Below are 248119 nucleotides of genomic sequence, written 5' to 3'. Positions count from 1 at the left end.
GCTTGTCTTAAAAATATTCCAAGGATTTGGGGATTTGAATGATAAGCCCTGCATATTATCTGCATCAGCTGTGGTCTGTAGAGGTGTTACAGGTAGTAATGTCTTCAATTATTTCAATTAGTCAGCTCAGCTGGTTGCATGCAGGCCAGGAATAATCATTATCTGCACCATCAAAATTCCCATTGTTAGGTCATTAAAGCTTGCCTGTTGCAGGGATGGCAATGTGTTTTTGCAGTCCCCCTGGCACAAATCTCTTTTTGTAGGCTGGGCAATGCAATACCCCATCCGCTGAAAGCTTGGAGCCAGAAGCAGAGACATGTTTGCAATCCCGCCCCACCCTATTCATACCTGATGCCAGAGTATTGTGGTGGTCGAAAGTGACGTCAAGTGTCCCAGATGACTTCTGGTGACCCCATCTGGTTTGCAACGCAAGAGGCATTCAGAGGGTGGTTTGCCATTGGCTGCCTCCATATCACAGCCCTGGTTTTCCTTGGAGGTCTCCCGTCCGAAGACTCACCAGGGCTGACCCTACTAAGCTTCCAGGACTTGACGAGATTAAGCTGCCCAGCTCAGGGGAAGAGCATGAGAGCCAGTGCTTATACCCAATGCAAGAGCATTGCAAAAACGTTGTGAAATGTGCTGCCTCTGCTGCATCCTTTGGAAGAGTCATCCTCTGGCTTAAAGGCCAGGAAGATGCTTGTTCTTGTTAAAGATACGTCCCCAAAGCAGTAAAAACACTTTTCCCCATCAGAAGAAAGAAGGATCCTATGCTCATAGGAGGATCGAGGAAGGCAGGAGCCAAACCAGCTCCCTCCTCCCTGGGATTCTTCCCAGCTAGAAAATCCTTCCTCCCTAAAGACCCCTTCTGGGTTGGGTTGGTTGCTCCAGAGCAGCCCAGAGGGACCAGGGCAGCCCCACCAAGACTGGAGACACCTGTCACCTTCTCTGTCCTTGCCTTGCCTCCCCTTTTCTCCTTCCTGATATTTCTTTTCCTCCTTTCTTCTTCCTCGCTCTCTCTGCCTTTGTTCAGCTTACTTCTGCAGTTGTGAGGCTTCTTTTTTAAAAGGCTATTCCTATTGGGAGGGTTGGAGTCAGATATGAAACACTGGAATAAACACAGGAGGCAGATGTTTCTCAATTTGTGCATTCTGCAGGTGGGAAGTGGATGCCCCGTATGGGTCTTCTGAAGCATCTGCTGTTCCAGTGAGGGACAGGAAGACCAGGACTGGCTATTTTCTTTGGAAATAGGCACCACGAAATACATCGGCAGGTGCCCCAGTGCCCATACTGGCTATACTGGGCATCAGTGTGCCACGGTGGCTAAGAATTTAAACAATTATTTAAACAATTTGAAGTTTCAACAGACATGCAAGAAGAATTTCCGATGAAAGCTCGGGCCCATCTCTGCTTTTTTGACTCAAACTGTATGTGCTGCCTGGCATCTGTCCCAAGTCCATTTGAATGCATGGACATCCTCTCCTGAAATGTCATGAAACCATTAACAGAGAATGAGAAAATGGCAAAAAATTAAGAGTTTCAAAAGAGGGCCATGCCAGTTTCTTTAAATGACTCCAGTTCAGTTGAATGACATCATGCAGTAAATTTGTGCTCTGAACGAGCTGGAAAAGAAAAGCAAGAAAAGCAAGGACTCGCTAAAAAGGTTCTCTTGTTTCCCAATTTGATTTCTGGATGTGCCTAGTTCCTCTTCCTATTAATGCCAGCTCTGCTTTACAACATGCCGGCAGATCTTCTTCTATTGCCCGTATGTCCTCCAAACTGTGTTCATTTTGCCCAGAAGATAAGGCAGTAAAATTGGCAGGGTGATGCCCCTTATTTGTGATACAGATTCAGTGTCTGACAGTGTTTTTAAGGCGGGCTCCAACTACAGCTGTCATTAGAGCTTTCATCACTTATATTTGACCTGCCAATTGACAATGGAACAATCGAACATTTAATGCAATGGCGTTCCTCAGGAATTTCTCAGGAGTTTTTTTGATGACAAGGGTAGGAATGTGAGAACAGATGCCTGAAACATTATTATTGTCTTCCAGTACTTGGCTACAGCGAAATGAAGACTGGGGGTCTTCTAGGGCAGTGTTCCCCAACCTCCGGGCCATGGAGTCCTCGGTACTGGGCCGGAGCGGGGGGGAGGGAGGTGCGGGTGCCAGCGCACCAGTAAGCGTGCCTCCCTCCCCCCGTGGCACGGTGCTTGCTGCGCCGGGAGCGATCGGCCGCTTTGGCGGCTGAATCACTCAAGCCAGTCCCCGAGCCCCCCTCTCCACCGCCCCGGTCCCCGGCCTGAAAAAGGTTAGGGTACATTCTTACTGGTTAGCAAAAAGTCCTATAGGGGCAGCAAATGTATGCTAGAACATGTCCAGCCTCATTTGCAATTTGCAGGGTTTCATAGTCAATGCGCAGAATGGGATTCTGCAATCAATGCAGAATGGAATGGGTTCCTTTGTATGACGCCTCTCAGTCGCAGGCTTTTGAGACTTATGCCACTGTGCTGGTGGGTGGGTTAAGTTGGAAGTCTCCCAGCTTCCTGTGCAGAGGTATCTACAGCTACAGTGGGAGGCCAGAAGGAAAACTTAGGTCACGGCATAATTGGTTGAGGAGTGGTTCTCTGGCGAGGGCTGCAAGACATGATTTGGTCATGGAAAGTTCTACCGAGTCAAGAGTCAGTCTGGCATAGTGGTTAAAAGAAGTGGGCTCTAATCTGGAGAGCTGGGTTCGATTCCCCACTCTTCCTCTACATGAAGCCAACTGGGGGATCTTCGGCCAGTCACAGTTATCTCGGAGCTCTCTTAGCCTCACCTACCTCACAGGGTGTCGTGGGGAGAGGAAGGGGGGTGATTGTGGCTTTGAGACTCCTTTGAGTCATAAAAATTGGGGGGGGGGGGGAAATCCAGCTTTTCTTCTTATGGAGACCTCAGAGGGTTTTCAAGGGAAGAGATGCTCAGAAGTGGTTTGTTGTTGCCTGACTCTGCATTGTGACCCTGGATTTCCTTGGAGGTCTCCCATCCAAACACTAGACAGGGCAGACCCTGCTTAACTTCTCAGATCAGATGAGACCTGGCTAGCCTGGGTCATCTAGGTCCAGGCAGGCATGCCTTGGTTGTCCCTCAGTGAACACGTAAGACAAGTGGTCCATCTTCTGTGAGAGCCCACAATATTTAGAGCAGAAGAGCCCTAGTCAATGGAATCTGCAGAAGCAATCTCACCTATTTTTCAAGAAGAGACAGGTCAAGGAGTTGTTCCCAGAAAATGGTACACAAGAGATATTGGTAAGTTCACTAGAGCAACTTAGGCACATTCTAAAGGAAAAGTGTGCCATGAGGTTGCCACTGACTCATGCAAACCTATGATGTATCACCCCATGGGGTTTTCAAAGCAATGAACAGGTGTGTTTTTGGCATTGTCTTTCTCCACTTAGCAGCTCGTTGTCCTTGGTGGTCTCTCACCCAAGTTCCAATCTTGCTTAACTTCTGACATGACTGAGCTAGTCTAGGCTATGAGGATCATGACAAGTTATGTAAAAATTAACAGACACTCGCCCCTTTGCTCATGTTTCCTTAAGTAAAAGCAACTGTAATCCTGATTTATTTTGAAAAGAAATATCCCTGCCCTTTGGCTGCAGATTCATTCCCACATAATGGCCAATTTAACCGAAATCTCATGAAGGAAATTTCATTACTTCCATTGGCATGTCAAAATATGTAATTATTAAATAATAGCCAATCACTCAAACCCAGTTCTGAAACTCTGGTAGGGATGCCAGTCCCCATGGAATTATAGCTCATCTCCAGGTGGGTTCCCCTGGAGAAAATGGCTATTTGGAGAGTGGCCTCCATCACATTATACACCACTGAGGTGCCTCCACACCCCAAATCATATATGCCAAAACCTGGGAGAATATGATCAAAAATTAGTGTACAGACTGAATAATCAGCTGGAAGAGAACCCTGGGCTTCCTCACAAAGAACATCCAACATTCTAAGCATTATACCTGTTCCCAATTATTTAAGAAAGCAGTCTCTGACCTTTTTGAGCCTGTACACACCTTTCGAATTCTGGTACAGCATGGTGGGCACAGTGACAAAACAGCTGCCCCAAAATGGCTGCCACAGCAGGTGGAAACATCTGCCCCAAAATGGCTACCATAGGAGGCGGCAACAGAAACACAAAATGGCTGCCACAGGTTACCTTCTGTCATGTCCTGAAGATCCTTGTGGTGACAGCTTTAAACATCTGTGCCACCAATCAAATCTCCAATAGCTAATTAAAAGCCGGGGACCACTCACTTTTTAAAAACACTTGGCGGGCTCTGGGAAAAGCATCTTTGGGCACCATGTTGGGGACCTGTAAAAATCCCATCAGAAGAGGACAGAGCTTGAGAGTGGGTGGTCTCTACAATATCTTGCCATGCCTGAACCTCAAGAGAGGGAGGTACACCGCCCCTGCCCTTCATACTTGTTATTACAGGATGATTTTCAGCCCTATCATCTGTCTGCATAGTGCCATAGCAGTGCTACAGCACAGCCATCAATCTCTCTGGTGTCAATATCCCCAACTCAGTGGGGCCAAGTAGAACTCCTCCATCCTTTCTGGACAGCTGAGGAAAGTCACCCTTGACTCCAGCATCAGCTGAGGGCAGCAGGGGTGTAGTCAGATCACTTTAGATGGGATTTAAAGATCTTGTGTGTGCGTGTGTATAGGGGAAATCCTCTTTGTCAGGGGCATTCGCTGGCAGGGGCTCGTGGGAATTGTAGTCCATGGACATCTGGAGGGCCGCAGTTTGACTACCCCTGCTCTTTGTCATAATGTCACAATTTCTGAGAACTACAATACCCATCATGCAGTGGGGAGAAGAAAGTTTCAAATTAAATTTGGGTGAATTGGGTGAAGCTTGTCTACCTTCAGCTTCAGGCTGAATTTGCCTCCCTTACAGCGCTAAACCAGGGTGTCTGGGGTTCTGGACTGTCCTACAAAGTCCAGGCTTGATGGGGTCACTGGCTGGAAGTCCTGTCTCCTGAGTCCCAACATTGCCCTCAGTGTCATGGCTTTGCTAGCAGCCCCTGGACACTGTGCCTCAGTCTGAGCTTTCTCTGCCCACGGAGACCCAACATATAGCTTATCACATGGTTCTTTCCCTCCTCCTATCAACATCTCTGCAAACTTGTTGGATAAAGCATTTTAGAAGGAGATTATCCTGTTTCACCCAGGAAAATCCAGCTGCAAAAGCACATTGAAAGTGCATTATCCAGTGTGTGTGGAATGGGCTCTAGTTGAGGCCCTCCTCCATTTTATCCTCGCAACCACAGATCAGACCATGTGACTGGCCCAAGGCCATCTGACAACTTTCCCTGGCCAAGTGGGGATTTGAACCAGGGTCTGCTGGATCTTAATTTCGACACTCTAATTGCTCAGACATACTGCAGCTCTTGCCACCTGCATCCTCCAAACAGTACAATGGTGACTCAGTGCGGCAGAATGAGGGCTGAGCTCATTTCAAGATATACTTTGACAATTCCTGTTGAAACTAATTAGCTTTATTGGGTGAATTTCCTATATGGAGTCCAGAACATCTTGATCTGCTTGCACAGCACTCTGCTGAAGGCCAAAATGAAAGTAATTGCTTCTGTCAGTAGCCGTAGCCTGCTCTATTGAAAGAAAACCCTTTAAGGCAGGGACAAGTATCTCCTGCGTTCTCAAGAGCCATTCTAGTGGACAAGCGGCTGAAGTGTATTTTTCAAGGTCATTTGACCTCTTTGTCTGTGGCTAGGCTTCCCAGCTGGGAGACTTAAGTTGTTGTCCTTGAAGGGGTCATCACTCACGGAATCCAAAGAACCTTGGACTTCTGACCTGGTGTGGTGGCTTTGTAGGCTCACAAGCCATCATCAATTGGCTGTTGGTGGAAAGTGCCCTCAAGTTTCAGCCAACTTACAGGGACGCCATGTGAGGTTTTCAAGGCAAGAGGCAAACAGAGGTTGTTTGCCACTGCCTGCCTCTTTGTACTAACCCCATACTTCCTTGATGGTCTCCCATCCCAGTGCTAACCTTGCTTAGCTTCTGAGATCTAACAAGATCAGGTTAGCCTGGTCCAACCAATTTAGGGCATCAGATGGTGAACTCTAGTTTATCCGCAGAGCTACACAAACCTGAGAATTATTTATTATATATATGCTGATGCAGTTACTGCTGGACAGTACTATGTCACACTACAAATGAGAGGCTGCATGGTTACCTAGTTTTTTCTGTTGAAAACTCTCCATGGGTGGGATCCAGACAACTTTTTATATCCCCTGTTCCATATGGGTTTTGCTTTGACTGGTTCTGTGATCTCCACAATAGCATTTTTGATGGTCAAAAGGGGACTCTCTTCTTTCTTTGTCGCCAGTGAAAAAGCTGACGGGATCCAGCTATGAACAGAGATGAAAAGATGGGAAGGAGAAGTATTCTAGCTTAGCTTTCTTCATTGATAAGGGTTTTTTTTCCCTTCTGTGAGAACATTCTAATAAGTGATTCCTCCTACCACTGGTCAAGCGGTACACCTTTGCCATATCAAGCAATATGGGGAACACCCTGTGATTTGAGCAGCCATAATACTAATAAGAGTTGATTGTTATATGCCACTTTTCTCTCCCCAAAGGAATCTCAAAGTGGCTTACAGTTGCCTTCCCTTTCCTCTCCCCACAACAGACACCCTGTGAGATAGATGAGGCTGAGATAGCCCTGATATTACTGAAGAAGAAGTTTGTCCTTAAAGGCCACTTTTCTCTACCAGAAGAAGTCTCAAAGTGGCTTACATTCGCCTTCCCTTTCCTCTCCCCACAACAGACACCCTGTGAGGGAGGTGAGGCTGAGAGAGCCCTGATATCACTGCTCGGTTAGAACAGCTTTATCAGTGCCATGGCAAGCCCAAGGTCACTCAGGTGGCTGCATGTGAGGGAGTGGGGAATTAAACCCAGCTCACCAGATTAGAAGTCCACGCTCCTAACCAGTACACCAAGCTGGCTCTCAGCGTCTTTGTTAGATGCATCCCCCATGCATTTATCTAAGCCTTTGTAAAAGAAATAGAAACTGGTGGTCTATTCCACAGGTTTCACAAACAGTTTCTCCACTTACAAATCACTGGTGGAAACCTCATTGAAACATATACTGTAGGTCCTAAGAGTCCTCAAAGAGTCCATAGATATGCTGGGTAGAGTCACCTCTTAAGAAAAAAATCACGCAAAGTAACATCAGTGAAGGGCACCCTCCCCCCTTACTTGAGATGAGTGTCACGTATGCACTGACCGGTAATGGGTTTCTGGCCTCAACTGGTGGGGGGAAACATTGACTTTGCATTATTCCTGTGCTGCAGCCAAGAGTCCTGGAATCTTGGCCCTTGCTTGACAAGGCACTCTATTTGATTAAAGCCTCTCTTTTAATCAAAGATAAAGCCATTTCCTATCAGGCAAATGGAAGTGAGCAGAGTTGGGAGGTCTGGGTGGTGATGGGAGGTGGGTGGGAGAGAAAATGGCTAATATCTGCAAAGTACAGAGGCCTGTCCTTTTGTCTCAGGGGAATCAATATGACATCTATTATTATTACCAAGGAGAAGCCAGCATTACATTTAGCTAAAAGGGGGCATAATAAATTTAGCCTCCTTATTGAAATTGAATCAGCTGATTCATTTGTCTCTGAGGGCTACGTCATTGGAACATGGGCTCCATGGAGTGGGCGCAGTGAAGGGGACTTGGACAACATGACCGATGTTGAAGGAGCCACCGGAGCGACTGTAGAATCTCAGCTGCAGAGATGCTTGCAAAATAATAAATGGGGTATGAATATTCCAAGCAAACCTACAAAAGATATCGCTTGACCTTTTGTTACCAGTCTCCACCCTCCTGTGCTAGTCCTTTGAGGCCTAAAAGAAAATGAACCAGCTTTTGTAAAGCTTCTTTGGCTTACTGCCTGGAGAACACCCGGTGAGTAGCTATTTGCAAACCTACACTGGATAACCTATGGGAAACTATACAAGTTAATATATTGAATTCATTGCTATAAACTATGGTGGTGGCCACTAGCGTAGATGATCTTCAGAAGTGATTGGACAAATTGATAGAGGATGGGCCTATCAGGGTTCCTTAGCTAGGACAGCTACCAGATACTGGGGATGAGTGCCACAGAATGATCCTCAACCTTCTTCTGAACTTCTAGAGCAAGGGTTCCCCAACATGCTGTTCATGGTCACCCTGGCATCCATCAACCTTTCCAGGCACCTGTTAAGCATTTTTAGAACGTGGTCAGGGCCAGGTAGATACTTTGTCCAGCAGGGCTTCTGATTGTCCACTGGAGATTCTGTGGCAACTTTAATAACATCGCCTTAGTGGCAGCAGACTTCACAGCACAAGGATCTTTGCGACACGACAGAAGATAAGCCGCGGCAGCCATTTTGCACGCCCACTGCAGTGTTTTGGGATTCCAAAGGTGCAAGCAGTTCAAAAAAATTGGAACCCTCTGTTCTTGGGGCATCTGGGAAGACAATACTGGACTAGAGAGATCACCCATGCCTCCCCCCCCCCATGTCCCACTTTAACATTTTGAAAATCTGGTCACCTTATGTTAGAGGCTTTCTTCACAGCAGGCCTGAAGGAAAGGGGGGAGGGAATCCTGAGCAAGAACAGCAATTGGCCCTGAGGGGGAAGAGATTCTACCAATAGGGAGCTTCAGAACCTTCAGAGGGTTCTCAGAAGTACACAATGCTTTTTATTATATTAGATTTTTGCCCAAATACTGGAGAGTTTAAGTGACATCACAGTGTAATGATGTCATTTCCTGTGCAATGCCAGTGTCATGGACACTCTTGCTTCTGACAAGACCCTCCCCCTCGCATCCCCCTGCTGGTTGCCCAGAGACATCTGGCAACTCCATGCAGAATGACAGTTGTTGGTTGCCCAGCTGTGGTAATAAACAGTGGAATCTCCTTTTAGGGCTGCCAACCTCCAGACGGAGCCTTGAGACCTCCCAGAATTACAACTCATCTGCAGGCTATAGAGATCAGTTTCCCCTGGAGATTACAGCAGTTTTAGAGGATGGACTCCATCACTGCTGTGCTTCCTCACCTCTCCATGAATTTCCTAACCCAGAGCTACCAATCCCACTGCTTTCTAGGTCTCCTCGCCAGTAACCAGATCAAGGTGGCTTACAAACAAGGCAAGAACAATAACAACACTTCAATCTTATAGCCTGCTTTTCCTCAGAGGCTCAGGGCAGGTAACATCAAAATTTAAACAATACATTCAGATAAATTATAATAAAATCAAACTATTCTAATTCAAGTTTTGACATTAGGTTAAAACAAAATTGCTCAAACGAAAGCCATTAAATAATGAAATAAGCATTCCTGGATTTTAGATTGAGCACCTGGTGGGAAAAGCAGTTCCTAATGGGTTAAGGGGAAAAAGAATACTATGAAGCTATTGTAAATTTGCTCAGAGTCTTTTTTGCGCAGCAAGGAGGGGGGGGGGAAGGTTTGGCATAAGGAACTTTAATGGGGCTCTTGACATCTTCAAAATATTCATTTCCTTAATAGCCCCTGTGCGAGAAGTCTTTAATAAAGATTACATCCTTTTAAGGATCTGGCAGTAGATTTGGCAATGCATTTTGGCACGCATCTCGGTTCATCTGCACTGAGACCTGAATGTTTTTTTCTTTGATCTGGGAGTGGGTATGAAAAAAATCCCCACTATTTAAGATCAGGAATTTTCAGAAAGTAGAGAGAGAAAATCAAAGCTAAGAAGAAAATGAAGAGTTGGTTTCAGAGGAGTTTCAAAGTGCCTTACAATCACTTTCCCTTTCCTCTTCCCACAACAGACACCTTGTGAGGTGGGTGAGGCTGAGAGAGCCTTGATATCACTGCTTGGTCAGAACAGCTTTATCAGTGCTATGGCGAGTCCAAGGTCACCCAGCTGGTTGCATGTGGGGGAGCGGGGAATCAAACCCAGCTCGCCAGATTAGAAGTCCGCACTCCTAACCACTACACCAAGCTGGCTCTCCAAGAGTGTACCTTAATGGTTGAAGCATGCCATGCACATCAGATGTGCCCATATGTTCAGTTGGATTCAAGACTCTGCTTTTAGCACCAGCAACGGACATCTGAGGGATACTTAGACAATACTGGGGGGCTTTTCGCACGCCTTCAAAATCGCACAATGGTTGCCAATTGAAAATGCTATTGATTTGCCGTTATGCACAACGTCGTTGACAATCTGCCACATACCTGAAACCGATCCGCAAAAAGCGCTTCGTTGTAGCGCTTTCAGGGAAATCCCCAAAAGTGGATTCACCCTCCGGAAAGCGATACACTCCTGCAACCAATCTGCAACACTAGCGAAAAAGACCTGTGCGTTAACATTGTTGCGGTTTCTACAAAGTCCCTCCCCCTGGCTTTCTCCTCTGATCTTCCGGCGAAGCGATCGCCATTTTTTTTTCTCCGAGCGAGCGGGGATAAACGCACCAGCGAGCCTCTTTCTGTTTAGAGGCTTCCCCGGCTTCAGTCCCTCCCCAGAGTCACTAAGCACAAACACAGAGAAGCCCGTTTGCTGATGTATTTTCCCTTTATTTTTTACACTTTTTTTGGCCGAAAATCGGGCCCGTGAGGGGGGGGGGATTTTTTTTTTTCACTCAGAGGGAGCGTGGCAACGATGAAACGACAGCTCAAACACACCAGGCAGCTGGATGGGTCTCTCCGTTGCAACGAATCAACACAGATTCGTTGCAATGGGTGTGTTTTTTTTTTTAAACTTTCTTAAAGGGAAAGGGGCTGTTTGGGAGCATGCTAATGGCCGCCCATTGGCTGCTTGACGGCCAGGGGCGGGATGAGCTTGGCAATAGCGCTTCCTTTCTAGCGATTTTTGCCGAGACCGGAAGCCTGTGGGAAATGCTACAAAACGCAACTGGATTCCACTACAAAGGCAGGTATGCATAACGACGAATTCCACTATTTTAAATGGCGATTTTTCATTCAGCAACCAATTTGCTACAAAGATCCCGGTGCGGAAAGCCCCTGGAATTGGTGGGCCAATGCTGGCAAAGTTGGGTACATACATCCATGTATATCATGTCTCAGGATGGTGGGCACACCACAAAATGGCAGCTGCAGGAGGTGGAGGCTGCCCCTAAGTTTCCCAACCTTTTGACCATGTCTGTTGTGGGGAGCGGAAAGAAAGGAGATTGTAAACCACTTTGAGACTCCTTTGGGCCATGAAAAGCCAGGCATAAAGACCAATTCTTCCTCTTCTTCTTACTTCAGAATCTCCAGCAGAGGGGAGCGGGTGATGTCACTGTCCCCTTTATGCACCAGACACTGTTGTGTATCTTTTGTTAGGCTTAACAAATAGTGTTTAATTGCCAGTACCAAAAATGCAGCAGCTCTGTGGAAATTTCAGGAAGAGATTTCCTGTCTGAACACACCTGTTGGAGGATAAGAAAACAGGACATCTCTCCATGATCACTGGTGACTCACCTCCGTCTTCCTTTTCGCTTCTTCTTTCCAATCACACCAAAGTCCTCCTGCCTGGCCTTCATCTTGCTGTCTTTGTCCCCCGATGTTTCTCAAGACAAAGGGAAAAGGATGGATGTCTTGCAGCATCCATGCATGGCCTGATATTTATATACTGGTGCCTGGCCTTTTTTCTAGCTGTAGACGTTTCCCTCAAACGCCAAAAGTCTTTTCAGTTGACTTGCACACATTAAGCTGACAATCAAGTTTCCGGATAGGTTAACTGGGGGACGTTTTTCCCAGCACAATGGGCATTCCATTCATGCTTTGCGTGCAAGAACCGGTGTCTTCAATAAGCTACCTGGAAATCTGAGTGAAGCAATCAGGGAAATGATGGATTGGGCTCTAGTGCAAAAATCTGTTCTGACCGGCTTTGGTGGAGAGAATGAATAGCCAGTGCCCCGGAAAAGAGAAATGGGGAACTTTGGTCACTTTCAGAATATGTGATCATGCGCAAGTCCCATTGAATCTGCACAGGCCTTGGCGTGTGCTGTTGACACAGGGTGGCAGCTAATGGCTGCAGTTCAGTGAAACCACTGACGCAGTAAAGCACATACTTACATTGGGCAGATTCTGTTCATTTCTGTAGCAGCATTCTCCGGTGCATATACTTTTATGTCAATATTTGATATTCCTTCTACATTAATTCTAGGATTCCTACAACAGCCCTGTAAGGTAGGTGCAGTGAAAATATGCATGCACTGCTCTATACTATCTTCTCCCTTCCTTATGTGTGAATTTAGACTCTGGAATCGAAATAGTTAAATGGCCCCATAAATAGGCCTGTATTTTTTATTTAGAAGAATATGTTTTTATACCTCATTTTTCTTTATGTTTTTGGACTCTCAAAGTGACTCACAACCAGGGAGCCAGCTTGGTGTAGTGGTTAGAAGCAGGAACCTCTAGCTGGAGAGTGAGGTTCGATTCCCCACTCCTCCTCCACATGCAGCCAGCTGGGTGACCTTGGGCCAGTCACGGTTCTCTCAGAGCTCTCTCGGCCTCAGTTACCTCCCAGTATGTCTGCTGTAGGAAGAGGAAGGCTAGACAATTGTAAGCCACTTTGAGACTCCTTTAAATAGAGAAAAGCAGGATACAACCCCCCAGCTTTTCTTCATCTTCACTTGCTCTCCCCACAACAGGCACCTTGTGAGGTATGTGAGGCTGAGAGAGTTCTGAAAAAATGTCTGGCAGGCCCAAGGTCATTCAGCTGGCTGCACATGGAGGAGGGGTGGGGAATCAAACCTGGCTCTCCAGATTTGAGTCCACCTCTCATTTTGTCATTTTGCTGCTGTGGTACGAAAAGTAACCCACAATCCTCAATTACAAATTACATCTATACCCAAAACAATAAAAACAACTTAACATAGGGACAGGATAAAAATCAGAACAGCCCAGGACAGACATTAAACAGAGTACCTTAAAAAAAACAACAACCGTGAGATCCATTATAGACACTTGAGAACAATATTTTAGAAATGAAGAAACGTAACTCTCACCCCTTTATTAATACGTTCTGGGCAAAATGCCTGTGGAACACACCAGAACAGGCATTAAACAAACAAGGGTACTGCAAAAAATAAAATAAAAAAAGAGTGGAATGCATTACAGACACTTGGTAACAATATTTTAGAAATATAGAGGCAGAAATCCTGCACCTTTATTAACCTTACCAGGCCAAAAAGCCTCCAGAACGCAGAGATCAGGCCATAAAGGGCATTAAACAAGCGAAAGTACTCCAAAGAACAGTGAGATGCTTTACAGACACTTGACAACAATATTTTAGAAATGAATAAGTGTAACTCTCAACCCTTCATTAACCTGTTCCGGGCCAGAATGCCTGTGAAAATGCCCACTCAGAAGTGGTGTGAAAATTGCCTTCTTTCAGGATGCCAAGAAATTCTGTGGCATGCCGATGAGATCAGTGCATGTACAAAGCCAGGTTAACTGATGAGGGAGAGAATTTAATGTTATAGGAGGAGGATGCAGAAAGGTGGAACTGGCCAGTTAGGACCAGTTGAAACCAGAGAGGGGGGAGGGAAGTAAAGGAGTGAATAGACTTCTATCTGTCCACCTGTAAATGGACATCTTTCCATTGGATAGGAATACACTTCCTAGCTTCAGATCCTACCACCCGTTACATCTCAAAAGAAACTTACCTTTTGTGACATAAAGGAATTAATATGAGCCAGGAGTCTTATAACAAATTAGAGAACTCACTTCTTGAATGGGGTCACTCAACTGAAATAATTATATATATAAGGTAGAGCCAGGACAAATGAGAACCCTTGGGAGTCCCTTCTTAGGTATAAGGCTAAAGATCCAAAAGACTAGGCAAATTTAAAACAGGAAGAGAGTTTTCTTCACAACATCCCCTTCGTTATAATCCTCAAAACATTATTTATGAAAAACAATATTTCTTACTTCAGGCATTTTAAATTTCAAACTTCTAATTTCAGAAGAAATATGTTTTACAGCTATATTATCAATCTCATATTTTTTATATTCTATATTTCTTTTTTTTCCTACATATTTGCCACAACTAATATAGACAAGTGGGACGGTTTGCAGTGAATACAATACAAGAGAAAAAAACCTATCCCAAGTCTACTATAGATGTAATAAAATTATACAGAATACATGAAATAAAAGGTTCTTGTTTTTTCTTGTATAGGATCCAACCAGAACGGTATCTAGATATGTCCCATTTTCAAATAATAATCTTCCTCAATGGTTGTCCTCACTTTTGCATGTGAATGTTATGAATGTCCAAATTGTGAAAGGTTTCAGAGCTCCACAAGCTGCCACTGGAACCGCCTGCTGAAGTGAAGGTATGTGTGAACCTCTCCTTTGGTACCCTTTGCCCTTCTCTTGAGGAGACTGACCATGAAAGTTTTTTTAATGTCTTTGGAATTTTTCCTCAAGCAGAACAAAGAAGCTCAGTGTTTAATCTGATACATCTTGGATCTGTTAATCCTGTCACCTTCACCTATCTCACAGGATAAAATAGGGAGGGGAGAGCCACATATTCTGTTCTGAGATCCTTGGAGTAAAGGTCATCTTCAAGGGCACGAGACCAGAGGTCCCCAACTTTTTTTGAGCCTGCAGGCCCCTTTGGAATTCTGACATGGCATGGGGGGCGCAGTCACAAAATGGCCGCCACACAATGGCTGCCACAGCTTATCTTCATTCACACAGTGCTTGTGTTGTGGTGGCAACTGCTGCCAAAGCAATGTTTCTGAAAATTTGCACTGCTCATTGAATCTCCAATGGCCAAGCAAAAGCAAAAGCTTCCTCTGGCCCAGCCCATTTTTTAAAAACACTTGGTGGGCACCAGGAAAGATGTTTTGGAAGAGCCTACTTCATCAGATGCATGAAGTGTTAACATTCAGCATTTATATATTTATAAACTAGGGTTTGAACAGGTTGGGTGATGGGTCACACCTGGATTTTTCACTCTTTTGGCTGGGTCTTGTTTTCATTTGTGCTCTGCTATGGCACACCTGTGTCTTGGAATGCAGACCTTCTGGGGTCTGTTGCTAATGACAACCCTCCACCCCTTCTGTCTGTGGTCTTGTGATTCCATACTTCTACTTATTGTCAGAACTGACAAAGTGACTCACAAAGCCTTGTGCCACAATATATTCGGTGGCCAAAACATGACACTGGAGATCCAGCACAAAACTTTTACTTGAGATCTGTGACACCTCATGGCTGAGAAGAAATATTCAGATTAACAGCAGGGCATGTAGAAGGCATTTTCCTCTTTAAAATTAGACTTCTTAGTTTAGCTGAACTGTCTAGATCTCCTCTGTGAAATGACTTATTGGCTTTCAATAGGGTTTATTGGCTGGAGGAGGGTACCCCTTCTAACATTCAGTTTTAGAAATGTGTTTGGCGAGTAGGTTTTCTTGGCGGATACCAAAAGGTCAGACATCCTTGCTGATTCTTTCAGAAGTATCAAAGCAGCCTTTGATACCTCGGAGGCTGGCGGGCTGAGTGCATAATTCATACCGGATAATTCGCTCAATGAATTTAGCTCCTTCTGCTTACGAATTGATCTTCAAGTGATCTGGGCCTTGTCTCACATTCTTCAGCCCCGATTCCACAGATCGTTGTGACTTTACAGAAAGCTCTGGTAGCAGCAACCTGTTGGGAAGGTTCAATATCTGAAAAGTACATGGAAAACCCATGGCTGTAATCCGAGGCATGCTCACAGCTGAGTCTACAGAAGTAAATAGCTGTAATCCTACACATGCTAACTGGAGGAGATTTCCATGGAATGCTGTTGAATTTGGTGGTGGAAAATGAACTCAGCTGATTTATGGTGACCCCATAGGGTTTTCAAGGGGACAGATGAACTGAGGTGATTTCCTCTGGCCTCCCTCTGGAAGTTACTTCTGAATAGAGATGCCTATAGTTGCCCAATTGAACACCATTGGACTTCCTTCCAGGAAAACGTGCATAGGCGAATGACCTGTACCTGTGAGTTGTGTAGATCTCATTGAAATCAGTAGCATGGATCCAGTGGGAACTTTCACAGTTCCAGACTAGACTAATTAATCACAGAGAGATTCAGTGGACATCCTCCTTTTCAGCATGAGACTTTTGTGCAATTGTATTTCTTCCTTTCTTACAGCAAGTCAGCTGTTCTTTCACGGCCCACAGAATGGGTTCAATCTGATCGTGGCAAATCACCTCCAAATATCCCTTGCCTGACTGCCAGTCAATTCTTGAGGCCATTCCGCACAATGTTAATGTTGCTGAAGAGTTACCATTGTGTAACGCTATTTATTTTTCGTTATTCATAACATCATACACAGTCTGCAACACTCCTGCAACACTCCCGCAGAAATCGCTTCATTGTAGCGATTTTCGGGGAATCCACAAAAGTGGATTCCCCCTAAGAAGTGGATTCCACAAAAGTGGATTCCCCCTAAAAAATGAGAGCAACCTGCAACACATCCGAAAAAGACATGTGCATTCTCAGTATAATGGTAGCAAGCATGCCCCTCCCTAATCTCTCGCATCCGAGCTTCCGTCGTTGCGATCGCCATTTCCCCCCCCCCCTTAAACAAGCAAAAGCAACAAATAAGTGATGCTTCTTTTGCTGAAATCCCTCCACAAGCAATTGTCTGTAAAGTTTTTAAGCACAATACAGCCCCCCGTTCAACACTGCCCATAATTTCAGCCAGAGATAGCACTGGGGGGAGGGTTTTTTTTTACTTTCAGAGTGTGTAAATGAATAAGCACCAGCTCCTAAGCCAGAGAAAAAGGTCTTTCTGATTCATCGAATGAACGAATATGCCTTGCTACTGGTGTTTTCATGTTTTTAAAAAACAGTTTTTAAAGGGAAACACGAACACAACACTTCATTGGCTGCTCTGTTTGATTGACGGCCAGGGGTGGGAGAAAGCACGGAGAAATATCGCCTCCTTTGTTGTGATTTCGGTGAGACTGGAAACTCGTGCATTACGAGAACAGCGCTAGTGGGAGAGCCTTTTTTCGATAGACCGGCTGTGTGCGTTACCGAGACCTGCCGCTTTTGCTTGCAGTGCTTTTCAATAGCGCTCAGATTTAGCAACATTGTCTGTTGTGCGGAATGGCCCTTGGACCTCCTGGCTACATGGCCCATGCCTTTGGACCAGTCCCCTTTTCTCCACCCGACATCCCTCTCAGGGTAGTTATTGTGCGAACACAGAAGGGAGAATGCTGTCCTGTCTCCTTCTGGACCCCCAACGTGGAGAAAAGCAGGACATAAATTAGTAATTGCAAAGGCATATTCCAGTTATGCGCACATTCCCCCCTCCCTCCACGGACACAGCCCCGAAGTGATAGAACCTCATGCGCATCTGTGTTTTGAGACCCGCTTCTCTCTCGCAGAGAGCTGCTAAATTGAATCCTGGGGATGAGATGAACATCTCGAGGGCTGTCATAAATCAAATCGTCTGCTCTCCAAGCAGCCTGTGGCTGGCTAATGGCAAACAATGCACTGGGACAATTAAAAGAATTAACCCTGGGAACTGCCGATCAATGTCATCGTCTGCTGTAGCACTTAAATGTTCGGAAGGGTGCGAAGCACTGGGACTGCCCCATCATTTTTTACCATTGCAGACATATGGGCTCTGGGGCTTTTGCATGCTAATTGGCTGCAAAGATTTAATCACCCTTTTTATTGGATTAATGTATGTGGCTCTAAGATGAATCCTGCTTCTGGTGGAATGGAATGTATCCGACTCATAAGAGCACAGTGTTGGGACGGAGCCGAGCTGAAATGAGTGAGCTCCCCCTAGTGGTGCAAAGTTTACTGTTGCACGTTTATTCTCCAGATGTTCTCTGTTTGGCGCATGAAGTTGGAGTCCAGGGGCACTTATAAGACCGACCAAGTTCTGTTCAAGGTGTCAGATTTTGTGTGCAAGCACGGCTCTTCAGCTTGCACAGGAAAGCTTAGACTTTGAATAAGACTTGGTTGCTCTTCCCCTGGAATCAGTAGCACAGAGCCAATGGGAACATTCACAGTTCCTGCCAGCTTGGTGACCAGACCAGACCAATTAATCACAGAGAGATTCAGTGGGCATCCTCCTTTGTAGCACAAGGTTCTGTGCAATGTTATTTCTTCCTTTCTTATGGCAAGTCAGCTGTTCTTTCACAGCCCACTTGGTTCTGCAGCTACTCACCTGAATCTGTTTGGTGCCTGTTCACTGACTATCTTGCATTTCTGTTAGGGACCATTTGACGTTGATCTTTAATTTGAATACCTGATTTTAATAGAGCGTGTTCCCCCAAAGCAAAAGAGTTCTGTGTTGAATAGTAGTTCTCCATCTATGTTACTATGTGGTAAAATGAACATAAGAGCCCTGATGGATCAAACCAGTGGTTCATCTAGTCCAGCTTCCTGTCTCACACCGTGGCCAGCCAGTGTTTCTGGAGGGCCAGCATCAGGGCCTTCCCTTGATGATGTTGCCTCCAGGCTCTGGGATTCAGAAGATTAATGTCTCTGAAGGTGGAGGTTCCCCACAGTCACCATGCCTAGCAGCCATTGATAAATGTGTCCTTTCTGAGCGTGTCTAATCCCCTTTTAAAGCTGTTTATTCCTGTGGCCATCTCCACACCCTCTGGCAGGGAATTCCACATTTTAATCGCTCTCTGTGTAAAATACTATTTCCTTTTGACCACCCTCCTCCTCCTTCCCCTCAATTCTATTGAATGTCCTCAGGCTCTAGCATTTTGGGAGAGGTAGGAAACTTCATCTTTGTCAGCTCTCTCCACCCTATGCATAATTCGGTAACCTGTCAGATCTCAAAAGCTAAGTAGAGAATTTGGATGGGAGACCTTCAAGGGTTTGGGCGGTAGTTCCCTCAGAGAGCATGATGCAGAAGCAGGAAATGGCAAACGTCCCTCCGCATGTCCCTTGTCTGGCTGTCAGGAAATCCTCCTGGCTGAAGGCCACGCCCCATTCAATGAACAATACGAGCTCTGTAGGGTCCTTTTTGAGACGTAGTGCTGAGAACTGTTCACAGTATTTCCGATGAAGCTGCACAGGGACGTGGCAATTTTGGTGGTTTTATTTTCAGTCCCTTTCCTGAGAAGCCCTATCACAGAGTCTGCCTTTTCCACCACTGCAGCACACTGGGCTGAGCTGTCAGCTGTGAGGCCGAAGTGGCTGCAAGCCCTTGGTTTCGCCCTACCCCACTTCAAACTGGGAGACAACAAAGCTGAAGGGTTAAATGACTTCCTGGGTAATCCCCACCCTTTATCTGCGGGGAGGAGAAATGGACTGCTGGGCCGGCTCAGTTTGGATGCGGGCCTTTGGGCTCAGTTCAGGGTAGGCTGCAGATCAGGGGCTGCCCCGAACCAGTTTTTTTTAGGTTGGTGCCCATCTGTACTCACCAATACTGGGCTTCATTGGCTACATTGTCTCCCACTCAGGCAGTCAGTGGAAGTCCTCCTGGAGCTCTTCACAGTCAGCTTTAGATTTCACCATCGTGAATGATTTGAAGAAGAGAAGTTGTTGTTTTTTATATATACACTGCTTTTCACTACATGAAGGAGTGTCCAAGTGGCTTACCATCGCCTTCTCCTCCTCTCCCCCACAACAGACACCCTCTGAGGTAGTTGGGGCTGAGAGAACGCTGACAGAATTGCTCTGTGAGAACAGCACTGTCAGGGCTGTGACTGGCTCAATGTCACCCAGCTGGCTGGCATGTGGAGGATCGGGGAATCAAACCTGGCTCACCAGATGAGAAGCCACCGCTCTTAACCACTACACCACTACACTAACATCAACCATGGTGTAGAAGTTGTCCTCTTACCCGGCTTGCGCACCAAAGCTCGGCAGGTGGGCACATCTTCCACGCAGCGGGGTTATCCTTTGAAACTGTTGAGCACAGCTGCTTCTTCCTCCGGGGCACCTTTGTGAGAGCTCTGCTCCGCCACCTCTTCCCCTGTGCCATCATCCCAAAGCAACAAGGGTGACGTGGAGCCCATTAGCAGGGTGCTTGGAAGCCAAACCAGGGTGCCTCTTTCAACATCTGTGCAGGTTTGCTTACACCCCCTCCAGGGAGATCTCTGGCAGGGCTGTCAGAGTGACAGAGATTGTTCTGTTCCCATGGGGCATCGTCAGCCTTGGGGGTCACTGAAGAGATCTGTAAGGATGGCCTGCCCTATCCTGCCCCTCTGCCCCCATCAAATGAGAGAGAGAGAGAGAGAGAGATTCTGTGTCCTAGGGCTTAGGAAACCACAGCTGGGTATTGGAGTGTTTGTTTAATATAGTAGAGTTATGCCATGGATGCGTGATGCTGAGGGCAGTCAATAAATCTCCTAAGAAGTATATTGCAAAAGTAAAGCTTGCATTTGTTCAAGTCGGTGCAGTTCGCAGTCGAAAGAAGAGGCTGCCGTCGAAAGAAGAAGAAGAGAAGCCTAAACTAATGAGTCCTTTTGCTATCCCAAAAGGCTAGCTTGTCTGGCAAGTAAGACGGTCACAATGGCAAAAGGATTTATTCCAATGAAAACAATGGTCAAAACAATTTCAAAACGGATTCCCAGGTATAGTCCGCTTTTGATATCTTCATCAGTGATATCTCCATTTTTTAAATAACTGAATCTTTTCTAAATGTATTCTTTTGGGTGCCAAAATTATAGAAAACAACCTACTTAGTCTCTGATAATAATCTGCTTTGTATCCCAAATGGTCATACAATATCCAAATTCGTAGGGGTCTACTCATATTAATATCACAATGTGTAATGACTCTTCTGCAGGGGTCATTTAGAGAAGATTCAGTTATTAACAATATTGAGAATATCACTGATGAAGATATCGAAAACGGACTACACCTGGGAATCCATTTTGAAATTGTTTTGAACATTGGCACAAATCCTTTCGCCATTGCCAGCTTGAGACTGTTTTCTTCTGCTTATATTATGGCTGACGGGTCGTATATCTGTTGCGGTAAGAAGATCACAGCAGATGAAAAAGAAGGCCAAGGCTGATGGAGCAGAATATATTTTATTACTCAGTTAAAATCTGTTCATCTTGCAGCAGTTTTTTCAACAGGAGTACGACTTTAACAAATAAAATCTATTTCAACTCGCTTTTCCACCATGGGCCTTGGCTTTCTTTTCTCTCCACTTCTTGGGCATCTGCAGGTGGGCGGATGAGGGCATTGTCTATATCGCAGAGACCTGTAGAGACATTGTCTCCCCGGGAGGCCATGTTGTCAGGAGCCAGCCCATGGAGGCTCAGGATGAGGCAGAGGAGGAGGAAGAGGAGCCTCAGCCAAACACCAGCTGGGAAGCCTTGAGCAGAAGGGAGCTTCTGGGGCAAGGAAGGCAACGGCAGAGGCAAGACCTCAGCTGCAGGAGGAGGAATTCTGGCCCGGCTGCTCAGTTTCACCAGAAGGATGCATCTGACTCCTCGCAGGGTGAGGGCTGAAAGACCTGCATGGATTTGCCAGTGTTAGAACTGGCAGCAGCTTCATGTTATGAGCACACTCAGTAGCAAACCTGGGCTTGTTGTCAAGTAACGTGTGGAACTGGAGAGACAGTGATACTCGCATGTAAGGCACTCTTTCAGAACCAGGCATGGGTGGACAGCAAACTGCAAAGATCTTGGGAGACGGGAATGATTTTGTGGCAATGTACTGCCACCTTGTGGCTGACTGGTATCATTCCTTACTTCCTTACTAACATAGACATATCTTCTAAATTTATTTGCATCTAGTAGTGTACCTCACTAATGCATGAACTTTACATTCTAACAGTGATTATTAAAAAATCAAAAATGTTGCTTTGACATTTTAAGAAGATATGCAGCATAATTTCTTGGTCGCTTTTTAAAATCTGTTGAATTTATAGAAGAACCAGAGTATTTTACTTTTGCTTTACTTTTTCTTGCTTTTCTCTCCAATGGGGACCCAAAGCAACTTACATTGTTCTCTGTTTTATCTTCACAACAACCTTGTTGTCAGGCTGAGGGTGGGTGACCGGCCAAGGGCACCCAGCAAGTTTCCAGGGCAGAATTGGGATTTTAACCTGGATCTCCAAAATCTGAATCGCATGCTTTATCCACTCTACCATGCTGGCTCTCAGAGACCGAAAAGAAAACAGTGCAATGCAGTTCCTATCAGACATACTAATCTTAACTGTCGGACCCTTTTGTCCTTTCCAGGCATGACCCTGTTAACTGATGATGGAAAACTGGGACTAGGTTAAAAACGGTGTCAGGAATCCCAGGCACTGAGAACATGGCGATCTGGTTGCACTTGTGCCATTTCTGCTGTTCCAGCACATTTCCCCTGTAGGGGGCGCACAAGTCCTTTTCATGTGATGGTGGGGTGGATGTGTGCAGGGTGGGGGATGAGATGGACGAACCAGTTTCTTCAATAAATTTTATTTAGTTAGTTCATATACATCCCACCTTTCTCTCCAGGAGGGACCCAAAAGCTGCTGACTTATTTCTCCAAGTCTCATATCCTGTTCTCTCTAGCTTTATCCAACCTACATAGCCCAGATTAGCCTGATTCCATCATATCTCAGAAGCTAAGCAGAGTCGGCCCTGGCTAATGCTTGGAAGGGGGACCTCCAAGGAAGACCAGGGGCCATGATGTCTGTGTGTGTGGGGGGGGGAGGCAATGCCAAATCACCTCTGGAGTGTCTCTTGCCTGGCTGCCAGACCATCTGAGGATCTCCTGGCTACAGAGCACCCATGTCGTACAATAAATGCATTGTAAATAAATAAATCTCTAGCTCTGGCTCAGTCACATTTCTTCCCACCACAGACACCCTGTGAGGTCAGTAGGGCCAGGAGAACTCTGTGAGAACTGTGACAGGCCCAAGGTCTCACAGCTGGCTGCATGTGGAGGAAGAGGGGGGGAATCAAACCTGGTTATCCAGACCGGAGGCTGCTGCTCTCGAGCTGTGCAAAGATGGTGGGTAAGAGAGCGGATGGGGACCGGCTGTTCCCCAGGCTCCACCCCTCAGCTGCCAGGGAAGGGGCTGCGGCTGAGTGGTGGAGCTTGTTATATTTACACGCCTGAAATGCTGCATGGAGCCTTGAGCTTACGGTAATGATTCTCAAGCAGGTAATACGTCCATTGACATGGCCTGAATATCCACACTCTCCGGCATGCCTTGGATTTGATGCCTGTTGCTGAGCAGTGCTCAAGCCCCCTTCTCAGGGCTTTCTGCGTGTGCCTGGGCTCCCTTGCTCTCACGTCAGCCACCTGGTCTCTGGTGCTGGGGTGCCCTAACCCCAATAAAGCCACAATAGGCCGTGCATGGAAGAAAGATTACGACACTTCCCTGGCTGTTAGATCTCCTGGGCACTGCGGAGGGGTGTGATAATCGCCCTGTAATCCATGACCTGCCCTGCCTAATTGTTTAAGAAGATCACACCGTTCTCCTCTCATTTGGAAGGTGGCAGAAGCCTCCTGACTGAACTCTGAGCGGAGGCAGGTCATGGCTAGGGATGGGCACAAGGAGAGAGCCCTTCCCCCAGAGGGAGAGACCATCCAGTCAGAAGCCCACCTCCTGTCAAATTCACGTCCCTTGGGGATTGCGGAGCTCCAGGTGGGAAGGACGGAATTATTGCTGGTCTCCAGGTGACCAGGTATCATACAAATGGCTCCTTTGCAGGGTGGCCTTGGTGGCACTATGCTCCGTCAAGGCCACTCCTCTTCTCAGACTCCGCCTTCCCCAGGCCCCACCCAGAATTTCCCCGGAACTTCTTAGCCTGAAGTTGAAACAGGGCTGGTTTATCCATGTAGCACATCTAACATGTGCTACATGCCCTGCACTTCCAGAGGCCCTGCATGGTGCCCCCCCATGGATCCGGGCCATAACCTCCCCCCCTTGGAGGGACACCCCTTTCCACTGTGGGGGCCCAGTATGGCTGCTCCCACCACAATCATTCTCTGCTAGGGCCCCACAGATCCTTAGCCCACTCCTGTTGGAAACCCTATATCTACTTGACATTCTTTCAGCAGTTCTTTTCTGGTGTGGGGATAAATATTTTTTAATTTAAGCAAAAAAGAGAAAAATAAAAAGGGTTACAAAAGAAAAAAGGATTTATCTATCCCTGTCTCTGTCTCTGTCTCTGTCTCTGTCTCTGTCTCTGTCTCTGTCTCTGTCTCTGTCTCTGTCTCTGTCTATCTCAAATCATAGTATTCAAAAATCACTATGTGTTGCAGGGTGTATAGAATAAACAAGCCAAAGTTTTCTCCCCGATATCCTCTCAGGCTGAAGTGGGTCTGCGTGACACTCTTTCAGCCACTCCACCCCCCGCCCAGGCTGGTTTGTCCTGCCACATGGGCCATTCAGCCTGGCTTGTTCCTGGGCCATGAGAACCTCCCAGTCTGTACCATTGAGACAGTCCCGGGGTCAAAGTGCCCCTAAAAGGAACCGCCCGCCATCTTCATTGGAGCTTCTGTCTGCAGATGTTTGCCAGGAAGATGAGTCTCCCCATTTTGTTGGACTGAGGATAGGGTCTCTGGTGGCTGTGGCCAGGGACTGTGAAACGTTTTTTGGATCATAGTGCTTTGGGCTTCACAGTGGTGGTATTATTCATTTAAGCATGTGAGCATTAAATAGCCAAAGCTCCAACAATATTTGCCCATGAGCAGATGCTGTAGGCCTCAATGGAATGGCCCACACTGGGTCAAGACATTCCAGGAGGTTGGTGGACTGAGTCCATGGAGATCAGGGTCTGGGGAGGAGTGGGTGCTCAGCAGGGGTGTGACACCCTAGACTCTGCCCTCCACAGCTGCTGTTTCCTGCAAGGGACCTGATCCGTGTTGCCTGGCAATCAGTTACTATTCTGGGAGAATGTTAGCCCCCTGCCTGGAGATTGGCAACCCTCTCTGTAGGGGAGTGGCGAGCTACATCCAGGCATGGGATCCTTTGTCCAGTGACTCCAGCGGAATTTAGCGGATAGAGTTTTGGATAGGGATTATGGAAGAATCAGATTTGAATTCCCGCTTCTACCATTGAATATCGCTGGGCGACCCCTCACCTGCCACAACCTGGCCTACCTCACAGGGTTATTGTGAGAAAATGGAGGTGGGGAGAGAGATGTTCTATGCCTCTTTCAGACTGCAGCTGGGGAGAAAATTGAGATATGGAGGAGTAAATGCAAAACTGCAAATGTATACAGTGATAAAATATGATCCTCCATGGGAAACCTTGAGGCACGACAGTCCTCCACTTGAAATCTAAAGCAGTCCAGTCCAGGAATACCTTAAAAGTTAGAGGAGAAAGGAGACCACCCAGGACAGAGGTTGTTGCTTCAGGAAGAGGAAATGGCTTTTCCATTCAGCTCACGGTGCCAGCATAGTTACCCCAAGGCCTCTGGAAATTCCCTCGAGAATTACATGCCATCAATCTACGCTGCAGATTTTGTACACTTTTCCCATGGGGATTATTTTTTTGAAACACTTAATTGGGTACATTTTATTCAAGGGGAGGGGGATTTTGGAAGAGTGTGTCTGCAGCCTGGATTAAAAACGCACACAGAAGCTGCTTTTCGGAGCATTACATTTAAATCTGGAGTCAGAACAAGGGATTCCCATCCCAAATACTTGTCAGTAAATAGACGATCAAATAATGCAAAACTGTCTGAAGAAAAGGGAATCTTCTCTCGGTCAGCAAGCACCATCGGGGATAGTCCTGTCAGCTGAGCTCTGCTCTTTCCGGCAAGACAATTCTCTAGGGCCAGAGAACAGAATTATTCCATTCCTGTCGGAGGGAAATGTAATATTTGCACCAAAACATAGATCTAGACATCTGATAGCCATGAGGGATTTGCTGTGCAGAGCAAACAAAGAAACCAAAACAAAAACATATATGATAGAGACATCTAGAACTAGACATGGGGTTCTGAAAAGCTGGAGAACACTCTAGTAGTTTACTGAAAGGGGAAGGAAAGACATACTAATGAAATGGATACCATGTAAATTTGAAGCCTGAGGTCACGGCTGTCATGTGGGGGTCGTCGAGGCAACCGACAGCAACAAAAAGCCTATGTATATGCTGTAGAGTCTGGAGAATGCTCTTTCCAAAACATGGGGGTACCAATGATGACCAGGGGATGCCTGAGCTGCCAACACCAAGTCACAGTATTCCTGCCCCCCCCCCAGCATTGTCAGAGAAAGGGGGGCAGCTATTAGTGCAGATGGTGGGAGGGCTTGCAAGGGGGCAGGAGAGTGATGGGTGAGCAAGTGGGAGGCTGGGCAAGAAAAGGGGGCTGGTCGTGGGCATGGAGGGGGCTGAGCATTCTCTCTGGCCACAGTTCCCCAAACCTGGAACCAGCCCTGCAGGGGGTGTGGTCGCTTTCACATGGGCCAATACAACATTACACCAGCACTGTTTGGTTTGTGTCCTGCCTGCTCAACTTGTATATCGTAGGAATGCTCTGTGTTTCCCAGGGAAAGTGCAAGATCTGATTGGTCAGTTTCCTTGTCTTTGAAAAGAGCTTGCCCTCTTTCCCCTATCCTGTTGTAGAGAACTAGAAGACTGGAGGTGATGAGGTTCAGCACTGTGGGGGGCCAGAGGCGGGGATGGGGGTGTGTCTGGATAAAGGGGCGGTCAAGAGGTCAGGATCTGGCTATGCAGCATCGCCAAGAGGTGTCTGGCCTTGCCCAGTGTGTGACCAGGATCCACTGTCAAGATTTGCATTTAGCAGACTCATTCATTTTGCCCCAACAGGGATGACAGATTGCTGAATGCATCTGGGTATGACAGCTGTGTCACAGTCTTCGGCTGCAAGGGGAGGATTTAGATTAATGCCTGCATCTGTCCAGCTTGCAGTTTCAAGGGGGACAGCCTTGTTGAATTTGCAGAAGAGATCGACTCTTTTTAAAAAATATGTTTAAATTTTATTTATTTGGAAAAAGAAAAAAATACTACAAAAAAGCATTAAACTGACATTTTACAATTTATATTTTATTCTTTTTTCACCACACCCCACATACTATATTTTTTCCACAGTTAACATATACAGTCCTTAGAAAAAAATCTTCAATTTTACTTATCAATATAATCTAATATTTTCTAGTGAAATGAGAGCCAGCTTGGTGTAAAGCAGTGGATTTTAATCTGAAGAGTTGTGTTTGATTTCCCACTCCTCCATATGCAGCCAGCTTGGGCTAGTCACAATCCTGTTAGAACTTTTCTCACAGATCAGTTCTCTCAGAGCTCTCTCCACCTCACCTACTTCACAAGGTGTTGGCTGTGGGGAGAGGAAGGGAAGGCAACTGATACATACAAGATCCTAGCAGCTGTTGCCATATACTTAAGAATTTCATATGGAATTTCATACCAAAATATGGTATCATATTTTATAACATACATTTTGGATCCAGTGTAAATCCGTTTTTTAATATCTTTTGCACCTCATCATGCACTTTATTTATCCCCCCACAGATTTGGATGAAACATTCCCTTGGGTGAAGGAAGTGGCATCTCCTCCTGGGGGCAAGTGACTTTTACAACTTTAAACAGTAGTCGAAGAAGAAGAATTGAGACCCATTCCGCACACAGATTTTCCTGTTCTGCACAGGAAAATCCAGCTACAAAAGCGCATTGAAACTGCATTATCCAATATGTGCGGATTGGGCCTTAGTTTTCACACCCCATTTTCTCTACCAGAAGAAGTCTCGAAGTGACTTACAAATGCCTTCCTTTCCTCTCCCCCCAACAGACACTCTGTGAGATATATGAGGCTGAGAGAGCTCTGGCAGGACTGCTCAGTCAGAACAGCACTATCAGGTGCAGGGAACAGGTTGAGCAGGGCTGAGCAAGATGGGAAAAGTAAGCCGTAGTGGAACTTGTACATTGATGAAGAAGGGAGAATCATTAGTGTTCTGCTAAGATGGCCAACCGACAGTAAATACAGCTGGAAGAATCTCTAATTACAATTTCAAAAAAACATGCCCAGTGCAGAACTGACCAACAAGGAGAGACCCACCACTCTGCATCAAAAAAGAAATTTCAGTGCTCCAACATGAGCCGGTTTTTCTCTTTGGTAGGCAGAACTGATACTCTGCGATTCCCAAGAGAAAATCAGAGGGGGAAAAGGTGTGGAATGCAGGCACAGGATTCCACGTAAAGCCCTACCAAATCAACTTCAGTGAAAATCTAAAGCAAGCTGCATGTGCATGAAACACACGCCTGCCTGCCTGCCTGCCTGCCCCCCCCCCCCTCTTGTTGCAGCATCTGGTCTTTTAAAAGCAGTCCAAGTTGCTGATTGCGTCATTTAAGAGCATAAGAAGATTAAACCAACTTGTGTTTCCTGAGGAAATCAGAGCGCAGATAACCACTGGAGGGGCAAAGCTATTCAAAACATCCATGCAAAATAAAATTGGGGCTGACAAAGGCACAGGAGGTCTGGTCCTTGTTATCAAGGACCTATCAATAGCTTTCCAGGCTGCCTGGGCAGAGAGGCTTTTCCAATCACTTGGTCATTCCTCAGGAACACCCCTCTTCAAGCCAGTCCTGTACTTTTAATGACTATTGGTACAATGACCTAACTGGGGTATTTAGCTCAAATGTTATTTAAGCTTGTTTATTCTCTGCATTCCCACCAAGCTGCTATGCAAAGTGGATCATTAATCTAATGACCTACATATCGAATTACAGATAAATGCAGCTACATGCACTTCACATTTTTGTTCCGCTTAATATTACCAGCTTTGGGCTGGGAAATATGGGGGGTAGGGCTAGAGGAGGGTGGGGCTTGGGGAGGGGAGTGACTTCAATGGGGTATAATGCCATAAAGTCTGCCTTCCAAAGTGATCATTTATTTCAGAGGAACTAATTTCTGTTGTCTTTAGATCAGTTGTAGTATCAGGAAATCCCCTGCTACGGTTGGCAACCTGTTCTTCTTCCCAGAGGTGTACACCAAACATACTTCCTCTAATTTATCTTTAACATGATCTTGTGAAGACAGCTGGATCTGACCAGTGGTCCATGTAGTCAAGCATCCTGTCTCACACAGTGGCCAACTAATTCCTTTGGACAGTCAACAATAGGACATGGATGCTAAGAACAGAAGAAGAGCCCTGCTGGATCAGACAAATAGTCCATCTAATCCAAACAATATATATAGGAACTGTCCAGGGTTTTCCCAATCAATAATGGATCTTTTTATTTCTTTTTTTTATAATGATTCAAAACTTTGTAAATCATCCAAAACCATAACAGAAACAAAGCACAACCAAAACAGGTTCCTGGGTAAATAGTATCCCGTTTTCCCAAACTTCCTCAGTTATTGTGATCCTTCATAATATTTTCTTAATATCTTCACTGCTCCATATTAATTATCACAGGGGTTCTCAGCTCATCATGCTTTTGGGTCCTAATTAGCTATACTTGTAAAAACTTGTACAACAGGCAGTTCCCCCAGACTGTGTCATAAAGGGCAGTCAGATATATGAAAACTGCTCATGTTTTAAGACACTTTTGATAACCTGCTTCAATTAAAGTTGTTAGGCTGAGAACCTGGCCTTCACAACTATAATGAGGTCTACATTCTGCTTGCTGTATAAGGACATGTCTGTTAATTCTGTCACTGATTCTGTTTAAAATTAGTCTCTCAAGGAGTTTATAACAGGAGTTCAGAAGGGAAATAAGTCTGTGACTTTCCAGCAGATGTTTTGGTTGTCCAGGTTTCAGAATAGCAACTATCTTTGCTTTCCTAAATTCCCCTGAGAGTCTTCCTGTTATTGTGAAGTTAATGAGAAACTCTGTGGACTACTTCTTAGTGAACATGCCTCTGTTGATCAGGAACTCATTATGGATGCAGTCAAACCCTGGTGCCTTTCCATTTTAAATATCCTTCAGTACATTGGATATCTCATTAGCACTGAAATCCTCTGACAGCTTGCAGTCTTCAGGGCAGGTGCATTTCAAAATCTAGAGTTCTTTTTTCATCCTGATTGTAAAATGTCAATCCTTTGGAGCTTTGGATAGGGATTCTAGTTAGGCAGCTAACTTGGTTTGATGTTACCCCAGGATTTTCTCTGATCACAGAAGGGTGAGGCATTTATTGATGGGTCTGAAGAACATGGCTCACTTCTCATTTTTTATGCTAAAGACAGAGAAACCTTCAGATCAGCATGGAATAGAAAATGCCCTTCTGATTTAACATTTGTTTCATCAGACTGGAGAAGCCAGCCTTCGTCTATATCCAGAGATGTTCTTGAGGCTTTCCCAAATACCAGTTATCAGATCTTTTCCAAGACCATGGAAAAGAGGGTGAATTAGGCAGGTTTCAGTGAAGATCTGAATAGGTGTCTTGGGTGGGTCCCTCCAACACATAATAATCACAACCATTTGTTGGAGCTGTTATATGTACTGCCAAAAGGGACATTCCACAAGGATATCACAAAGAATATATTTCAGGCTGGCATGATCAGAGCAAGAGGCTGTATCAAAATTTCTCCAAGGATCGAGTATTAGCAGATGAACCACTCCATCAGATTAGAGTCTGGGAAACCCAAGTTCAAATCCCCACTCTGCCATGGAAGCTTGCTGGACAACCTTGGGCCAGTCACACACTCTCAGTGAAACCTACCTCACAGGGTTGTTGTGAGGGTACAAATGAAGGGGTGGAAATGTAAGCCATTTTGGGGGCCCCTTGGGGAGAAAGGTGGGATACAAGTAAAGTAAGTAGATAAATACTTAGATGGGCTGGCCTCAGTTTGCACCACCACTGCACATTTATTTGGTTAATTTGTTGACTCTTAAAAGTATTTATACTTCTCCTTTCCCCAAAGCAGCTGATGAGCAGCTGAACAGAAATCCCATTGCTAAGCATGGAGCTTGTTCCCTGTTATGTCTTCCAATTGCTTCCATTCCACTGAACTGTGAAGGGGTAAAAAATGAACAGCTGTTTGCAGATGAAGAGAAAATACATTTTGACAGAGAGGAAAAAATAATTGGTGTAGCTGAGAAGTACTATCAGCTGATGATGTTCATGCCGATCTTCACATGGTAAATAAAATGCACTTGGTTAGGAATAGTTGCTTAACAGTTGGTAGGGAAATTAATAGTTTGGCAATGGAACGGTCTAGAAAGATTATAGAATATTCTATTGTGACATTTTCAGGAAAACATTGGCCAAGTCTGAGAGAAATTAAGGCTGTGTTCTTCAAGAACTGCTCTGTTCAACATGGTGTGGTGGTTAAGAGAAGAGGACTCTAATCTTGTGAACAAGATTTGATTCCCCATTCCTCAACATGAAGTCTGCCGGGTGACCTTGGGTCATCCACAGTTCTCTCAGAACTCTCTCAACCCCACATACCTCACAAGCTGCCTGTTGCGGGGAGGGGAAGGGAAAGGCTATTGTAAGACCTTTGAGACTCCTTAGGATAAAGCAGGATATAAAAACCTTCTCTTCTCCAGACATTAATATGAGGGTAGTGATATTATTTTACCAGACAACCAGACACTGGAATGGAATTGCCAAAACAGCCAATCAGTCCTTCAAATTCTGTGGCAAAGAATTATCATATGGCATCATATGGCTTAATTGGATATTGTGACACAGTTTACTAATTTGCCATAATTCGCTTGTGCCTTATATCGGGGGTCATCAACCCCTGGTTCATGGACCAGTACTGGGCCGCAAAGGTTTCGGTACAGGGCCGCCGCCAGCCACGCCTGCCGCTTCCCCCCCCCTGCAGCAAGAAGCTTGGCAGGCCAGCGGACGCAAATGCGCATGCGCAGAGCTGCCATGCACGTATGTTTGCGCCCCTGGCAGATGTAAATGTGCATGTGAGGCAGCTCTGGGCATGCACGTTTGGTGGGGTGCAAACACACATATGCGGCAGCTTCCTGCATGCGCGTTTGCGCAGTGCTGCTGCGCATGTGTGTTTGCATGGTGCTGCTGCGCATGCACATTTGTGCCCTGCCGGTGGGTGCAAGCGCACATGTGTGGCAGTTCCGCGCATGCAAGTTTGCGCGACTCTGCTGCGCGTGCATGGTGCTGGGCCGCCAGCTCTCCCCCACCCCCGGAAACCAGGAAAAGGTTGGGGACCACTGCCTTATATCTCCATATTTATGATGGTTGTTCATTTAGTCTGAGGAAAAGTGCCTGCACTCGAAAGCTCATCCCTTGAAAGCTCATCCCTTGAAAGCTCATCCCTTTGTTGGTCTTAAAGGTGCTATTGGACTCTATTTTTGTTGTGCTACTTCAGACCAACACGGCTACCCACTTGAATCTATCCTCATGTAGTTAAAGTTATTTGACAGTGCATTCCTAATCTGGGTAGCCCAGGCTAGTCTGGGTGTAAACTGCACAGAGCTTTTATTCCAATCCCAGGTCGATTCAATCCCTGCCATCTACACAGAATGCAATTTCCATTTTGATTTAGGTCAATTTAAATTTTTCTTCTGCAGTAAGAAGGATTGATCCACAGTGACCCTACCTGTATTGTGCTATATCTTACAGCGCTTTTAATGCTCAATATTTCAAGATTCAGATTGGGAAAGCAGGCTGTTTTGAACCTCTGTGGTAGAGATGACCTGATTGGCCAAAGGTGGCCATGTGACAAGCTTGCCTTAAAGGAGAAGCCCCTAATTTCAAATCAATCTGAATTCAGCAGGATTGACAATGGAATAAACAAAGTAAGCGCCCAGATCTCATCAGATCTCTAAGCTAAGGAGGGTCAGCCCTAGTCAGTATTTGGATGGGAGAACACCAAGGATGTCCAAGGCTGTGACATGGAGGTAACCCACCACTGAAAGTCTCTTGCTTTGAAAACCCTTCAGGGGTCACCATAAGTCAGCTGTGACTTGAAGGCAAAAAAAGAAAAGAGTGAATATTCTGAATATTCTGAAACTCCAACAAGTAGAAAAGGTTTCATAATTAGAGTTTAACAAATACTTTAGTGGCTTCCTGGATAACGGCTAAAATTCCTAAGAATGTAATCCCCTGTCCTCGTTACAAGGACCAATTCAGATGGTGAATTCATTGCTGGCCAGTCTTGTTTTATAATATGATGCTGTATTCTTGTTTGAATCAGCTTCTGCATGTACATGGAGTGGGTCTGTGAGCCCTCTGCCAAGAGTAAGGGGCACTCCTAATCTTTTCTGAATAACTAAGAAGCTTAAAGAACAGGGAGGGGAAAGATAAAAGAAATAGTGTTTTACACAAGCCTTTGTTTGTCTTAATCCTATTGACATCTACACAAATGCCTCATCTGCTATGGAGATTTTTCACACTTTGGGATATAGCAATCAAGGTACAGATTCTCTCCTTCCCTGTCTGGAATAATAGGACCCAAGGAAATTGAGTGCGCTCCTTCCATTTTCCATTGTAAGTATTCATGACAAGGCTATACTGGAAGTGGAATTATACTGAGTCTCTTAACTACTGTGTATTTTCTACTTTGACCACTGGTGCTTACCATTGTCTGAGGCTTTCACATCGCCCACTACCTGGTCCTTTTATCAGGAGATGAAGGAGATAGAACCTGGGACCTCCTGCATGCCCAGCAGATGCTCTGCCACTGAGACATGTCCCCTCCTCAACCATTATCAGTTCTTTTGTGACCTTGGGAGACTGGCTTCAATTTTACTGAAATTGTAATCCTGCCTGCTGGACTGTTGGAATATGCAAGATGTGTAGCATTAATGATTCAAAAGGAGATGAAGAATAGCCAACAGGAGTCATGGAAGAAAATTTGTATTTAGCATAGTTAGATCAGGAGCTTCCGGATATTTTCCAACTAGTGCCCTGATTGGCTCATTGGAGTGTATTTCCTCCCAGCTAGCCTCCAGAACAAGCAGACTGAATGAATGCAGAAGACAGTTATACGGTTAGTTACCCCCCCTCTCCCTCCTCTCTCATTACAAAGTTGTTTCTCTTCATAATAAAACTAATGTATTCTTTAAGCAGCTTGGTGCTTTATGTCTCTTTACATATTTAAACTCTGCCAACACCGATGTGGGCTATAAGTAGAAGAGGAAGAAGAGTAGGTGTTTATAGCCTGCTTTGACTTCCCGAAGGAGTCTCAAAGTGGCTTACAATCACCTTCCCTTCCTCTCCCCATAATGGGTGCTTTGTGAGGTAGGTGTAGTTGAGAGAGCTCTGAAAGTACTGACCAGCCCAAGGTCACCCAGTAGGTTTCATGTCGAAGAGTGAGGAATCAAACCCAGTTCTCCAGATTAGAGTCTTCTGCTTTTAACCACTATAGATTTAATAACAGGAACCCAACCTCATTCAAGATGCTCTCCCCTGTCAATAATTCGGAAGGAATACAACCGTTCATTTACTGAGCAATAATTTACGACAGTATGCACACAACCCCTTGGTAATCTGGCCATCTGTCTCATCCTGCCAAACGGCAAGGAAAATGTGATTGCTGTCCCAGATTTCTAATCAGATCCAGAAGGTTGGCAATGTCGTCTTCAGCTCCTGGCAGAATAGTAACTTCAACCAGTTTATCAAGTGATTTTGCCAAAATTAAGATTAATTACCATTTGGATTTCCCTTCTCATTTTTAAAATTCTCATGTTCCTATAGCTCTATTCTAGTCACACCTCCAACCAAAGGAATTGTGTATGTGTGTCTAGGACACCTGGCAGGCAGGTAGATTGCATGCACGCACTCCTCCTCTCTGCCCATTTTGTCTCCACAATTTGTGGCCACATTTCAGCTTTGGTTCATGGACTCAAAAGGCCCTCATGTGGGGAGACCCAAGGCCTCAACTCAAAATCCAATACCTAAAGAGAGTTTTTTAAAAAGAAAAAAATATATACATTTAGTAGAGGCAAAAATATGACCGGGGAGGGGATAGCTACAAAAGGTTTCCAAATATCTAAAAATAAATCCATATACCAGGCTTTCTCAACCAGGCTTTCTCAACCAGGGTAGTCCATGGAAATCCTGGGGTGTTTTGATGACCATGGAATGTCATGGTCATATCAACCCACCGACCCCTCCAAAAATGGCCAAATGATGTGCCTGGAGAGGTGGGAAGGGGAGGGCCCTAGGTAGGCATGTACTCAGCTATGCTTCCCAAATATATTCTGCATGATTGCACCACTTCTGGAGTTTCTGGAAGCCTAAGGAATGTTCCAGGGGTTTCTCAATAGTAAAAAGATCAAGAAAGGCTGCTATATACAATTGTCATCTCTCTATGTCATGTGTTCAAATACTGAGAGTTCTAAGGTCCTCAATCCATTGATTTATCAGAGGTGGGCTTTTATCTTTCAAATACTGTAACATAAGTCTTTTAGCTGTAGTAAGTATATAGAGGGCTCATTCTGTTGGCCCTGGTTTGCCTCCAAGAGATTGGCAGGTAGAAATCAATTAGCACACAAATACAAAATTGATATGGGTAATGCCTTCTTCCCAGAAAATCCAAATGACTGAACAGACTCAAAATGTTGTCAAATCGCAGCTGAATAATGGTGATCCCACAGGATTTTCAAAGGAAGAGATTTGTGGGTGGAGCCTGGGTAGGACTTGGACCCGAGGGGGGTACAATGCCACAGACCAGCCATTTTTTTGGGGTGAACTGATCTATGCGGTCCGGGAATAAGCTGTAATTCCAGGGGTTCCCCTGGTCCTCCCTGGAGGCTGGCATCCCTGGTTCAAAGGGGGTTTGCCCTTGACTGCCTCTGCATAGCCACCCTAGACTTCTTTGATGGTCTCCCATCCAATTGCTAACTGGGGATGACCCTCTTAGCTTCCAAGATCTGATGGGATCAGGCTTAGCCTGGAATCTCCAGGTCAGAGAGAGGAAAAACTGCAAACTGCTGCATCCTATGAGACATCATGACAAGAATCTTAGTTTCTGTTGCGTGGGATGGTGTCCATCACTGGAGGTTTTGCTACCCGCAACCACAGGTTCTAGGGATGACCTGGGGGTCTCCTGGAATTATAGCTCATTCCAGGAGACAGAGATGGAGAAAATGGCTGCCTTTGAGGGTGGACTCCATAGCATTATACCTCACTGAGGTCTCTCCCTGCCCCAAATCCCACCCACTCCTGGCTCCACCCCCAAGGTATCCAGGTATTCCTCAATTTGAGGCTGGCCACCCTCACAGGTTCCTTGCAGACTCAGCCCCCCCCCCTTTGCCTCATTCTTTAATAATCCAGAGAAATAAGGCATTAAGCTGCTTGTCTCTCTCTCCAACCATGGGGGCCGGTCAAGAGGGTAGCAGCTTCAGATGCCTGCATTCTAGCAGCATCACCAGACAGGATCAAGGTCACCACAGGGAAGCAAAGAGCATTCCTCTGTGGAAAAAGATCCTGTCTGATGTCAGGGTCCTCCCAAAGATTGGAGTGCTGCGTAAATCTACAGCAGGGGAAGTCAACCTATGGCCCTCCAGATGTCCATGGACTACAATTCCCATGAGCCCCTGCTGGCATTCGCTGGCAGGGGCTCATGGGAACTGTAGTCCATGGACATCTGGAGGGCCATAGGTTGACTACCCCTGATCTACAGCATCCACAGGGATTGTTATTTGAGACGGTGTGAATTGTCATACACAAAAGCCCCCATACTACAAAGAAAGAATCCTGTAATGTGTTTCTCTTGTTTCCAAAGAGAAAATATTTCATAGGGGTAGGGTTGCAAGGGAAAACATTTTAGTGGGGCCCGAGAGGTCATCTTCCAACGACGCTGTTTTATCTGGGTCACATGACCTCTGTCATCTGGAGATCTATAAAGCCATGAGATGGCCCGCTGTCACCTGCATATTACACTGGTGGCCAATAGAACCTGGCAGCTCTACTGGACAGCTCTTGTTAAACAAATTTAAATGTGCCCAAAAACACTCACCAGTACTTATGAGGCTAGCTAAAGTGAAGAGAGTCGCTTCAAAATAACAACCACAGGAGAAACAGGTAAATCAAAACTCACCCGGGAGACCGCGGTAATACTGAACAACACATTAAAATGGTATTCATTGGGCAGATGTATCCATCCTTCAAAGAACAATTGAACAAATGAGGAAGGAATATCAGAGACAGTCCCTGCTTTCACACATATTCATTTGGTGCAGATATAAATAGCAGATATGGCTTTAATCTCTCGATAGCCTGGGCATGACACATGTACAGAACAAGCCAAAATCCCTTCCACCAGGCCTTGCTAGGTTCTCTAGATGTTGTCCCATTTTCTCTTGTCTGCCCTGCATCTTGCAGAGAGGAGGGTGCTTGAGGACTCCTGATGGATTTGCGATGACAAATGTAAACTTAGACTAAGGCCAACCCACACTGTTGTGGGGCAGTTCACAGGACAAGTGCCACATGACGGCCTACAGGCTTGCCAGGTATAGTTTCAGGAGACAATGCTACTTGCAGACGATCCTGAATTTTTCCAGTACAGAATGACAATTAACTGATCAGAAATGTGCATGATTTCTGTTTAGGGTTCCCAACTCTGTTGGAAAATTCCTGGAGGTTTTTTTTTTTTGGGTGGGGGGTGAAGCCTGGGGAGTGTGGTGTTTGGGGAAGCAGGGTATAACACTCCAGGGTTCACCTTCAAGACTACCATTTTCTCCAGGGGAATGGATCTCTGTTTATTGGGAGAACAGTGGTATTGCTGGGAGATATCCAGGCACCACCTGGAGGTTGGCGACCCTATGTTACTAGTTGCTGGTGACTACATATTTGCCTGAGATTTAACCTAGATCAGACAGAAATCACAGATCTCCATTGATGTTTAAGAACTGAATTATAGTCGCACACAGTCCTGATGGAGACTGGGGCTTTGTCAGGAGAGGAGTTTAGTCTTAATCTCAAACCCCTGCATGGTTGTGCGAATGGAAGCCGCTACGGAGCCGCTATTTCCCCCACAGGGGAGAAAAAGTTATTTAGGGACTCAATAGGTGCAACACCAAGCATCTGGTCTAATTGGCCCTGACAAGAATACCGGAATAATCTGAATCTTTAAACTTTTTTAGGAACACACACTGGAACAGAATTTTGTATGTACATCTAAAAATGAGATTTGTCAAGAGGTCCTCAGCTAAACTGACACGTCACTTGACTTTGTTATCCACTTCAGTTTTGTCAATCTTCTGTCCAGTCAGGAACTGCCAGATCCCCCCTCTGTAGTTCTCGTTCCCCAAGGCATAGATGAGAGCGTTCGCAGCTGGGGAAATCTTAGCCACGACAGCAGGAATCTATCGAGAAGCACATTGAAGAACAAGGGGTTAGGATCTGCCATGATCGTATTTCAAGGTTATCTTAAACAATTGAATTCTTAGAGATTGCGTAGAACTGAGGAGAGCAGCTCACTAAAAAAATGGAGGTCATATTTTGAACTGAGCAAAGTTTAGAGGGCCAGCAAAGAAGGTTGCCACTCTCCAGTTGGAACCTGAAATTCTCCTAGACTTACAATTTATTTCTAGACTATAGAGATCAATTTCTCTTGAGGAAAAAGACAGCTTCAGAGTGCAGACACTATGTATGATATACTATGCAGTCTAGGCAGAATTGAAATCCTAGAGTGGCATCACATCTCCATTGAAATCCTAGAGTGGCATCACATCTCCACTCAACTTCCTCCCCTCCCCACTCAGGTACTGCCCAAAAACCTCCAGGAATTTACCAAATCAGATTTGGAAACCCTGGACAGCAACATTGTGCCTTCTGACTTCCTAGACAAGGTTAGGCTTAGCATACACTTGAGGCACAATGAGGTGGAAGAATTCTGGGGCAGCCACAGAGGGCTGGTGCCCTTCAGTCTGCAGGCACAAGTCATTCCATTTTTTATTGCTCTCCTGTGTGGACATCCCCAGCAAATTAAATAATCTTCAAACGTCAGGGAGAAAGGTTCCAAACCTAACCCTTTGGCACTCTGTGCAAGTTTTTACCACTTACAGAAAATTATGAAGCAAGGGAAACTTTAAAATATGTCATGCCTTCCCTGCATTGTGAAGTGATATTGGATCGTACATTATGCCTTAATGTTATTTTCTTAGGTTGCATTCCGATGTCAGGATATAATATAGTCATCTTCAGCTCCATGTTTATTGTCCTGTCTAAAATAGTGATTGCCCAACATACTGGTTTATCGGAAAGTGCTAAGCTGGGATTCTAAACCACAGTTTGAACTTGCCCTGTTCAGTGTTTGTGTGAACTGTGGCTTGTTGCTACATTTGAACACTGAAATCGATGTTTTACATACCATCCGTATTTTGGGTGAGATGAAAGTCACATTTTCAATTGCAGCGTAGAAGCATAAAACCGAGTAAGGGCCCCAACAAATTACCAAAGATTTCACAGGCAAGCCAGTATTAAACTGGGAAGAAAGAACAAGGAATAAGGCATTCAATCCCTTTGACTCATATTTATGAACTAAGTTAGATGTCTCAAATAAATCGCATTTTGTACAGGGATAGCACATAATTTCCAGAAATAAATAATGCGTTGCCTCTTTAAGTTATGATAGAAGTTCTTCTACAGGAGAGCGATATTTTTATTTTGTACTTATTTACCTTACAAATAGCCCACCGTCCTCACTGGGGCTCAAGGTGGATTACATGGAGAGTCAATACAATCAACAGAACGGGACATTGAATAAACAATGGCTGTAGGATTAGGATTCTAGAACTAAAGTCCAGCAAGAGAATAGAAGCAAAGCAGTATTGATATGACTCAATAGGATCAGGCCTCCTGACGGTGCCTGGGCTTTGGTCACTGTAGGGTAGAACGCTGGACAGGATAGCCGTTGGCCTGATCCAACACGGTCTCATGTTCTCAAAACAATGTCTGAAGTTCTGCACCGTGACTCTGAATGAATCGCACTTACCCTGCGTTGTCCAGTTTTCTTGAACTTGTGATCTATCGATTGGTAGGCTGTTAACATGATGAAAACTGGGATCACAAAATTGAAAAAGGCCAGAGGAATAAGATACGTGACATAATTTCTGAAACAAGAATGAAGAACCAATGCTGAATTTTAAATAACAAATCCACAACTTGTTTAGAAAAAATTATAACGGCAGCATTAACACTAACCATGAGCCATCTTGAACAGATATCTGGAGAGGCAGAGCACTAATATGATGGAATGAAATTAAAGTACTATATAGGGCCATCAGACACACAAAAAATCTATTAAATTAAATCTAGAAAAATACCCCTTAAGTAGAGATGCCAGTCTTACAGTGAGACCAGAGAATCCCCTGGAATGACAGCTCAGCTCCAGGAACAAATATCCCTGGGGGGGGGAAGGATACCTTGGAGGGTGGTCTCTACAGCATTGTACCTACTGGGGTCCCCATCCTCCACAGGCTCCACTCTCAAATCTCTAGGAGTTTACCAACTTGAAGCTGGCAAGTGACAACTCTATCCCCCACCCACCACCAGCAGCCAGGGGGACTTGGCATGACTCATGACTCACATACCATATCTGTTACATGTATTTCAAATTACTTGGATTTCTAGCCTACTAGTCTAATTGATTAAGGATGTGACAGTATTACAAACTTCTAGCCATCTTGCACATTTCCAGATATGGTTTAAAATATAACAGGGAGAACTGGCAATATAAACAATGAGTAGGAAGCAAGGGATCTAAGTAGTTGTGTGTTAAGTGCTTGGCAGGGGTGCCAGGGATGGTTTCCAGGTCCAAGGTGGTAGGGATGACTCTTTAGTGCTGCTTGGAGGGTTAGCCCTTGATATAAAGGAGTTGGGTTTAGACTAGCAGGTTCTCATGCCTCAAGGCCATGGGTCAAATGTACTAAACAATGCAAAACATGTATGCTATGGATCACTCCAAATTTTCATTGTTTGGACCACACCACGTGAACAAGGCATGAAGCTGGACCCTCAGCAAGTGGCTATTGGGTGCTAACAGAACAAATGTGAGATAAGAATCAGACCTATCTTGGTTGGAACCATGACAAGTTTACCCTTGGCCTAATCCCTTGGAGTTGTAAAGCATTTTCCCCGCTGCAGGGGGTTCACCCAACTGTTGGCAGTCCATTTTTTTGCATTACAAAACCAATCCATGACTTCCACAAGAAGAGTATCTCCTCAATGGGGGAAAAAAGAAGTTTTGTTCAATGCAGCAGTCATGAGCTTTCCAGGAGTCCAGAATCACTTTTGCTTCTTTGTGTCCATCTGAGGACTGAGAGTGCTCCACACATCAGTGTACATCAGAGTCCCCACAAAGTCAGAGGGTGCTGATCCAATGCCAGGTAGTGAAGGGCTTCCTGAAGTACAGGAAGGAGAAGATGAAGCTGACAAATATTCGGAGCATCACCACCAGCGTGACAGTCAGGGAGGCACTCTTGGTGGTCAAGATGAAGGTACCCTATATGTGAATGTATTGAGTGATGGAATTCATGATGAGGTAGAACCACATGATTGGGTAAACTCAAGCCCAGCATTGGGACTTGGAACAGTTCATACTGGTTGAAGAGCACTGCATCCCTGGAGATGTCAGGAGCCAGGAGAAGGAAGCCAGGGACTTGCAGTGCATGATTGTAAGACAATGCTTCTTTTGAATGTTGGCCAAACCAGTTATACAGCATCTCCTGGAAGACCTAGGAAATACTGGGAGGGTGAAGGTCAGCACCGTGATACCTAGCAGCCTCTATAAGAAAGCAGAGATGCTGTCTTCATCTTTACTTCTGCTCGAATTGGTACTCACTTGCTTTGCAGATATGAAGGTGCAGATGATGATACCTACAGACACTAGGGCTATGGAGGTGGATTTGTAGACATTATTTTTCAAAACAATGATGCCCAGGGCTGTGCTGGCTATCAAAGACCCTGATCTAAATATCATGTGCAGCGGCATTGCAGTGGTCAAGTTGAGGGTGTAGTTGTTCACCGCACTGACTGTGAAGAACATGGTCACCCCTGACCAAGTAGAAACAGATTGGTATAACAGGCTGTTTCCTTCCGAAGGGTGGCAATGTGTCATCAACTCAAACTGCTCAGTTCTAGTCCTTTCCCTAAGTTGCTTGTAGAAACAACTGCTGGTTCTTTCTTTCTTTTAAGATGTTGATCTTAAAAAAAAAATCCCACCCTTCCTCCAAGGAGGTAGAAAAAATGGTTATATCCTCCATTTTATAACCTGGTAGGCCAGGCTGACAGAGGGAGTGACTGGTCCAAGGACCTCACTTGGTGGGTGGGGATTTAGTTTCCCCAATCATTGTCTAATCTGCTTATTATTTGCTACATCATACTGCCTGTCAGAAAGAGGAGCAGAACTTATTCCACTGAGTCAAGGTATTGATTGGACTTTCCTCTGTTCCCATCTCCTCCAGAAGTAAGGAAGATTTTGGGAATGGTGATGACTACAGTTATCTCTTCAGCTTCCTGTGGATCCAGCTGCTGCAGCCGCCACCACAGTTCTTTATACCCCCAGTTGTTGACATCTGGCATGCCAGCTATTGCACTTCCCTGGTGAGGTGATGTTAATACTCATTCTTCATAGTGTTTGGAGAGATTTAGTTTAGTGGAGGAGCACCTGCTATGCATGAAGGAGCCAAGTTCAACCCTCAGTATTACCAGTCATAAGATTAGGTTTAAGATTAAGATTAACCTTTACCTGAGAGTATGGAGAGCTTCTGCCAGTCAGAGTAGATCAGAGTGGGGATCCCCCCCCCAAAAAAAATGGCTGCCTCAGAAAGTAGACCTAAATACAATAACTCCCCCTGACATCTCCTGGGAAGAAGGAAGGGGAAACTGAACCACACTCAAAGTCAGGTACTGACTAGTCCTCCTCATCCTCCAGGGGGAACCTTTGTCATCTGAATGAGGGAATCCAGTAACAAGCCCAGCCTTACCATGGATCCACCCACTTGGGTACCATATTGAAGAACTCTGGAGTAGACAGTACTAACTATGACAGAATAATGGTCTGAATGCAAGGCAGTATCACGTGTTTATTTGTAGGCTGTAGTGCAGCTGCCATGGGAAATATACATTTCTTTGCGAAGTTTCATTTGACTGGTTGCTCCTCTCCTTACAGGAAGCCATAACGCTATTTAAATGGATCAGTGATGAGCACCAAGTGCGTCTTACCTGTCTCCCTTGGTGTAGTCCAGTGTACAACATGTTCTGAGGGGTTCGTAGTCATATTCGCCCCACCCCAGAAGCGGCATCGCAGACCAAAAGGCCGCAAACAGCCACACAAAGATTGCCATGGGGATGACCGAGTTCCACTGGAGCTTACTTCCTGCAAAGAGTAGAAAAGGGTTTTTCCCCCCAATGTGGAATGGGGTTCATCCCCCTCCCTGAAATGACAAGCATATTTCAGATCTGATCTCAGAAGATCTGGGATTTGTTTGATGGTGCTTACAAGATGGCATGAGGAATTTACGTTCCATCACATTGGCGGTGGGTCAAAAGTATTACTGAAAGCAATATAGGTAACACACAGCTCTTATTTTTTATCTATTTACATTCATTTCAATGGGAGTCAATAGAAATATTTTCTCCATGGATTAGATGTCACCTGATGATCTTCTGTCATCTTTTTTCACTTTCGGAATAGTCTATGACAGCAATTGCGAGAGAGAAGTAGCTGAATTAATCTTGAAAGAAGCAGTACTTCAAGACAACCAGGTGGCCATTGAACACTCCTCTACCTTTTTACTATGACTGAGGAGCATCCTTCTTCACAGAATGTTTCTGCCTTCCCCCCCACAAGAGCAAAAAAAAATCCAAAATGGAGAAGGAACCAAAGAGTATTCTTAAAAAGGCACAAAAATGTTAAGGATAAACTGGAGAATATTCACAGGAGAAGCCAGTGATGGCCTTCAGATTTGGTCATCTTTGTGCTTGTGTGAGGATTACCCTTTTCTAATCACAAGTGGACTCCCTTTTATTCTTTAGATGGAGGACAGAATCCTTTTTAAGTCTCATCAGAATGATTTAAGCATACCTTTAAATTTTCCTGTTGGCACCCAAGAGATTCCAAAATAGTTGACCGGATTGTGCCTACTATCAATGATGAACCATAAAACACAAACATCTTCCAAAAATATTACTATGGAATTATTATTTCCATATCCCCATGACCTGGATGACCCAGACTAGCCTAAACTTGTCAGATCTCAAAACACTAAGCCGGATCAGTCTTGATTAGTACTTGGATGGAAGACCACCAAAGGACACCATGATTTCTATGCAGAGATATGCAACAGCAAACCACATCCTGAATATCTCTTGCCTTGAAAGTTGGCCATTACTTTCCACTGCCATCACCATTTCCATATAATTTTTGCACTTACACATATGTTCCACTTAATATTTCTGGTAAGGCCTAGGAGGAGGAGTGTGTCTCATGGCTTAACTGCCACTCAGCACTTAACACCCACTCAGGGTGGCTATCCCATCCCCAAGTGCCTCCTCCTCCAACCAGCTTGCCTGTCTCTACAGCAGCCAGCCAATTGCCTTCCATCCCCCATCCCTGACCCCCCCCTCTTTCCACTTCCCTCTGAGGCTTGGAGGCTGCAGTTCCCTGCCCCGTGAGAGCTGCCCCTGCCAGTGAGTTCCCTAACAGCTGCCTTCAGCCTTTCTATGTCCTGGGGGAAGGGAGAAGCCAGCCACAGAGTTCTTCCACCCCACCCCCATTCTAGCACCCATTGTATTCCTGAACACAATGGGCTTGACCTCTAGTTCCTAAATAATCAAAGAACAGATCAGGCAGGAATACCTACTGGTGCAGTAATGATGATATCGGTCCCAGGCAACTGCCGCTGCAGAGCTCATGCTGGTCAGAGACATTAGAAATCCATGAAACCCATGCATCTGACAACCATCAGAGCCATAGGGCCAATGTCTGTAAAGATGCAGATGAAAACAGTTGAGCCTATAGAACCTAGGTGTTGTGAGTCAGCTAGCTGTCTCAACTTCTGAGGATGAGGAGATGGAAGAATCAGGACCTGCACCTCTGAAATGCCCACCTGAGCAGCCAGCAAAAGAAGCCTCAGGGGATGTGGACTGCATTCTAGTAAGAGACAAAGTGATAGAAACCAGCTTGTATCTCACCTCTGGTGTCTCCTGAGCTGGCAGAGTGTCAGAGATGGAGGGAGAGATTAACAGCTCAGGGGAGACGAAGGAATGCTCATGTGGTATGGTGTCAAGGTACATGGGCCCCAGGTGCAAGCACTTCGGGGGATAACTCCTGAAGCTACTTTTGTGGCTGTTTAGCAGGTTGCACTTAAGCAGAACGGTGACTATTCTTCCTTGTGGGAGCATCTGAGCATCAACCCCACCCATCGCCTTGCTCTCAGTTCCCGCCTCAACATCAGGCTGTGGCTTGGATGCGACTTTGATTTATTACCCTTGCCTTTGTGTGTACCAGAGACTGTGTCAGCAACCACAAGGCCAAGCAAAGCCTGATAAACCATAGGTGCTTGTGCAGCAGCAGCCATCTCCAGCCAAAACTGCCAGGAGATCCATGATGGGAGGATGCTGGGGGCTCAAGCTAGGGTTCATCAGCAAGCCACGGCAGCCCCATGTGGCTGCTACAGCCAAAGATCAAAGGCTGACAGGTAATCTGGAGAGAGATTTGACCTCAGAGAGTTGGATTCAGTGGCGATGGGCCACGGCAGTTTGTGTAGAATTTGGCATGCAATAAAATAAAGTTTGAATGCCTGATTTGCAAATTGTGTAAAACCAGCAGCGGGGAGTTAACAGGAGAAAGAGAAAGGTCCAGGCCATATCACTGGCATTGCACAAGAAGTGACATCATCATGCCAGTGACTTCTATGTAACACCTGGTATTAGGGCCAAAACTCTATGGCAAAACTGGTGTCTAGCATAGAGTTTTTGCCCAAATACCAGAGCTTCACCCAGAAGTCACAGGTATGATGAAATCATTTCCTACACGATGCTGGCAGCATGGCCTAGGCCTTCCTCTTCCTCTTCCTACTGGTAAGTTCCCCCACTAGTGAGTTTATTAGTGGCGGGGGGGGCAAGGCCTAGAGAACCCCTGCCTCTGGGGGAGAGGCATCTGGCAACCCTAATACATGATCATAATCCCACATATAGATAGCAGGGTTTTCCATCAGAATCACAGGCACTTATATATGTATGGGTAAAACAGAAGTCCCAGCTACCTTAGAAAACTAGAGAAAGCAGCAATGAATGCGTTGATGCAGATTCCACAGTCAGATAATGCAAGATTGAAAACCAGGAAGTTCCCAGGAGTTCGAATCTCTCTGATTTTGTAGAAAGAGATTATTGTCAAGCCATTCAGACAGAACCCAAGTAATGCTGCAAAAAATACAAAAAAAAAAGTGCATGTATTGATTTATTCCAAGAGGTATTTTGTACGGAGCCAAATAAAACAGTTTAAAAAACAATCAGTATAGACCGCTTTATTATACTACAATCGTTGTTCTGCATTGAATATAGTCTGTTGAAAAACTATGTTGCAATACTCTCTGCATGTAACAGTTGATAGCCCTGCCCCCTGTAGTGTTGCTAACTCCGCTTTGTTCTCTAATGCAGTCACTAATCTGCATAACTAAGGAGCTTCTCTGCATGACTAATAGGTCATCTGAGAGAAATGAATCGGTGAAAAGCCTCTTTCAGAAACAACACTTAAAAAACAAAGCACCAAAGAGGCAGTTCACCATGCAGAGGAAATCAGTTTTGTACAGTAAATTCCCTCTCTTGTGCAGCGATCAGAAAAACAATGATGTATTTAATGAGTTTTCATCAACTTTTCCATAATGCAGAAGAGGTGTGGACTCCCAGTTTGTTTCCAGACCAAATTCAAGGTGCTGATCTTTAAAGCTGGTTTGGGTCCAGCATATCTTAAGGACCCCCTACTCCTGAACGACCCCACCTGACCACAACAATAATCTTTTGAGGTCTTTGGTTGCTTCTGTCATCTGAGGCTACATGGGTAGCAACCTGCGAAAGGGCCTTCTCAGTCATGGCCTCAAAAGCAAGGAACTCCCTCCCCAGGGATATTCATCTGTCTTTTTCTCTCATCTTCTGCCGGACAGTGAGAACTTCTTTCTTACATCTAGCCGTCCTTCAATGACCTATCCTTCTTGGCCAGTGTTCTAATTGCTGATTACATGTTTTTATATATGTAGACTCAATGAGTATAAATTAACTCCCTGTTTCTGGCATGGAGGGGGGAGGGGATGGAGCAGCATAGGCCTGCCCTGGCTCTGTTTCTTCAGTCTCCCATTGGTGAAGAAGAGCAAATTGGTAGCCAGCTCAAAGTGCAAGTATGGCTCTGTTCACAAATCATCTGAAAATATTTCTGTGCCGTCACTTCCTGTGATGTGGGAGTGGTCTGGTGATGTCATATCTAGTAGAAGTATCTGGGTGGTGTCATTTCTGGTGACATGTGACTTCCAGGGGTATGGCAGAAAGGTGTGGCCTGCTGGCATCACTTCTGGGATTTCTCAAAGCCCAAAGAATGCTTCAGGGGTTTCTCAACTGTAAAAAGGTTGAGAAAGGCACTAGACAATTATTTTAGAGGTTTTAAAATGTTTTAAATTGATAGTCACTTTGGTGGACCTTGTGAGGGCAAAAAGTTGGGATACAAATTTTGCAAATCAATAAATACAATAATAAAACAGAAAGATTGCTTTTCTTTTTTTAATTACACAGAATTCTGTCGGAATAGTTAAGATTGACTGGTAGTTCAAACTGATAGGCAGTGATTGAAGTCAATAGATTTTGAAGGGCATGGCTCTCATTAGCACTGTAGTCAATTAACTCCGCAGCTAATGAGGAGTATGAAATCTGGAGTCTTCACTTCTAAAGCAATTGTTCAGTCTGTTAGGACATTTCACGTGTGTGGCCCAGTCCATTCCATTTGCTGCTGTTTTTTTTTTTTTTTTGCTGTCAGGTGGCAGCTGACTTCTGGTGACCCCATAAGGTTTCCAAAGCAAGAGGTGTTCAGAGGTGGTTCGCCATAGCCTGCCCCCATTTTATGACCCTCACATTCCTTAAATGGTTGACCCTGCTTAGCTTCTGAAATCTGACACAATCAGAGTAGCCTGGGCTATACAGGTCATGGCATCCATTCCCTATCCATAAGTAAGTCTGGGTATCCATAACTACTCCATAAGTAAGTACTGACTCCCAGGCTTGTGTGCATAGGACTGCAACCCAATCTTATGCTCACCTACTCAGAAGTAAGCTCCATTGAATTCTGCAAGGCTTATTCCTAAGGTGGTGTGTCTGGACCTTCACCCCTGCATGGCCTTTAGAGGCCTTCCACTTTTGTCCTGGAACTGCACCCAGGGCTCTTTGCAGATGGCCATGAAAGGATTCAAGGCATGGTGTAAGCAGTGCTGAACCCTCATGGATCTCAGTGGGTCATTGAAGCCCCACTGTGTGAGGGGAAACGGGTCGGAACTTAATAGGGATTCACTAGGCTTCACTCTGTGCAAAGAACTCCAGTGATTGGCCTTGGTCATATGTGGCTCATTTCCCCTACAAAAGGATAATCCCACACCCACAGTGATGAAAGGCAGCCATTGTCTACCCCCTTCCTCGCTTGAGCCTAAACCCATCCTTTCCCCCTCCTGACCCAAGGATCAAAAACCTCTCCTTGTATTCTGAAATGAGACCAAATAATTTAAACTGTCATAAATCCAAGCATGCCTCGAGACAAGTAATTATGGAACATTAGTTTGCGTAAAAACAAGAGCAATATCTTGTCTTCAGTCTAGGCCAAATTAAAGACTTGATTCTGTTGATCTCGGTTAGAGAGCTTTAAGATTTTAGCTGTCTTGCTAATATCAGTGGGGACTCCATGTGCTTAACACTGGCAGGGCTAAGGTTTTAGTTTTCAGCTTTAATCAGAATTGTAATTAAATATCAGTGTGCTTTACGAAGGAGAGCCACGTGATTTTCTGCTTGAAAGTAAGGTAGTATGATGGTCACAGAATGCTCCCCCTCCCTGCTTCTTTCATCCTCCCTTCTGCCCTTGGCTGTAATGCATGCAACATAGGGCTGCCCTTGAATGTGGCGACCTGAATATTGGTTGAAGTCACATTATTCTGATTTTGAGATCTTAGCACTGCTTGCCCAGTTGTTTCAAGGTTCAGTGCACTATCCTATTTCATACTTTCAAAGCCTTTCACGATCTGGGATTCAATGGTGGACAAAGAATTAGAAGAAGCTGTGTTTGTGCCCTGCTTTTTACAATGCAAAGATGTCTCAAGGTGGCTTACAATCCTTCCTTTCCCCACAGCAGATACCCTGTGAGGTTGCACAATAAAAGTCCAGTAGCACCTTTAAGACCAACAAAGATTTATTCAAGGCGTGAGCGTTCGAGTGCAAGCACTCTTCGTCAGACTAAGAACTGACCATCATAACAGTGAGAATATATAAGCAAAAGTTAATCTTGTTACATTGGTAAACTGTGTCACAGCATCCAAACACAGCCACATGATAGCTCTCTGACAAACCAGCCAATCCTGTGAGGTAGGTGAGGCTGAGAGAGCTCTGAAAGTACTGTGACTGGCTCAAGGTCACCTATCTGGCTGCATGCGGAGGAGTAGGGAATCAAACACAGTTCTCCACATTAGAGGCAGCTGCTCTTAACCACTGTACCAAGCTGGCTCTAAAGGGTGACTTGTATAAAGGCCTGTATAAGAGATTTGGTCTTCCCTTTCCATTCCCCTCTATAAACATCTCATTTTCATTCCTTCCTCTAAGCAAAGTAGAGCAGTCATGACTCACTCGTCTTGAAACTTTTCTGTGGCCGCCCTATGGAGACTTTGGGGGAGGGGGCCTAAAATGTAAACATCTTCTACTTCTGTCTTCTGCCAGACCTCATTCTTTTAATGGGAGGTGTTGGGGACTGAACCTGGGGTTCTCTACATGTAAAGCACTGAGCTGCAGCCCCTCTTCAAATGCTACTGGCTAAATTAAAAAAACCTGTATGGAAAATAAGTGAGAATACTCATTGTTGATAATGCAAGACTATAAAACTGGAAGATTAGGAATAAAAGTATGTTTGCAAAACAGATCCGTGAACAGCTGAAGGTTTGCATTAGGTGGGAGGCAAAGTGGTGAACATTTAAGAGAGGGTGAAAGAGCAGTTAGGGAACTTTTCTGGATTGATTTTGAACACACATCAGCATACACATGAAACAGTCGTATACTTAGGTGACCAGATTGTCCCACTTTTGGAGGGACATCTGGGGGTATCTGGCAAATTGTACTTACGTTGAAATGTAAAAATATATATTACAATACTATTTTTGCATTCTATGCGTTCTATGAAACTTTTTGTTGCTCCATATCGACCAAATTTTTAATCAAGACCCCCCCCTCCCCGGTCAATGGTGTCCCACTTTACTAATGTTAAAATCTGGTCACCTTATCTTATACTGAATCAGGCACTGGGTCCCTCAAAGTCAGTATTGTTTACTCAGACTGGTAGCAGCTCTCCAGTGTCTCAGGCAGAGGTTTTTTACATCACTTCCCACCTGGCCTTTTTAAGTGGAGATGTTGCGGACCGAATCTTGAACCTTTTGCCTGCCAAGCAGATGCTCTGCTGAACTACAGCCCCTCCCTCTCATTTGTCGAACACGCTTCCATTCTAGTACTACTGTTTAACTCTCAGGTAGATCAAGACAATACATCCACCTGGACTGAATTGAGATCTAGGTTTCCCGTATCATTACCAGGGCTGATTTCTCCACACCCAGTCTCCCTCATATCACACCTAATCCAATGACACCTGCTATTGTCATTTGCCTGCTATTCTGATACAGCATCTGAAATCACTCTTCTCTCTAAGGCATAAGGACAGATAGACTCACATCCTAGATGTATCTGAAGAAATGAGCAATGACTCATGCAAGCTCCTACCTCACCACAAATTTTGTTAGCCTGGAATCTTGCTCTTTTCTACCACCTCTCAGATGTATATCTTGCCTCTGGCAAACCCTGGATTTTTCCTGACAAACCCACAGGTGTCTAAACACTGCTTTATACAACTTGTTTATCAGTTTGTACGAAGACGGGCAAAACGGAAAACGGAGAGACCTGACCACACTATATAGAGCAAGTAATCAGAACTAACAGTAGGAATCTCACTTCCAGAAGGGCAGTGGAATAAATGGGGGGAAAACATTTTAAAAGCCTTCAGTCCCTGAATCCTTCAGACAGCAAACTTCCCCTGCATTGTCTCAGACAGCTAGTTACATAAATGACATTGCAAGCAACCTCTGCTCTGTTTTCCAAATGCACATTCAACATTGCATAACCATAGTAACCACAGGTACCGTGAAGCCTATAGCAAATGTTCTTCGTTGTGGCTGTTGTTCAGTCTTTTCAATGTTTTGAGTTGTTGCCGGCTACAGTTCAGTGCGAGGAACACAACACCCAAGAGGCAATCCGACTGATCCCATCTCTACTTACCCTCTGCCATCATCACTGTGCCAAAGCCCAACACCTCAATTTCGGTGAACCCTTCGGGGAGAGGGGGTGACACTGCCATCTTTGTAAAAGAAAGGGCAGGTGAGCCTCACTAGCAAACATTCGGTGGCTTTCTCTCCCTGTCTATCTTTTGGCTGGATCTCTGACTCTGCCCAAAGCTCTGGAGGAGCTGCCTTCTTAAAGGGCCAGTTCTTGTGTGGACACAGGCCAATCATGAGCATGAACTGGATCAAAAATTCCATGAGTACAGCAAATGACAGCAGCCGCTGGGTATAGCTTTTGAAGTTGCATTGCTCACAGGGAGAAAAGGAATGGGGGGGGGGGAGAAATGCTTCCCTCTCTCTCTTTGGTCTTAACAACAGGTGCTTTGTGCAGTTGAAAATGTCCATTTCCATTTCGTGTTTATATGGCTTTAAACTTGCTATCTGGATAAATATTTTCAAAATTGACATGCAGGGTAGCCAGCCTGAAGATAGACTAGAGATCTCCTGGGATGACAACTGAGTTTCAGATGACCAAGATCAATTCCCCTGGAGAAAATGGCTGCTTCCGGAGGGTGGAATGACGTTTTATTGACGTTTTATTATTGTCCAAGGGTTCAGGGTGGCTCACAGCATATCAACAATAAAATCATAAATTAACATTTAGCATTTTAAAAATCCTATTAACACATTAAAACCAAACAAAATCTTCCACCTTCTTTCTGGTAGATGGGAAGGGGGTGCAATGCATGGTTATTAAGAATTTCTGGATGGCATAGAGATGTTTGTTGAGTTGGTTCGGGAGGCCAGTGATTGAGGGCGTTGTCTTTATCGGCCTTGACCGTGGGCCTGCTAGAACAACTCAGGCTTACAGGCCCTGCAGAACCGGTTCTGGTCCCGCAAGCCCCTGATCTCACTTGGTAGAGTGTTCCCCCAGGCCAGTACCAGGGCTGGCTCTGGTTGTTACAATAAAAGTAGCCCATAATGGAAGGGTGCCTCACACAGAGACACCTTCATGCACAGAAGCCCATGACTGAACTCTGAGCAGGTTAGTACATGCAGAAACCAGTCTGACAAAGACTGATTATGTGTGTGTGTGTTGTATTGATCCCTCCACACTTTGGCATCCTTTCCACTCCTGATGCTGTCTTTGCTGTTTGGACCCAAGACAGGGGCAGTTTTTCCCTAATCTCCCCCCCTCCCCAGAACTTGGTGTATGTATGTTTTTGCTTTTGTTGTTTTGAATGTACCCTAATATTTTCCTCCAAATAAATCCCCTTGAGTGTAAGCTTAATGGTCATTTTCATTTAAGAAGGGTTTCTCCCTGGGAACAGACCCTGTAAAAAATGGCAGAAAAGATCTTACATTTCCCAGCCTCTTGCTATATTCATGGTTCCCCATGAGTCCCTTTGAGGGATCCAGTTTGGGTAACAATTGAGACCAATTTGGGACCATGGACAATGATCCTCTGTCGTCCCCTTCTTCTTTTGCCCCCAATCGCTCCCAGCATTAGGCTCTTCTCGAGGGAGTCCTTCCTTCTCATGAGGTGGCCAAAGTATTTGAGTTTCAAATCTTTAATAAAAGTTATTAAAAATATTGCGGGGCATTAGTAATGGGCCAGTCTCCAGGTAGGACCTGGAGACCACTCCTAAGTTACAACTGATCATCAGACTACAGAGATCCATTCCCTTGGGAAAGAAGTCTGCACTGCACGGCGGACATAATAATAACAGTAACAACAACTTTATTTTTATAACCTACGCTTTCTGGCTCAGGGGCTTCATACCTCCTCTGAGGTCCATCCTTCCCCCCCCCCCACAGGTTCTACTCTCAAATTTCCAGGTGCTAGCCGCCCTACTAAGCATGCTTCCAACAGTTATTAATTAATTACTTATTTATTTATTTATTTGTCACACAACATGTGTAGTGTAGCCAAGAAATCCTATGGATTATCTGGCAGCTAGGCAAGAGATGTTCAGAGATGGTTTGCCATTGCCTGCCTCTGTGTGCTGACCCCTAGTGTTCCTTGGTGGTATGACCCCAAGTATTCCTTGAGAACTGCTACTCAAATCCTAGGAGGTCTCCCATCCAAATACTAGCTGTGGTCAACCCTACTTAGTTTCTGAGATCTGAGGAGGCTGGGCTTTGCTGGGCTATCCAGGTCAGGTCCATGCTTCCAATCTCTCCTTCTCGCTAAATCTCAGTGTTTTTCTCAATCTTTCTCAGTCTCAATTCTCTCATAATCCATCTTGTCAGCTCTTGTAATGAATAGGGTTGTCAGCTCTGGGTTGGGAAATACCTGGAGATTTTGTGGGTGGAGCCTGGGGAGAGAAGGGGAGGGACCTCAGAAGATTATAATGCCATAGAGTCCTCCTTCCAAAAGCAGCCACTTTCTCCAGGAGAATTGATCTCTGTTGCCTGGAGATCAGTTATAACCCCAAGGAGATCTCTAATCAACAACTGAAGGTTGGCAGCCCTAATTTCTCAAGTAGGTCACAATCATAAAATAAAAATAAAATATGGAGGGGGATTAAAATATTTAAAAGATTCAAATAAATAGATAATCTGATCTCATACCGCTTACAACTTTAAAAGCCATACCACCATTTCAATAGATGCCTGGAAATATAATGAAAACCACTGGAGATCTCTGAGCACTGGTGAAATAAGCTCGCTTTTGCAAATGTTGGGAGAACTAGCAGGTTGCCAAACTCTGGATCACAAGACTTTTCAGGGGCAGCCCCATGCACATCACATTACAGTAGTCTAGGCAGGAGGGTACTAATGGATAACTGTAGCAAAATCCTTTCTCAACAACAATTGGACCTGGCAGAGCAAACTAAGTTGGCTTGAGCAACTATAAGCCATGAGGTGCATAATGCCACCCTGAAACTGTGAATCTAAAGTCTTAGGGGAAGTACAAGTCAGTATTGTACAAACAACCTCCGTTCACAGTAATATCACCTCCACCATAAGTATAGCCCATCTATCTGGATTCAACTTCAATACATCAGCTTCCATCCATTCCCATTAGTGACACCAGGCACCTGCTCAGCATATCCATGGCCTTACCTGACCTAAAGAAAAAGGAGAAAGAATCGGGGATCATTTGCCTATTGATGTCATCTCATCCCATATCTTCTAACAAATTCTCCCATGGGTTTTGTGTAGAAATTAAAGCAGGAAAATAAACAGGGGCAGCAGAACACGAATGCCACAGTAGAGAACAATGGTCCACCAGCAACTTCTTTAGGTAGGAATGGATCCATTAGCACACAGTGCTCCAAATCCGCATCCTGCTAGGTGATCCATAAGAATATTATGGTCTATATTATCAGAAGACACTAAGAAGTAGGTGGTATTCCCATATCTTTCTACTGATGGATGTAGGTCATCTACACCCTGACTTGGATGGCCTTGCTACCACAATCTCATCAGATCTTGGAAGCTAAGCAGGGTTGGCCATGACTGGTACTTGGATAGGAAGCCACCAAGAAAGACCAGGGTTGCTACAGAGACAGACAATGCCATCCAGCTCTGTTTGTCTCTTGCCATAAAACCCCCCTGGGGTTGCCACAAGTTGACTCGACAGCACTTTATGGAGAAAATGAGAGAGATTACAGCACAATCCTAAAATCACTTTCCTGAGAATTATTATTTCAGGAATAAGAAGAGGTGATTCCTTCATTGGAATCTACCCCTCCCCCCAGCTTACCTTCTACAAGCAAGGTGGTACCAATGCTAAATACCTCCAATTCGGTGAAGCCTTCTGGAACAGCACAGGTGGAAGTAACCATAGTTGTAACAAAGAGGCCTCCACTATTGAATGTTCCACCTGTGTGTCGTCTTCACTCTGAATCGCCAACCTTTCTTCCAGGAGTCTGAGATGGTTAGCTACCTTCCTAACGGGACAGTCCACATGCAGACACATGGAAGGTCTTATATAAAAGCGTTGGGGCTTTAGTTTTAATGTGGCAATCCCTCCAAGAATGCCATTAAGGAGTCAACAAAAGAATTCCCCCACCGCTCTCTGTGCAAATCGTATTTGCGAAATCATGGCAAAGAAAAAGCTTTTATTTCCTTTACAACAGGGCCTTTGTGGAGACGTCTAAGAAGCCCACCCAGTTAATTAGGCAACACTGAGAAGCAATTTTTAAATGCTGGAATGAAAGTGGGGGGGGGGGTGTTAGTAATTGGGGAATGGCCCAAGATAACATTATTGAACATCCATGGAGGGGAAGCATTGCAAGTTGTCCCTAGAAATCCTTGGGGTTTGGGGGAGGGTGCTGAGCATGGAGAGAAATCTTCTGAGTTTCTCCAGAAATTCAAAACTGTTTCCTGAATTGCATCCGAATGACCTTAATGTTGCCAGCTTTCATCTGCCACAGGCTGAAGGCTGGATTTCGAGTGTACATCCAAGCAGAAGAATAGAACTTGAAGCCTAATCAACTCTGTCCACTTACAAACCACTACAATGGGATCACAACCCTCCCCTGTAAGATTCTTTTTTTCAGTGTCCCTGTTGTGGATTTCATCAAAAGAAGTTTTCATGGTAACTCTAATTGTAAAAATTTACAGACTGCTCCAGTGAGAAGGCACAGCTATTGTGTAAATGGCTGTTTTCCAGGTTCTCTTGGGTGCTTTTAGTGGGGTCCAATTTTCTTTCTTTCTTCAGAGATCAAACAACAAAGGCAGGTTGCCAGAACCTTCTTTTATGCTGTCATGTTTATTCCCTCCCCCTTTATTTCAACTGTCTCTTATCTAAAAGACCCTAAATGTTTTGGGAAGGCAGGAGCCAAAGGGCTACCTTCTCTTCTTCTATAAAGCCCACATGTGCAGATCTTTTCCCCAAGTCATGGTCTTTGTGCCCCTGGCTGCAGAGAAGTGAGGCTGCAGAGGTAACCACAGGCAGGGCTTTCTCACAGTGGTAGTATCTTACTTTTGGAGTGCCCTCTCTGCTATGGCTCACCTGACACTTAACTTCCTGTCCTTTGAATGCCAATCCAAAATATTTTTCCTTACTGTTAATCATAATTAAGTGCCATCAAGATGCAACTGACTTATGGTGACCCACATCATGGGTTTCCAAGGCAAGACTGTGGGGCTTTCCGCACCGGGATCCTTGTAGCAAATTGTTTGCTGAATGAAAAATCGCCATTTTAAATAGTGGAATTCGTCATTATGCATACCTGCCTTTGTAGTGGAATCCAGTTGCGTTTCTATCATTTCCCACAGGATTCTGGTCTTGACAAAAATCGCTAGAAAGGAAGCGCTATTGCCGAGCTCGTCCCGCCCCTGGCCGTCAAGCAGCCAATGGGCGGCCGTTAGCATGCTCCCAAACAGCCCCTTTCCCTTTAAGAAAGGTTTAAAAAAAAAACACCCGTTGCAACGAATATGTGTTGCTTCGTTGCAACGAATATGTGTTGCTTCGTTGCAACGAATATGTGTTGCTTCGTTGCAACGAATATGTGTTGCTTCGTTGCAACGGAGAGACCCATCCAGCTGGCAGGTGTGTTTGAGCTGTCGTTTCATCGTTGCCACGCTCCCCCCGAGTGAAAAAAAAATCCCCCCCCCTCACAGGCGCGATTTTCGACCGAAAACAGTGTGAAAAATAAAAGGAAACTACATCAGCAAACGGGCTTCTCTGTTGTTTGTGCTTAGTGACTTTAAACAGCTCTGGGGAGGGACTGCAGCCGGGGAAGCCTCGCTGGGTAAATAAAGGCTTGCCGGTGCGTTGATCTCCGCTCGCTCGGAGAAAAAAAATGGCGATCGCTTCGCCGGAAGATCAGAGGAGAGAGCCAGGGGGAGGGACTTTGTAGAAACCACAACAATGGTAACGCACAGAACTTTCCCGCTAGTGTTACAGATTGGTTGCAGGAGTGTAGCGCTTTCCAGAAGGTGAATCCACGTTTGGGGATTTCCCTGAAAGCGCTACAACGAAGCGCTTTTTGCGGATCGGTTTCAGGTGTGTGGCAGATTGTCAACGACGTTGTGCATAATGGCAAAACTGTAGCGTTTTCAATTGGCAACCATTGTGCGATTTTGAAGGAGTGCGGAAAGCCCCTGTGATTTGAACCTGGCTTGGTCCTGAGTTTCTCCAAAGAAATAGAGCTGCAGAGTAACAGCCTTTTGAAAGTAGGCAGTTATTAGTTAGTTACTTTTGTGGATAAGGCACAGATCCATATTCGCAATGCTGTGAAGTTAAAAAGAATAATCTTTACTGGGAAAGATTATTTGAAAACATATATCATATTCATCTGCTTCAGTCTCTTTACTGAAGCAGAGTACAAAATCTTAAAGATCTGTTACAAAAGCAGCACATTGCAAGCCTTTGTGGCTGGGCTGCAAGCAGACTACATGCCCACGCATTAGTAGATGGAGAGAGCTGAGCTGAATTGAGTCCACTCCTTGCTTCTGTAAAGCACGCTGAACTTCTTCTTCCTGAAGAAAGAGGATGTGGTTGGGAACCCAGATTAAACAAAGGGAACCACAACCATGTGCTTGGGATGTTTCCATTGCAATCCCAGAGTGACCATTAGGTGTCACTAGGTAGCACATATGAACAGCTTAGCAGCCTAACAACTTTACAACAAGAATTCTTCCGATTTAACTTCACCAAATTACTTGCTGATTGCAATTCCAGCAGGTCGCTATTGCCTTTCTCTGCATGGCAACTCTGATATTCTTTGGTAGTCTCCCATCCAAGTACCATCTAGGGCTAACTTTGCTTAGCTTTCAGTATCTGATGAGGTCAGGCTAATCTGAGCCATTTAGGCTACCCTTTCTATCAATCTTATCTCTGCAATGTTCCATCATTTGTAGCTCTTTTTATGGAGGTATTTTAAAATAGATAAAATTGCAGTTCGCTTAAATATTTAATGTGTTTTTAATTCAACACAGCTCACCCAGTATTTGCAAAGAATGTCATAACTTGGGTGTGTTCCTTATACCCACCGCATACTTTTGATAATAATTCCACTCAAAAGAACAAGAACTAATGTGTAACTAATTTCATTTTCTTCTTGGCTACTTTGAAAACCAGCCTTGAGGCAGAAACAATACCATATTAGTGAATTTTAAGGTGTAATCTAATGGATTTAACCAGAGGTGAATAACTGTAAAGGCATGTGGCAGATCTAATCATACGGCCAGGTTCTTTTCCATCTCCCAGCAGGACCACCAAATGCTACCCTACTGTAGTGAAATATTTCACCATTGTTTCATCTGTGTGGTTGAAATGATTTTTATGATGTTAGAAAAGATGTTCCAGATGTGATGAATGTGGTGGTCCTCAGTTCTAAATTCCTTAATGCTAGAAAGTACCCAGTTTATTGAAAAACTGAAAAATAGACTGATGAATTCCAGAATCTATATGAGGTCACAGGTCGCATAGCACTACCTCCCACTTCTAACATCACAGATCCAAGCAGTTGCCCTTCTTCTTTGCAATCCATTCAGAAATCTGACTTAGCACAGTCTTTCCTGACCCGTACCGTTTCTGATTGGAGGTGACTGATCCTTCTTGTCAAAAACTCTTGTACTCAGACAAGGGCATGTCAGAAGAAAGGGCTGTAACCTAGGACTCTTCCGCATCCTCATTTTTCTGTGTCTTCTCTTGTTCTGAGTTTCCCCCTCCTTTTTTGCACTCCTTTTACAGATTTAAATGGAAGGGAGTTTTTTAATGTTAGACGTACATGTCGATGTAATATCAAATCATCCACTAAAGGGAATGGAATGTGTGAAATAGAATCCCTTCCTCCGAAGCAATTGGAACCCATCACTGAAGAAAATGAGAATGCAGAAGAGCTACTAGACACTGGTTTGGATTGGCGGGAGCATTTCTATCCTTTTCCACGGAAGGAGGGATTTCTGATGGTGGACCATGATCTCCTTACATCCCCACTGCCACTGCATCTTAGAATGCCCCCCACCCTGCACAGCTCAGCCATTTCAGAATTAAGTCTCAAGCCTATGAGGTCATTACATATTTTCTCTTCTCCTTCCAAATAAACCCCAAGGCTTTCCTCCCTTGACTTTTCCCCTGCCAATCGAGAACATGTTGGCAGGTGGTCAACTTGACTTTTCCCCTGCCAATCGAGAACATGTTGGCAGGTGGTCCACCCACCTGCCACCAGGTAACATCGCAGCTGCCTGACAACCCAATGGAGCAGCTTCGAGAGGCTTTACTCTCCTGTATCCAAATCCAGCGGGGTTTCCTGTGTTTCTTCCATACACCTAGAAGGTCTACTTAATGACTTAAGTCCTCTCAGTCTGGAGGAGCTTGCTTCATCGGCCTTTAAGTACAAAATCCAATTCCAAATGACATAATGCATTAATGTGTTCTCAGGCTTGTTTCAGTGGGAAGGATTTGCCTCTTTACAAGATGTGCCCTTTCGGGAAGCTTTGGCACGACGTATTTGCCTGACGAAATCGCTCGAGCGTCCGCCTGTCGTTTAATACCTCTGAGGCAAATTGGGAGTAATTTAAAACATTAGCTGAGTCTCTTAAATTCATTGATCAAGATTTACTCTGATTTTACCTGGGTGGGTTTTGTGAGCCAGTAGAACAGGTGTCCAGGCTGAAGAGGAGTCAAAAATCCTTACAGGATTCAGGGTGGAGATCTGCAGAGGATTTTGTGGCTACCACCAGAACTTGGTCCTCATTGTCTGGAGCTTTGGCAGCATTAACAGATGGAAATCACACAAGACTGTTGAAATGAGATTGCAAATCAACCCTCTGACATGGTCATTAATCTCTCAGAAATTCATCACTAGCTCATTTAAAACTCCCTGTTTTGAAGGGTTAGAAGTTGGTTTGTGTTTTTCACACATGCTCAGAAACAGCAGTGTGTAGGGTTGCCAGGTCTCCTGATTTCCTGGGTGTCTGCCTGGCAAACTGGCACTTTGCCAAACATATTTTTGCTAATCCTAGAGCATCCTGTGATGTCACTTCTGGTTTTCACTGGTAGTGACAGCAGCATGCTGGTATGATGGCAGCACACCAATCCCAGCTCCATGAATTCTTCTGGGGATTGATGGCACATGACTTTGGCAAGCGTGGCTTATTGGCTTGCTTCATGTCAACCTTGATGTTCCTTCTAAACATTCCTGGCCTTCCATGCAGATGGAAAGAACACATTGGTGGAGAACATGCTGACATGCAGCATAATGTCTAAGAGCTCAGACAGGTGAGATGAAAATCACAAATCTTGTTCCACCCATAAAATGCTTATTGCAAGTTTCAGTTTGACTTGGGGGAAGGAGGGAAGGGGTTTAACACTTAAGCCCCCATTCAGTTTCCTTGTTCCACTGCCTCCCCCTTTGGTTTTTTTCCTGGAAGTGCTGTCAGGCCACTGGCAAGTTTACAAGTGTTGCATGAGTGGCAGTGTGCACAGCAGGTGGAGACCTGGACCTATTCTGCACACAATAGATAATGCACTTTCAATACACTTTAGAAGTAGATTTTCCTGTTCCGCTCAGGAAAATCCAGCTGCCAAAGCGCATTGAAAGTGCATTATCCTATGCGTGCGGAATGGGCCCTAGTATCCAGAAGGAACATGTTAATGTTGGGTAATATTTGAGCAAACAATAGTGTGAGCCACTTCACTTCAATGGAACTAGAACAGTTGGGCTGTAGCTCTGTCGTAGAGCATCTGCTTTGCATGCAGAAGGTCCTGGGTTCAGTCCTCAGCATTTTCAGTTAAAAGGATCAAGTAGCTGGCAATGGAAAAGATTCTATCAGATATTTGCAGTGCCTTTCTAAACAAAGTTACATCTTCAAACAAAGTAACAATGAAGGTCTGCTCAGAATCTACATCAGTCTATTACATGGGGATTGTTAAATATATGCTATTTTTCTCTCTTGAGGAATAAAGACCTGGCCAGATCTTAAAGCCATTGAAATTTGACTATTTCCTCCAAAATGAGAGGGTACATATATTTTCATTGCTTAGTATCCCCAATGAAGCTGAAGACAATTGTTTCCTTTAACACGGGTAACAAACCAGCTAAGAACACTTTCCTGGATGTAAACCCCATGGGGTAAAATGTGACTTGCTTCTGAGAAGTCTTGCTTAGGCTTTCCCTCATACTTACCATGGTTTTGATGTGGAGGAGTTCAAGATTTACATCATCCACGCTGTAAAAAAAATGGGACTTAGCATGGATTGATAGTGGCAGAATTTTTCCACAGTTATTAGTTCTTTGTTGAATTATTCCAGAATTCCTTTTCTCCCTCTGCTTTCTCCTGAAACAGTTCTACTGAACTGAACTGGATGTTCTTGGTTGATCAAAATAACTTGGCCATCAGTAACCAAGAAAGAAATGTTTAGATGGATTCAGTCCCTTGGGCCAAGGCACTAACTTAGGGGTTCTTTAGAGGAAAGGTTTTTCAAGCTACACTGAAAGTGTGGTGCCTCTAACTCAAACACCCACCCCCTTAGGCCGCAGAGAAGACAGAAATGGGGAAATTCCCATTGACTTTAATGATGTCATTGACATTAATGGTGATGATTCAGACAGCTGTGATTCAGTCATACAAGTCTATGGTGTTTGGTGATTCGGCATGTTTTCAGACGATTTATGCCTGAATCAAGCCTGATTTGGATACTTTCTGGCTGGAACAGTCCAAGTGTACATGCCTAGTAGGTACCTTGGTGCCAATGACTCCATGATGGGGATCTTTGGTTTATACCATTGATCTTTAACTCATGGATCTGGGCCTCAGGTCGATCTCAGAACCTGCTGGGTTACAAGTCCTTTACACAGCTACCATTTTAAAACTTTCTTTTGGGAGAACCTACTGATGGTACGGATATGTATCTCAAGGTTAAAATGCCTCATGTCCTTCTTGACAAGAGCCAGTTTGGTGTAGTGGTTAGGAGTGCGGACCTCTAATCTGGCATGCTGGGTTCGATTCTTTGCTACTCCACATGCAGCCAGCTGGGTGACCTTTGGCTCACCACGGCACTGATAAAACTGTTCTGACTGAGCAGTGATATCAGGGCTCTCTCAGCCTCACCCACCTCACAGGGTGTCTGTTGTGGGGAGAGGAATGGGAAGGCAACTGGAAGCCGCTTTGAGCCTCCTTCGGGTAGGGAAAAGCGGCATATAAGAACCAACTCTTCTTCTTCTTAGCAAACGAGGCAATTATGCACTGTAGAGAATTCCCTCATGGCTTTGACACTTGGCTTGCTCCACATTTCAGTGCAACTCCTCAAGCTAGCCTTGACACCAGTAAGTTTGTAAGCCTGCCCAGCTCTTCCTGTCTGTGACTTTCTATCAGACCAGAGTAAATGTTGGCTTCTTCCATAGCGTTATTGACCAGATACTAAAGCATTGTCCTGATATTTCAGATGTAATATCACTTCCGGGTCATGTGGGCAGTGACATAGATACACTGTTTCAGATTGGATGGTTTTCCCTCTTCTGGGGAGTAAATTCCCTTCTTCTGGCCAGCTGAGCAGCAGTGGGGAGACGGGGCTGGCTTCCATGGTTGTGGGTGTCTGGCAACCCTAGTTCCTCCCTTTCAGGGGCCACTTTGATTATTTCCCCTTTGATTATTTCCCAGTAGGAACTGATAGGCTGATCCCATCTGTTTGGTGGTTGAGCCTCTGGTAGGCTCACTCTACCACCTTGGCTGGTCTTGACACCAGCCTTGCAATGAGCCATTTGGAGCAACCTATCAAGGTCGATATCTCTTCCATTGACCTGGGATGGCAAAAGCAAGGACACTGTCCAGCATTCACTGTCCAGCATTCACCAGACCTCCATAGCAACATAGTCTACATTAACTTGATGAGTTGTATCTTATAGGCCTGTGGATTCAATTCACAACAATTCTTACAAATCTGGAAGATAAGCATGTATTGTTCTTTTCAGGCATCCAAGAGGGGAGAAGAACTAAGAAGGACAAGCTTGCCTAAGGAAGCTAGTGAGATTGTGGCCAAAGCAAGGGGTTGGATTCTAACTGGATTTCCATGGGTGAAAAGGAAGGGAGGTATTTGTTGATCAACCTGACAACCTCCAGCAGCACCACTCACTTCTAAGTACAAGCTCACAAGGAGGAGCAGTGATATTGCTCCTTTCTCGTGCCTGTAAATGTAGACAGGTCCAAAGCCCAAGTTCAAATCAGGGATTTCCAGCCTTGCATAAACATTTGTCCATCTTTTTGCAATCAGCCTAGTTCCAGAGCTCTTCATCGCTGTGTCACTAATGTTTCCGAAGATCAAAAAAAGAGGCAATGCCTCCCCCAATATTGTTGTTGTTAGGTGCGAAGTCGTGTCCAACCCATCGCGACCCCATGGACAATGATCCTCCAGGCCTTCCTGTCCTCTACCATTCCCCGGAGTCCATTTAAGTTTGCACCTACTGCTTCAGTGACTCCATCCAGCCACCTCATTCTCTGTCGTCCCCTTCTTCTTTTGCCCTCGATCGCTCCCAGCATTAGGCTCTTCTCCAGGGAGTCCTTCCTTCTCATGAGGTGGCCAAAGTATTTGAGTTTCATCTTCAGGATCTGGCCTTCTAAAGAGCAGTCAGGGCTGATCTCCTCTAGGACTGACCGGTTTGTTCGCCTTGCAGTCCAAGGGACTTGCAAGAGTCTTCTCCAGCACCAGAGTTGAAAAGCCTCAATTCTTTGACGCTTGGCCTTCCTTATGGTCCAACTTTCACAGCGAATATTATGAAACTAGTTATCATCCATCCTTAAAAAAAGAAGAAGAAGAATCAGTGTTCTTGAGGGAGAAAAGAATAACAGGAGGTAGCCATGTTGGTCTGAAGAGGCAGAACAAAATTTGAGTCCACTTGCACCTTCAAGAACAACCAAGTTTTATTCAAAGCGTGAGCTTTCGTGTGCATGCACACTTCCTCAGGCAGTGAAACAGAAATCATCAGAGTACGTATACGAGGTACATAAATTACCAGTAAATTAGTAAATTATCATACTCCCATATCTGCAAATGGCTCGTATTCAGGCATTTCAAGATTTTTGAAGTGGGACCCATTTTTAACCCTGCTTTTCAGAATTCATGTGCAAAGTAATTCTACATGATTTTTCCAGTTCCCAACATAAAATGCAAGAATATACCAATTAAACCTTAACAGTTCAGATTTTATTATTCATGTATGGTCAGTATTACAGCATTACTAAGCAATGGACTGTATTTCCAGCTCATGTCATGTAAGATGCCAAGTCGAACCCAAATTTGCTTCCTCTCCCACTGCACCCTGTTCCTCCTCCTCCTCCCCCTTGGCCTCGCAACCCACCTGTGGCAACCTGCTTTGGGGTCCTGACCCACACTTTGAGGCCCACTGCGTGAGTGGGAACCATTTGACATTGAGGAAGGTCACTCCAGAAGGCCAGTTACTTAAAGAAAAGACTTAAAATCTTGTGAGGTCTAGATATTCCAAAAGAGACCTTTTGTCTCACAAAATAGAAACTAGCCTTCTGCAGGGACTGAACTGTCTCACAGAAGGAAGGAAGAAACCGTCTCTGTGTGCGATTCCAGGAAGCAGTAAGCACCCACATGAAAATAACCTCCAGATTAATCCCCTGCCGATCCGTTTTATCTGATGGCTTCAGAGCAGGCTGGGAGATCACTGCGCGACGGAAAACAGCGACACGTTAACAAGATGTGACCGGCCTCATGGAGACAACAATCGAGGAAGCCCTCTTCCACCTTGTCCAGTAGCCCTGTTCTCATGCCAGGTAGTGATGTGGGTCACACTGGGTTTTGTGTGCTGCCTCACGTTTGGGGGGCTGCCCTCGGCTCTCGGTTCTTGCCCGTCCCAGTGCAGCTGCACGTTCCACAGCATCAACGAAGGAACGAAAGCCAGGTACGTGCACGACGGTTTTAACCATCTAATGGTTGGAAAGTATCAGGGGAGGAGAGCGGTTTTCATAAAACTGGCTTGTCCACGGCCCGAGTCGGAAACGCAAATAGATGCGGGTTACACGGCGCAGTTGTTTGATGCAAAGATTGTTTTCCCAGTCACTCTGTTCCACGGCTTTACGCACAGAGGGATTAGCTGTGGAGCACACAGTAATCTGATTTCAGAGATGGCATTTGACGCTCTTCCATACCAGAATGGAAGCAATATAATTAACATTAGTTCAATGTTGGGGGGGGGGGAGAATATCTATGCAAAGGGGGGCATGATGTCTTTAAAGGAGTTGGTCAGCCAAACTGGAAGTATAAAAAGTATAATGGGCTTTCTATTTTTTATAACATATGTGTGTCAGTAATTTCCCAACCTTCCATGTCCACAATTATGCAAAACCAGCTGTAGTATGAAGATTCTATGAATGCCCTCCATTTTAAAGCAGAGTAAAAAAAAATTTTTTTAATGGCAACAGATTTTGGGAAGGAGACACAATGAGCTCATCATAGCAGGGGTTGACTCGGAATATTGCTTAGAACTCCAAAGAGAAAGAGGAAACAATATAGTCTAAGAAGCCAAACACATCTTTAGAGATAGATTTGTGGGCAGAGAGACTGAGTTGCCTCTTGATTTAACTGCCTTTAACTGTGTTGCCTCTTGATTTAACTGCCTTCATAGCTTTACCTTTTAACCTCATGCCACCTTACACGCTGCATGTAGAAACTGATACACTTGGAAATAAAGAAGGAAGTGCAGGGGTTGGCTTTTACTGTATGCCTATTGAGTATGGATTTTAGAAAAAAGTGTTTTGTGTATGCATCTCCGTAATTCTATGAGGTGAGTCAGAATTATTCAGAATTATTCCTGTCTCCAGACTGATGACAGGGTTCTAAGGTGAGGAAATCATGCTTTACCTGAGGCTACCGACTGCATTCCTGGCTTACGTTTGGCTTACAGATGGAGTTGTAGCCGTGACACCCACGCACAAGAGTAGCATGGCTAGAGAGTCTAAGATAGGCACCACACATTCACAACAACATTTCGGGTAAGAGAGGTGACAAATGGCCACAGGGAGCATTGGAAAGGGACTGTTGTTTACTGGATTTACTCACAGAGAAGCCCGAGAGTTATGTAACCATGATGCCGTTATTATCGTAGGGTTTCAGGTCTAGTTCTCTTGCAGATGCTATGTTCCTTTGTGGAATTCGCTGAGACTTTGGGGTGACGAAATATAAAACACATTCTAAGTTCGGTAACATCCTTCTCAGGGTATCGGGTGAAAGGAGTTTCAAAGCTTACAACCTTATGCCCTGAAAGTCTGATTGGCCTCTAAGTTTTGACTGGCCTCAAATTGAGATAGTCTACCGCAGACCAGGAGTGTAACCCAACTTTCTGAAACAATCCTTTTCAGGTAGAAAGAGTGCAAATGGTCTCATCAGAGACTTTGAAGAGAAGGTTGGTGCTCAGGAGAGAAAGGAAGAACATCGGCATAATGTCAATTACTGCTGAGTTTAAAGCATGCACCACTTATCACGGTTGGTCCCCATCACCCATATAAAGCCACCATTTTCCTACCAGGCAGAGGGTTAACCCCACACTTTGTCTGGGACTGTTCCCAGGTCCGGATTAGTGATTTGAGTGATGGTGGGCCTTGTGGGCTGCTCCAGATTTGGGGGTCTGCCTTCGGTTCTCTGTCCTCGCCCTTCCCAGTGTAGCTGCATCCTCCACAGTATCAGCTGTGGAAGAAAACCAAGGAGTCTCCATAAATCAAGCAGTCATAGATCCAGTATTTGTGCTCTGTGCTTGTTCCTAATGCTCTGCATCCACACCCTGCCCCAACCTCAATGCTGTCTCTCATTAGCTTAGTCAGGAGGTCTAGCTATGGGTACCTCCTTCTTCTACAGAGCTGTACAACCTGTTTCATTTTGGTCTTTTGAGCCAAAATTCAGCAGAAAGTTTTCAGGTCTGCTAATTTTAAAAGCACCAAGTACATGACTACAGAGCAACACAGGAGAAATTTCTTTGATCCAATAGATACATACGATCACCTAAAAGACAATAGAGCACTGAGGGATGGTTTTTGGAGGGGGACCAAAGTCCCTCCCTGATCTCTGGATTTTGATTGCACTAGAATGAGACAGAATATTGGGAACTGGCTTCCACTAGGGGCTCCCTTAACAAGGATGGGTCAAAAGATTTCGGAGCAGTTGTGTAATCCTCTAGAGAGGTCTGATAAATGGAGAGGTCGGAGTCTGATTTTCTGCTAAATTCTTATCCAATGAATCCATCAAAACATTATGCAATATCCTATAGGAATCACAAGATTAAAACTGAGAGAAGTCAAACAGATGGTAGCAACCTGTGTCCTTTGAAAGATGGGGCAAGCTTTTGTGTTGGGTTCAGCTGGCAACAGGAAGAAAGTGAAGAAAGGCTTCATTTTTTTCTTTATAAAATATTTATGTCCTGCTTCTTAGCCCCAAGTTGTTCCAAGGTAAATGAAAATTCACTTTATGTTTTCGTTCACACAGGGGGTGGGGGGTTCAGACAACAGCTTCCTGTCTTTTTTAATTGCCCAGTGTTGATTGGAAATGGCAAGAAGAGTTATGGGGGGATCCAGATTCAGTAGGGAGATACTTTCAGTTTCCCACCCTCCTTCTGAGGGGACCTGTTGAATGCCCTGGAAACTGGAAGGTAGGAAGTTCTTAGCTGGGACTAGATTTGAGTGTTCAGGAATTCAGGGGGGTAGGGGCTGCCATAGAAGTTCCCAGTTCCATAGCCCTCTACAGATTATGCCTTATGAGCAAAGAGAATACATGAAGAGAGGGGAGCATGAATTAGAATGCTGTCTCCTCCCCCTACTGACACATGCTTGCTGGAATGTATGTATGGCTCTCAAGGACAAGCATTCATGTGATCAGGTTGCCAGCCTGCAGTTGGGTTGTGAAATCTTCTGGAATGACTACTGATTCTGGATGACAGATGCCAGTTCTCCTGGAGAAAATGGCTGCTTCAGAGGGTAGACTCAAAAGTATTATGCAGTTCTGAGTTCTCTCCCTTCACCAAACCACACCCTCCCCAAGATCCATCACCAAGCACTAAAGAGCACTAAAGTCTACAGCAGGCTTTCCCAACCAGGGTTTCATGAAACCCTGGGGTTTCTTAATAGTCCTGGAAGAGTTTCCCAAATGGGTTGGGAGCTAGTTAAATTTTAATATATTTTTCTTTAATTTGTTAAAAATTTATTGGGTGATATGACCATATATGGTCATGTCAACCCACCCACCCCTCCCAAAATGGCCAATGATGGGCCAGGGAGGGTAGGAGGGGATAGGGAGGAGCCCCAGGTTGGTGTGTACACAGCTATGCTCCCAATCGTGTCCCTTCTGGAGTTTATTGAAGTTTGAAGAATGTTTCAGGGATTTCTCAATGGCAAAAAAGTTGAGAAAGGCTACTCTAGTCACCAAAATCGTCTGATGGTCCCAGGCCCAAAAGAAATAAAATTGGCCTCAACCAGCACCAGGTCTTTTTAGCTCTGGCCCTGGCCTGGTGGAATGCTCTGTATCAGGGGTAGTCAACCTGTGGTCCTCCAGATGTTCATGCTGGCATGGGCTCATGGGAATTGTAGTCCATGAACATCTGGAGGACCACAGGTTGACTACCCCTGCTCTACATGACAAGATCAGAGCCCTGAAAGATCATAGGCTGTTCTGTGGGGCTTGCAAAGCAGATCTGTTCTGTCAGGCTTACAGCTGAGACCTAAACATTTAACAATGAAATACTGCTGGCCTCTGTTCCCAAATCTGCCCAAAGAACTACACAGAATAATGAGACGTATCAAGCAGACCGATGCTATTTATTGTTTTATATATTGATGAACTGTGTTTTAAATTGATACATATGAATTTAAAATTTTAGATTTATGTATATATATAATCATTGTATTGTGTTTTAAATTGTATGAGCTGCCCTGAGCCTCCAGGGAAGGGCAGCATACAAGTACAAAGATAAATAAATAAATCTCCAGAAATTTCTGAGCCGGGGTTGGCAACTTTGAATGGAGTCAATGCAATCACTGGAGGAGAGTGCATTCAACGAAGATGGAATTCAGAGCAAATCCTTTTTTACTGTAAGACGATGGAGTGGAATTAGTTTAGTAATTCAATTTTCCACTTGAGAGCAACAGGTTTTTGGAATTGGTTCTTTCCTTCTTTTTTCTCCTTCTGCCCACCATTTACATCTGTATATTACGATGGATGACTTAAAACAGACCTAGAAAACATTGAAGGGAAAATGTTGCAATGGTAGTCACCATTCTAGAAGCTCTCTCAGCCCCACCTGCTTCACAGGGTGTTTCTTCCTCTACCTGCAGCCAGCTGGGTGACCCTGAACTAGTCATATTTCTCTCAGAGCTCTCTCAGCCTCACCTACCTCATGGGGTGTCTGCTGTGGGGAGAGGGAGGTGATTATAAGCCACTTTGAGACTCCTTTGGGTAGTGAAAATCCAGGTATAAAAAAACAACTCTTCTTCTTGTAGTCTGGAAAGGTAACCATTGTCATCTCTGTGTTGCCAAAATTGAGGGCCTATGCCAGACTGACGTCCTTCGTGGCGTGAGCTTTGTTGATGTATAAAGTGATCTCCTAATCATTGGCTGGCGTATGACCCACTCTGCAAAATGAAATGGGCCTGCATATTATGTATTCAATTCCAAAGGCAAAAATGTCTTCTCTTTGAGAAAAAAGAGGACTTTTGATCTGTATTGTTATTACTGTGAGATACGAATAGAACCTAAATAAATGCAGGTTGCCAGTCAGAGAAGACCATAATGGCTCAGCAAAGGAGATCTCATTTGACCTTGTTCTCTGCATTAGCATCTTGATACAAAGAACAATTTCAATGTTAGGATCTTCTGCAGTTTATATCACAATGCAAACTGAAAGGAGAAGACTGTATAAACAGGGTTGCCAACTCTTATTTGGGAAATGTCTGGAGATTTGGAGGCTGGGGAAGTCGTATCTGGGGAGAGGAGGGACTTCAAGAGGGTATGCAGGCCATCAAGGTTATACTCCAAGGTTATGTTATCCAGGGGAAATGATTCCTGTAGTCCTCAATCAGTTGTAACTCTGAGAGGTTTGCAGGTCTAACCTGGAAATTGCCAACCTAAGGTATAAAAGCAGGCCCACTACACAAATTTGCTTCATTGAAGTCCTGTCATCAGTGCCCATCCATAAGACAGCATTAGAAAAAATTCCGCCCATGTTGGATAATGCACTCTCAATGTGATTTTTCAGCTGGATTTTCTTGGTGCTCATTCCACACACACTGGATAATGCACTGTCAATGCACTTCAGAAGCAGACTTGTCTGTTTCGTACAGAAAAATTCAGCTGCAAAATTGCATTGAAAATGCCTCTCCCAACATGTGCCAATGGAATAGCCAGCCTAAATGAACAAGATCTGAGTCTGGTACTACTTTAAAGATTTCCAAGCTGTTCAGCTTTCAAGAGTCAAACCTCTGACAAAATGGCTGATGGAGCCTTTAACTCTTGAAAGTTTCTACCCCGGGAATTTTGATGGTCTTTAAGGTCCTCCTGGACTTAAACCTTGCTCTTCTATTGCAGCCCAGCAGGGCTCCCCTCCTGAAATCTGGGTTAAACTAGGTTTTATAAAGAGGTTGACCAGGCCCTTCAAACTCATGTTCACGTATGGGTCACCATTAGCATAGAATTTCTTGGATTTGTCGTTTCCCGCCTGCATGAACCTCAGTTCTTCTTGATTTTGGTTTCCGTGGGTTTGAGCTTTCTATTTTTAAACATTAATTTAGAATGGGGGGAAATGGTCTTAAGGGGAGAAATAAAATCAAAGATGACAAACAGGGAAAAAGAACATTTGTTTCAGGGCTATGCTTATCCCCAACAGAGCTGTCCTGTGCAATGACCCTGAGATGACCCTCACGCCTGTGAACTTCCCAGCGGATACATTTAAGCTCTGCATCGAGAAGACGGCCATCCGGAGGGTGCCGGGGGAGTCTTTCCACTCGCTCCGCAGCTTGGAATTCCTCTGGATGCCCTATAACTCCCTGGCGAGTCTCAGTGTGACAAATCTTCAGGGTCTCCGGAGGCTCCATGAATTGAGACTGGAAGGGAATGACCTGACCTCATTCCCTTGGGAAGCCCTCCTGAGCATGCCACAGCTGCGGCTGCTGGATCTCCACAACAACGAGCTGGCCTCAATCCCGGCAGAAGCCGCCCAGTATGTCAAGAACCTCACTTTCCTCGATCTTTCGAGCAATAAGCTGGTGACGCTTCCTCAAGCGCTTATTGCGGTCTGGTCTAACCTCCAGGCACTCCCCTACTTCCCCAACGACAATTCCAAGATCATCTTAGGTAAGGCGTTTAACTAGGAGAACAGGGGAAATGGAACTCTGAGCATATAACTCCTTGGCATCTGCCAACCCTTTCTGAGCTAACGTTGGCCACTCTTCTGCTCCAGGTGGTCAGCCTTTGGAGTGTTTAAGTGCCTTGGGTATCCCACCCCCACAGTAAGATAGCAATTGTTTTTCTGTATCAGTTGCCTCCTCAGCCATTGATTTGCAGTCTCTGCGTTGGAAGGGATGGAATGATCCAGGACTCATAAATGAGTGGGTGGGGTGTCTGCCAAAGTGGTGGCAGTGGTGGGAGATGACATGTTGGGTTTGGCACACAATGTCCACAAAACTACAATTCTATGGTTGTTCTAATGGGTTTCCTTCAAATAAGTCCCTATTCCAGCCATCGGGGATCCCAATCAATTCTGAATTGGGGGGACCATCAGGAATTTTGAGAACAGGTTGGGGGTACTGTCCCATGGCTGCCATGAGGGCTTGGGCCCATTGCAAAGCACCTAGAGACAAGCATCCTCTTGGGGTGACAGCTCTGGGTTCAGAAATACCTGGAAATTCTGAGAGTGGAGCTGGAAGTGGGCAAGAAGGCGCCTAAGTGGAGTATAATGCTGTGGGGTCCTCCAAAGCAGCCCTTGTCTCCAGGTGAACTGATCTCTGTCTCCTGGAGATGAGCTTTAATTCTAGAGGGCCCCCAGGTCCCACCTGGAGATTGGTCTCCCTACATTCTATTAAGGGGGTAGCATCTGTTTCTGAATGAATGCTCCCTGAAGCCCCAAAGGTGATGCCTGATGAGGCATTTTGAAGTAGGAAAGACAGGATTAGCTCTTTGTGTTTGAGAAGAAGGAAGTGGGCACTCGGAAACATATCTTGCCAACAGCTTTGCTAGCTGTACATTACCACTAGCTTCACTTCTTTGTATCTGCAGAACTTCTGTTCCAGAGAACCTAAGGCATTATATTCTATCCTGTCCTCTCTACAGAGAGCCCAGAATCAAATTCCTCTCAGTGTTTTTAATGGGCTTAAATTCATCTCCAGATTCTTTAGCAGCCAATAAAATGTGGTCCAGAGCTGTACCTAAAGAGAGCAATGTTATTATTTACTTTTACCTTTTGGTTAGACAACAGATGTGTACCTACCTGATTTTGCCCCTGGGGCAAGCAGGTGGACAGGGCTTGGTGATGCAGGAGCTGGGGTTTGGGACTCCACAGAGAAATGCCTGTCCTCAAACCAGCCTCCCTCCTTGGTGCCTGATGTCCCCCCACCCCTACCTAGGATTAGTTGTAGACTACGTCAGGTTATGAGTCCTGCGGCTTGTCCCCACTGCTGGGAACATGGTATGTGGGACTGGCAGCTTATGGGGCAGGTGGCTCACACCAAAGCCCATGGCAGAGGGAAGGTTGCAGGGGGTTGAGCCAGCTGGTGGCTCTGTCCAGTCCAAGTAGCCACCGCACCCAGCCTTGGGTCTACAGCATAAGGGGAGCAGGCTGCCCACAGCCATCACACATGTCACTGAGCCATCCTCCACCCACCAGGGGTTCCACTGTGCTCCCATCAAGTATGGTGTCCAGGGCACAAACCTCAGTCACCACATCCTAGATATTCCATTGTTAGACTATTATAATTACTGTATTGCTGTGTTAGCTACCCCAAGCCCCATTCTGAGATTGGAGCAGGATAAAAATCTAATTAAAAATGTTCAGCAATGCCATTTGGGTAACTCTTGCTCTATGCTATTGCACCATTTCATGCCCTTCCAGTTTTTTGCCGATGTATTTTAAATTATTTATTTCGGGATTTATATGCCACCCCTCTCAGTGGTACTGTCTCGGTGCGGTTTAATCCACCGTTCTCCTGTTATCTTACCAGGATGTTGTATGGCTGACTCAATAGCACAAGCAGCATGGATGCCTCCCTGTATCAGCAGCATGTCTCCTGAGAGGTCCATGCCAGGATCCCTTGCAATGGGTCTGAGGCTGATTGAATAAAGCTCCTGGACATAAGCAGGGACCTGCTGAATTTCTTTAAAAATAGCATTTCATTTATACCCCACTTTTTTCCCCAGACCCAACATGGCTTACAACATTCTCCTCTTTTCCATTTTACCCTCACAACAACCTTGTGAGGTAGCTTAGGTTGAAAGTGTTTGTTTGTTTGTTTGTTTATTGTATTTCTATACCGCCCTTCCCGAATGCTCAGGGCGGTTTACATAAAAAAACGAAATAGTACAGGTAACATTATTCAAGGTGGTAACAACAACAACAACATTTACATGATAACAATAACAACAATGACATTAAAGGAAGGTGAAACTGCCAGAGCCTTAGCTCAACTCGTACTGTGACCCAGGGGTTGGGTGGATTAGTTCACAGTCAGGGTAGGAGGGGAGGGCTTGGGGGTCAACCGGAAGAGATGGACAGGTCGACCTCAACCAAATGTTGTGACCAAAGCTTCAAGAAACTGCCACCCATTCCCGCTTGACGGATGCAGGCAGTTGTGGGGATGCCAACTTCCAGGGGGGACTTTATTGCCCATCGCCAGGCTTCAGGGATCGGTTCACCCAGAGGGTGTGCAGGCTTGGGAGGTCCCCAGGCTGGCCCAAGGTCATTCAGTGAGCTTCCATGGTAGATTAGGGATTCTGACCTGTGTCCCCCAGATCCCACTCAGACACAGTAATCACTATCCTGTGTGGCTCTCTGTATCAGAAAATGACCCCTTTAAAGCAGCATTTTGAGTTGTGGGCAGTGGCTCAAAGTGGGAGAGTTCTTCTTGGGTATGCAGAAGATCTCAGGTTGAATCCCTGCCACTTCCAGTAAGGAGCAGGTCATGGGTGATGTGAGGACCTCTGCTTGAGACCCTGGGAGCTGCTGCCAGTCTGTGTAGACCAGCCTTTCTCAACATTTTTACCATTGAGAAACCCCTGAAAATTTCTTCAGGCTTCAAAGTGGTGCAGTCATGCAGAAGTGGTGCAGTCATGCAGAATATGGTTGGGAAACAGCTGTGGACACACCCATCTGGGACTCCTCCCCTTCCCACCCCTTCCAGGCCCATCATTGGCCATGGGGAGGGGAGCAGATTGACATGACCATACATGGTCACATCACCCAAGAAATGTTTAACAAATGTTTTAAATATATAAAAATAATTAGCTTCCAGCTATTCAGGAGACCCTTCCAGGGCCACCAAGAAACCCCAGGGCTTCACAAAACCCTGGTTGAGAAAGCCAAGTATAGACAATGCTGATGTTGATGGTCCAAGAGTCTGATTCAGTCTAAGGCAGATACATGTATGTGTCGCAGTCAACCAAATGCCGCTGGAAAGATTCTAATAATGATCATGAAGGCAACTGTCCTCTCCATCACTCATGTCTAATATTCAAAGGTACACTCACTCTAAGCTTGGAGGTTCTACTTTGCTTTCAGTGTCAGACTTGACCATCTCAAGTTCTTTTATTAACCCTCCTGGCCAGGAGGTTCCAAGATTTGTTCAACTAGTTCTTTCCTTCCCACAGTGAATGGCCTTTGTTGTAAAATTGAAAGCCCAAAAGTCAGCAACTATTTCTATGTTTTTTTCATCTCCTCTGCTACCATTTTTCCTTCTAGCTGGTCCACAGCTCCTCCGTTTCTTAAAACGATTCATTTTTAATCATTAACTATCCCCCTCTTTTGCCAGAGACAGGTTTCTCTGAGTTGATGGCTGCAGAATGTATGTACCAAAGATGTGAGATGGGGTAAATATATAGGGAATGGCTGAAGTGATCCATGTGTTCAGGGCTGATGGCATAGTCACAAGACATGGCGCTAGCATGGACCACTGGCAAAACTGGAAGTAGGTGAGGGGTCCTGCAGACATCTGTCTTGACCTACCTCAAAGATGCTACTCATCATTTTCTTCAAAACTTTGCCTAGCTAGAGTAGATGGATTGCTGCTGGAGCAAAGTGACCGATGGCTTCCTTAAGGAGACATCTACCACCGATGAAGAGATGGAGATGATATGGGAGCAGAGACCATGTTACTGCTGCTACCTGGGAGGATTTGCAGATGAGTTGCCCTCTCTGAGTTGGGAAATAGCTGGAGACTTGGTGGGGTGGAGCCTGAGGGCAGTGGTTTATGGGGAGGGGAAGGACTTCAATGGGGGTATGCTGCCATAGACTCTGTCTTCCAAAGGGGCAGTTTTGGATTCCCAGTAGGCAGACACTGTGCTATTTGTTGTTCTTTTTTTGTGAATTATGAGTCCCTTTGGGTAACGAGCAGAAATACTTTGGGCTCAATGGCTAGCCAGCCTTATAAAGTTTGGAAATTTTGGACTGGGCACTTTTCCTTACAGCAACAATCACATCGCAATTCTCCCCCCCCCCACACACACACACACGGTTTCCTAAATATGGAAGCCTCTTTTAATAAGAAAGTATAAATGCTGACTTCCAGTATTTCTAGGCTCCTTTTCTGGTGAAATTAGCTCCAGAAGATTTCAAATGACACACTGCAATCCCCACAAAATGAAATTCTGGTGCATACATTGAGCTACTAGAGTTTATACCCACATGAGACTGGAATCTGCCTCTTAAATGTTTTACCTTCCTATTTTTCAAGACTGTTACTGTTGAGAGACAGCTTGCTGTCATGGTTAAGAGCAGTGGCCTCAAATCTGGAAAAGCGGGTTTGATTTCAGAGCTCTTTCAGCCCCACCTATCTCACAGGGTGTCTGTTGTGGGGAGAGGAAGGGAAGGTGATTGTCAGCTGATTTGAGACTTCTTCAGCTAGTGAAAAATGGGGTACAAAAAATTAGCTCTTCTTGTTTTCAAAGTTCCATCACATTGTTGTCAGCTATCATTAATTCTAATGGGAAAGAGTTCTGTGTGAGAATGAAAGAGGAGTTCTTTAGCTGCCAAAGAGTCCTGTGAGGTAGGATAGGCCAAGAGCTAGTCTTACCTGGATTCCAATTAACAGGTCAGGGACCGTCTGCAGTGGTGATCCAACTTACTACCAAAATGGACACAGAGAGGGTAGCCTTGAAAATGTACCTATTTAAGTGTGTGTGTGTGTTTTTTTAGTTTGGCTCATTGGTGACGTAAAGAACCAACCAACTTAATTTTCTCCCTCCCCAGGTTTGCAGGATAATCCTTGGACTTGCGACTGCAGTCTCTACGAAATGGTTCACTTCCTGAACTTCCCGTCCCCCAACACGGCGTTCATCGAACCTCGGTTGAAATGCTTCAATCCACGGAGCCTGGCTGGTGTCTTATTCAGTCAAGTTGAGTTGCGGAAGTGTCAGAGTCCGATCGTCCACACATCAGTGGCTAAAGTTAAGACCATCCTGGGGAGCACCGTGCTGCTTCGGTGTGGGACCACCGGGGTCCCGATCCCTGAGCTCAGCTGGAGGAGAGCGGATGGGAATCCACTCAATGGAACCGGTAGGTTGTCCTGGTATGTCGCTTGTCCAGTGATTGAGGGTCTTCAAGGAATACTGAAGTCCCTTGGCATTGCAGTGCACTTAAAGAATTCTAGCAACACGCTCACTTCTCTTAAATTATATTTCAAAGATATGATAGGGCAGGGGTAGTCAAACTGCATTCGCTGGCAGGGGCTTCTGTGGTCCATGGACATCTGGAGGGCCGCAGTTTGACTACCCCTGTGATAGGGTTATTTGGTGAATTGTGCTTAGGCCAGCAAAGGGATAATACCATTACATAGAAAGGGGGAAGGTCGTCCTTTGTGATCCCACTTACAGATCTGGCAAATGCAGGGCCAAAAATATTATTTCACTCTGCCCAATACAAATTTATAACATGAGCCAACCGAAATCTATCCCAGGCCTACTCCATACCTATGGACCTGGTAGAGGGGTTATAGTGGGGAGAGTCAACGTATGTCAACATCAAGAGCCAAAGACTGACAAAGAAGGAAGTGTAGCTGAAAACATAATCTTGACATTACCAATCATCGACAGGGCGATTACTCATCCATAAAGCGTGTGCATCCCCAACAGTGTTTGTTATGAGCCTAGAATGAGCAAGTGATGCACCTTACAATAAGTAATGAATATGCATAGGGACACCCTGTGTGATTGAGAGCTCTGGCATAAATCTGTGCATGGTTCGCAGTTGGATCGCTGATCATTGTTCAAACTGTATCATTTCCCTAGAGCATCTCAAAACTCCCCCCTTAGTACTAATAAAATCAGTTCCTGCCATTCCCTTTACATACTGATTATTCTAGCATTGGACCTGCCCCGTCTTGCATATTTTTTCCAAAACAGACAGAGCTTTTCTGTATTCTGATTCCCCTTGTGTTTGTGTTCCCGACACTCTCAGTGGTTTTCTTTCCCCTGTTCTGCATGCATTTCACTCCCTCTAGTGGTTGATTTACTATTACATCATTTTATGTCTGACATAAAAACCTGCAGTGTTAATACATGGGGAGATGTGCCAGATGCTCATGCTTTATGGCCAAGGCAAAAGGCCCAGGGCCAGTAAGTCACAGAAAGGCCTCCTGGCCTTGGTGGAGGGTGTCTCAACTCTAGGCTGGTCCCCAAGCACCAGCATCAGGAATCCATGCAGAGCATGTTCCAGGGGATATAGTCAGGTCCAGTTCAGGTCCAGAAAGGGTTTTTTTTAAAGTTAAGTAGAAGCAGAGGCAGTTTTCCATTGCCCTCCTCTGCAGAGCCTTCCTTGGTGGTCTCACATCCAAGGAGTGACCCTGTTTAGCATCCAAGATTAAACAAGGTCCAGCTATATACCATACCACCTTCTTGGTGGCATGCTTAGGACTCAGAAAAACAAGTACTTCTCCACACAGTAAGGAATTAAGAATGCCTCAGTGAGCTTTAAATATTATTTGACAAATTCACATAGCATAGGTTTATGAATAGGTGTTAACTATGACAGGGAAACAGAAGCTCCTGAACATTAGCTGCTGGTAAAACATGGCCTCATGGCCTCATGCCCTAATTCTGTCTATCAAGCAGCATCTGGCCGGTCGCTGTTGAAAGCCCAATACTGAACAACATGGACCTTGGCCTGAACCTGCAAGGTCATTCTCATGTCCTGAATCAGAGTGAGGCCACTATTAAGATGATTCGGTGCTCCCCTGGGCAACCTCTAGATGTTCCACTACATTTTTTTAGGGTGGGCTGAATGGAACTTGTTTGAATCCAGCAAGGAAATCCTGACATCTTTCTGTTCTTGACTGGTGCTGGTAAGTGCTGGAAAACAGTCAACCCATGGCATCCTTGTAGGGTTTCCAAGCAAGAGATGAACAGAAGTGGGTTGTGTAGCAACCCCAGACTTCCTTGGTGGTTTCTCATCCAAGGACTAACCAGGATTGACCCTGCTTAACTTCCAAGTTCTGATGAGATCAGCTCAGCCTGGGCCATCCATGGGAGGCTGTTCTTAACTAGGCTGTAATGAAGGACCAAACCACATTTATTCTTATTTGATGTCCTTTGAAGTTATGGATGGTTTATTTAACTACAATAATTACCTCAAAGAAAATATAAAGCCCTGATCCCAAACATGCCATTTTGGTGAATACTGTATATGTGATTTTTTTTCCCCCATCCTGGTTCTTTCTCTTTTTCAGTACACCAAGAAATTTCCAGTGATGGAATGAGCTGGTCGATTTTAGGTTTGCCCGTTGTCTCATACTTCGATTCTGGAGAATATATATGCAAAGCCAAAAATTTCCTTGGGGCCACAGAAGCATTTATTTCCCTGATTATCACTGATTCCGAGAGCACCGATGACCCTGGGGCAAATTCAAAAGGCACATGGCAGGGGAAAATGAACGACATGGAGGCGGCCGCTTACAATGACAACTTGGTAGCAAGATACATCATCACGACATCCACTTCACCTACCTTGGGCGCCAAATCGATCCGTGCCAACACAGACAGCAACCTGGTGCTCCAAGACCAGGCCCTGAACATGATCAATGATCCAAGAAACCTCTTAGCAAGCCCTTCTACTGGCCAGGAGGAACCCGATCGCATAGTGCGCTCCGTCAGAGTCATCGGCGACACAGACCGTAGTGTCACATTAGCATGGAAAGCTCCCCTGGCCAATAATACCACAGCATTCAGTGTTCTCTATGCTATCTTTGGAGAACGGGACATGCGCCGAATCAATGTGGAGCCAGGTAAGACCAAGGTCACCATCAATGATCTGAGACCTCAGACCAAATATATAGTTTGTGTCAGTGTGAAAGGACTCATTCCCAAGAAGGAGCAATGTACCATATTTTCCACGGATGAAGTTGCCAGTGCTGGTGGAACCCAAAAACTCATCAATGTGGTGGTCATCAGCGTGGCTTGTGTCATTGCTGTCCCACTGACCTTGGTGGTCTGCTGTGGAGCCCTGAAAAGGCGGTGTAAAAAATGTTTCATACGGAAGCCCAAGGAAATTCAGGACTCCTATGTCACCTTTGAAAGCCTGTCTCCAGGGGCCAAAGCCAAAGGGATGGAAGGGGGATTTTTGACAAGACACATGCCCGATGAATCGAACCGGTTGCTCTCCGCCAGGTCCAGTGTGGACTCAGAAGCAGTAGCAAAGACAGAAGGACAGCCCAATGAGTACTTCTGCTGATATGGACACACCGCCAACAAAAGGACTCATGGCCCCATATCTGGCAATTCACATATTGTTTAATGCTGGAGACTTTCACATCACATGTATGGTCTTCCAATGTGTTTGGCAAACAGACATGAAAAGACTATGTACAGATTTATTGGGACTTCTTTTTCACAGACGAAAAACAAATCCATGGTGTATCTTCTGAAGCTATAATAGAAAGGTGTTTTTTTTAATTATTTTTTAAAAAATTGTGTCATACTGTACAGGAAATTTTAGTACATAAATCTGAAAGGGTGGAGGAGGGGACAGAGTTTCCACCTGTCTGGGGAAAAGAAAAAGACCTGCCCATTGAACAGAGACTTAATAGGATGTAATTGATCTACCTGCATGCCATGGAAAAGCTTCAGCTGCCCATTTCCACTCATGATTCCTCTTTTTAATGGAAAGGAGATTTCATTCCAGGCCTATTGGCAACTCTAGGGATGGAAGGAGAGAGGAAGAATCTCTAGAAAATTAGGACTCGGGGGATATAGGGCAGATTCCAGGTTCTGGTACTCCAAGAAAGGCACAGAAGGGTGCTGGAAAGCTGGTATAGTTGGAGCAGGGACCCCCAGACTTTTTGAGGCTATGGTGCACATTTTGAATTCTGACACAGAGTGGTGGGTGCAACCAGAAAATGGCTGCTCCAGGATGCAGGGTCATACCTACACCCAGAGGGAGTCCAGGACAAGAGGAGAAGAAGGAAAAGGGAAATAAAACCAGCCCTGGAGGCAACTGTTGCCAAATCTTCTTCATCGTTATTATTTATTTCTGCCCCTCCCCAAACAAACATCAATAAAACATCATCAAAACATCAATAAAACTATCATAAGACCATAACAATACTATCCCCTGCAATATTATTAATTAGTATTGCTATCTATCCCTACTCATCTCTCTCCACCATCAAGTTGGTCATTCATCGGTGGGTTACTTTAATCTGAACAGCCAACTATTATTACTAATTATTATTAGTATTAATAAGTATTATTATAAACCTCCCCTCTCTATGAACAGGTTTGGAGGGGTTTACAACATATTAATCAGACCACCAGTGGCCAATCAGAAATTGTGCTAGAGAAGAGCCCCTCTTAGCCACGCCCACTTTCTGAAAACAATTGGCGGGCACCATGTTGGGGACCACTGTGCTGTGGGAGGTCAGTGTCTAGAAGAGAGGACCAATGAATATGGAAGAGACAGTTGCTGAAGCACATGGTAATCTGAGCCAATACCAAATGGTGAATCCTATGGAGGTCTGGGGAGGGGGGTGCTATATCCACAGGGTCCCTTCCCAAATCTTCATTTCTCTGTCTCATCATTATTTCTGGATATTTATCTAGAAGGTCTTTGAGAACGGGAGGAGGGAGATGGTTAACATTTTGTTTCTTATCCACTCCCTGGGCTATTGTTTGTTTGTTTCTTTTCAGAAATACGTGTTCAGTGAATATGTGCAAATGATGTAACAATATTGAATGCACATGTTGGTATGTTGTTATCCGTTCAGTCTTGTAGTTCAACGGAGGTGTGCTAAATTCCCTTAGGATGACACAGAGAAATTGTGTTTAATAATAATTAAAATGAATGACTGCCAAGTTTCTGAGTCATATGTCACTGCTAATCAGGGATGGAGACATTTTCAAGGACTGACTGATTTGTCATTAGAATTGCCAACTGGCCAGTTTTGCTGATTGGGGAAGTCAGCATGGATTTGTCTCCAACAGGTCCTGCCAGGACAACCTGGTTTCCTTCTCTGACTGAGTGATAAGCTTACTATATTGTGGAAACTCAGTCGATGTTATTTACCTGGATTTTGGTAAGGCTTTTAACAAGATTCCACATGATGTTCTGATGGGTAAACTGCAGGATTGCAGTCTGGATTTTCAGATGATCTGGTGGCTAGGGAACTGGCTAGAAAACTGCACCCCAAGAGTAGTCGTCAATGCTATTTCATCAGATTGGAGGGAGGTGAGCAGCGGGGTGCCACAGAGCTTGGAACTGGGTCCAGTTCAACATTTTTATCAATCAGTCAGTTACCTTTACTGGCATATCAGTCATAAAAACATAACAACTGAATCAGTCATAACAGTAAAATCACAATCAGATCAGTCATACAATTGAAACAGTAAAATCAGAAATAGGTTGGTAATTAAAATGACTATTAAAACTAATGGGAGAAATTCATAGAATTGTCATAGCAAACAATTAATTCATTTTTATGATCCAAAAGTAGCATAAAAATTGATTAATAAACAGATATCATGGAAGTTAACAGAAGACCATTAAGAATTAGAATTGGTCCTAATAACAATAACAAGGAATTTGGCAATCTCTTTGGTAAAATCATCATTGGTGTCATTCAGAAGGAGTAGGCACACACCGTCTTTGTCCTGATAACCCTCATCTTGTAAAAAGGTTGAAAGAAATTTCCTATGGGGAGTACCAAAGTCTAGGACTATATGGGAGATGGAATCAGGCAAACTCATCTCCACAGACAAAGTGTTTTGTGGAAAGGGATGCAACTATATCTCCTGGATAAAGCCTTAAATGGGAAAGCATTTATGCATGCTAACATAAAAGTCCTTCATTGGAAAGGAGAGTTAAAGGTACTGAAGTAATGGGCCATTCTTCCAAACTGATTTTCTAAGCCAGTTTTTAAGAGTGGAACAAACCACAGACTGGGAAGGCGAGAGTTTGTGGTGCTCAAGATCTCATAGTCTCTGATTAAATGAAAGTTGTAAGATTGATGGAAGGACAACAGGAAGTTTAGATCCACTGCTATTTGTTTGAGTTTTAGCTCAACCACTGAGAATCATAATGATCTATATGACAAGCCAAAACCAAGCCAAAACATCATTGAGATGAGTTTGGCTCTTAATGCTGAAGTTCTGGCTAAAAATACATTTTAGTTCTAAGACCAATATACTGTACCATCTCTTAAGACAGGGGTAGTCAACCTGCGGTCCTCCAGATGTTCATGGACTACAATTTGAATGAGCCCTGGCCAGGGTTTGCTGGCAGGGGCTGATGGGAATTGTAGTCCATGAACATCTGGAGGACCACAGGTTGACTACCCCTGTCTTAAGAGATGGTACAGTATATTGGTCTTAGAACTAAAATGTATTTTTAGCCAGAACTTCAGCATTAAGAGCCAAACTCATCTCAATGATGTTTTGGCTTGGTTCATAGCAAACATGGTAGTAAGGCACACAATGAGGATTGCCCGGTCTGGCAGAAGAAAATAGCCTGGATGCTTTTGATACTGTTGTTGAAGGTCTCAATCCAGATAGGTATTCCATACTGGGTTTGGGATACAATTCTGGCCTTGGAACTTTTAACATGTTAATTACCGCTAAGCAGGGGGGGGGGACTCTGTCTGATTAGATTAGTTGCCCATTTGAGATAGTAGTTGAAAGAGATGCCAAGAAATTTAAAATTTAAAAGAAATTTAAAACATTTAACTTGCCATCTATGGATGTGATGTCATGGACCTCGGGGGGGGGTTGCTGCATGGTCCCCCCCAAATATTCATACAGTGATAAATACAAGAATGAGCGGAGATTGAATAATTTAGACTGGGTGATTTGCCTATGTTACCAAAAAGGCCTTCCCAAAAGCTTGGTTATTCTTAGATTTTATGGCATGAGCCAAAAACTCCCATTTTTCCTGATAAACAGCTTCCTCTTTTCAGAAACAAATTGATAGCAAACTTTTTAATGATCTAATTTAAGCTTATTTATGTCTCCTGATTGTCAAAATTCCTTATATACTTCTCTCAGTTGCTTTTTCTCTCTGGAGCAATCCTTGTTGAAACATGAGAAGCTCTCAGCTGTTGAGGTGGCCAAAGTTTTCAACATAGTACCACACTGTACAGATATGTTAGGAAACACAGAGAGGGCTTCTTTGGACAAATGTCCTTCAATGAGGGTGCTTCTGAGTTCTGGCATCAGAAGTGAATTGAACAAAGAGGTAAAGCTTCCTTCTAACTTGGGGGACCATCTAATTTTCCTCATAATATTATCCTGGGTCATGTTCATATTTTGTTCTCACTTCGTTGTTGCATTGAAATGCTATTAACAAAGGTAGGTGAGTGCTTTCAACACGAGTATCAACTGCAAAATGGCTGATGACAGGAAATACATTTGCAGAGCATAGGTAGTAATCAGTTATTCTACTGCCACACACAGAGTGGAAAGAGAATTCATTTGCAGCCAGGAAGTGTGTTAAACCATTTAGAATTATGAAATTCAATTAAGGTAACACCATCCCTACAATCTTTAGAGAGGCAAGGCAAAGAAAGTACTGGGGAAATCAGCGAGAGATGATGTTGAATTCTGTTTAGTGTGCACTGTGTAAAATTGAAATTATATCCAAGCAATAATTTCATAGCCTCTGGCAGTATTTGCAGTCATCTTTCTTTATTCCCTAAAAATGACTCAATACAGATCACAAACATATTTCAAAGACATTTAAAACTACAACAATAGCAGTAAAATATTAAAAATAGTGAATCGCACGAGAACATCTATAAAAGGAGATTTTATAGATTTTATACTTTGTCCCACAAGCCCAGGGACAAAGCAGCTCTCCTAAAAAGTTCTGATTTACCTAGTCTTTGGAAGTGTGGGGGACCTCCTAATTTCACCTGGTAAATTGTTCTAGAGTCTAGACGCTACAACCAAGAAGGCCAAAGTCCCAGTTTTAGCATTTGAAGGATCCTGCCTTAGATTTCCCATCATCTTCATTGTTAACTTAGACCCGTAGCAATGGTTAGTGTAGTGGTCAGTGTCGGGCTAGGATCTGGGAAACCTCAGTTTGAATCCCCACTCTGCCATGAACGCTAGCAGGATAAAAACACAGTAAATACCTTCCATACAATTCAGTCATCCCGTCATGCTGGGTCAAGGAAGATCTTTGGTCACTATCTGTTCACAAAACTCTCATGTTCCTTCAGTCTGGATGTCAAGAACCTCCACGGGAGGCACGTGTTGAGGACAAAAACCATCCTTCCATTCTTGCTTCCCAGAGGTTTCGCTTCAGGGGATCCCTTTCATCCACAGCAGTGAAATGGGGCCACTGTACTGGCTTGGAATTCTCACAATCTGCACTACCTCTCAGTTCATAAGGACTCTAGTAGATCATTGCTTGTGTCAGGCTCCCTCTAGAGGCTCTGCTAGATGGATTTCTGTTTCCACCCACTCATAATTGGCAATAGAGTTGTTCTGAACTGCATTCCTGCACTATAGGCCCCTATTTACATGCAGATGTACAGAGCCAGCCTCCTTTGCGGGGCGGGGGGAGGGTTCTTGAGAACAGACTCCTGAAGCATCTGTTTGCAAGGGGTTCACTACAATAGAGTTACCCCAGAATGCTGGAATGGAACATCCCCGTCTGTTGCAGGGATTCTTAGGAAGGGGGCTGAAAACAAACCAGCCACCATCATCATGCCCCCATGTAAATCTATGATGGGGCCTCATTTGAATTAGTGTGAACAGTTCTGGTCATTATACAACAAAAAAGATATTACAGCACTGGAAAAAGTGCAGAAAAGGGCAACTAAAATGATGAAGGGGATGGAACACCTTTACCAAGAAATATTGTAGAATATTGTAGAATATTTGTTGACAGGGAGGGAGAAAGAAAGAAAGAAAGAAAGAAAGAAAGAAAGAAAGAAAGAAAGAAAGAAAGAAAGAAAGAAAGAAAGAAAGAAAGAAAGAAAGAAAGAAAGAAAGAAAGAAAGAAAGAAAGAAAGAAAGAAAGAAAGAAAGAAAGAAAGAAAGAAAGAAGGAGGGAGGGAGGGAGGGAGGGGAAAAGAAAGGAAAGAAGGGGGACAAAGGAAGGAGAAACAGAGAGAGAAGGAAGGAAGGCAGGAAGGAAGGAAGGAAGGAAGGAAGGAAGGAAGGAAGGAAGGAAGGAAGGAAGGAAGGAAGGAAGGAAGACTCTTCCATGCCCCCTCCCATTTGCTAGGATGTGTGGAAGAACACCTCAAGGCCACCCTGGGCTCTATGGGAAATTGGGTGGTCTTCTTTAGTCTGGGCTGCACCAAGGGTGTCCAGACTGCGGCAGGCCTAGTTGTGCTGGCAGGAATATTTGTGGGGCCTTCTTGCCCCCCCCCCACTCCAGACGTGGATGGCCTGTGCTGAGGCCTCTACAGGCTGCTGTGGGTCCCATCCTGCCAATACACAGCCATTTCCAGGCCTCCCACAGCGCCTTGGTCGGGGGGGGGGGATGCAGAGGCCTCTCCAGATTGCTATGGGCCCCATCCTGTCAGCAGGCAGCCATCTTCTAGCCTCCCACCCCCACCCTCAGGATCTTAGGGCAGCCATAGAGACCACACTGGGCTCCCCAAGTCTGGCCTGCAGCCCAGCCTCTCCATCCCTCCCAGACACCCCACTCTCTGGCCACCTTACCTTTGGAAGATGGGCCAGCAGAGTGGGCTGGCTCATCTGGGTGAAAGGAGGGGGGGAGGCAGCTGGGAATGGGGCAGACCTGCCACTGGTTCTCCGTGGTGCAGTGAATGCTCCCTAATGGGGGCTCAGGCCGCACAGGGGCATCCTTATATAACTTTTTAATTATGTGTAGTGATGACTTTGTAACCTTTGTCTGCTTCTTGAACGTATTACAGGAGTCACCCGCCTAGTGTCATCCTTGGTAATAGCTACAAACCTTTTGTTTTGGAGTATCTTATCTCCGGTTTGGGTTGTGACACCCAGCTTTATTCCCAGACAGACTTTAGGGGTTGCCCTGGACCCCTAGGCTTTGGGACCGATTCAGAGATGATGGCAGACTACCAAAGGGAGCAGAGGGGTAGCTTGATTCTCTGTTTCTAATGTATGAACTCTCCACCGAGGTACTGAGACATGGTGGAAAGGGGTGAAGAAGGACTTTCCATCTGAGGGCCATTCCCCCAGATACTACAGATGGCTCAAAGGTATGATTCAGTATAAGATAAACATATCCTTCTTACGCGTTTTGGCAGCTTCCATCCAAACACAACACATGGGTGTTCTGCACATTCATGCAGGGCCACAAGAGGGCAGTGGTGGAAAGTGCCATCTTGTCACATTGATTTAAGGTCACCATGTGGCATTTTCAAAACAACAGATGAACAGAGTTTGTTTGCTACAGCCTGCCTCTTAGTAACAACTCTGGACTTTCTTGGTAGGGCTGATCCACAGGCATAGCATATTTGGACACAGTTTGTAAATGTGGACCTGGTCATCTTGAATCCTTAGAATATATTTTATTGGGGAGTGAAATCTGGTTTGATTTGAAAGGAAAACATTTCTCCTTGTGGTGTCATGGTTAAAGAGCAGCAGATGCTAATCTGGAGAACCAGGTTTGATATCCCACTCCTCTACACACAGCCAGCTAGGTGACCTTGGGCTAGTCACAGTTCTCTTAGAGCTATTCTCACAGAGCTCTCAGACCCCCTCTACCTCACAGGGTGTCTACTGTGGGGAGAGGAACGGTAAAGAGTTTGTAAACTGCTCTAAAACAACTTTTCTTCTCCCTTAATAGGTTATATGGATTTATCATCTAAAAAAATGTCCCCTTTTTCCTTGGAGAGGTTCAGAAAGCTACCTTAGCAATCACTAAATATTTAGCTGCAATGATTGCCTGTTAAAAGGGTTAAATCTCAATTGATTTAAGAGACGTTTGGGTTGGAAGAACAGTAAGATAAGAATTTCCTTTGGTGGTTTCCCTTCCAAGGGCTAACTGAGGATGACCCTGCTTAGTTTCTGAGATTCAACGAGATCAAGCTGGCTTGGACCATCCAGGTCACAGTATCAGAGAGCAGGCCTCAAGTTCACATGAGATGCTAGAATCAGGTTTGCTTCTGGTGCAATCCGCACTCTCTTTCTAATGTCTTCGTTAGCGATTTAGCAGGATTCCCACGACAGCTTCCTCAAGCATGTTGCAACATCCTGTGCCCCGGTTATTACAAAGCTTAGTAAGACTGCAGATGTTTCTGAGAGAGACCTGGACAATGCATACTGTATCATTAAAGACCCCTACCATAATACCCAGGCAGTCCAGTTACCATGCCCACCCTCTTGTAATGCATCTAACACCACCACCCATTGTGAATTAGCAGCTAAGCAAACAGAGGCCCTAATAAAGCAAACACCCAATGTGAACTGGAGCAATAACATCCCATTGGCTGTTGCCAGGAGGGTACTCACCAATCATGACGTTGCTTGTAGACACTGAACCCATCAACACTATATAAACACCTGTTTAAGAAACAATTACTATTTAAAGACTCATCTTCCGGCAGTGTAAAGAGCTGCAGGATTGGGGCCAATGCTGGCTGTCTTTATTAGCTGCCCTCCCAAAATATTATTAGGCTCTGCTGCTGGGTGCCTATAAATAATTTCAAGGCCACCGGATAATCAGGTTCAAGCTAATCTCTGTTTTCTGCCTGTCTTGGTTGCGATGGGGATCATCACATTCCCTGAACCCGACATCTGCCGAAATCTGCAAGGCTGGCTAGAGCCACTAGATGTCGCCAAGAGAACAGGGCGAATGTTTTGGGCACACTTCTCCCTCACCGGAAAGTGGCATGGAAACAGCTGGACTTGTGGTTTTCCATTCAGAGCATTATTGATTTGTTCAGATGAGAGGCTAATTGTTAACATGCCTGGCATATCTACGGAGCATGATGTCTGTGCATAGAGACGCTGCTCTCTGAACCTTGCCAATCACAGGGAGGGAGGGTATGCAAGGGCTTTGCCTCCATGCTTCTACATGCTCACAGCTCAGAGATCACATGGAGGTGAGGGAGGGGCCAGCATGCTCCTGCCTCCTTTCCTTTCCTTGAGTTCAGTCATTGCACAGAGGGATCCTGTCCTGAGGGTCGCTGTGGGCAGCAGTTCTAATATTAGCAAGCCCTTCTAAGTCTAGAAACACTGCACTCAGTGTTTCTAGACTTAGAAAGGCTTGCTGGATCATGCGGTTAATTATATGGTGGTATCAGTTTGTAGCAGTTATCCTGGGAGCACTGTCCACTATGAGATGGCTTGAGCTGGTAGCATGGCTAAGTGCTGGGAAAGGATCATTTGCTCAAGCGAAGTAAATAATATCATGGCCTCCTACCTCCAAGATGTTACATATTGTTAACACGTATACATATAACACAAAGAGTCAGATCTTTGGGCCATCAAGGGCGGTCCTGTCTACTCACTGGTCAGTGGCTCTCCAAGGTCTCAGGCAGAGGACTTTCACAGCACCTTCTGCCTGGAGATTGTGGGTGTTGAGCCTGGGACCTCCTGCAGGAGTCATGGCTCCGTCCCTGATGTCTGTGTTTCCTTTTTTGATGGCACCGAACTTGCTTGCTGGCAACCCCTTTGGAGCCTCAGGAAGATCAGAACCAAGATTGTGGGATCTGTTCTGGGGAACTGCTGTGGGGAGAGTTGGAGTGACAGGGGGCAAAGCGATGAAATGGACCCCTTTCCTCAGTGGATAGTTTTGGGGGCAGCCATGTTGGGCAGCTAAGTTTGAGTCTCAGAAACCAACAAGATGGAGGAGAGATGAGCTTTCTAGAGTCAAAATCCCCTCAGGCAGGGGTTGCCAGACAGTGGCTCTCCACTGGGAAATGTACCACATAGAAATCTAGAGAGCCACTGTCTGGCCATCCCATCGCTACCCTGCCCTTGGGAGAAAGATTGCATATCCCATTGGTCCTCCATTCCAGTTCATATATGATGAGGGGAGCATTGACTCTCGGAAGCTTATACCCCCAAATCTTTGTTGGTCTCTATAGTGCCCCTGGACCTGAATCTAGCTTCCTTTCAGTAGAGTTGCTCACACAGGAGAAGAACATTTTCACTGCTTCGTTTTTCCCACACCACCCCCTCTAACCGGCATGCCTATTCCTCTGCCCTGGTAATGATCTTTCTGGAGGTCCATAGGGCCTCTAAAAATGCAGAGGCATGTGGTCAAGCACTGTATTCCAAGCACCGCCCTCCATGCATGGAGAATGGGCAGGATGCAGATAATCACAACTGTTTGAGTTCATACAGTGCCGATTCTTCCTGTTTCACATGAGAAGCTGGAGGTCACTGTTCACCACCTTCATGAGTTTACGACTGAGCTGAGGTTTGGCCCAGGGCTGGAGAGCAGCTGCAGTTTCTCAAGTTATTTTTACTGAAACAAAGCTGGCTCCTGCTGAGGTGCAGGCGTTTGGCTTCCTACACAAAGCCAGTGTCGCAGGGTACGCAACGTGTGTTAAGGAAGATTACTCGTAATAGGATTGGCTGCTTAACAAGCAATTGCCGTAGCTATTGTGAAGCCTCCATGGTGTTTCTTTCACGGAAGAATATGGACCCTCCTTGCTACCTGTTCCTTATTCTTTTTCTTCTTTTCTTCCACAGGACGAGCCCAATGGGTTCACCTTGCATGCCCGGATGCTCTTGCGCTAATGAGCACTTTGGAAGGTAAGCCATGGCCATGTTGTAGTAATGCTATAGAAAGCTGTCTGTGGGGGGCTCTGTTTCCGGGTAGTCTTATTATATTGAATGGGATCAGATGGGCATGGGGGGGGGGGGAGGCAGCAGGGTACAGCCAGCTCTCATCAGATCTTGGAAGATAAGCAGGGTCGGGCCTCGGATGGGAGACCTCCAAAGAGGACTGTGGAGAGGAAGACAATGGCAAACTGCTGCTGCTTTTCACTTCCCTTGAAAGCCATCAGTCACCAGTGACTTGGTAGCACTTTACACTCACACATCAGACAGGCAAATGTTTAGAAGGGGGCAGGATGTCAGCAAAAATGGATCACGAAATAAAAGGGGCTTGTTAGTCACAGCCAAGGTTGGAATCTTATGCGGCCTTACAGCAGTGTAAGCCATAATGAACTAAATTTATGTGCGTAGGATTGCATTAAAAATGGCTGCACTCTTGGGCTGAATTATGCTTTGTGTCTTAGTTGAAATGGCTGCAGGTAGAAAGGCTTTTGGTCTATGTGAGGTGGGACTTCCCTGCCAATATGCCCTGGAAATGCGTATCCAGGGGGATCCCTCACAAGCTTACAGTCACTGGACAAAAAAAAGAGCCAAATCTCTAGCTATTCCATGGCACAGTTCCATTTATTAAGCAGTACCAAAAGAATTGTTGTTGTTGTTGTTAGGTGCGAAGTCGTGTCCGACCCATCACGACCCCATGGACAATGATCCTCCAGGCCTTCCTGTCCTCTACCATTCCCTGGAGTCCATTTAAATTTGCACCTACTGCTTCAGTGACTCCATCCAGCCACCTCATTCTCTGTCGTCCCCTTCTTCTTTTGCCCTCGATCGCTCCCAGCATTAGGCTCTTCTCCAGGGAGTCCTTCCTTCTCATGAGGTGGCCAAAGTATGTGAGTATCATCTTCAGGATCTGGCCTTCTAAAGAGCAGGCAGGGCTGATCTCCTCTAGGACTGACCGGTTTGTTCGCTTTGCAGTCCAAGGGACTCGCAAGAGTCTTCTCCAGCACCAGAGTTCAAAAGCCTCAATTCTTTGACGCTCGGCCTTCCTTATGGTCCAACTTTCGCAGCCATACATTGCAACTGGGAATACTATAGCCTTGACTAAATGCACTTTTGTTGGCAGGGTGATGTCTCTGCTTTTTAGGATGCTGTCTAGATTTGCCATAGCTTTCCTCCCCAGGAGCAAGCGTCTTTTAATTTCTTTGCTGCAGTCCCCATCAGCAGTGATCTTGGAGCCCAGGAAAATAAAATCTGTCACTATCTCCATTTCTTCCCCATCTATTTGCCAGGAAATAGAATTAGAATTAGAATTTGTCAATTGGAATCATATATTCACGCATTAATCTATTTATTTGTTAAATCAACAATGGGTTCATCAATTAGAATCAAGCTCTATCTTCTCTGTGTTTTGAGTGCTGTCAAGTCACTTCCGACTTATGGAGATCCTATGAAGTCATGATCTCCAAAACATCTTACCGTTATTAGCCTTTCTCAGGCCTTACAAACTGATTTATTGAATTGTTCCATCCCATGTTGGGTCTTCCCCTTTTCCTACTGCCTTTAAGTTTCCCTAGCATTGTTTTTCTTCCAATGACTTTTCTGACTTCTCAAAACATGACCAAAGTCCAGTAGCCTCAGCTTAGTTCAGGCAGGATTGGGTCTAGAAGCGTCATATTATCGGTGCCAATTTTTCTCCCTAGGAGTTTGTTTTGCATGTCTGCATCCTTGGAAATGATCCGGGAAGGCATCCCTCAAGATATCAAAAAAATCCGAATAGAAAACTCTCACCTAACAGAACTGCCTCGTGGGGCATTCTCCAACATCAGTGCCTTGGAATATCTTTGGCTGAACTTTAATAACATTACGGTCATGCACCTAAAAAGCCTGGAGTACCTGAAGGATTTGATGGAGCTGAGATTGCAAGGGAACAAGCTGAGTTCAGTACCATGGACAGCATTCCAGGCAACCCCAGCATTGAACATCCTGGATTTGAAACACAACCGACTGGACGTCCTTCCTGAACATGCCCTCCGCTATCTGCCCAACTTGACCTACTTAGACTTGTCTTCCAATCAGCTTACGGTCATCTCTAGGGATGTTTTCTATAACTGGCCAGTGTACCAAAAATTCCAACAACTCGAGAAGGTGGAAACGGCAACGAATGCAGTGCTGGCCTTGCATGATAACCCGTGGGTATGTGACTGTCGCCTGCGGGGATTTGTCCAGTTCATCCAGTCCATTAGCCCACCCCTCATTCTGATGAATTCCTACTTAGCTTGCCTGGGCCCTGGGCTTAGGGAAGGAAAGTACTTTCATGAAGTGGAACTGAACAGCTGCACGAAGCCTGTGGTTTCAGCCACCGAGTCCAACATTACTGTAGCTGTTGGACGAAATGTGACTTTGACTTGTCTAGTGCACTCCAGGCCCTCCTCAGCAGTCTGGTGGACTTATACACTGAAACATCTACGGGCATTTAACGGTAAGCATTAGTTCACAGCAAGTGATTTCGTGAGAAGCCATGGTCCATATTTTATGATCACTGTTCAGATTGGCATTCCTTCTTTCTTTGGACTCCAGTCTTCTATTCATCATAAGTTGATCTAGAAACCAATGAATTCTGTAGAACCTCACCATAGATTCAGGGCTTACCATTTCACTTATCCTGATGGCCTGACCACATGATATGATTAATGCAGAGCACATGAGAAGGAGAACAAACATGAGGAGAACAAACATGAGCCTTCTCTCAGTAACTCATTGGCAGAGCATCTACTATGCATTCAGGAGGTCCCAGGTTCAATTCCTGAATATGGCAGCAGGTGATGTGAAAGACCTCTGGCTGATATCTTGAAGAGCTATGGCCATTCAAAGTAGATAAGACTGACTTGGATGGACCAAAAAACGATTTTGTATAAGGCAGCTTCATGTGTCCATGCGTGTTAGGGGCTGATCCCTGATCTAGAAAGCCCAGCAAGCCTGAACACATCAGATCCCAGAAGCTAAGCAGGGCCAATTTGAATAGGAGACCTCCAAGAAACACTAGGGTCATGACATAGAGGCAGGCAATGGCAAAACACCACTAAACATCTCTTGCCTGGCTGACAGACAATCCTAGAATCTCCTGACTGCTACACACATGCCATATGATAAAATAATTTTTAAAATGTTAGGGCTGTGGCTTAATGGTGGAACATCTGCTTAGCATGCAGAAGGTCCTAGGTTCAATCCCTGATACCTCCATTCAGAAGGGCCAGGCAGTAGGAGATGCGAAATTCCTCTGCCTGAGACACAGGAGAGACACTGCCTATCAAAGTTGACAGTGCTGACTTTGATGGACCCAGGGTCTGATTCACCATAATACAGCTTCATATGTTTCAAGTGGTTCATGTTTGCCCAGGCCCCGGCTGTTTTACAATCTTGGACTTATCAGAATTGTGTCTGTGCATTTTTAAAAACTAATTAGTAATCCCAAAGAGAAAAGGGATAGAAAATGTAGCAACAATGTTGGCAAGTGTATACATGGTTTCCGTAAAAATACACTCTACACCAGGGATAGTCAAACTGCGGCCCTCCAGATGTCCATGGACTACAATTCCCAGGAGCCCCTGCCAGCGAATGCTGGCAGGGGCTCGTGGGAATTGTAGTCCATGGACATCTGGAGGGCAGCAGTTTGACTACCCCTGCTCTACACAATAGTTGTTTTTATGTCATCTGTTCAAATGTTGACAAGGTTGTAAGGTTCTCAATCCATTGGACTACAGGAGGTGGGCATTTATCTCTCCAGTGTTGTCATATTTAGCAACAGCAAGGGCAGGGGACCTGACCTGGATAGTACAAGCTCGCCTAATCTCACCAGATCTTGGAAGCTAAGCAGGGTTGGCCCTGATCAGTATTTGGAAGGGAGACCACCAAGGAAGTCATGGGTTGCAACACTGAGGCAGGTATTGGCAAATCATCTCTGAATATCCTTTGCCTTGAAAACCCCATGGGATTGCCATAAGTCAGCTGTGACTTGATGGCAAGAAAAAGGCACCTGGAGGATCCATTTTCATTGTCCATAAATTAGCCCCCAGGAGACAGCTATGCAGGGAGAAAGTAGATGAGTCACATGAAACCCACCTAGAGGCCTCATGGGGCCTCTTCATCTGCCAGGGCCAGGTGACCCATGGCAGTTTCCAGCTCATCTGCCTGGCCAAATGACTCACCTGCTGCTGCCCAGCTGCAGGATTGCCAAAAAGGAGATTTATGTGACTTGCCCAATAAATTACCTATTTGCAGAGGATCTGTTTTTGTTCTCAAGGTGAAATGGAAACAATTGAGCACGTATATTTTTTAATTGTCCCTTTTATAGCAAGATTCATAAAAAAACTATTAGCCCATTGTCAGAAAGGTTCTCTGATCAGTCAAGGGAAACCAGGCTTGAAACCTTTTGTCTGACAGGAACCACCAGACGAGTCATCTAGTAGCCAGACTTTGCACCCAGGTCTGTAAACTAAGAAAATTGCACACAGTAACTGAGATTGAGAGTGGATGAAAATTCAAATCTCACATTGCTTGTGATATTGTAAAGATATATATTTTAAATTTTAGATTTCTGTGATTATGTTGGCCAAAGTCTGAATGAATGAATGAATGAATGAATGAATGAATGAATGAATGACTTGTTCAGGGAAGGCAAGAAAGACTCGCTCAGTAATTCTGTGATCAAGTTGGGTACCATGTATGGCACACCTGGGCCTGGCTTCCCTGCATGAGAGGAGGGTGGGTATGATTCTTTAGAGGGCAATTTGGAGGCATCAAATTCCCTGCCTCATTTGTGAATTTTCCTTAATGAAACCCTCACAAATGGGGAAGGTCTACAGCAGCCTTTCTCAGCGTTTTTTACCATTGAGAAACCTCTGAAACATTCTTCAGGCTTCAAGAAACCCCATAAATGGCACAATCGTGCAGAATATGGTTGGGAAGCAGAGCTGCATACATACCCACCTGGGCCCCCTCCCCTCCCCACCTCCTCCAGGTCCATCATCAGCCATTGGGGGTGGGAGTCATCATGACCATATATGGCCATATCATCTGATAAATGTTTAACAATTTTTAAAAATATATATTAAAAATTAATTTGCCCCCACCCATTTGGGAAGCCTTTCCAAGGCCATCAAAAAAAGAAGGAGAAAAAAAAACCTCCTGGTCTACAGCCTGAGATGATTTAGTTAACTGAGCTCAGGGGGACTAAATGGTCAGCCCAAGGATTGAGAGCCAGCATAGTACAGTAGTAGTAAGCTTGCTGAGTAACCTTGGATGAGTTCGTCTAATCCACCTCGTAGGGATGTTGTTCCTGTGAGGATGAAAGGGAGGGGGAAGAGCAATGCTGCAAGCTACTTTGGGACCCCCCATTGCAGAAAAAGTAATCAACTTCTAAATCAAGCTATCAATTGGTGGATTTAAGATCCTTTTATTTCTCTCAGGTGGTAGCAATAAGAGAGTCACACTTCCCAGCTTGGTGTCATGATTAAGACTGGTGACCTCTAATCTGGAGAACCAGGTTTGATTTGCCACTCCTATCTAGATGGAAACCACCTGCCCCTTGGCTCTTGCTTTACACTCCCAAATAACCCAGTCCACCTAAAAACAGACTACCCAGTTCAAGTTTTCACAAATGAACAACCAAGATGTTGGGTTAAATAGACTCTTTTGGGTAGTAAAAACCAGCGTACAAAATCAGTTCTTCTCTGTAGTTACATTTATTCTTCCTGCACTTAAAATAAGGCTCTTGTGTGTATAACCTAAATTCAGGGACTGGCTTTAAAAACATTTAATAAGTTGGGACTTGATCTTTGATTCTCCCATGTGCTTTAGCACAGAGGCACTTGAATTTCTGAACAGGGCTTACAATCAAAAGCTTAAGTTCTTATGTAAACAAGGTTACTGATTGCAGAGTGAAACCATTGGCTGAGTCTAGAATATCCGTCACATGAGCTGCCAGCCTAAAACGCACCTGGGGATAAGCCCCATTGAATAAAATGTGATTGCCTCGGAAGTGCCTAGAATGATACTGTTGGTTTGTCACAGAACTAGAAGCCAACCGTGTTCTGCTAAAATGAAAGAATTACATTGATTCGGGGAGGGAGGGGGGGGAGATGCAGAGATTTCCATGAACAATCTTTTTTTGAGGTCATTGTGATGCTAGCAGGATAGGAGGGGACATTTGAGCATAGTAAGCATAGATGGAGAGGCAGAGCCTCATAGGTTTTCTTTTTGAGAGCCAGCATGGTGTAGCACAGGGGTAGTCAAACTGCGGCCCTCCAGATGTCCATGGACTACAATTCCCAGCGAATGCTGGCAGGGGGCTCCTGGGAATTGTAGTCCATGGACATCTGGAGGGCCGCAGTTTGACTACCCCTGGTGTAGCACTTAACAGCTCTAATCTGGAAAACTGGGTTTGATTCCTCGCTCCTCCACATGCAACCAGCTGGGTGACCTTGGCCTAGTCACAGTTCTCGGAGCTCTCCCTATATTAGAATGAGGAAGTGGCTTTTTTTTTTCAGTTGAAGCCAGTCATCGGTGAATGTGAGGACCACAAGTCTTTTTCACATTCTGTGTCTCCTCACCAGATAGATAGAAATGAGGAAGCATGGGACAGGGAACTTAAGGAGCCCCTCCAGACCCAATTAATTGGGGGTAATGAGAAGGGGGAAATAGGAAAATAGCTACTTCCACTTATGACCCAAATCAACAATAAGTGGTGGTGGATATTGTCCATCTAGTGGCAGCTGATTTGTGGTGAGCCTGTAGAGTTTGCAAGGCCATAGATGTTCAGAGGAGGTTTACAGTTGTCTGCCTCCCATCCAAAGGCTGACCCTGTGAAGCTTCTGAGATCTCATGAGATTGAGCTAGCCAGGGCCCTCCATTAAGTTAGATTGGGCCCCAGAAACCTTAGAAAGGAAAGCTCTGGCCCAGGCAGAGAAAGGAGTGCTTAGTTCAATGTTGCTGCTTGAACTGCACAAAGATCTGTTGGATAATGCACTTTCAATGTGCTTTTGCAGCTGGATTTTCCTGTGCGGAACAGGCTTACTTCTAAAGTGCATTGCAAGTGCATTATCCAACATGTGCAGAATGGACCCTGGTCTCCTTCATCCAAGTCTTTCATAGCGTTGCCAGACTTCCCTGGGATTACAGTTCATCTCTAAACTACAGAGATGCTTTGGAGGATGGACACTAGGGTGTAAACTGCACAGAGCTTTTATTCCAACCCCAGATCGATTCAGTCCCTGCCCTCTACACAGAATGCAATTTCCGTTTGGATTTGGGGTGTTTTAAAATTTCCTTCTGCAGCAAGAAGGATTGATCCGGAGTGACCCTACCTTATTGTGCTTTTAAGCCTCAATATTTAAAGGCTATTTTGAATCTAGGCTCTCCTCCATGGTAGAGGACCCGTGATTGGCCACAGGTGGTCATGTGACAAACTTGCCTTAAAGGAGAAGCCCCTAATTTCTCTCAACTTCTGTCGGTCCTGGATTTTTTCTCCCTTCTCTGCCTTTTTCGATTATTCCCCCCCCCCCAAGAAAAGAAAGAGGCTCCCTGCTTGGCTCCTCTCCCCCACCCTTCAAGAAAATAAAGAAAGAGGCTTGGCTCCCCCCCCCCTTCTGAACTACCCTAACCACGTGCAGAACACTTTCCTGTTTCAATGGGGGGGGGGGGGAGGAAGATCCGAGTTCAAAGCAATCTGAATTCAACAGGATTGACAATGGAATTAACAAAGTAAGTGCAGAGTCTGCCTAGGACAGTGTTGCCTCACTGAGGTCCCTGTCCTCCTCAGGCTCCACCCCTAAATCTCCAAGAGTTTCCCAGCCTTGACCTGGCAACCCTAGTCTTCTATCTTAACTGCACCCCCCCCCCCCGAGTTTTGTCATGCCTTTGGGGGATTTACAAGGAAGCTAAAAAGAGTTTCAGAAACACAAGTGGCATTTCTCCTCATTGTGTGCTCACCATGGTTCTCCTTTGTTTTCAGTGTCCACGAGCCATGTCAGTGAAGATATCATCAAATCAGAGCTGGTGATTCCTTCAGTCCACGTGATGGATCGGGGCAACTATACCTGCATAGCTGCCAATTTCCTCAGTAATGCCTCAGCCACAATCGTCCTGAATGTTCGCGCCCCTAGCAAGATGGCACCTTCCTTCTCCTCCTCCTCATCCTCTTTTGCAAGGGAGAATCCCTACATTGAGGTGAGGATTGCCAAGCAGACAGTTTACGGCATCACGCTGGAGTGGTACACCATGACGGAGAATCCAGGGGATACCTGGTACACCCTCCATTTTGGCCAGTACGACGATGCCAAGAAGGAGCTGATTTACATTGCTCCCGGCGTGAACAGCTACTCAGTCAATGACCTGCTCCCCGCCACAAAGTATGAAGTGTGTGTGGCTTTGAGGAACCAGATGCCCCAAAGAGGGCAGTGTATTGTCTTTGTGACAGGAAATGACATCACCGAGTTGGAGCAGCGGGAGAAACTCATCCACATAATCATTATTGTGTGCGCCATAGTGCTGGCGGTCCCCGCTGGAATGTATGCCTGCACCACTGATACCCGGCTGAATTGCACGCAGAAGTGCCCTGAGGTCTGCCACAAGAAGAGGAAAGCGAAAACTCTCCGAGGAGTCAATAAGGACAGTGTGTTTGACAGCTTGCCGACGGGTAGCGATGAGGGGTTGTGCCACCATGACTCCAGTGACAGCAAAGGAAACCTGAAGGCCTTTGAGGACAAGGAGACCGCCGGCAAGAAGAAAACAGAACATAGAAATATTGCAGACCTCTATTAGAAGAAGAAGAAGAGTTGGTTCTTATATGCCGCTTTTCTCTACCCGAAGGAGGCTCAAAGCAGCTTACAGTCGCCTTCCCTTTCCTCTCCCCACAACAGACACCCTGTGAGGTGGGTGAGGCTGAGAGAGCCCTGATATCACTGCTTGGTTAGAACAGCTTTATCAGTGCTGTGGAGAGCCCAAGGTCACCCAGCTGGCTGCATGTGAGGGAGCGGGGAATCAAACCAAGCTTGCCAGATTAGAAACTACCACTCTTAACCACTGCACTGAACAGTCTCCATGCACATATTAGGCAAGAGAAAGGTGTTACGTCCACAGTTTAGCATTTGAAATGCATGCCAAATAAGAAGTTGTTTTCAAAAAGATATGGGACCACCCAGCACCTGCAGGTGGGCAGAGTTACTCGTAGACAATGACTTGTCCTGCTCAGAACAACTTGCCTTGTTCAGGTGTTTAGCCGGGATTTCTGGTTGATAAATTGCAGACTACATTGATGGGAGTGTAGAATGACTATGGGACCATTAGTGTATGCCTGGAGATCCTCCCTAGAAGTTCAGCAGTGATTTAGATGACCCAGCTGCTAAGGGATTTCAGCACACAGCTTGTTCCTATTGCTATCGCAGCATTATTATTTTTCCAAAAGATCAATTGACCAGCAAGTTTCAGATATGTAATTGTGAAGGTGAGTTTTTAAGAAATATGAAGAATCAGTACAAATGGATTTAAGAGGAGGAAAGATTGGGGGAATTGATAACGATAATATCATGAACTGTTGGAACTATCTTACACGGCAGTAGCTCATAAAGGTGGCACACTAGAAGACCGAAACTGTTCAAGGAACTGAAATGAAGAAAGTAAATGTTCTGAAAAAATATAAAGTTGTGCTTTATTTCAGTGGTCCCCAACCTTTTTATCACTGGGGACCGGTCAATGCTTGACAATTTTCTGAGGCCCGGGGGGGGGGTAGTCTTTTGCCAAGGGACGTCGCCGCTGCCACCTGAGCCCCTGCTCCACTTGCTTCCCTGCTGGCGTCCCTGACTTCCCCTGCCCACTAGGGGGCACTGCCAGCAGCAGCTGCGCAGTTCCACACTGAGGGGGAGCCCCAGCCATGGCGGCTGCTGGAGAGCACCAAAGGTGAGCCGGCAGCAGAGTGGCAGGGCAGCCCCAAGGTAGCAGCCGGGGAGGACGAGGAGCCGCGGCCCAGTACTGACTGATCCACGGACCAGTACCGGTCCCCGGACAGGGGGTTGGGGACCACTGCTTTATTTGTTTCATCACATGTGCATCAACCCCCTAGTGTAGTGCTCCCCAGCCTTCTCAATCGGTGTTCCTTGCAGGCCGCAGGATCTTTAAAGGCAAGTCCTGTTCCAATGAGGTGGAGGGATGGGAGAACTGGTCTTTGCTTGGGGAAGGAAGTGGAAGCCAGAAAACACATCAGTGGGAGCCACATTGGGGATCACTGTCTGGAAGTCTATATGCAATGAACACGTTGAAGTTGCCTTATACTTTTCAGACTCTTGATTCTTCAAGGACCAACCATATTATCTGCCCAGTCTGGCAGTGCCTCTCCAGGGTCTCAGAGATTTTTCACAACAACGTCTTCCAGATTGATTAACTGGAGACACCAGGGGTTGAACCTGGAACTTTCTGCATGATAAGCTGCTTGTCTCCCAGTGATCCATGGCCTATCCCTGTCATAAGAACGACTCCTAGTGCCTCAGGCCAATAATCCATCTAGTCCAGCATCCTGCCAGTTCTTCTAGAGAGCCAATAGCTGGGGAGGCAAAGATTCCAGGGTAGGAATGTAAGAGGAGCCCTGCTGGATTAGACCAGTGGTCTATTTAGTCTAGCAACCCAAAGAAGTGCTTGCAGGAATGAATCCCAAGATTAGCTATGTGGGCATATACCAAGGCAATAAACAGTACGTCTCAGCTCAAAAAGTTCAAATTGTTTGAAAGAGAATGGGGAAGATCTACCAAGCCTGTGGACCCCATGAGTCTTATGAACCCCAAAGAAGGTCTTCTCAAGACTTGGATGGGTTGCTTGGGTTAGTCATTGTGGAGACAAAGAGAGTCTGTCCTCACCCCAAATGGCCAATGAGGGACCTGGAGGGAGTGGGAAGGGGAGGAGCCCCAGGTGGGCGTGTACTCAGCTATGCTTCCCAACCATATTCATGATTGTGCCATTTCTGGGTTTTCTTGAAGCCTAAAGAGTGTTTCAAGAGTTTCTCAATGGTAAAAAGTTGAAGGGCACTAAAGCTGCTCTAATTGTTCCAGAAGAACAATGGTTGCTGCATTTATACCAGATGATTTCAGGAGAACCAAGCATGCCTGATTTAGTGTTTGGTTATAAAGTACAGCAGGAGGGAGTCCCTGTGAATGCATACACCATTTTCCTGGGCATTGTGAACATGTGCCCTGGGCGAGTATGCATGAACACCAGCACATGCCCACATTTCACCATGACTAAAGCAGCTTGGGTAACCCAGGCTAACCTGATCTCAACAGATTTCAGAAGCTAAGCAGGGTTGTCCCTGGTTAGTCCTTGGATGGAAGACTGCCAACAAAGTCCAGGGTTGTTGCATGGAGGCAGGCAAGGGCAATCCCCTCCTGAACATCTATTGGCTCTACAGGGTTGTTGTGAGTTGACTGTGACTTGATGGCACTTTCACACACGCACAAATAAGATGAGCGAAGATTGTGGCAAACAAGAAACCTCATTTGGTTGATGCTTTACATTTTCAGCATCCACTGTGGTGTGGTATTTAAAATAATAGTGGCTTTTGGGGCAGCATTAATGAAGCCACCACCCATGAAATCACACCAGAATTACTAAAATAAATGTGCTTAGTTAAAATGAGGCACTTCGTTCCAGTGGAGGAGATTAGAAAGAACACAAGGAGATTCCTGAAGGATCATCTGAAGGCTCCATCAAGTCCAGGATCTTGTTTCTAGCAGAGTCAGGTAAGATGCTTCCATCAGGGCAACAGCCCTCCTCCTCATTGAACCTAATCCCTTTGCACTCCATCCGGATGCAGATCCCCATCAAAATATGCATCAAGCTTCACTAAAGCTTCACTAAACAGACAAAAATTGTTTGTTGGTCATTCCCGGCCCTAGGGAAGCACGCCTGGCCTCAATCAGGGCCAGGGCCTTTTTGGTCCTGGCCCCCGCCTGGTGAAATGAGCTCCCTGGAGAGCTGCGGGCCCTGCGGGACCTTCCATCGTTCCGCAGGGCCTGCAAGACAGAGCTCTTCCGCCAGGTTTACGGTTGAGACCAGGCTTAACATCTATGCCCCCCCGGGACCTGAGGATTGGGATTAGAGACGGGTACCATCAGTATCCCCTCTCCACCTGCTAGTGAGGGAATGGGTAGTCGATTAGCCGCTCTTGCCAGGTAGCTTATTAATTGCAGATGTGTCAATTGGATTTTAATGGATTTTATGGGGTTTTATACTGTTGTATACTGTTGTTGTCGAACAACAACAACAACAACAACAACAACAATAACAATAACAATAATAATAATAATAATAATAAAAAAAAATTGGCTAGCCACTATTTGAGATGGGTTGCTGGACTAGATGGACCACTGGTCTGATCCAGCAGGGCTCTTACATTCCTATCAGGGGAAGGCCCTGGCCTCTTTGCCTCATGGTTGGCTCTCCAGAGGAACTGGCTGGCCACTGCGTATGACAGATCCCCAGCAACCCACTGTCTTCCAGCATGTGCAAACAAAACCTTTGCCTTTGTTACTGGTCAGAACAGTCCTGTTCGGTGGGTTAACTGCTCTGGTTGGATAATGTCCCTAAGTAGGCACATTTCTTGTAACTCAGTACCTCCCTTCATTGCTTCTCTCACTCCCTGCCATCCAGCAATATGAAACCAGGCAGAAGATGCCAAATAAACTGTCAAAATCAGAAGGGTTTTGACCACTCTGGACTGCCAGAAATGGTTGGATTCAGACTATTTTCTATGTGCTATTTATGACTATGTGCTATTCAGGGCAGTCCTTGATCGGTATCATCATAATGTACTAACAGCAAACAACTCTACTGATTAGCCAGTTGTCTGGCTGCAGGTGTCTAGCTGAATTTAGATTGCCTCGACACAGAATATTCTGGCACCGAGCACATGCATATCTTCAAGATAATGAGCTGTGGCGGGAGGAACAGAAACTCAAAATAGGCTAGCAGGAGTGTTTGCAAGTTTTATTAGTAAAACATTTAGAATATAGTGTTAATTGGTAAGGAGAGCTGTATTTGATGAAAAAAAATGAAGTTGCAAGATACATCACAGAAACATATCTCTTTCCCTTACAATCCTATAATAGTGTATATTGTTTAAAAACTCTTATTTAGAAGTTTAACCTGACAAATTCTGGACAGACTGCCCATTCTGCTCATCAAGAGAGACACAGCTCTGGGCTTTCCAAATGAGAAGGATAAAATAATAGAAATGATAAATTCCAGGGTCGCCCTTCTGACATCCAAATGGGCTCCCCACCTACCCGCAGCTGGGGCTACCACCCAGTTGTGAGCCCCCCTCCTTGAGCCAGGCCCCACAGCAGGTCTTTATAGTTGGCATGCTAAACTCATTAAGTGGTCAATGGGATGGAGCGATTACAGTAGGGATTTTTGTATTGTTTTAGCCTTAAGCTTATTTTACTTAAATCTGTATTTGACATGTTTTGTACCCTGATGTAAGCCACCCCGAGACCATTTTTAGAGAGGGGTGGCCTAAAAATCCCATAATAAATAAATAAATACATACATAAATAAATAAATGAGTCAGGTGGGGCTACTGTGACCACAAAACAATCACAGGGGTTCCCCAATATTTAAATTATTAAACAGAGCTTTGCGAAAGAGACCTCTAACACCCAGTGATCACTTTAGTCCCTAGATGAAAACGGCCATTGTAAAAGGAGGTGGGCTAAGCAAAATAATACTATACATTGGAGTCCCCAACCTTTTTCAACCTGCGGGAACCTTTGGAATTTTGATACAGTTTGACGGTCACAGTCGCAGAATGGCTTCCCCGTCAGGCCCTAAAAGCACCAGAAAAGGTGGCAAAGAGGACTTGGCTGTCTGTTCTGCTTCCGAAGCTCCTTGCTACCTCCACCAACAGATCATTTAAAAATTGAATGAAGAACAGCTTAAGATTTATTGGGACTCAAATTCTGCCACAGTGCAGCTGTGCTTTGAGTCAGAGTATACCAGGGTGTCAAAATGACCCTGGCACAAAATGAGACAAGCTGTCACTGCAGGGTTTCCACCGCTGCTGTGGGTCAGCTTTCTCTTGGCTTAGTCTGCGGGGAACTTGGCTGATGCATTAAAGATTTCATTCACCTTTCCTGTCTGTCCACAATAAGCAATTATTTACATGGATGGAATTCCCTGAATATGAGTCATAAAGATGTGACAAGATGTGAAAATCTTTTGTCATAAAGATGACAAATGGGTGGCTATCCTTTAGTCTCATTATATTAAAACACTGTCAATAAAACATTATAAAAAAACCAAGAAAACACACAATATTTAGACACTTTTGATACCTGAAACAGTATTTGCTTAAGTCAAAGCAGGAATAAGAGATTACATTATGCAGAAATCATAATAGCAAATGAATATACCTAACTGTGCTTATTTATTACATTTTATTTTTATATCCATCTTTTCCTCCAAAGCAGGTAGCCTGAGAATTCCTAGGATAGTTTACAGACCTTCTAGAGCTAAAGGACCTCCTGAAGTTCAGCCTCAGGGTAGTTTCATGGGCCTTTAGCCCATTTCTTGATGCTGTAGTGGTGGCAGCACACCTCTGCTGATTTGATCCTGAGGTAAGACTGTACACTAAAGACAAAATGCAAATGTATCTGTTTTTTAGGAAAATGAAGAGAACTGAATGTATGTGTGTTTAGCAGTAATCTCCCCCCAAACTGGTGACAAATTATGAAGCATTACCAGTCCTGTTCTTCTAGTATGCCTCAAAATGACAACAGAACTAGGCTTTACTGCATTCTCATTTTCCTGGCTTGTAAATTTTCCATGGGGGGGGGGGGAAGAGGGGCATCTGTTCCACACATATCTTTTGCTCCCTCTAGTGGTCAATCTGATATTATATCCAGTTATGTCTGGCATAAGAACCCGCAGTTTAAATATGCAGGGAGCTGTGCCTGACATAAACCAATGCAATACTGAATCAACCACTAGAGAGAGCAAAACATATGTGGAACAAGAACTTACAAGCAAGGGAACGGAGAATGTGGGAAAACTCTGCTGTTATTCATATGTCATAGGCAGGTCAGTGTTATGAAACTTCCTAATAGAGGGATCCGTAAGTCCTGGCCTACCCATACAGAAGATTAAGCTGGTAAACTCTTGAGTTGGTAAGGTGAACTGTTCCACCAAGGTGATAAAGGGAAGAATGCTTCTTTGTATAATGCACACCTTTACGTTTGTATAATGCATAAACAACAACAACAACAAATCAGTAAATCAGTGAGGAAGGTTTCAATTCAGTGTTCTCCTTTCCATGTTGGTTTGCACTTGCTGTGAGTCTTTTGTGATGAGATAGTGAGAAACACGAGCCCCGAAATTCACTATGGTATTGCCTGTTCTACCGCCTCATTCTACTACAGTCATAACCCACCGCAGAGTTCTTTACTCCTCTTAGCAGCCAAAATGCAAAATGGGATAAAATAACTGATGGAATGCCACTAGGATGGAAGCCACCTAAGCTGTATTTTGCTTCAGCGGGTAGCCATACCTTATTGTGAAGGCTTGCTTTCTCTTCCATTCGCACATTTTTTTTAATGGTCCTGGTCCCAGGCAAACCCTTCTGACCCCATACCAAAGCAAACCCTTTGTAATAATTCAACATTTTCATTTTGCCTCCTCTGTAATAGGTTCAACCACTCTCTCACTTTCAATGTACACAAATATGGGGAATCAAAACATTTAACATGCTTAGGCGTTCATGCAGCTGTAAACAAGTACCATGCAAGCATGCAGGGAGCAATTTTATTGTTTATAGAAACTTGATTTTCCACTCCTTTATAAAAGTCTTGCCTCTCTGAACTGGAGCAACGGGGCATGGGGGTGTGGAAAACATGCTTATCCTCAATAATACTTTGGGTCACTTTGGGTCCAATTTTCTTGGACAATAACACTTTTGTGTATTTGATAGGCCTATTTGACATGCTGAAGGCTTATTGTGAGCGATGGCCCCTCCCAGGTCAGCCTGAAAGCCTGTTTAGGAATCAGATCTTGACCCTGAAGCGCATGATGTAGCATAACTGTTTAGCGAGTGCAAGTGTGGAGCCTTAGACCAGGATTTGGGAGATCCAGGTTGAAATCCCCATTCTGCCATGGAAGCTTGCGGGGTGACTTTGAGTCGGTCACATGCTCTGAGCCTAACCATACCTTGCAAGGCCGTTGTGAGAATTAACTGGTGGAGAACTATGTAAACAGTTTTGAGTCTCTGCTGAGAAGAAAGATCAGGAATCAATGAAATAAATAAATGTGAGAGTACATCTGGGGATGCGCATACCAGTGAACCACCAGGACCGTCCCCATCTTCCAGGCACAATGAGGGTTTTAAGGAAGGTTTTCTGATCAGATGATTTGAAACCTTGGATCTCTGTAGAAATTAATCATCACACTGGTGGATCAATATTCATATGGGATTTTGCTTGATTCTTCAATCTGTGCTAGGCACCTACGGCTCATTTTGTCATATTCCATGGTGGTTGTCATGTGCCTCCCCCCCCCGTTACTGACTTACTCTGTAGCTATGTCTGGGGGGGATTCTGCCCATCTCTCCACATGTTGCTGCCCTGGTCCTGTTATTACTTCCTGGTTGGGTGAGAGTTAAAAGCCTCTAATTTGCATCCATGCACATTCTCACAGTGCTAGATGTGGCTTTGCTTTTTTAGAAACAGCGCCTCTGTTGTGCGCTTGCACTCTGTAAAACGGAAAGAAAAAAAAGAACGAAGGAAAGAAATCCCTCACCAACCAATTTTCTTATATATTATTCTATACGCACACATTCCCCCTTAGCAAGAAACATAAGAAGAAACTTATCAGGGAAAACACACCAATACGTAATTTAAAAAAAGAAACAAAAAAAAATGGCAACGACTTTGAACGTACCTAAAATTGGGACTGCAAAATTTGAAGTCAAGGGGGAAGAGCAGAGAAGTCAAATAATTTCGCAGAAAAAGATGCTATCCATAAACCTCTATGAGAATACTTCCCAGTTTAACACCAGCAGACAAAGAGTACTAATACAGGCAACTATCCAGCCATGTAGGAAATGTAAGGACTCCTTGCCAACTTTTACAACACATATGAGGATTTGAATTAATTACACTGTGTGTACAGCACAGGGGTGCCAGCCTCCAGGTATGGCCTGGGGATCTCGAGGAATTACAACTGATCCCCCAATGGCAGATATCAGTAACCCCAGAGAAAATGGCAGCTTTAGATAGACTCCTCTATGCCAGCGGTCCCCAACCTTCATCTGGTCGGGGACTGCCTCCGGGGGTGGGGGAGAGCCAGCGGCCCGGCTACTGCAGTTGCTCATAAACGTGCATGCCCAATTGCTGTGCATGTGCGTTTTGGCCACCAGGTGTCACTAACACGCATGTGCAGAGTTGCCGCGCATGTGCATTTTGGCCACCAGGGAGCGCAAACACACATGCGCGGCAGTTCCGCGCGTGCGCGTTAGCGTCGCTGCCGCACCGGCTGCTGCGCCGGCCTCTTTTTCCCCCTCTTGCTGCAGGGGGGGAGGCAGGCACGGCCGCTGGCGGCCCGGTATGGTGGCCTTTGCGGCCCGCTACCGGGCCGCCGACCGGGGGTTGGGGACCCTTGCTCTATGCCATTATGCCAGTTTGGTGTAGTGGTTAAGACTGCAGACTTCTAATCTGGTGAGCCGGGTTTGATTCTACGCTCCCCCACATGCAGCCAGCTGGGTGACCCTGGGCTCGCTATGGCACTGAAAAAGCTGTTCTGACTGAGCAGTAATATCAGGGCTCTCTCAGCCTCACCCACACCACAGGGTGTCTGTTGTGGGGAGAGGAAATGCGACTGTAAGCTGCTTTGAGACTCCTTCAGGTAGAGAAAGAGCAGCATATAAGAACCAACCTTCTTCTTCTATGCCATACTGTGGTAGGGTCCTGTCATCCTCAGGCTCCACCCCCAAAGCCCTGGGAACTTCCCAAACGGGAATAGCCCACCTTACCCTCAGCCAGTGGCCAGGGGGAACTTGGCAACACTGCTCTAGTAATACAGTCAGTTCAGAAACTATGTGGTAAAGCGGTCATGTCTGGGCCTCTGAAGAGGTCACTAAAAGCATTGATATGTTTTTATTAGATGACTGCAAATATACTTTACTTTTACAGGTTTTAACATGGAAAATGTTTTGGTGCTTGTAGGCCTTGGGTATCCTATGTGGGTGGAGAGGCAGTGCAGAAATGTTTCAAATAAAATTCAAAACTCGATCCCATTTGGATGAAGACCTTTCATACGCCAAGAGCCAGTTTGGTGTCATAGTTAAGAGCAGTGGCTCTTAACTATGTGAACCGGGTTTGATTCCCCACTCTTCCACATGCAGCTAGCTAGGTGACCTTGGGCTAGTGACAGTCCTACTAGGGCAGTTCTCACAGAGCAGTTTCTCTCAGAGCTCTGTTAGCTCCACCTCCCTCACAGGGTGTCTGTTGTGGGGAGAAGGAGGGAAGGTGATTGTAAGCTGCTTTGAGACTCTTTTGGGTAGAGCATGATATAAAACCTAACTCTTCTTCTTCTATAATGGCTGAGACAATTTACCTTTTCACAAATCCCAGTCATATTTCCGCTGCAGGACGTTTTGATTACATCATTCAATAGAATTTTCATCAGGATTCTCTGCTCCTTTCCCTAATGGTTTTCTTTTCCCTGGGCCTGCAAATCACATTATCTTCAAAGTGTCCCCAGGGAAAGTTTGGATTGACAGATCAACCTAGCTAATCCTTTGTCTCATCATTCATCTGTTCTGAGAGACACAGTGCCACAAAACAACATGGCTTCCTACAAAGCAGGTGTGTAACCGTGTACATGGGCAGGAACAGTTTTAACTGAGGGAAAAGGTGGTATAATAAGTACTAGGGTCCCTCTTTCTGGAATCTTTTCTGCCTTCCTTTGGGGCTCCTTGGCTTCATCTGAAAGCGAGAGCCCTTTACTACATCAGTTTTTTCCCCATCCTCATGCTTACAGACGTGCTGAATCTAAAACTGGACCAAAGCTATGCAAAAGCAATACCACTTGGAGAAACTAGGATACTAGTTTTTGTGAGAACAAGGAAGCATTTGATTTGGGGCACGGGGCATCATGTATTGATGCAAATTGTGCCATTTGTTCTAGTTCCATTCAACTTTGTTTGGGAGGGGCTGTGACTTAATAATAGAGCATCTGCTTGGCATGAATAAGGTCTCAGGTTCAATCCCTGGCATCCTCAGTTAAAAGGACCAGGAAGCAGGTGATGGGAAAGACTATGTAAGACTCTGGAGAGCTGCTGCCAGTCTGCAAAGATAACATTGACCTTGATGGGCCAAGTTCAGTCTGATGCAGCTTCGTGAGTTCACCTGTCTCTCCACCCCCTTCCTTGTTCTAGATCAGTTTACCCACATGATCTTTACCCACACAGTTTACCCACACAGTTTACCCTGCTTATATTGATTCTCTGTGTTCCATGATGTGCTATCGGATCATACTCCTTAACATATCCAGATTTCGTCATTCAATACCTGCATCCCATTTCTGCCCAAACTACTTGAGATGCAGACTGTGGTCACATTGGCCCCCTTACTTCCCCTGATCACTACAGTGTTGCTTGTATTTTGGGGATTTTATTTTTTTTGCAAGCCAAAAGACAGAATCCTGAATTTGCTGGTGCCTTGCTGTGTACCTTTGTCCTGACTACACTTGATGCCAAAGTCCTTGAATGTCACTTGGCCTCCTCTTACTCCACTTGGGCTTCTGAGATTTGCTTTGGAGGCATTTTTACCGTGCATTATCTACCAGCCCATCCTCCATCTGCTGTAGACCCCAACTTCCTTAGATCCATCATATCTCACCTGAAGGCATAAACCTAGATGCTGCTGCAAAATTCTGCCCCCGTTAGACTAAGGTATAGATCCCCACATTCTAGTTCTGGAACATCAATTTCTGGACCTGGACCTAGCAAATTTCATTGACAAGCCGGTCTGACCAGTGCAGGGAGGGGGGCATTCTCAGTTTTTCTCACTATTCCCTTAACCCACTTATGGAGGCATCTGGGGCCTGACCCAAAGTGTTCAATTATTTCAGATTGGACTTAACCAACACAAACCCAATCACGGGAAACTCTTAAAACACATTCATCTGAATCAAAATTAACCAGCATCTTAGTGTAGCACAGAAACAGGCTTTGTAGGAAGAACCTAGATAAAAGTGGTAACAAGTTTGCATCACGCTGATATAATAACGTTGTAAGTGAAACAATTCCACAAGGAAATAGGGCGTGCCGTGGCAAGGAATCCAAGTAAGTGGAATGGAAATACTGTTACGAGCACCTGCGGTTGGAGCAGGAAAGGGAAAGTAGTACAAAATACAAAAGAACCATCACACCATGTAATTGCAATGCCACCTGCACTCCCCCAGGCAGCTCCCCGAGAGGGACTAAACCGGAGGCCGATTGGAGACTGTGTTTCTCTTTTCGAGCCTCTGCTTGAGCTCGGACACCAGGGCATTGTGGGCCACGCTAACACAGCCCTTTTTTTTTGTGGGTTTGCTTTTGCTCTTGGGGCTCAGAGATCCAGACACTGTGGGCACCCTCCATTCAGAAAGGCTTGCCTTGAACGTAGGGGCAGGTGGCGGGACTGGAGCGCTCGGCGGTAAAGGGGGCGGCACCTGGAGCAAGTTGTTGTTGCTGTTCTCATTCTGCTGGCTCTTGTCTTCCTCTTGGACAGAGAATTTCTGGGTAAGGGTGGCAAGGCTCTTGAATTTCAGCCACTCCAGCCTGATCGTCCGGGGTTGATAGTTCTGTCTTCTTTTAATGATCCGTCGCACCGGCATGACTTTGTTGGACTTCTTATTGCGCCAGAACATGACAGTAGAGATCAAGACGGTGATCATCACCATAATTGCTATGAAACCAGCTAGAACTCCTAAGGCTTTCAAGGGGTTATCTTTTGTTTGCATCAAAAAGGCGGCCATAGGCCCTTTGTGTAGAGTCTGTAAAAGAGTACAAAGAGAACACATGACTTACTCCTGGGGCACAGACAGACAGTGCAGTTTCATTTGTCCAAAATACATAACAACCAAGGCTGACCAGCATCTGAGTTGGCACGGGAAATCTGGATTCAGGACCACAAAGATTAAAGATGAAGCTTCACAGTACTGTACTAGAGTAATTGCTCTGAGGTGGATGGCCTAGGCAAGTCTTCAGATCTTGGGAGCTAAGCAGGGTTGGCCCTGGTGAGTACTTAGATGGGAGACCACCAAGGAAGTCCAGGCTTGCTATGAAGAGGAAGGCAAAGGCAAACCACCTCTGTTAGTCTCTTACCTTAAAAACCCTATGAGGTTGTCATCAGCTGGCTGTGACTTGACATCACTTTCTACAGTAATTAAATAGTGAAGTGTCCCTCTCATTATATTGCTCTAAAGCAGGCTTTCTTGATATTCCTTGAAGGGTTTCCCAAATGGCTCGGAGCCAACTAATTTTTATATATTTTTAAATGTGTTAAACATTTATCAGGTGATAGGACCATATCTTGTTGATCTCCCATCCCTCCAAAAATGGCCAATGATGAGCCTGGAGGGGGTTGGAAGGGGGGGTCAGGTGGGCAGGTACACAGCCATGCCTCCCAACCATATTCTGCACGATCGCACCACTTCTGGGGTTTCTTGAAGCCTGAAGAATGTTTCAGGAATTTCTCAAGAGTAAAAAAAGTTGAGAAAGGCTGCTCTATAGTTAATAGATGATTCCCATGTAAATATCTAGTGTTTGTCAATGAAGTGGAGACATGTGGAAGCCCTGGAATTGATAGCCCATGGTTTAGAATCATAGAATCATAGAGTTGGAAGGGGCCATACAGGCCATCTAGTCCAACCCTCTGCTCAACGCAGGATTAGCCCTAAGCATCCTAAAGCATCCAAGAAAAGTGTGTATCCAACCTTTGCTTGAAGACTGCCAGTGAGGGGGAGCTCACCACCTCCTTAGGCAGCCTATTCCACTGCTGAACTACTATGACTGTGAAAAAATTTTTCCTGATATCTAGCCTATATCGTTGTACTTGAAGTTTAAACCCATTACTGCGTGTCCTCTCCTCTGCAGCCAACAGAAACAGCATCCTGCCCTCCTCCAAGTGACAACCTTTCAAATACTTAAAGAGGGCTATCATGTCCCCTCTCAACCTCCTTTTCTCCAGGCTGAACATTCCCAAGTCCCTCAACCTATCTTCATAGGGCTTGGTCCCTTGGCCCCAGATCATCTTTGTCGCTCTCCTCTGTACCCTTTTAATTTTATCTATGTCCTTCTTGAAGTGAGGCCTCCAGAACTGCACACAGTACTCCAAGTGTGGTCTGACCAGTGCCGTATACAATGGGACTATGACATCTTGTGATTTTGATGTGAATACTATAATACAAACTAGGAGGCGCAGTTTCATGAGGGGGGTTTTCAACATGTATCAAATATAGTTCCCAGAATTCTTTGGCTGAAGCCATCACAGCTATAGCGATATCAGATAATATCACATGGTAGAAATAAAACCTGATTATGTTAGTTGCCCTTCATATTTAATTTCAGAATCCTTCAGAAGTTAAAACAATGTTTTCAGAGATAGTATCAGATTCTCCTCATCCAGTTACAAATTATCAAAGTTAGGGTTTTTTTTAAGGCAGTGTTGAATTATTTTTCAGTGGCAGAAACTGACTGTGTTCTGTTGTCTAGTACTCTTTTACAGATGTTATAAAACAAAACCCCAGCAAACCAACACTTGGAGGTACATCTCTGAGCCAAAGAGAGGTTGTGCATTCCTTTTCAACATCCCAACAGTTAAGGGAGAGGTAACGCTCATGTTTATGGCATATTAAGGACAAATGGAGGAACAGTTCATGTAGTGTTTTAGCATAAAGAGTGTCGTGGTCGTCCCCGTATAATTCTCCTGATTTTGCCCTGAGGATGGAGCTGGGATTTTCTCACACATCCAGTATGTGATGGTGGAGATCAGAATGGTTACACAAATGGTGAAAAAGACACCACTCACTGGGAAGCCATGGTTACCCTGAGACCTGCATGGAGTGACAGGTGCACACTTGGAGAGAAATACGTTCTGTGGGCTTCAAGAGCACTGCTGTGGAAATTACCAAGTTTTCTGCTTTCATGTTCTGTAGCATTTCATGGCTCAATGGATTGATGGTGCTGGGCTCTAGGCACACAGCCAATGAGATGCTGTAGTGGTGCCCGCGCCCCCCAGCTTGCTTCTCACTAAGCCTCTGAGCAAGGTAACATGAATTTTCATCTACTCATTCCGAAACCATACCCAGTTATTCTATGCTGGTGGGAAATGACCCAGTGCAATGGCATTTTAGCTGTGAATATATTGCATATCCATTGCTGGATTCTTCTTGTACCACTGCGTTGGTTATGCCAGCTTAACTGCTCCATAACCTTACCCTTAGCCTTGCTGCATTACTGGTAGTGTTACCTGTCTCCTGATAGTGGCTGGGGGTCACCTGGGATTTCAACTGATCTCCAGGCAACTGAGATCCGTTTCCCTGGAGAAAATGGCTGTTTTGAAAGGTGGGCTCTATGGCATTGTACCCCGCTGAAGACCCTTCCCCTCCCCAAAACCCACCCTCCCCAGACTCCACCCCGCAAATCTCTAGGAATTCCTAATTACTGAAAACGAATATTTCTTCGCTTCTGAGGAATGATGCTCCCTCATGCTTTCCAATTCAATTTTACCATATTGTTCATTGCCTCAAGATGGGTCGTTCACTGCCCCAAGACGGCGAGCCCGAGAGTGGCAGTAGTATATAAATTGTTGTATAAATAAATAAATATTAAAGAATGGAAATTTTGCAATGGATTATAAATTGCTCTTCTCCTGCTCACCTCTTTCCCCCCTTTGCAATAGTAAACTTCCCGTGTTCTCTTACCTCTTCTGTGATATCAAGCTTCAGAACGGCAGTGGTACTAAACGAAGGAGAGCCCCGATCTTTGGCCTGTATGACCACTGACCATATGCACTCTTTGTTGTTGGTGATATTGTGAATGATGTCCAAAGACCGGATGTAGGATTTCAGCTTTATTTCTCCTGTGCTTTGATCTATGTCAAAGACGTTGGCCGGATCTGCTTGCATGATGGAATAGTCAACGATGTTGTTGGGTTCTTCTGCATCTTGGTCGATTGCCTTTTGGGAGGGGAATGATGGAAGGGAATGCAAATCAGACACAATGGAACTTTCAAGAGGGCTAACAAAAATGCATAGTCATCCTGCCCAACCCACTGGGCTATCAGTAGGAATTACTTCAATGTTTAATTTTTCTACTGTTCCATGTTGCTTGTTGTTTCACTTCATTCATTATTGGTAATCTAAGTTATCTGTATTGTTTCTGTTCTGTTTTATGTGAACCACCCTGAGCCTTCGGGGAGGGTGGTAGATAGATAGATAGATAGATAGATAGATAGATAGATAGATAGATAGATAGATAGATAGATAGATAGATAGATAGATAGATAGATAGATAGATAGATAGATAGATAGATAGATAGATAGATAGATAGATAGATAGATAGATAGATAGATAGATAGATAGATAGATAGATAGATAGATAGATAGATAGATAGATAGATAGATAGATAGATAGATAGATAGATAGATAGATAGATAGATAGATAGATAGATAGATAGATAGATAGATAGACAGACAGACAGACAGACAGACAGACAGACAGACAGACAGACAGACAGACAGACAGACAGACAGACAGACAGACAGACAGACAGACAGACAGACAGACAGACAGACAGACAGACAGACAGACAGACAGACAGACAGACAGACAGACAGACAGACAGATAAAGGTTTCATGGAATTCATTAGTGAGCAGGGATAAAACGAAGTAGAGATGGAACCTTTGAGGCATATGCTTTAGTGAGTATATTATTTTTCCCTCTGTTCTGCACATATAGCATTCAAGCAATGAGGCCAGGCATTATTGCTTCTTCTCTTTCTACTTTTCTTGCCTCTGGGCACATTTGAAATTCTGCTGCAGCATGGCAGATGCAGCCACATAGTGGCTGCTGCAAGAGGTGGCATTTGCGGCTGCTGCAGTTCACACATTGGAAATTGTTGTGATGTGTGGACAGCTTGTGCTGAAGCCAAGTTTTGTGGAAAGTCTGCATGGCCAGTCAAATCTTCCATGTACAATCAGAAGCCTTGAAGGCCAAAAGTCCCACCTGGCCCCGCTCATTTTCTATAACGACTTGGTGTGTGCCAAGAAAAGTGACTGTGGCACCATGTTTGGGATCCCTGTTCTACTACAACTTGGTGAGCCAGCTTGGTGTCCTGGTTAAGAGTGGTGGCTTCTAATCCAGAGAACGGGGTTTGATCCCCCACTCCTCCTCCACATGGAACCAGCTGGATGACCTTGACCAGTCAAAGTTCTCTCAGAGCTCTCTCAGTTCCACCTATCTCAAAAAGTGCCTCATGTGAGGAGAGGAAAAGCAGGTTATTATAAGCTGCTTTGAGGCGCCTTTAGGTTGTTAATTAGGTAAAGGTAAAGATATCCCCTGTGCAAGCACTGGGTCATGTCTGACCCTTGGGGTGATGCCCTCTAGCGTTTTCATGGCAGACTCAGTACGGGGTGGTTTGCCAGTACCTTCCCCAGTCATTACCGTTTACCCCCCATTTTACCGACCTCGGAAGGATGGAAGGCTGAGTCGACCTTGAGCCGGCTGCTGGGATCAAACTTTCAACCTCATGGACAGACAGCTTCAGACAGCATTTCTGCCACTTACCACTCTGCGCCACAAGAGGCTCTTCAGGTTGTAAATAGCAAGGTACAAAAAAAACCCCAAACAGCTCTTTTTCTTTGGCTACTAAGGGCATAGTTTTGAAATTTCATAAGTGGGAGGGAAGGATCCTTGATCCTTTCTACTCTGTCCCTCCATCTCATTCCCCTTCATTCCAGTACCTCACCAGAAATTCTCACCTGGATCTCTTCTGTCTTCAACCCTTGCCTGAGATATTCCCTAGACTCTCTCTCTCTCTAGCAGTGATTACCACTGGGAGACATGTGGCTCTTTCCCAACTTGAAGATGGGGAAGGTCTGGAGAAAATACAGCCTAGTATGTCGTGACCCACCTTCACTTTCACCGGTGTTCCAATAATCATGGTTTTCTCCTGGATGTTCTGATTGAACTCTGGGGAGTGGTCGTTGACATCAAGCACAGTAATGAAGACTTCGGACAAGCTGTACTTCCCTTCTGTATCTTCTGCCTTCACGTAGAAGTTGTATTTGGAGGCGACCTCAGCATCTAATATGGCCCATGGCTGGGTGTAGATAATCCCAGTAGATGGGTGGATCAGAAATCTGGAAAACAGCATAAAGAACAGCATTCACCTAAACAGGTCTGGCTTTGTTCCAAGGTACCATGTGCAAGTCCTTACTCCCTCTCAGGGTATAGTGACTCCAGTCCAAATCCTGGTGGAACACTCTGCTAATCAGGGCCCTGCAGGGCCTGAACCAGTTCCTCAGGGCCTGTTCCCCCAAGACTATGGTTGAGGCCCAAACGGACTATTAAGATGTGTCAGCCGTACTGCTGAAATAGAGAGAAGATCTGCCCTCCAAGGATTGAACTCCCCCGCACACACACACAGATGCACCACAAATTAGTGAGGGACTTCTGAAATGTATAAATGTTTTAATGTTTAATTGATTTTTACTGGGTTTTATCATGTGATTTTGAACTATGCTGTTACCTGCCATGTGCCACCCAAGAAGGGTGGATGACAAGTTTGTTTGTTTGTTTGCTTGCTTGTTTGTTTGCAAGGCTCACCAGTCACTTCTCTAGCCCTACTTAAAAGCAAAATGCAATATAAAGAAACACCCCAATCTAGCTGTTCCAGACTTGGCATGGATGGCCCAGACTAGCCTCATCGTGGAAGCTAAGCTGAGACAGCCCAGGTTAGTCATGGAGTAGGAGACCACAAAGAATAACCAGGTTGCTCTGCAGAGAAAGGCAACAGCAAACCATCTTGGTTAAATCTCTAGCTTTGAATCCTCTGTGGGGTTTCCATAAGTTGTCTGTGACTTGACAGCACATACACACACACCAACCCATTGGTAATTCTCTCCTCTGTGGGCGTTATGGCTACAGTAATGGATGAGGTCTCTCAGCCAGCTTTCTGCAAGGCCAAAGAGAAGGATAGTCCATAGGGTGTGAGTTGAGCCCCAGGGCACAGACTATGGGAATGAGGAAGATAGTAGGGTGGCACCATTTCATGAGTTAAAAGTACATTCTAATACTATGAATATTAAAAACAAAAACAGCCTTTAGTGCTCCACCATAGTCCTGTTCACAGCAGAATACAGGTGCAAAAGCACACTGAAGGTACATTATCCAACATGTGTGGAATGAGCTGCATGAAAGAGCAAATACACATTCTTTTTACAAACCAGGAAACAGTACTTTGAAAATTACGGTGCTTAAATCACACATTCAGCAGGACATACATCGAACATAATACGAGAATTACCAGCTGTGCGTATAAAGAAAAATCAAGTGTGTACTGTACTCAGATTGTACATGCATTCACTGTCTAACAGGGATTCTGTTATTTATGTGGTTGGATTGGATTTGTACAGGAGGACCCCGCCCTTTTCATGTTGCTTTGGGTTAGAGCACCTTGGCTGCAAAAGACACATATATTCCTTAGGAACATATTTTAGGTGGCAGAACCCAAACCCTGCATTTCTAAAAAAAGTTCAGACAAGATCTATGCATTTTACACTTACAGATCTGCTCCTGTTCCATATATGGAATATTTCAGTTCGCCCCAAAGTCCCGAATCTGGATCTGTTGCCTTAAGAAGAGAATGTAAGAATGGATTAATTGAAATGCAAATACCAATGAAGCTGACTTTCAGAGAGTAATTGGTCATTGCCTTTACATGCATACTCCTGTAACAAAAATCAGTTATTTCCAGAGAGAAGATCATCTTTGGAGGAGTGAGGAATGGAGAGGAGGGAAAGAGGGTGCTTAACCCTTTACTCACCTATCCTTTTCTGCTCCAAGCTGTCACTCTAGCTACACCCTCTCCCCGATTCCCATAGCATGCTTTGAGAGGAAAATGTGCACTTGGGATTGTGTGTATGTAGCTAAGGGAAGAGAGGACAGGAAAAGGGTATCTCTCCCCTTCATTGCTTCTCCTCACTGCTTTAAAGGGAGGGGCTCATGGTGGCTGCATTGAAAAACCTCTGCATGCAGAAGGTTCTGGGTTCAATCCCTAGCATCTCCAGTTTACAAGAATCAGATAGCAGATGATATGAGAGACCTGTGTAGATCTCCTCCTGAGACCATGGAGTACAGGGGTCAGTCTCAGTAGACTTGACTCTGATGGATCTACGGGCTGATTCACTGCAAGTTACCTTCATTGACATTTTCCCTTCAAAAGCTGCTTTCCTCTCTTATGAAATGCAGCCAGCATTTGTTACCCAGGATTGAAGGCAATGTATATTTAAGCACTGAAAATTAACGGGTGGGAGGGGCACTTTCCTTTTATAAAAAGAGATTTTCCCCGCAACATTTTTGTAAAACTTCAGGCATAAATATCATGGGAGGGTTTAGATAATGTAAGAAAGCCAGAGATGTTACTGAAAGATATGCAGGGACACTGCAGTCAGCAGTATACTCAAATGGTGTTCCCGATATTTAGTATAACGCACTGAAAAATTATTACCTTTCAAGAGTGCTATACCATGTACCAGCCATGTATCATGTTCACCGGAGCGCACTAATTTATTTACCACCCTCTCAGCAAGCTGGCTCAGGACAAGGTACATTAATTTTTTCAATAACTTATAATAAAGTTAAAACCATTTTTTAAATTTAAATTTTAAATTTTAAATTAGATTAAAAACCGATTGAGCAAAAAATGTCAGCCAACAGTCCCAGGGCATCCAGTTCTTACTGCAGGAAGGGGCCCCATAGATGGTAATCATTTCACTGGCCCCAACCAAAAGACTGGCAGAAAAGTTCCATCTTGCAAGCCCTGTGGAGCTGGCTAGCTTCATGAGGGCCCCGATCTCTTCCATGAGCTCATTCCATCAGGTGGGAGCCAGGACAGAAAATATCCTGGCCCTGTTCAAGGACACACATACTTCCCTGGGGCCAGGTACAACCAGCTGGTTAGTGTTAGCAGAACAGAGTGCCCTGCGGGGGAGGTGGGGAGGTAGAAAAACAGTCTCTCGGGCACTCAGTTGATAATAACATGGCCGTTTTCTTGGTCCAGTTTTGTTTTACCAAGTATTTTATTATTACTATTACTATTACTATTACTATTACTATTACTATTACTATTACTATTACTATTACTATTACTATTACTATTACTATTACTATTACTATTATTGTTATTATACAGACTCATAGTGAGTTACAATAGTCTGTTATAAATCCCAAGTAAAAATCCCATTAAAAACAGGACATAACAACAGTAACAATACAGAATATTGTAGTAATTAACACACAAACACCGTCCCCCCAAGATACCTAATAACAGGGGTTGGAGGAGGGCCATTGATGTCACTTGGGCCAGTGCTATGTAGCAACAGGGGGACCCAACTCAACCTTCCTCACCACCCTGGCCTCAACCGTAGATCTGGCGGAAGAGCTCTGTTTTGCAGGCCCTGCGGAATATCGAAAGCTGCCGCAGGGCCCCCAGCTGGATCGGGAGCTCATTCCACCAGGTCGGGGCCAGGACTGAAAAGGCACTGGCCCTGGTCGAGGCCAGGTGTGCTTATCTAGGGCTGGGAATAACCAATATTAGTACCCACAGAGCGTAAAGTAGCATTTCATACTAAAAATGCACGTAAACTGCACATAATATTTTGCTAGTAGATAGATATTTGCTAGATGGCTCTGAGAGCCATTGTTCCATTCCTGCTTTGGGCCACAAGGACTGAGCGTGGGGTAGGTTCTACAAATACTGACGGTGAGCTGTATAAGAACCAGAATGGCTTAGATCCAAATGCAGCACTGTGCAAGGAGTTGGCAGGCAAGCGTGACTTCCAAGATGAGTGGGATACCAGAATCAGGACTGTGTCCTCGTTAATCCAGGCAGCCAAACATAGAAAGAAAAGATTTCCACTCGGATCCCTTGGACTAGCTGCATATCCTGATACGGCCACTGCGTGGCTCCCCTCACCTGAGATCTGTGCAATTATTAGGGTTTTAGACTAAAGTTATCGAAAGTGTTCCATATCCCTCAGATATTTTATTGTAACAAAAACAACATCAAATCATTGAGGCGACTGGGTGTCTGGAAACTAAGGGAAGTAGCTGACATTCTACTGTTTCACCATCAGTTTCATGTATTGTTTATACATTTTATGTAAACCGCCCTGAGCCTCCGGGGAGGGTGGTATATGAATGAATGAATGAATGAATGAATGAATGAATGAATGAATGAATGAATAAATGAATAAATAAATAAATAAATAAATAAAAATTTACATCTACCCTGTAAACCAGGGGTCTTCAACCCCCGGTCCGCGGCCCGGTAGCAGGCCGCTAAAGCCATGGTACCGGGCCGCCAGTGGCTGCGCCTGCCTTCCCCCCCTGCAACGAGAGGGGGGAAGAGGCAGGCGCGACCGCTGGCACGCCAGCAACACAAACGCGCACGTATGGAGCCACCGCACATGCATGTTTGCGCCCCCTGCTGGCGAAAACGCGCACGTGCAGCTGTTCTGCACATGCGTGTCAACACCACCTAGTGGCGAAAACGCACATGCGCGGCAACTGCATGTGCGCGTTTACGTGCAGCTGCTGTGGTCGGGCCGCCGGCTCTCTCCCACCCTTGGAGGCGGTCCCCGACTACAAGAAGGTTGGGGACCGCTACTGTAAACAATATTTATGATTGAGGAAATGAATACAGTAAAGAGAATGCTGGCTACCTTCAAGGGAACATTTAAAATTGTTGTCAGTTTTATAGCAGTTGTTATTATGGACTTCCCCCCCAAAGTCCTGGGGATTGTAGTTCGATAAAGTACTGAGGCCTTTATTGAAAGATTTCCTAAGTATCCTGAAAGAACTAAAATTCAAAAGGTAGGGTCCTATTTAAATTTGTAGTATTTGAATGCACCATTTTAACTGTCCATTTTCACTTGACTTGGGGTTCGCACAAGGCTTTGCTTCAGTACCTGAACACCCAGTTATTTATTTTTAAAAACTGGCATGGGTGTAATAATAGTCTGTGCAGCAATAGGAGATACTGAGAACATTTTGATTAGAAGATTCATTGCTGAAATAGAGCATGACTCTAGAACAGTGGTCCCGAGCCTTTTTTGGGCTGGGAACGGGGGGGGGGAGAGGAAGGACCGGGGACCGGGGACGGGAGAGGGAGAGGGAGGACCGGGCGCTGGCAGGAGGTGCGGGTGCAAACACAAAGGGGGGGAGGTGTGGGCGCAAACGCGCAGGCACCTGGGCATTTGCGCCCGCCAGCGAGCATTGTGCTGCAGGGCGAGTGCCATTCTGCAGGGAGGGCAGTGCTCGCCGCCGGGTGCAAATGCCCAAGTGCCTGCGCGTTTACACCCATGCTCCTTCCTGCGACGCAGGCCATGCTGCGGGGGAAGGGAGGCGCACCGGTGCTAGCGCCCACACCTCCCTCCCTGCCACGGCCCAGTACTGAGGGCCTCACGGCCCAGGGGTTGGGGAACACGGCTCTACAGGACCAAAACAAACTTACTGTAACAGCCACTACATTGGAGCCTCCGGGGGAATTCTCTGGAATCCGAGCGATGTAGTAATCCGCTGAAAACTTTGGGACATTGTCATTGGTATCCAAGATATGTATCACAATATCAGCCGTTGAACTAAACTTCTCAGGAGTATTCACTTCTTCTGCAAGAAGCTAAGGAGATAATAGGAACGACCATTTCAAGAATGAGCAAGAAATGCAAAAACAGCAAATACACTTTGTAAGTAACAGACATGAACACACAAGGCAGATATGCTTACGAGTCTGAGAAAAGAACCAGGTTTGCAGGAAAAAATCTGAAATCTAAAAACAAAATGAACTATAGCAGTAAACCCCCCTTTCCAAATAAGAGAGGTAGTACTTGTACCTTTAAGAAATGGATTGCTAGGCAACCATTGCTAGGCAACCATAACAATATTGCCAGCCTTCAAAATTTATATTCTGTCAGTAAAAGCTAGGGAAGAGGCAAGGCCCTTTCCAGGCTACTTTGGCCTCCGAGTTCATCCCTGCCCCTCCTCCTCCTGCAGCAACCACCAGGCAACTTGCTACCATGCAATTTTGTGCAACTCATCCAGGTACTTTGCTAATGCTACACAACCCATTTGAATCCAGTGACAGCCTCCATACAACATGTATGACTGGTCCAGCAGTAACTATGATAGAATTCACCTGAGTGACTTGCTACCCCATGACTCTGGCAGCTCGATCAGACATTTCCCATATCAGGGTAATGGAAGGAGCCAGTGTGATGCAGTGTTTAGACTAGAGGGTAAGACTACTATGTGGGAGACAGAGGTTCATATCTCCACTCTGCCTTGGCAGCTTGCTGGATGGCCTTTGGCCAGTAACTTTCTCTTAACCTTATCTACCTCACAGGACACAGAAGGGAGGAGGCTATGGGGGCTGCCCAGAAAAGAGAAAGAGGAAACACTTTGCAGAAGTGGATACGGGGGGAAATGAAATGACCAGATATCAATGCCCCTGTGTAAGACTGCAAGGCTGCTTTTTTAAAAACTCAGAAACAGCACCGTAATGTGATCAACCCCTTTTTAAAAATCAGTTATTTCAGAATGTAGGGAGGGGGAGGAAGAGAGGGGGGGATGGTTCGAGGAAAGGGCATTCCCAAATGACTCAAAATGGCAGATGCAGGGAAAAACAAGATTGCATGCATTTCCACATTGGGCAACCCCAAATTAGATCCTGTTAGCCCCTGCTTGAAAGGATGAAATCTAGTTTTCTGGGGATTGCTTTGCTGTGGGGCAAGTGAGGGGGCAATTTGGGGTTACGTTTGAAAAAGCAAATCTTTGTGTGGAAACGGATGCAACGGTTGACTCCTAAAAAATGCAAATCCAAATGATATTGCTAGTGCAGGAACAGAGAGAAGAGAGAGTCCTATCAGTCTGACTGTCTCCAGTTGAACCAAGCAGGAGGAGATCATTTGAAAAAATTCCAGGAAATTCCTAATCTTATGCTAAATACACTCCCCCTCCAATGTCCCCTGCAGGATATTATTCATTGTCAGTTGAATCATGCCCACTACAGATTTTTGCATATTCAGAAAAATGCTAGGAGAAAAGACCACCATTTCATTCAATGGCTTGCCATTTTTTTGTGCATGCACATTATTGCATTGCCATTTGGGAATGGTAGTGCAGATGCTTCCTGACCCTCTGTGCATCATGTGCCATAATACTAGCATGGTGTAGTGGTTAGAGAGTTGGACTGCGATCTGGAAGATCCAAGTTTTAATCACCACCCTGCTATGGAAGCCCAGTTTGTGATCTTGGGTCTCTCTCTCTCTCTCTGCCTAACCCACCTCACAGGGTTGTTGTGAGGGCAACACAAAGGAAGGGAAAGCAACAGAAGATGTTTTTGGGTTCCCATTGGGGTAAGAGTAACATCTAAATATCTGAAACAACTTGTCCCCTGACAGGCTCTTTACATAGAGTAAGAGGAGGGAAAAGCTGAAAAAATACATTTACAAATAATGTCAGAGAAAGAAAGATTTGCAATAAAAACCAGTATTACAGGCATTATTGTCAAACTTCATGACATCATGACTTAAAAAAAAACCATGAATGCAGACAACCTCCACAATATGATGCTCAAGGAATTTCCCCGGTCTCTTTGGTAGAGACCATAGAGGCAAAGAGAGGCAGTCTAGAGCCTTACCCAGAAGTGACATCATGTCTATCTCAAACTCTGCCCTCCTCAGGCAGTGCTTCCCCCCCCCTCCAAATCTCCCAGCGTTTGGCAAGACAGTGCTGGGAACCCAATATGACCAATGGTGATTCTTGGAGAACTCCAGCCCCTCCTCGATATCAGGGATAGGCATAAAGGTAAAGGTATCCCCTGTGCAAGCACCGAGTCATGTCTGACCCTTGGGGTGACGCCCTCTAGCGTTTTCATGGCAGACTCAATACGGGGTGGTTTGCCAGTGCCTTCCCCAGTCATTACCGTTTACCCCCCAGCAAGCTGGGTACTCATTTTACCGACCTCGGAAGGATGGAAGGCTGAGTCAACCTTGAGCCGGCTGCTGGGATTGAACTCCCAGCCTCATGGGCAAAGCTTTCAGACGGCTGCCTTACCACTCTGCGCCACAAGAGGCTCTTATGGGATAGGCATACATTAAAGCTTATCTTCAAATTAGCTTTCTATAATTAGCTTTGTATCTTAGAGCTGTGTGTGTTGCTGTTTTTAAACACCTATATTTTTGAAACATGAAATGTCACGCAAACAGCTGGCCTCCTATAAATGGGAATTTTTTGCTACAGGCACCCATGAAGTGGTTAATCGAGTCTAACTTTCCTTCTCTCTGACCAATTGAGATTGAGAAGCTAGTTCTAAATGTGTTTGTTCTTGGTCTCATGTGTGTGTGTGTGTGGGGGGAGTGTTAATAATTTTGCCCGAGATAAAGTGGGCAGTATCTTAAGGAAAAAAAAAAAGCAACATACTCTTTTCTCTTTTAATGACTTCCTCTGGTGTTTACAGCCGTAGCGTTAATCATGCTGAATCCCATTAGTATTCATGAGGCCAGAGCATGTAATTTCTCAACCCAGGCACACTTGGACATTGCTTCAGAACCTGTGAACCTTCTTGTTTTGATTAGAACAATTAGACTTCACATTCCAATGGCACCTGCTTCATCGAAACCCTGCAAAAACAGTAAGTGGGGGCCCTGTGGGGGCTCTAAAGGGGCAGAAGGCGATGAAATCTTGCGCTCTTCTAACCAACAGAAATAGACTCCTGACATCCTCAGGAGGTAAATCCCCATAATCCCAAAACCCTGTGTGCCAGAAGCACAGAACAGATCACAGAGGCAGCGACGCAGGCAGGGGTAATCAGGTCTCTCCAGCATAGCAGTTAACAGTGGCGGGATCTAATCTGGAGAACCAGGTTTGATTCCCCACTCCTCCTCCTCCATATGCAGCCAAGCTAGATGACCTTGGGCTAGTCACTGTTCTCTTAGAGCTGTTCTCACAGGGCAGTTCTCTTAGAGGTCCCTCAGCCCCACCTATCTCTTAGGGTGTCTGAGGTGTGGAAAGAAAGGAAAAGGCGATTGTAAGCCTTGAGTTGGTAGTACCAAACTGATTCCAAGACCTTGAGTTGGTAGTACCAGAATGTGAATACCTACTGTCAATTTATTTTGATGCTCTGAGGTACACCAGACTGGTTATGTATAGGGGTGATGACAACCTCTGGAATTACAGTTCCTCTTCAGGCTACATAGATTGGTTCCCATGGAGAAAATGAATGCTTTGGCATTGTACCCCACTGAAGTCCCTGCCCTCCCCGGGCTCCACCCCCAAATATCCATAAGAGCCTCAACCTGCTGGTGGTAACCCCACCTCCAACCCCCCACCCCTACAATCAGTGGTTGGGGATACCTGTCAGCCCTAGTCATGTGGTAGCATCCATACCTGTTTGATCAAAATAGTAAGTGGGGGAGCCTATGAAAAAGTATTTGGCAGAGAAAGATGCAGTGGGGCAGAGCTACGAGGACATTCTATTTCCTTTAACCTCCCTTTCCAGCTCTCCAGCCCTGTTTCCTGTCTCTATGAAACTGGCTACGGATGATAACTACTATAAGCCTTGGTTTGGGCTAGGGAACCCCCAACTTGAGCTGTAGCATCTCCCACAGTGCCTTTGGGGACCAGAGTCTCAGTCCTCAAAACCTTGCACAGGTGTCTGTCCTGGGTTCGAGATGCCAAGAATTCTCTGACCCCCAGCTCTTCCATCACCAGTGAAGAAAGAAGAAGTTACAGTACCTTGAAGGATAGAATCTGGGACTGTTCATAGTCTATGGCTGCAGAGTTTTCTACTATTATGGTGACCTGTGCTTCGTTCAGGACGGTCTGAGGGACGACCCGGAAGATGCCGCCAGGCCCAACAAGGCGGAGATTGAATTTGGCATTGGCTCCCTGCGAAAAGGCAGGATGGGAATTAGTTACAGACACTGGCATTAGCAGTGTTGGCTACATTTCTGGCGGAACAATGACTGAACACACATACACTTTGGTGCACTAGAGAAGGAAACTACTTGGAAAGTTATGCTGAGGAGCAATTAGGAGAGAGAGTCCTAAAAGGCAAAAGATTTATGTGATCTGAAGAGAAACCAGAGTAATTAACTCGCTATCTGCTGGAAGATAGAGATCCCCAAATTTCAGCAGCTATAGCTCGCTTTCTATATAAAGCTTTTTGTCCTCGTGATGTGGATTATCCATATGTATCGGATTGGTGTTGTACCATTTTTCTTAATTTTGTTTGAAAGACATTTTGAGATTTTGGGATGTTGTACTAAAAGGCTTATTTCAGTCGTCTCATCCTCTCTGAGCACAGGACATATATCCTTTTGGGTGAAAATACATTTGGCAGGTTGCTGATTTCTCTAGTTGCAAAAAAAGAACATCTAGTTAGGACCAGCTAGGCAGAGAATAATCCCACCCTTTGGTGGGAAATATTCATAATGAAATAATTATCTTAAAGTGGGTAATCTGTCAACATTAATATACATCTCCTCCAATGCCCCCTGCAGGATGCCCATTATATTCTGTTCAATCGTGCACAGTGCATCTTTTGCATAAGCACCTGGAGGAGATGTCAATGGGTTATGCAATGTCCTTTTGACCCTTCACACTTTTCCTGCTGGATCGGACTCCAGTGTGGGTGGGAATACTGAACTGCTGACCTACTATGGGATGGGGTTAAAGTTGGGCCTCTGGTGTGGAAAAGTTGAAGAATATTGGGTCAGAGTGTCAATCTCTGATTAGGGGAACCTGCACGGAAATCCCCACTCTGCCATGAAGCTTGATGGATGACCTTGGGCCAGTCATCGTGTCTCAGCCAAACAAACAACACAGGGCTGTGGGAGGGGTATAATGAGAAAACATAGTTTCTTGGATGAAGTGTGTACTGGATAGGTTGAGCTAAGAAAGGGTTACCAGGTACACCCAGGCTACTGGTGAGGGGTTGAGGGGGACTTACCAGCAGGAAAACTAGGCCTGCATTGCTAGTAATGTGACATCAGCATATTGTAAGTGCTGGTGCCTGATTTTCCTGCCAAAAGGTGCCCCATGGCCAACTGACAGATGCTGTGGGGAGGAGCCCTGGAACAGGGGATCCCTCATCCATGGGGTGGGCCTGTCAATCCTAAACTAGGTGCTGTTGTTTAAAATGCAACGAGTGTGGGGAAGAGGATTGGTAAGCAATAACATACTGACCTGATCTGAATCATTGACAGTAATTTTGAGTCCCCTCAGAATCTCGCCCTCTTGTGGATGTTCATACATTGTGACCTCAAACCGGTTCTGTAGCCCATCTTCTCCATAGAACGTTGGCGGATGATTGTTGAGGTCAACTATTCTTATAGTTACCACAGCAAAGGCATGTGTGGTCATCTTACCACTTGGATCTATTTCTGAGGCCTGCAACGGACAAGAGATGAGAGTGTACATAAGTGGCTTCTGGACATTTTCTGTTTCAAATATTTTAATATTGTGTTCTTGGAAATTGTCATGGAACTTCTGTGAGAGGAAAGGCAGAATGCACATGTCCAATAAATTCCTAAAATAAGAGCTGTCACTCAGTGGAAGAGCCTCTGCCTTGCATGCAAAAGGTTCCAGACTCAATTCCTGGCATCTTGAGTTGAAAGGACCACGCGGTAGGTGAGGTGAAAGGTCTTTACCCTAGGCTCTGGAGAGCTGCTGCCAGTCTGGAACTGCTGCAAGAAGAAAGTGAACGATCCCAAAAACACAACAAAGGAAAAAGAATCTGTCCATATCTGTCAACATTCAAGAGTCTCTGTTATCTCTTTATAATTTCCACCTGGATTCTGCCAAAACAGACTCTACATTATTTTTTTCATCTTCAGTCCTTTCGTCAGTGGCAAAAATGAGTTCTCCACAAAGTGGTAATACATTCAATATATTCACTCAATGTGATCTGTCGTATTGTTAATCTACTTTAAATATAATTAGGTGAGAAACGCTCTCATGATGTGGAGAGTCAAGGCTGTAAGCAGTTGCAGGTAGGAGACATCATGCGATATAGCCCCACGTGCAGAAGTGGCATTACTATTAGCTCTCTTTAGGCAGATCTGCTGGCTCCAAAATGTTCTTTTAATGACTACACCCCCAAAACTGCTAAACATTGCCAATAAAGTTGAAACCACATTTGTACCACACAAATTTGAATGTGAAGTTATTAGCGGAAAACTCTCATATTGCCATTTCTAGTGGATTGAAACTGGTTGGCCAAAAATAGATGTTCACTGGGTGCAAGAATAAATGAAGCCTAACTTTTATTTTAAAAATTATCCACTTGAAGGGAAACCCAATGATCATTAATATTCTTTCACTGAATGCAAAACATTTGTGATTTGAGACTCAATCTAAGTGCTACATACGAACACATGAGACACTATCACAAACTGTTTTTTGGAGGGAAAGGGAAGAGAAAGGATAAATTAAGAAAGAGTTTTGGAGTCAAGAAAATATAGTATATGGGTTTAACCCTTTCCCATTTGTGATTTTTATCTGTACAGCTACTAGCTGCAATCGATTATTCCTCCCCTAAGTATAAAAGGCCCTGATCTAGACAGCCCTTTCTCACTTGCCCATTGTATACAGAACCTAGGACCAAATTTCTTGCTGCCCTTCTAGATGGGCTAAATGATAAATCCAACCAGGAAAAAGTTGTGTTTTTGTTAGTAGGTCTAGACAGCCCAGGTTAGCCTGACCTTGGCAGATTTTGGAAGCTAAGCAGGGTCAGCCCTAGTTAACTCTTGGATGGGAGACCACCAAGGAAGTCAAAGGTTGCTAAATGGAAGCAGACAATGAGATCATCTCTTTCCTTGGAAACCTGCTGGGGGTTGCCATATAAAGGCTGCATAGAAGGGAAAAGGCCACTCTGTTTTGGCTTCTAAATGCCATGGAATGAGACTATAAGCAACAAAGCTGATGTGGCCAGAAAAAGAAGAATACACAGATATGTTATAGCAGTACAGGGTGAGATAAAATTTCATACCACTGTACAGATCCAAAGCCCTTCTCCCCAAAGACTTAACTATGTTTTTTGCTTAATAAAGGAACACAGACAGCTTAGCTTAATTTTGGCTGGTACCCCATTCTTGACCACATAGTGACATAGGTTGGAATACAGATATTATTTTCTTTTAGCATAATGCAGTTTTTATTAGTAGAATTTCTGATTGTCAGATTGATTAATCAAAATCTCTTGCCCATGGTACATAACCATCTGTAAATCACTCGGGGAGTGGTATAAATAAAACAGTAAGGCTAAGGGGGGGTGGGCTGAGTCCAGGATAGGAAACAGGGGCCAACGATTGGCCCCCTGGCCCCGGACTGACAAGAATTCCAGCCAGTCGGGTGAGGGACCAATCGGAAGGCGCAGAGCCAGAACAGACCAGGACAGACCAGAGTTCTATCCAACCAACCAAGTCAGGGGCAATCTGGAGACATCGCTGCCAGAAAGTGATCCACACATAATGCAGCTAATTTGATAGTGTTACTAGCTGTATTATATTTTCATTTGAAATGTTATTAACTTTCATGGGTTGGAATGTTTTTTCTATTTTAGCCTTTGTACATCAAATGTATTTGCACTGTAGTTTGAATTCTGGTCTAGTACCACATTAATAACTGATTGATTGATATGGTGATGATGAGAGGAAAAACAAATACCTGAATTTTCAGCTCATACACTTCTTTCTTCAGCTTAATTGGATTCTTAATAACAGAAATGGCTCCAGTTGTGTTGTTTATTTCAAATGACTCTTCACTTCCTGTCACAAAACAAAAACAAAATTGGTTATGGCTACATAATTTCCAATCTTGCCTGGGAGTTCTGACCCTTTTTGTATAAAGATCAGTGGTAGCTGTGGTACCTCTAGAGTAGGCTTTCTCAACCAGGGTTTCATGAAACCATGGGGTTTCTTGATGGTCCTGGGGTTTCTTGATAGTCCTGGAAGGGTTTCCCAAATGGGTGGGAGTTAATTAATTTATAATATATTTTTAAATGTTGTTAAACATTTATTATTACTATTATTATTATTTTCCCCTGCCACTCCCAAAGCCAGCTTGTGGCAGGTTACACAAATCCATAAAACCCCATTAAAAGGACACAAAATTCGATTAAAATCTCAACAAAAAACATGGCAAAATAAATCTCACCCCCAACCCTACGGCTAGAGGAGAGGAGGAAGTAGGGCTAGATGGAGGGCCACATAACACCGCATGATGCCACTGCGTGATACATAAGTAGATAGAGAGAGGGGGGACACTTTACATTTTATAGCCCCTACCTAAATGGTCAGTGATGCCCTTAGATGGGGGGGGAAGTGGAGGGTCCCTGGGTAGACATGTACACAGCTATGCTTCCCAACCACATTCTGCATGATTGTGCCACTTCTGGGGTTTCTTGAATCCTGAAGAATTTTTCAGGGGGTTCTCAATGGTATAAAAGTTGGGAGAGCATGTGAGAGACGAGCCCCTTTAGAGTTGGGATCCCCTTGGAGTGCACAGGGTGGAACAGGGTCTGCTGGCCATAGCAAACCCACTACACCACAGAGTTATCTATATCTATCACCATCAGGGCCTCCTGTATGTGGTACACTACTCATGTGCACCCTTATATTGACCCTAAGATGCATGGGTTGTGGCCTCACCCATTTCGGCAGAAATCATGACCTAAAAGGATAGAAATAGTGAGATGGCTATGCCATAGGGGCAGTCTGTGAATGACAGAGATAAAGAGACCCCTGCATGCTCCAAGGCTGCAATCCTAAAAATACTTTCCTGGGAGAAAACCCTATTGAATAAAATGGGACTTGCTTATGAGCAGACCTGCACGGGCTGGTGTTATAATTGCCTCAGGAATGCAATCACCATTTCATGCATACTGGATGGGAGATACCCTTCTGGGTAGCAGTGTGTGTGAACAAGATCTTGGGGTACTTGTGGACTGTATGTTAATTATGAGCAGACAGTGTGATGTGGCAGTAATGAAGGCGAATGTATTAGTGGGCTGTATCAGCTGAGGCATCACATTAAAATTGCAAGATGTCATAGTCCTGCTGAACACTGCATTGGCCAAACCACACTAGGAGTACTTTGCACAGTTCTGGAGGCCTGACATTAAAAAGAACATGGACAAAATTGACAGGGTTCAAAGGAGGGCAATGAGGTTGATTCAGAGCCTGGGGACCAAGCCCTATGAGGAAAGAGAAGGTTATGAGGGGACATGATTGTTGTCTTTAAGTATTTGAAATATTGTCACTTGGAGGAGGGCAGGGAGTGGCTCTTGTTGGCAGTAGAAGATAAGACTCACAGTAATGGCTTTAAACAGTATGGTATCAGCTACATACCAGTGAAGTCCCCCTCACTGGTGGCCTTTAAGCTTCAGCTGGACATATACCTTTCATGGATGCTTTAGGCCAATCCTGCATTGAGCAGAGGGTTGGACTAGGTGGCCTGTACGACCCCTTCCAACTCTCTGATTCTATTTTCTAATTGTCAGATGGCTTAGAGGTGTGAAACTGAAAATGGGTGTTTTTGTTTTAATTAACAGATGCATAATTATGTCCTCCAGCAACAAGGATATCTCTCACAGAGCTCAGAGAGGTGAGAAGTTTCACTGTGCAAATTTCTTTCCCCATAGGTCCCCAAGTGTCTGATAACTTGAATAAACACACACACCTACAATTTCTTGACATGCATTCTCAATCAAAGCCATCTAGACCAGTGGTCCCCAACCCCTGGTCTGGGGACCTGGACCAGTCCGTAGATCAGTCAGTACTGGGCCGCGGCTCCTCCTCGTCCTCCTTCCTGGCTTCTGCCTCATCGGCTGCCCTGCCACTCTGCCGCCGGCTCACCTTTGGTGCTCTCCTGCAGCTGCCATGGCTGGGGCTCCCCCTCGGTGTGGCACTGCACAGCTGCTCCTGGTAGCTCCTCCCATTGGGTAGCGGGAAGTCAGGGGCACCAGCGGGAAAGCAAATGGAGCAGGGGCTCAGGTGGTGGTGGCAACGTCCCTCGGCAAAAGACTACCCCCCCCCAGGCCTCAGTAAAATTCTCAAGTGTTGACTGGTCCCCAGTGATAAAAAGGTTGGGGACCACTGATCTAGACAAAGAGTCATTTCTTGAAAGCTATTGTATTGTTTTCTGGTACTCATCAGGGTCCTAGCCTGGGTCTAGGTGCATCTGCTAAATGAAGTGGGGATGAAACAGGAGACATGCTGCTGTGGGAGAATGGACTGTACCAGTGCAAAGTACAGATGGAATATGCCACATGAACACCTGAAACTGCCTTATACTGTTTTAGACCATTGGTCTATCCAGGTCCCTATTGTCTGCATTCATTGGCCCAGATTTCAGGGATTCAGGCCTTTCTCATCATCTGTGACCTGGTTCTTTTAACTGGAGAGGCCTGGGATTAAATCTGGGACCTTCTGCATGCAACAGAGATGATATGCTATTGAGCCGCAACCCTTCCAAGATACACCAGAAGAGGACATCCTGATGTAGAATTGGGGACTATTTCAATGCCAAAAAACCCCCTCAGCAAATGGAAGACTAGCTCATGGTGAAGAAATTTCTAGCCCAGCATTTTGTCTTTGGTACTGTTTACAGGAAATTCCTAATGCAAGCGACAGAACTTTAAAAATATGATTTCCTTACCTGCAGTAGGCTCAACCCATTCTATCCTCTCATTCCATGGCTTGGGTAGACCATGCTTTAGCCCTAGAACTGGCCTGCATAACTTGGAATGCACCAAGCCGAGCAAACCCACCAGATTAACACAGTTTGTCATTTAATGGTCAATCATGACTATGTATATTGGATTGTGATTGACAGTTACTACAGAAATAATTAATATTTAGCATGCTGTCTTCCCATCTAAGATAAGTTGTAGCAGAAGGTATAGGTTGAATGAGTTACTCAGTATTCCATTCTTACTATAGGAGAAGACTCAATGAAAGTCTTCAGGACAAAAACTCTGCCAACTAAATATGGTAAGGTAAAGGTAAAGGTCTCCCCTGTGCAAGCACCGAGTCATGTCTGACCCTTGGGGTGACGCCCTCTAGCGTTTTCTTGGCAGACTCAATACGGGGTGGTTTGCCAGTGCCTTCCCCAGTCATTACCGTTTACCCCCCAGCAAGCTGGGTACTCATTTTACCGACCTCAGAAGGATGGAAGGCTGAGTCAACCTTGAGCCGGCTGCTGGGATTGAACTCCCAGCCTCATGGGCAAAGCTTTCAGACAGCTGCCTTACCACTCTGCTCCACAAGAGGCTCTACTAAATATGGTATCCAGCCTCAATTGCCCTGATACAGTTAAAGATATATGGGCACCACTATGGTTGCCAGCTACTGGGAGATCTCGTGGAATTACAATGGATCTCCAGTCTGCAGTGGAGTAAATGGCTCCTTTGGAAGGGTGGACTTTATGACATTATAATATGCTGAGGCCCCTCCCCTTCCAAACTCTACTCCCCACAGGCTTCACTCTCAAAACCTCCAGGCATTTCCCAATATCAAGCTGGCAGCCCTACTGCCACCAGATATTCACATTCATATCCACAGTTGAAAGAAGAAGGAATCACATGCACAAATGTTGCAAGTGAGATTATCAGTCTGTTTGGAGCCAGCTGATGATACTGCAAGGGTCAAACAACATCAAATAATTACACTTTAAGCCCAATCAATAGGAGTTAGAGAGTGTTTACACAATGTATACTGTGATATACATGTCTGACCTCTTTCCTGAAGAACAGGTCACAGGGGGTTGCAGTGGGAGACGAGTTGTCCGACCCTTTGCACTGCCGTGCATTGTGCCATAAGGGGCGATTCACTCACCCACCTTATTCAACATCTTGCCCAGTTGGTCCAGAGTTATGGGCTGGGTTGTCACCAATATGTGGATGACGCCCAGCTATATCTCCTGATGGACGGATGGTTGGACTCACCCCAGAAACATTTGCCAGCTGTTTGGAAGCTGTAGCTGGATGGATCAGAAAGAGTCGCCTGAAACTCAACTCCTCAAAGATGGAGGTCCTCTGGTTGGGTAGGAAGGGGCAAGACCAGGAAGCACGACTCCCCTGCCTGGATGGAGTACAACTATCATCTGTGCCACAAGCCAGGAATTTGGGGGTGATCTTTGACACCTCACTATCCATGGAGGCTCAGATCACTAAGGTAGCTCAGACAGCATTTTTTTCATCTACGCCAAGCCAAGCTACTAGCGCCCTACTTGTCCCCAGAACACCTGTCCACAGTGATCCATGCAATGATCACTTCCAGGCTAGATTTCTGCAACTCTCTTTATGCAGGCTTAGCCTTGTCCCTGACCTGGAAATTGCAATTGGTGCAGAATGTGGCTGCACGGGTCCTTACCAGGACCTGCTGGAGGGCCCATGTGCAGCCACTATTGAAACAACCACATTGTCTGCCAATCTGCTTCTGGATCAAGTTCAAGGTTTTGACCTTTCAGCCTTTATGCGGCTTGGACCCTGCTTACCTTTGGGGCCGCCTGCCTCCTCATGCCCCCCACGGAGCACTTCGCTGTGTGGGTATGAATCTGCTGAAGGTCCCGGGGCCTCGGGAGGCCCTGGCTCCAACCAGTGGAAGTGGGCATATTAGATCCCTACCTCACTCTAAACAGGACAAAACCCATCTTAAATTCCCCTTTTATGCATGGTGGGCTGCTTCAGAGATACAAACATGCAACTAAACAAACCAACTATTATTTTGAAATCACAGCTGGGTTTGTCAGTCCAGTAACATTTCCTTCTAACCGAGTCCACTTACCATTCAGAAGAGCGTAATGAATTCTGTTAGGCTTCCCTCGGTCTCCGTCAACAGCAGCCACTGTTATCACCTCAGAGCTCTGGAAAGGAAAGGGGGGATGTCATTATATAGGTAGCAAAGTCAGGTAAAACTACGAAAACATAATAATCCCAGTCTGTCAGATTCAGCAACACCCTTCCACTTTATAAGACTGTGGGAAATTTAACAGGATGTGAGGAAGGAACAGAGAATTAAATTGCTAGAATGCCAAGAGTTATTTGTGAAGTAATTCCTATGATCAGTTAAAGATATGAAGACACGATGCAGTGTCAGACTAGGAACTGGGAGACCCGGGGTCAAATCCCCATTCTGCCACGGAAGCTCACTGGAAGACCTTAGGCCTTGTCACATGCTCTCAGTGACCGGCCTAAGGTGGTTGTGAGGATAAAAGGAAGGAGAGAGGAAAGGTGGGTATAGATAATTTTAGGAAAAAGACCATGTATAAATAAATAAATATTGGTAGGAATCTGAAAACAGCTATTGTAAACAATCCTCAGATTGCTAAGTGTGGTGCAAAATTAAAGCAAAAATCAAACAAAACCCAAAATGCTTTCTCCAGAAAAGAACCGCATGTCTGAAGAGATAAATTTGAGTTTTGAAAATAATATTAAAAGTGGGAACTGCACTTTAGTCTAGCAAAAGATGGAAGTTTCCCCATCAGTATTATGCATTAATATTTTTAGTTATGAATCTCATAGAAGAGGTAGTTAATGCTTAACTAGCCTTGATTTCTGTCCTGGGCTTCATAAAAACCCCAACATACTTAATAATTATGGGTATTTCCAGATTGCTGGCTAATAACGCCACAAGGTAAATGATTGTGTGTCACAGTTTTATGGAACTTTTTATTGCCAAGGCTTACAAAGTGCATTAAAAACACCTCTGATATGCCTAAAAATCTGTTTTTCCTGCCCTCAGACCAAGACTACCACAGTGGGATGCTGTGAAATGCACTCTCAAGCCAATGAAATAAATGTGGCACAAGGTGGACTGTAGAGGAGGAAATAACTGGTGTGAATGGAAAAGCACACAACAGTCCATAGAGATAAAAAAAATGAATTACATAGTTTCATTTCTGGGTAATGTTTTCATCTCTGGATAATTGTAGTCCATCAATATATCTCAGGATTAACTCAGATCTCTGTCCAGGATAATACTACAGTGAGATATACCATATGTACCATACCACTGTCCAGTTTGATTACAGCATTAAGTAGGACTGGGGTACTTGTAAAACCACCATTTTTAATTATTATTGTTGTTATTTATATTTCTTACCCGCCAATCCCAGGAAGCCAGCTCATGGTGGGGGTCAACATAAAACCCCAGAACAATAAAATCCCATTAAAACCCCATTAAAACAATACAAAGCATTACTAAAAACAACATGGCAGAAAAACCCAATCCTTCCCCCATACTGCCACCAGGCAGCAGAGGGCTATGTCAACCAATCATCACCATTACACCCACGAAACACACTAGAAGCCAATGGGATTGTTTTGATAGTATAGTATCATGAACAACAGAATAAGTTAGCTTTGCTTTTTTACTTTAGAAGGGCTTTTATTTGGCTTTTTGGCTGCTTGTACACAGATCGTAATGTTAAGCATGCATAATACCTCTCTCCAATCAGAACATTTCTGCCTTCTATTTATTTATTTAAAACATTAATTCCCGCTCTTGCACATGGATCTCCAGGACAGCCTTAAAATGCAACAGTGCAAGACCAACAAAACAGACCCCCCCCCCCAGCAACCGGTGCATAAATCAGCTAGGCAAGCTAATCAAATTGGGAGGGAAGGCAGCACAGTACAGCCCAATCTCATCAGTTCTCATATGCTTAGCCCGTTCGGTACTTGAATGGGAGAACATCAAGGAAGACCCAGCAGAGGGAAGTTATGGAAAACCACCTCTGCCTCTCACTTGACCCGAAAGCCCCTTGCTGGGGTCTCCATGAGCCAGTTGTGACTTGACAGTATTTAGGTAGATTTGTTGGCTAATCAAATACACAAAACAGAAGCTATATGCCAAAAAAGTTTGGTGTCCGCTTTCTAATGAAAAGCCAGGAGTGAGGAAACAAGATGACCACCCATTGGCAAATGAGTTCCATAACCTGACCAATCTCATGGATCTTCTCAGTTACATCTGACAATTTTCAGAAGTTTGAGACCTACATGTGCAGTTTTTGTTAATACTTATTTTAAACGTTTAAGATCACACTTACTATAAAAAAGGTAAAGGTAAAGGTATCCCCTGTGCAAGCACCAAGTCATGTCTGACCCTTGGGGTGACGCCCTCCAGCATTTTCTTGGCAGACTCAATACGGGGTGGTTTGCCAGTGCCTGAGAGCCAGTTTGGTGTAGTGGTTAGGAGTGCGGACTTCTAATCTGGCATGCCGGGTTCGATTCTGCGCTCCCCCACATGCAACCAGCTGGGTGACCTTGGGCTCGCCACAGCACTGATAAAGCTGTTCTGACCGGGCAGTGATATCAGCGCTCTCTCAGCCTCACCCACCTCACAGGGTGTCTGTTGTGGGGAGAGGAATGGGAAGGCGACTGTAAGCTGCTTTGAGCCTCCTTCGGGTAGGGAAAAGAGGCATATAAGAACCAACTCTTCTTCTTCTTCTTCTTCCCCAAGTCATTACCGTTTACCGCCCAGCAAGCTGGGTACTCATTTTACCGACCTCGGAAGGATGGAAGGCTGTCAACCTTGAGCCGGCTGCTGGGATTGAACTCCCAGCCTCATGGGCAGACAGCTTCAAACAGCATTTCTGCTGCCTTACCACCCTGCGCTACAAGAGGCTCTACACTCAGGGCCTTTACGCACGGGGATCTTTGTTGCAAATTGTTTGCGGAATGAAAAATCGCCATTTAAAATAGTGGAATTCGTCGTTATGCATACCTGCCTTTGTAGTGGAATCAGTTGCGTTTTTTAGCGTTTCCCACAGGCTTCCGGTCTCGGCAGAAATCGCTAGAAAGGAAGCACTATTGCCAAGCTCGTCCCGCCCCTGGCCGTCAAGCAGCCAATGGGCAGCCGTTAGCATGCTCCCAAACAGCCCCTTTCCCTTTAAGAAAGGTTTTTTAAAAAAAAAAACAGACCCATAGCAACGAATCTAGGTAGATTCATTGCAACGGAGAGACCCATCCAGCTGCCTAATGTGAGCTGTCGTTTGATTGTATGATCGTTGGCACGCTGCCTCGAGTGATAAACCCCCCCCCCTCTCACGGGCCCGATTTTCGGCTGAATTAATGTGTAAAAAATAAAGGGACTTTATTTCAGCAAACGGGCTTTTATGTGGTTTGTGCTTAGTGACTAAAGGTGAAGGACTGAAGCCAGGGAAGCCTCTAAACAGAAAGAGGCTCGCTGGTGCGTTTATCCCCGCTCGCTCGGAGAAAAAAAAATGGCGATCGCTTCGCCGGAAGTTTGGAGGACAGGCTCAGGAGGAGGGACTTTGAAGAACCCGCAACAATGGTAACGCACAGGTCTTTAGCGCTAGTGTTGCAGATTGGTTGCAGGAGTGTATCGCTATCCGGAGGGTGAATCCACTTTTCTGGATTCCCCTAAAAGCGCTACAACGAAGCGCTTTTTGCTGATTGGTTTCAGGAGTGTTGCAGATTGTCTGCGACGTCGTGCGTTAAGGCAAATTAGTAGCGTTTTCAATTAGCAACCATTGTGCTATTTTGAAGCCGTGCGAAATGGCCCTTACTATATCATGGTTAATTATCATGCATATCAGCCCCAGCGTTCAAATTTGGAATTCATAATCATGACCATTGGATACAGAATTTAAACAATCTGGAATATATGAATATTCTAGATATAATTTAAACCAATAGGAAACAACCAACTTCCATGAAAAAAACAAGGCAATCCATTTGAAACAGATTTCCCTCAGTCTTAATTGTTTCCAGTGCTTGTGTCAATCCCAAACAACCATAATTGTTAGGTGGTAGTAGTACTAGTTAAGAGTCTCTTGTGGCGCAGAGTGGTAAGTGGCAGAAATGCTGTCTGAAGTTGTCTGTCCATGAGTTTGGAAGTTTGATCCCAGCAGCCGGCTCAAGGTTGACTCAGCCTTCCATCCTTCCGAGGTTGGTAAAATGAGTACCCAGCTTGCTGCTGGGGGGTAAAACGGTAATGACTGGGGAAGGCACTGGCAAACCACCCCATATTGAGTCTGCCATGAAAACGCTAGAGGGCATCACCCCAAGGGTCAGACATGACTCGGTGCTTGCACAGGGGATACCTTTACCTTTACCTTAGTAGTACTAGTATACAGGCATTAGTCAATGACTACAGTTTAGGCATTCAGAACCCTGAGTTCAAAACCCATTCTAATAAACCTTCTTTGACATTGGCAATAAAAGTGGAGAGGGAGCCCATCACCACCTTCAGACCATTTTGGCCTGCATACCAAGCAATACCCAGGCGACAATACAATTAATTCAAAACAATACAAATGTCTGAGCATACATTGCAACCTTTCCTTAGTATCAAACTCATTTGCCCCTTCACTATGGGAAGGTCAGGTGGGGAAAATCCCCTTTGGCAGCCACGAGAGAAGAGGCTGCTGAAGAGCACGTGGAGCCGTAATAAGGATGCCGTGTGGCTCTCCTACGCCGTGCCAGTCCCGTCTTCACTGCCGCACGGTCCCGGGCATCCTCCTTTCTCTTGCTGCCCTGGCCGCCGCATCAATGGCAGCCCCCAGTGAATCTCTGGCCTCTTTTTTGTTAAACTTTACTTTTTTCCCCACGCCTCCTTGAATCCCAATTCTGATTTCTTGCTTGCAAAATGTATACAGCGTTCAAAGGGCCACAGCCATACTCACCACCACGGTGTCCTCATAGACATATCCATAGTATGGAGTGCCCACAAACATAGGCGGAGTGTCCTGAACATCTTCCACATTGATGGTGATGGTGGTTGTGGCTGAAAACACCTTGTAATTGCCACGTAGTTTGCCACCTCCATCCTAGGATGCAAAGCAGTTCCAAAATCATCAGAGATAAATGCTCTAGTCCTTGCCAAATCCTTCATAATACATCTTAAAACTTTTACAAAATATCTTTGAACATTTGTATGTCGTACCAAACTATTCCCAGCGACTTTGTTGTGAAGTGTACTCACTTTGAGGAACTTTTGGGCTCACAAACACACATGAATCTGCCTAATACTGAATCAGACCCTGGAGCCACCAAGGTCAGTATTGTCTACTCAGAGAGGCAGTAGCTCTCCAGGGCCTCAGGCAGAGGTCTTTCCCATCACCGACTGCCTGGTTCCTTTAACTAAAACTGCTGGGAACTGAACCTGGCACCTTCTGCATGCCAGGCAGATATTCCACCACTGAGCCATAGCCCCCCCCCCCATGGTAACCAGGAATGAAGGGGAGAGGCTGTGTGGCAAAATCAACCAGAGCACCTTGAAATCAGAAGATGGCTTCAGATAAACAGAAACTGCCCACCCCATCACTAGAAACAGTGGTTACCACCATCTTTTTCAAATTGCATTCAAACATTTGCCTCCATTCTCACCCGAGGAAATCACTCACTCTTTTATGGGAAAACTGTATATATTTGGCAACTGCATACTGTTCCTTCAGTATTTCATGGCAAGAATGCTGGAGGATACAGACCACATAACCCCTTGGAGAAATCAAAGCAAAGCTTCTTGACCACTGCTTTGATATATGGCCAAAAGTGTCATCAGTTTGGGAATGAGAAAAAATTCCATGTCACAATCTGTTCTGGGTTTGGTAGATCTTACAGAGTTTCAGGCATCAGCAAATGGGTCCTTTGTGGTCCACATACATTGTCTTCCCTTTGGTTTGGAAAACAGACACAGGAGGAAACACACCATACCTTTGCCACCACAGTAACGAAATGAGTTCTTGATTTTTCGTAGTCGAGCGCAATCCCTGCTTTGATGCGAAGGACACCACTGTGACGATCTATTGTAAACTTATTTGTGTGGACATTCTAGGCAGGGAGAAAGAAGGTGAAGATTTCTTATGGTGTTAGGATTTCATGCACCTGCTGTACGGGCACATCATACAAATATGTGCAAGGATCCCTCCTTGCCCTCCCTGACCCATTCTTTTCACTATGCATCTTCAGCATAAACTTTAGAAAGAACTTGAACATGGACCAACTATGATCTTCCTAAGCTTTGTTGAATATGTACCTAGAAGTGGGGGAACAGCCAGCCAGCATAATCCTGCTCCTCCTTGTATGCACATTCTCTTTACACATATATATACATTGGCTGGAAGGTACCAATTAGATATTACTTTACTTTGAAAAAAACCCAACAACTATGCAGTATGGCAATTCGATAGTTGCCGACTCTGGTTTGGCAATGCCTGGAGATTTGGGGGTGGAGCCTGAGGAGGGCAGGGCTTGTGGAGGGGAGAGACTTCAATGGGGCATGGTGGCCCTAGAGTCCACTTTCCAAAGCAGCCATTTTCACCAGGGGAAATTATCTCTGTCACCTGGAGATCAAGTGTAATCCCAGGAGGTCTCTAGCTACTACCTGGGGAGGATAGCAACCCTAGGCAGGACAGAGACCCAAATGAAAAGAACCAGCAGCCTCCACACTGTCTAATGCAGGGGTAGTCAAACTGCGGCCCTCCAGATGTCCATGGACCACAATTCCCAGAAGCCCCTGCCAGCGAATGCTGGCAGGGGCTTCTGGGAATTGTAGTCCATGGACATCTGGAGGGCCGTAGTTTGACTACCCCTGGTCTAATGGGAAAGCACAAATGGCGTTTTAATTGAAAAAAAATATTTTTAATCTAGTAATTTCATTGAAAAGGCAAATACTTTTTCTCCTTTATATTATTTTTTCCTTTAACATACTAATAACAGAGCAAGGGAATAAGTCTGGCTTGGTTGCTGTTTGGGGGGAATTCAGCTCCTGCAATTCTTGTCCCCCCCCCCCCCTGCATTTTGCACTGCAGATGGCTGTGGTGGAGGAAGAAGTGCAGGATGGCGGAGTCTACAAAAGCAGATGAGGTGACATGGCCAGTCTGACTCCCTTGCAGATCACCTGGTAGGCTCTGCAGATGCCTGTCTAAGGACCACGGGGGCCTTCCTCTGGACTGCATTACCTTTTACAGGTGCCTGCAGATACCTATCTAAGGACCATGGGGGCCTTCCTCTGGACTGCATTACCTTTTACAGGTGCCTTAGTCCAGTGCTTTTGAAAAACTTCACTAGAGGTGGACACCTCAGCAATTTTTGTATTTTGATTTGATACGGGGGGATGGCATCATTCCAAAGTTCAGGGACTGTTTGATTCAGGTCAGTAAGAGGGACTGTTGTTATTGGCTTGGTATTGGCATAACATTTTGGCTATTTTTCTCTAATTCTGGAATTCTGGGATTATTGTTTTGTGCCATTCCTTTCACCTCTCTTCTCTCCCAGAAATACCAGGAGCTGAGAGAGAGAGAGAGAGAGAAGAAGAAGAAGAAGAAGAAGAAGAAGAAGAAGAAGAAGAAGAAGAAGAAGAAGAAGAAGAAGAAGAAGAAGAAGAAGAGTGCCCAGCAAACAGCCATTTGGTGACATGCATGCCCTATTACATATTAAAGGGCCATTATTTTCTATCGCTCTGGTCTTCAAACCCATTGTTTCCTATGGAGAGTTAGTGTCTCTGGCCAGGGCCTAGTCTGCATACTATAGATAATGCACTTTCAATGTGCTTTCGCGGCTGGATTTTCCTGTGCAGAACAGGAAAATCTACTTCTAAAGTGCATTGAAAGTGCATTATCTCATGTGTGCAGACTAGGCCCTTCACCCCCTCTAAGCTGTTCCACAGTACAACTTCCCTTTAAATTTTAAAGGGACATTCACATGAAGCTTCCTTATATTGAACAAGACCCTTGGTCCTTTGCAATCAGTACCGTCTACGCAGACTGGCTGCGGCTCTCCAGGGTCTTACTGCCATATTATTTAATGAGGGATGCTGGGAATTGAAGGGAAAAACCCAAAAAAGAGATAGTGTTACAAAAAAAAAGCAGCAAACCTAGCCAACAAGTAGTTAGGACCAACAAGTAGTTAGGACCCAAAGGGCTAGGTGTCCACAAAATGTAAACAATCAAATATATTATCCACAGCTCATAATGTTAAAAAGTTAAAAACACAGACAAAGCCCATTGACTAGTTGTTGAAATAGCATAATCTATTCTACACCATAGTCCATATTAACTTTTTAACTTTATGAACCTGGGACTTTCCGCATGCCAAGCAGATGTTCCACCTCTGAGCTAGACCCTGTCCATTACTTTCAGTGATGGTCAACTTGCCTTCCTGCACTGTGGGGGGAAAGTCTTTTTGTGGGGGGAAATGGCCCTGAGGGGACAGCTGCAACCTGGTGTTCATTTCCCCTCTCTCTCCCTTCTTCTCCACGAAATACTCCCAACGTTTTTGGAAATAATGTTTTATTACTCCTGGAATTTCATGAATGTTTTGGATTATTTGGGATATCCCTGAACCAATCCAAAGCAACTGATTTTGGATTTGATCTTAGCTTAGATATATTGAAATGCACACCTCTAAGTTTCACTTCAGAGAGCAACCCGGCTAGAAGTCTCCTGTCCAACAGGTTAACTTTCTGAGTTTTGACAGAAAAGAAATGTCCAGTGTGAGGTCTGAGCTGATACATCTCCTAGGAAGACATGGGCACCTTCTAAATATCTGGATCTCTGTGTAGAGAGGGAGGGGGGGGTTCAGGAATAAGAGGTAGGTTGGAAAGGCAAGGGGGGAGTGGGGGAGAAAGACGTGTGTGTATGTGTCTGTCTGAGAGGGAGGGAGAGGGAAGGGCCAGGAAGGAGAGGTGAGAGAGGGAAGGAGAAGTGGGGGGGGGCATCTGTGTCTGCGTGTGTGTGCCTGTGACAAAGAGGGAGAGGCCAGGACTAAGGAGTCCTAACAACAGGTATGTGTTCCACATACCCTGTGATTTGCAGACTCTCACTAGATTTCTTTTAATCTCCTTGGCTGTTCACAATACTTGGCTCAGGGCATCTCTCCTTTGAGTATTTTTTCCTCCCCGTTAAGATGATTAGATGTAATCCTCCTTAAATATCAGTGCTTCCAAAGGAAGCCTCCTGATTAGCGAGCAAAGCAAACACAGAAAGGAATTGGTTTATATTAATACTTTTACCTCCCATTTGGTGGAAATCAATATTACTTGGCTGTGAGGGTGATTTTTAAATTATTTTTATTATTCCATTTTAACACAAGTTCTGTTAGCATTATTAATAGATACTTTTGCCAAATTTTGGACTTTATAAGGAAAACTGTCCTTTAGATCAGGGGTAGTCAACCTGTGGGCCTCCAGATGTTCATGGACTACAATTCCCAAACGCTGGCATGGGCTCACAGGAATTGTAGTCCATGAACATCTGGAGGTCCACAGGTTGATTATCCCTGCTTTAGATCCTTTGAACTGCCCCCCAATGGACAGAGGCCTTTTCCCTTCATTGGCATAAAATAGTAATGGTTTCTAAACTTCAGGTGAGGCCTGGAGTTCTCTTGGAATTATGACTGAACTCCATGTCTCAAAGATCAGTTCCCCTGGAGAAAATGGCAGCTTCAGCAGGTGGACTTCATGGCATGACACCCCAGCTGAACTTTCCCCCCAAACTCTGCCCTCTTCAGAGTTTGTCCCTTGGCAGCCCTATGGGATACTGAGAGCAAATGATTAAGGTATAGGATAAACACTCACTCAGAAGAGTTAAAATTACAGTGGAATGAAGTTCAGGTTTCTCTTTTTAAAAGGAAGAATATCAAAACTTCTACACTCTTTTTTACTGTGTGACTCTGAGGCCTGAGGTTTCTTCTCCCTGTCCCTCACATGCATCTATCCACTATAACTTTCACAGTATTGAAAATAGCAGAGCCACAAAAGTACTCTTTACATAAAAGTACACGAAAGTACTCTTCAGAGCTTTCTCTTTAATTGTTTTCTCTGATCCATTCTCAGAACTACTTTGTGAGATGCAGCATTATGTTTCCACGTTGCATTTCAGAATCTGAAGTTAACAGTGTAACCAAATAGGCTGCACAGAGCTGGGGGGTGGGGAAGTACTGTGTGGGAAATCCAGCCATCTAACTTGTAGGGAAGTGTACTGCAGTGGTTACAGTGCTGGATTCGGATCTGGAACACCCAGGTTCATAGAATCATAGAATCATAGAGTTGGAAGGGGCCACACAGGCCATCTAGTCCAACCCCCTGCACAACGCAGGGTCAGTCCAAAGCATCCTGAAGCATCCAAGAAAGGTGTATATCCAACCTTTGCTTGAAGGCTGTCAGTGAAGTGGAGCTCACCACCTCCTTAAGTCAGCCTATTCCACTGCTGAACTACTCTGACTGAAAAATTCAAATTCCTGCTTGCAAGGGGAGCTTGCTGGGTGACATTAGGACAGCCATACTTTCTCAGCCTGACTTGCCTCACAGGGTGGTCACAAACCTATATCAAAGGAGCACAGAAGAATGGATGTTGCAATGGTCTCTTTGGAGGAACAGCATGATAACAATGCATAAGAAGAAAACAACACCAAGCTATTAAACATTTATCCCATGCAGCACTGGGCTGAACTGATTTCCTCAGAACATTAAGGACGTTTTCTTGAACTTAAGTTTATTATTATTTCAATTTATTACCCGCCACCCCCAAGTGGCTTTTGGCAGGTTAAGTAAAACCTCCATTAAACCCCCCAGGCATAAAAACATAACACAGATCCAACTAATCACAATAACAAAAAAGGAGATATAGTGGAAAAAACTAACTCGAACCCCTATTCATTCCCCCAATAAAAATCTCATAGAAGAGGGTGGGAGGAGGGGTGCAGATGGAACCCACAAGCTGCCATTCATACTGCTCTATCCTGGCTATACAGATCTTCCTTGTTCTGCTGGCCTCAACCATAGACCTGGTGGAAGAGCTCCATTTTGCAGGGCCTGGGAAACACCAGAAGCTCCCCCTTCTGGCGCTCATGACCAGAGGATGCAACAGCTTCTGTGAGGAGAAATGTTATTGCTACCACAAGGCTCATAGCCCCATTAACCTGCACCTTTCTTTTCTTTTTCTTGCCATTTCTGAACAAATCAGACAACGTTTACCTGCAGAAAGAAGGTAATGCTTCCCCCAGATCCTGTGTCTCTGTCCAGGGCTTGAACTTTGAAGATGCTGCTTCCTGCAGGAGTATTCTGTGAATCCAAACAAGAAGTAGGCTCAGGGTCCTTCTGAAGGCACAGATTTCTTGACTTCAGTGATTGAAATAATTTCTCCTTGAAATTATGACACCTCACAGGTGTTACACCTCACTTGAGTGACAAGAGCGCAGTGGGGGGGTGACAGCTATAATGTGTGATGATAGATAATGTGTGATTATAGTTTCAGGAAAAGAGTGAGAAAGGAAAGGAGATAAGAAGTGATTCAGAGAACAGAAGTACAGAATAAATTGGGAAGGTCACAAGTGAGAGAAAAGGTAAAAGAGGGATAAGACAGAGATTGCTTCAAGATGCAAAAGGAAAGAAATGGAAGTTTATGAAAGAATTAAAAAGCCAAATATCTGTTGTTTATGGCATGCATGATCTGGGACTTGGGAAAGGCATATTAGGAAATCCATGATAAAGAATGTTAACTTTTGAGGGATTTGTCAAGCAGCAGGGCTGTTTGGAAGCCACCATCCTGCTTTCACTATGAATGAACCTTTTCTTCTCAGAAGTTGAGTTCCTCGGAAGAAAACTGGGCCTGCACATTTCAACCAGACATTGACACAGGACAACTCTAGCTGATTCGCTAATCCCTGTAATGTTACCGGCACACTGTTCCTTTCCAATCCCTGGAACAATTTGGCAGCTATTTTTTAACTTGTTTGTTTGTTCAGTTTATATACTGCCCCTCACTGTGATATCTTTTCCTTTTTAAAAATAAAGGAAAGGATAAACAGAAGAAGAAGCAGACATGTGAGGGTTTAAAAAAAGAAATGAAATAAAAAGCTTATAGTTCACCAGCAGCATGTGGGTGGCTGTTAGCGGAATATGATTGAATCCTAGCATGAAGGAGCCTTGCCCAGGCTAATGAAGGACCACACACAGATGGAGTTATCCTAGAAGCACAAGGCCATGGAAACTCCCAGCCTAAATCTAAACCTGAGCAAGCTCTGTGCAGTTCTAATGTCTCCTTAGCAGCTTGTGTTTCAGGACTAGGTTCAAGGACAGCATGCCTCCCTTGACCCGGGTTATGGGGACTCATTTTCACATAACATGTGCAGCTTCCATTTCCTAGGGGTGGGCCAGCCCTATCGAGACTCTGGCGTGACTCATCCAAAACCCAGGAAGCAGGCTTTTGCAACCACTTGACTCCAAGATTACAATAGAAGCCAAGTCCATGATGATATGACCACCATGTCCCTCAGCTATGTGGTGTGCCCACGCCCAATCAGCTCTCCATCCACTTTTAATCCAAAGACTGAGAGAAGAGTCACCAACCTCCAGGATGTGGACTATGTAAGGTGTGTTGAGAAATTCTGGGCACTCATCATTGGCATCTGTTACAAATATTCTGACTTTCTCCGCTACCTGAAATGAAGCACACGGATATTTGAAACAGGCAAATATATAAAGACCCAAGAGTTATTTGTGTCCTACTGGTATCCTAATTCTGTGGTAGAAAGTGAAGCCAAGACTCTCTTGGCTTATGATGACTCTTTAGGGTTTTCAAGGCAAGAGACATCATTTATTTAATTATTTATTGATTACATTTTTATACCAGCCTCCCTTGAGGCTCCGGGCAGTTCGCAGAGAGCATGAACCCCATATGACAGAAACAACACAAGCTCAGTAACTGCATCAACATCAACAACAATTAACATTTAATCATTAGCTGTTTAAACCATTTAACATTTTGACCATAACCCAGCAGACTGGCCAGATTGAAACTGCCCCATGGTGTGCCCAGTGGGCATATCTGATAGGTGGGGGGTTCTGGAGGGCCCAGTGGATGCTGTTAGCTCACTAGCCCCAACTGAATGCTTGGAAGAAGGGCTCCATTTTGCAGGCCCAGAGGAACTGGGCCAGCTCCTAGTGCCAAAATTAACTAAAATATTTTTAGAAACTATAAAATCAAAATTGCCAGTCACAGTCACTCTCCTAAAAATGGCCTTGGATCACGCATGATGACTATAGATAGTAAAATATAATAAAAAATTGTTTGAAAATAATTAGCACAGTGGATTTAGCACATGGGAATCTTGTCTTTTAAAAAAACAAATGTCAGTGGACGAGGGCTGGCAGTATTCGTTTCCAGTGGCCTTCTTCAGTCTTCAGTGACTCCTCCTCTGACTGAGGAGTCATTTAAATTAGAGGAAGTCCCCTTAGGCTGAAGGAAGGCTTCCAAATGTTGCTGACTGGAATGGTCCAGGTTTGGTTGACCAAAGAGTGTAAGAATCAGGACCAGACCAAGGATCCATATAGTCCAGGTTCCTAAATTTGCACTCTCTGATGGCAACCAGGACACTGGAAAGTGGAGATTCAATGCTTGAAGGCAACTAAGTATGCCAGATGGGGTCTGGGGATCCCCTGTAATTATAGCTCATGTCCAGACTAAACCCCACATCCCTCCCAACCCCAAATCCTGCCAACTCTTGTCTCCACTCCCAATTTCCCCAGGTATTTCCCAACCCAAAACTGGCAACCTAAACACAACAGCAGTTTTCCCCTGCAGCTGTATTCAGAGGTGTCTGGCTAGCTGTCACCATCCAGGACCCACCTCTTCACGGGACGTGTCTCCCATGGATTTGTCTAGACCTCTACAACAGCCATTTAGCTAATATCGGCTGTTCCCACAATTTGTAGCAGAAAATTCCATGATTTTGTTATGCGCTATGCAAAGAAGTTCTTTTTAAAAAATGGCCTGAAGCTATTGCTAGTCAATTTAATTGGATCATCCTAAGTTCTACTGAGAGCCTCTTGTGGTGCAGAGTGGTAAGGCAGCCGTCTGAAAACTTTGCCCATGAGGTTGGGAGTTCAATCCCAGCAGCTGGCTCAAGGTTGACTCAGCCTTCCATCCTTCCGAGGTCGGTAAAATGAGTACCCAGCTTGCTGGGGGGTAAACGGTAATGACTGGGGAAGGCACTGGCAAACCACCCCGTATTGAGTCTGCCATGAAAACGCTGGAGGGCGTCACCCCAAGGGTCAGACATGACTCGGTGCTTGCACAGGGGATACCTTTACCTTTACCTTTAAGTTCTACTGGTATAAGAGAGGAAACATATTCAGTGCCCAAAGCAATGGCTGCTTGAGTTCACACTTGGATGAGAATATTCAGCTTCCACAAAATAGCATATTCTTTGTCAGTACTCCATGTCATGATGGTAAGAATTGTCTACTCAGGGCACAAGCATAGAGACCTCTCCAGTCCTAGTTTTATAAATCATTACAGTTTCCCCTGCACTATTAATTTGAGGGCTTTAAAAAAAGACAAGAAAAAATATATGGGCATTGTATCTGTCATAGACCGATTTAGACCATTGAGATCCTTTAACTAGACATGTTACATATTCAGTCTGTGATCTCTTGTATGCAAAGTATGCATTCTACCACTGAGCTAAGGACTCTCCCCATGGAAATACAGAAAGGATTTATATAGCCAATGTCTACTTGGAAGTTAGATACTTGGTGCCAAATTACTCCTGGATTCTTGGTGAGAGAGTGACTTTCAAGAACCCAGATGGGGGTTGCAGCAGAGGCACTGGGTTCTGGTTCTGACCCCTGAAAGTTTATGTTAGTGTAAACCTGGTCAGCCTTAAAGATGCCTTTTCATTTCTGTTTTACTAATCTAGGAGCCATTCATCATCATGCAGTCTCTTGCAAATAAGCATTCATGAAATTGAATGGGCAGCTAGAAGAAGGCTCTAAGGGGATCATTTTAATTGCATAATATACAGCCTGAATCGGAATCGGTAAGGAAATTTTATTTTCTGTTGAAAGTACTTACTTTACTTAAGCCATCTGAAATGCTGACTACAATTTCAATCTCATCTTCTCTCTGGAACAAATGAACAAGTAAACTGTTTGTGGCAAGGGCACTAGAAATACGCTGACCTTGGGGGGGGAGGGAACAAATACTTTCTGAAACTCTCGGTTGCTTTATATTTATCTTACGGTTAAGTAAGCGGTGGTTAAGGCCTTATGTGGTCTGGAGCTGGCTTATCTGAGGGACCACTTTTCCCAATATATTCCCCCAAGGAGGAATATACTCGGCAAATACTAACTTGCTGGTGATCCCTGGCCCCAGAGAGATCTGGCTGGCTTCAGCCATATCCGGGGCCTTCTTGGTCTTGGATCCTGCCTGATGGAATGAGTTGCCAATGGAGATCCGGGCCCTGGCAGAGCTGTCAAAGTCCTGCAGAGCCTGTAAAATGGCACTCTTCCATCAAGCTTATGGTTGAGGCCAGAGCGGCTTAGGAGTACTGTGAGACTCCTTTCCATATCCTTCCCCCTAGTTCCCCTCCTCCTACAGGGAACATCTTACCACTAAAAACAACAGAAAATTATCAGTTAGACAGTAGCAGGAGCAGAATGGCAGAGTCTTAAATAATTTTACAGTGATTTAATTCTGTTTTTATTGTTAATAGTTTTAAACATCCAACTGTTGTGAACTGCTCTGAGTCCACTTGCAGGGAGGGGCCATCTGGAAATTAAATTGTAAATTGTACATATACATACACACAAACATATACACATACACACATATACATATGCATATACATACATATATACACATACACATACACACATATATAAATGTAAGAGAGTTTCATGTGAAGAAGCCTTCCCAGGAAGCAAATTTGATAAGTTATTCAGAACCTCTCTTGTTTTGAAGCTGCTTCCCTGAACCACTGGGGATGGGTTTGACGTATAAAGAATTCATCTTGGAAATACAACTCATTTTCCCCCTTTGGGATTACTAGGGCTGCTCATGTTTATTAGCAACATCTGACCCAGTGAAATCCTTTTCACTTAGCAAACTCCATTTCAGACCAATCACCATGATAGAAATTGGCTCATCCTTGTTGGGCCATACCTCGCGGTCAAGCTCCTCAATCAGAGTCACGTTCCCATAGTATACATCAACAGCAAAGTAGCTTCTAGATCCAGCTTCAAAACTCATGCCATACATTACAGGATCTCCTTCTGGGTCTGTTCCATTGAGTGTATAAACATGTGTACCTGAAAAGAGAGGGAAATGCTTGTAGAACATGGGGGAATGGATGGTGGTGTGACTCTGCTCTCTGTCTAATCTATTAAGAAAGAGATTTTGTCATGTATAAGAGCATGCATCTATAAGCTGGGATCCTATGACTGTGTTCTGCAGGTGTTCACTCCAGCTGCAGCAGAGATTGGTACCTTATGGACCCATTCTTCCATTTGTGTGAGTCCAGTTGGGCCAAAAGAAGAATGGGCAGCGGAGGGAGCAAGTGGTACTATAGCCAGAGAGAAGCACCCGTGGAGCATGGTCAGAGGATCCAAGCTTGTAATTTGTAGGCACATACATTGAATATATATGCAAGTATCTGTATGCATGAAAGGATAAGAGCCAGTGAATCAAGTGTACATCAGGAGATTTGAGCCTCAGTATGGTGCTTGTATGAGAAAGGGGTTCGGCAAGGCTGTATAGTTTCACCTTGCCTTTTTAACTTGTATGCGGAGCACATCATGAGAAAGGCGGGATTAGAGGAGTCACAAATTGGGATCAAGATTGCAGGGAGAAATATCAACAACCTCAATGGCAGAAAGTGAAGAAGAACTATATATATATATATAAACCTTTATTGGCATAAGAATAAGAGGCAAGTACAGCCAAGCAGGGTAAAATTATAATAGAGTAAAATAAGCTAATATTATAGACTAAAATACAGTAAAATCAACTGATTAAAACATCTTAATTCTAGCTTGATAAACAGCCATTAAAAATTCAGCTACACGCAATGTGGTCTCTGCAGAAAGATCGTTAAGCAGAAACTGGATTGTAAGCCGTGACTTCTTCGGGTGAAGAGGAACTAAAGAGCCTGTTGATGCGGGTGAAGGAGGAGAGTGCCAAAGGTGACTTGAAACTCAACATCAAGAAAACAAAGATCATGGCATCCAGCCCTCTCAATTCCTGGCAAATAGATGGGGAAGAAATGGAGATAGTGACAGATTTTATTTTCCTGGGCTCCAAGATCACTGCAGATGGGGACTGCAGCAAGGAAATTAAAAGACGCTTGCTCCTGGGAAGGAAAGCTATGGCAAATCTAGACAGCATCCTAAAAAGCAGAGACATCACCCTGCCAACAAAAGTGCATTTAGGCAAGGCTATAGTATTCCCAGTTGCAATGTATGGCTGTGAAAGTTGGACCATAAGGAAGGCCGAGCATCAAAGAATTGAGGCTTTTGAACTCTGGTGCTGGAGAAGACTCTTGCAAGTCCCTTGGACTGCAAGGCGAACAAACCGGTCAAGTCCTAGAGGAGATCAGCCCGGACTGCTCCTTAGAAGGCCAGATCCTGAAGATGAAACTCAACTACTTTGGCCACCTCATGAGAAGGAAGGACTCCCTGGAGAAGAGCCTAATGCTAGGAGCGATTGAGGGCAAAAGAAGAAGGGGACGACAGAGAATGAGGTGGCTGGATGGAGTCACTGAAGCAGTAGGTGCAAACTTAAAAGGCCTGGAGGATCATTGTCCATGGGGTCGTGATGGGTCGGACACGACTTTGCACCTAACAATAACAAATGGTGCTTGTAAACCTTCTAGGTAGGGTTGGCAGACTGAGGTCAGCGACAACAGAGAGAAATAAGGGGGTAGAGCCTGGCAAACCAGTATATCGATGTCTTTCCTGATAAAACCCATCCTAGGATTGATTTTTTAAAACTGGTAAAATGGGAGCATTTTTTAAAACATTAGCATGTCCATGATGTCCCTTCAAAGTGACACTAGATGTGATGTCAGAGTGGTACTGCCAGCACACATACACCCCCACCCCCCCAATTCCTCTTCCATTGCTTCCTAGCAGCATTTCAGGTGCTGGTGGGCAAGGTCAAAGTTGGTGGAAGGTCTCCTTGCTATAGCTTCCCAAATTATGTTGGTACGGAAATGATCACATTTTAATGTCAGTGCCAGCGAGTGACCTCTTAGCAGCGTTGTACGAAGAGAACACAAAATGGTGATCCTTAGTAATTATGGAGACAGCAGCAGTGTCCCAAATTGTTGGAATATGCATGATCTGTAGTATGCACAATTAAACAGCACAAGAAGACTGTCCTATAGGGGCATCGCAGGAGTTGTGTAGTTAGCATATTAGATCCAGAGCTTCCTGATATTTTCAAATAATCTCCTCCTGATTGGCTCAATTGGAGACTTCCTGCTCCTTTGGGTATATTTCCTGCATGCTTTCCCTGCCTAGCAGTCAGACCAGTCATTCTCAATGGGGACCATATGCCCCCCGGGAAGCCCTGGCACATTTGAAGGGAGCCACAGACTGGAAAATGTGAGAAGGGGAGCCCAAAGGGTTCATGGAGGGTCCTGGTAACTGAACTGATGAAATTCCCTTTTTGTCACATAAGATGTCATTAATTGCTAGCAGGTTCGACTTTCATTAAGGGAAAAGAAAAGAATCACGTAATGCGTTCCTTTGCATGTGCTTAAATGAATGCATTCAAGAAAAAAGATGAACACACATTCTCTTGGTCAAATGTTTTAAACTTTAATTTCACACAGTCTTTTAAAGGTTTTTCCAATAAGTCAGAATGTTTAATTTTCCTTGGTGTTCAATAATAAATGACTTCCTGGCTGTTTGTGTTGTGCTATATCTTTGTTTGACAGGAGCCTGGAACCTGAAAAGAGCTCCTAAAACCCTTGTGGCCCCCAAAAAAGGTTGAGAACGGATGAGAACGTTCTCTCTCTCTCCTCTCTTCTTTACTCTTCTCAATAAAACTGTTTTATTCTTTAAACTGCGAGAGCTTGGCTCCTCCTTTGCATATTTAAACCTTGCCAATGCAAACTTGCACACATGTAATCCACTGATCTCTATCCTATTTTCTCTTGTGCTGATGCCCCAAGTAGCAACTGATGTGTCACCGGGTGACAGGGTCATTTCATCACCCAGGTGGCCCTATGGAGCACAATATTATGCTGAGGGAAGCCAAGCGCCAGAGGGATCGGCAACACCAGTCAGGCTCACCTTCTCCCAACTGGTGACTGCCCCATGGCTGCCCTACTTAGGCCTGTGAAGATCTTGAGCCAGCCCCTCCCAGTTGCATGTTGGGTTGATCTTAGAACATAACAGGCCAAACAAACCTGGCAGACTTTATGACTCCTCTTCTACATCACTACCTTAGTGCCTCGTCAATAATTTTTACACCCTTCTCAGCACAAACGCTGCATATCATTAACACTGCTGGGACACTTCCTAGCACCGACTTAACACCAATTAAAAAATCTTGCACATGCATTTCTGCCTCCTCCTGCTCCTAAAAGAAATGTGAATCAAAAGCTTCCACTCTGAAAGCTTCTCTCTGTGGGTTTGCACAAAAGCACATACTGCAATGGGCACTAGGGACAGAAGAACCCATCTCCCATGGCTACTGTCAAGAAATTCGTTCTCCCTGAAACTTATTCCTGTCACCTAGCTACTTACAGCCTCAGCATATTAAGGTTAAGAACATAAGAACAGCCCTGTTAGATCAGACCAGTGATCCATCTACTCCAGCATCATGTGTTACACAGTTCCTATGGAGGGCCAACAGCAGGCTGAGGGCTTCCCTTCATAAGAATATAAGAAGAGCCCTGCTGGATCAGACCAGTGGTCCATGTAGTTCAGCATCCTTTCTCAAGCAGTTTCTCTGGAAGACTAACAACAGGGCATAGGGGCCGAGGTCTTCCCCTCAAGAACATCAGAACAGCCCTGCCCGGTCAGACTAATGGTCCATCTACTCCGGTATCCTATTTCACACTGTGGACAACCAGTTCCTCTGGAGGGCCAGCAACAGGGTATAGAGGCTGGGGCCTTCCCCTCATATGAACATCAGGGCAGTCCTGCTGGATAAGACCAGTGGTCCATGTACTCCAGCATCCTGCCTCATCCAATTCCTTTGGAAAGCCAACAACAGGACATAGAGGCTGAGGCTGTGGGTGATAGGTTAGAGCTATGATGATGTGGAAGGGGTGGGGTTAATTTATCCCTTCAAACCTTTTCACGAATAAAAAATTTCCCTTCCCCCACTGCTTTTATCCCTGACCAGGGGGGTGGGTAGATATATTAGGGCTTAACAGCCCTAATATGAGTTTGGAGGGGCAGGGAAGGCAATTTCTCTCTGGGAAATGGCTACAGGGAGAAAGCTTTCCCAGCTGCTCTGCCCCTTATTTATCATTCTGTGCCTTTTAAGGCCAAACATCACAACAGAATTTCAAGTAATGGAATTACAACACCAGTGTAATTTAGGAATATTAACCTGCCCTTAAAATTGAGTCAGACCATTGGTCTATCAAGGTCAGTACTTTCTGTTCTAAGGATGGGCACAAACTGGCTGACAAACCAAAGTTCATCAAGAATTTTGGCCAGTTTGTGGTTCATGAACCAGTTTTAATAAACTGAAGAACTGCCACAAATTGTGGTGCAGCTGCCACAACAGCTGAATGGCAGGGAGATCCCCACTGCTCAGCTGCTTGGTTTAAATAGCTCAAAGCCATTTAAACACTGCTTTCTGCTCCCTGTAAAAAGTTGCCATTCAGCTGTTTGGAAACCCCTGCTTTCTGCTCCCTGCAATATATTGTGGGGAGTAGAAAGCAGGGGGTTTAAACTTTAAATGACTCACAAACCAATATGAACCGGATTCATGGTTCAACCATCCCTAAATGGAATTACAACATTAGTCTAATTTAGACATATTAACCTGCCCTTAAACTGAGTCAGACCATTGGTGTATCAAGGTCTATACTGACTACTCTAACAGACAGTGGCTCCCTAGGATCCCAGGCAGAGGCCTTTCACATCACTTACTATCTGATGCTATGAAACATCAAGTGACTGAACCTGGGACCTTATGTATGCCAAGCTGATGCCCTGCCACCAAGCTGTGGCCTCAGCCCAAGGGCCTATGATTCTGAGGGCTTAAATAGAGGGAAATTATGTTCTTCCAAATGTAAAAAGCAAATTACAGCAAACTGAGCTATCGGCATCTTAAAAGGAAGGGTAAATATCTGTCTAGAAACATGCCTTGCTGAAGGGCAGTCTGGCATTTTACTTCACATTGTTTGTACCTGTGCCATGACCCAGGCAGAAATATCTCTAGAGCCAATGGGCTACTCCTGTGATCAAATTGCCCTTGCTGTGAATACAAATCTCTTTCCCCAATCCCCACCTTAAGCATACAGTGTACACAACTAGAGGGAACTTCCCAGCCAAGTGGAAAGTACCTCATTAATAGTTTGGAAACTTCCTTTCTATCTGGGGCAGCATCAGGATCTAAAATAGTTCTGCCCACAGGGAGCAGGGCAGTTTCCTGTACCGAAAGAGCCAGAGAGTGTTGGAGGAGTGGCCTTCAGATAGCTGGCATGAACAATGCAAAGGAAAGAAGACTTGATTTCTTGGGGGTGAAGGCCTTGCTGGTAAGGTTGCCAAGTTCCCAGTGGCACCTGGAGATCTTCCCCCATTACCTCTGATCTCCAGGTGCCAGAGGTCAGTTCCCCTGGAGAAAATGGCCACTTTGGAAGGTGGACCTTGGGGCACTGTACCGTACTTCAGTCCCTCCCCAGACTCCACCCTCTAAATCTCCAGGTATTTCTCAACCTTGAAAGGGCAATTCTACTTGTTGGGCAAGGGGAGGGGGAACAAATCCCCTGAGCAACACTTAGGCTGAGCAGCAGACCTGACTCCCAAAATGTTATGTGTTGTTTAACCCTTCAGAACTATCCACTGTCCCACCTCATCCATCCAAACTGGTGACTTTTCATTTGAAAATATTGGTTGTGCCCTCTGCTGCAGAGATGAGGGGACATTTGACCTTTCAACTGACCAAACCATCTCCTTCCATACTACCCAGCCCACCAGTAAAGATTTGCCTCTCAAGCCCTGCTCTCTGTGCCTCTGCCTTTGGGCAAGGTGGTGGTGGGGACTAGAGAAAGGACATTTTCTGTGGTGGCCCCTTATCTTTGGAAAACCTCCCTGAGGCTTTTTGGGTGCCTGCTTTACTTTATTTTAGGGGCCAGGCTAAAATCTTTTTTCCCCAGGCTATTAATTGTGGGTTTCATTTTACCTGCATGTTTGGGACCTTCTGTTTTGTGTATATTTTTTCTTTTTAAAAAATGCAGGCTATGCTTTAATGGCTTGCATGTCAATATTGTTGTTTCTAATTGTAAACTGTTGTGTCTGTAGATCTGCCGAGGACCAAGCCTGAAGTCTGAGGCAGGATCCAAGCCTGCACTGTAATTGACCAATGCACATCTAGATCCCAAATTCTGGGTCCAATTAGTTTAAAGTGTGCGCTGGTGGGAAGATCTATTGTAGGGCTTTTGTATATAACTTGAGGTTGGTTGTGAGGTTTTCGGTTCAGTTTTGTACCAGCGTGCTGGAGTCACAATTGATAGCTGATTGAACTTCCCAGTGGTCCTGGCTTCCTTTGAACCCACACATTTAATATAAACAACCTCAATCAGGACTCTGAACAGGCAGCATAGAAATATTCTAAATACACAAATAAATAAACCTGGGTTGGGGAGACTTGGATTCAAATCTCTACACAAATGTGAAACTCACTCCATTGCTTGGGACCAGCTATCCCCTCTATGCCCAGTTAAATTGGAGACCAACAACACTGCTGGTCATAGGACTGTAAATAAAGGAACTGAGTTGAGACCAACAAAATTTTCGGGGTCTAAGCTTTCGAAAGTCAACACTCACTTCCTTGTCTATCTTCTCTACTGCAGACCAGTACGACTATACTTGGAAACTAATCAGAGAAGCCCAGAGTTGGAAGGGACCCCTCAGGCCATCTAATCCAACCCCCTGCTCAATCTACCTTGTAGGGTGGTTGTGAGGATGAACTGGAGGAGGAGAAAACGACGCATGCTGTTCTAAACTCCTTGGGCGAGGGGGGGCATAAATATGTGACAATAAGAAGAAAATGGCTCAGTCCCACAAGCAGCAGGATTCTGCACAGGCAGGGGTTGATACAAACACACATCTGGATTCTCATGAAGCCTGCACACAACAATGTCCACCCCACTGAATAGTGGGATGTTTCACAGCTAATTGAACCTTGCACATCAGATGACATTCGGTGAATAACAGCATCAAGGAAAAGGCATTCAGAGTAGACAATCTCTATAAAATAGGATTATGGCTCTGTTTCCCCCCTCCCTCCCCAGGAGTTCTTAGCAATGTAACTGTCAGCATATTGCAACAAAGTACAGTGAGGTTATACTGACCCGTGGGCGTGTCTTCGGAAATGCTGAAAAGTGCCATGTTCCCGTTGGTGCTGCTGGCTCCATTGTCAAAAAAATAGGGAGCGTAATTGGCTGGAACTAGAAATCGAAAAAGAGGACTCGGGAGAAATGCAAAGCTTAGAACACAACCCGAAGGAATCCCACCCCAATTATTACCTTTGGGAACAATCCAAGTTCATAACAAATCCAATTATGCCCATTGCCCTCATTTATCTTTGAGAAAGTTCATGGGCATCTTAAGGGGATCCTGAGCTGTGTATTCCAGATTGCCATAGAGGGGTGTGTGTGTGTATACACAAACACAAGGAATTAAACAGACTCTCGCAACCCACTCGGAAACATCCCGTTAACCTTTGCAAATGCCCACTAACATAATGCCACTATTAGCGCCACTCGAAACATTTACATTCCTGTAAGCCTACTAGTTTAAATTGACTTAGAATGCATAATGCTACATATTTAGGATCGCACTGTAACAGAACTATTTGCTCCCGGGGGAAAGTTCTTAGGATTGCACTGGAGGAAAAGGTGTTAAGGGGAAAGCACAGTTTCTAGCTCTGAAATACCCCGCTTGCACATTCAAGCCTACACACAAACGTTCCCTAAGCGAAACGTTTTGGGGGAAATCTCCGACTGCCTAGGAATGCCACAATTATTCCGGACCAACTCGGAAGCATGCTGACTTCTCAGGGACACCTACCAAGAAGCCCGTAAGGAAACAAATTACTTACTTGCTGCAAAGAGAACAGCAAAGTTCAAAGAAAATACAAATAAAATAAAATTAGTTCCCATTCTAATCTCAGGCGACGCGTCAGAGAACCGTCTATTGTAGCTGCACGCATGCAATCGGCAAGAAAGGAGAAAAGCAACAGTGGGTCACAATTTACAGGTTTATCCAAAAAGAATGATCACGACACTTTAGCCAGGATTCTTTTAACAATGTCAAGGCTATTCTACTCTTGTCTTTCAGGAGGGAGTTTGTGGTACTTACCTAAGCAAATATTCACCAAATTGAGGAATAAAGATGGGGGGAGATACCAGGCATGCTTCATCCCACTGAAGAAATGGCCAGTTTTTTCTTCTTGCTTAGAGGGGGAAATAATTGTGCATATATATTTGGGCCAGAAAGCCCCAGCTAGGAATGTCCTTCCGAGCTGTGCAGCGGGAAGAGTCAGGAGGCACAGATGTTAAGATGTTAAGTGGATGACACGTCTTAATTTCTGAGCAACTGAAAGGCGCTCCTTCCTTCCAGCTAATTAGACCAATGACTTGGCGAGGAGCTGTGGGACTCATTTCTGAGCCAGGGTTGAAAGGGACCTACCAGACTCTCTCTCTCTCCCTCTCTGTATGTCTCTCTGTTGGGACCGCTTGTTTGTGCTTGTCTTTATGTCGCCTTAACAAAGCATTCTCCGGATCTGGAGGCGGGAAGGCAAAACAGGGGACTTGAAATATTTCTTTTCCACATTTCAATCCCCCCTTTTCTCCCTAGTGGTAAAGGGGGAGGGAGGAAAAGGAGACTGCCAACTGATGCTTATGGTATATGCAACCATTGTTCAAAAATGAAGTGATACAGAATAATTAAGTGACAGAGAACAATCTCCTTGCAAGTTCATCTGGAGAATGCTTCCCCCATTCTGGTTTATTTTGCAGTGGTTCTTACGAAAAGCACCAGATCTGACTGCCTGTGTTGACAGCTGTTTAAGGAAAACCACTGCAATAAAAACAAAGCGTGATAATTCCTTATTCTGATGTTGGTATTATACATACCCCCCTCCCTCTTTCTTTTAAAGTGCTGTTTCTGAAAATCATGAGGTAAGGTGGTATGGAAACACTTGCCACCAGAAACTGGACTAGTAAAAAAAAGGGGTGGGGTAGGTAAGTTAAATAAACCCACACCTGTGCGTTTAGAATAAAGTCCACAGAATTCAGGGGAATAGCTAGTTTAAATGGGTCTCTAACCATTTAACATTGTTTTAGCTCATTCTTTTCTTAGACAACAGATTACATTATTTAAAAACCATTTAATGCTATATGTGAAATTCAAGACAATCACATTTCCAGCATTATGTTCAGTATAAAGGTAAAGGTATCCCCTGTGCAAGCACCGGGTCATGCCTGACCCTTGGGGTGACGCCCTCTAGCGTTTTCTTGGCAGACTCAATACGGGGTGGTTTGCCAGTGCCTTCCCCAGTCATTACCATTTACCCCCCAGCAAGCTGGGTACTCATTTTACCGACCTCGGAAGGATGGAAGGCTGAGTCAATCTTGAGCCGGCTGCTGGGATCGAATTCCCAACCTCATGGGCAGACAGCTTCAGGCAGCATGTCGCTGCCTTACCACTCTGCGCCACAAGAGGCTCATTATGTTCAGTATAGGTGTTGCTTAATGAAGAAGCTTTCCACTGTCATGGAGAATAAATGTATCTCCACCCCCTGCAATGTCTCTGACTGAGGTTTCCTTCGGTTGTGTGCCCCTGCCCCCTTTGACGGAGATTTCAGCCTCCAGCATTCCTCTCCTCAGGATTCACCAGTGTCCTTTGGCCTGCTATATTTGGCTCCATTTTCTTAGCAAAGCAATTGCACTTTCTCTTTGGCGGAGGATAAGCCCATCTGTCAACAGCCAATAGCAAAATGGATCCTCAATGTCCCATGTTGCATTTGGACAACCCAGCCATGAGAAAAGGGCCTGAACAAAATCATTGTAGACTTTCTAATGATCATCAAGCAGCCCACTCCAATGTAAACATAATTTTGCTAAGGAGATCATAGAATCCTAGAGCTGGAAGGGGCCAAAAGGCCAGCTACTAGTCCAACCCTCCTGTTCAATGCAGGATCAGCCTAAACCATGCATGATAAGTATCTGTCCAGCCACTGCTTAAATACCACCAGTGAGGGAGAGCTCAACACGTCCTTAGGTATCCAATGCCACCACTGAACTACTCTGACTGTGATCCCCCCCCATCTACCCAGTACTATTCTACACATAAATGAAGCGCATTCCTGCAGACCCTATCCTCTGCTGCTAACAGGAACCGCTCTTTGCCCTCCTCCAAGTGACCTCCGCATGCAGACATGTTAATGTGTGCGCAAAAGTTTGATTTTTGCATCATTTTAGTATTAAACAACTTCATTTGTCTTTAATTGAATTTATTCTTAGTCCTAATCTTTTTTGCTCACTCCCAGTCTGTTCTGATCTCCTCAGGTCTCGAAAGCTAAGCAGGGTCAGCCCTAGTTAGTATTTGGAGCTGTAAACAGTACTACCCTTTGATGATAAGAACCATCCTGGGTGGACCTGCCAAACTGTGTCCAGGTGTGTGTGGGGGGGGGGGTTGCCCCTATAATTGCCTTTTGATCCCTATTACTTTTGTCTTTAACATCACAGGAGTCCTGTGATACTGTTAGTTTTCTTCCGAAATAAACTGCTGAGTATTTTGCCAAGTTTGCCTATTTCAGGGGAGATTTACCATGGTACTCAACAATGATCTTACAATCACCTGTCCCTCTCCCCACAACAGACACCCTGTGAGAGCTCTGAGAGAACTGTGTCTGGTCCAAGATCACCCAGCTGGCTGCATGTGGAGGAGGAGTGGGGAATCAAACTTGGCTCTCCAAATTAGAGGCCACTGCTCTTAACCACTACACTAGGCTTTCTCAACCAGAGTTTCATGGAACTCGGGTTTCTTGACAGTCCTGGGTTTCCCAAATGGGTGGAAGTGAATTAATTTTTTATATTTTTTAAAAAACTTGATAAACATTTATCAGGTGATATGACCATATATGGTCCCCCCCCCAACAAAATGGCCAATGATGGGCCTGGAGGGGGTGGGAAGGGGAGGGGCCCTGGGTGGTCGTACAGCTAGGCTTCCCAACCACATTCTGCATGATTGTGCCATTCTGGGGTTTCTCAAAGCCTGAAGAATGTTTCAGGGGGTTCTCAATGGTAAAAAGGTTGGGAAAGGTTGCACTACACCAAGCTGACTCTCAATGGGAAGTGGAGGGGGGGGGGAGAGGGGAGGAATTGTATGGCTTGTATTGTATTCTAATACATAGAATTTATTTTGCTAGGGCAGCTTTCAGACTTGAGCCCTGCCATCTGAAGTGATAGACAAAGTCCAAGAAAACACATCAGAAATAAATCCAGCTCTCCTTCCCCTCCTCCCAACACTCACACAGTTATTCTAAAGAAGACCAGCATTTTGTGTTAAGGCATGAGAGGATATCCAAAGTGGGTCAACTGTACAAGGAGATGGCTGAACTGAAGGAATCAGGTCCTGCGTCTCCCCAGCCCCCACCTCCCACAGAAACGATTTCTCATGAAAATTGTTCAAGCTGTTCTTCATCTCCCATCGCACCTGTGGTGAGAGGTGCTGACATACGGGATGCACGACACATTTCACCCTCCTACATGGGTACAAACTCCATTTCACAACACGCCGCTTGTTAACAGCGCTGTGGATTTAAATAGGACCGGCTGACAATTATGGTCAGAGACTGACACGAAGTTAAAGTCATTAACAGTCGCATCAAAAGAATCCTCATTTAGGCCGTGTATTGTGGGGGGGAACAGCAACCTCACCACCTCTTACAAACCAGTGATCATTCCGAAGCATCATAGGACATGATAGCTTTCACTTTCCCCCTGGTTAAGATATCCCTAAGTGGGCACGTAATATGAAATGTGAAGCATCCAGGGACACGGACGGGGAGACAGAGTTCCTCCCTTCCCAGACCCTCTCCTCGGGCTCTACCCACAAAATCTACAAGTACTGTTAACCAATCCAGATCTGCCAAGCTCAGTGGACTAGGATCCCTGAGGAGAGCAGGAGAGTCCTCCTTAGATGATGACGATGACGATGACAATGTTATCCATTCAGTCGTGTCTGACCCTTCGCGATTCCATGGGAAATTTTTCACCATACGTTTCTGTCTCTGATTGCTTCTTTTAGTTGGTTCATGGTCATCCCTGTATCGGCTTTGATCGTGTCGAGCCAGCGGATCCTTTGACGACCATGTTTCCTTTTGCCGCTGACCATGCCGAGCATTAAGGATTTGATACTGTGCAGCCTGCCTGTTTGCTTTTGATAGAGTTTCCAGGTCCCCTACAGGCCACTGGCAGAAAGTATGGGGTAGGGTTGTCAGATCCAGGTTGGGAGACAGCTAGAGATTTGGGGATGGAACTGGGGAGGGAAGTGACCTCAGTGGGGTACCAGTGGGATGCCATACAGTCCTCCCTCTGGTGCATCCATTTTATCCAAGGGAACTGATCTCTGTAGTCTGGTGATTAGCTGTAATTCTGGGAAAGCCCCAGGTCCCACCTGGAGAATGGCATCCTTAGCTTTTCAGGATGGTTGAATAGTAGGCATCTTTAAAAAGGAGGGGGGAGATTTAGAGCCCGTTATTTTCTGGTTTTCGTTGGAATTATTTTGGTTCCATTATTGTAATCTACCTTGAGGAATGGTAGAATATAAATGCTTCCCCCAAAAATGAATAAAATAAATTACATGGCAAGAGTTCTGTCGTAGGCAGTTGGGAATTTGTGGGTGTTCCCTTGCTGAGTAGCACCATTATTTTCACATAATGCCTTAATATAAAAAGCCTTTGCTTAGTTTTAGGGCCTTCCCGCACAAGGACCAATGTTGCTAATTGATCCCGCAAAGCGGAAATGCTATTTTTTAAAGTGCAATCTTGGCGTTATGCATACCTGCTTTTTTAGTGTAATTCAGTGACGTTTCATTCATTTCCCACAGGTTTCCGGTCTCGCAAAAATCGCTAGACAGGAAGCGATTTTTTCTGTGCTTTGTCCTGTCCCTGGCCATCAATCAAACGTACAGCCAATGGGCGGTTGTTATCATGCCCCGGGAAAGCCCCTTTCCCTTTAAGAACAGGGTTTTTAAAAAAAAAAAAACCCGTTGCAATGAATATGCCTTGATTCTTCCTAATGTAGAGACCCATCTAGCTGGCAGCTGGCGTGTGAGCTGATGATTCAGCGTTACCACGCTCCCCCGAGTGAAAAGAAAAATCCCCCCTCCTGAACGGCGCGATTTTCGGCCGAAAATAAAGGGAACTTGCAAACAGGGCTGTGTTGTGCTTGGGGACTTAGGGAAGCTTTAAAGCACTTCTGTGGAGGGACTGTAGCCGGAGAAGCCTTGCTGAGTGAATGAAGGCTCGCTAGTTCATTGCTTTCTGCTCGCTCCGAGAAAAAAAAATGGCGATTGCTTTGCCGGAAGTTTGGAGGAGAGAGCCAGGGGGAGGGATTTTGTTGGAACCGCAACAATGGGAACGCACAGGTCTGTTTGCAAGAGTGTAGCGCTTTTCGGAGGGTGAATCCACTTTTTCCGATTTCCCTTTAAGCGCTACAATGAATCGCTTTTTGCGGGATTGTTTCAGGAGTGTGGCAGATTGTGTGCTACGTTTTGCAAAACAGCAAATTAGTAGTGTTTACAATTTGAAAGCCTTCTGCTACATTAAAGTCGTGCGGAATGGCCCACAGTTTTCACTTTTGTTGCTGGCTGCTGCCCACGTGAGGCCTGGCTTCTTTAGAAAGAAAGTTCTCTTTTCTTTATTGGTATTGGGTGCTACGGAGTTTATAGTAAGATCGACTACTATTACAAGGAAGTCTGGGCCAGGAGCCAGCTTAGGAAACTCCATATGATTAGAGTTGGCTGTTCTGGTCTGGGAAATAACTGGAAACTTTGGGGGTGGAGCCAAGAGTCGCAAGATTTGGGGCTTGGAGGGACCTCAGACTGGAGTATAATGCTATGGAGTCCACCCTCCAAAACGGCCATTTTCTCCAGGGGAACTGATCACTTTAGTCAGAGATCAGCTATCATTGCTGAAGATGCCCAGGTCCCATCTGGGGACTGGCAGCTGTAGACACAAACTATGATATTTGGTTACCTAAGTTTCGCTAACTTGGCAGCAGCCCTTTCTTACATCCAGATTTTCTATTCTCTCAAGGGATGGGTACAGCAGACCTCTCACCCAAGCAAGACCAGAACCTTACTAATTTGAATCCAGAGCTCCTAACAAAATGCACAATGCAAGTTCAAGGAATTAGACAAGGCTCAGACCAAACATGGGTCCAGCAAAGCTCAGTCTGGTCTGATTTGACTGGCCGGCAGATATCCAGGGCCTCCAAGGGAAACCTTTCCTGATCTGACCTACAAATGTTTTGTGCTACTGAGATGCCAGGTACCCTGGCCCGGAACTGAGATGCCCGTGTCTTTTTCCCTAACAAAAGCACCTGGTGGGGTAGGAAGGGTTCAATACATGCCTCCCTCCCTATACTTCCTTTTTCCCCCTTTGTGCTAAAATGGGGGCGTTACATCAACCCTTCTTGTGTTTCTTAGCCAGAGCAAATGAACTGGAAGATAGACAGACAAATAGACGGACAGACAGACAGACTCCAAGTCCCCCTCATTCAGTTACTGGCTTCAAAATTGCTCAGTGTCCACATGACTGCTTGGCTTTTCCTGGCACAGGCTGACCTCATTTCTCCATTTACCCTTTGGGACAGATGGTATAATGCTTGTGAGAGGATTAGCGTGCAGCAAATCCATGTTGTTCGCCCTTCCTCTCCCAGAAGAGGAGTGAGATGAAAATGGTGAACTCAGATCTCCCCTGCAGTAGACTTTGATGCAAAATGTTTTCTTGGGAGCTAGGAAGGATCACACGGTGATTCAGGTTTTCACTTTATTCTCAGAGGCATCTCTCCAAGCTTTTTCATTCAAGGCACCTACCATGATGAAATCCAGATTATACAATCCATCATGAACAGTTTGATACAGCACATAACTTTATTTGACCTCATGCTTCAAAGCAGGAAAATTAGGCTTTCTGTTTACCTACCAAAAATGGGAAATTATCTATCCTCAGCCCCCAATAGCCCACCCTCGAGGAACTAATGAGCATGATTTTAAAATGACCTCTGTACAATTTCACTCTAGGAATGGTAAAGACCACAAAGTCTAGAGGAGGCAGCCTAGAGCATCACCTGGAAAAGACATCACATCCTACTCAAACTCCACCCTCTCCAGGCATGCCCGCCCCCAAATCTCCCAGCATTTATCACGTTGGGAAGCTTGAGGAAGGTACATATGGCTGGCTTATCAAGTGGTTACACATACATCCACTTGGAGCCAAAGTTGACTGGTTAGTCCACATCTCATGAAAGCCAACAACAAATCAGCTAACAGAAAAAAGTCCCAAAGAGCATTGCAAGGTTCAGTGCATTCCGTGGACATTTGAACTCAAGAGGGGGAAAGAATTCTAATTATTTACAGCAATATAGAATGGAAACTTCAAAACCACTAGCAGTCCTACTCTCCATTTAGGAACAGGAATGCCAGATCCTCTTAAGAGTAACATGAACTGTACAGTTTGCAAATGAAGCTGTGATATATACAGGAATGCTACAGTCATTCAAAGAGACCAAAGAATTGGTACATCTGAATTCCACCACCTTAGTCATTAAGTATCTGGAATGACTACCCTCTGCTGGTTTCTTTTTGAACTTTTTATTCTACTTTCTCTTACGAATTAAGTACACTCCAGAGAATGTTAACAGCATGCCTGACTCACAAAGGTAGGAAAGTCAAACAAAGATGTAAGTGCTTCAGTTCCATTATTTTCAACTGGATTTACAACTCTTAAACCATTTAATTGTAAAAAGTAAGTGTAAAAGACAGCTGGTGAAATCTAATGTTGGTGATTTGGGATCCTTCCCAGAGCTTTCTCTGTTGAGGTGGGTTCCGAAATAGAATGTTATTCTGATACAGCAGAGCTGAGAGTGGTCTTTCTAAAGACATCTTAGGTAGCAAGATATGTCTGTTATCATTTGTCCAGTATGGAGAGGCTACACAACTTTGATATTCCTGAAGTTCCACAGATGGTCTCCACACCAATGGCTGCATTTAATTCAAAACACAAAATGGGCTAAATCCACTATTCCTTCTCCCATCCATGTGCACTGGGTAGAAGAGCTCACCTCTTGAGAAATATTTCTGTTGCACCTAGACTATAAGAAGAGCCATGCTGGATCTGACCTAAGGCCCATCTAAATCCAATTCTGGATGGTCAACAATGAAAAGCTGAGTTTTTTGAAAACAAGCATGCAACTATGAGTGAGCAGATTTTAGTGAGTGGTTATCATGTGGGGGACTAAAGCGAGAACTTCAAAACACAGGCATTTCTTCTAGAATATCTGTCCATGTTTCTAGGTTGTTGACTTCACATTTAAGGGAGCGGTCCAGGGAAAAATCTGTGTAAAATATCCTTCTTCATACAAGATCTACAGTCGTACCTCCTGAACTGTCCAGTGACTTCTGTAAAGAAAAAAGACAGTGTTCAACTCTGAGTCTCTGAGAATCTTTACCCGCCAATACATTTAAAGTATGTTTTTTAGAGAAAAGCATCCTGTTCCATACAGTGGCCATCTAGGGATACCAGCTCCCAGGTAGGACTTGGGGATCCCCTAGAATTACAGCTCATCTCCAGACTACAGAGATCAGTTCCCCTGGAGAAAATGGATGCTTTGGAGGGTCGGCTCTTTGGCATTCTACTTCACTGAGGTGCCCGTCCTGCCCAGACTGCATCTCCACATCTCCAGGAATTTCCCAAACTGGATCTGGCAACCCTACTCCCCCCCCCCAGCCCCTGCCGATGGCCAGGGGAGGAGAACTGACAACCCTGTGGCCAACAAACAGGATACAGAGGCCAAGGTTTCTTTGCCATGTTGGTAATTCCTAGCATCATTGTTCAGAGGTCTAGTGTGGAAATCCCCCTTAATCATCACAGCTTATAGCAACTGATAGACCTCTTGTTCATGAACCTTTAAAGTCTGTCTGTGAATTGTGGGTGAGCACTGCATGGATTCAAGGTGTTTGTCATCACAAACTGCACAATCTAGAAGTCTCTCAAGTTTTCACGTTTTGTTTCCCAGAACATAAAGTGGATGGGATATGCATTAAGAAACGAAGGGATCTAAGGAATGGCCATTTTCAAGCAAGATCCACCCATTTCTCATTATCAAGAGAGGAGGCAGCCATACTTTTTTGCTTCACCACAGAACTGGACCTCTTCATTTTGCGACAGCAGGGTCGTCTACCTCTGTGGCCTAAGGAGTTGGAAACACAATGCCATCAATCAAGCAGAAGGATTTTTTTTTAATCAGCAAATAAAAAGATGTCCCAACTTGAATAAACATTCCAAATGAATCCAGAGGCAGAAAGCATGAACAACTACAAACAGCAAGTTAATACAAAAACGTATGTACTTCTTAGGATAATTGATCCAGGTTAGCCCAATCCCGTCAGATCTCAGCAGAAGGTGGGATACTGCCAATGAAGACCAGGGGAACCTACACAGAGACAGACAACGCCAAATTTACTCTGCCTCATGTTTTGGAAACCCCAGGATGGGTCGCAATAAGTTAATTGCAGCTTGATTGTATTTTCTACCACCAAGGATTGTCAACAACATGGTTTGGAATCCATAACCAAAACCAGACATGGACAAACTACAGCAGAAATTCTTCAGCAGTTCACATCCTGAAGATTTTTGGAAGAATGTTCATGGGGCCAAGTTTCCCCCATGACCAAGGAAATGCAGAGGATTTCCTTTCTGCCTGCATTTACCTTGAGTTCTTGTGTGCTCTCTTCAACACTGGAAAGTCTACCGAGGCTAATTAAGAAGGACATGTTCATAAACATTGTGGGTTGCATGCAGAGGCAATTACTTTATTAATTAAAATGCAGAGATCCTGCCATTTTTCAACTAGCACTGCTTACCACATCACTCACCTACCTGAATTTAAGAAACCTGCCCAATTGGTGGTGGAAAGTGCCATCAAGTCACACCTGCTGTTGGTGCCCCGATAGCATTTTCAGGTAGGGATGCCAGCCTCAAAGAGGGACCTAGGAATCCCCTGGAATTACAGCTCCTCTCCAGGTTACAGAGATCAGCAATGGATACTTTGGAGGGTGGACTCTCTGGTATTGCACCCCTGACTGAGGCCCCTGCCCTCCCCAGACCCCATTCCCAGGGGGCTCCCTACCTGGAACTGGTATCCTTATTCCCATATCCCCCAATGGTGGCAGGGGGGGACCTGGAAACTGTATTTTCAAGGTAAGAGACAAAAGCATGTGGTTGTACGACCCTGAACGTCCTTAGTAGTTTTCTATCCAAGTACTGACCTGGACCAGCCTTGCTTAGCTTCTAAGATCTGACAAGATCAATCTACCCTGGGTTATATAGTATTACTATTTGCTTTAGTGTTCATTCAACCAAGTCATGAAGAGGAAACACAACATAAATATTAATCAAGTTTAGAGGTCTGATGTGTTACCATTACTATCAAATATTTTGCAACCTACAAAGTCAGGGGGAACTGGGGGAACAAGTCCAGACATCCTTCTGGGCAACAGCTGCAGTTCTCCTGCAACCACTGGGTGTCTCTGCTGAGAACATAATCAGGACCTTGTGGTTTACAACAAACAGCCCTACAAGGTAGGCCTGTTCCAAATTACTTCCCGATTGTATTCTAACACACAGTCCCAGAAAAACAGCTTCTTGTGAAGCTGTCCATCAATTGTTAACCTCCTTCAGGTGTCCTCCTGAATCATAACACTCTGAAACACTTCCTGAAAATTGCCAAAATTTCAAACAGAGCTTCAAAACAGGTCACTCCAAAAGAAGAACAATTTTTTTGCACCCAAAGGAGTCTCAGTGGTTTCCAATCACCTTCCCTTCCTCTACCCCACAACAGACACCCTGTGAGGTAGGTGGGGGCTGAGAGAGCTGTGTCTGGCCCAAGTGGAGGAGGAGTAGGGAATCAAAGTGGATTCTTCAGATTAAAGGCCACCGCTCTTAACAAAAGGAACAAAGCACTGCGGTAGGGTTGCCAGGTCCCCACCACCACACCTGGGAGATGCAGGGTAGGGAGGTCAGATCCAGGTTGGTAAACTCCTAGAATGGAGCCTGGGGAGGACAGGGACCTCAGTGGGGCACCCTCCAGAGCACCCATTTTCTCCAGGGGAACTGTTCTATGTAGTCTGGTTAAGATTCAGACCAACCAGCCAGGTTGGTCTGAAACAGTATGACAAAGTTGGAGGCCCATAGCACCTTTCAGACCTACCAAGTTTGAGTCAAGGTATAAACCTTTGTGTGCAGGAACACTTATTATCTGAAGTGTACCTGCACATGAAAGCTTATACCCTGAATCTAACTTGGTTGATCTTGAAGACGCCTCTGGACTCAAACTTTGCTCCTCTGGATTCTGGAGATGAGCTGTAATTCCAAGGGATCTACCTTTTTCACCTGAAGGTTGTCATCCCTACTTCAGAGCCATTGCTTTTGGCGAGGACACAGAGATGGCTGCGCGGAAAGTACCAATACCAATACCAGTCCCAGGACATTCGATCTATCAACCCTTCGCTTACCTGTACCTTCAGCAGAGAAGATCCCAAGGCAGAGAATCAAGATGAACAGCAAGCTGCAGAGATTCAAGAGCTTCATACTTTCACTGGGCTGTGCAGCAGGTTCTGTTTGTTCACCTCCAATAAAAGGCTCGTTGTATAGCATATCAAGAGGGATCGCTACAGGTGGGAGGAGATTGGCCTTTGAACTGTTTTACAGCATAAGCAAACAGCTAAGGGGCACTCCCACATCAAAAATTTGGGCTTCTGCCAGAAGAAAACCCAGCTTACAAGACATTCCAACTTTGCAAAATCAGGATCAAACTTTGTGGCTTTACAGGGGGGCTTATTTTGGGGGCTAGTAAGTAACTATTCAATTTTGGTGGTTCCCATCGAGGGAAAAGGGATTATCGTAGAATCCTAGAGGTGGAAGGGGATCATACAGGCCATCTTGTCCAGCCCTCTGATCAATGCAGGATCAGCCTCCAACATCCAGAAGTATCTGTCCAGCCGCTGCTTGAAAACTGCCAGTGAGAGGAGTTCACTGCCGCCATAGGAGCCTATTCCACTGCTGAACTACTCTGACTGGACATTTTCTCCTTGATATCTAGCCAGTAGTGTTCTGCGCATAGTTTAAAGCTATTACTGCAGGCCCTACCCTCTGCTGCCAACAGGAATCACTCCATGCCTTCCTCCAAGTGAATTCCAACTGAAAACCAAGACCACTCTCAAATAAATTGCCTGTACAGCTGGCATGATTGCTTTTAGGATGATGTTTTTAAAGTAATATAATACTGAATGTGATTTTTATTTATTTATTGTATATGTTTTTATGAAAAAATATGCCAGCACCCCATGCCAGCACACCAGGGGAGCAGTTGGTATTACTAGCATCCCCATATTGAAGAGCCAAAGGCCAATATATAGAGAGGTTGAATTTCACAATTTGGACATTCATAACATTCACATTCATAAGTGGGGACAACCATTGAGGAAGATTATTATTTGAAAACAGGACATAGCTAGATGCCTTTCTGGTTGGATCCTATACAAGAATAAACAAGAAGGAAGAACCTTTTATTTCATGTAATCTGTATAATTTTACTACATCTATAGTAGCCTTGGGATGTTTTTTCTCTTTTATTGTATTCACTACAAACCATCCCATTTGTCTATATTTGCTTGAGCACACCAGGAGAGGCAGGGTATAAATAAAAAAATAAATACATAAAAATACTTAAAGACAGCAAACATGTCCCCTCTCAGCCTCCTGTTTTCCAGGCTGAACATTCCAAGTCCCTCAGCCTTTCCTCATAGGGCTTGGTCCCCAGGCCCTGGATCTTTCTCATTGCTTTCCTCTGAACCCTCTCAATTTTGCCCATGTCCTTTTTGAAGTGAGGCCTCCAGAACTGCACACGGTATTCCTGGTATGGTCTGACTAATGCAGTATACAGGGGGAATATGACATCTTCTGATTTTGATGTGATGCCTCCAAGATTGCATTTGCCTTTTTTACCACTACATCACACTCTGCTCATATTTAGCTTACCGTTCGTAAGTACCCTAAGATCTCGTTCACACACACCACTGCGCAGAAGTGTTTCTCCTATGGAGTATGCATGCTTCTCATTTTTGTGATCCAGATGTAGAATTCTGCACTTACCCTTACTGAATTCCATTCTCCTCACATTTGCTCACTTTTCCAGCATGCTCAGATCTCGTTGAACTCCATAAGAACCAGGAAGGCTGACCCAGAACCGGGATCTGCCTATGACGCAAAGAGACTTCCTTGACAGACCTCCCCACCTTTCCCACCATTGATGGGTGGGAGATGGGTGGTCCTACAAAAGGTGGAGTGCCGGATGTCATCAGTTCAGGATCCCTGGGCAGACTCAAATCCTGATGAGCTGGTATCTGATAGCTCTGGATGAAGCTCTAGAGCAGGGGTAGTCAACCTGTGGTCCTCCAGATGTTCATGGACTACAATTCCCATAAGCCCCTGCCTCCATCAGGGAGATGGTTTTTGTGATCAGTTCAAATCTGTAGGTGTTCGAGTTCAAAGCTTTTAGTGCCAGTCTAGAGATCTGCATATGCAGTTGTCAGTAAAGAGAGTCACTCTTGTTTCTCCCCTCCCTCAATGTAATTTGATCTTTTCCAACAACAGCCCTTCGTTGCCATCCTCCAGGGGTCACCAGGAGTACTTACATGATTACTGTTATTCTCCAGGCAAGCTTGGAGAAAATGGCTGCTTTGAAGATAAGACTGTGTAACATTGTATCCCACAGAGGTCCCTCTTGTCCCCAAACTCCACCCTCCCCTGGCCCCAACCCCAAAACTTCTAGGAATACCCCACCCGAGCTAGCAACCCTGTGACAACATCTGGAGTCAGAAATGGGTCTCTGCATTTATGGTACAAACATGAACATGCATCCCCACCTGGGCAAACACCACAGTTTAACAGGCGATGATAATCTCTTTGGCAGTACATTCCTGGCTAGGAAGATCCAACCCAAATAGGTGATTTGGATGCAGGAATTCACTTCAAGCTACGTTTGCCCTTGTGGGATCAGCATATGAGCCATTCGAAACAATAAGATTCCAGGACCGTGATGCTGGAGTTTATGATTAACTTCCTCACACCTTCGAAACTTAGCCTCCGCCAATGTTTTCACTGGAATATTGGTGAAGCTAAAAGGGGTAGAAATAAGGCAGAACAGCGAACGGGCCTAGGTAGAAAGTACAACAGATCCTGATCTATTTCTAGGCAGAAATAAACCATCCCAGGCTATAGCTTATTCCAGGAGATTACTGTCTACCCAGAAAAAGGCTTTTGCTTGGCCCCTGCCAGCAGTCTTCCGTGAAATGCTCCACTCTCCGAAGCCATGGATTCAAGTTTGGGCTGTTAAAACCACTTAGTGCTACATGTATAAACAAAGCAATCTTTTTTTTTAAAGCCTAGTACCCTTGGAAGTGAGCAGTACCAGTATGGTGCCGTGGTTAAGAGCATCAGGCTAGTATCTGGGAAACCTGCTTTGGAAACCCTGCTCCTGCTGTGGAAGGTCGCTGGGTGACCTTGAGCCAATCAAACCTCAGCCTAACCTACCTCACAGGGTTTTAGAGAGATTAAAGGGAGAACACAAGCCAGTTGGGGTCCCCTTTTGGAAGAACGGATAAAAATGAATCAATTAAAAAAAACATTCACACGTCTAAGGGCCTGGGGAAACAGCCATGATAATTGCAGAACATCTGAACTGGCTGCTAAGCTTGTTCAAGGTGCTGATTGTTACCTCTAAAGCCCTTTTTGGCTTTAGTCTATGAAGCTCTGCTAGCTTGGCCAACACACATGGCTTATTCTTTCTCATCAGGCCGTATGGTCCGCCACTGCTAGACCTAGGCTTTTTTCAGCGACTGTTTGTATTCCACAGAACAGCCTTCCTGAAGCAGTTAGGAAGATTTCCCCATGGCTTAGATCCCAAAATTCCCACAAGGAGAGCTTTTGACACTGCCACCTAATTGTACGGCATTTGTTTAGCATTTGTTTAGAATTCATGGGTACGGCATTTGTTTAGAATTTTGTGGCACCACCACAAAATGGCTGATTTGGGGGCAGGGCCAATTAGAAAACGACAGCTTCTGTCTGCACATGCACTATGACGCTTACTGCCTTGGCATCCCCCTCCCCCAACATAATGTCTGCTCTAAGGAATCAAAGGAAAGCTGGGATTATGCCTTTGGTCTGGAGAAGGAGCATGGTTTTCAATTCCCAAATGGGAGTATTCAGTCCTTGTGTGATCTTGGGAAGAGATTTCCAAACCAGGACCCAAGAAATTGTGGCACTGTGAAAGAACAGAGCTGTGATCCACCTGCTCAGGATTAGTTCAGCACTTTGCACATGAGACAGCCAGCAAGGGACAGAGCAATGCTATTCTCCCCCCACCACACACACACACACACACACAGAGTTCCCTTCAAACCTTAGCCCTTGGGGAAGGGAGAGGCAGCCAGTGGGCACCCTGAAGCTCCGTGTCAGACACCACGGAGGCCCCAAAGAGCATGCTGGGAATCAGGTCCTCTCTAGGACACAGAGAAAACAAGTGTCATCAAGTGCTGGACTAGGACTTTATTGTTTTTAAAACTGGTACAAGCACCATTAAGTTAGCCAAGTGAAAGGAAAAATAAGAGGCTGACCTCCTGCAGCACAATAGATCAGCACCACAGTGCCCCAGCAACTTCCCAAATCACTTTCATTATACTGCTGAGACGCATCCACGTCAAAATTTCCTCCACTTAGAATGCATCGTAAATGCTTAAATGTTTCTCAGAAACAAAGCTATGATTAAAACTTGTTTTTTAGCAACTGGTAACACCTCTTAGTTGGATAAATAGGAAGCAGGATAAATAGGAAGAATCAAAAAAATAGACCAAGTCATTCTTGACTTCTGAGAAAAAATTGATGCCAGGATTCCCCAAATGCCCTTTGCATGGCAAATTTCAGCAAAAGCCTCTATTAGGAGCTTGTCTCCGCCACTCCTAGTTTAGTAAGACTTCAGTGCTGGTTCTGGGATGTCAAGGACTTGCTGTGCTTATTACAGTGAGCAGGGCGTAACAGCAACCAAGACCTGTCTTGCTTGCAGGTTCCCCTACTTCTTGATGAAAATGCAGAGAGCATTCCACCAATTACCCCTTTTGAGTCCTAATTTTTAAGCCAATTTATTTTGCATACAGTCATTGGAGATTTGCCTGCTGCTTCCATATTTCAGTACAAATTAGTCACCTGTTCTGTTTTAACCAGCTTCTGAGCAGACATCCACCTGCTCCTGGAATACTGGTTAGTCTGAATACAGCAAACTCTTTGGCTGCTGTTCAAAAGATTATAGTATGCAGTCACTCTTCTCTTTTCCAAAGGAGGGAATCACAACTTACAAACGTGCACAAACAGAAATGAGCTTCTTTTCCCATATCAAAAACCTCAGAACTGGGGTAAAGCGATTGCATGGTAATGCAGCAATCCAGTTTCCACTTTTTATTTATTTTTCAAGCTCAAATGGGAAACTAAGTCACATGACACTGAAAATGCCTCAAGTTATCAAGCGGAAGTGATGGGAAGATCTGATTTCTTCCCAACGGCTGCTGCTCGTACACAACATTTTTATTCGAAATTACATGCTAAGCAGATAAAACCAAAGCATCAGACGACTCATGGAGTTATCATTCACTTCCGCCGGCCACTTCCGCTGGTGGACATGATGGTGGCCACTCTGATGAAGATGTTGAGGGTGTCCATGTAAATGCCCATGCACCTGGAAGGTAAGAAAAGGCAACAGATTGGGTGGCTGGAGCCAGCAGTTTTTTCTGGGATATTGCATTCAGACGATATCATCAAGCAAAGAGAACAGTGGCGAGGGAAAGTTCATGAGGAATTCAACTACACTTGTATACTTTTTCACTAGCTGCCTGTCTATTGGAGACTAACCAATTGTCAATGAAAATAAGACACTGTGTCCTTCCAGGAAACTAAAAACTTGTACTACAGCACTGCAGAGATAAATGCCCATCCCTGGTAAATACTTAAGAAGTATTTTAATGTATGGCAGTTATCCATGGACTTCTTAAAAAGGTATTTGGAAACATTTTGCTGACACTTATGCGAAGATCCACCACTGCTGTTATATTTTGGTTTCTACTTTATACATGCCCTCTTTCTCCTTTTAATTTAGTTGCTGGAATTTTAGTTATTTTCCTCCTTCATGCCATCAAATTGATCAATTAATTGATCAATAGTTTTTTCCTCGTTCTTTTTTAAGGATTAAAAAAATAAACAGACACAGAACTTATTCTAGAAAGAAGGGTCAATTCATTTATGTTAAAAGAGCCTGGCAAACCACTCCACAAATGTCACTAACCCATTTGCCTGCATCAGTACCATTTTTTAAAAAGATTCTTGCCATATTATGTGGAACTAGTACTGCCCCCTCCCTTTAGGTAATTGGCTACTTATAAACCTGAAACTTAAGGAGGAGGGGCAGTGAACTTCTCTCCCTTTTGTCTGCCTCTGAGAAATATAACCTATCAAGGAAGTGGACACATAGCAAACACAGCCCCTTCTAAGTCTTCAGAAACTGAAAAAGCCTCAAGAATGTGTATACTTATGACACAGGAGAGCCAGTCCTTTTCTCTAGACATATGCTCAGGGCGGAAATGCCTGCAGCAGCAGTTTAAAGCTTTCATAACCTGGATAATGTATGTTCTGGGGAGGAAGGAGATGAGCCGGGGAGGAAACAGACAAGCAAGGATGAGTGGTGTGGCTTCTGGAAGGGGGAAATTGCAGTAAGGGGTGCGCATGGATTCTTACTGTGGAAGTGATGAAGGTAATCCTCCCACCGATAAACTTAATTTCAGAAGCTTCAACTTCTCTGGTCATGGAGCTTGCCAATGAGCATTAAGTTGGCCTTAATGCAAAAACAACTCTAGGCAAATACTAGTAAAAATACCAAACGGTCATAACTGTCACAGATGACTGGCTCTCAGCCTGAGAGCTACAGGAGGATGTGTCCTCCTACCTTCCAATGGCATCACCCCACACTTTCCAAGAAGCTCCTCTCCCAATGTGAGAAGACTCATGTCCCCCACCCCTCATAGTCCGCCTTAATGGCAAGATGGCTGCCTCTAGAAAGTGGCAAAAACAGGCTGACCCGCTGTGGGTTATGTGCCATGGCACTTGGGCTGCTCTGGATCCCAACATTTTCTTAGACTGGAGCTAAGGTTGCCAGCCTCCAGGAGATCCTGGAGATATCTTAGGGTTACTGCTGCTTCTCAGACAGGAGATCAGTTCCCCTGCAGAAAATGGCTGCTTTGGAAGGTGGACTCTATGGCATTATACCCTGACTGCACCCCAAAAGTCCCCAGGCATTCCCAACCTGGATTTGGCAGCCCTCAATGCAATACCCATGTTGTCAAATACATAAAAGCTCATAATCTTCTATCCCACAACACAGATTTTGTGAAGCTGTTCTATGTAAGCATGTCAATGAATGTTTAACTTAGAGTTAGGATTGCATTAAGAAAATACTTACGAATTTATGGGGTCATACTTCTGTACGCCGTACAATGGTTGAGTTTCTGCACGCTTTATTACCTTCTGGGTATCATAGAGCAGGAACATGCTAAAAAGCACCAATCCACCATAAACAGCAACGGAGTACAAGCCAGCCCCAAAGACATTGGTTGGAGGGAAGAACATGGATCCTGGTAAACACAAAAAAGCCATCAGAACTGCATATGGCACAAAAATGTCAAAATAATATTACTGTTAACAAACTCTGCCCTTTTAAGAGCCATCAAGACAATTAATAATTTAAAACATGCATGATAAAATAATATCTTTAAAAGCACTGAAGTCACTCCCCCATCAACGCGCATCATTAAAACTGTGCTAAGACTATACAAGCATAAAAACAGGACTTAAAACATTGCTTAGGAACGAAGGTTCGAAATGCGAAACGGAACATGGAGGTTCTCACTTGCTGGCAGAAGACAACAACAGAGACAGACATGACATGCAAGTCTTCCCAAGGGGAAGAGTTCCAGAGCGTTGGTTCAATGGACTAGAAGGCCCTCTCCCAGGTAGCCCCCAGCCTAATTTCTTTGGAACCAGGCATAGTGGGTAGGCAGGTTCATAAAGAAGATGGGTCTTTCAGGTATGATGATCCCAAAACATAGGGGCTTTTGAAGGTCAAGACCAGCACTTCGAACTGTGCCAGGAAACAAATTAAGAGCCAGTGTAGATGAGCCAAGACTGGAGTGATGGGGTTCCTATGACCTACTCCAATCAACATCCTAACCACAACAGTTCTTTACCAACTGAAGGTGAACCAATCACATGCATGCCTCAATACAATGGAAGTCTGGGAGACACTCAATGCAACGTGTAACTTGTCTCAACCATTCTCCTGATCTCTCTTAATCTGGTACGTTTTCTATATTCAACAAGAAGAGGTAGGACTACATATACAACTGGGAATCTCTAATTACGACCTAAACGTTACTTACAGGAAGTGGAATGACAGCAGACTCTAGCAGAGGACATTTTTATTCCTTTAACTATCAGAACAGTCTAAATATATTGATGAGAATCAAGGAAGTATGATTCTAAGCACTACTGTTCAATTCTAATATGGGGTCCCCAACACTTTTGAGCCTGTGGACACGGGACCATAAAAGGGCTGCTGCAGGGGGTAGAGCCAGCCACAAAGTGTCTAATAATCATGCACACTTCTGGCAAAAGCTCTGTTTAACAGGATGCCTTTTAAATGTTCATGTATCCATGCACAGCTGACCTTAATCACATAGTGAATATTTTTGTGCTGCGGGGGCAGCAGCTGCCAAAGGAACTTAAAAAAAATCTGCACAGCTGATCCAACCTCCAACAGCCAATCAGACGACCTGCTGGATCTAAGTCAGGAGCTCCCCCAGCCCCACTGACTTTCTAAAGCCAACAGGTAGATTCCAGGAAAAGTGTTAGGGAGTCCCATGTTGGGGAACCCTGCTCTAATACAATATGACTTCACTTACCAAGAGAAGAGGCAAATACAAGGCCAAGGCCTACTCCCAGTGGTGCTCCCATGTTCAGAAATTTCTCACTTGGTGCGCACATGGCTACAGTCGAAAGTCCGCCGACAATTCCTGCTGTGTAGCAAGCCGCTCGGATGAGCAGGGGGCCACCCAGAAGAGTCAGGGGAGCCACCACTGCGCCCATAACACCTATGTGTAGAGAGAGAGGTTGAGGCCTTGAAAATGAAAAATGGTGCTTTAAAAAAAAACCTTATGTGACTTATGTAGTGTTTTTTCTGAGTGCTCACAGTAATTCATATACATTAATCAGCAGCACCCACAAACATTCTGGTAGAAGCACCAAAGTATCACTGCCCCAAGCCTGCTCAATACAGCTTCCTAAAGTCTCATGAGATTGCCTCTGCGTACAAGACTTGTCCACTACTGAAGGAGCCTCAGTTGAGTTCAGGAAGCCCATAGCTTGCCCTGCTAACTTTGGAGAGGCCTAAGGTAGCAGAGAGGAGATGCGCATTCATGCCTCTGGTTCTCAGGTCACAGAGCAGGAGGGCAGATCACCTCACCCCACTTTGTCTCCTCTATGAGACAGCTCTGAGGGAAACTACAGATCCTACAAACAACACACTAATAGAAAGCTCAGTGATTTTACATGGGTCAGATCCCAAATGCCATGTGCATTTTAAAAACATATTTACCACAACAGGTTTTTAAAGGGAAGTCAGCATCCTTGAGTGATGCATAACATGCACTGCAGTGAGCTGTCCAAATTGCCTTCTCAATGACTGCCAATATTAATTTGTTTTTTGGTAGACTAAAAATGGTACAGAGAAATCAAAAAGCACATACCTGCATGCAGCATCCAGGCAAGGTGCTTTGAGCCAGGGCTCTGCTCGTAATCTATCGATCTAACCAGCATCCCAGCCCCGATCATTGCTGCAAAGGTCGCACCGATGGCCTGCGTGAGACAGAATTATTCTTACCAAAAAACAAATAATTCTTCTATCCACTGGCCTGTGTTAGGGGCTTATATGAGGCAGTCCTAAGGGAGAGTTACAGCCTTATGGTTGCAATCCATTCAGGATTACACTGCTGGTTGGCCAAGGGTCACATATGATATTCACTTGCACCCCCCCCCATTACTTTCCATGTGACTGATGGTAGACATGACACGGACATGCATACAATTCAGTCACCTGTAGGTTGCAGGCATTTCCTGAAGAGTTTTCAGCTAATTCACATGTCACATTTCTTATTGAAAAAACCCTGATTCTTGTCAAAGGTTATATAAATACATCCTTTCCACTGAGGCAATATTAATATCAAAAGTAACTTCAGCTTATAACTTAAGAAATGGAAGCCAGATGCTTTAAACACATGCCATGATTGCAAGCGTACACCTAAGATCATAAAGTGTTGCCTTTGGGCACGACCTGAGCCCAAAATGGGTTTCAAGAGTGCCACTGATGACTAGCAAATGGTGTCAAAGCTAGACTTGGCACATCCTCACGCAGCTTTATTCAGACACAAATTCAATAGAACTTATTCCCAAACAAACAGGAACAAGTACTTATTCCCAAATAAGCAGCCTTAAGAGATTGCACTCTACTGCAGAAAACCAGCCCAGTTCCAAAATGGTCTGCCTGATTCCTTGCCCAGAGATGTTTATAACCTCTGACCCACTCACTACTCCATTGTTCTTTTGATCTGCAAGTTACAGCCAATTGACAGGGACCATATAGGGTTTTCAAGGCAAGAGTCACGCCAAGGTGGCTTGTCATTGCCTGCCTCTGCGTAGCGACCATGAACTTGGTGGTCTCCCATCCAAATACTGACCACGACTGACCCTGCTTAGCCTCTGAGATCTGACAAGAACAGGCTAGCCTGGGCAATCCCTTGGTGCCCTTCTACACTTCCTCCATTTCCCACTCAGTCAAGCTGGGACTGAAGGGGCTGAAAAGAAAACATGAAATAGTGCAGGGTCTTGCTTCAAGGCATGGCAGCTTGCTCTCTTTTAAAGAAAACACCTGGATGAAAGGACCTGTCTCATCCCTCCCCCCCCCCCACTCAATACAGGGGAGGGGGGAAGCTAAAGCACCCTTGACAGATGGATATCTGGTCTCTACTTAAACTGCCAGCAAGGGAAACCTCTCTCTTCCCCCAGGTAACTAATTCTATCAACTAGAAGTGTTGCAAGTTTCAATAAAAAAGTCAGGCCCCAAGGACCAAACACAGTGTTATGTGGGCTGTCACCCCTCCATTGCAGGCTGGCACACCCGTGTCAACCCTTCCTGACACTCCTACGCAGACCCTGGCACCAGAGAGAGAAAAGCCAAGTCAAGGCTTGCAAAGCATAATGGGAGAGCAACTAAAACCCACTTCTTGCTCTGAAGCAGGACTTGGAGTTAGGCTTCCCCTAACCTACTTGCTTGCAAACAAAAGAGGAGTTTGTCAGCACACCTGGCAAGTACAGAGAGACAAAGGCACCCCACCCAAAACTCCCCTCCAGTCAGCCAAGCACATTGTCTTGTAAAGGGAACTGGCCACTCTCTTTCAACATCAAATCTAATCCAAGATTTGGTCTCTGTCTTTTCCCTTACCACTATCCCCAGGCACAAGCAATCATCCAGGATTTGCCAGAAATGAGCCATCAGCCTTTCTAGACAGGAAATATCTTAACACAGCCCGTGGCGCCGCGGGCGCCACGGTCTAAATAAAGCTGTAAGGGCTGTGAAGGCGGGATGTGTCCGGGATGAGGAAGGGTGCCGATTGGCCCCTTCATCCTGATAGACCATCGGAGGGACCAATCGGCAGGCGCAAAGCGCCTGCCGATTGGTCCCTCCGATTCCCCGCCGGAGCAACTGCGAGCTGCGCGCAGCGCGGCTCGCAGTTGCTCCTTTGCCGGCGGCCAGACGCGTCAGGCCGCCGGCAATGCAGTCCCTGGCAGTCCCTGGCAGTCCCTGGAGGCCCCGCAAGCCGCCCTGCGCACGGCTGCCAGGGACTGCCTTCGCGTCGACAGAAGACCTCCACGCCAATCAGAGAAACTTCAAAGCGCTGCTGCCCGCCACCACTCCTCAAACGCCGCTGGCCGCGCACACGGGACTCCTCTCGCCACCGACGCCTCAGGTACACAGCCACACAAGCCCCAAGCCCAAGCCCATCCAAAGCCTCCGGACCGCGCCCCACCGTTCCCAGCCCGCACAGCCACCCCCCAAGCCCCCATTGCCGTCCTAGCGCCCGCCGCGGAGCGCCTTCCCCGGGGCCTGGGGAGCTTTTGGCAAGATCGGGGGGGAGAGAAAAAAGTTCCCCATGCCCCAGGAAAGGCTCCCCAGGTCCCTAGCGCCCGCTGAATTTAGGTTTCAGCGGGCTCTACTACTAGTTTCTTTATATTCCCAGCAGCTAGTTTCTTTGCTCAGCAACCCGTGTCTTTGTTGGGACGCGGCCCCAGCCATCAAACTCTTTGTCCAAGCCCTGGACAAGGTAGGATCTGCCCCCTATCACCTCAGGTCACAAATTTCCTTTAAATATTGAGCTCCCACAGCCACAAAATGCAGTCAGTTTCTAGGCTACAGAAACTCTGTCCAATGTTCGTCTTGGTCCCTCGTCCGTCACCCCAAATTGCTTCCCTGGACCTCCGGAACTCTGCTCCACCCAGAAGACAGGTAGATATCACTTCCAATCAACCCTTAGTATAGGTTCTTCCCCTATAAGCCTTTTCCTTGTGTGCTAGTGGCTAGGAATGTACATTTTAATGCTAGAGTGCGCATGTGTTGTCTTTTGTCTAATTAGTGTGTGTTAATAAAGTCCTTCCATGTTTAGATCATTGTCTGCCTTGGTTCTATCTCAGTGACATAATTACCCACTAAACTGTGCAATACAAGGTCCCACGTTAAGCCACGCTGCCTCTTACTGGCTCTACTAGCTGATTCCCCAGAACTAAATTTAGACACGTGTCCTTACAGACACGCATTTGGTGTAACAGGGCAGGCAGAACTAGTTCAGAATCTTGTGAGCAAGATGCTACTGAAAGAAAAGTCTGTGTCCCACAGGCTGGCTTTTCATGCACAGTGTTAGAAGCTGGATCAGGAGACTGGTCAGTGGACAGAAAAGAGAACTGCCCAGCCCAAAAAACTGGTCTATTGTTTAGATCAGATGTGGCAGTTCTTATGAAGTGGGGCAAGTCATTCTGGGACTCTGACATGGCCTTAAAAACTTGCATCTGACAAGTAACACTAGTGGCAGCATATCTTGAAGCCAATACTGGAAGGCACTGTTTTATTAGGATTGCCAACAGCTCCCTCTAGTGTTCACAGCAGTTCTGACATTTCTGGTACAAGGGTAAATATTGGGAGTTTTCGAAGACAGAGCAAGCAAACAATTTTCTCATTTTTATCCTTTCTGCCAAGGCACACACCGCCTCCAGCTTGCAATCTAGCTGAAGAGAAACTTTATGAAAAAATAACTTCAAAGAGTTGTAATCCTGCTTTGAACTCTGATCACCTAGATCTTTCAGCGTAAACCCGAATCCACTTGTTCACAGACTGTTTCTATACTTCAGCACGCATTTACGCAAACACCAAATGTTTTTAGAAAGCGAGCAGAGATGGGTGGGGAATTAGTAAGGATTCTGACTGGCTGTACAGATTTTTCAGAACATTGCTTTAGCAGCAGCTGCAGCCAGCTGCAGCCAACCCCACAGTATCCAGATCTTCACTGTTTGTGAACAGCGGCAGCCATGGTGTGGCTGGTTCCCTCTTGTGTCGCAGCTATTTTGTGGCTGCACCCACCACAGTGTATTAGAATTCCATAGCTGCCCACGGGCTCTAAAAGGTTGGGAATCTCTGGCTCAAACAGCTGTTTTTTAAAGGAAATTTTCATTCCTCTGCAAGACTTACTTTCTATCTGTAGAGAACACTCCTCACCATGATGGGAACACGGGAAGAGCCCATCATAGGGCCAACATCCACAGAACCATACAGTTGGAAGGGACCTCCAGGGTCATCTAGTCCAACCCCCTGCATAATGCAGGAACTTGCAGCCACTTCAAGTATACCAATGTGAGCCCTGCTTCTTACAGTGATGTAAGGAAAGTGGGGAGAGGAAGAGAGAGGCTGGGGGCCATGATGGGACAGCCCCCCACTTTCACTGCTTCCACCTCTCCATCAGCCAGACAATCAAGGGTTGGAAAATAAGCTCACTGCAGATTGCACAGATACGGAAATTAACTTACAGTAAGCACAGAGCTCACACACAGGCACTTTGCTTATTATTCCTAGGGAACAGGCCTTATTTAACATACGGAATATGAGTCTGTTGTTGTTTCTAGGTGTACTGCACAGCCTATGTGGAGGTGAAAACCAGCAGCTCCCGCCTCCCACAGAACACGTGAGTGAAAAATCTACCAGCTCTATTGCCAGCAAAGCAATTGAACTAGCAACATGGAGAGAAGCGTTAAGACTGATCAGGAAGGATTTCTATGAACATCTAGGGGAGTGGTTACCAACCTCTTCGGTTTGGTGTCCTACAAGCCCAAATGTATTGGTACGGTGACCCATGCAGGGCTGGCCCAAGTTCTTTGATGCTCTTGGTAAACTATGACCTTGACACCCACCCAGTTCAACATTCCCTTTTTTTTTTTTTTTTTTTTACAGTGGCTAACCAGATGTTTTGGAGAAACAAACAAACATCACAGAGGGCACGGAGCTGCCCCCTCTATGGACCCCAAGAAGCGGCATCCCAACACACACACAGCCTTTACATGCAGAAGTTACATCCAGTCTTTGGACTTCCTCTCCTTCCTCATTATCCCCCCTAAGATTCTGAGACTCAGACAAGTCACTGTCAGGACATGTTTTCCTTGATCGACACACAAACACATGAAGGAAAAACTATCAACTAACTAAGGAAGGTACAGTCAGCCAAGGGTGGCCATTAGGGAGGGCTGACCTGCAGCCCACTTCTGGAGGCTTCGCAACCCACTTTTGGGTCCAAAGTCAACGGCTGGAAAACACTGATCGAGGGTGTATCAGCCTACAGTATCTCATTGGGAATCGGTCAAAAGTATGCAAAACTGTATTGGAAATAATGGCACACACGAGTTTGAAAGGCACACAGTTAATTCTGCAATTAGAAAACAGAAGTAGGTACAGGACGTAACTGTGCTGCCCATTACCGGGAAGGAAGCCAGGCCATTTGGGTTTAAAACCTCCATCTCCCTGAATTCCTCTTATCACAGCCCCCATACCATGTGGCTTTTGTCTAGGCAGCATAGCTTTCTTGGTGGCCAAAGGGGATTCCCCCCTCTCTTTTACAGCAAAGATTAAACAAATTGGATCCAACCCACTGGCATTTTTATCAACCACCATTAGGAGACCATAGCAGATTATGAGTCAAGGAGACGCTGAAGATTTCTCTAGAGATATTCTGACAAATTTGAAGACGGGTCTTACCAGCCAAGAGCCTCTCATCATTAGACCCATGAGGGCAGGAGTCCTGCTGACCATAACTGCAGATAGTGCTGTCAAGCTGACACTCCCCGCAAAGTACATGTAGGTGGAATGGATTCGGTCTTTCACGTACTGTGGCCAAATGCTGGAAGCAAGAACAAAGGACACAAGACTTCAGAGGACTACTTTGTAAGCTTTGTTGCTTGACGGAATCATAACTACTCTCAACTGTCCCCAGCTATTTTCCCCTTACTCTAAGCTCCCTTTAATGCTTTTATGAAAAGTGCTTCACACAAAGAAAGCGATTACCAAGGACTAGACCTTGGAGGTGCTGCTTTGGGGAAGAAACAAAGGGCTGCAAGAGCAGAGACTAGTGGTCACCATGTCGGAAATCATGCACTCCGTTTTAGACTGACTACTCCACAACAAGCTTATTGGAGCAGGAGTCCCCAACATGGTGCCCCTGGGCACCATGGCAGCCACCCTTCCTGGCAGATGTCATATGGCTTGAGGAAATGAATGGGGATGTGAAGGACATCTGCTCAGCAGGGTTTCTGACTGGCCACAAGAGATCTGATTGGCTGGGCAGGTTTTTTAAAAAATGCTTCAGCAGCAGCTGCTGCTACAGCACAAGGATCTTCACTACGTGACCGAAGGTAAGATGTATGTATGCAAAAAAGGCAGACCGTTAAGTGCAGCTTCTGCCTGAAATGTTGGCATTATCATTAGAGTTATATGAATTGTATCACTCCCTGACATTTTGTGGCTGTCAATTGCTATCAGTCATGTGACAGCTGCTTTGTGGTTGACTCTTCCTTCCTATGTCAATCCCAAAAGTGCCTGCAGTCTTAAAAATTCCTGCATTAGAGGATCATCAAAAACACAGTGTATGAATATTAGGAGAATTTCTATTCCCCTCTCCAAAAACCTCCACAATTCTCACAAAGCCCCCCCCCCCCACACACACCTTTTCTTTTCAGGTCTTTCATCCAACTCAAGAAGTTTAGCTGATCAAAATGACACAATTAAAACTAAATATATATTTATGTATTCTTTAAACATGTGTATTTATTTTATATTTCGACTTCTAGGCTGCCCCTCTCCTCATGGGTCTTGGTTTAGTGGTACAGAGCGGCCACTTCTAATCTGGAGAACCAGGTTTAGGGCCAGTCCCAGTTCTCTCAGAGCTCTATCAACCTCGCTTACCTCACAGGGTGTCTGATGCAGGAAAGGAAGAGTGGGCAATTGTAAGTTGCTTTGAGACTACTTCAGGTAGTAAAAAGCAGGGTACAAAACCCCAGCTCTTATTCTACTTCTGACATACTAAACAAGGCTATAATTCAATGCCTGAAGAAAAAGACACCTAATATATTCTGATTACCCACTATGGTAACATACAAAAATAGCATGCAGGTTTCTGGCCAGCCTAACGAGGCTTTCTTGTTAGAACACTAAAATCTGACCTGTTGTACATCTCTCTGAAGTAACAAAGCTCTTACCACAAACAGGCAGCAAGCTTAGTACAAACACTTCAAATATTTTATTTCCCCCATCCAACTGGAAAAACCCAGAATTAATTACAGCATTTGTAGTTATGATTTGTTTCCCCCAAAGTTGCGTCTTTGTTATTTGTTTCCCCAGAGTTGCATCTTTGCTATTTATCTCCCTCCTCCCACGCTGAAGATGAATGTAGGCAAGGGAGAGAGAAAACAACAACAGGACAGAAACATGTGTGCATTGCAGACTCACAAGCCAAAGAGAAGAAATGCACCTTTTAAACATTCCTGTAAAAAAAAATGGGGTGGCTCCTGCTTGTTCCTCCCCAATTCTGTCTGAAATTTAAAAGTGATAGAACGTTTCAGGCATTTCTGCTTACACAGCTTTGTCAATGGCTCCGATCTCGTCAGACAACCCCAGGCCGTAGTAACAGAGAGCTCCAAGACCCACAACGGCACCTCCAGCAACCAGCCATCTTCCCATCTGATCCACTGGTAAAGAAAAGCCAATAATTATTTTCCTTAAATCGTTCCACCCCCTCCCATTCAATTGAGGATCAAATTAATACGTTTTTTCTGTTTCAAACCTGATTGCTAATATATTCATAGCTTCTAATCAGAGACAAAGTTCAGGTGACCATGAAGAACACAAGACAATTAAAGAAGGCTTTTAGAGGATTCAGCAAAAGCTATTTCCAGCACATCGAACACCAGTGATTGACGGCACAAAATCAAGTGACAACTCTGCCCTTGCACTGACAGGTAACTTCTCAAACTCCCACCATGCGTGACTGGACCACTGCATGCAGCTTGGCCTGATACTACTACAGTTTGAATTCAGGACATAGAATACTTTCTAAAGCAACTTCCTATTGTAACTTCCAAACTTGTTCTGTAAGAACAATGCTTCCTTTCTGGATTCTAAAGACCTGGTATGTTTTGATAAAACATGACAGATTTTAGGTTTAAATATTTTGAATTATGCTTCATGAATCCCATGCCAGGGGCCACCACCAGGGATTTACAAGCCATTTTATCTCACATGGTTTATTTTGTTTTGTGCATTTTTGCTTGATCTTTATCCACACTAAGTTTTGCTTTTCCCTCCATTTGCAAATGACACAAAATCAGTGAGTATCAGAGAACATACACATATATGCATAAACATACCTTTGAAGACTTTTTCCATTGCAGGTTCAAAAGCCGCTTCCTTAATTTCTTGACCAGTTTTTCCTCGCCGCAAAACCATCCTGGCTTTAGTGGCATATCCCTGAGACAACCAAAATCAAAGGAAGAATAGTGTTAAGAAAACACAAGTGACAAAGTAAACAGCACAAGGGAATGATAGCTGGAGTCAAAACTGTTGAAATCATGTTTTGGTGCATATGTAGTAAGCATGCCACCTCTCACCCTACAAAAGGTATAAGAAATTCTAAGTGTTGGAACCAAGGTGTTGTTTCAAGAGGAAGGTGCTCTTTTTATGTCCTGAGGACTGGGATGCATTCCTTGGATTCCGCACTTCAAATGCAGGCCCTATGCTGAATCCCCATCCAATTAAATGATACCTGATCCTTATCAGTAACAGTTCGGCTGATGGTGCCGAAAACAAGAGGACATGGGAATGAGGAGACCTTCCTATGAACATACAAAGTTCCCTCAAACTGAATCAGACCTGCAATATCCTCACATGGATTTAACAACACACAAAGCAGCTTACTTTGTACTTTTCTTTATTTCAGGTAGAAGGGCTAGAGACATGCCCAGTTTCTAGCCCAATGCGCAAGGCCAAATTAGGCTGTTAGCTAGATTCATACCACTATATATATCTGTTCCACTTAATATTTCTGGTAGGGGTTGGAGGAACTGGTCTCATGGCTTAAGTGCCACTCAGCATTTAACACCCACTCAGGGTGCCAAAAGTGCCTCCTCCTCCAACCAGCTTGCCTGTCTGTCCAGCAGCCAGCCAATGGCCTTCCGTCCCCCACCCCTGACCACCCCTCCTCCTTTCACTTCTTTCTGAGGCTCGGAGGCCACAGATCCCTGCCACATGAGAGCTGTCCCTGCTGGTGAGTTCCTTGCAGCTTGCCACTTTTCAGGTCCTGGGGAGAGGGAGAAGTCATCCGCAGAGTTCTTCTACCCCACCAACACTATCTAGCGGCTGTCCTCAGGATTCATGCAGTCCCTTATAAAACAAATTGCACTTACCTGATAAGGCTGCAAGAGACACTGATTTGTCTTCAGAGTGGAATTCCTCAAGGCTGGTGAAAACTGAGTAAGCACGGGACGAAGACTGTGGGATGGTAGTGCCCGAAGGCACACCAGCCTTGCTGCAAACATGGCTATGGCTGACAAGGGCAAGCTCTGTAATGACATGAAAGCCAAAGTGATGATCTCATAGCAAAAGTATGACAAGAAACAGGGCCACAGCTCACTTGCATATATAACCGAAGTTGAACATACAAATCTTCCTCACACCCAAGGACGCTCTGCCCTAGAGCCAAGGGCTCTTTTACTGCACAATGACCCATCAAGGCCTCAAAGCAGAGTGCTATCTCAGACAAAAGACCCTGAAATGAAACCTGGAACACTCAACACACAAAAACTAAACCATGACCTTCATTTTACATACATTATGAGTAAAGTGTTAAGAGGTATTGTTCATAAAATGGAACTAAGCAGACCTCCTGCCATGCTAGAAGAATTGTTCTGCCATCAATCAAAAGTATAGGATCCAGCCACATGGACACAAGTAGACAGCCGGCGCAAGAGGGGGATTGAAAGAGGCGTTTGGATGCCTTTTCCTCCTCTGAACTTTGGAAGGCTGCAGCTAAAAAGAGGTGCTCTTTTCATCTCTTGCAAGGGCCCTCAAAACACAACCCTTGCAGTTCTTACACAAGGCAGGGGAGTGACAACTTCACAAAAGGAGTATTTCTGAATCAGGAATATAACAACCAGTAAGAATAGGCCTTTTTGTGGAAATCTGTGATTTCAATAAAGTTCACCCTGTCAGGAATAGAAGGGGAGGAAGAGATACAGTCCAAAAGGATTGCTACAGTGTTTGGGAATGTGTCAGATACCTTTGCAAATGCTACATGCAGACACACCTTCAGTGTCCCTGATGAAACAGGCAGTAAGTAAGCACTTTATATAGCCATAATTTAATTACTGCATGCAGGAGTCTCTACCCAGTGGTATTATCCACTTTAGACTTAACCTTGCTAACATGGCACCCTCTTAACTTCCATTCTAAAAAGCAAACATAATGTAGGATGTAGCAGGCATCCCACCTTGTGTAAAATATACAAAAAGGGTAAAAGGCATAAAAATGGAGTAAAGGAAAATAATGTAAGCCACTCTGGATCCCTAATGTAATTGAAAGTGGGATATAAATCAAGTACATAATGAAATATACATTCAGCTTCTGTTTTTTTGCATTCCTTGATACACCTGACAACAGTTCTCCTCAAAAAACATATTCTAGTATTCTACTGTTATTTCTTACTTTATTTTGTGGGAATAGAGAATGATTCGATTAATTCCATTACACAGCACTGATCAAAGAAACCCCCCAGAGAATCAGACCTAGGAAATAACTTCCTATAGAAGTGCCAAATGAAAATAATCCATGTACTCAATCCTCAATGGGAGTTTTATGTATTGTCTACAGAAAACCATGCAGTTATTTCTGAACTACTAAAACTACTGATCCTATAGGGAAGGGTGACATAAATAGAAAAATAAATAAAAACTATGGGACATTTTGCACAGGTTGTTAAGCAATGAGAAAGAAAAATTCTTATTTGGAAACTTTTTTTACAGGGATTATTTTGGCCTAGAAATAGAACCCAGAATTTGCTGCTTTGTTTGCTTTCAATTTTTAAATAAGGGGCCTTATTTTGAGTTTCTCCACAGTCCTTCATACAAAAGGAAGAGTCTACCAATGAAATGATGCAAGACAGAGTAACATTTCATACTACAGGGGCCATTGTGAGGCATCCTTCCCTGGCAGCAAGTGTTGAGTCAAAGTTAAATGATGTCATAAAGCATTAAGCACAGGAGCAGGTTCACAGGGGCATACCAGTTCTTTTAATACTAGAGACATACAATTAAATGAAGATTATGCAGCTTCTTAGAACCAAGACCAAAGTATTATTAGAATCATGGTTCAATAGACACCCAACAATATATTGCTATTGAGTTAATACACACTTTTTAAATGCGCATGTAGTTTCTAAATTCACTTCTTCACCCCACCATAGATTTTGAATGTTATTATTTTTTGATTGATGGCTGCATTATACCAGCCTGATTAGAAAGAATAGTTTCTATAAATAATCAGACCTCAATTAAAAGTTGCATATATTTTACAGCAGCGTACCGAAAAACTAATAATTTTAATGCCACGCTCTCTAAAAGAAATGTTGAGTGTGGGTCACCACTATACTACAATGGAACACAACAACCAGCAGTACCACATTAGGGAACATGCAAGGCAAAAACAAGAAGAAAAGACACTATCTTGTACATTTTTATCTGTTTTCACCCAACAGAGCAGTTCTGTTAGAGCTCTCTCAGCCCCCCACCTAGTTCACAGAGTGTCTGTGGTGGGGAGAGAAAGGGAAAGGTGTTTCTAAGCCACTTTGGGACTCTTTCAGATGGGGAAGAGCATTTTCTGAAGTGCCATCAAGTCTAAGCAGACTTATGGCAACCCAGTAGGAGTTTCAAGGCAAGATGCAAAGAGAGGTGGGTTTGCCACAGCCTGCCTTTATGTAGTGACCCTGGACTTCCTCCAAGGTCTCCCATCCAGGTATTTAAGCAAGTATATTAAAAAGTCGGGCTTAGCTGGGCCATTCAGATCAGGACCTACCAACTGTTAACCCACCCTTGTAGCCACTGAACCACATAAGAGTCTCACATTTAAAGGTTCATGATTTCTTTTGCTTTCTTCCCCCCCCCCCCTGCCTGGAAACAAGAACAGAAACTGTACAAAATAACACAGCAAAAGTTAAGGCGGTCAGAGCAGGCTCCGGGAAACACAGGCTTGAATCCCGGCTTGCCATGAAATGCACGGGGGGCGCCTGGGTCACTCGCCGCCTCAGTCTCACCGGCTACTTCGCAGGGTTGTTAGGAGGACAAAATGGGGGAGGGGCAAATGATGCGTAACCCACCAAGCTCCTTGGAGAAGAGGCCAAATAAAAACCCACCATATAATACCACCATATAATACCACCATATTATATAGATACATATATACACACAGAGGTAGATAGCGCGCGGTGGTGGGGAGGCAGAAAGGGAAAGACGGAGCCTCATTCTAATGACGCAGCAAGTCCCCCCTTTCCAGCCTATCTTGCCAATGGGCGGGAATTTAGTGAGGGGGTTGCGCCCCACAGAGGGCTCCCCAGAAGCGGGAGCGCGCGCCGTTATCTCGACGCCGCCGCCCCTGCCGCGCGCCCCTTGAGCCGCTACTCACCCCACCGCAAACGTTCTCGCTCCGAGCCCGTCACGTGGTCTCCCTCTTGAAGCCTCACAGGCGCTTGCGTCTTTCACGTGACTTCGGCGCGCCCTTAAGGAGAAAGGACGCGAAGTTTCTCGGCGTCCATCTTGATCGAGGGCGAAAGAAGTTCCGGTGGCCGGGAAGGGGGCGGTGTCAAAGCGCCGGAGGAAGGTTCTAGGCTAGCGTCTTGGATAGGGGAGGGTGGGGCGGTGGAGGCGCCCATTTTTCTTTCGGATCCTGGAAAGGCTAGCGGCCATGTTTGGTGTGGTCCAGGGAGAAAAGTCCTGTCTGAAAGGTTGTCAGTGTGAAGGTCAGTTGCTAAAAGAAGGGGAGTATCCTGACTTTTCTTGCCCTGCAAATCTTATACAGCGAGATTTGAGTCCAGGCGAAAAGACCCACAAGATTTTTGAGACGTGACCTTTCCATGGATAAAGCTCCCTACCTTAGATGCAGCCTTATTTCCAGGGGAATTAGAAGGACGGCACAGTGGGGTGCTGTGGTGCACAGTCACACACCCCACCCACTTGGGAATGACTCTGTGGCAAGAGTGGTGTTGAATCCCTGGGTTTGGATCCCAGGACTGGGGAGTTCATTTCAGTTATTTATTGTGACCCCAGCAAGATGGTACAAGAACTAAAACTGAATGAAAACCCCACCAAAAATGCAACTTATATACAGATACAGAACAATACATCTTCCCACCAGACACTATAGGTCAGTTTAACTTCAAACTGACTGGATCCAGCTGTCTGGATCTAACCATGCATTGGCTAACTACAGTGCAGGATTATGACCCTTCCTTGGACATCAAGCCCAGTCTTCAGCAGGTCAACAGAAACAACAAATGTGTATGAAGGTGTTTCTTAACAGGTGTCAATAAAGTACCCATCTCAATAAAGGGCAGTGTTGTGAGCCCAAGCTGTGTTAGTGAGAAGAGTCTTGCCAGGAGCTCCCAGCTTCACTTACACCTCAGTTGGATAACAGCTTAGTCCAGTCAGATGTTCAATAGCAGAAGGGAACAGAGTCACAGACGAACGAAGGCTAAAACTCCAAAGTGGTAACAGAAGTCCCTCATTCCTCTGCCCAGTCTCCAGCTGCAGCTCCCTGTCCTGTCAGCTCACCTAGCTCATCCAAGCCAATTAACCAAGGCATACAGGCTAAGTGCCCGAAAACAGTGCCAGTCCAAAAGGTTAGCACCAAGTTAGCAAGACAGTTCTTGACTGCAAAAGCCTGTGAGTCGTCACAGGGGCCTATTATGCACGGCCACTGAAATGGCAGCATGGAGAACACAGAGGAGGAAGAAGCGAAGCAAACTGCTTGCGCACGGTGTCACACCCCCACTGCTGCCTCCCGGCTCCCCGGGGTTGCCAGAGCAACCAGGGTCAACAGCCCAGCCAGATCTGAGTAATGAGATGGACCGGGGGAAGGATGTTCCCGGCAGCTGGCAGATAACAGACCTCAACAGGAGGATACCTCAGACTCGGAGTCAGAAGAAGTGGCTGTACGTCGGAGACGAAGCCAAAGGGAGAACGCAGAAGGAGCCAGAGATTGCATGCGAGCTGTCAGAACCGATGGGGTTCAGCTGGACTCACGCCGGGAGAGGAGGGCTGAGTCATCCTGCAGGTGCAGCTCATTAGATGGGCTGCATTTAGGGATACAGAAACAGCTAGCCAGCGTGGAAGCAATTTATGCGACTACCCTCTGGACAGGCTCTGCTATTGTGACCTGCTGCTGAATCCTTGACCCCCTGGCTTCGGACTTGACGACGGCTTTTGGTAAAGTGCTTTGCCTTGGTTAACCCTTGGACTTTCTGGACTCAGACCTTTGGACTGTTTGACTACTCCTGGCTCTGCGTTGTTCTTATTAGCTCCCGATGGCTTGGACTGAACGTTATCTCCATCTGGGCTGGCCACCCAGGCCTCACCGAGGCAGCTGCTACCAGGTGTGGCCAGCTAGGGCAGCATACACGGGAAGGAACGCAACGGTGGCAAAACCCAGAGTATCCAATTATGCACGCGGCTACTCCAGAGCCGCTTCTGGTTGCACCCTGGTCCCGGGAAGCTCCACTTTCTTCTGCATCTAGCTAACGCGGCTTTTTTGTCGGCATACGTTGACTCTGCGCCCGGTTGCCAACTGCAGCGTGCATAATTGGTGATTTTAGCTGCCGCCATTCCACATCGAACGTGGACCTTCCACTCCGTGCATAATGGGCCAGGATGAGGACTGAAAGGCTACTGTCAGTCAACAAATACCTAGTTTCTTTAAATGAAACAAAGTCTTTTGGGCCAGATGAACTGCATCCAAGGGTACTAAAAGAACTTGCAGATGTCATCTCTGAACCTCTGTCCATTATTTTTGACACTTCTTGGAGAACAGGTGAGGTGCCAGACGATTGGAGGCGGGCAAATGTTGTCCCCATCTTCAAAAAAGGGAAAAAAGAGGATCTCGGTAATTATCGATCTGTCAGCTTGACATCTATAGCTGGCAAAATTTTGTAACAAATAATCAAACATTCGGTCCTTGAGCAGCTGGAACTGAGAGCTGTGATTTCTAAGACTCAGCATGGGTTTCGCAAGAACAAGTCATGTCAGACCAACCTTTATTCCTTCTGCTGCGAGGCAGCGTCCATTGCATTCCTGCTTGCAATGAGCTTTCTTGCTAGTATTGTTATATTCCAAGAATGTCTCAACCTTCTCTTGAACACCCCAATATCAAAATGGTCTGAATGCGCTTCTTAATTTTCCTTGACAAAACCATTTTAAATCCCTATATTTATGACCTGTCATCCATCAATGAAGTGACAACATACATTCTTTCCCTGGGGGACTGGTGCCTATGTTCCAGCAAAGGAAAGTTTTTCAAGGCCCCTTTTAATTAAACTTCACTAACCTCTTTGGAATTCCTGTGTTCTCCAATTAATTGATAACAATAAAAGGATCACAGCCAACTGCTATAATAATATTTAAAGAGGCTATAGACTTCCCTTTGTTGGGCTTTGGCTCGCCATCTGCAGCCTGGGAGGTTAGCATTTTAATATATTTCTTATATTAATTCAAGTCATTCCCACAGCCTAGGAGGCAGTTTTCTAGTTCAACTCTTCCCAATTCCCCCCAGGTAAAATAGTCCTAATATTTAATTAATTGTATAAACTTGGTTCAGTGTTCTTTTGTAATATTTCCTGTGGTATTCCTGCCATTGGAATATGCATATTTCAGCAGAATATGAAGAATGTCCTATAGGAGGCATCAGAGGAAATACATACTTAAACTCATCCAATTAAACCTAAGACTATATTATATGCCCCCCCCCTTTCTATACAAGATATCTCAGGAAATATTAGTGTTAATAAGGTTCAATATAATTTGAATTCATAATATTTAAATTTTAATTATATATGTATATTTTAATATACTGCATGTTTTAACCTGCAGGCCTGCCCTTAGCCCTGACCCGGAAACTACAACTAGTTCAAAATGCAGCAGCCAGGATCCTCACGGCAACACCGTGGAGGTCCCATATCCGGCCTATTCTCCATCAGCTGCAATGGTTACCAGTTGAATTCCGGATCAGACTAAAGGTTCTGGTAATTACCTTCAAGGCCATATGCGGTCAGGGCCCAGTGTACCTGAGGGACCGCCTCCCCGCCTATGCCCCCAAAAGAGCTCTGCGCTCTACTGCCTCCAATCAGCTAAGGATCCCTGGCCCTAAAGAAGTCCGTCTGGTCTCGACCAGGGCCAGAGCATTCTCTGTTCTGGCCCCTACCTGGTGGAACGAGCTCCCAGAGGAGATCAGGGCCCTGACGGAGCTTAAACAGTTCCGCAGGGCCTGCAAAAAGGAGCTCCTCCACCAGGCATTTGGCCGAGACCAGATGTAATCTACAGCGACCAAGGGCCCCTGCTCCCCCCCACCCCCCCTCAGAATTCAATCAATAAGCCACCCCCCTCAGAATCCCATCAACAAGCCCTGGACCTGTTTGTGTTATGATTGTTTATTGTTATACTGTGTTGTGTTTGGTTGCAATTGTTGGTTATTGGTGTACATGTTCTACAGACTGTTTTATGTATGGTTCTCTGTTATAATGTAAACCGCCCTGAGCCTCCGGGGAGGGCGGTATAAAAGTATGATAAATAAATAAATAAATAAATAAATAAATAAATAAATAAATAAATATGTTGTGCCCTGAACCCACAGGGAAGGGTAGAATAAAAATAAAGGAACTAAATAAATTGCAGTAGGTATTTAAAGATAGCCAGGGGATCTTAGGCTCCTGCAAGGAGACATCTAACAAAGCAGGCTTGATCAGAGTCTCGATTGCCTATTTCTAACGGGCATCTACCGAAGGAAAAACGGGTATTTAAAACTTGTGTTCTATAACCAGCTCACCTCATCACTTGAAATTCAGACAGCGGAAGCAGGAATTGACAGGGTTCAACACATTTGAGAGAAGCAAAGGCGTCCAGGAGTTTCCCACTAACCCGTCCTGCCACCTTCTCAGGAAGTTTCCCATGATTGAATGCCTGAGTGGGGAAACCGCACACTTGGAAATCAATATGCTTATTGCATGAGAACAAACTCCATGATAGCGAGCGCTTTGAGAGATTCTTGCTCTACCTGCCCTGGAAACCTGCGAGGTAACATGATGCTTGTGAAAAAAGACATGTGCTTGCCAAAAGAATCACTGACTGGCGGGTACCTGACAGGATAGCTATGATCTGAACTGAACCTGGATCTGAACCGTTAACTCTCAACTGGTTGCTGAACGTTGTTGAATACCAAGTGTGGTGACACCAAGTTGAAGGTGGCCATCCCTTTAGGAAAGCTCCCAAAATAAGGTAGCTACAGAGTGGACATTAGCCTTTGTGGAGGGTGGTATATAAATATAATAAATAAGTATTGCCACCTGCTGTTCTGTACACTCCTGGGACTAGTTTGCCAAGGACTGACATGCCCTTTCTAGGCAATAAGGGATAGTTTGGTGATTCCCAGTGGACTCGAGCAGGGGCTGGTCAGGTAAGTCTGGTGCACTGTGTCCTCTTAGGATGACTTTGGGAAAGGGACCAAATCTAGGCATCCTGCTCAGAGAGGCCTAGAGTGGCAGCGGCAAAAGAAGCTTTAAGGCTTCTGTAATGTCCAGGAGACCAATATCCAAGTAAACTGCAGCCAGAAAAGTTCCCCATCTGTATTGGGCCTGTACTGTAAAGCTTGTAACTCCCAAGTTGTGGGCTGTTTTGTCAAACAAAACTGACACTGTCTAAGTATTTACTAGCCATGGAAGGGGAAAAATATAGAGTGGCTTTCTGGGACTTGAACAGCCGGCAGCCAGGGGAGGGTGTCTGTTGAAATTGTACAGGTGGCAGCATATATTGCTTCTACCTTTCGGTGCCCTGGCTCCAATGTGAATTGGGGAGGTGGTTCCTTGGCTGCAGGTTAAAAGTGTTGTGTTAACCTGCTGCTCAGCTTTCCCATTCCCTTACTTGATCTAAAAAAGTTTTCCGTTTTTGGGGAGACTCACTTCACTCTTACTCCCAGTTGGCATTCACCAGTTTCCTCTCAACTGCCCAAAGTCTAGGATGCTGGTGTACATCTGTCTTACTAACTTGAAACTGTTTCTTGTTCTCAAATCTTGAATATCTAACACAAGTATTCCTTTCCTTAGCAGACCCTATCACTATTGCCCTGTCAGCAGCAGCTGGCGCTGGTAAGTTGTTTGATTTGTACTGCGAGGATGGTTCCTATAGTCTTTGGTTAGCATCCCCAAAGAGCAGTTGGGAGAGACAGTGAGCATCTTCCATGAGTAGTTTGCTTTAGATAGGCTGGCCCTGGGTCTAGACAGCCGAATATGGATACCATTCAGTACTATATGTCTTCTTGGTATTGCTTCCTGCTGAGGGACAGCTTGTGTAATGGTTAAGAGTGACAGCCCCTGAGCTGGAGAACTGGGTTTGATTCCCCACTCCTCTTCCATTGCAGCCAGCTAGGTGACCTTGGGCCAATCACAGTTCTCTCAGGGCTTTTTCACCCCCACCTATGGGAGTCTTTTGTGGGGAGAGGCAGGGTAGGCAAATATTAGCCACTTTGAGACTCCTTTGGGTAGTCAAGATCAGGGTACAAAAAATGGTTCTTTTTGAAAAAGATCATACAGGGGATACTTTACAGAACATTCATGGTGTCCACTAAGGCAGTGGTCCCAAACCCCTGGTCCGGAGACCGGTACTGGTCTGTAAATCAGTCAGTACCGGGCCTCAGCTCCTCCTCGCCCTCCTTGGCTGTTGCCTCGGGGGCTGCCCTGCCACTCTGCCGCCGGCTCACCTTTGGTGCTCTCCAGCGGCCGCCATGGCTGGGGCTCCCGCTTGGCGTGGCACTGTGCAGCTGCTGCTGGCAGCGCCACCCAGCAGGCAGTGGGAAGTCAGAGACACCTGTGGGAAAGCAAGTGGAGCAGGGGCTCAGGCGGCGGCGACATCCCTCGGCAAAGGTCTTACCCCCCCAGGCCTTAGTAAAATTGTCAACCGTTGACCGGTCCCCGGTGATAAAAAGGTTGGTGACCACTGCACTAAGGAAAGCCCTCACACAGGTACAATAAAATCCTTGTAGGCAAAGGATTGTGATCAAGGAAAAGCTTGGAACTTAAATCAGCTTTATCTTAAACTTAAACTCCCCTTTGTGTAGTGACCCCATAGAGATTTCTATCGTGGTATCACTACACTAATGGTCATCCTTCATGCACAGGTACCCTAAGTTAGAGGTCCCCAATGTTTTTCATCCTGCAAACCAAAAACAAAAATCCACTATGTATGCAAGGTCAAATCCCCCCCCCCCCATAAATCCTAACAGTACCAAACCAAATTTGTATCAAAAAGCCAACCATTCATATTTGACATACAAATTTAATATAGTGATACCAAGTGATAGGTGCCAAACAATGCAAAACAGCTTTTTCCTTACTGGCAGTGGTTCACAATATGGCGCCATGTCCAGCTTACATTCCGTAGCTTCCCTGGTTTCTACAAACTTGCATGATACTTGCAGGAGGTCAGTTCATGCATAACTCAAATAGCATACTTTTCATTTTGGGCAGAAGCTCTGTTTTACAGGATGTCTTTTAAAAACGAGCATCTTTAAAAATATTGGAGGGTAAGGTGTAGAACTGTCTTAAGACACAACTAAAAATATGTTCCTTGTATTGCAGCAGCCACTACAATTTTTGCACCAATTGCAGCAGCTCTGGGCTTCACTGCAACTGGAATTACAGCAGGTTCCACAGCTGCAAGTATGATGTCAGCGTCTGCCATTGCCAATGGTGGAGGAGTGGCAGCAGGGAGTCTCGTTGCCGTATTGCAGTCAGTGGGTATGTGATGGCTGTCACTTGCAATGGGGGAGTTTATACAAGGGTTCCACCACTTGCATCCCAGTAACAGTGCCCTGATCTCTCATCCCAGGTGCTGCAGGTGTGTCGGCAGCTACAAGTATTGCAGGAGCAGCTGGAGGAGCAGTGATGGGTGCCTTGATTGCCTTATTTTAATGGAAAAGAAAACATTGATTGTCCTTGCCCTTTGGAAGAAGAGGATTACCCTTTAATGCTTCAAGAGATCATCCCAGCCTTTCTTAACCTTTTAACTATTAAACCCCTGAAACATTCTTTAGGCTTTGAGAACCCCCAGAAGTGGTGCAATTGTGCAGAATATGCTTGGGAAGCATAGCTCCGTGCACACGCACCTAGGCCCCATCCTCTCCAGGCCCATCATTGGTGGTTTGGGGAGGGGGTGGGTGGGTTGAGATGACCATATATGGTCCTAACCCTTGATCAGTGTTTAATACATTTTAAAACATCAGACCGCCAGCAACTTACTTGTGTAGTCCCACAACGAGCGGTCCTCTCTCCTATCCTATCCAACATCTTCATGCGCCCTCTCACAAAACTGGTATGGAATTTTGGGCTGGGTTGCCATCAATATGCAGATGACACCCAGCTCTTCTTCCTGATGGATGGCCTCCCTGACTCTCCCCCAGAAGCATTAGCCAGCTGCCTGGAAGCAGTGACGAGATGGCTCAAGCAGAGTCGTCTGAAGCTCAATCCTTCAAAGACGGATGTCCTGTGGCTGGGTAGGAAGGGCCCATGCGAGGAAACGCGTCTGCCTGCCCTGGATGGTGTGCTCACTCCGCCAGGAACCTAGGCGTGATTCTGGACGCTTCCCTCACAATGGAAGCCCAGATCACAAAGGTAGCGCAGCTGGCATTTACCATCTCCGCCAAGCCAAACTACTAGCGCCCTACCAGGCCCCGGAACACCTAGCCACAGTGATCCATGCGACGGTCACCTCTAGACTGTAACTCGCTCTATGCAGGCCTGCCCTTAGCCCTGACCCGGAAACTACAGCTGGTTCAAAATGCAGCAGCCAGGATCCTCACAGCAACACCGTGGAGGTCTCATATCCAGCCTATTCTCCACCAGCTGCAATGGTTACCAGTTGAATTCCGGATCAGACTAAAGGTTCTGGTAATTACCTTCAAGGCCATACGCGGTCAGAGCCCAGTGTACCTGAGGGATCGCCTCCCCACCTATGCCCCCAAAAGAGCTCTGCGCTCTACCGCCACCAACCAGCTAAGGATCCCTGGCCCTAAAGAAGTCCGTCTGGTCTCGACCAGGGCCAGAGCATTCTCTGTTCTGGCCCTCACCTGGTGGAACGAGTTCCCGGAGGAGATCAGGGCTCTGACAGTGCTTAAACAGTTTCGCAGGGCCTGCAAAAAGGAGCTCTTCCTCCAGGCATTTGGCTGAGACCAGACGTAATCAACAGCAACCGAAGGGCCCCTGCTCCCCCCCCCCCCCCTCAGAATTCCATCAATAAGCCCTGGACATGTTTGTACTGCTGTATTGTTATATTGTGCTGTTGCACTGTTATCTGGTTACAATTATTAGTTATTATGTAAACCGCCCTGAGCCTCCGGGGAGGGCGGTATATAAGTATGATAGATAAATAAATAAATAAATGTAATCACACCCATTTGGAAAACCCTTCCAGGGCCATCAAGAAACCCCAGGGTTTCACAAAACTCTGGTTGAGAGAGCCTGGATTATCCACTTGCTAACAAATCTCACTTCCCACAGGGAACAGAATAATTTGTCCTTAGAAATGAAAGCACATTATTACCCATCTCCATTGTATTTGTTTTCATATCTATATATTACTGCAGCTTTGAGGATCCAGTTTTTAATTTCCGCTTGTTAAAAGTGTATGGGTGAATTTCTCCTGCTCTGAACTTGATATTTTTGTGTGTGGGTGGATAAAATTCTGCCTTGCCAGCAATAGAGATGCTTGTACTGAAACTGCAGCATGAGGAGGCCCTTGACCTCTTGGATTTCAAATATCTACCAACATCCCTTGTAACAAATATGCTATGAACTTTGTTCTTCTAAAACAAGGCCGAACGGCACTAGAGGTTGGCAACCCTGTATGAATGTAGACAAACTACTTGGTAAATGTTGTGAGTTGGGAACAAGATCAGCTTGGGATGACTGCCCACTGTAACATCTTACAACCCCTGCATGATGAGGCTCAAGCATAGCAATGTGCAGGTTCACGTGATAATTGTCAGTACTATCACCGATTCATGATGGAAGAACTAGGAGAAATAAGAGATCTAGCCAAACTAACCTAATTATTCTCATCAGACTTTGGGATGAAACATTTATTTTGTGAAACAAATGTTCTATTGTTGCCTGTTATGAGTATTGTTGATGATGCCATATTATTGATGCCACAGTTATTAAGCTTATATCATAAACTGTTACACAATCCATGTCCTCTGTAAACTGCCTAAGCCAGTGGTCCCCAACCTTTATTAGGCTGGGGACCGGCAGGGCATCGGGCCGCGCGGGCACGGCCTGCACGGGCGCGGCCCGGCCCTGATTCCCTCTCCCTGCCCTCCTGCAGTAAGAAGCTTCCCAGGCCGCAAGCTTGCGGCCTGGGAAGTTTTTTACTGCGGGGGGGGGGGGGCGGGGAGAGGGAGCCGCGGCCCGGCGCCGGGCCGCGGCCCGCAGGTTGGGGACCACTGGCCTAAGCAATAAGGGAGGGCGGGATCTATATAGATTCAAATAAAATGTTAATTTTGCTAAATGACTTGTTGAACTAGTTCCATTCCTGAAGCCCTCCCCCTTACCCTAATCCGAATAGTTCACTGCATGATAAGTTCCCACCAGTTATCTTTTGGATATTGTTTTAAACTGGACTGTCTTTGTAACATCTTTCTTCCTCTTGCATTTCCATTGTTTGTTGATTTGAATACATATATATCTGCCTAAGGAATGTTCACATGGCATCTCATGAAGTGAACTCTAACTCACTAAAGCTTATTAAGGAATGAATTATCTTAGTATCTGTAGTGAAACTTAATTTACTGCAATAGATAACTGCTGCTGGAAATATTAGGCAGGGAAAAGCAGTCTCTAAACAGTTTTGTTTTTTAATGAAGTCACAGCTGCTTTATGGTGATCATGTGACAGAACCAGCCTGCTTCAATTCTGCAAACCCTATTCTACCTTTCCAATTCCTCGGAGTTGTGAGCTCCTGGAGCGGCCCTCTGTCTGGGTTTCAGTCACCACCACTGGACAGTATCTGGCAGATCCTGATAAGGGGGGCAAGCTCCTAGTTTTCCTTCTGAAGCCTCACCTCTGCCACCTGCAGCCCAGTGTCTTTGCTTCAGCAGGGCCACTTAACTGCAGGATACATCCCTCGAGGAGAAGCTCCTTCCCTTTACTCTGGGATTTCCCCTTGTTCTGGAAGTGTTTCCAAGATGGGAATAGCATAGCTGTGTACGTGTCCACCTGGGGCCCCTCCCCTTCCCACCTCATCCAGGCCCATCATTAGCCATTTTGGGAGGGGAGGCAGATCAACATATGATCATATCATCTAATAAACATTTAACACATTAAAAATATATAAACAATTAACTCCTACCCATTCAGGAAACCCTTTCAGAGCTGTCAAGAAACCTCATAAAAGGTAAAGTTATCCCCTGTGCAAGCACCAAGTCATGTCTGACCCTTGGGGTGACGCCCACTAGCGTTTTCATGGCAGACTCAATACGGGGTGGTTTGCCAGTGCCTTCCCCAGACATTACCGTTTACCCCCCAGCAAGCTGGGTACTCATTTTACCGACCTCGGAAGGATGGAAGGTTGAGTCAACCTTGAGCCGGCTGCTGGGATTGAACTCCAAGCCTCATGGGCAAAGCTTTCAGACGGCTGCCTTACCACTCTGCACCACAAGAGGCTCTTTGAAACCTCATAGTTTCACAAAAACCTGGTTGGGAAAGCCTGGCTTAGAGGGGGAAACATGCTTCCAAGTTGTCGGTTTGAATCTGTCCAGCAAAGGGGAGGGCAGCATTTTGCCGCAGACCACATGGGGCGAGAGATGTTCAGAAGTGGTTTGCCATGGTCTGCCTCAGTGTCACGACCCTGGTATTCCTTGGTGGTCTCCTATCCAAGTACTGACCAGGGCCAACTCCTTAGCTTCCAAGAGCTGATGAAATCGGGCTAGCCTGGGCTGCCCAGGTCAGGGCTTCTAATTCGTAGCAGTCTATTAATAGTATTTCTGAAAGGCTTCTATAGGCAAAGAGACTTTGTGATTTGTCTGGAAATATGGGATACTGAAGCACCATTATCAGATTCACAGCCTCTTATGAGTGCCCTCTGGAGGCCCAGTAGGATCTTTGTAATAAAAGTGTTGCCACTTTATTAGTGAGCAATCCTTGTCTTGGAGCCTCTTCAGCTAGACCTTCCTCCTTCCTCTGCATAAGGAAGCTCACAGATACCGTCTACAGCTGAAGGGAGTGTTGCTTAAAGTGAGCTATCCTGGCTGGAAACCGTTGAAATGGCTGGTTGATGTGTAATTCCTTCTTTGGCCATAGCTATTGAGTTTCTCCAGCCTTGGGTCAAGATGGGGAAATGTGGGAATGGGCACACAGGATATTTAGGCCTTTTCATCAATTTGGTGGTTTAAACTAGCCATTCTCAAGGGAGGCCATATGGGTCGTGGCACATTTTGGGGGGGTCATCATTCTCAAGGGAGGCCATATGGGTTGTGGCACATTTTGGGGGGGGGGTCATGGCACATTTGAAAGGGACCGGACTGAAAAATGTGAGAAGGGAACCTAAAGGATTTAGGGAGTGCCCCTGATAACTGAAGTGCTGAAATACCCTTTTTCTCAAGTTTGATGTTATTAATTGCTAAAGCTTGACCTTTTTCAAGGCAAAGAAAAAGAAATCCAGTAATTCCTTTGTGTGTGCTTGAATCAGCACATTGCAGAAAATAAATGAATGCACGTGTTTCTCTTGGTCAAATGTTCTAGCAATCTTAAGTATAGTTATTTCATTCTTAGCTTAGTCCTTTTTTAGCTTAGCATACTTGCACAAGTGCTTGAGTATAGTTATTTCACTCTTAGCGTAGGCCCTTTTTAGCATAGCATATTTGCACAAGTGGCCAGCCTATAGCGGGGGGGGGGGGGGGCTGGAACTGGAGAAGAGCGCCTAAAAGTGCTGTGCCCAGAAAAGGTTAAGGATGGCTGGTTTAAACTGGGGGGGGGGGGGTTTATATTATACCAAGACCCTAAAAAAACAAAACAAGCCAAAGAAAATAAGGCACAAAAAGGCACTCGTTGAATCAAATAAACCCCTTTAAATGTACGAGATGGAAAAATAATAAGAGTTTAAAAAGAGAAATTAAGAAGTTTCATGAAGGAACTGGAGTGTATTGTAGCACCACCACCCCTTTAACAATCCGGGCTGCAGGCGGCGAATAAACGCTCGAAAGCAAGCAGGCAAGCAAACAGCCTCACGAGGAGCCGGCCGGCTGGCCGCCGCGGCCGCCTGCGCCTCTCTCCCGCCACCTTCCGCCCCGGCGGCGTCAAGGCCCGGAAAGCGGCCGCCTGACCCGAGCGAGCGAGCGAGCGAGGGCAGCGGCGCTGGTGACGGGCTGCGGTGGGCGGGCTAGCAGCGCTCCCTCCTTCCTTCCTTCCCTCCCGCGCGCAGGCCGCCGGCAGCGCATGGCAAGATGGGAGGCTGGCGCGGCTGGTTCGGGCGACGGGTGGCCTGGGCGGTGTGGCGGCTGGCGGCCCCCGCGGCCTCCCCCTGCAGCCAGGCCCGCTGCGCCCTCGCCCTGCCCCGGCCGCTCTCCCCCTGGCGACGCTGCGGCTTCTCGACGGCCGCCTTCCTCCGCCGGGCGCCGCCTCGTTTCCTCTTGAGCGGCGGCGGGGCGGAGCTCCTTCCTTTCACGCCGGCCGCGGCCCTGAGCAGCCGCCTCGCCCACCACCTCAGCGGCGAAGAAACCCAGGCGATGCCCGCAGCCCCCCGCCCCGACGACCACAGCGACGACGACTTCGAGCCCCACACCTTCCTGCCGCCCGACGACGCCTGGGACTGCAGCGACGACGACAGCACGATGCGCAAGGTCTGGCCGGGGGAGGCCGCGCGGGGACGCCTCGTGGCTGGCGCCGGCCCGGGGGGGGGGGGAGGAAGAGTCGTAGGCGGCCACGGCCCCCGGGAAAGGACGCGGCTTCGCCGGCGGGCTCAGCGGCCTACCTGCGTGCTGCGGGCCGCACTGAGCCACATGGCGGCCGCCGGGCGAAAGCCCAGCGAGCCGGCCACGTTGTCGGTTTCATAACACACGTGCGCGCCGTTCTTCAAGAGCATTAAAACGTCTCAGCATTTAAAAGTCCGGGGGGAGATGGGGTGGTAGTTCGAGGGGCCGGATTTAGTCAGGGATCCCCAGTCTGGCTTGGAGCCCTTCCTGTGTGTGTGACCTTGGGTCAGCCGCACATCCTCACTTTCATCTACCTTCACAGGTAGATAAAGGAAGACAGAACGAACGTGTTCATGGTTACGAACAGTTCACTAGTTGGGGGAAAGGGAAACATTTCATACGTTTTTCATTTTCGGCATTCCATCAAACATCCTATTTCCCCATTGGAAAATTGCTTTTGTGGGGGGGGGACACAAAAGGCAGCTGGGCTGACTAATACTTGATTATATAATATTAGATACCATGCAGGTGAATATTGTTCTCGTGTAGTATAAACAGCAATATTATGTCCACTCCTACACATCTGGTGTTTGCCTTTAGTTTCATTAAATTGTGTGCAGATTTTTGACTAGTAAATTTTGGAAATAGCTTGATCCAGGCACAAGTGCCTCATTTTTTTTCTATGTGCTAGTTAGAATCATAAGAGTTAGAAGGGGCCATACAGGTCATCTAGTCCAACCCCCTGCTGAGTGCAGGATCAGCTTAAAGCATCCATGTTTGGATTGTTACATAAACAAAAAGAGGGAAGGACGCTAGTGTAAGACTTGCTTTTCCGAAGTGGTTTCAACTCAATTAAACTTCTAGAGTAGTGCTGGAGTGAGGTTTGTTTTCTCTAGTGGTAAGTAGTAAGAAAATAATTAACAGCTTTTCATGAAAACTTCCATATGTTTTAATTCAAGATTATCAATTCTTTATTGTTAATATTTTTATTCTTCAGAAGGATAAAAAGGAGAAATCCAAAAAGCACAAGCTGAAGAATGCAGAATCCCAGCTAGAGGAAAATGAGCTCTCTGATACAGAACTGGAACCTCCCAAGCCAAAGAAAATTAAGAAAAAGAAAGTAGTGAATGATGATATTGAAGATATAATTGCAGAATATGAAACCCAAACCGCTGAAACTAATGGGGTTGCGCACTTGAAAAATCAAAGTCATTCTGATGAAGAATCAAGTATAGAGTGTGACAGTGACCAAGATCCGGTGAGATGCTGCCCTCACACACTTCCTCTTTAACTACTGAATTTGTGCTCAAATCTGTTGAATGTCAAAAGATGTTGACAAAGCTGATCCTGTGACTTCTAGTTTTATATGAAGTCATGGTGCTGTTGGTTGGGGGAAAATGAGTGAGTTCTGTGGGACAGTACATCTTATATTTTCATACCCCAGTTTATGCCTGACGTATCTTGTTACGTACAGTTTCCATTAAAGGAGGCATTATTAAAGCCAGGAAGCAAGATTTATAAACCTGTAATAGCTAGGATTATGTGCACTCTCTGTCCCCAAGGAGTAACTTGTTTAAACTTGTAACCCACTGTGAGCCTGCCTGGCCAAGAGCAGCTGGAAATAAATTGAAAAATAAATAAACTCAGTGGAAGTTATTTGAAGTTTTTTTTTTCTTTAAGGATTCGCTATAGCTCTCAATTTCTTCATATAGGGGTACATTTTATTATGGGTTGAAAATGTTGTGACTGAAAGCACAATTCTATGCTGATCTTCTTCAGCCTAAGCACATTAATTTCTGTAGCCTTACTTTTTGCATGCAGATAAACCAAAATAGTTTTGGTAGGGGAAAATTTCCCATTGTTTAATCATGCTGTTGCTGATTAACCATATTTCTGTCACTAAAACATTTGCACACAATCATACTGCAATACATCATGTTTTTGTCTCTTCCTATATAACTCAATAAGGAAAATCATGTAAAGGTTATTCCATTATTTTTTTTAATATTATGGTACTTATTTTCTCTCAATGCTGGAGTTAATGAAAATTTTCTTGCTATATTGTAAACACTCTTACCTCATTATGGCATTTCCAAAGCTTTCTGGATTTCTAAAAATATATATTTTTTAATCTAACAGGAATTAACTGCAGAGCAAAAAGAAGGAGCCTTTTCCAATTTTAATATTTCTAAAGCAACTATTGATCTTCTCAAAGGTACATTCTTTGCATGTTTACAGTCTGGAACAGAACACTCTTTCGCACTTCCCTTTGATCCATGTTTTGCTAGGTCTGGTAAGAACGCAAGAATAAACCTTCTGGATCTGACCAGCGGTCCATCTAGCCCAGCATTCTGCCTCACAAAGTGACCAAACAGTTAATATGTAGGACCACCAGCAGGGTATAAAGGCTGGGGCCTTCTCTGATATTGCCTCCTGGCATGAGTTTCCTGCCTCTGAATGTAAAGGTTCCCTTAATTCACCACAGTTAGTAACTGAAGATAGATCTAATCTCCATTAATCTGTCTAATCCTTTTTTAAAGCTAATTTTTTATCTACCACAGTGGGTGACTGAGCAACAGAATGATAGGTGAGAGTTGTGTAAGAGCAAAATAATACACAGTACTAGATTGGTTGGAATAAAAAAATGTATGGCTAATAGGCTGATGAGTTCTTGCTTGGCTGCTGAAAGAGATCTTAGAATTATAGTGAGGAACTAATTGAAAACAGCTCAATGTACTCTAACAGTGCTACTGGAGGTAGCAGTAGGAATTGGGGATGGGGGTTCCACCATGTTGATTGGTTGTTGGTTTCTGTATCAGTATTTCTTGTCCATTTTAATGGGGTTTTAACTGGACACCTGTAACCCGCCATGAGCGGATAACAAATTAAATAATAAAAAGGGAAGTAATTGAAAATTCTTAGACAAGGGATTAAAATGAATGTTGCAGCTATCACAAGGACTAGTGTAGTGTTTCCTCACTTAAAATAGTATTGTTAATCATAGGACATTACCGCTGGGAAACATAGAAAAAGACAGCTAATGCTGCAGTCTTGTGTTAAGTCTTAAGTTTATACATTTATTTGACTTATAGCTCACCATTCCCAGTCAAGCAGGCTTGTAGTAGGTAACATAGTTAAACCCCACAATAAAATTCTCATAAAACAATTATCCTTCTCGGATAAGAAACTCCCTTCATCCCCTCTGCTCAGTGAACTGCCAAGCTGTGTGCCTCAGGACAGTTGGGAAAAGGGGTAGGCTTTTCTAGCCCCTTCAGAGGGGGCCTCAGATCTTAACCATATTGGCCTCAACCAAAGACCTGGTAGAACTCCATTTTGCGGTCCCTGCGGAACTGAGAAAGCTCCAAAAGGGCCCTTACCTCTCCTGGGAGCTCATTTCACCAGGTTAGGGTCCGGACCAAGAAGGCTGTAGCCCTGGTTGAGGCCAGGCGTACTTCCTGAGAGCCAGGGACCACTGGACTTAGGCACCACTAAGTGTCACTGGACTGAGACACAACTGTGAAATGATTCAAGTGGGTAGCCATGTTGATCTGTCTGAAGCAGCACCACAAAATCAGAGTCCAGTGGCACCTTTTAGACCAACAAAGATTTATTCCAGAGCTCTGGAATAAATCTTTGTTGGTCTTAAAGGTGCCACTGGACTCTGATTTTGTTGTGCATTGTGAAATGGTCAAGACGTAAGAGCATCTCATCTACAAAGGAGAGGCTGTGGAGATTGGGAACCTCAAACCTCAGGAGTTTTTCACAATGCAAGCACTCAAGTATTAACAATAGAGCACTAGTTTTAATGGCTTTCAAGAAAGATAGGGAAAACTCATAGGGGATGAGTCTGTCAGCAGTTGTTTCTGTTTACCAATATCTGGGGAAAACAGACCGTAGGATAGGAATAATTTCTGTTTGTGAGTGTCTCAAAAGGATCTGGCTAACCAGGAGGCAGAATGCTTTAGGAGGCTCCTGAATTGGGTTCAACAAAGTAGTTGCCTACACGTTTTTCATATATATATATATATATCTTTGCATTTTCATTTTGTATTTTGTTTGGATAGTAGCTTCTATCTTCTTCCTTTAAAAATTAACTGTATTCTTCCACAGTTCGAGGCGTTAACTACCTTTTTCCTGTCCAAGTGAAGACTTACAAGCCCATAAATGAGGGCAAAGATGTGATAGCCCAAGCTCGAACTGGAACTGGAAAAACATTTTCCTTTGCTGTTCCTTTAATTGAGAAACTTCTGGCAGACCCCCAGGAAAGAAAGCGGGGCCGCGCTCCAAAGGTAATTAAATCACTTATAACCTTCAATGGGAAGGGTAGTACTTTACAGGGCTCCCACAAATGTCATGATCACTCAGGTGATCTTTACGTTAAGCTAACATGGCATCGCTTGCATTCCACCCCTTCTGTTTTAGGAAATGACTTTTGGTCCCATAGTCATTTGTAGCTTGTGCTACTGATGGAGGAAAGCTTTCTAATGGCTGGAAGTAATCTGAATGGCTGGGAAGAACATGTTTACAAAACATGAATGTTGGATGTGCCTTGCAATAAATGCAGATTTTCTGTATATACAGAAGTTGTGAAATCTCTTGTAACTCGTAATGAGTAAAAATGCCTATGTCAAGAGCCAAAATTGCCACCTAGGTAATTGTGTGACAGTGGTCAGAATGGTTGTGTCAAGAATTTGGAAACATGAAGGCAAAAACCTTCATGGGATTATTATTGGCACATGATAAAAAGCATGACTTCTAGTAGTCGCAAACCAAGTTAAACTCTTCTGAACTCCTTGGTTTAGGGGTTTAGAGCTGCACACTGAGCATTGCTTCCCAGGAAAGTTGGAGTCACATAGTAATAGAATTTGGCCATGGGAAATTGTTTGGGCTGAGGTACTATTGTTCAGTGGTTGCAATCCAAAAACACAAAATGGGAATAAGTTCAGTTGAATAAAATTGGTAACTTCTGCTGAGTCTATCACTTCTCTAACTGCAAATAGGTGAACGTAATAATAAATATTACACGTTGACAATGAGCCTTTTGAGAATGCAAGACTATTTTCATCTCAAAATTTGCCAGTGTGTGTAGAACCCTATAACTCGAGAACAGCCTTTCTCAACCTTTTTAATGTTGAGAAACTCCTGAAATATCCTTCAGGCTTCGAGAAACCCCAGAAGTGGCCCAATCATGCAGAATATGGTTGGGAAGCATAGCTGTGTATACCCCAACCCAAGGACCCTTCTCACCCCCTCCAGGCCCATCATTGGCCATTTTGGGACCGGGGAGGGGGGGAAACAGGTCGACATGACCATATACAGCCAAATCACCTGATAAATGTTGAACAAATTTAAAATATATATAAAAAATTAACTCCCACGCATTCAGGAAACCCCAGGGTTTCACTAAACCCTTGTTGAACAAACCTGCTGTAGAACCAAGATACATTGTTATTGTGTAGAACATGTGTGTTTCTAGTAAAATGAATTCTCAAATACCCTTATCTTGAGATCAAATGAGAATTCTGTTCTTATTTACATAGTACTCCATTCGCAGTAATGCCATTTCTAATCGTTATTTGACTGTTTAGGTGTTAGTACTCACTCCAACAAGAGAACTGGCAATGCAGGTAGCCAGAGACTTCAAAGACATCACAAAGAAGCTCACTGTGGCATGCTTCTATGGAGGAACAGCATACAACGGGCAACGTAAGCAGTTTATGGTTTCTGTGCACTGATCCCTGATACTTTAGGCTTCCCTTCAGTGCTTGAAAAAGGAGGAAGTATTGCTTTTAGGTTGGCAAAGGATGGTGCTACATTATTGTATGCCATCAATCCTGACAGTGTGGTCTTACTTGCTAAAAGAGGCATTTACCATTATATCCTAGCTTAGAAATAAATATATTTTACTATCTTTGAGTGGGCTTTGTGGTACTTCAGCTGTGCTCCAGAGGGATTTAGTGCAATCTAAAATCTGCATATAGGGAACCTGTTTCTTGAAATCATAGCTGAAGAAGCACATCAGGTGCTAATGAATTACAGGCATTTAGACATGACTGATATTTTTCTAAAGCAAAGGAAGTTAATGGAAGCGCTTAAAAATCCTCTAAATGTTTAGGTAGACGACATCAGGGTGTGTGGTAGTATAGCACTACCAAATAAGCTTGGAATCTTTAAAATTTTACTCTAGATTTGACCATGCATCATTACAAGTAACAAATTGTAGATGTCTTAGGCTAAAGTTAGCAGTACTAGTTCTGCTTCATTACAGCCCTTAAAAGTGCATATGTAAACCCTGGCTTCCCTTTCAGATGATTTAATTCGGAATGGCATTGATATCTTAGTCGGGACTCCAGGCCGAATCAAAGATCACCTTCAAAACGGAAATCTGAACCTATCTGATCTAAAGCACGTTGTACTGGATGAGGTTGACCATATGTTGGACATGGGCTTTGCTGAACAAGTAGAGGAAATCTTAGTAAATGCATATAAGAAAGGTAAACATTTCACCTGGGGAATTGGCCAGGGAGCACCGGCAGCTGCGCTCCGCGCGGCTGCGAGGGGTTCCATCGTCTAGCGCCCGCTGCATATAGCTGCAGCGGGCTTGATTACTAGTAGAATTATAATTGATTGATAGTAATGATAATAGATTATTTTTATCTATATCTATATCCTGCCCTTCTACATAGCTCAGGGCAGGTAACAATATTGAAAACATACCGTTATTTAAAAATATTTAAAACATACTAAGAGCCAGTTTGGTGTAGTGGTTAGGAGTGCAGACTTCTAATCTGGCATGCCGGGTTCAATTCTGCGCTCCCCCACAGGCAACCAGCTGGGTGACCTTGGGCTCGCCATGGCACTGATAAAACTTCTGACCAAGCTGTAATATCAGGGCTCTCTCAGCCTCACCCACCCCACAGGGTGTCTGTTGTGGGGAGAGGAATGGGAAGGCAACTGTAAGCCGCTTTGAGACTCGTTCGGGTAGGGAAAAGCAGCATATAAGAACCAACTCTTCTTCTTCTTAAAAATCTAAATAGTTTGTAATTTTCCTAATGCCCCCAACTAAAATTTCCCCAGACAGGGAAGTTTTTAATCATTTTGCTGCTTTTTAATTTTTGCATTCTCTTTTGCCTCAAATTTTTCATGAAGGTATTACAATTAGAAAATTACTTGTTCTTAGTTGAATAGTTTTAACTTTGTATGACACAAGATGTTTTGTTTTAAAGATTCAGAAGACAATCCCCAGACATTACTTTTCTCTGCAACTTGCCCACATTGGGTTTATGATGTAGCAAAGAAGTATATGAAATCCAGATACGAGCAAATTGATCTTATTGGAAAGAGGACTCAAAAGACTGCCATGACTGTAGAAGTAAGTTATTTGTTCCTAGTAGGGGAAATTTGCTTTGTAAGCTCTGAGTAGTCTTACCTGCTCATCTAAGCATTTTATGATTGAGGCCAGTCTGGACAAATAAACAACAAAGCATCAAAGGGCCTCTCCCTGCTGCAACTGTAATAATGGCTGCACTAACAGACAGCCCTCTCCCAAACCATTTTCTCTAATGAGAAGAAGTAGTAGTTCTGGTGGCCTATTATTCACTAACCAGCCAATAAAAGTGGGCTCACAGATATGGTCATTAATACAGGTTTGTTTAAGTGTATTATTGTATACATAAATGTTGTGAACCACCCCAAGATGCTAGGTGCGAAAGTGGCAGTCTAGAAACTTAATAAATAAATCTATTGCTAACGGATGTTAATTTTGTTTTCTGATAGCACTTGGCTATTGAGTGTCACTGGTCCCAAAGAGCAGCAGTCATTGGAAGTATTATTCAAGTCTACAGCGGTAGTCATGGACGGACTATCATCTTTTGTGAGACCAAAAAGGAAGCAACTGAACTGGCTCTGAATGCCTCAATAAAACAGGTGCAGAAATAATTGCTTTATATTTGTATCTAGTTGGTTACCAAGAGACATGGGGAGGGATCAGAATTAAACGCAATCTTTGGATCCTAAGGTATGGAGTCTCTTCATGAAGTGTAATTATTTCGTACTGCTTTTAAACTCTAAGAACCTGGCTTAAATCATCCTCTTAGTCTAGAACTAAAATAAGCTCTCTTTTGGGTTTCCAAACTGGATTCATGTTTGTTGAATAGCTCATCTTTTACCTTCCTGCAAATACTTGCAGCAATGCATCATGCTTGTTTATTGAACTATACTTAAGTCCCTTACAGCTTGGTGTTCAGTGACTTCATCTCATTAGATGTAACTGGCTTGCATGTGTAAATGAAACCCAATTTAACTGCATGTCACTGTACCTTTCCATATATTGCATAGATAAAATATACATTTACTAGTGAAGCCTGTTGTAAAAATGGGTGTGGGGCCCTAAGGGCCCCCCCCCCCCCCCAGGTTTCCCAGTGCACAAGAACCAAGGGAATGACCCAGGAGGATGGCAAGAGTGGTATGATGGAAACACAGGACGCCTTGTGGGCAGGAGGCTGGTGAGAGCAGCATGGAGTGCACAATCCCCTAGCTTATCTAATGGCAGCTCTTCCTCATCAGGCCAAGTGCCAGGAAGTGGCATTGGGGGGGGCTCACTGGGGGACATGCCCAGTCCCCCAGTGGGGGCCAATGAGAGGCTTGGCACATTGTCGGTGTGATGGTAAGTTTTTTATGTATAAAGAAGATGACCTAATATCATACCCTGTAGTTTGAGTATAAATAATGTTAAGAGTGTGTGTGTTCCAGTAGTTTTTAATACATTTTTCTAGCTATATGGAATGATTTTAGCAGGTTACATTTCGCAAAATGTCTCACTTAGTCTTAAATTCCCCTTGCTATTTCATCTCTTGTGTGTTTTTTGACTGTAGATTCTTCTGGTTAGGCATTTATGTGAACATAGAATTTTATATGAAAAGCATAAAAGAAGATAATGATATATCAGAATTTGGGTCATGCATTCAGTTCCAGCATCCAAAGAGTGCATGAACTCTTACAGGCTGCCTTTTGGAAAGGAGGAAATAGTCATTTGGACTGTTCTACTTGTTATTCTTTCCTCCCATACATTCTTTACTTTGTGTTCTCAGGATGCACAATCTTTACATGGTGACATTCCACAAAAGCAAAGAGAAGTCACACTGAAAGGCTTTCGAAACGGATCATTTGGAGTTCTGGTGGCAACCAATGTAGCTGCCCGAGGTTTAGATATCCCAGAGGTTGATCTGGTAATCCAGAGTGCACCACCAAAAGTAAGTTACTAATTTGGGATGGCAGGGAGCTAACTTGATTAAAACCTGCATTTCTTTTCATATTACATGGTATATAATTGAGCCAGGATGATATTGAGTTAAACTATCTGTCAGAACCTTTATTCCAAATATATTGTGGGTGTTTCTTAATAAATATTATTAAATGCTACTTTATAAATTATTTATTTATTGATTGGGGTGGATTTACACAATTGTGTTCTTACTGTCAGGAGACCATTAGAAGATAGCTTGCAGTGAAATATATGAAATCAAGTCTCATGTACAATATATGGTCAGTTTGATTTTTCTTGGCATCAGATGTGCATGGTGATGAAATAACAAGGGGCCTATGGAGAGAAGCAGCCTGGAAGCCTCCTTTTCTTGGTAGTCTATTTACCATTGGGTGTAGTTAACCAGATGTTCTTTTATGTGTTAGAGTAAATCCTAGCCTTTTGGCTTGCATCTTTCTCACTTTTTGGTAAGGCAAGATAAACCTCTCATTTGTATTTTCATTTGTGAAGGATGTAGACTCCTATATCCATCGTTCTGGGCGCACAGGTCGAGCTGGACGAAATGGGATATGTATCTGTCTCTATCAGCGCAAGGAAGATTATCAGCTAAGACAAGTAGAACAGAAAGCGGTAATTCTTTGAATTTCTTCTGGCTTTGAATTTATTCATGTGTTGAGCATGCATCTTAGCTGTACCTTTTATTGAAATGAAATGTTGGTAAGCATGTCATGCATTACAACGTACTGTGGAAATTGTACATAAAATATTTAAGTATGCTAGACCAGGAGTAGTCAACCTGTGGTCCTCCAGTTGTTCATGGACTACAATTCCCATGAGCCCCTGCCAGCAAATGCTGGCATGGGCTCATGCATTTGCTGGCAGGGGCTCATGGGAATTGTAGTCCATGGGAATTGTAGTCCATGAACAACTGGAGGACCACAAGTTGACTACCCATGCGCTAGACTAGATGGCTAGTTTAGCCAAGTGATGTATTAAACAACATGCCTTCTTTCTTTTAATTTCAGGGGATTACATTTAAACATGTAGGTGTGCCTACAGCAACAGATATAATAAAAGCCTCCAGTAAAGATGCAATCAGGTATTGTTTGTGTTTAGATTCCTTAGAGTGGCACCCTACCCAAACTCCAGGTCTTTTTAATGTTTTCTCGTTGCTCCCAAACTACTTCCATCCATTCTCAGACTTCACATAAATCCGTGGTTCTCAACCTGGGGTTGGGACCCCTTTGGGGGTCGAATGACCCTTTCACAGGGGTCGCGGCAAGGCAAGCAGCTTGGCCAGGGGGGCACCATCCACACAACAGCCTTGCAGGGTAGATTGAGATAGAGCGTTCGTCTGTCTGGAGCAGTGGAAAAGAGCGAGATGGTGGAACAAGAGGCAGAGCAGAAATCCTGGAAAAAAACCAATTTATATACAATCATGAACAATGGATCTTCACACCATTGGTCAGTTTCGGTTTAATTTCTGTGAAAGAACAGTTGCATAATTTTATGGTTGGGGGTCACCACAATATGAGGAACTGTATTAAAGGGTCATCATGGCATTAGGAAGGTTGAGAACCACTAACCTAAATGCTAAATCTTTTTCATGTCCCAATTCAGATAGGGATGAGTGACATGAAAGATACTTGCGTGGCTGATTCACTGAGTGATGGTGTTAATAATTGCCAGGGATGGGAAGTTTACGACTTCATAATGGGGAACACTTAAGGCAATACGCTGGGATTCTAAACATGTCAACGTTTGCACTAGACTAAGTTCTAACACTTTGTACAGGTCTTTGGATTCTATTCCTCCTTCTGCTGTTGACTACTTCAGACAGTCTGCTGAGCGGCTGATAGAAGAAAAAGGAGCGGTAGAAGCGCTTGCAGCAGCATTGGCTCATATTTCAGGAGCTACCTCCATTGATCAACGATCCTTACTCAATTCCGATGTGGTAAATACAATACTGTAAAGCAGTAAAACACTTGTGTGTGTGTTCAAACTCTTTGAAGATTACTTCATGTTGAATGTGTTTGGCTTTACTGCTTGGGATGCCATAGTCCTATCCATGCTGCAATGCCACCAGAGGGGAAAATATGATAATATGGCCATGTAAGCGGGAAAGGAACTAGATTCTTGTACTGAAGGTTAAAGTCTTAATAGTATACTTTTGTGGGGTTTTCCCCTTGTAAACATATACACCTGTCTTTTTTGTTTAAGGGTTACGTGACCATGACACTTCAGTGCTCAGTGGAGATGCACAACATTGGCTATGCTTGGCGGGGTTTGAAAGAACAGCTGGGCGAGGACATTGACAACAAAGTGAATAGGATGCGTTTTCTCAAGGGGAAGACGGTAAGAAATACTGTTGTGTGCATTCCGTGGATGTTGCTCATTTACTTGGGTATATGATTGCAACACTGACTTTTCCTTTGTCTGGTAATGTGGCCGTAGAAGTTTTTACACTTAAAAGCCAAAGTGGCATTGGTTTCTTTCATTTTGAAATGACATTCAGGATGGCTGTGAATTTAGGAGTATTATCCAGTATGACTTTTGTAGTTTTCTCAGGTTGTAGGGCCATGTTCTGGTAGTTTTTGTTCCTAATGTTTCGCCTGCATCTGTGGCTGGCCCCTTCAGAGATCTGTCACAGCAAAATGTGTATCTCTCTGTGCCACACAGCAATAGACATCTTGCTGTGATAGAGCTCTGAAGAGGTCAGCCATGGGTGCAACTGAAATGTTAGGAGCAAAAACACGGCCCCATAGCCTGAGAAAATGACAAAAGCCGATTGATTGTAGTCATGAAAGCCTTCAACAATACACTATAAAGTATGATGTATATATTGGAAGTTCTACAATTAGGATGGCAGTTAATTTTTATTCATACTGTAGGTTCAAGGATTAAATAAAACCACTGTTTGTGAACTTAAGAGTCTTGTAGAAAAACTTCCAGGTACAGTTAGGTATCCTGTTTGCCATTTGGTTTGTGTTACTGTTCAATACCCAACATCTAGTGTTATCCTGAGATGGCCCTTTTCAGATGGTTCATACTGGTCTGTAAAGTACTTAGCATTTACCAGAGCATGGGTTGCTCATTTGCTCCCTGCCTTTGAAAGGATGTCATATGCTGGAGCCACCTTTGTAATAGAGCAGCTGCTGCTGCTGTTCTCTTCAATGGATAAAATTGCCTTGAGTTTTCATTTCTCTCCCTTGTTTCTGTTTAGGGTGTATGCTTTGATATCCCTGCAACTGAACTAAGTAAAATCCAGGTGAGACTACTAAAACAGCATTTAGAATCTCCCCTCTCCCCCTATTTTCTGTTGTTGTTGTTGTTAGGTGTGAAGTTGTGTCTGACCCATCGCAGCCCCATGAGCAATGATCTTCCAGGCCTTCCTGTCCTCTACCATTCCCCGGAGTCCATTAAGTTTGCACCAACTGCTTCAGTGATTCCATCCAGCCACCTCATTCTCTGTCGTCCCCTTCTTCTTTTCTATTTTCCATATGCATATGGAAGTGGCAAAAAATGGACATCAAAATAAGATTGTATATGACTTATACAATCTGTTCACTCAGACTATTTTTAAAAGTCCTCTGTTTTCTTGCTGTAAACATTTATTACCGAGATCTGTCCGCTGAGATACTTAACCAATATGTTTGATGGGAAAGGAGTAGAAGTTGATAGTTGTAATCTCCAGTAATCTCTCAGCTGAAACTTCATGTCATTTTAGTCCTATTCCAGTGCATACAGGTTGCAACCTAATTCCTCTCACCTCCATCTCCTGTACTTCATCCAAATCTTCGGGGGCTGCTTTTTGAAAACTACAGTGAGCCCTGTGTAGAGGGGGAATTTCTTGTCCCAGGAGTGTTACTTTGTTCATCCTGCTTAGGATCCAGCCCTGTATTTTAGAAGTAATACGAGATTTCCTTTTCATTAGCAAATGTGGCAAGACTCAAGACGCTGGCAACTTTCTGTGGCGACAGCATTGCCGGAGCTTGAAGAATCACCGCGTGACAGTAGCCGAGGTGGCAGCGACTCAGAATTCAGAAATGGGAGGCGAGGTGGCAACTTCAACCGACATGACCGATTCAGAAACAGGGGCCAGAAACGAAGCTTTGATCGGGCTTTTTGATTGCACATTAACATCCCTGGGACTTTAAAAAATCTTCTGTTTTATTAGAAGTAATAATAAAGTGATTTACACTTACCTTTGGTAGTTTTTGTTACTGGTGTAGATTTATCATCTTAATGTTATTTGTTTAAAAGATGGATGTTCAAATTGTTTTGGTGTTGCATTACTGTGTTAGCATAACGTTAAAGACTACTATACCGCTGCCTTACAAGCCTCTTGATACTGGAGTTGGGTTAGAGGTGGGGCACAGCTTGAGGTAACTTAATCATTTTTCTCCAGGCATTTTTGTTGCTGGCTATCACCTTGGGAGCACATGACAGACAGGAAAAGAACAAATTTATCCTAGAACTTTATCAGTCCAAGCTGCCCACTAACTGCACACCAGTAACTGCACAATGGGTTCTCTTTCCATTTATGACAGAAGAATCACAGCTGCTAAATCTGTACTCTATAATCCTTGTTTTTATATTTTAATTTTTCTTCCAACTGGTTGAGTGGAATGTTTGGTATCTTCTTAGCAATCCTGTGAGGGTACCTTGACTTGAGAGTTTGGTTCTGCAAGGCCACCCCTTGAACTTTGTTGCACAAGACAGTCTTTCTAGCAGTGCATTTTGCTTCAAATTCTTGTCTGACGCACGAAAAACTTAAATACTTTTGAAATCAGTTGAGAATGCAGAAATTCGCCTTTTAGACCTTTCCATATTTCAGTGTCATCAATCTGAAATAAAAACAAGTGCTTAAATGATGCAGTTTTAAAACAGATGGTGTTACCCAGTCAGTCAATGAGCTCCCAAAGACATCCCCTCCTTTGCGGATACAGACTACAGACGTACAGGTTTTGATACAGGGTGCAACAGTTGAATCTTTTGGCCTGTGTTTTGATGCAATAGATCAAATGTGGGGGGGGGGGATGCTTAAAATTACTTCCTCATGGACCTGACCAATATGTGAGGAAATCAAAAAGCAAAGGCATAAAACCAGTATAATCTTAACAGTAATTTTTTAAGTATATACCTAGTGAAATTAAGAGTTTCTCCCAGGGCTGACATGAGCTTGGTAGGAGGGGGTAAAAGGCACATGGGCAAGCAGAAAGGAAAAACAGTTGTGGGAAGGTTGCAAATCATACTTCCCTTGCCTCTTATTAAGGAGGAGCCCATTGTGTTCATTTTAGAATTGAAGAGAGGGCCAACGATAAACACTTGAATGGCACTGTATGCCATTCTTGCAGATCTGAGTTTACCTAGATTTCAGTGGTGACAGCTAGCTGCTGCTCAGGTAGTGCAGAACCAGCTTTTGCAATATGATTGGATTGGGGGTGTAAACTCAGTGTACCCAGTGGTAGATTGAAGATTGCAGTCTAGTGTAAGTGAGGACCTATTGATTTGAACTTTGGGTGCAGTCTGGGATAGATAAAGCCAGCCTATGAATGAAAGGGATCTGAATTGGTTTAAGAAGGGCAACTGATTTGGCAAAGCATTCTTTATACAGTGATAGGCTATTTGCAGTAGATTATTGGAATTTTATTTGCAAGAGACGTATAAAGGCTTTTGACTTTATCTTGCAAAAACTTAAGCCGCTGTACGTAAACTGGAGGGGGGGGGGGGCGGGAAGCACAGGGGACTTGTGCTGATGTCTTCCTGTTGTCTTCAAGTTGTTAAATGACAATCTAGGCTTTCAAAATTGCTGTAGATTTAAAAACTAAATGTTTTGTGCACTAAGGAAAATGAAACACTGGAAACCAAAATATTAGTTGAGAAAATTTGACTTGGATAATTTTGAGGGGAAATAATGAAATCGGGGGTCTGTCTCTGACTTAAAGGCTGGCTATTACAACCACCAGAAAATGTTCCAGTGGGTTTGTAGTTCAAAAGATCCTTCTCAAAGCCGAGGGCCGGGCAGCAGCAATAGACTATAAACGTCGATAATCCATTTTGCTAGTTACACTAATCTTTCACAGCCTTCCCTTATGTTGGAAAACAATTTGCCAGTTGTTGCAGGGAGGGGATCAGGCTAACCCTATCTAGTGCCCCCCCTAAGCACACTGTTGTCCTAATCCAAAGGGAAAGGCCCTGTTGCTCCAACTTAGCAAAATGAGACCCAGGTCCACTGAGCCACAGCCCACATTGCGCCCAGCGAAGCTCATGTTGGAATTTTGCTAGTCTCTGAAGCGCATGACCTTCTTAATGGCAGCTTCCGCTACCGTTTCTCACGGCGCATATCACGTACGCGCATCGTGATACGTCACGTTGGTTGCCGCCGCAACGACGCTTGTTCGGCGAGCATCCCAGGTCCACCCAGGCTCCATTTTAACTCCGGGAACGAGGCGTGGGCGGCAGGGCTTGGGCCGCGGCGTCCTGAGAGCCGCGCATGCGTAGTGGCGTTTCGGCGGGTCCGTGAAGGCGAGCCGCGGCCGAACAGACCGGAGGGGACGAGGGAGGCAGGCGGCAAGATGGCGACCCCCGCCGCCTGGGCCTCGCTGTGCGAGAAGTTCCGCAGCGCCGTCAACCTCTCGTACGTGGAGTCCAAGAACGACCCGGAGACGGAGCCGTACCGCTCCAAGTACGCGTCGCGGGAGCTGCTGGAAGGCGTGAAGCAGCTGCTGGCCGCGGAGGAAGCCGAGGGGGCGCCGGGCGAGGGCCAGGAGGGCGACGGCGAGCCCGAGCGGCTGCAGGCGGTGCGCAGGGCCGTCGTGGAGTACGAGCTGGGCGTGAACTACACCGACACGCAGGAGTGCTCGGCCGGCGAGGAGCACCTGGTCAAGTGCGTCAGGCTGCTGGAGCGCCACCGCCTCTCCGCGGACTGCGTCTCCCTCTACATCCAGGCCCAGGTGGGCGCGGGAGGGGAGGAGGGGGCTGCGCAGCCGCCTCTGGCCTCCCCCAGCAGTTCGGGGTCTTTCCTTCTTGCATGGGGCATCCTTGGGGAGGGGGGGGGTTAATGCGTGAACAGGTGTTGCGACTGCTGTGCGATATGCAGAAGATGAAAGGATAGCGACATCAAAGGCCACCACTTTGAAGTTCACCTCTGTTGAGTTCAACAAGAGTGCAGTTTTGTGTATATTATATTGCTTAGCCTAAGCAGGTTTTTTTTCCTTCCTGTCATCAGAATATGCAGGCAAATGAAGGTCAGCCAATGCCTGTAACAGCATAGATGTGTGTGTGTGCATAATTTATTTTTATAAAGAAGTTGGGCTTGTGTGGTGGTAGCACTTCTAAGGTCAGAAGGGTTGCTTTTGTAGTGTTTGCTGTGGGAGAGGACTTGGCTTTGGACTTTTGGGCCATTCAGCAAATCAAAATCACATAGATGAGGCCCCTTTGTTCAACTTGTACACCTGATCAATTCAGTGCATGGCAGAGACTGATCATGACAGCAGTTAAATGAACATTTGGTCCATTTGGAATGGTAAGGAAACCTAAATTGAACAACAGATTCCGAATCTGTTTCCATAGAATTTTTGTTCAGGAGAGGAGATGCAGCAAAGATGATTGATTGCCGTAAAGATGTCATGAGTGTTGCATTTAATGCACAGTAAACATCATGAACTCTGTTTCTTGTGGAAGCAGGTGGTGGTCTTCCTCGAAATTTTCTTGTCTTTCTCTGATTTTAATAATAAGAGTGGTATTTATAGCGCTACTAGTGCTACTCACAAAAATGAAAAAAAAACACTAGAGCTCGGGACAGAAAGATAAAAGGGGTTATTATGCTCAGTGATGAAGTCTAAACAAAATGTAAATTCTACAGTTTTATTTCTGATAGTCTTAGAGTCTTGGCTACTTAATCGAAGCATGAAGCTGTCGACCTTAGATTCTGCAGCTATAGCAAAATGGACAATGGTTCTGGTTGTGTTTTCAGACTTAGGGAAATGCCGTAGCGCTGTGGTGGCTGTTTGGAATGTCAGAGAGTCCGGGCCGCAATGTGTGTGGTCCACTTTGTCTTGCTGATAAGGCAAGGCCTGGTAAGTTGCTGCTGTTCTGTGCCATCCTTTGCTTGCTCTGTGGCGGGGGATACACAGATGTGCGTGTTGGTGACACACAAAGCTATGCAGTGATGGGGGAAAGGCAGAGTGAGGAAGCATTGGAAAGGAATGGACAGAACGAGGTAACAGTGAAAGAGAACAGATGTAGTTGGTGGATCATCACTGCTTTGCGTTGATAGTCTGACAAAGAGTGCTTGCACTCAAAAGCTCACATCTTGAATAAATCTTTGTTGGTCTTAAAGGTGCTACTGGACTCTGATTTTATTGTTCCCTTTATCAGTTAGCGAGCCACAATGCTTACGTTTCTAGCAGTAGCAAGTTATATAATCTGCTTGCTCATTCTCTCAGCCTTAACTAATACATTGCCATTGTGATGTGGGCCAACAAAATTGGCAGGGGAAGTGTCAGATTCAGCGGTCGTATGGCTTCTTTTTGCACAACAGCATAGGAGTGGGCTGTGTGTTAATAGTTCATATTTGTACAGTGATAGATGAAGTTGGGCTTTAAAATGATGGCATTTCCTCTATTCCTAGCATTCCTAGGCAAGTATGTCATATTGAGATGTGTCATAAGCACATAGCAAGCCCACCGACTAGGGAGGCGCCAGTGAAGCATAGCCAATTTCTAGTAGCTACTTTGACTGTTTTCCCGCTACTGGTTCCATCTGACCTCATATTTCTCTGAAATTGGTGGGGCTGTATTGACATAGGTGACTGTGGGCTTGATTCTCCGTGCCTTGCGTCAGATCTGAAATAACTGAAATCTTTTTTTTGTGTTTTATAGAATAACCTGGGTATCCTGTGGTCAGAAAGAGGTGACATTAAAACAGCCCAGACTTACCTGGAATCTGCAGAGGCATTGTATAATCAGTACATGAAAGAGGTAATACACCGCATGAACTTAATGTTTTAGCTGTGGTCTGTAAGAAAGTGATGTTCCACAACACAATAAAAATTTCAAGTTGTACATGCATGGGGGGAGGGAGATAAGCTTCCCCAGATTATCGTTCTTGAGTTCTGCGAACCAAAGAATGGATTTTATGTTGTGTGGGTTATTAACTTTTTTTTGGAGAAATTACCTGTTTTGCCAGGATTTTTTTTTTTTTGAATGACTGGCTCCTGTGTGCCATTCTTCTAAAAAAATGATGATTAATAATGCTAACTGAAGAACGGGTCTGATAGTGTAACTTCATTTTAGGTAGTTTCAAAAACATTTAATGTGGTATGGTCATGATGGACAACTGATTTAAGGATTAGCATTTATGTAAGATGCAAATGGTGTTCTTATTCTGCAGCCGCCCAAGGCTTTTCTATAACATATTAGTTACAATCACTACATTGGGATAGTCTAAAAATGTTTGCTTTTGTTATTGCCAGAATAACACGCACAGCCAAGAGGACTTTTATCAAAAATGCCTTTTTGTGTGTATTGGGTTGGTCTGTAACATGCTAAACTCTTTATGCATAGCAAACAGCCCTCCTAAGTTATTGACTGTGCTATGCAATAGCACTAGCACAGTGGGGCCTTTGTTAGGACCTCTGAGGCCCTATTTATATTTTGAAATGCCTCTGGGGGAAGCAGTTCCAGTGTTTGTCAGTACTCAGTTATGGCATTTGTGAAAACAGTGGAATGCTGCACTTGTCCTGGAAAGCAATGCTGGGGGAAGATTTCATTGGCTTCACATTAATGTTCTTATATAACTGACTTTGCTTTATTGTATTTTTACTTACTTTAAAATTATGACTCGTGCTTTCACTCTCAAAGACACTTACCATGTAAAAAGTGGCAGAGCCAAGTAGAAACAAGAAACCCACAATTCAAAAGACAGAATTCAGCAGCCAGTTTCAAAATGCTTCTTATAAAACCCTTAAGTCAGCTCAGTAGTAAATATATGTCTGTAGAAACACAGTCATCTTTGCACAGATGAAAGTGGAGGGGATCAAACACTTGAACATGTAGGAGGGTCTTCTAATTTTTAATTTTGATATTTTATGAACATTTTAGAAAGCTTATTGGATATCAATTTGAGCTAAGGGATAGAGTATACTATTTACAGAGAGAGCTGTGATAATGGATAGAGGAGGTAGCATGCTGTGTGGTTCAGAGAGGAAAAGAGGAGCCATATTTTTAGCTATTTTGGGGACTTTTCAGGCCACATGATGTCTGAGATTGCAAGAGAGACTACTTACTTATTTGTCATGTCGCAGCTGATTTATGGCAACCCTGTAGGATTTTCAGGGCAAGAGACCTTGCCATTGCCTGCCTCTGCAGGTTTGCCATTGCCTACCATGAGCCCGATATTCCTTGGAGGTCTCCCATCCAAATATCAGCCAGGATTGACCCAGTTTAGCTTTGAGATCTAATGCAATTGGGCTACCCTGGGTCAGGGCAGTGTTTGGTATTAAGGCTGATAAATTAATTGAGATTCACAAGGTAATACTGAACCTTCTGGAATCATCCAGGAATCTGCTTAACACTGTAGATTTCGCTGGAAACGTTAATCATGAGTGAATCCAGGACCATCCAAGCATTCTTCTGGTCTTTGTTCAACAGATGCTAATCAAGTCTGCCACTCAGAGAATCCAGTTATCCAACCTTTTGTCCCCTGGTATGCATAATTCTCTTCCTTGTCTTTCTTGTGACTGAATTTGATTTCATGCTCCCCCCACCCCATGTTATCTGTACAAAGGACCTTGAAATTCTACTAATGCAGTTTGGCCCCAGAAATGAATGCCCTGGAAATATAGGATAAAAGTAGCACCTTGGCATAAGCCAGACTGTTTCTTTGCCACTACAGGACAAGGCTTAGTGGTGTAAGGTTCAATCTGACCCCTCAAGGATTGTTCATCTGCCCTTGGACAGAGGTCCCCTCCTTCTTAGCCAGAACTTCTTTGACTTCATTGGACTACAGGATCAGGCAATGTATGAAAATTTCTGCTCTTCCCTCCTGATCGTAGCCTCCTTGCTCTTCAGATTTTCCCCTCTCCTCTGAGGGCAACTCAGGGAGAGAAGCTTCTATTCTTACCAGCTTCACTCTTTCGGTCTCTGGGGACACTGTATACGGAGGATGGCTTTCAGCTTTGGACCAGCCTGCATGGAGGGTGGCTTTCAACTTTTGACCAGCCTGCAGGAACAATATTTAGCCTAACTAGGACAGCTTCTAGTAGGAATCATCAGATTTTCCCTTATTATTTATTCCTGAAATACTTGTGTGCTTTTACAAGCCAGTAAATTACTTACAGCTCAGGAATTCCCCTAATTTTATATTGCTCTTTCAGTTTCCCTTCTTTTCCTTCTGTTAACATATATACATATTTAATAAAGATTAAAACTTGAGTGTTGTCTCTCTCCCTGTATCCTGTTTCAAATCCCTCCACAAGGTTTTGCATAAGCAGAGACAAAAGATCCCTTGACAGGAAAGTCCAGAGAGAGCATGTGTGCATCCACTTTACATATGTATGTCAAGCAATTCTGGTAGCGGTAATAATGCAAGAAGGAAGCAGGGTAAATGATGAAAGTTCAAAGGCCCGTGGGTGGAAAAAGGGAAGCAGCAGTTGGTAACAACCCCCTGCAGAAGGAAAAGTGTGTGTGTGCGTGCAGTGGACTAGGGACAGACAAGGAACAGATCAGTGTATACTGTGGGTTGCAGAGCAAGAAAGTAAACAGGAAGAAAAGACATAAAATGGCAAGATGTGACCCCTTTTTTCATCAATAAAGCTGCAGACAGTACCTTTTGTGTTTTCAGTTGTGCACCTGATGTAAAGTTAGTTTTGATTAGATGTAATGGTCACTAAACTAACAGACTGCTCTCAAGGCTCAAACTTGGCAAAGGGAAGCATAATTCTAGGAAGGGGCAAGCTGGAGTTCAGATGTCTGTTGCTGGAGGAAATAAGGGAGCAGGCTGGAAAACGTACAAGAGTGGGTTGGATTGGGTGAGTGAGTAAGACAGTGATGCTCTATGTCCTTTGCTAACCTCTGTTGAATATCTGCATGGGGCTTATGAAAACTCAGTGTGTAGACTTTTCACATTAGTCGTTGTGCAGGGACAATTGAACCTCTTATGAGTGTTGCTGCATTTTCCATACTTTGTCTTGTCTCTGCTTTTGTGTTGGAGTCTAGTCTCTGTATTCACATTTTTTCCAGTTTATCATAGGTAGAGTTGCAACGCTCATAACTGATTGTTCTTGAATTGTTCAAGAGATGTCTGAACTGTACTTCATAAACTGTTGTCAATCCAATGCAAATATCCTATATTATATTATTTTTAGGTACAGTCTATTCTTTCCTTTATAGAAGAAGAAGAGTTGGTTTTTATACCGCACTCTTCATTACTCGAAGGAGCCTCAAAGCGACTTACAATCGTTTTCCTTTCCTCTCCCCACAACAGTCACCCTGTGAAGTAGGTGAGGCTGAGAGATCTCTGACAGCACTATAATGTGAGAATAGCTCTAACAGGACAGCCATTAGCCCAAGGTCACTACACCAACCTGGCTCTTTTCAATATATGTTCTTCATGGCTAATGTGCATCTTAGTAAACTTTCTTCTTGATGGATTATTCTATATATCTAGTGAAACATATTTTTGAAATATGTAGCAGTGAACTATTAGGAATATTTTTTGATGAGTGTATGATTAGGGCTGCATGATTCCAGGTTCTTCCATTAAACATGGAAGTATGTGAGGTTTTCACCCCCTTAAAATATGTATTTAGTGATGCTTGGGTTCTTTGTATAATAACACTGCATCCTGCTTTATGATTCTTCTTATTAGCAGTAGTTCTGTGCAGCACTGAAAGAAGAGTTGTTTTTTTTATATACCACTTTTCTCTTACCAGAAGGATTGTCAGAGCGGCTTACAATCACCTTCCCTTTCCTTTCCCCACAACAGATGCACTGTGAGGGAGGTGAGGCTGAGAGAGCCCTGCACTGTGAGATCAGTTCTATCAGGGCTGTGACTAGCCCAAGGTCACCCAGATGGCTCCATATGGAGGAGGAGCGGGGAATGAAACTTGGCTTGCCTGATTAGAAGCCTCCACTCTTAACCACTGCACGAAGCTGGTAGCTGATGAGCAAAAACTTTCCATCTGTACTACCTTTGTTGCATGTTATGCTTTGCAGAATGGGAACCCTCCACTTGATACCAGTGAACACTTCATGCCACAGGAAGAGAAGCTGACAGACCAAGAGAGGTCGAAAAGGTATCTGGCAACTAAAGTGGAGGAGACATGAGTGGGAAGTACCTGTCTGCAGAAGTAAAATCTGAACCTCTCTGTTTCCCCAGATTTGAGAAGGTCTGCACTCACACGCTGTATTACCTGGCTCAAGTCTACCAGCACCTGGACATGACTGAGAAGGCTGCCCAGTATTGCCACACCACACTGAAACGACAGCTCGAGTATAGTGGCTACTCCCCAGTGAAATGGGCTCTCAACGCAGCTACTCTGTCTCAGTATTATCTCACAAAGGTGCCTGTTTCAATGTTGTCCATCTGCCTCATTTGGTTAAGTGGCCGCTATGAGCAGAACTGTTCTTTGAGCACCTGTCTGTATATCTATTTCACAAGTGCAGGGAGGCCTGCAGATAGTTCATGTGCCACAGTGGCCTATAAGAAGTGCAACTGCCTCAGACATGCTGACAGTGGCCTGAGGGAGGGGCCCTGGTCTGGGCTTGCTGGCAGCTGTGCTGGGCCCAGGGTCACTGCTGCACACCCTGACACAGCATGAGGAGGAGGGTGGAAGAACAGAGGAGTTGTCACTGTGTTTCCCACCACCACCGCCACCGGGCAAAGCTGCAGGTAGCTAATGGGGTAAAGAGTTGTCATTACACCCTGAGCACACAGCACTGGAGGGGTGTATGGAAGTCATCCCTATTCCTCTCCCCACAAAGCTGGAGGCTCAGGAATCATGGCTCCCACAGACACACTGATCTGGCAACGCTAGAGGCTGTGAGGCAGCGCGGGAGTCGTAGCTTTCCCCATGATATCCAGGCAGTGCTGGAGGTGGGAGGAGTTGTCACTGTCTGCCCCCCCCCCCCGCCAAGCTGACAGCAAGGGAGGGGTTGACAGCTAGTGGTTGGGAGTGCGTGACTTAAGTGGTGATGTTGAAAGAAAGAAGGGACGGGTGTCAGAAAAGGTGTGTGGGAGATGAAATAAAGACAAAGAGAATGATATGTCCCCTTCCCACAGGTTCCTTGCAGGTCTTCCCTTGTCAAAATTCTGTTGTCTTGAGATACTTTGTTGCTCTATTCCAAACATTGCCTCTTCTGAAAAGGGTAAGCAGGATGGACTTGGCTGTGCTGCCAGGCCTTTCTCTTTCTATGGATAGAGCTAAGCACTATCTGCAGTGCAGATAGTTTCAATAGTAGGAAGAGAAAATAGAGAACTAAAACGTTTGGTTTCTATGCTCTACCTATTCAAAAGAGGTGTAAGTAGTGCAGTGTGTATTACAATTTCTAGCAAAGTAGTTCGTTAAAACCTTCTGAGGTTTGATGTTTGGTGTTCCTTTAGTCATTATTACCTAAATTTCCTAGATTTGCAGAATATTTCTTGATTTGTGTGATCCTAGAACTAAACATGAAATGTCTGTTTTCCTGCAGAACTTTGTGTCTTTGAGTTAAAATCTCATTGCTTCTGAAAATGCAACTTGATCTATCTCTTCCATTAAATACCTAGGAGTCGAGTAATATTGCTACAGAATTTTAGGAAACAGCATATTGTAGCCTACTTTGAAAGGAAGTGCCTCTAACCCAGTATTACCCATTAGTTGCAACATTTGGAGGTATTAATGATCCAGCCAACGGTTTAAACAACATGAAACATACCTTTGCTGTTGATGGGCTCCTACAGCCACCTTAGCAAAACTGACTTATTTCCATGCAGCCCTGAAGCACAAAAACCTTTGCTGTTGAATTCTTTGTTGCAGTGTAGTTAAATTCTGCTTCTGGGTCCCCCCTGTGGCTGTGTGTTTCACAACAAAGATATTCAGAGTTCATAGGTAAGGGGGGGGAAAGTTAGCCACTTGTTCTGTGTCACTTATGAGTTCCCCCATGCTTTCTGTCCCTAGCAATGCTTCATGGAGGCCAGGCATTGTTTAGCCGCTGCCAGTGTCATCTTTGCTCAAGCTGGACAGGTGCCATCTGCAGAGGACAGTAAGTTGTCTCATTTCAGTTTGAGCTGTAGCAGCTTTGAATTAAATATGCAAACCACAAACAATAGAATATTGTGCTCGCGTGGTGTTATCCTGGCCATGGATCTTTTCCTCTTTGAAGCCCTGTGTGTGGTTTGCTGCCATCCGTTACATTCTTCCATTGATTTGAGGGAGTTAGCAGAGGAAGCTCCTTGCCTCTCTGCAGCATGTTTTCCCTACATTACATTTCTGTGCACAACGAGGGCTGTTGAGGGGATCAAAGGGGGAGAATGGCACTGGATGATATAGAGGTGGAAAGCACAGGTACAAAAGGAGTTACTATTTTGCATTAGTGCAATTTGGACTTTGGTCTTTTAATTTTGTTATTTATTTAGAAAGCTTCTTTGCCCTCACTCCAGAGAACCTGCCCCATTTATATACGACTTTTACAGTGCAAGTAAGGCTTGCAATTGTAACTGTGTTAGGAAAGCTGTTCTGAGGATGGGTGTGACAAAATGTAGCACTGCATTAGCATGACTGTGGGAACCGTTATATGACTCTCTTAATATTTCTAATCAGATGAAACCGAACAAGACCAGCAAGACCTTCAGCAGAGGAAAGCTGAAATTGCAAGATGTTGGATTAAGTACTGCTTGAACCTCTTGCAGGGAGCTCGGAAGTTGTTGGAGGTAATCGAGATTGCATGCAGCCGTTGTTTTTATTATGCATATAATGGTAAAAACCCCTTTCCCAAAGTGAGTCCAATAATACTATGGATATACAGTCTATTAAATCAACGCATAAAACTACTTCATGGACAAAGACAGGTGCCCCAAAGAGCCAAGTGGTGATGTGTACAGCAGTCTCCTTACTGGAGGACAAAGGTAACAAGTAGCTAAACCTTGTGATCTGGATCCTTGACTGCAAAGGGAATGGGCACATTTCATTAGGGTCCTAAATGCTTAACTTGCTTAGGGTCCAAATGGCTTCAGTTCTGGGGACTGAATATACGAAGTCACCAAGAAAGGGGAGCTCTATTTTGTCACAGCTAAGCTGCTGCTAGCATGCATTGTCTTCTACTGCATCCTTGCCCTTTGGCCTCCAGCAGCTTTCTTCTTGCCTATTGTTGTCCCACTAGCAGAACCTGACAGTGAATAATGGTAAAAGGACAGGTTAATATGTATTTCACAACACTAACTGTTTGTATTGAATTATTGCCCTGAATGACAGTAAAATATATGAGTTTGAATCCAACTAACAGCAAACGGAGCAGCATTCATGGAAGGTGTCGTTGCCACCCTCCCATTGCAGCTCCTTGAAAAGTGGCTTGTGAGCCTGGAGAACTGTGGGGATGGGGGCTGTGTGAACGAGGAAATGGCAGAAATCACCCCACAGACACATGCATGATTTCTGGCTCTTTGCATGCTTGCAGAATGTTGTGGGTGTTCACTCAGCATAACCCATCCCATGTCCTTGGCATGACCTTCAGTGGCTTGAAGGTGAGAATGCTCAGGAGATTGTGGCAGACAAGCTATATTCTCAGTCTGTAGTTACCTGGGTCCAAGCTATGCTGTCCTTTCAGGAGCTCCTGCTGTGCAACCTGAAAGAGCCTAGGAATTTGTGCATTTCAAACTAAGAGTGCAAAGTCGATGAGCTCTTCTTGTGAGCAAACAGCTCTTACTGGAGGCTGTTCCTAGGAAAGGATTTACCTTAATAGTGATGCTCTTTACTGTCTTGTAGCCATGATAGAGACATCTTTTAAACAAATATGTTCTTGTTTAGGACAACATTGGTGAGCTGGATCCTGACAGGCAGTCCGAGCTGATAGCCCAGCGGAAGAAAGAAGAGGACGAGAAAGAGAAAGGGAGGAAAAAAGCAGTGCTCTTTGGGACCAGTGATCTGTGTGATTCCATTTTAGCCATGGAAGAGAAAGTGAGCTGTGTGTTTCCTTTAGATTTCCAGGAAGCCAGAGAAACCTTCCTGGTGGGTCAGAATTTTGTCAGTGAAGCGAAGGAGTTCTTTCAGGTAGATGGGTATGTCACCGACCACATTGAAATTGTGCAGGACCACAGTGCCTTGTTCAAGGTGCTTGCTTTCTTTGAAGAGGATTATGAGAGGCGCTGCAAGATGCACAAGCGTAGGATAGATATGCTGGAGCCCATCTTTGTGGACTTAAACCCACAGTATTTCCTGCTGCTCAGGAGGCAGCTCCAGTTTGAACTAGCAGACACCTATTACGAGATGATGGATCTAAAGGTAGCCATTGGGAACAGGCTAGATGAGCTTGACTCCCACACGATTAAAAAAATCAATTCTCTTGCCCAGCTGGCCATAAAATACTATGAACTTTTTCTGGATTCCCTGAGGAACCCCGACAAGGTTTTCCCCGAAACCCTTGAGGAAGATGTTCTTCGCCCTGCCATGGTGGCCAAGTTTCACATTGCGCGCCTGTACAGCAAGCTGATTACTTCTGAGGGCACAAAACAGCTGGAGAACATGCAGACGTCATTGGAATATTACACATTTCTGGTCGAGTACTGCGAGAAGCACGCCGAGGCTGTCCCGGCCATTGAAACCGAGCTAGAACTCAGTAAGGAGATGGTGGTTCTTCTCCCGACAAGAATGGAAAGGCTAAGAGCAAAGCTTTCTTCCTAAAACCTTTTCCCTCCGGTGGAAATGTGCAATATTAAAATGATCTCTGTCCAAAGAGATGGCTTCCCTTGTGGCCAGAAACCTTGTAGTAATCGGACCTTTCCTGCTATCGTGAGCTCCCACTGTGACAGGCAGCGTAGGACCCAGTAATAATGGAAAACCGTCCCATGCTCGAGTTCTCCCACACTTCCAGCACTAATTATACAGTGAATGGTCAACTGGTGCTCTGTATTGCTTGCTGTGTACCGAAGTGCAAACCTTCCTGCCTTATGCTCCTTCTTCCACTACATGGCCCAGTTCCCAACGTAATGCTGTTCTCCACTCACTTCTTCTGAAGGGGAACCTTTTGAATGGCTTTGTCTTTACAGTCCAACCCTCCCCTCCCCAAAACAGGCTTTAGACATTGTTGTAATGGCATCCTTTCAGGTTGCCTCAATTTGTCCCTTTGTAAACAGTACTAACAGATCCTTAATTTAACAGTGTCGTTTATTTTGTATCTGTTGGCCGTCTCCTCTTCCCCAACCCCCAAATACAAATAAACATACTTAACAGAAATTTCTTTTGGAAGTGCTTTTAATCTTCAAGTGTGTGTGTTTTTGGTGACCTCTTTGGCAGGAGACACTCAACCTGCTTTAGTTCCATGATCTTCTTAATGTCCTCTGAACCCTTGAAAATGTAGGTCGGAATTCTGCATAATCAAAACGTAAAAGGGAGAAGTAAAGGAACTATGTCTTGTCTTTTAGTCATGGCTGAAGACCCTCAAGTGACTTATGAGCCCAGCCAGTTTAACTGCTGTCTTTCTTTGCTTCTTTTGGAACAGTTTGTAGCTGAGGCACGTGCATAGAGCTAGAGGATGCTGCTCCACCTGCCTCGGCATGTACAGTGGGAGGAGCAGGAGCACAGTGAGATGAGGTTATTCACTGCTGGAGAAGATCAGAGTTCCCCCTATTACTGGGGGAGAGGTTTCTGATATCATTGTTACTTCTTGTCACATGCTTACAGAGATGTGCATCGCAGGGTTTAATGTGGCTCCCAAGTCTGGAAAGCTTGAAAGCTTGTACAGATTTGTGTACATTTATGGTGGTGGTGGTCCGTCACTAGTTGGGTGTGTAGCATCCTCCACATCTTTTATTCTTGATGGGATCTCAATTTTCATTGTCTAGTAATATACCTTCCTCTTGGATTGCTGAGCTTTCTGTCCTTTGTACATGATGACATCTTACCCCACTCATCCTCATTGCAGTGTAGGGCTGCAGTGCTGCCTTCAAAAATTCCAGGAGATGTGGGGCAGTTCTTTGAAGGGGGCAGAGTTTGTAAAGGAAAGGATGCTCCAGGGCAGGAACTCATTTCCTCCAAGGAAGCTGATCTCTGTTGCCTGGAGACATAATTCCAGCAGAACTCCAGGCCTTGTATGGAAGTTGGAAACTGTGCACATATCAGGCATCTGGCAAAATGAGCTCTTTAAATATTATTGTACATTCCCAGGTTAACACAGCTTTCTCTGGGCACACTAACGTGACTGTCTTTGAAAATTATTTAGGGCTATCGACCCCGGACGTATTTGCAATTTAAACAGCAAGCCGAGCCAGTTCACTGCCAAAGTGGTGATGGGGTTTGCCTTGTGGGAGGAGGCCACAGGCATGGTTTATGGCTGTCTGAGGTGGGCTGCAGAGTCTCCATTAGATAATGCTCCCGTCTTGTCCTGCTACTGCTGCCTGGCCCTGTGATGGGCTATCTGAAAACAGAATCGTAACAGCATAAATGTACTGGGGTGTTGGGTGGGGGGGGGGGGTTCTCCCATGCTGCACTTGGGTAGTAAAGTGAGTTGAGATGGCCCTGGTAGCAACTTGTACAAGGGACAAAATCTTACACATTTCTCAGATAATACAATTACTTCCCCCTCTCTGTTTTGATGCTCTTGGAAAGAGGGGAAGGCTCTTACACTGCACATGGCTCCATGGCAGACTTGTCTGGCTGCAGATCATCTCTGAAAGCTAACAGCAGGGGCATGGCCATACTACATCACACTGATTCATGTTCAAATGAGATTCCTTTATCTGCTCTTATGCTTGTGCCGTTAACTGGACAGGGGGAAACCTGTTAAAAGAATTCATGCAACAATATACACTGAATATCTAATACTATTAAGCTGATAGAATGCTGCTTTTTAAACTACACAATCTTCATCCCCAGTAGAATCATTTTTGCATGATGATGTGACCCAATTTATTTGGAAAGGAAACAACTTCAGAAGGAACCAGCACTGACCTTAGGGCCAGGGGAAGAAGACGACGACAAAAGGAGCAGTGAATATAGGAAATGAGTAGCACAGATGGTCTCCTAATGACAGGAGCAGAAGAGTTGCTGTTCAGGAACAGAAAAGGGGATGTTCCTGTATATTCTTGAAAAAAAAATGGTTCTGTACTTACTGGTGGTGACATTGAGAGAAAAAGTCACATTCCCAAGTAAATTCTACACAGAGGTGACAGTGTCAGAAGAGAAATACATTTCATTCAGAGGCTGTTACACCAGTAGGAGCTTGGGGGCAGCATGTGTTGTGATAGTTTACAGAAGTCCAAACCTTGATGGCCTGTGATCCCCAGTGTACCTCCTTAGACTGAAGACTCTGAGCCCCCCCTTGAGGGGAAATGCCTACAGTGAGCATGGTGCATGTCAGTCAGAAGATACTAAAAGTCTCCAATTTAGGTAGGTTTTGACCCCAGGCCACTCTGAAGATGCCTTTTTGGTGCATTTTGCTTTTTTGTTGTTTTTGCTGTCAAGTCAGAGATGACTTCTGACAACCTCATGGGGTTTTAGAAATAAGAGGTGTTCACAGGTGGTGCGTCATTGCCTGCTCCTGCGTCAGAACCTTTCTTGGTTCATGCATGAACTATTGGCTGGTGTATCACTGAGGCCTTTGATGGTTGTTCAGGTTCCTTAAACAGGGACTCTGAAAATAAGCCTTGTTATTTGGCTTCTCCTTGTTTAATGGCTTCTGGAATCTTAGTAAGCTAGGCGATACCCAAGAGGGCTTTCAGGCAAGGTTTTGTTGTTATTTTAAACATTAGTTCTTATTAGCAAGGAGGAAGGTTGCCGAGCAACCGTTGCTGAGGGCTGACTCCTCCTCTTGCTGGCATCACAATTGCCAGCTGCTGTGTGGGCAGCTCCCCAAAACTGCTGGTGGTTTAGGTCCATCTGTGCAATGTTTGAGAGAAAGCTTTTCTTCCTTATCCTTTGTAGAACTATAAACTGTGGTGTAAGCCGGCCAGAATCCCAAGCATAGGAATGAGCATGTCAGTTCCAGTGCACGCTTGAGAAGCCAGCTTTTCTTTGTTGATTGGGGTTGATTCACTCGCATGTCATGTGCCTTCTGCATGGGTACATTTAAGTTAGTGAGACAGCTCTGGCATTGTTATGACCTCCGCCTTATGTACATTAAGTACATAAGAGGAGGCCTGCTGGCTCAGACTCATGCCCCATCCAATTCAGCATTCTGTCCCACTAGTGACCCATCATCTCCTCTGGTGGTCGAGCAACAGAGGCTTTCCGCTGATGCTGCTTCATGGCTATGGTGTCCAAAGGGTTCGTTTTATTTATTGTTAAACTGTTTATTTATTTTTGCATTTATGCCCTGCTCCTGAGGCTCAGGATGGCTTACGAAATGATTAAAGATACATAAAAGAATTAAGCACTAAATATTAAGCTTCAAATTTTACAAAGTTAGTAATTAAATATTAAATAATTAAACCACTGGATTCAAAGCTGCCTCTTCCCCCAATTAAAAAAAAAAGGGGAGGAATAATAAAATTCACTGGGATGGGTTGTGGATAGGAAAGGCAGCAAACTATAGCATATAGCATTGTTTCTAGGCCTCAACCATAGGCCTGGTGGAACCACTCTGTCTTGCAGATCCTGCAGTTTTAGGGCCCTGATCTCATTTGGCAGAGCATCCCACCAGGCCTGAGACCGGGCCAAGAAGGCTGGGGCCAATTTTATTTCTTTGGGGCTGGGGATCCTAAGCAGGTTTTGATTGCTCAGCTGTAACAGTCTTTGAAAGAGTCAGTCCCATAGATACTGCCTCTGAATGTAGAGGTTTCCTTTAGTCACAAACCATCCCATACTCCAGGAATCTTTCTAATCTCCTGTTATTAAGATTGGTGGTTGTGGCAGGGGGAGAGGAAAGATTCTCAAGAACTGGAATTCTGTATGAGACGCTTCTGAGGAATTGCAGCATTCTCGCAGCCCTACTGACCGGGGCAGCCGTTTCATTAATGTTCACCGTGCAGACCTGTGGGAAAAAAGGTATGGACTTCCTCACTTCCTTGTTGTGCTGCAAATGGGCCAATGGAACAGACTGTAAAATGGTTAGAATTTCATCATAACACCTTGCTAAGAAGATGGAAGACAGTGCGAGCACTGCTGCATTGATACAGAAAATAAGTCAGTCAAAACAATGATTGATGGTGCAGAAAATATAATTAAATATGATTGAGCTATAACACTTTATTCTGGTATAATGCTCTTCCTTCAGTGTGGTTAGAAGGAAGATGCAATAAGTTTCCACCCCAGAAATGTACTTGTATTTGTCAGGATGATAACCTTGAGAACACTAAACATGATTTTTTATTGTTGTATTTACTACCAATTACATCAGGAATTTCTTCATCCCAACTAGACTGCCTCAAGGGCTACTTAAAAACTAGTGATTAAATATAGAAGCACCTGTCTGAATATGTATAAGAGCTTGGATTTATGAAGTATTTTGGAATTCTTTAATATTATATCGCTAATTAGATTTATTAAAATACAGCTCTAAGTCAGCTACAAAACTCACAGCATTTACAGCATTTACAAAACCATAATCCAGCAAATCATGATAGTGTACAAATATTCAACAATAAACAAACAAATAAAATCAAACATTTAAAATATAAAATTATAAAAACATGTCAATATTAACGAAGGAGCACAGTTTCGTCGTACTTTGCTTGCTAATATTATATTGCATTATTCTACTGTTATGTATTTTTGTACTGGTCACCAACTAGAATAAGGGGCTTTTTGCACGCCTTCAAAATCGCACAATGGTTGCTAATTGAAAACGCTATTGATTTGCCATAACGCACGACATCGTCGACAATCTGCCACACACCTGAAACCAATCTGCAAAAAGCGCTTCCTTGTAGCGCTTTCAGGGGAATCCCAAAAAGTGGATTCACCTTCCGGAAAGCGCTACACTCTTGCAACCAATCTGCAACACTAGCGAAAAAGACCTGTGCGTTAACATTGTTGTGGTTTCTTCAAAGTCCCTCCTCCTGAGCCTGTCCTCCAAACTTCCGGCGAAGCGATCGCCATTTTTTTTTCTCCGAGCGAGCGGGGATAAACGCACCAGCGAGCCTCTTTCTGTTTAGAGGCTTCCCTGGCTTCAGTCCTTCCCCACAAACCACAGAAAAGCCCGTTTGCTGATGTATTTTCCCATTAATTTTCACACATTCATTCAGCCGAAAATCGGGCCCGTGAGGGGGGGGGGATTTTTTTTTTTCACTCGGAGGCAGCGTGGCAACGATAAAACGATCAAACGACAGCTCAAACACACCAGGCAGCTGGATGGGTCTCTCCGTTGCAACGAATCTACCCAGATTCGTTGCTATGGGTCTGTTTTTTTTTTTTTTAAAACCTTTCTTAAAGGGAAAGGGGCTGTTTGGGAGCATGCTAACGGCTGCCCATTGGCTGCTTGACGGCCAGGGGCGGGACAGCTCGGCAATAGCGCTTCCTTTCTAGCGATTTCTGCCGAGACAGGAAGCCTGTGGGAAACGCTACAAAACGCAACTGGATTCCACCACAAAGGCAGGTATGCATAATGACGAATTCCACTACTTTAAATGGCGATTTTTCATTCAGTGACCAATTTGCAACAAAGATCCCGGTGCGTAAAGCCCCTAAATGTATGTGTCTGTCTACAATTAAATACAAGCACTTTTTTTGTTGTTCACAAGAACAGCTTTTATTTAGGCCTTTTCAACCCAGTTTTCTCCACCTAATGCAGCTCAAAGCAGCTTACAGCAAAAAACAAGAATTCGCCCCACTCACAGCAAAATAAATAAATCCAAGTCATCAAAACATATTACCAATCAAATCAATAAAAGTATGAGCCATACACTGTGGTGAGAGCAGCAGAATAAGTGGTCCTGGTAACAGCCCTTGATGGAATTAGGCTCTGGCAGGCAGGCAGGCAGGCAGGCAGGCAGGCACACCTTTCCCAAGGCAGTTTAAGAGAGTAGTGCTATTAAGTGTAGGTTATGACGTTTGGACGACCTTTCCTTGTTCGGTTAATATCTGATGTTAAAAGGAGCATGTATCTACAGCCACCCAGTTTCCTCTCAAGGCTGATGATGCAATCCACAGCAGGAAGGTGTTGCTTATGGAAAAGACTCTGATAAGATGAATGAAGACAGCATGGACTCTTACACACATCATTGTCTTACAGAGTTAATATGCTTGGGACCAAATTCCAGCCAAATTTATTTTCTTACTGAAGTACCAAGCACTGAAATCAATAGAATAAAACAGGAATCTAATGTCAATTTACAGGCTTAAGAGAAGTTATTTCACTATGAGTTGTGCGCCGGTGCTCAGTTCATCAGATGCATTAAGTTTACCTTCTGACCCAGCAGAACAAAGTCCCAAAGCATCAGACATTTGATCAAAGTTGGTTTATTAGAAGGAGCATACAGGAACAGGCATCAATGGAAGTTTATCACCGCATGGAAACTGATGAAAACAATTTAAACAAAGGACCTGCAGAGGTATGTATAAGTTTGGGGCCCTGTCCCTAGATTCTAGGTGGGAAAAGAGGTTCTCAAGAAAAAACCTTTGAACTCCAAAGTGTGAATACTGGTGTCAGCCAGCCTGGGCTATCTCCCCAGATGGCTTTCTACTCCTAGCTGCTACAAGGGTTGTTTAACATTTGAAAGGTGAACACAGCAATACCACCTGCCTTTCACAGGTGATGCACTGCTTAAACAGGAAAGAACCTAGAAGGGAGGGGTGGAGGAGAGGAACCCACGTCCAAGCCTGGACAACTACTGGAGATTGACATGGGATATGACAGTCTCTTTCTAAACAACCTGGAAGAATCAGTTCTATTTTATTATAATTGTTTTATTTAGTACCTGAAATCTTAATGAGGTCATCTGGAATGTTGGAGTTGGGTGTTATTAATGCATTGATGACACCCAGTCATATATTACATTAAATAAGGATCTCTCTGATAGGTCAGCGTCTAGAGGCAGGAATCCATCAGAACAATTTATATACAGGGCCTAAATTCCACAGAGACAGAGCTCTTCCGCCGGGCCTGTGGTTGAGGCCAACTAAAATCAGACCCACACTTACCAGGTCTCCCTCCTCTCACCTCCCCTTTCACCCTGAATCCTCCAGCCTGGTTCCCTGTTAATTAGGTGAGCTACTAAGATCCAATAACGGGTAGCAAGCAAAATTTTTTACTTGCTATCACTATATCCTAGGGATGCCAACCTCAAGGTGGAACTTGGGGAATCCCCTGGAATTCCAGCCCATCTCCAGACTACAGAGATCAGCTGCCTGGAGAAAACGGGTGCTTTTGAAAGTGCCCTCTATGGAGTTCTACCCCACTGTGGTCTCTAGGCTTCTTCTCCAAGAGTTTCACAAGTTAGATCTGGGAACCCCACCCCCAATCCCACACTGGTGGCTGACGCAAACCTGGCAACCCTGTTACATCCTGTGGCACTCAGTTCCACAAGTTAATTAGGTGTCATGTGAGGAATTACTCGCTTTTGTGTGGTCTGGATATACTGTCCATCAACTTCATTGGGTGTGCCTATGTTCTAGGAATCTGGGAGAAAGATTTCTCCCTGTCCCTTTACCAACCCCGTGCAAAATTTGATAAACCTCTATCATGTCTTCCTCAGTTGAAGCAGACAAGGAGTTTGCTGACCCAACTGGGAGAAGACATAGACTAGGACTGGAAGGGGTGTTTAGTTGATTGCACGGGCTTTGCAACATGTCTGGTTAACGTTCAGGGTGGCCTCAGCATGTAGCAATGATTCTCAGAAGCAAAGGAAGTGCCAAATGCACAACTCTCACCTGCTAACCCACAAGGGAACAGGAACTCACAGCAAACAACACCGTGCCGCTGTGGACTGGAGAAGGACAGCCTGCAGGGACAAAGAGAAGTGGAGAGATGGGCATTTCAATCAGAAAAGCAGTGCAGTCGAAAAGTCCAACCCCCTTTCCAAGAGTCACAGTGGTTACTCCTTCCCCTGTGGATTGTTGTGTGGTTCTTTTGCAAAGACTGGCAGCGCCATCTTAAGCAAAGTTACCCCTTCTAAGCCCACTAATTTCTTTTATCTCTGTTTAGGATACTTTCTCCCCCTGCAAGCCCACTATTGGTTTTTTTTGCTTTTCTTTTTGGCAAGTGTTGTTTTAAGAGTCCTTCTCCCATGGCATCATCAGGCTATATTGGCACATATTCACTCATGCCACTTTCCTTAGGGAAAGCCCTGTAGAATGCCATGGCCCTTACCTCTTGCTTGGGCTCCCTCCCCAATTTCTGTGTGAAGGACAGAATTCCCTTGCCCATGAGTTGCAAGTGTTATTGTTGCATCTGGCTTTTTAAAAAGCTTTGGATGTTTAAATCTTTGGTCATCAGTTTTGGAAATGTAAAAAAATCCAAGACATAAATGGAAGGTAGATTGTGTTTTTTTAAGGAAGACTTGTCTTCTTTATGAGTTTTACACAGATTGGATCTCTCTGATACAGTTGTCACTGGTTTTACTGATATCCAATACTATGTGGCTTTTATACTGGGAGATCATTGAACTCTCTGCTTATGGTGTTCTTGGGTTTTTTTCTGCAACAGAGATAAGATCACCTTTCTGTTTAAAGTGAGAAAGATAAGATTACACAATGGTTCTAAACTTTTCAAGAGACCGTGTGGCCAGCTGAGCTGCAAGCATGTGACTGGAAGTTATGTGACATCAGAATCACATGACTGGAAATATGGGAGCCAGAGTTATCATCTAACCAAAAGGAAATGTGTGCATGCTTGAGAAAGTAATGAACAGATTACTATTAAAACGGCATAATTTTTGGGTGGGCCTCTTAGCACTCTGGCTGGGGTCACCAATGTGTTGCTCTGCTTAAACAGAATCTCCCAGTTGTGTCCTGATTGGCGGTAAGGCACACCAGGGCCTGGACCCATTTGGACTATAGCCTTGTCCTAGAAGAAGATCCCACCCAGTATTTGTCAATATTGGCTGTGAAACATGTCAGTGCTATGCTAAACAGGCATGTCTGGGCTGGGCTCACTGGGCTGCATGTTTTTCAATACATCCATGTCCTGAAGAGTTCTTTTGATGTTTCTGCAGGGTCAACCCAGGTTGACTTGACCATTCCATAAGTCCAGCAAGTCTTGTTAATGTGCGAGATGACTCCTGAATGCCTTTACTCAAAATAATCCCCCAGAGTTCAGTGGGGCTTATTCCCGAATAAGTGCCTGTTTGTCCTATGTATGTAGTATGTTCAGTGGAGTCTGCTTCCAAAGCAATTTGTTACAGCTAGACATGCTTTTTATAAAACAGGTAATTTCATAGTCTGTCTTAAAAAACAAAACCCTCTGCCAGACAGCAATTTTAACAGATGATCCCTCAAATATGCACCATTGCACAGATACCATTGGTCGGCCAACACAGCATTTTGCCTAGACTGTTGTTGTATTCCAAGTCATGCATCTTCTTTGGGAGAGGAAGGTACTTTGAGAGCACAGTATTCATGACAACAGATCTGGCATTGTCAGTGTGTCATTATGGGTTCCTTTCCTGTCAAATTTTATGCTGTGAACATGAGAAAGTGGCAAGTTTCATAGTCTGTAATTGCGTGCTTTCCAATTACTGATTAGCAGCATAGTAGAAATACTGACAGAGGATTTTCTTAGGGCCAGATACATCCCAAAGACAATAATAGTCCATCTCTAGAGTAATTATATTATGTAGGGATATATGTAGAAGGACATGCATGGAAAAGACAACATTTTTTTTCCAGGAAAACCAGTTAGGACTGGTTCATCAGTTGCAACTTTTCCTTGGAATGAATGACTTGGCCATTTACCTATTCTCTGGTAACATCCAGGTTGCACTACTGCATGGTGTTCTTTGCGGGGCTCTCTTGATGACCAATTCAACCAGCAACAGTTAGCTAGCAAGCGTCAAGTACAAGGAAAATATCTTGCCAATAGTGGAGTTTAAGGATCATTCTTCAATATGCTCAGTTGGGTCTGTTAAAAGCATTTATTATGGTTGCGTTTGTATTTCAAAATAATCAAACACCCTTGCTTCAAAAAGCAATCAAGCGCCCTTGCTTCAAAAGCAAAGGTGCTTATTTATCTCTATGATTTGTATCATTTTTGTACCCTTGGCAGGTACAACTTTAGAAAAGGTCGCTCTGGGATGTAGAGACACTGGGTGGGTCTCAAGACAGGTGCTCCTCAATAATCACATGTGGACTGAAAAGCTGTGGCGACAGGTTCTTCCTCTTGCAGGAACGATCCACAAGCAGAAGCTCATGAAAACCTAGGGCCATTTCGCACGGGGATCTTTGTTGCAAATTGGTCACTGAATGAAAAATCGCCATTTAAAATAGTGGAATTCGTCGTTTTGCATACCTGGCTTTGTAGTGGAATCAGTTGCGTTTTTTAGCGTTTCCCACAGGCTTCCGGTCTCGGCAGAAATCGCTAGAAAGGAAGCGCTATTGCCAAGCTCGTCCCGCCCCTGGCCGTCAAGCAGCCAATGGGCAGCCGTTAGCATGCTCCCAAACAGCCCCTTTCCCTTTAAGAAAGGTTTTTAAAAAAAAAAAACACACCCATTGTAACGAATCTGAGTAGATTCGTTGCAATGGAGAGACCCATCCAGCTGCCTGGGGTGTTTGAGCTGTAGTTTGATTGTTTGATCGTTAAGACGCTGGCTCCGTTTGATTGTTGGATCGTTAACACGCTGGCTCCGAGTGAAAAAAAAAAAATCCCCCCCCCTCTCACGGCCCGATTTTCGGCTGAATGGAATGTGTGAAACTGAAGGTCACTTAGTGACTGAAGGGGAGGGACTGAAGCCGGGGAAGCCTCTGTTTGAGCTGTCATTTGATCGTGGCCATGGAGTGGAAAAAAAAAATCCCCCCTCCCCCCCCCCCCCACGGGCGCGATTTTCAGCCGAAACAGTGTGAAAAATAAAGGGAAAATACATCAGCAAACGGGCTTCTGCGGGCTTCTTGTGCTTAGTGACTAAACTGCTCTGAGGAGGGACTGCAGCCTGGGAAGCCTCACTGGCTAAACCGAGGCTCGCCGGTGCATTGATCTCCACTCGCTCGGGGAAAAAAAAATGGCGATCGCTTCGCCGGAAGTTTGGAGGAGAGAGCCAGGGGGAGGGACTTTGAAGAACCCACAACAATGGTAACGCACAGGTCTTTATCGCTATTGTTGCAGATTGGTTGCAGGAGTGTATCGCTATCCAGAGGGTGAATCCACTTTTCTGGATTCCCCTGAAAGCGCCACAACGAAGCGCTTTTTGCTGATTGGTTTCAGGATTGTTGCAGATTGTCTACGACGTCGTGGGTTATGGCAAATTAGTAGCGTTTCCAATTAGCAACCATTGTGCTATTTTGAAGCCGTGCGAAATGGCCCCTAATATCTGGCTCACAACTCCTTTTCCATGCAAATCCGTTAGCAGGCTAGCCTTTTCGACACATGATCCTCAGCCTCCTACAAATAATCCTCAGTGTCAATTGCCACATTGAGGATTTTATTAATGCACAAAGCAGAATAGGATTACTTTAAAGAACAACCCAAACCTCAAATGCTTTCCATATATATCTGCTAATCATCCACTCTTATGCAGGCTAGGTCAGCTGCTTCCTCTTAGTCTTGCAGGTGGTAATAGCAGAATGGATTTGTCTCATACGTTGCATTTTAATAGCCTCGTATATATGATGCATGGCTAGCATATTTCCTAGTCCCCCAGTGAAGTAGGAAATAAAGAGCACTCTAAGTGGCAGTCTGGACATTATTTCACACCCAGGCAGCCCTTCTAAAGCACGGGACAATCATTTGCTAGTTATTTAGCTGTCCCTTAATTTCAGCAATAATCCCAGGCATGCCATGGTAAGGTGCATGTGTCTGCTTAGATGGGCAAACCCACTGCATTACCGGAACAGCCGTCTCCTTTCCCAAATTAATGCCTCAGAGGAATGTAAAACTCTCTTAATCTACTTTTCAACAATGCGTCTTGATCCCCAAATGTGATCCACTGTTTCTGGAGGAATGTGAGGAGTTGGGCTTTGCCAATACACTCCCATTTCCCTGAGAAAAACATGACCCCCTTAGCTTCTGTGTAGAGTTGCACAGCGAGTCATCTTAAGGAGCAAACTTCGCTTTCAGTTAGCACTAATGCACATTTAAGAAAACCAAAGCTACCTCAAAATGTGTGTGTTCCTGAAGGTGACCATATCGTCTTAATAGGGTCATTTGATTTGAGTGACCCTAGATGGTGGGGGTCTCTGTCTTCAAATGGCATCAAGAAGCCTCGTTTGGAATATAAAGGACTTCTGCCCATGTTGAAGATCTGGCCTTCTTTCTTCCCCATTCTGCACAGACCAATTAGATTTTAAAAGACTGACTGGACTGCTGAAGTGGGGAAAACTGAGGGTATTTAACAGCCAGTCACCAGCAGGCAAACATTGGGAGTTGGGCTTTGGAGGTATTAAGCCAAACAGACCCGTCTCCCCAACTAGTTTAGAGATGTGACTGTGGATCCTTTAGACCAATTTGTATGGAGTCCCTCTTTCCACAGTGAAAGCCATTTTAAATGAATAAAAAACAATGTTAGCATTCAATCAAGGACATTTATTTGGGGAACTAGAGGTATACAATCAGAAAATAACACACAGGCTCAAACATCCAAGAACTATTAGAAAAAAACAAGAGTTGAAATGTCATAGAGACAGCTTAAGATAGTGTTATATTTACCAATCCGAGGGGCGGGAGGAAACAACTGACCAGCAGTGTGTTAGAGAAGATACAATACCAAACAAAGATTCAGATTATTAAACACAGAGCAAGTGTGTATGTCCCTTTTTATACCCAAAACTGTAATTTTTCAATGGAAGATGAGGTGTGAACAAAATGGTGTTAAAAGTTTGGCCGGATTCTTGATGGGTGTAGCCTTGCATTAGACATGCTGACAAACCCAAACAGAGATCAAGACATCCTTTGAAGACCATGTACTGCATGAAGGAGTGCTTGTATCATAAAATGCTTCCTGCATGGCCCACTGAAGCAGACGAGGAATGCATGCTGCCTCTGACACCCTGAATGGGTCGGCCAGCTTCATTTTGTTTGGATCACAGGCACAGAGATTTTTGAGCATAAAGATAATTTGGCTTTATGATAACTTATTCGTTTATGTGGATCCACGAGGGATGCCCATGGATTCAGAGATGTTCAGAGGTGTTTTGACATTGCCTGGCTCTGTGTAGTAACATTAGATTTACCCTGCTTAGCTTTGGAGATCTGAGGAAATCAGGCTAGGCTGCACCATCTAGGTCAGGGGTAGTCAACCTGTGGTCCTCCAGATGTTCATGGACTACAATTCCCATGAGCCCCTGCCAGC

At 44.9% G+C, this 248119-nt stretch overlaps 7 protein-coding genes, 1 long non-coding RNA gene and 1 pseudogene across 10 annotated transcripts; 4 read left to right on the top strand and 5 right to left on the bottom strand.

Annotated features, from left to right (window-relative positions):
* Positions 1-36938: 36938 nt before the first annotated feature.
* Positions 36939-55279, bottom strand: RGR (retinal G protein coupled receptor). 2 transcript variants are annotated; one of them, XM_077347878.1, is made up of 7 exons: positions 51374-51542; positions 46084-46240; positions 44680-44801; positions 43040-43193; positions 39810-39927; positions 39186-39299; positions 36939-38178 (listed from the first exon to the last, which is right to left on the bottom strand). In XM_077347878.1, exons 1-7 carry the CDS (start codon positions 51450-51452, stop codon positions 38035-38037), a joined length of 888 nt encoding a protein of 295 aa, XP_077203993.1. In that variant the 5' UTR covers positions 51453-51542; the 3' UTR covers positions 36939-38034. The 2 variants fall into 2 exon arrangements, with proteins under 2 accessions (XP_077203993.1, XP_077203992.1); XM_077347877.1 differs by lacking the exon at positions 51374-51542 and adding an exon at positions 55088-55279 and having other exon boundaries at positions 36940-38178.
* On the bottom strand, positions 41102-41910 carry LOC143842728 (nucleotide sugar transporter SLC35B4 pseudogene; annotated as a pseudogene).
* Positions 55280-64960: 9681 nt separating the features above from the next.
* Positions 64961-81771, top strand: LRIT1 (leucine rich repeat, Ig-like and transmembrane domains 1). The gene is made up of 4 exons (XM_077347875.1): positions 64961-65204; positions 71166-71632; positions 76734-77039; positions 79207-81771. Exons 1-4 carry the CDS (start codon positions 65083-65085, stop codon positions 80205-80207), a joined length of 1896 nt encoding a protein of 631 aa, XP_077203990.1. The 5' UTR covers positions 64961-65082; the 3' UTR covers positions 80208-81771.
* An 8770-nt stretch (positions 81772-90541) lies between these two features.
* On the top strand, positions 90542-100319 carry LRIT2 (leucine rich repeat, Ig-like and transmembrane domains 2). The gene is made up of 3 exons (XM_077347874.1): positions 90542-90670; positions 92395-93173; positions 98703-100319. The coding sequence occupies exons 1-3, from the start codon at positions 90555-90557 to the stop codon at positions 99509-99511; spliced, it is 1704 nt and encodes a 567-aa protein (XP_077203989.1). The 5' UTR covers positions 90542-90554; the 3' UTR covers positions 99512-100319.
* A 3386-nt stretch (positions 100320-103705) lies between these two features.
* CDHR1 (cadherin related family member 1) lies at positions 103706-160567 on the bottom strand. Its single transcript, XM_077350558.1, has 17 exons — positions 160352-160567; positions 159343-159438; positions 151965-152110; positions 150876-150926; positions 148370-148459; positions 146996-147082; positions 141736-141852; positions 140706-140849; positions 135842-135920; positions 130722-130822; positions 128241-128444; positions 126789-126941; positions 122509-122673; positions 118559-118626; positions 116905-117133; positions 114692-114946; positions 103706-111760 (listed from the first exon to the last, which is right to left on the bottom strand). Exons 1-17 carry the CDS (start codon positions 160410-160412, stop codon positions 111206-111208), a joined length of 2601 nt encoding a protein of 866 aa, XP_077206673.1. The 5' UTR covers positions 160413-160567; the 3' UTR covers positions 103706-111205.
* A 6470-nt stretch (positions 160568-167037) lies between these two features.
* Positions 167038-172194, bottom strand: LOC143843859 (uncharacterized). The gene is made up of 3 exons (XR_013233717.1): positions 171797-172194; positions 169408-169473; positions 167038-168682 (listed from the first exon to the last, which is right to left on the bottom strand). It is a non-coding gene; the product is annotated as an uncharacterized LOC143843859 (long non-coding RNA).
* A 3678-nt stretch (positions 172195-175872) lies between these two features.
* GHITM (growth hormone inducible transmembrane protein) lies at positions 175873-193926 on the bottom strand. 2 transcript variants are annotated; one of them, XM_077350556.1, is made up of 9 exons: positions 193753-193926; positions 190485-190640; positions 189450-189549; positions 188660-188771; positions 186787-186928; positions 181187-181295; positions 180344-180532; positions 178846-179017; positions 175873-177072 (listed from the first exon to the last, which is right to left on the bottom strand). In XM_077350556.1, exons 2-9 carry the CDS (start codon positions 190614-190616, stop codon positions 176985-176987), a joined length of 1044 nt encoding a protein of 347 aa, XP_077206671.1. In that variant the 5' UTR covers positions 190617-190640; positions 193753-193926; the 3' UTR covers positions 175873-176984. The 2 variants fall into 2 exon arrangements, with proteins under 2 accessions (XP_077206671.1, XP_077206672.1); XM_077350557.1 differs by lacking the exon at positions 193753-193926 and adding an exon at positions 193538-193746.
* A 12872-nt stretch (positions 193927-206798) lies between these two features.
* On the top strand, positions 206799-220754 carry DDX21 (DExD-box helicase 21). The gene is made up of 15 exons (XM_077350554.1): positions 206799-207216; positions 208286-208546; positions 209428-209503; positions 211399-211577; positions 212877-212994; positions 213597-213782; positions 214515-214660; positions 215065-215214; positions 216378-216539; positions 217061-217180; positions 217576-217649; positions 218345-218504; positions 218771-218905; positions 219774-219818; positions 220485-220754. The coding sequence occupies exons 1-15, from the start codon at positions 206821-206823 to the stop codon at positions 220677-220679; spliced, it is 2403 nt and encodes an 800-aa protein (XP_077206669.1). The 5' UTR covers positions 206799-206820; the 3' UTR covers positions 220680-220754.
* A 2199-nt stretch (positions 220755-222953) lies between these two features.
* KIFBP (kinesin family binding protein) lies at positions 222954-234983 on the top strand. Its single transcript, XM_077350555.1, has 7 exons — positions 222954-223506; positions 225436-225534; positions 229771-229850; positions 229934-230117; positions 231714-231798; positions 232356-232465; positions 233559-234983. The coding sequence occupies exons 1-7, from the start codon at positions 223129-223131 to the stop codon at positions 234429-234431; spliced, it is 1809 nt and encodes a 602-aa protein (XP_077206670.1). The 5' UTR covers positions 222954-223128; the 3' UTR covers positions 234432-234983.
* The last annotated feature ends 13136 nt before the right edge of the window (positions 234984-248119 follow it).

This window comes from Paroedura picta, chromosome 8 (assembly GCF_049243985.1).
Source record: "Paroedura picta isolate Pp20150507F chromosome 8, Ppicta_v3.0, whole genome shotgun sequence".
In the NCBI taxonomy this organism is placed as follows: domain Eukaryota; kingdom Metazoa; phylum Chordata; class Lepidosauria; order Squamata; family Gekkonidae; genus Paroedura; species Paroedura picta.
The sequence above is the reverse complement of the archived record's forward strand: the minus strand, read 5'-3'. Positions and strand labels throughout refer to the sequence as shown.

What these genes read in the sequence shown, in the direction of transcription:
- CDHR1 (XM_077350558.1), bottom strand. Translation starts at nt 160,412, where the DNA reads ATGAAGCATGCCTGGTATCTCCCCCCATCTTTATTCCTCAATTTGGTG. An exon ending in CCCAGATTCTATCCTTCAAG is followed by an intron (nt 122,674 to 126,788) that starts GTACTGTAACTT and finishes TTATCTCCTTAG; the next exon opens with CTTCTTGCAGAAGAAGTGAA. An exon ending in AGCTTGATATCACAGAAGAG is followed by an intron (nt 111,761 to 114,691) that starts GTAAGAGAACAC and finishes ACTCTTTTACAG; the next exon opens with ACTCTACACAAAGGGCCTAT.
- DDX21 (XM_077350554.1), top strand. Translation starts at nt 206,821, where the DNA reads ATGGGAGGCTGGCGCGGCTGGTTCGGGCGACGGGTGGCCTGGGCGGTG. An exon ending in AGCGGGGCCGCGCTCCAAAG is followed by an intron (nt 211,578 to 212,876) that starts GTAATTAAATCA and finishes TTGACTGTTTAG; the next exon opens with GTGTTAGTACTCACTCCAAC. An exon ending in TCCAGAGTGCACCACCAAAA is followed by an intron (nt 216,540 to 217,060) that starts GTAAGTTACTAA and finishes TCATTTGTGAAG; the next exon opens with GATGTAGACTCCTATATCCA.
- KIFBP (XM_077350555.1), top strand. Translation starts at nt 223,129, where the DNA reads ATGGCGACCCCCGCCGCCTGGGCCTCGCTGTGCGAGAAGTTCCGCAGC. An exon ending in ATAATCAGTACATGAAAGAG is followed by an intron (nt 225,535 to 229,770) that starts GTAATACACCGC and finishes TATGCTTTGCAG; the next exon opens with AATGGGAACCCTCCACTTGA. An exon ending in GAGCTCGGAAGTTGTTGGAG is followed by an intron (nt 232,466 to 233,558) that starts GTAATCGAGATT and finishes GTTCTTGTTTAG; the next exon opens with GACAACATTGGTGAGCTGGA.
- RGR (XM_077347877.1), bottom strand. Translation starts at nt 55,169, where the DNA reads ATGGTTACTTCCACCTGTGCTGTTCCAGAAGGCTTCACCGAATTGGAG. An exon ending in AGAAAACTGGACAACGCAGG is followed by an intron (nt 39,300 to 39,809) that starts GTAAGTGCGATT and finishes CTTTCTTCCCAG; the next exon opens with TTTAATACTGGCTTGCCTGT. An exon ending in TCTCACCCAAAATACGGATG is followed by an intron (nt 38,179 to 39,185) that starts GTATGTAAAACA and finishes GCTTCTCGATAG; the next exon opens with ATTCCTGCTGTCGTGGCTAA.
- GHITM (XM_077350556.1), bottom strand. Translation starts at nt 190,616, where the DNA reads ATGTTTGCAGCAAGGCTGGTGTGCCTTCGGGCACTACCATCCCACAGT. An exon ending in AATGGAAAAAGTCTTCAAAG is followed by an intron (nt 188,772 to 189,449) that starts GTATGTTTATGC and finishes TTTCTTTACCAG; the next exon opens with TGGATCAGATGGGAAGATGG. An exon ending in TGTATTTGCCTCTTCTCTTG is followed by an intron (nt 179,018 to 180,343) that starts GTAAGTGAAGTC and finishes TGTGTTTACCAG; the next exon opens with GATCCATGTTCTTCCCTCCA.
- LRIT2 (XM_077347874.1), top strand. Translation starts at nt 90,555, where the DNA reads ATGGACCCTCCTTGCTACCTGTTCCTTATTCTTTTTCTTCTTTTCTTC. An exon ending in GCTAATGAGCACTTTGGAAG is followed by an intron (nt 90,671 to 92,394) that starts GTAAGCCATGGC and finishes TTTTCTCCCTAG; the next exon opens with GAGTTTGTTTTGCATGTCTG. An exon ending in ACATCTACGGGCATTTAACG is followed by an intron (nt 93,174 to 98,702) that starts GTAAGCATTAGT and finishes CTTTGTTTTCAG; the next exon opens with TGTCCACGAGCCATGTCAGT.
- LRIT1 (XM_077347875.1), top strand. Translation starts at nt 65,083, where the DNA reads ATGTGGGTCACACTGGGTTTTGTGTGCTGCCTCACGTTTGGGGGGCTG. An exon ending in AACGAAGGAACGAAAGCCAG is followed by an intron (nt 65,205 to 71,165) that starts GTACGTGCACGA and finishes TATCCCCAACAG; the next exon opens with AGCTGTCCTGTGCAATGACC. An exon ending in GAATCCACTCAATGGAACCG is followed by an intron (nt 77,040 to 79,206) that starts GTAGGTTGTCCT and finishes TCTCTTTTTCAG; the next exon opens with TACACCAAGAAATTTCCAGT.